Here is a 209,454-nt window from a genome sequence, read left to right on the forward strand (position 1 = left end):
TAGAACTCCTTCCATCTTTGCATTTTGCAGCCCTATAAATATATAACAAAGAGTCACTTTTGTTTACTAGCATGATTTGAGCAAAGAATGCGATGCTTAATTCTCATTAATATGCAACTAATCTGCATGACAGGATAGTGCGTAGGTAAACCCTACATACTGCCTATTTGATAGCAACATTGTGCATTGACATTTTGAGAGAACTATTACACACTGGATGGTGATTAATTCAGAGCCCAATAGGATGCCAGCAAAGTGTGTGTGGGTGGGATGGGAAATTTAAGTATGCATCATTTGGCATTTATCAACACTGACTTTCATCCAGTGCCCACTTTAGCTGTTCTGATTGCTATTCAGGCTCTACTAAATTTTAACAACTGCAAAAGAGGAGGGACAGGCTATTCTAGCAACAGGCTCTTTGGCTTGGGATCACAAGTGCGTATTCCATAGCACAGAAATATAGGGCTGGTTGCTGAAGACATCCTTAAGGATTTATTAAAGAACATGGCTGCAAAGGAAGCAAGAACTGTCAGTCAGCAAGTCCTGCACACCACTGAGCCCACTAGTTTAAGATATTAATGTGTTTTAATTGCTATCCAGTACAGAAGAAGGGGCTGTCTGCCTCGTTCTGCGTTTGAGATGTCATTCAGTTGTTCAGCAATCTGTGATCCAGTGTGGGGAACAGCTCAAAGAAGCCCTAGAAGAGAGAAAGGGAGAAGTCAGGGTTGGAAAAGATAGGGAGATCAGCCCTCAGGGGAGAAGCAGGGCAGCTGTCAGCATACACACGATAGCATCACCATGGCAGCTTGAGAATCATGAGGCACCACGTTGCCATAGGAACCAATCACTGACTCAAGGCCACCATAGTTGCCATGGTAACATACAGAGCTCGAGAGTGGGAGGCATCAGGGCCCAGACCTCAACCCAGTGAAGGGGGGGGGGGACACACAGAGCAAACTTATGTCCCAGACAGAGGAGGAAGCTTACTCCCTTTCACCAAACTCTTCTCAAGATTAGCAACCCTGAATCCCCTATCCCAGTACTTCTTGCCCGCCAGCTTTCCCACAGACCACCTCTTGACATATATTTCAGTGTCCCCTACTACCTTGTCTTTGGCCCCCCTCCTAATATGAAAACAAAGCTCCAGCAACTGACGGGCAAAAGCTCCCATGTCTTGCCCTTCCCAAGATGATGCTGGACCTCCACAAGAGCTACTGCAAACCTTGAAAAGAGTGATGGACTGCAAGACACCCGAGGTGCAGCACATCTCACGAATGGAGTGCATGGCTAGCTGTGGGCAGCCCATATCCACAACACGCAAGCCAAGCCTGGAGGCCAGGATGGGCCCAATGGTTGTACCACAGGGAGAATCATTCCGAACCATGTATTCCTGCAACAGAGAAGAGGAACGGGATGTTAGCTGATGAGAGAGTACTGCCCAGAGGGAAATGTTTTACTCATTAGACCACATACAGAGGGTAAGGCCAAGCACAGTTCTGCTGAGTATTTTCTGAAGCAGAAGTACTGAGCACAAGACTCTTGGCATTGGCTAGTCCCAGCAGCAGGGTTAGCTGTTGTGACACCCTTCATAGTAGTCATAGGTAGATATTCTGAGGACAATGCTCATGAAGACTGGTGCATAATCCTGACATGGGTTGCAAGGGCAGAAACGGTCCGGGGCAGTTTCAAGTGAAGAATCATTCCTTACTTGCAGGGGCACATCCACACGACTGGCAATCTCATGGATCAGTGCCTCTGTGACTGCAGTGGATGCATACCGCTGGCTATTGTTCACTTTGATTGTGGGGCCCTGCACAGAAAAGCACAACATTAAAGGTTTATGTTCATGTTAGAATTTAAACCTTAAACAAACAAATCAACTAAAAATCTCTCAGTTTGAGAGCATGTAATGACATAAATGGCATCATAATTCCTCATAACTCTTCACAGCATAGGAACACGGCTTCTTCTTAGGCCTGGCAAGCCAACACTGGTCTGTAATAGCTCAAAGCTACATTGCCAAACAAAGAATAGGCCACAATAGTAGATGTTGAGCTGGATGACCTTAAGATCCTTTTCAGTAGTTTTGTTCTAAAAATGTTGTGATAGGTAGGATACAGACATGTGCCACAGAAACACATCAGTCCACCAGAACCGGGGGGGGGGGGGATTAACTTCAGACAAGGAAAAGCTGTTGAATGAAATTAGTGGAGGGTTAGTCTAACAGGAGGGGGAAGTAAAGGCCTGAGATGATGTCAGCTCTTTGAAGGTTCCCTATGTAAGTGTATTGAGTATTACAGTAGGCCAGTAGGCTTTTGATGAGCCTGGTGTGTAACTTAATTGCAGCAGAGTATTGAGATGTTATAAACCGGCCTAAGAGAGGGTTTCCTAAAAGCATGAATTGTGTAACACTTAACACCTGGCTGGTACTGGCCTTCCACAGCAAAGGCAATCAATGTTAATATTTACCCCTAGTTGTGTGTGTTTTCATAAGCAAGCCATCTTTGTCTGTTTAATTATCAATCCAGGCTTCGGTGGTTATACACCAATCCTGCCCCCAAATAATATAGCAATACTATAGGCATATGGTTCCCCAGAGAGATGCATAATCCCTGTGGTCTTCACATGCAGCGCTGGACCAACACTTGCCACTGAACCCCCTAAGTTTTACAGCAACACTGCTGCCCTGCACCAATTTAAAGCGTTCACAGGTACACTAAAATACACAAATACATGGGAAGGATATCTCTGCTTTTCTAGGAAAGAGAGGCATATTTCCCACCCCTGCCCCTTAGCTTAATGTAAGGCTTCCTCACCACTACCCTTGTTCATATTTAGGAGAAGATACTGCCCCCATTAATTAAAATGTTACCTTCCACATTCTTATATCTAGGCCAAACCTAAGTAAATATTCATCTCCCACACTGTAGCTGCTGGTGCCAAGCAGTCTCTCAATGAGAACTATTCATAATGCATTTCTTGGACCAAGTTCTCACATAAATCTCTTTTCACATAACATCACTCCTGCTTCAGTCTACTTTATGATGCACACAACTGGCTCAGAATGAGCGAAATCACCTCTGTCACAGTTTGCACACCATTACATACATTTGAGGTCTGCCAGGTTTAGCCTGCACTCAGTGGGACAACTGAATGACATTTCTGAAAAGTCTACCTTTATTTTCATCATTGTGTTATAGTTACATAGTCCCAGTTGCTTACCTTATGGAACTCTGGTCGGTGGTTCCTTTCATGCTTGTCCCTGAAGGGAAGGGGGAAAAGCATCATATCATGCCCTACTGAGTACCTCTGTTCTTTGAAGCTTATACCTGAGATGGGAACCAGCGAAGGAGGTAGCATGGAAACCATTTGAAAAACAGGAGGTAGTGAACAAGCAGCAATTTCAGTATGCTGGAACTTAAGATTCCATGCGGGGGGTGTTGGTCTGCTGCTGGAACAGAGGAGCATTCACTGATGAGAGTGAGTTCTATTAATGCCATATGCCAGTGATGGTATGAGGAAGGGGAGAAAGGGACCATCTGGACAGCGATGCTGGGAGTTCCATCTAAGCTGAGGGCACAGCTTGCACGTGGGAGTAGTCAAGGTTAAGTGTGTACTCTGGAACAAGTAAAAACCAAATCTTTCAGCCAAAAAAAGCACATCCACTTCCTGATTTCTGTCATATACAGTCTCAATCACCCATCCGGCTTGGAACAGACTGTCTACCTGCAAAGGTTGAGTGTGCTACCTGCTCGGCCTCACCTCTTTTGCCCGGGGTGGGGAGCTTTATACTAGACAAGGCCCAGAAACAGCTCAGTGCCATCAAGGAGTCTCTACTCATGTGACTTATAATGAACGAATGAGCCTAAGATACGTAATAATGTCTAAGAACAAGTTTATTTTACACAATAGACATGGCTATCTGAATCCTTAAAATCTATCAAAGATTTCAGTCTGAAAAAATAAAATCTGAAATAAATAGATTGGAGGATTTAAATTGCTCCCAAATACTTTCATTGTGTCATGCTTGTTGGGGAGAGCAAGAGCTGCACAGGACTCACTGGCAGGGGAAGGGACGGGGATGGGTAAGTGATGAAGCAGGATTGGTGATGGAAACAGGAAGCCAAAACTGTGCCGGGCTCACTGGCAGCAGAGGTGATGGAAATGAGTGGAAACTGTGGAAGGCTTTTTGTGGCTTCAACAACTGGGGAGGGGGGGGAGAGAAGCTGCAGGTAGAGGAAAAAGAGCCCCCCCCCCAGCAAGTACTGGGGCTTTTTGCTTGTCTGTGTGTGCATTTGTATCAGTTAAGGAACAGCAATGCCCTCTGCTCCAATCCAACTCAATAAGCTAAGGAAAACTTAAAATTTAAATTTATTCAGTCATAAGAGGAGGGTCATATTAACCTGGTTTATTCTGAATATTTTAACTGTAGTTTAACTAAATTCTAAGTCTGAAAAAAATGCTGGTAGAAGACTTGCAGTGTGATTACCATTTTCTTTAACTAAATTTTTAGCCTCCCATCTGGAATTTTGTTTTAGATTATCAAGAAAAACTTACAAAGTAATTTATTTAAAAGTTCTAAAGGCCTTAAATATAGAATATTTGTTTTATGTGAAAGCAACAGACTTCAAGCAACTGATTTTCACTTCTAAACCTGTGCAGCAAGAACAAAAATGCATGGAACAATGTTAAACATGGAACAATATTCCATATTTAACAAGACATTTACAAAACAGAAAACAAACAGCTCTAGTGCAGTTCTTCCTCCTGAGCACAGCAATGTACTCACGCATAATTGGGGTGCACAGCATGGGCCATGTCTGCACTGATCATGCAGGACTTGGGCACAGCTTCCTCAAATGCAGTCAGATTCTGTGGTGAAGCCGAGATCCTTCGAAGTACAAGTTCAGTAAGCAGAGACATGGCACCTTGAGCACTCTCCGAACCCACCTGCCAGGGAGGCATATTCAGGAAAGGAATTGAGAAGTTCTCATTTCAGTCATCTAAGATTCAGCTCCTATCTTACTTTGGAGATTACCCTGAAGCTGTTTCCTTTTAGAACAGAATCATAGATTTGGGATGACCATCAAGGCCATCTAGTCCAGCCCCCTACTTAATGTAGGATGAGCCTAAAGCATCCATGGTATGTATCTGTCCATCAACTTGCCAGTGAGGGGGAGATTCCACTGCTGAACTACTCTGAATTTTTTTTTCATAGTACCTTTTCATGATTTCCCCCCACTGATTTCCATTCTACATCTATATCAAAAGCCATTACTGTGGGCCTTATCCTCTGCTGCCAACAGGAACTGCTCCCTGCCCTCCTTCAAATCACCTTTCAAATACTTAGAGAGCAATCATGTCCCATCTCAACCTCCTCTTCTCCAGGCTGAACATTCCCAAGTCCCTCAGCCTTTCCTCATAGGGCTTAGTCCCCAGGCCCCAGAACATCCTCACTGGTCTTCTCTGAACCCTCTCAATTTTGTCCACATCCTCTTCTCAGCTTCAGACAGGGTATATGTCCCATTAAAGCCCCTAACATGTCAGTGTTAGCCTTTCTCAATAAGAGTCAACCAGCACAAAACAGCATAATCTCTAACATAAGGAAGAAGCCTGCCAAATCAGACCAGAGGTTCATTTAAGTTTTACGTAGTGGCCAACGGCCTGGCTTGGAGGGCCTTTTGTCGTTGTTTTTTGCCTATCCATCAACATTTCATACTAACCTCTTCATTGTCATATAATGCAACCAGGCGCACGTTAGGCTCTTTGGCAAGTGCTCCAGGCCCCTCACTGGATTCAATCAATGCCTGTACAAATAGATAAGGGAGGAGGCAGAAGGGAGAATGCTAAGTCTGATGAGATGAGAATGAGCAGCACTTTCTGCTGGCCTATGAATTTGCTAGACTGTGAGCAGACATGTTAGCATACAACCAGATTTAGACAGGAAGCCCTGCCGATGTCATGATGAGGTATTTACATCTGTCCCTCTTTCATCTACTAAACCATTGCTAGAAATGCCAGGAGGAGAGGTAGGCCAGAGCCACGGAGATCAGGCAACTAGTACATCTAAGAGAGGCACAAGAAACCTGGGCAAGAGTGGCCACCCTGAAGGTGAGCTCTGTTTTGGCACACCTAAAATGCTGGCTACTGTTCAGGCCACCCAAGAAGTTATGGAACAGCTTCAAATGTATGGGAGAAAGGTCTCAAAGCTGCAAGTGAGGAAGGTATGCCAAGTTGTCAACAATTACTCCACCTCCTGCAAAAAGCATTCCAAAGCATGCATCACTGAAAAGAAGGCGGGAACAAGATCCTATGGTTGCTAGTCATGCACCCCCAGAAGATCTGAAAAAGTATGCAAAGTCATGGAATCTTAGTTTCCTCACAGCTCTCCTGAGGGTAAAAGCAATTGGAAGGGAACAGCTGAACTTCATAGGCTCCACAGTTTGACATAGACAAAATCCAAATGGAGCCTTTAAAACAGAAAGGAAAATTTAATAAGATGCCTCTTCTCCCAGTCCCGCACTTGGAAACTGCAGCCCCTATCAAATTCTCCTCTTCACAAAAAGCATCTGAAGGACCATTACTGTCCCACAGTGAATTATATAACTGTTAACCAAGTACAGGATTAAACATGTGAAAATGGCAACATGAGATTATCCTCCCATCTCAGCTTCTGGGTATGAACAGGAACTTTCCTGACGTATGGCAGATGGACAGACTATTGGGAACAGTGCCAAACTTCGACTCTAACCTCACCCTTGATACCCACCTGCAGGGCACAGTAACAGCTATGGAGGTTGTCCAGGCGAGGGGAGAATATGAACTCATTGAAGGCGCCACCAAGCGTCTGGAATAGGAATCACAAGTAGGAAGGATTATAAAGGGATCAGTGTTCTCTTCCTGGTAGGAGGCTTTTGAAGACCAAAACAAGTATTACATTTCAGAAACACACTTGGCATTAGCATCTCTCTCTCTCTCTCTCTCTCTTTGGTTCTCTCTTAGAGGTTACCTTCTATAGAGAGTTGTATAATGCAAGGACAACATTTCATCCATACATCAACCTGATTTTTAAGAGAGGGTCCCAACAAACCAACAACAAAAGTGGGCTGGCACTCACTGCAGGCTGTGTATCCGCCAGGCAAAGCTCTATCTCAACCACCTGCTCAGGCTTCACTTCTAGCTGGGAGCAGAGAAGGGACAGCAGAGCCGGATGATGCCAATTATGCTAGAAATAAAATGGTGACAGTTGTGTTGTCTCCCTGAAGCAGCAAAGTTTTATCCATAATTTAGGCCCAATGCACTGCCTCAGCACTCCAGCTGATAAAACTGACCCTCTCCCTCTTTCATCTTACCTGGACAGCCGGGGTACAAACAGTACCTGTATTGGATACCTCTTTCTCGAGTGCTTCCCGGACTTCAGTGGCCAAAATTGGGACCCTGTGAAAAACAGTCTTGTCAGTTGATTCAATAAACCAGACTAGCTCCCCATGGAGGTGCCTGGATGCAGGAGGGCACTGAGGTCTGAGGATCAGTCATGGTTCAAAAGTCTAGTGGGTTTCCAAAAGAGCTAGTGGTAAAACCTCACTTAGCGTATTTTCCCAAGGAATGCAATATTCCAATGCCCGTGAGCTTCTACCCATTGTGACTATGACTCTCAGTAACCAGAGGAAGAATCTGGGAAGCTTTTTAAAACCACACTGTCCTCATTTTTGTAATACAGAAAGCTCCTTTCCCTTGGATAACTCTGATTTGGCTAAAGGGGAAAGTGGTGTGTTTTCTTCCAAATCCTTGACAGAAAAAGAACTTAAGAAAATTTTAAAGTATACTAACTGGCCTCTAAAAATAACAGCCAAAAACAAAATCAATTGTTTACAAGAAAAAAAGGCTGGGCTACTAAAAGAACAAAATGACACAGGGCTAAAATAGTTGTCCTAGTAGAAATGCTGGCATTCACAGGTCCAACTTGTGGATACTGTCCCCATTACAGAGATTTTAAAATGACATGAGGCCCGCTTGTCTCCTGCCCGCCACAATACTGCCACAACCCCCCTCCCCCTACAATTGTTTCAGCACTTGAAAAGGTGTGAGAGTGCAAGTGTGACAAGAGCTCCTCTACCCTTCATTCTGCAGGTCCTCAGCCTCTGAATGCCAGTGTAAATAACAGAAGGTTTGAAAGAATATTGAGCAGCGAATTCTGTAGTTGGGGTGCCTGAATGGAATATGCCCTTATCTGAGTGGCAGAGCCTACTACGAGGCCTTCCCAGATGAACTCAGAAGAAGGAAGAGCTGTAAAGGTAAAGGTCTCCCCTGTGCAAGCACTGGGTCATGTCTGACCCTTGGGGTGATGCCCTCTAGCATTTTCTTGGCAGACTCAATACGGGGTGGTTTGCTAGTGCCTTCCCCAGTCATTACCATTTACCCCCCAGCAAGCTGGGTACTCATTTTACCGACCTCGGAAGGATGGAAGGTTGAGTCAACCTTGAGCTGGCTGCTGGGGTTGAACTCCCAGCCTCATGGGCAGAGCTTTCAGACTGCATGCCTGCTGCTTTACCACTCTGCGCCAAGAGCTCTAGAAGCAAATATCCCCCACCCCACCCCACCCCAGGCAGATGGAGCTCCATTAGTGGGGGCTGGTCTGAAACGCTGGCTGGTTCCTGCCAGAAGAGCTGGTGCCTGATTTCTCCCCAGCAGGTGACAGAGGCTGAGGCAGGACAGGATAGGTAAGGTTTAAACTCACAGGTGGTTCTCAGTGTTCGGTCCAAAGCTCTCGTTCACGTTACGTTGGAGATGGATGGCCAAATGTGGAATACGGAGTATGGGGTGCTCCACTTTCACCAGCTGCTGCTCCAGACACCCCGTTTCCAGGTTCTGAAATTTATAAAATGGATAGGGACTCATCAGAACCTGCATGTTTCACTAGGTGCTCTACACAGAAAACAGGCATCAAACAAGCTCCTTTCTATGGGATGAGTCATTCTGCCTGTAAGAGAAGCAGCCACCAACCTAACTTATTCACCCACCATCCCCCTCACACAAACAACCGAGGCTAGGCAGACTGAGAAGCTGGAACTTATTCTGCAGGAGATAGATTTCATCAAACCTCCCCTGCCTCAAAGCAAACTGTCTCTCGCTAATGAGCAGCAGCCCATTCCTTGCCGTTGCTCAGCTGTGACTGGGAAACCAGATAACGAGAATAGACAGTTTCTAGGAGAATAATGACACAGAGCCACAGGCTTTTAATGGGGTATAAACCATGGACACCTTCAAGGGAAAGGTTTTTTATTTTGTGGGTTTCAATTATAATGCTTTAGTTGTGAACAGAAAGCTGCCTTGAGCCTCGAAGCAAGGTGGGATATAAATGAACAGGGACAGACACTGGCTCTTTCTTACAAACAGGTATACACACTGACATATAGGCTGTACATGTGCTTACCGTAACATGTGAACAAGGCTAAAGTAGAAAGATGAAGCGGAGGACTGAAATTGTCTGAACCTCCTTACAGTTTTAGCCACTTGGCTGAGACAGTTATGTCTGTCCCACCACGAGGGGCCAAGGCATGGTAACAGAGAACCTGCTATGAAAGGGCTAAGACCCCTAGCATCTCCAGTTAAAAAGATCAGGGAGCTGGAAGAGACCTCTCCCTTGCACCTGAAGAGCCATTGCCAGAATATACCATACTGGCCTTGATGGACTGATGTTCCAATTTAGGCAAATAACATTATGAGCCTCACTTCCACTCAAAGTATGCTTGGCTGAGTAGGTCAAAATGTTGTGCTCTAGTTTTAGATACATGTTGTAGTTACAGCAGCCTTAAAAAATAAATCTACAAAAGCAACAAGCAGATTTAACATACTTTAGAACTTTGAGATTAAAGCACTGTTTTTAGGTCAAGCCAAAACAAAACCATTGCATTCTGTATTACTTGGGGTACAGGGAGGGGAGACAAGAGTATTGCCAATGGAGCAATTTTTCCATCCCTCTTACAGCCATACTTGTAATGGAAACTTGTACTCTTGGCATTTCTTCACACATCCTTAATTTGCCAATGAACACATCAGCAACAAATCAGTTTCACTGCTGAGCTCAGTGTAATAAATAGCTACTCAGTACATTGTTAGCCACCTCAAGTGGCCCAAAGCCATCCAGTAGGTTTTGTGACCGAGTAGAGATTTTAACCCAGGTCTCCCAGGCCTTTGCCTGGCATACAAGGCATCACAGTCCACTAGCCCTACAGAAATAGAGCCTCTTCAGCACTTGCAAAGAGCCTTTCCTAATAACTGAACATTAACTATGCCTTTCTTCCTCTCTGTCCCATGAATTCCTTGCAACACCCCCTTATACTTGTTATTTCGCAAGTGTTTTCAGCTGTCTAAAGCAGTGGAAAATACAGGTCAAGAATAACTCCAAACTGCCTGGTACCTTCAAGCATTCTCCCTTTACTGACTTTTGACTTCATTTCCATTCAGACAATTCTCAAGTTCTGATTCTTGCACCATAAATACATCAGGCCTCTTTGAACCATTCTATAGTTTTATTTAAGAGCCTCTTGTGGCGCATAGTGGTAAGGCAGCAGAAATGCAGTCTGCAGTCTGCCCATGAGGCTGAGAGTTCGATCCCAGCAGCCAGCTCAAGGTTGACTCAACCTTCCATCCTTCCGAGGTCGGTAAAATGAGTACCCAGCTTGCTGGGGGGTAAATGGTAATGACTGGGGAAGGCACTGGCAAACCACCCCATATTGAGTCTGCCATGAAAACGCTAGAGGGCGTCACCCCAAGGGTCAAACATGACCCGGTGCTTGCACAGGGGATACCTTTACCCTTTACCATTACAGTCTTATTTAAACATAGCTAGGCAACAAGTTCTATGAGCACATTTGGGCACACTCATGTTTCTTAGGAGTGAAAGCACTGATAAAGTAATTCATTAAACGATGTCCTGATTTTTAATAACACTTTTATTATCTCTACCTCCTGTGAAAGGTATTCAGTTAAACTATTCTGCAACCCTCTGAATCCAAATAAATGATGTTCCACATGCAAAACACTAAAGCTGACTTAAGTATGCTCCAAACATATCTGTTCATGTTAGAATTTAAACCTTAAACAAGCAAATCAACTAAAAAACTGAGAGCCTGCTTGGTGTAGTGGTTAGGAGTGTGGATTTCTGATCTGGTGAGCAGGGTTTGATTCCCCGCTCCCCCACATGCAACCAGCTGGGTGAATTTGGGCTCGCCACGGCACTGATAAAACTGTTCTGACCGGGCAGTGATATCAGGGCTCTCTCAGCCTCACCCACCCCACAGGGTGTCTGTTGTGGGGAGAGGAATGGGAAGGCGACTGTAAGCCGCTTTGAGCCTCCTTCGGGTAGGGAAAAGTGGCATATAAGAACCAACTCTTCTTATTATTATTAAAAAAATCTCTCAGTTTGAGAGCATGTAATGACATAAATGGCATCATAATTCCTCATAACTCTTCACAGCATAGGAACACGGCTTCTTCTTAGGCCTGGCAAGCCAACACTGGTCTGTAATAGCTCAAAGCTACATTGCCAAACAAAGAATGGGCCACAATAGTAGATGTTGAGCTGGATGACCTTAAGATCCTTTTCAGTTGTTTTTTTCTAAAAATGTTGTGATAGGTAGGACACAGAAATGTGCCACAGAGACACATCAGTCCACCAGAACCGGGGGGAAATTAACATTGGACAAGGAAAAGTTGTTTAATGAAATTAGTGGAGGGTTAATCTAACAGGAGGGTGAAGTAAAGGCCTGAGACGATGTCAGCTCTTTCAAGTTTCCCTACATAAGTGTACTGAGTATTACAGTAGGCTTTTGATGAGCCTGGTATGTAACTTAGTTGCAGCAGAGTACTGTGTTGAGATGTTATAAACCGGCCTAAGAGAGGTTTCCTAGGGCATGAATTGTGTAACAACACCTGGCTGGTACTAGCCTTCCACAGCAAAGGCAATCTATGTTAATATTTACATCAAGTTGTGTGTGCTTTCAAAAGCCACCCATCTTTGTCTGTTTACTTTAATTATCAATCCAGGCTTCGGTGGTTATACACCAATCCAGATCCTTGCCCTTCTAACCTTATTCACTTTTTTGAATCTCCTACCGGGAACCCTGATGCAATGAGATAAGAAGGAAATTGTATTGTGGCAATTGGGAAGAGATCCTGTGTGTTTGTGGCTAGCCCTCAGGAAATTCATCAGAGATGATACGCCTAAAAGACCAGTATATCAAGCAAAACTTACTTTGACAATGACTCTTCCAGCAACAGTGAGATCCCGATCAAACCAGGTGCTCCAGATTCCACCTCCATAGGTCTCCACACCCACCTGGATTGTGCCCTCCTGCCCACGCTTTGAGCGGCGCTTCACCTAGATGACAGGCAAGCATAGCCATGTAAGTAGATAGCTCCTTGACTTCTAAAGGAGGTGTAATGCAGCTCCGCAGTAGTGGAGCCACAGTTATGGTCACAGAGTGGGAGGAAGGGGACTGAAAGGAAAAATGTCACCAGCATTCACAGATGGGAATCCTCTTGATTATTGCCAAACTTATTCCAGTGCTACAGTGCTGAAAGCAGAGGGGATCACCTGCAATGAGGCTGGTTTGATGGAAGATGAGCAAGTCCACAGAAAGTGGAATGATGAGGAAACAGAAAAGAGTGACAGAGAAAGGAAAGGAGCTAACGGGACCAATGGGAAAGTCTAGACAGTGCTGTGCACCATAGGATGACTACTTACTTTCAGGCATGGGCTGTCTGTGTGGGCACCAATCAAGCTGAAGCCATTGCCTGGCTGGTACTGGCCTCCCACAGCAAAGGCAATCAATGTGGAGAAGTTCCTGGTCACAAAGTACTATTGGAGAAAGGGGCAGAGAACACATCAGTGTTTTACCACCCCCACCCCTAGCGGCTCTTCTGGCAGAGGTCAGTCTAGACCCCAATTCTGCCTAGCCCAACCATCACTACCCCAAGCAGAAACACAACCACTCCAAGTCAGCTGCCTTATGTAGGAAGCTCCATGATCAAGTATCCATTCCTTTCACCCACCTTTCTGTCAGGCTGGATATCCCAGTGTTCAGTTTCCTTTAATTCCTGAAATCCAGCCTGAAGCAGGCGATTCCGACACTCAGCAACCACTGTGGGATGGAAGCAAAGGCAGCTGTGTGGAAGGGGCCGTACATGACAGAATCCACTCCTACTGAACCCCACATCTACTTGAGTGTCAGACCAAGTTGCTGCAATCTGGTCCAAAAAAGGCAAACTGTTCACAATGTGGATCACCCAAAAAGAAACCCTTGTGAGGAATTTAATGTAGGATTGAGCAGGCATGAACAATCACTTGATGTAGTTTCACCTGCACTCACCTGGTTATCAAACTTCTTCTGGGCTGTCTCACCATGACTGGGTTACAAATTCTACTGGTGCAAACTTGAGGAAGGTCTTTATGGCAATCTAAACAGCCACATTTGTGGAAACATAGGTTTTTGTGGGCTAGAGCCCATGTCCCCGATCATAAAGGCTCCACCCCACAAATGCTTTTTAAAAAGCATCCTTTTTGTCTTGTTACTCCAGGAACAATAAGCACCATATCTGACCCAAGCCCTTTAGAATTCCATTCTTGTTACCAGGCCCTCACAGAAGTTTCCAGGATTTGTTGTTACCTCCCCAGGACCGGAGTACTAAGAGGCAGCTAAACCCACTTCAAATACTGCAAGGTCAATGTCCAGACCAGGGGATGGGGAGATTTTATTAAAGAAAGTGACCAGGCCATCTGAGATGGAGAAAAGCAAGGCAGATGCAAAGGAATTAAGGTCACACAAAAGATGTAAGTACACTAACAAAGAACCAAATTTATACCCTAGATCAGTGGTCCCCAACCCCCAGTCCAGGGACCAGTACCGGTCTGGAGACCGGTACCGGTCTGTGGTTCAGTTGGTACCGGGCCGCAGCTCCCCCTCATCCTCCTCCCTGGCTGCTGACTCAGGAACTGCCCTGCCACTCTGTCACCAGCTCACTTTTGGTGCTCTCCAGCGGCTGCCATGGCTGGGACTCCCCCTCGGCGTGGTACTGCGCAGCTGCTGCTGGCAGCATCCCCAGTGGGCGGCAGGAAGTCAGGGGCGCCAGTGTGAAAGCAAGTGGAGCAGGGGCTCAGGTGGCGGTGGCGACGTCCCTCGGCAAAAGACCATCCCCTCCTGGGCCTCAGTAAAATTGTCAAGTGTTGACCGGTCCCCGGTGATAAAAAGGTTGGGGACCAGTGCCCTAGATCACTACATATTTGCGTAATATCAAATTCAATTTTCTGACATTTTGGTTTGATCACAGAGAGGGTTGCTCTACTTGTCTCAGAGTTGCGGGTCAAGGTACTAAACAGAGAATTATCACTGACAAGCAGTATGGCACAGGGAGTAGAATGCTGGACTAGGATCTGGAAGACCAGGTACAGATTCCCCACTCTATCATGAAACCTGCTCAGTGACTTGACAGTCATACACACTCAGTCCCAACTACCTCAGAGTTGTGAGAATAAAACAGGAACAACACACACACATACATACCACTCTGATCCTGGAAGTGTGAGGTAAAATACACTTGATCAGTGTACTTTTGGCTTGCACAGAATTACGCTCTCAACTAAAAGGTAGTGTGTCTCAGTTGTCTCAGAGCTCTCTCAGCACCACCTACCTGATTGTCTGTTGCAGGCAGAGGAAGGGTAGGTGATAGGAAGCCACTTTGAGACTCCTTCAGGTAGTGAAATGTGGGGTACAAAAACCACCTCTTCTTCAATTTCTTCTTCATTCCCACTGTGGCCAGAGGCAGCTGCCACAAAGGTTTTCCTGCTTCTTCTATGCATTCAGTTATGCTCTTCCCAGAAGTTGCCCAGGTACTGGGATGAGAGTGTAGAGGCCACAGAGAAGTGTAGGAGCTTGCTGGAAGGGCTTTAAGGTGGGGACTACCAGCAAACCACAAGACCCACCATGCAATGGCCTTACCCACTTTTCTGGGACATGGGGCAGGTGCCACATATCAGAACAATAGAACCACAGATGACACGTCAAAGAGCCACATGTGGTTTCAAGCAACTGAATATCACTACACTAGACAAACAGATATTATAGGGCAGATGTAAGGAATCCACATTTTATTTTAAGCACACCAAAATATATCCAAAAACCCTCAAGACCTGAAATAGTACTTCCCGTGAGCAAATCAAGATACATATAGATGGGTACACAACTTCTGCGTACCTCCCTGCAATCATCACTAAATATAAGAAGGAAACGTTCTGGAAAGGGACTTTTTCACAGTCATAGTTCAGCAGTGGAATAGGCTGCCTAAGGAGGTGGTGAGCTCCCCCTCACTGGCAGTCTTCAAGCAAAGATTGGATACACACTTCTCTTGGATGCTTTAGGATGCTTAGGGCTAATCCTGAGTTGAGCAGGGGGTTGGACTAGATGGCCTGTATGGCCCCTTCCAATACGGATACGGAAAATGGGATTTTGGTCAGGATAGTAAAAATATTAAGATTGCCTGTTGCCTTTTGTCTTTGTGACAAGGCAATCTGTCAACCACTCCTGTCAAAACGCCTTCAGTGAACAGGCACCAAGATGCACAGGCAGGTGTGGGCACACAGAGGAAAAAACAAGAAAAGCTTGTTTGGTCCCAAGTTGAAATAAAGGCAGATGATTCAACTAGTGGCAGATTTAGTGCCCTGATCAAACCCATTTTCTTTTCAAGACTATGCTTCCTTCTTATACATGGGATCCCAAGGAAATATGGAGAGGATGTCTCACCCACCCTTACCTGGCTAAACAGGCAAAATGAGCTGCATATTGCCTGCATTCAAGTTCCAGAAAATCATGATGGCTCATTAAAAAGAAAGTAGAAGAAGCTTTCAGAGTCCTCCAGGAGCAACCAGTAAGTCAAAACATAGATTAATATACCAACAGAAGTCAGCATGCTCCTTTTTGCCCAAATAGCCAAGAATGAAAGTGAACCAAGGACGTATAGCTTCATCCAGCGACAGTCATTGATTAGGGAGGAATTTCCTCCAGTTCCAAAATTCACATGGGTGTGACACATAGAACTCTTTGAAGATAGGGATAAAGAAGTTGCTACCTCACCCCGGAGCTACTGCTAAGAATATAATGGGTCTGTTTCCTCATATCAGAGGAAGGGAAGTGCTTGATTAACCACTGCTGTTCCAAGTGAATAAGGGACTTTAGACTGAACAGCAGGGTTAATGCTGAGTCAGGGAAGGAAGACACACTGCCTTAGGAAGATTTTTCCTGCAAAGACTATTAGTCTACAAATACCTGGGAATTTTGAAGTCAGAATATTTCCTGACAATCTATTGGGGGGGGGTACACTAATGATAGAGCTGTTCCATGGTAATTGTCATTTTATGGTCCCCACCTCTGTTGCACTGCTTGTCTCACAAGCCTGGGTGGGGGTGGGGGTGGGGGCGGCGATGCTGCTGCTCCAAGGTGAGGCTCCCCAAAAGAACTTGTGTGCATAAGGCCAGAGAAAGGGAACACATGCAAAAGCAACACAGTTGCTCCCCCACCCTTTCTAACTCTCCCCTGGAGTCAATTGAATAGCTGGCAGAAACCAGTCAACCCTTCCTAATTTGCTGACAGCAAACAGGAATCAATCTACCTGTTTGCCCTGCTGCTACCTCTACTGCCCCTTCTCCACGGAGCAGAATTTTTCTTTGCATATTATAATATGCCTAGGAACATACCGTTTGTTTGAAGAAGCACAAAAATCTGCAAAGACACCTCCCTCCCCTCAGATCATGCACTGTAGACTAGAGGGCCTACAGATGCTCTTTCACTGCTGGTAATAAAGAGGATTCTCCAAGGAGGAAAAGTGAAAGTAAGTACTAAACAAGTTGCATAACATGCATACAAGGAATCACCCTCTCCTCTGTTCCAGGAAAGCCCATAATCCTATGTCAGCTGACATCTGAGTTTTCTGCTATTATTGCAAAGGAAGGTCTTAAACGATGGCTAAAGGTAGGGGACAAAAAGAACCAGGGTGCAGAAAATACAAGAAAGCAACACCATCGGCAATCTCTGGGACAAACACGTGATGGCGAAGGGGATTCTAACTTCCGAGGACAGAGACTTTGCCCTGACAAGCTCTACTGGTGTGAGAGTCGATAGTGCAGTTTGGAATGCAGAAGCCAGCAGTTTCCGAGGGCGAGGGGATGGTCGAGCCAACCTAAGTTTTACATTTCAGAAGGGAGAGCACACAAGACCCCACAAGCGAAAACGTCCGCAGGTCACAAATGGAGGCAGCCGTGAGCGCTCCTCTATTCGACCCAAACCGCAGTCCGGAGGGCGCCGCTCTCTCCTCTCGCTTACCATGATAGGGGGAGGGGCCCCGATTCACAAACTTCAGCAGCTCTTGCGCCGCCGCCAGCGCCGCCTGCCTCGACCCTGCCTAGGAAGGAAGCAAGGGAGGGAGGGAGGGGGCATGTTACGGAGCGCGGGGGGGGGGCGCTCACAGTGGGAGACGGCCAACCGAGAGGAAGGTCGCTTCCCGGGGGATGTCCGCCAGCCCCCCCTCTCCCGGCTTCCGAGCGCCGCCCTCGTGCGCAGTACCTGCATGGCTCACTGCCTCCGCGCCTCCCGCCAAGAAGCGCCGCTCCGGAGCCCCACCTGCCCTGCTCAAACCAGGTCCGGCTCCGCCCCGCAGCGCTTGGCCTGCTGGGGACTTGATAAGCGGGCCGGGGCCGGAGCCGGAGCCGGAGCCGGAGCCCTCTGCAGGCGGCTCTTAGGAGGACAGAGGGCGGTTGCCGCGGCGGTGGGGCAGGGGAAAGCCTGAGGGGGAAGATAGAAGGGGCAAGCAGAGATGGAGGCTCAAGCGGTCTTCGTTATCACGAAAGAGCGGCTCTCTTCGAGCGGCGACGCTTCTAGATGGCAAGTTTTGCCCCCGTCAACAGCAGCCACACCGCCACACACCAGGACTTTTTCATCCCCTCCCACCTAAAAATTAGAATGAGTCTGGTTACAGAAATATAATACGTGAAACAGGCTGTCTAAATATTTTTCCCTGTTCATTGTTATTATTACTGTTACCATTCATTCATTATAATAACTGAGTTTCATGTATTGTTCTGCCTACGATCTTTGTGAATCGTCCTGAGCCTTAGGAGAGGGCGGATAGATAGATAGATAGATAGATAGATAGATAGATAGATAGATAGATAGATAGATAGATAGATAGATAGATAGATAGATAGATAGATAGATATATTTTTTAAAGCACCTAACCCCTTTTGTTGCAGAGCTGTGCCTTTCCCCTTAGGGCTAGAGATTTTTAAAAAGCAATCTGGGCAGTCATAGAATCCATAACATATGCTGCTATAATATGATAGTGGTTAATAAAAATATTCCATTGCCTGTTAAAAAATAAGCTGTGCGGAAATGGTCTGATGATTATTATTAATGCTTCCTTCGGTACTTTCACTTTTCACAGTCATCAGAAGTTCACATAAGTAGCAAGCGTTTAAATGTATTTAAAAATTGATTTATCAAAATAAGCTGTTTTCACAAGTGTTCTGCATTTTATTGATATTGTTCATGTGAGAAATAAAGCAGAAAATTCAATACAGGTTGTGCTGCACTCTAAGCGATATTCCTTTGATTGAAAAGCATTCCAAGACTCATTTATGTAAGCACATCACTCCCACAAATTTTTCTCGTTTGTATTCCCATGTATCTTGATCTGGAGAGCCAGGAGAACACAGCAAGGGAAAATATTGCATTTAGTTCAGTGAGACATGGGTCTAAATTCCTACAAAGGCATAAAGCTCTGTGTGAAATCATGGGCCTCTAATCCTTAGCCTATGTGGCAGGGTTGTTACTATGAGAATAAAATGGGAGGAAGGGTAGAAACCTGAGCATCTTTACACAGAACATGTATTGTAAACTAGGTTGGGATGCATGCTCAGATAAAAGTAATATAGATTATTGTTCCCATTGGAACTCCTTTAATCTCTCATTGTGACACAATGGTTAAACAGTGGTAAACATTTATGTACTACTTCAAGCTATGTTTATTACGGATTTATGGCATTTTCTCTAACCTATTTTAGTGACTGCATACCAGTCCATGGAAAAGACTATGGTAGCTATTCCAGGTTAGTAACTGTAAAGATGTGATTCTGTGCACATAGAATGATGGGGTTGTGTTTCTTAAGCAAGAAGACAGGACTACATAGGCTGCTGTGTGGGACACTCTAAAATGCTAAATTGAAAACACACCACAAACTGAAGTGACAAGGGTCACTTCAAAATATTTATTATTTCTATTTTCCAGTGAACACACCATCTCATTTGTTTTCCTTTTGTGGATTGTGGAGTGATAGTGTAAATTTAAACCTGTCTGTGCAAGAATCATCTCTACTATTGTGATGTTTCAAAATCTAGTTTTAAGGGATTTAGGTTTTTATGGGGGGATATTGTTATATAATCTGCCTTGAGTCCCAGGAGGAAGGCGGATAACAACAGTTTCATGTACTGTTCTTATGTTCCATGTAAACTGTCCTGAGCCTCCGGGGAGGGCGGTATATAAATATAATAAATAAACTTTGCATTCCCTTTGATTTATGTCCCCTTTTAACATAATAATGGTATTTCAGAGACCATGCAGGAAGCCTCTTTCTCTATTCATGTTTTCTTATCTGACAGATCAAATGGTTATCTAAGTGAAAAGAAGCATTCTTTGAAATTGATATATGTGATGCCCCTTCTGGCTTTCTTAGATATTTTGGAGATCTTGAGGGTCTAGCTACACAATATATTTTTTTCTGGGGTTCTATCCCTGTATCTAGTCAATAGGGAAAGTCTGGGAGCCTTGTGCTTAGAACTCAGTTCCGAGGTGTGTGCTGAATTGATTTGGATTGGAATGGTGGCATGCAAGGAACGGGGGTGCCCCCCACCCCCATTTTCCTCACTTGAAGCAGTGCTGGGAACTGCGATTTGCCCTGCTGGGGAAGGTTACCTGCAGCACCCATGCAGATATCAGTACAACTTCCATCAAAATAAAATGTTGGCTCTCTAGGACCCTTTAAGTTCAGGCACCCGAGTTGTGGAAGGCTGAGATCCCTTTCCCCTCCCTTTGCAACCCTGATCTAAATCAAGTCTTTTTCATGTCTAGAAATTAAGTTTTCACACAGAACATGCAGTGCATGTCTGATTGTCTGGAACCAGACAGGGCTCAAGGAAAATATAATATGCAGTTAGGCCAAAAAGCCTCTGTGTGGGAAGGATCAAGGAAATTGCCAGCCACAGGAGTGCAGTATAAATGATCCTGCTCTGGCTAGTCTGTTTCCCCCCCACTCATGCTGCTGACTAAGTTTGGTTCCCACTTTCCTTTCCCACTTGGGGGAGCTGCTGCAGCAACAATAGGCACTCCAGCTAATAACTTCCATGAATCCTCCCCACTCCCCCAAATCAACTGCATTTTGATTTCAGATAACTATACTGGCATAATTAGTGTTGGAATTGCTGTCAGCAAGTAATTTGGTGAAGTCAACCTTGAAAGGTTGTGTTAAGCTGCTAAACCAGGGATCCCCAATCAGGATCCAAGTACCCCCAGAAGTATGCAGGAGCTCCAGAGGGGGTCTACGGCCTTTCCCCTCCTGCCTTCATGGACTCAGCCATGAGCTAGGGAACTGGCTGCTTCCATTGCTTCCCTTCCTGAGTGTGAGTGTTCTCTTGTGGTTTCTGTGCCTGGGAGGGGGCAGACTCTGCATGCCAATTCCCTCCTTATACTGCCTCCTGCTTCTCCCCCCCCCCCCCAGTTCTCCTCAAGCCTGCCTGTTAATGTGGGGTGGTGATTTAGTTTCCAATGATATGTCACTTCCAGGGTGTGTGCCAGGGAGGCGTGGCCAGCTGACATCACTTCCAGGGCTCCTTGAAGCCTAAACATTATTTTCGGGCCTCCGCCATAGTCAAGAGGTTGAAAAAGGCCATGCCAAGCTGTATCTGTGTGCTCACTAGTGACACAGGAAGACCGCTACTGGGAATTTTCCACTCCATATGGCTAGGGAATTCCTTTGCTTAAACTGAGCTACAGCCTACTTCCTGTTACTCAGGAAGTGAAGGAGTTTTGTCTTGGAAGGAGGAAGGCTCCTCTTTTTTTTAGTAATCTCAGCTCTCCATGTGCAGGCATGTTAGCATGTAGTCCTGCAGGCAGATCAGCTGGGATCTGTGCCTAATCCACAAAGGTAACAAGTAACTGCAAAAGTTCTGGAGCTTGCTTTGCAGCTCTGCAACTCTTTTTTTCCTCAAGGGATTACATGGGCCAAGCTTAGTCCAAAAATCCCAACCATAAGGAAAGTATACATGTTATGACAAATTATATGGGAAGAACAAATCAACAGCCAACTACTTCTGAACACAATAACTGGCAGTGAGGAGAGGGGGAGGCACTGAGAATGCGCTCTTTTAGTCATTGCTCCTCAGCCTGTCAATCTATGGAGGCAACCAATCAGAGATTAGTGTGCCTCCAAAGTTACCCTGAGCGCAATTTTTTTTTAAATTTGAAACCTACATGTGGCGATGCATATGCATGCAATGCACGACACAGCACAGCACACAAAAAAATACAGCAGGGTGAGGGAGGCAGATTCCCACCCCTGCAGTAGTTCAACTGCCAATTTTTTTCTCCATTTGTCCTCAGTAACCAATGTGACTGTGGCCATCTTGCCGCCCAAGCTGCCAACCCCCTGTCCTTTCCGCTCCTCTTCTCCCCCACCCTTTGCTGGTCCATCCGCCTGCCACTCAGCCTTCCCCACTCGCCTTGGCCTTTGTCCTCCATGAGCACCTCTGAAGCGTGGAAGGTTGAATATATAGCATTAAGCACAATAGATGTGCACCACTAAACTGATAACCCCCTAGGTCTGATTACAATTTAAATAAAGTAAATAAATAATTTCCACACAATTTTATGGAATGGCTAGGATGTACAGATTTTAGAGATTGAGCCAGGCCAAACCAAACAAGTGTTCCTTCATCTGCGTTGCCTTTGAAAAGGCTATCTTTAGACCTCTAGGTCACAGCCACCTTTCTCCTTAACTAGCAACTCATTCATCAGGCCATGCAGAGGTTATAGAGTTTATTGCTTGATGTCCTTTCTCTTTCACTTCTCTCCAGCATTCTTCTGTGACATTCCACATGTCTTCTCTAAATAAAGATTTCTATGACATTTATGCCAAATAGTCCTGTTGTGCCTGGAAGGGGTTGTGACATTCCCACTGCAATAGCTTGCCAAGAAATCCCATGATGTTCCCAGGTGTCTGTCCCTTTGATGTTCCCTCAGGTAGCTAAGTCACAGCAGAATTCTTCTGACCAGGCTGAAGTCACCAAGTAAAGTCCATGATAAAAGACTCCCGATATCACAGCAGAGTTGTAAATCCAAAGGAAAGTCTTTATTGAATAGAGATATACAAAGGATTCTACTTGCAAAGGTTCGATGAGCAAATGTTTTGGCAGAGACAAAGGGGTCAATAATCCCAAGAGATACTTATAGGAGAGACCAGATAAAGGAGGGGGGGGGGGTGAAGGATCGGGATGGCGGGAAAAGGAACATACAAAGAAAGATAAAAGTTATCAGATGAGCCATTTGGCTTGGCCTTGATCTAAACTGTTACTTCTGTTTCCACTGAGGCTGGCAAGGTCAGAGGGAAATGGAGGGAGATAAGGAGTCCCCGCTGTGGGCAGCTTTGGTATTCAGAGGAGGCCAGGAACTGGCAGGCAATATATGGCTTTATGACAACCAGGCAGGGGGAGACCGGGAGACTGAGACTTGTAGATGGGGCATGAATTGGGGTTCATGACACTTTCTCAACCAGGATTTTGTTAAACTCTGGGGTTTTGTAACAGCCCTGTAAGGGTTTTGCTAATTAGGTGGGACAATTATTATTTATTTACAAATTCTTGGGTGATATTACCATATATGGTCATGTTAACCCACCCATCCCTCCCAACATGGATCTGAAGGGGGTGGGAAGGGGAGGGGCCCTGGCCATAGAAATCCTTGCTGGCTGAGGCTCATCACATGTGGCAATGACTGGAGTCCAGAGAGGTAAGTAATCTTATTTTAGCTTAACTGTGTGTGTGTGTGTATGCTAGAACAGCAAATGCTTGCCCCAGCCCTGTTCCTGGCCCAGCGGAGTAGGCCAGTGAACCGTTTCTGGCGTTGGGTGGGGTGACCAAGTGGTATAGGCCTGCCGCAGCCCTGTTTCTGCAGGCTCTCTTTGGTGAAGAAGAACCAACTGGTAGCCAGCCCAGAGTGCAGGTATGGTTCTGTTCACAAATCATCTGAAAATATTCCTGTGCTGTCATTTCCTGTGCTATGGGAGGGGGTATGGTGATGTCATATCCAGTGGGAGTGTCTGGGTGTTGTCACTTCTGGTGACACATGACTTCCGGGAGCCTGACAGGAATGTGTGGCCTGGTGACATCACTTCTGGGGTCTCTAGAAGCCTGAAGAATGTTTCAGGGGTTTCTCAATGGTAAAAGGTTGAGAAAGGCTGATATAGACTAATCATCTAGCAACTTTGTGTTGTGTCTGTAGTTCTGCCAAGAACCAAGCTTGAGGTCCCAGGCAGGATTCTAAGGCTGCACTGTAACTGACCATTGTGCTGCTAGAGCCCTTCTGCCAGATCCAGTTTTAAGTGAAACTGACCAATAGCATGCACTGGCTGGAATATCTGTTGTGGGGCTTATGAATATGAGTTGGGGTTGATTGTGGGTTTCTTTGGTTCAGTTTTGACTCTTGTACCATCATGCTGGGGTCCACAATAAAGAGCTGAAATGAACTCCCTGGGTGCTGGTCTCTAAACACACAGATTTAATACTCAGTGCCCTCATGGCTTCCTAGCCTATGATGGTTCCCAGGCCTCCTCTCTGTCAGCCCTTACCCAACAGCTGGTTCCCAGAAGTAGCCTGCCCATTTTCTTCCTACCAGCCATACATCACTTTCACATGGGCTCTTGTCTTTATATTTCCACCACTCTTTGTTTCCACAAATTCTTGCTTTTGAAGACACCACCTAGCTTTGTTCCTTTAGCTAAGCAGATTTTAATAGAACTCCCTTCTGATAGCATGAAGCCATCTGGGCTTAAATACTAGAAAACTCTTCTTTGATCAGTTTCACTTCTCATATTCCTTTTCCTCAGATCTCACCCTCCATCTAACCTTCCTTCAGATTCTTCTCTGTACACTGCCTGCTTTGCAGCTCCTATCAGTTTTCTTGCTTCTGGCCTCTGTTCTGAAAAATAAGAGCTTTTTTTTGTACTCTGCTTTTTACTGCCTGAAGGAATATCACAGAGGCTTACAATTGCCTACCCTTCCTCTCCCCAGAACAGACACCCTGTGAGGTAGGTGAGAGTGAGGGAGCCCTGAGAGGACAGCGACTGGCCCAGCTGCCTGTGTGTGGAGGAGTAGGGAGTCATGCCTGGTTCTCTAGATTAGAGGCCACCACAGTTAGCCACTACAGCAAACTGGCTCTTTAGGTTCCCTGCAACCCAGGACATCTTCTCAGCCTATCCATAGATCTAAGAACAGAAGCCACATAATAACCCCAAACACTATGGAAGCTTTTGAATTCTCCAGAATTCTTCACCAGGCTGGAAGTCAGGAAAAGTGGTGTATGTGTTGTATGTATGTGTTGGGGGGGGGAGCCATTTCAGACGTTAAAGCCTCTGGTCAGCACCTTGTGTAGAATGCCAAGCAGGTTTTAATAGACAGTAGTTCTGGGTAGCAATTATGTTGCATGTCTGGTCTTATGGGGGAAAAGAAAATAGCTGCCTTCATTTTAAGATATAAAAACAAGTAATTGATCAAATGTCTCTCTAATACTAAATGGAACACATGGGTCCTTTTAAAAGGCTGAGAGCAGAAGGAAAACGGTAGTCATTACATTGACAAAATGAGAGATTAATTTTAGATGATGCATTAGGTGAAAAGTAATTATGTTTCCAAATTGGCTAATATTATTAATGGCTGGGAAACTCCATAAGCACAGTCTTTTCACAAGCAATATTCCTCCAGTTGAATAATTATTCTTTTTATCAGCTCGATTCCATATTTTACAGCTGGAAATTGTCAATAGCTGCATCGGTTCCAAGCAAAATCAAAAACCAAAAGCCATGATTTCAAGAAAACTCTCCTGTATGAAGAGGGCTCCCCCAGAATGCATTACTGTGCACATAAACATTTATCAGTAGCTTCTTACCATCTGCCTTGTACTGACAGTTTTTGAAACAACAAAATAAAACATAATATTGACTGGATAATATTTTCCTATACTTTTATTGACTCCATCAAAGAATTCAAATAAATTAGTGAACCCTGACTTGCCCTTACCAAAGTAATGTTGATACTTCTCTGGTATATCATTTTCATCTGGAAGTCATCAGAGTTGGGTGACCCAAGAAATTCTAGCTAACCATAATTTCTTGGGTCACTCAACCCTGATGACTTCCAGTACCACTAAGAAAATAACCTATACTTGCTTGACAAATAGGAAATCTATCCACAGTAACTGCACTGCAAGCTACCAGTCATGGAGTAATGTGCCAATAATGCCACACAACCAGTAGATTGAAATAGTCAGCCAACACATGCAGAGAGTTACTCACACCCTGACATCATACCCCATATGCAGAACACAGGGGAGGGATACATAGCAATCTGGACTGGAAGAAACTCCATGGAGTGAGCAGTATGAACCCTGGATTTGAGCCTCACCCGGCATCCCTGTTCCCTTTTGCAAGGTACATTCCAGGCAAGGAAATAAGATCACTTCAGCTGATGTGTGTAATGCAGAAATGGGGTGTGAGATGTTGCAGATATGGAGACACTATATTGCTGCACTATAAGTGAGATGCCATGCAGGCATGACCCCCTCCCTGCAAGTGGGAGAGAGAGGAAGCATAGCTATAGCCCTAGATGAAGACCGGAGACTCCACTGTTGTGAAGAGGAAGAGATTTCAGACACACATGCAGATATCTGGAGGCAAGGAAAAGCCACGCCCAAGCCAGGGACCATCTGCTGGCATAGGCCCCACAGTGCACTTTGTTGTCTTCACGACTTCTCATTGGTGAGTATGGGTTCAACTCTAACACAACCTCAGAGGGAGCATCTTAGAGAATTAAGGTTTCTGTGTCAGAAAATGGCAGCTCCATTTCTGACCGAGACATTCGAGAATTACTTAAAACTATTTATAGGCAATGTCCTTGGTACCCGGAAAAGGATTCACTAAGATCAGAGACTGGGAAAGAATAGGGAAACTTTTACATAAAGAACCTCGTGCCTCTGTTCAAATTCTTCACTCCACTCCACTCCTATCCTTTGCTACTACTGGCAAAACAGCTATGATGTTTATAGCACTGCAGGATCAGAGCCCTATGAAGCAGAATGCACCATTGCAATTATTTACATGCTATGGTTATGGATCATGGCTGCAGCAGGTGCCTCGCACAATGTGGGACACACCCCTCTTCCCCCAGGTAGGATCTCAGTAAACGGCCAGAACTCTATGCATTGAAGTACAGAGACTGCTTGCTGCAACTATCAAGGCAAAAACTGAATAATGTTTATAAACAAGAAGTATTAGACCGAGGCAGGTCAGCAGTTCTTGTACTATTAAATCTTTCAGCAGCGTTTGACAAAGTCAGCCATGAGCTCTTAGCTCACTGCCTTGCCGACGCCGGGATACGGGGGACAGACCTCAAATGGCTGATCTTTTCTGGGGTCATGGGCATAGGGCAGCTATAGGAGAGAGAGTATCTAGACACCACCAACTCACAGGTGGAGTCTCACAGGGAGCAGTCCTCTCTCCTATCTTATTTTTCACCTTCATGAGCCCTCGGTCAGCTGCTACGGAAGTTTGGGCTGGGATGTCACCAATAGGCAAATGACATCCAGCTCTTCCTCCTGCTGGATGACTACTCTAATTCTCCCCCTGAATCCTTAGCCAGATGCCTGGAAGCGGTGACGAGGTGGCGCAAGCAGAGTCATCTGAAGCTCAACCCTTCAAAGACGGTGGTTCTGTGGCTGGGCAGGAAGGGTCCAAGCGAGGAAGTGTGTTTACCCAACCTGGATGGAATGTAACTATGAGTAGCTCACTCCACCAGAAATCTGGGGACCATTCCGCATTCGTCCAAAATAGCACAATGGTTACTAATTGAAATCGCTACAGTTTTGCCATTATGCACAACGTCGTTGACAATCTGCAACACTCCTGAAACCGATCTACAAAAAGCGCTTCATTGTAGCACTTTCAGGGAAATCCCAAAAAGTGGATTCACCCTCCGGAAAGCACTACACTCCTGCAACCAATCTACAACACTAGCGGGAAAGTTCTGTCCGTTACCATTGTTGCAGTTTCTGCAAAGTCCCTCCCCCTGGCTCTCTGCTCTGATCTTCCAGCGAAGCGATCGGCATTTTTTTTCTCCGAGCGAGCGGAGATCAACGCACCAGCGAGCCTTTGTTTACCCAGCGAGGCTTCCCTGGCTGCAGCCCCTCTGTTTAAAGTCACCAAGCACAAGCATCGCAGAGGCCCGTTTGCTGGTTTATTTTCACTTTATTTTTCACACTGTTTTCAGCCGAAAATCGCGCCCGTGAAGGGGGGGGTATTTTTTTTTCCACTCGGGGGGAGCGTGGCAACGATGAAACGGCAGCTCAAACACCACCTGCTAGCTGGATGGGTCTCTCCGTTGCAACGAATCAATGCATATTCGTTGTAACGGGTGTTTTTTTTTTTTTAAACCTTCCTTAAAGGGAAAGGGGCTGTTTGGGAGAATGATAACAGCCGCCCATTGGCTGCTTGACGGCCAGGGGCGGGACACAGCTTAGCAATAGCGCTTCCTGGCTAGCGATTTTTGCAGAGACCGGAACCCTGTGGGAAACGATAGAAACGCAACTGGATGCCACTACAAAGGCAGGTATGCGTTCCGCCTAATTCCACTATTTAAAATGGCGATTTTTCGTTCAGCAAACAATTTGCTACATGGATCCCGGTGCGGAATGGCCCTGGGTGTGGTTCTTGATGCCTCCCTTTCCATGGAGGCACAGGTCACGAGAGTAGCAAGTATCAGGGGAGAACATCTTTTACTTTCCAGCACTCTAGCCAAAGGCTGCCTGGCTGGACAGAACAGCAAGGTCTTCTACTATCTGTGCTAGGTCAAGCTACTAGCACTCTAAGCCCCAGAACATCTAGCCACAGTGATCCATGCAACGGTTACGTCGAGACTGGACTTCTGTAACTTGCTCTACTCAGGCCTTCCCTTAACCTTGATCCAGAAACTGCAACTGGTCCAGAATGCCATGACCAAGATAACACACCATGGAGGTCCCACATCTAGCCTGTCCTTCAACAACTTCACTAGCTCCCAGTTGAATGCCGGATCAGCTTAAGGTTATGGTAATCACCTTCAAGGCCATACCTGGTCTGGGCCCAGTGTATCTGAGAGACTGCCTTTATACCTATATCCCCCAAAGAGCATTACACTCTGCCAACTGGCTGAGGATCCCTGGCCCCAAAGCAGCATGTCAGGTCTCAACCAGGGGTCTTCTCTGTCCTGGCCCCCGCCTGGTGGAATGAGCTCCCTGAAGAGATCAGGGCCATCCTGAACTCCTGCAGTTCCGCAGGGCCTGTAAAAGGGAGCTCCTCTGCCAGGCATTTGGCTGAGGCTGACAAGACTTAGCACCATTCAGCTGGCCCCCCAGACACTACAGACATCCTGAACCCATCTGACCCCCTATGGGCTCTGTTGAAAAAGTTCTATTGTATTGTTAATTGTCATATTGTTGTTCAATACTGCTTCTTACTGTTATTGTTACTGTTATGTTATTATTGCTATGGTTACAATGTATACCCCTATGTTTTATGTAAACTACCCAGAGCCTAATGGGAGGGCAGTATAGAGATACAACCAATCAATCAATAATGGAGAAATATGACCTATATTTAGAAATATAAGAAAACAAAGTAATATAAATGGATGGTCACAAACAGGAAACTATTTTTGTTCAATGCATACCAGATGAAATCAGCAGTCCTTTTATCTCTGAAAGTGCTAAAATCCTAGGACCAAATAATTTGATTGATCACTGGTTGAACTTCTTTCATGTCAAACATTTGAACCTGTTCAGTACACAATGACTGATCATCTCAGTATGTCCTTGGTCAGACATGGCTCAGAATCAGAGGAGACTCTAACCTGTGACTGACAAGCCAGCTGCCATTTGAACACAGAGAGAAGCATTTCACCTAGTATGTTTCTCATACCATGAAACTCTTCCCCATCCCAAGCCATCTCACAGACCAAGCCAACAACAGGTGGAATGGGCTTTACCAGCCGATACACTTTAAAATCTATCATGACTGTTGGAGGGGGGGGGGGAATTCAGTGTGGATATCAGATTTCCATTCAAGCACAGTTCAGGACAGGTGGCAACAGAATGACAAGAGAGTGCTCTACCATCTGGGGATCACCTGTCCCCTGGCTGTGCCTTATACACGCCAAGCAATGACAGGCACTATAGGAGCATTTCACAAGGATTCGGTAGCGCTTTTCTGAGCAAAGGAAGTGCATTTATCCAAAAGGCAGTGGGAAAGACTCACAAGGTGTTTTGTGGAGGACAGGAACGTTGGAAAATCTCTGGAACCTAATTTGAATGAGAGAAAGCTCTTGGGTAGGCTTTTTCAACCAGGGTTTAGTGAAACTCTGGGGTTTCTTGACAGCCCTAGAAGGGTTTCCAGAATGGGTGGGAGTTAATTAATTTCTAACATATATATATATTTAATTTGCTATACATTTATTGGGTGATATGACCATATATGGTCATGCTGACCCCCCTCCCCCAACAACCAATGAAGGGCCTGAAGGAGGGTGGGAAAGGGAGAAGTCCTGTGTTGGTGCTTATGCAGCTATGCTTCCCAACCATATTCTGTAAAATCGCACCACATCTGAGGGTTCTTGAAGCCTGAACGTTTCAGTGGTTTCTCAATGGTAAAAAAGTTGAGGAAGGCTGCTCTGTGGTATCAAGAGGGAGGGGGCTTGATGCTCCGTACTGTTCCTCCCCTTCACTGTTATTCATGGAGTCGGCTGTCACTTTTTCCTTCCTCCTCTCTCTCCTTACTACTGTCTGTTATATGGAGGTAAAGTTAATGAACCTTCCTAAGCTTCCAACTCAGAGTTGTTGAAACAGCTTTGTAAATAGTTATTGAACATTGTTTTCTTGAAGATGTGTGCTCTACAGAAATTTCTCCATGCTAGATTAATTCAGGCTCTGCTATTTGATTCTAAGGAGGTAGAATAACCTATACCTGGTGAGGGCTGGAGTATTACCCCAAAGGAGGGTTTCTATTGTTCCTCACTAACAAGGAATCTGCTTCCTGGTCCTCTTATTAGCTAAAGATAGCAAGCTATCATGGGGAGGATCAGCAGTCCAAGGAGCCCAGGCAACTGGCCTGTCCATGCCCAGCTAGAAGTGTTTTGAATTTGAACTAGCTCATCTGTCCTTTTCCATCTTCAAGATCCAGTGCCCCAGTGTTTTAACAGCCCAATGAAGAATTCAGAGTAGCAGACCCACCCTGTAATCCAAGCCATTTCAAGACGGGAACTGTGGATTCTCACTTCAAATGCTAGAGACAGCCTGCCCCTCCACCCCCACCTCTCCCTCCCCGGGACACCCCTTGCTGCCACTTAAGCCAGCAGCCCAGCTGCCAGATCTCCATGACAACTGCAGACAACCAGGGCAAACACCAAACAGAGACAGGAATAGATCTAGCTGGAATGCTTGCTGTCATAGCCTAAGCAACCATCAAGTGGTTCCTCCCCCTTTCCAGAAAGATGGAGGCAGAGGGAGCTGCCATTCTTGACTTCAAACTAGTCAGTGTTGAGCCAGGGGAGAGACATACATAACTCTTTCTCTTTGTCATTGCAACATAATCTTTCCTTGGGGTAATTTCAAAGCCTTTCTCCCGTAATTTTGGGTATGCCTGCAATGTGGTTGTACATCACCCCCTGTGGTGGAGTCTCATTTTAAATTTGATTGGGGTCCCAGCTGGAAGGTGAGTTTACATTATCACTAAGCGTTTACATTCAGATGTAATGCACGATGAAATGATGTGGTCAATTGTGAACAGAAGTAGCCTGGAAAAGATGTCATTACAAAAAAAAAATGCTCCTGATGGAGTAGTTATTAGAAGAGTAAGGAGGGAGGGGGGATTGGGCGTACAGGAAATGCTGCAATTTGAGCTTTATACTGCCAGTGTTTGTGGCATCATTCTAGGGACACAAGAAATTGAAATACTGATTTCAGCATAATCTAAGAAAAGAGCTTCCCTCTGTGGAACCTCTGACTATCTCTTTCTAAGCTCTGATTTTCTTTCCTCAATACAGTGTTCACATACAGAACAGTCACCCCCAGTTCTCTGTAGTATGGGGCATTCAAAAGAAAGGCAGCAAGCCTCTTGGGGCAACAGATTTCCCTCATTATCTTTGTACTGGCTTTCATGGGACATAACTCCTTGGCCCTATGTTTCTGGCCCTAATGCTAGCATAGAATCCTATAGCCCCAGTGAACATGCCCCAGTGAACTGCTGTTCTGTTCAAAGAACAACAGGTCTTTTTAACCACTAGTTTCACTTCACTATTTGATCAATGTCATAATCAGCTCCTCTGCCTACTTGATGGCACCCTTCTGATCAGAAATGCCCGCTTCAGGGACTTCATGTTGCCTGCTGTCTTCTAGCATGTAGGGAATGTCCCAACATGGAAGTCAACAATCCAGAATTATTCATGGCCATGTCTTCAGGAAGAGATCAAGTCTCCTCTGCATAGTAAAACACCTACTATCCAGACCACAAGAATGGCCTTGAGGCATCACCCCAAGCCCCCTCTGCTCCAGCATTCTGTTCCCAGCAGCGACTAGCCAGATGACAGGGAGAGCATAAAGGAGCCATTTTGCATTGTTATTTCTTGGTTGCTTTTGGGGAGAGGGTGCTTTTCAAAGATTTGTGTTGTTTTGGATTGCTAAGTTTATATGCTTTTATTGTATCTTGGTATAAACTACAGTGAATCTGGGAAGGACAGCATATACATATCATAATTAAATACATTTATTCATAAGGGAGTGACCATCTTCTTCTATTGCCTTGCCACAATGCTTCCCAGAGATATATTTCTTCTGAATGAGCTGTTGCAGCTAACAGTCATTAATTTACCTAACTCAATATAACTCAAGAGAATTAGTTTCAAAATGTTTTAATATGGCGATCAGGTAGAAGAACTTGGTATTTGTTTCTATGACCTCAATTCAGAACCCTTGCCCTAGTACTTAAATCCATTTAGTTCCTTGTGTTGTATGAAAGCTAGGAACCACAGGTAGTGGTAACTTGTTATCTACCATTTCTGTACAACTCATGAATTTGGAACGGGGTGGGTGGGTCCAGGGGTAACCATTGAAGATAAGCTCCCAGAAAAAAAGAAGATTTTACTGTCTATCAATGCCTATTTAATGGCTCGATAGGCTCTGGTTTCTCACATATCAAAACTTCAATGGGAATTTCTATTTCCGGGAATCTCTTTTATCACTCTGGGATGATTGGCAGCAGCTGCTGCATCCCCTCCTTATGCACCCACACAAAAAGGCCTGGGCGGTCACACCAGCAGCTATTCTGAGAGCAGGCAAAGACATACGGTATGCCAAAAAAGATCTTCCACCACCACCACCCTCCAGCGTCCAAGGCTGTGTTCCATCTGTTGCTGGTCCAGACCCACACAGTGATTGTCAATCTAAAGATTCAAAGGGAAGCTACCATGTTTGAAATAAAATAAAAGGCCTTCTTTAAGTGTGGGAAAATAAGACAGATCAGTGGGAAGGTAATGGTTCTAAATTTTTACTTATGAATAAAGGATATCTGGCAGTTCTAGCTACCAACTGTCTCCCCAAACATAGCCATACTGCCATATACTAACCTTATTTTTTTCACAGTCTAAACTCTCTCCTCCTTGGCTACTCCTTCCCCTGTCCACTGGCTTTGAATGGAAGAATGTCAGTAATTCCTTGTCCCAGTATAATCTGAGTGGGAAAGAAAGGCATAAACCCTGTGTGATTTTGTTTCATCCTGCTGCCCTTTTACTTTGTGTGTGTCCCTCTTATTGCTCTATCTGAAAACACAGTGCACTGCTCACTTACCATTTTACTCCTGGAGCTTAAGGGTGATCCCCCCCATGCACCTCTATATACCTAAGAGGCATGCATATTTTCTTCATGTACTCCAGACACAGCTGCCTACCAAAACTATGATCCTAGCCCCTCAATACAGCAAACTGCATCTCTCTGATTCCTGGCACAAACTTGCTCCCGTTTCCCTGGTAGCAATAACTATGCTGTTGGGATCTGTCAGAAATATTTAAGATTTATTGATATCAGAGCTACAGAGAAACCCAGATTAACTTCATTTAATGTTCTTTAAAGTACAGAGTGCTTGAAGTCTAAAATATAATGAAACAACCCCAGAGAGCTTTACTGCAGAAATAAAAGCTACATAGCACAGCAAATCTGATCCAAGAAGAGTAAAGTAATTACATGCCTCCCTGTTAGTTCAAACTTGGTTGGAATGGGATAAAGACACCCTGAAAAGTCTGGTTTACTTGTAGAGTTGGATTGGGTGTTAAGGGCACAGGGGAAAATCCTGGTGGGTCAGTGTTGGGGGGCTGTCCCCAAGTCCCAGGTGAGAGCATTCCCCATTCTACACAAGGTGGGCCAGGAATTGCCTCTCCTGAAACCTAGCAACTTGAGTCCCATATGAGGTGGTTAGGAGCCACCATCACTCTGAGCCAGTGACCCTTATCATTTTCAAGTTAAGCAGGAGCTGCTGGCAGCCTCCAGCTTCTGCAGGGTGGGTGCCAGCCTACTCTTCAGAGGAGGAGGATTGGGGGGCCAGACAGGGATAGGTTCCTTTTACAGGGCTGTTTTTCCTCTCAGTCTGACCCTGCAGGTAGCAACCCTTAACACAGTAAGTTAGTTTTGTGGCTCACCCTACATGGTCCCGGTGACTCCCACACATTTGGATTTATATGTTGAGTACCACCCACTCTGTTGAACCAGAAACTGCTGTACCATGACAAAGTACATGTATGAAGTCAACCTAAATCAAATAAATAATAATAAATAAAAGTCAGAAAGCGGAGAATAAAACAACACAATGGGGGGGGGGTGAATAGGGGGCGCCCTAACTGAGAGCAGAGCTGCTGAACATGATCGCTAATTATCTGGATTCAGAGGTGAGCAGCAATGACACCAGGTTGATAGATAACATCAAATTGTTCAGAATGATCAGCTCCTAATGATCAGTACTCTGGAGAGATCCCAATATAAGCTCAATGACAGTACAACAAAATGGGTAATAAGATATAATTGCTGAGAATCCTAGCTTATGTAGATTCTGAAGAATCTGACCCTTTTCTTCTCCAATTGGCTTCAAAAAGTCTAGACTTCAAAAGAGTTTAGGTTCCCCTGACTGCATCCACTGCCATGTTCCCTGTTGATGCTACTTCTTTTGCTGTATAGAAGAGATCAGTAAGACGGGATATATCTCCGCTGCCTTCATGCTTGTCTCCTGTTCAGCCACCAGCTCCCGCTCCTTTTACAGACATGAAACTACAAGAAAGATTTCCCTAAGTTGGAAGTTTCTCTGCAACACTATTTCCTTACACTCATTGTCTAAATATGAGATGGTTTGGGGCCAGATTGCACCCAAGCAGCAGCTGCTGCAGAATGCGTCCCGTACAGTCTCCCTTGCTATGAGATCCATATGAAAACGTAGTCCCTTACAGATCCAGGTAAATAAAATTAATAACAACAACAGCATCAATAACAACAATAGAACATGCTGAAAAGTGCAACAAAGAAAGCTGCAGCCCTCCAGAACAAGATGGTAGCACAAAACCTTTCCAGATAACATTCTAAAGGCTGATTCATATATTACAGGCACTTATTTCGATGCACATTTAAGCAAGCAAGATGTGTAACTCAGAACACGGCAACAGCAGCATCGGTGGCAGAGGATAATAGGGGCTGCTAGGAACTGCTATGGTATCCCCATATTCTATTAGATGAATGAATGACCCCTGGCATGTCCCGATAATACAAAAGAAGCTCAATAGAATGGACTGGCCATATAATATTGCTATCTTTACCCTCTGCCATCAACAGGTGAAATGGGCATGCTGCATGCCACCAGGAACCTCTCCCTTTGCAGAAGAGTATTAGTGAAACTTGCCAAGGGACAATTCAACTGTTGCAAATGTCATTGTCATCATCATCATCATCATCAGCAGCAGCAGCAATATATCAAATTCTTAATGTGGCCAAACCTGTAGATATTTAGATCTGGGAACTAAAGCCATATTTTCAGCCTAACCTACCTCATAGGTTTATTGTGAAGATGAAAATAATGGTAGATGTTTTGGGTCTCCATTATGGAGAAAGGTAGGGTACAAATGAGACAATAAATATAGTTGAAACTAGGGGACAAATAAAAGGTATTTTGGTTGGTGGTTGGGTAGAATAGAAGGAAGTGGGGAAAAGTAAGGATATGTGGGCTTCCAGCCAGAATAAAAAAGAATATGGAGTACAGAAGAAAATGAGATGCCCGCCATGAGTTTTTACAGATCCCCTGTTTGGAAATATATCTGATTCTCAACGTGGCTCCATCTGTGGATTGGGGGCATGGAAAAACATTCCAGGTCTTTCAATAAACCCGAGAAAAGTCCCTGGTTTGCAGAAAAATATGAAATCTTTAAAAAGCACAAACATAGGGGGATTAAAATCCGCCCCCACTAATAGCAGCATTACCTGTAGCTTTAAGAAACAAATGCCTTAAATGGAGGTTGCTATGCAATCACAACCATATTGCCCTTCTTTGAGCCATGCCAGTTAAAGGAGACTTTCCAGGGCTATTTTGGCTTTTTGAGTCTCTACTCCTTTCAGGCAAGGAAGGCACTACTTCTAACAAGACTAAATGTCTTCCCCTCATTTGTGACCCACGGTAGGTTTTGCCATATTTCAGCACCGAAGAGCCTTTGCCTTCATGTTTGTGGTGTCCCCGACACCCTCCCCCACATCATCCTGGTCTCTGCAGCCTTTCTGAGTCAACACATCCCAATTCAGGACTATATAGCCAAATTGGGGCTGCACTGCAGGAATGAATGGCAAATCCTTAAAGCTCTCTTCCATGAGAAGGATCATGCTCTATTGTCTAAAACTGCAAATGTACTTTGTTCTATGTTAAAACTCAGTTTTCTGTATTTGCAAAAATGCTTGACTGCACATCATGTTTGCACACTATCTGCACACTACCTATGTTCATCTGAGTTGCGCCTATCTTTTTTCATTGAATTTTATGCTATTAAAGGTAGTTGATATCTGATTCGTAATGAGGTTCCATCTGTGGATTGGGGACATGGAGAGAGGCTCATTGGGGCCCCACTCACCAGCAGCCACAAGTCTAATTGCTAACAAGTGATTTGCATGACTACCTCATGACTGGCTGCTTTCTACTGTTCAACAGCAGCCCCCCCCCCCCCGAAAGCCAGTGTGGTAGACTGGTTAGCATTTTGGACTATACCCTGGGAGACCCAGATTCCAACCCCCCTACGCCATGAAAGATCACTGGGTCACTCACACACTCTCAGCCTGGCCCAGCTACCTTATATCCTACTCTCATTCCCCAGGGCTCAAGCATGGCACACATAGGCATGTCTGATTTTATCCACAGAGACGATGAGATATTTCTGCTGGGTATTTTGTACATGCAAATAAAATGGTTTCAAATTTCTTAAAGAATTTCTCTCTCCTCTATGGGCAAGTTGTGGCTCTTCCAACAGATCTCCTTTGCAGTTCCCCCATGAATCTTCAATCCACATGGAGGCAGGGACAGAGATGGGATTCGAGAGAAAGGAGGTGATGGCTTCAAAGAACATCATGGATGGTGGCTGATAAAGTCCAATGTTCTACACCCAGTCAGCATTGGCCACCTGTCATTTTGTCCCCCACACCAGACCATCTCCAGAAAGGACACATTTAGTTCTTAGTTTAGTCTCTCCATAAATCAGCCCCATACTGAAAGCAGTCTGTCTGCACTCTGTCCATCTGGCAGTAAAACCCGCTGCCTGAATGGGGTGTGGCTGCTGCCAGCTCTCATTTCAATTCACCTTTCCCTTTTCCATATCTTCAGTTCTCAATTTTCCAAAGGTCAGCAAGGGAACAGAAAGGCACCGTGGCTGTACTGGCTCCTAGCTCCTTAAGCTTCTGCCCTTTCTTTGCACTCAGTGCACCTTCTCTTTTGCTCAGTGGGCACTGGAAACACATCCCCCCCCCCCAGCATTTAAAGTCAAGCCATTTAGAATGGCTAGAATGAGGGTCGCGAGGGTGAAATAAGAACATATGAAGAGTGGATCAGACAAGAGTCCACCTAGCCCAGCATCATGTCTCACACAATGGCCAACAGAGCACAGAGGCCGAGGCCTTCCCCTGCTGTTGCGTCCTGGCTCTGGGATTCAGAGGCTTAGTGCCTTGGAATGTGGAGCTTCTCCTCAGTCACCACAGCTAGCAGCCATTCATACAATTATCCTACAGGAATGTATCTAATCCCCTATTAAAGCTGTTTATTCCTGTGGCCATCACTACATCCTCTGGCAGTGAATTCTACATTATAATCACTCTCTGTGTACTTTTGTCCATCCTGAACCTACTGCCCATCAGCCTTCAAGTTCTAGTACTTTGAGAGATGAAGAAAACGCTTTATTGACTCTTTCCACCCCATGCATAATTTTATAAACTTCATGTTCCCCCTTAGTCATTTTTTCTAAAACAAAAAGTCACAGATACTTCAGCCCTTCCTCATAGGGAAGGTGCACCAGCCCCCTTTTTCAGTTCTTCAATGTCCTTTTTGGAGATATGGAGACCAGAGCTGTACACAGTATTCCTAATGAGACTGTATCATAGATCTATACAGGGGCATTACAATAGTGGCTGTTTTATTCTCAATCCCTTCCTTATAATCCCAACTAGGGTTGTGCATGGCGGCGTCCAGATTGGCCATTCCAGGCCAACGCAGCCAGTGCTGTGCCATGCGGGAGGGGAGCTCCATGCCTGCATGTGTGTATCGAGTTATGCACCGGCGCCCGTGCCTCCCCTCCCCTCCCCCCCACCATGCCGTGGCGCTGGCTGCATTGGCCTGGAATGGCCGATTCAGACGCCGCCGCGCATAACCCTAATCCTAACATAAGAGTTTGCTGTTTTCATAGCTGCAGCACATTGGGTTGACGCTATTATTGAGCTATACACTAGGACCCCAAGAGCTTTCCCCCTCTCACTCTCAGCAAGTTCAGACCCCATTAGCCTATACTTGTTGTCCCAGTGTGCATCACCTTACCCTTACCAATAATAAACTTCATTTGCCACATTGTCATCTAATCACCCAGTTTATGGAGGTCCTCTTGGAGTTCTTCACTGCCATTCTTGGTTTTCACCATCCTGAATAATTTTGTGTCTTCTGCAAACTTGGCCACTATACTACTCACCCTGAGTTCCAGATCATTTATGAATATATTAAATTGAACTGTCCCCAACACCAATCCTCGTGGGGAACTCCACTGCTTGCTTCCCTCCATTGTAAAAACTATCCCTTTACTTCAACTGTTTGCTTCCTGCCATTTAACCAGCTTTTAATCCACAAGAGAACCCATCCTGCTACCCCATGACTGGTAAACTTACTCAATATCTCCTATACTCAGGAGGAGTCTTTGGTGTGGATTTCACTTTTCAGATGCCATGCTGATTTTCTCTCATGACTGCTGACTCCTTCCCAGGCTATCTAGACAGCACATGACGTCCAAAACCTTTGTACCAGTCGGGCAAATCACCATGCAGTCAAAACACGCATCATAGACACCACTCTCTAGATTTGTTATGATTGAATCACCCACTACTAGAAGCCTACTTCCCCCCAGCCCCAAAGAGGTATCCTCAGTCTGTCACCCAAGGAAGGGGTCTCTTCTAAGGGATCACATTCCTCCTCCTCAGACATTACACCCTCTGACCTTGAGACTTTTATGCTCCACAGCAGCAGAAAAGCTGTCAGCACAGGAGTGGAACTGCTCTGGTAAGACCTTGAAGGTCTCTTCTCCAAACATCTCTCTCTGCCTCAACTTCTCCAGGTTGGCAGCCCAAGCTTCAAGGCAACACACCTGTTCCCTGAGCGCCACAAGCTCCACGCAGCAAGCACAGGCCCCACGATTTCTATTCAGTGGGTACATAATTGTATATGTGGCACTTTCTGCAAAGCACTGGATTTCTATCTTCAATTATCAACAGGCCAGACAAAAACACCATTCTCCAGCAGGCTATAAGCACCCACTCACCTTCATACTCTACCCTCTCACAAAGCAACCTCAGTGAATGTTCCCCAGTAACAATTAGGAAAGGTAATTAGGCAATTAGGAAAGGCAACTCTTCACCCCCTGCAGCTCTCTCTTTGGTTCTTTTTCCCAGCCCAGCTGGCTCAGTTCTGCCTCTGCCTCCTGTGATTTTGCTTTATTTTATACCTGAGCCAGCCTCCAGGATGGTTTCATACAGCCGATTGCTGATGTGCCATTTCTAGTGGGAAGAAGGGAATAAGATTGATAGGTAGGGTTGAAGGCTGTTCTTGGACATATTCAAGATTAAGTTGTAGAAAAGCAATATCTATATATTTAATTCTGAACCTGGCCATAGAATATAATGGGGAGGGGGATCCATATAGTAGTGGGGCCAGGGACAGACAATTGAGGTATTTCTGCAAGCCTGGGGGAATTCCTAAATCTTCAGAAAAAAATCTTATTAAAAAAAAGAAATCAATAAAAGAATAGTGTAATTTTTTTTTAAATGTGGCACTCCCACAAGATTACCTCATGAGAACTTGGCAACCACTTTTGATTGCTTAAAGAACTATGGATGCTGGATAATCCAAAATGGTTTCCACAGTTTCAAATCAGAAAGTATAGGTAGGGAAGGGAGAGTCAGCAGGCAGTAAAGCTAAGATGGATGGGTGGTGAAGCTAGAGTACTGGGAGGCAGGAAAGAAAACTGAGGAAAAAGGAAGGAAATAGAGGCTGGAGGAAGCAAAGAAAGGGGAGGAACTGCAGCGACCATTAAAAGGAGGAAGAGTGAAAGCAAAGATAATGTGTGGAGGTGAACCACATTGCCCTTCAAGAATCCACAGTGGTTCTCACTCTTATTTTCTAATATTTGACATATATACACTGCTTTCAAATATACAATGTGTATCAGTAGTTGTGATTAACAATGCTCTATGGTAAGTCTATAATATAACCACTCCCATTTTTCAAAAGTCTTCTAAGTTCACGACAGGCTCCAACTTCTGGCCAGGGACTTTCTTATTCACCCTTCAGTCTCTGAACCACCATACTACATTAGCTATCATACCACATAAAAGGAAACCTGTGATCAAGGATGGCTCACCAGTTAAGCAGTATGTCCTGCAGTCCAAGGGATCTGCCCAGAAACTGCTGGCAAAATTGGACCGAATGGAATCTGCCCCACTTAGGACCAATTGAGGTTCCACGCTCCCCCTTCCCTTCAGGCCTGCTATGAAGGAAGCCTCTAACAGCAACTGACTGAGGCGAGGAACACGTTTCTCTATCCGTGTTGCATTGAGGCGCAGACATGGCTGCTGCTCTTCCAAGAGAGATGTAGGAGTGACTGAAGGTATGTACATGCATTCCTTTTGAAGGGGTATGCATGAGGGGGGAGAGCTTTCCCCTTCAGCCTAATGGTCAACCACCCTAGGGTTCAGACTCTTTCTTGTGATTTAGAAGTGGGGCCTCAAAGGGTACAGTGCCTCAGAGTCCACCCTCCAAATCAGCCATTTTCCCATGGGGAGCGGAGTTTCATAGTCTAGCAGTGAGCAGTGATGGCAGAGACACAGGATGGCCTGCAGGGTGGGGTGGGGGTGGGGGCAGAGTGGCAATGGACTCTGGGCAGCCCTTGATTGTAACAGCCACAGTTTTCTAGTGCCTGTTGTATTTCCCCCCACAAAGGGCTTCTTTGAGTGTTTCAATACATTCATGAACATTTTTCCAATCATTTAAAAATACCACATAGGAACCATACATATAGATGCTGCAAAGGAGCAGTCTGCATGAAGATAGAGAATGCAGCCACCATCCTTCCTAAAGGGTGCCCTGGCCACCTACAGACTTAGGTTTACAATCAGAGTGTTCAGCAGAGTAATAATCAAAGTACAAAGAAAAGGAAAAGGGTCAGAAAAAGTGGAACCGGCTTTAGAAAAGCAACAGAAGAGTTATGCCAAACTAACAGCCATGTTAAAAAAAAAACATATCAACCCACAAATGGAAGAACAGCAATTTGTTTTCAAATAAAAGACTCTGCTGAAGTCCATATCAGGCAATGTAATTCATTCCAATAAGCCATGTCAGTCATATTCTTGGTAAAATGCTGTGCTTATAGTTAAACAACTCCTTTTCTTTGATCTCTAGCTTCAAGTGCCTTTCTTTGCTTGAATGTTTACAGAGGATGTCAATTTTTTTTTCATTGAGAGCTGATTGTCCAAAAGTTTATCTATGCAGAATGGCATGCAGCAGCACAGAAAGTTATGATTATGGTGCTCAATCACCAACCGATACAGTCATGAATAAATCACTGTGGAAACTGCCACCACACACCAATTATCACCCATCAATAATATCTGTTTGCTGAGCGGCATCTCCTTGTTTCTGTGGGTTTGAGTCATAAAAATGTGGAGTAGAAGATAACAAGATAACTTGCAACTATATAAGGATTTATTTATTAAACAGCAAACATTAAATCTTATCTGCTTCAGCTCTTACGAATTTAACCTGTCCCCTAGCTGGCACTCCTCTGAAAAGCCTTTTAATTCTCTGCTAAGATGCCTTTAAAACAGTGTCAGTATTCTTCCCAGTCTTCTATCTCCACAATTCCATATTAGGGACCTTGTGTTTTGGAAGCTAGAAATGGGGATGCATTGGAGGAGGGGAGGAGAGAATATAGAACATAAGGAGGTCAGGAAGACCAGAGGGAGGTTGTAGAGAAGACAGGTATGATGGCTGAGTGGGAAAGGGTGGAGGTTTGCAGTAATTGTTTTCTCCATCCATACCTCCCCTGCTGGGATGATACAATCCCCATCTGGAAATACCTTCCCTTTTACAGTCAGGCAAGAAGGCGCAGACTGCAGCTGTGAGATGAACCAAACTTTACCCTCTGCTTGGAGGTGCTCCAGTGGGGAGGTGGAGGAGGGGAAATTCAGGAATCATTGAGCAGGGCCATTGCCTCATGTGTTACAGCTGGGAGGACAGGGGAATGTTAAGTGCTTGGCACAACTCCTTCATCCTGGCTTGCTCTTCCTCCATGCAAGTGGTAGAAGAAACAAGAGGCTGCACTAGCATGCTGTACAAAAGCATTGTTCAAGCTTTGGCACTTTAATTATTACAGGTTTGTCTCTTGCCTCTTCACTTCTATTTATTGTGTTTGTTGGACAGAGTTCCAGCCAACGATGCTGGGAGGAAACAACCCTACAACACCAGGACCATTTCTGCATGAGGAATTTGCCCCTGCCCGGCCTCTCATTGTTCTCGGGTTTTAATGCTGCTTCCACATGACAGCAGCAACATGTAGCTCTCCAATGGGTGGTTCGAGTTATCATCCTTATTGCCACGCGATGAGGGAAAGCAGTAGACTCCGCTTCCCCCTTTCTTGTTGTGCTGCAAATCTAGCACAAATTGGGGCAAGCCTGTCTGAAAGCAGAAACACACAACAGTCTTGGTAGCATTTTGCCTGCCCTTGTACCCATCCTCCCCTCTCCATTTCTTGATCACAAATTCTAAAAAAAATGGTGCAGTCCGCATTGCTATGGGACCGTAGAGTGATGTGCTCCCAGTTCAAATAAAATATTCTCATCAGTAATATTGGGAACGGGCAGCAATCCAATCTAAAGCACATTCCTTTTGTGTTTTCTGGTGGTGGGGTATGAATGGGGAAAGTGGGTGTTGTGCTTGTGATGAAGCAGCCCTTAGCTTAGCATCCATGCTCTGTGTTTTAAATCTTTATTGTAAACACACAACCATTGGGGTACAATTATCATAGCCAGCCTATCACAAATCTACCCAAACAGAAAGAGAGAATTCTGAAAATAGATAGAAAGAAATGTTTTATTATTGTGGAATAATCTTGTAGCAATGTGGAAGTGTATGTTCTTTAAAAAAAAAGTGTATGTTCTTTAAAAAAAAGCTGTTTTACGGTTGTGGTGTGTCCCTGTGGCAATGCGGAGGAGTATTAAGAAAAAAACAAATTTCAGGACTCAGGGGGCGGGGGAATGGAAGTTTGAGTCCTTAAAACCACCACTGTGAAGGGATTGGTGGCTTGTGTTGATTGACAACCTGAGAAGCTGAGAGAAAACTTCGGGTTGTCCATGCTTCCGGCTTCTCCGCCACCTTGTCAGGAGGCAAAAAGCCACGACAAGACAGAGGGATAATATGGGAGGTGTCTCCCATCAGGAAATGTGCAAATGCATGATAAACTGTCACACATTTGCAAGCAGGATGTGGAGCACATTTTATGCCTCCATGCAGAAATGGTCCAGTAAATTATATCTTGCTGTAGCTAGGATGTTGACTGAGAAGGGCCATAGTTCAGGTGACTTGCAAAGGGGTGAGGAGGAAACAAGGACATTTCATTGCACTGTGCTGTTGGCCCTATTTGGCTCTTGTGGAATTAATAATTCACTCATTTTAGGCTTTAAAATGGTAGTGGCACCTCCGTGTTTCATACCAGGATGTTGTCGTGTATAGGCTGGACCTCAGTTTCAAACACACTGAATAACAATTCAAACAATACAAACAAGGAGTTGAGAAGGATCTCAAACCTTCAACCTCTGCATCATTTCACCTATTTAAGCTAAACTCCCTGTGCTCCTCAACAAAACAAAATCAGAGTCCAGTGGCACCTTTAAGACCAACAAAGATTTATTAAAGGTGTGAGCTTTCGAGTTCAAGCACTCTTCCTCAGACTATGAACTGACCATATATATTCCCACTGTCATGATGGTCAGTTCATAGTCTGAGGGAGAGTGCTTGAACTCGAAAGCTCATGCCTTGAATAAATCTTTGTTGGTCTTAAAAGTGCCACTGGACTCTGATTTTTTGTTGTGCCACTTTAGACCGACATGGCTACCAACTTGAATCTATCCTTGTGCTCCTGTTAGCTTGATAAGAGTTTGGAGGGTGGAAATTTCAATAGTGAAAACCATGCGTGGGTGGAAGGATCTCCCCATCTCCCCTTGTCTGATCCCAATCCAAATTAAGGCATAATTTAAATCTAGCTTTTAAAGGATTTAAATCCAGCTTTTAAAGGTTCTGGGAATTGCTGATCTCCCAGTATCTTGTCTACTTTAACTTCAGTGGATGCCCTGGAATAGATCAAATCTCCTATAGCCTGAAAGAGTTCCTTAGCAAACAGCTCAGCATGCAGGCTTGCCAACTATGAGTTCAGAAATTCCTGGAAATTTGGGGGGTGGAGTCTGGGGATAGTGATTTGAGGAGGGGAGGGAGCTTAGCAAAGATGTAATGCCAGAGAGCACCAACATGATACCCACCGTCAACTTTCCTGGCACCTGACAAGAGATTTTAGAAAGGAAATAAGGTGACAGGGGACTTTTGCCCATTAGGACTTTAGGTTGACCATTGACCATCTGGAGATTTTGTAAGGAAGCATCCCCCTCCCTTTCCCTTCTTAGTGGGTTGTGGAATTGAGTTAGTTATATTGAATCTTGCCGCCATTCTTGTCTTAACTTTTGTAATTAATTGTATTATGTTTTATTGTGATTTTATTGTTTTAGGGGATTGTTTTATGTGACCCGCCTCGAGCCTCTGGGGGGTGGGATATAAATTTAATAATAATAATAATAATAATAATAATAATAATAATAATAATAATAATAATAATAATAATAATAATAAGCATTGCTTTGGCTGTAGCTGCCACCCTAGCATAGGAATCTTCACTGAATTACTGAAGGCCAGCTGTGTGAATTTAAGAAAATATTTCTGAATAATATGTTCATTTTAAAAGGCTTCCTGTTACACAAAGCTCCCGCCTGAAATGTTGAAGAGCTACTATTAGAGTTCATATAATCTTACTTACTGAGACGTTAGGGTTGGTTCTGTTTCCTGCAGTCACCATTTTGTGATTGAATTCACCACCCTGTGTCAGAATTCCAAAGGTGCCCAGAAGCTCAGAAGGGTCAGGGACCCTGCCATAGTTTACCCTTTAATTCTCCAGGGAACTCTGAAGAATAGGTAAGATTTTGAGAGAAAGCCAGGCTCTGCCTGGAGGTTGGCAAGCTTGCTTAATGGTGAAGGAAGTTTGAAACCACTGCATTCGATTGATCAGCCTTCTCCATCTCCTTTAACTGTTCCAGCTTCTCTTTATGCTTATTCTTCTCATGTCTGACCTTGACACAATGTACTGTAAACATGGTGCGAAGGGAAAGCAAGTAGGCATGTGCACAGCTAAGATCCTGAGAAAGGGAATGGAGTTCTCTGTTCTCCATAGCGTCCCTGACCTTGCTTTCAAGGTTTCCTTCTTCTTCTAAGGCCAGATGACTACCTCATTTCTTGACATAAGACTAAGCCTGGAGTCTGGGACAGAAGGGTAGGTGTATGGAACATACATTTTTTAAAAAGTTCCCTGACATACTGCCCCCAAAGGGATATTAGCTTCTCAGCATGGATGGACAAAATGACCCCAGATTTGGATCCCAATTCTGTCACAATGATTAGCATCTCAGTGCCTCTGTTACCTTAGTTATTAATACCATTAATACCATTATTAATATGGTATTAGTTATTAATACCATAGATTCACCAATCTATTTGCATTCACAGGATCTCTGAATAGCTTTGTTAAAACGAATTATGCATTACTTATGAATATAACAAGGGCCTTGCAGGATTACACCAATCACCAGTACTAGTTTACCACGATCTATCTTCTGCTTGGCCTTGATTATACCATATTTCCTGAAGTTGTGGTCTGTCTTCCTCTGCCCACCATATTCATGCCACAATGCTCTTGATGCTTCCTTTCTCAGTCCCAGGCATCTCACTTTAGATACTTTAGGGTTTTCAGATGACCTTTCCTGCTGTGCCAGATACTAGAATGTGCTGTGATGTCCCTGACATGTGCTGGAATTTGACCTGGGTCTGAAAAGGCAATAAAAGGGTCCAATGTAATTCAAGTCAAGAAGGGTCATCACCCATCACCCAACAAGGATATAAGAGCCATCCCAGTGCTAGAGGTCATGGTTCAGAATTCTAGAGGGATACTGAGAGGCCTATAAAATCAGAGTGCTGCATGGACTCTTTGTAAAACATTTATTGTGAAGACAGAGGATGCATATGCTGGCATCTCGGGCTACAATCCTAAATGTACTTACTAGTGAGTTAGACCTACTGAGATCAACAAGACTTACTTTAAAGAAAGCATTCTTAGAATTGCACTTTCTTTTTTATATGCTTGGGTCCGCAGAAATAATTGTTTTTAGTCTGACCCCAGTTATTTTACCTGTTGCATACAAACTTCTGGTTCATTTTGCTATGATTATTCTTCTTGGCTTTCTCTTTAGCACTGGATCAAGGTCATTGCTATTAAGGAATTCAGTAGTGAATCTCTAATACTACTGTTGGATAGGATATCTCATGGTCCAAGACATGCAGTGTTCACTGAGCATTACAGGGAGCTGAGGAAAGGTAGGTGGCAGAAAAAGAGGAAATGCTGACCTTAAATTGGAGTCTTGATCATCAAAGAGAGCTTATTATACTGTTGGTACCAGTAATTTGGGGTCGCAGATTGGCCATGGAAGTCCAAGTTAGTATGTGAATCAAAGGCCTGATAACTTTGTTTCAGATTTCTTTTATGCTAATCACTTTAGCAAATTACAAACATAGGCCATGATCCAGCTTCAGTTACACATATTAAAGCTTGGTGTAGTGATTAAAAGCCATAGCTTTTAATCATGGAGAACTGGGTTTGATTTCCTACTTCTCCACAAACAGCCAGCTGGGTGACCTTGGGCTAGTCACAGTCTTGTCAGAGCTCTCTCAACCCCACCTACCTCACAGGTTGTCTGTTGTGGGGAGAAGAAGGGAAGGGGAGAGGATTGTAAGCTACTTTGAGATTCCTTTGAGTAGTGAAAAATTGTATGAAAACCAAGGGCCATTCCACACAAGGACCAATGTTGCCAATTGGTTCCAGAAAGCGGAAACGCTATTTTTAAAAATGCAATCTCGCCGTTATGCATACCTGCCTTTGTAGTGGAATCCAGTAGCGTTTCAATTGTTTCCCACAGGTTTCCGGTCTCGCAAAAATCGCTAGAAAGGAAGAGATTTTTTCTGTGCTTTGTCCCACCCCTGGCCGTCAATCAAACAAACAGCCAATGGACAGTTGTTATCATGCTCCCGAAAAGCCCCTTTCCCTTTAAGAACAGGGTTTAAAAAAAAAAGAAAAACACACGTTGCAACGAATATGCCTTGATTCCTCCTAACGTAGAGACCCACCTAGCTGGCGTGTGAGCTGGCAAGTCATCATTATCACGCTCCCCCGAGTGAAAAAAAAATCCCCCCACTGCACGGGCGCAATTTTCGGCCGAAAATAAAGAGAACTGGCAAACGGGGATGTGTTGTGCTTGGGGACTTAGGGGAGCTTTAAAGCACTTCTGTGGAGGGACTGTAGCCAGAGAAGCCTTGCTGGGTGAATGAAGCCTTACTGGTTCATTGCTTTTGGCTCGCTCCGAGAAAAAAAAAAATGGCTATCGCTTCGCCGGAAGTTCGGAGGAGAGAGCCAGGGGGAGGGACTTTGTTGGAACCGCAACAATGGGAACACACAGGTCTTTTTCGCTAGTGTTGCAGATTGTTTGCAAGAGTGTAGTGCTTTTCGGAGGGTGAATCCACTTTTCCCAATTTCCCTTTAAGCGCTACAACAAATCGCTTTTTGCGGGAATGTTTCAGGAGTGTGGCAGATTATGTGCGACGTTTTGTGGAACTGCAAATTAGAAGCGTTTACAATTTGCAAGCCTTCTGCTACATTGAAGTCGTGCGGAATGGCCTCAACTCTTCTTCTGTCCCATGAATTTCAGTGAAAGAATGCTATATTAATAAAGGACTCAGAAAAGGAACAGAATGTTTTGTATCAGGACTAGCATTCATCTGAAAGAAGTTTTTTGTCCTGCATGTCTCAAAATTTTGCTTCCAGCATTTTCAGTACTAAAATTATCAAAGAGTAGCAAATTAAGGCTATTGTATCACATGCCGTGTTCCTTGCTCAGAACATTAATCTCCCGTATAACATAACGTATGTTCCTTATTGCAGGCTCCATCAGTCTAGAATATGCTTTCTCAGTCCAGCAATATTGGGCTAGAGTGAACTATGCAGACAGCACAGATGGTTTCATGGCTGTGTATCCCAGTCACACCCAACTGCCTTCAGGAGACAGAAATGCTGAAACTCTGGAGCTGCTAGTCTGCAGAAACAGCAAGGGTTACCAGCCTTTTCGTTGCTTGAGGGTCCCTGGCTCTGAATAGCTGCATAGCAGTGAGGCTATTTATGTTTACTGGCTGCCACTTGGGAGAAGCAGTGGAGGAGGAGATTCAGGGAGTATAGCATCTGACATCACAGGCTGGCTCCATTCTGGGCACATGAATAAGCAGGGTGACTCACTGCAGACTGATGGGTCACTGACTCAGCCCCCAGATTAGGAAGGAAAGACAGTAATAGCCAAAGTACCCCCTCCCCAACCCATTTTCCAAGGATATTGGCTTGTTTTTGGTCTTTGGATATAAACCATTTTTTGCTTTAGAAAGGCTGAATTGGCTTTGCAGTGGGCCCAGCATTCAGGGAATATGTGTTCCCTTGTTTACCAGGAACTGATTTTTTAGCTGTTGTCGCAGACAGTAGAATCCTTTTTGCTTTCCAACTGCACAGCTAAAATAGGTGTAAACCCCCAGCTTCACAACACGCTGGGAGTTGTCTCTTCTCTTCTATGGTCTAGCCCCTAGAAAGACCAGTGGTACCCATATCTGGCATATTTCTAGCACTGTATTGATTATTCTTCAGCTGAACTAAGAGATTTCAACTTGTGACTATCAAGCATTCCATAATGTGACTTCATTCCCGTCCATGAGAATTTGTTTCCCTGCCCAAACATAAATATATATATATTTCTGTTTTTGCTATAATGGAATGCAAATGTTCTAATTTGCCCTTAACTTCTTTTCCTCTGTTTCTAAAACACAGAGAGGCCATTTACAAATCACGACTAGTTCACTCTCGATTTCCGCTGTGTGTTGAATCACTTCTATTCCTCCGCTCACTCACTTCTTCCTGCCTTTTACTTTCTTAACCCAGCATGTTTTCCTACCCACTGCACTCCTCCTTTGCTTCTTTTCATTGCCCCTAAGGCTGTAGTCTGGGCCTATCCTCAGCTGAGGCCTACTTTTTGCTAAGCCGAAGGGAACTACGGCATCCCATGACTTGCTCCCTGCCATTGCCCTGTCACAGCTCCAGGGTGCATTCCACTCACTTAAAGAGGCATCCACAGCTGTTCCCGGCTGGAAAGTGAAGGGTTGGGGGAAGTGGGGAGGAGCCAGTTGGATGATGTCAGGGCAAAGGGATACAAATAGCCAGAGCTCAAGTCCCCTTCCTGACTCTGCCTTGCTCACACAGAGCAGCCGTTGTTGTTCTGCCTCTGTCCCCTCCAGCCATCACCATGAGCCAGTCTTATTCCTCCAGCCAGCGGCTCTCCTCGTACCGCCGTACCTTTGGTGGTGGGGCGGTTTCACCTTCCTTCCCGCGGGCCTCCTTTGGCAGCAAGGGCTCCTCAGCCAGCTCCGTCACTTCTCGGGTCTACCAGGTGTCCCGCGGCGCTGCTCCACCCAGCTTATCCAGCTTCCGAGCCAGCTACTCAGCCCCGCTACGTTCAGCCTACCAAGGTGCTGGGGAGCTCCTTGATTTTTCTCTGGCCGATGCCATGAACCAGGAGTTCCTGCAGACCCGCACCAATGAGAAGGTCGAGCTGCAAGAACTCAACGACCGCTTCGCCAGCTACATTGAGAAGGTGCGTTACTTGGAGCAGCAGAATGCACTCATGGTGGCCGAGGTGAACCGGCTCAAGGGCAAAGAACCTACCCGTGTGGCTGAAATCTATGAAGAGGAGCTGAGGGAGCTGCGGCGCCAGGTGGAGCTGCTGACCAGCCAGCGGGCACGTGTGGATGTGGAGAGGGACAATCTCCTGGATGACCTCCAGAAACTGAAGCAAAGGTGAGAATGCGCCCTTGTTCTTCTGCTACAAACTTCAGTGCTGATCCCTACCTTCATATGCTTCTCTATATTTGGGGTTCTTTCCTAGACCCATACAGCTTTCCTGCTCTGACCAGAGAGGGAGCAGTAAGCAGGACAGGGGGGTGCAAGGCAGAATCACCTCAAGTCAGGCATCGTCTCTCAGCTGTGGCTTTCAAAAAAGAAACACAGATGCCCTACCTTATGTCACCCTGGTACAGCATTTATTTCCAAGCTGCCAACATTTCTCTGCCTTGACTGTCTTTAATCAGGATACCAGCTACCTTTACAGCAGCATGGTGTAGTGTTTAGGAGCAGCATATAATATGGGGAGCCAGGTTTGATTCCCCGCTTGCCCACATGACGCCCCCTGGGTGACCTTGGGCTTCTCACAGCCCTGATAGAGCTGTTCTGCCCAAGCAGTCCTGTCAGAGCTCTCTCAGCCTCACTAACCTCACAGGGTGTCTATTTTGGAGAGGGGAAGGGAAGGCGATTGCAAGCTGTTTTGACACTCCTTTGGGAAGTAAACAATGGGGTACAAAAACCAACTCTTCTTCTCAATCACTGCAACACTTACCACTTGGTGTAAAGATGAATCCTAATGTCCCGGAGTTATGTTCTAGAATGACAGGCTTTTTGTCATTTGGCATAGCAGAGTAAGCATCTCCTCGACACGCTACTTATTCCTGGGACAGAAATCTATAGGAGTTTAGAGTGAGTTGAATTATGGTTCTGTCTTCCCCCTGCCTGAGATCTTCTTTTCTATCTTTATACTTAGAAAGTCCAGATGGTGGTTCCAAAACAGACATTCAATTTAAAGAAACATGTTAGTGTTTAAATAGACCTATTTCATTCTAAGGGGGAAAACAGTTCTTGAATCTGTGTTGGAAGAATTTCCAGATTTTACATTGGTTCAGGGAGTCATACGATTTAAGGATACAGAGTACTACTGAGACAAAAAGAGATCCCTTTATATTTTAGTCCAAAAAGTTAACTAAACCGTGTCTTTGTCCAATACCCTATCTTGATTTGAAGATTACAGACTATTAAAAAGGCACATAAACAGTATATCCTAGCAATTCTTCTTTATCAGACCCCAGGATATATTTTCTCATGGGAAGGTATTTAGCTTGAAAACCCAGCAATTGGTGCATGCTGTCTTTTGGACAAAACAAAAGCCCCTAAAGCCCTTCTTACACTCATCCTCCAAATAGCTGCTTTCACTTTTATCAAATCACCTCTTGACCTTTTTTTTTGATAAGCTTAAGATACTGAGCTCCTTGCTGTTAAACTTCTCTGAATCCCAGAGTTAGCTTTATGGCCTCTTCCTGCCTGCTGCAATCTGTCCACATATCCCAGCTCAGCCAATAACCCCACAACTTACTTCCACTGTATTGATCAGTCTCTGTTCTCAAGCTTGTAAAATGGCAATGGATGGTGACCTGCCTCAAAAGGTTGGTGTAGTGATTACCTGAGGTAGAAAAAAAACATTGTTTCCTTTCCCACACACAGAACTGCAGCAATAGGCTACGCTATAAAGCATTTACAAAATAACCTGCTCCAAAATGGATGCTACAACCACATACACAAGCATAGAACATTCGTGAGATATTCATTGGATCTTTCTTCTCACCACAAGAGTTGGAACTGGTACAGTCGTGAGGATTTTAATCCATTCAATACACCATTAGCTTTCTAAACACATATTTATTTCTTGGTGGTAAGGTTTGTTTTGTGAGTGCTGCCTAGGGTTGATCTCCAGTTCCTCTGAAGAAAATGGCTGCTTTGGAAGGTGGACCCTAGGGTATTTTACCCGATTGAGGTAAATCTTCCCAAATCCCACTTTCCCCTGGACCCACCTTCATTCAGGAATGCCCCAATTCAGAATTGGCCACCTTAGCTTCTGTCCCAGTACTTGAGAAGCCAGGGCCTATGGTAATCAGGAAGTCCTTTTGTCCCTGGCTTTCATCTTTCTCTGGGGCAGAACAGTCTGCAAGATGCCCCATTATCAAGAGTTGGTTGTTCAGGTGCACTGCAGATCATCATCTTTTTCTTCCAATCAAATTCAGCAAGCAGAACACTTTTATTTTTCTGGCACAGAGATGAAGTGATGGGGAAGGTCACAACTCACAACTGGTGAATGTTTGCCTGTGAGGAACCTTTTAAATACACACACTCAAGATGGCAGCTCTAAATTATTATCCTACCAACTGGGGTTCCAGATTAAATAGATGATTACAATTGCCCAAATATCTCTCACGTCAGGCTGCCAACTCCAGGTCAGGGAAGTCCTGGAGATTTCAGGGTGGAACCCAGGGACAGCAGGGTCTGGGGAGGAGGGGGATCTCAGCTGGGTACATACCACCTTCCAAAAGCAGCCATTTTCTCAAGGGGAACAAAGCATCTCCAGGCAACCTCTGGAGTTTGGCAACTCTATTCTCAAGCCTCATACTCCCCATTTTGGAGAAGAGAAATGGGAGAGGAGGATAAAGCAAACCAGAGACCTGCTGAATCAGGCTGCAAACTGCACTAGATCATCAGAGGCTGTGACAAAGTGAGACTAGTATCGAAATGGCTTTCCTTGAGGCAGCCCTTCCTCTCCCACAGGCTTCCTGGTAACAACAGATTTGGCTAATATCATGACACTGGAGCAGTAGAAGGATTAAATAGCCAATTAGAAAAGCAGGCCTTTGTGCGGGAGGGATCTTGTCATCTTCCTTCAGGAAGGATGAAGGGAATAACTGGACAGGCTTATTCCCTGGCTTGTGGCAGTGGCTAGCCCGGGAGGAATTAGAAGCTCTCACTTTTCTCCTCCAGATTTAGCTCTTATGATGGACAAGGCACAACTGGGGCTAGCCAAAAGCAAAGGATGCTGAACAAAGACAGCTAAGTGCATTGACAGGAAGTTCTGTCATTTCAGAGGGTTAATGGAAGAAACATCCTGACAGAGACTCATTCAGTCTGCCCTGGACTAGCTGCAGGGTTAGATTCTCATATTCAGAGGGAGATTCCCTCAGTATGCACCACTTCTGATGTCACCAGTAGCCAGCAAAGCATGCTGGATCTTGCACTAAATCTTCCAAATGCCACTACAGTAGACCAGCAAGTAAGGGAGAGGGCCCACTTCTTTTCCAGCTGCTTCTGCCGCCTGTCACCCTATTGTGTCATACTCTGGTTTCTCTTCAGATTGCATAAATCTTTCGCCTAATCGTAATCGTGTCAGGTCCAGATGTTGCCAGAGTGCTTTGCAGTGTGTTAACTAACTCTCTGTAGAAAAACAGCAAGCTAGATCCTTTTGCTCAGGGGCTTAGAACTCATCTCTTTCAACACCATCAACAGAAGCTGATTCTGTGAAGGCTCAAGGGGGTGGCAGGTTACAGTAGATGAGCAATTGGGATGTGAGTGTCCTGCAGAGTGCAGGGGGTTGGACTAGATGACCCAGGAAGTCCCTTCCAACTCCATGATTCTATGATTCTAACATAGGCACAGGGGACTAACCATTGTCCAAAGATCATGTGAATTTGACTGTCCTTGCCTGGGCTTTCCACTCATTTCCTGGGGTTTTAGACCTTCCTATATGGTTAATTGGCCAGGCTCCCAGAGAACAACCACCTACTCTGGGTGGGATTGCAATAAATTAGTTCCATTTGGAGGAAAGAAGAGTTTGCAAGACAAATAAAGAGCCATCTAAATCCACCACAGGCGCTGCCCCTTGCTGTCTTCTTGCATTTGCCCCTAAGAAGGAAGGCAGATATGGGGCTGGGATTGACAGAATTTATGGAAGGAAGCCTGCCATTGTGAGCCCTGGTGCTCCAGAGCTGAAGTTGATCCAAGAAGTCATTGTGGGGCTAAACGTTGAAGGGCTGAAGCCTTACTGCTGGAAACTGGTAGAATGATGAGGGCAGGTTATGGCATTCCATACTCAGAAGGAGAGAAGTCTACAGACAGTTCAGTGCTGTCCATGACAGAGGATTTCAGAACTCCCACATGTGTTCTTCACAACCTGTCTCTTATTATCTAAATCCACCCGGTAATCTCAAACTTCTCCCATATCAAATGCTTGGGATACCATGTAGGGCATTCCAGCACCTCAGTGGCACGCCACCTGTCCCTGTATCCTTATACCTAGTATTGTATTATCACTATTTCCCTGTATACTGGGCTATTCCTCAGCCCCAGCAGTCCAGACGGAGGGTCCTCTCTTCCCCAGCCCTTCCCCAGGCTTCTTCTTAGCAGATCTCTGGCTCAGGCTGCAGCCCAAGTGCATGCAGCAAAGCTCTGCTACCCTAAAAGGAAGGAAGAATAAGCATTATCCATGGGTGAGCTCATGCCTTTGTGCTTGAGGCTTTGACTATAACAGGCAAAGGGAGGATATGCTCCTGTCTGCTCCCAGCCTGGCCCTGAGCCAGAACCTACTCCACCTCCTGGAATGCAGGATAATTATGCATCTATTACTCCTGTGAGTTGGATGGAGTCACAGGTCAAAGGCTTCGATGGACCCCCTGGGGAGTATGAAATGCTGCACTGCTTTAGGCCTCAGAGTGTCTTCTCTGGGAACTGCTGACTGAAAGCTATTCTTTCTGCTCTCCCAGGCTACAGGAGGAGATCCATCTTAAGGAAGAAGCAGAGAACAATTTAGCTGCCTTCAGAGCTGTAAGTCCAGATCTTGCAAATGTTCCTTTTGCTGCATTTGTGTGTGTGTGTGGGGGGGGGGGGTACTGTTCCAAAAGGATGGAAAGTCTTTGGACCTGGAGGCTGAAAGCGATTTCTAACAGCAGGATTTGGGAGACCCAGGTTCAAATCTGCACTCAGTCACGACGGACACAATGTGGTGGTGGACTAATTAGTCCATCTGGCCTACCTCATAGAGTTATTGTGAAGAGGGAGGTACAACTCTATGAGGTGTCCTGACTTCCTTGGAGAAATGGCAGGATAAAAATATATTTGTTGGATAGACTTGTTTGGATTTTTGGTATTGCATTCCTCATATATCTCCCTTTTAAAAACTAAAATCCCTGTATGATCCTTGGGCAGGTGACAGCTGGGTTCCTGTTTTCTCTTTGAGCTGATACTTTCAGCCATCCTGCACTCTGGGTACCTTTGGCAAAATGGAAAATAGAGTGCTCATTCTTAGTATAAGCCCTTTGAATACTTCTCAAAGTGGCTTAAATGGATGATGGCAAACTTGGGACAGAGCACAGCGGCTGTTTTTTCAACACAGGCATGGCGGACCAACCGTTTGTCCAAAGATCATGTGAATCTGGCTGTCCTTGCCTGGGCTACCCACTCATTTCCTGGGGTTTTAGACCTTCCTACATGGTTTAATTGGCCATACTCCCAGATCAGGTCACTTAGAGATCAGAGAGCAAGACCAGTGTCTTCGCAGAAGCATGCAGTTTAAAAATAGTTCCAGTTAGTTAATTTGTTCTGCCCCAACAAAGTTGTGCTCCTGTAGCAATACTGGCCACTCTTTTGGAATCTGCCACCCCTGAGCTCATGTCCTGATTCCTTTGCTATCACAGGATGTTGATGCAGCCACTCTGGCCCGTATTGACTTGGAGAGGCGCATTGAGTCTTTGCAGGAGGAGATTGCATTCCTCAAAAAGGTACACGAAGAGGTAAGCACATATCTTGATGACTTCAAGGTTTTCTCTTCAGGCTCAGTACTTCTCAGAAAGATGGCTGCCAGAAGGGGAGGAGCAGCTGCTAAGTAGGGATGGGTAGGAGCTGGGCATTGAAGGAACAGTGGTTGTGAATAAGGACTAGGGTTGAGGCTGTAAGGGCAATCCTATGATAAAATGGGGGCAGGTGGTGGTGGGGAACAGGGGCGGCAGGGGTGCCAGTGACTGATCTGCAAGATTCCAGTCCCATTGGTAACGCACCAGAACTAACCTTGTGCTGGCCTTGGATCTGCAGGAAATCCGGGAGTTGCAATCACAGTTACAGGAGCAGCAAATCCAAGTGGAGATGGATGTGTCGAAGCCCGACCTGACCGCAGCACTGCGCGATATCCGAGCTCAGTACGAGACCATTGCTGCAAAGAATATCTCCGAGGCTGAGGATTGGTACAAGTCCAAGGTATGGAGCAAAGGACAAGATATGCATTGGCTGAAAGGTCGGGGGCAGAGGCTTCTGGAGAGCTTCATTCATGATGTGGCATAAATGTGTCCCCTGGTGTTTATCAGCCTTGCTTACCCCTTCTTTGCATGCAGGTATCTGACCTAACCCAGGCTGCCAATAAAAACAACGATCAACTTCGCCAAGCCAAGCAGGAGATGATGGAATACCGGCACCAGATCCAGTCATACACCTGTGAGATTGATGCACTCAAGGGCACGGTGAGAGACACTGGGGCAGGAGAAGGGGTCCAGTTCAAAATAACAGCAGGCATGAGACTGTCTCAGTACTCAGAGATTTTCCTGTGGCTAACTAGTGAAGCAGCTCCTAAGAAGTAAAAAATACTAGCAAAATATAAGACATTATGTAAAATAGATGCACAATGGCTGCCTGAGATGGCATTTTGTCTTTCTTAGGAAAGTCCTATAGGTCAGAGGCATAGCACACATTTCCTAAGCATCATGCCCCATGCTTAGACTTGCATTTCCTTATGTTCCACATAGTGAAAGTAGAAGCACCCCTTCCTTACTCTCTTGCAATAGCTACAAAGTTATTTTCCCCCTGGCCTTGGGGAAAATCTTGGTTTCCTTCTCCTTGCTCAGTGCCCATTCCCCCTCCCCAAATTTTGCCTCATTCTGTTTGTGTGCTGCCTAATCCGAAATGTCTGTGGCCCTCATTCTACAGTTTCCATTTTCATCAAGTGGCAATCATGAGAGAAGTCATCAAGTAATCCGTATGTGCCTTTTGTCCTCCTTCACAAGCTCTGAAGTGCCTGCTTTCTTCCTCTTTGTTTCTAGAATGACTCTTTGATGAGGCAGATGAGGGAGATGGAGGAGCGCTTTGCTGGTGAGGCTGGCAATTATCAAGATACCATCCAGAGGCTTGAAGAAGAGATCCGACACTTGAAGGATGAGATGGCACGGCACCTGCGCGAGTACCAGGACTTGCTTAATGTCAAGATGGCTCTTGACGTGGAGATTGCCACCTACCGCAAGCTTCTGGAAGGCGAGGAGAGCAGGTAAGGAGTGGGCCTGTATGTCTAGGAAGGCCTGGTCTGCACAATGTAATTGCATGCCTGACAGCTTTGTTCTTCAGAAATCTTGCTTTGAGGATGTTTGGATTAGCTGTCCAGGGCAGCCTAGTATCCTGCCGGGAGGCCTAAAGCGAATCCTTATGCTTGGTAACTGGGAAATGGTGTCAGGGCGGTTGACCTCTCTGGGGTAACGTCTGGTAGAGTTAGTTGTCACTAAGGAGACAAAGAGGCTAGACCAACTTTTGAGGTAAAATGACCGTTTGGAAAGGGAAAAGGGGGTTGCAGCATATTTTGGCCTACCCAGGTCTGCTTTTTATGAAGATGCTGAACAATGCAAGAGGGCATAGCTATAAAAATGACTAAAGGGTCACAGTAATTACGCAAAAGAAGCACCATTCAGGTTTGGAGACAGAAAGAGGACAAAGGACTAGTATCTTCCTTGGATGAATGTGTCAGGGCAGTTAGTCAAAAAACCCAAAGGGAAGCCAGGGATTGCACTGATTCTCCTTCTCTCCTTCCCCTGTAGAATTTCACTGCCCATCCAAACCTTTTCTGCCATCAACTTCCGAGGTAAGTGATACAAACCCCGGCCTCTCAGTGTGTGAGTAATCTATTATTACATTTGAGACTGGATAAAAGCAGTGGATCAACTAATCCCCATTTATGTTAGGTATCTCTTATAAGGGAAGGATTACGTATTACATGCAAAAGTATGCAACCGAATACAGGTATTTCATGTAAGGGAATCCCCAGCATTTTCCCTCCTGCAAGAATCAGGTATGGGAGGGCCTTGATTCAAACTAGGGCCATGGCACAAGGATTATGGTTAATTCTTCCTCCCTGCACCACATTCCTGACCGGAGAGAGCTCAGTGGGATCCTCTATTAGGGATAGTCAACCTGTGGTCCTCCAGATGTCCATGGACTACAATTCCCATGAGCCCCTGCCAGCATTTGTAGTCAGGAATTGTAGCCAGGAATTGTAGTCCATGAACATCTGGAGGACCACAGGTTGACCACCCCTGCCCTATATGCCCAGTTTTTCCCAATGGGGCAAATAGCAGCTCCAATCCAGAAAATTTAGAAGAGGGGGCTTTAACCCCCTGCTTTCTCTCATGCTACAATTGGAACTGGGTTATGCATGCATGATCTTTATAGGAGGAACTTATGGATAATCCTTCCCCCCATGTCACATGTAGATGAGCCTAAAATTCCCAGAAGGATTGCAAGATGTATCTTGACCTTCAGAATATACTTTTCCACATGGATTGCTGCATTCCTGTGTGTGCCTTTGTGAGAATCCACGATTGCTCACCAGTATGCAAGCACACATATGTGAGCCTGCATTGCCGCTACTGTCACTTGACTGTGCTCTCATGTGGAAGAGCAGGGGCTTGCAGGGATGAAAGTTGACCTTACCTAGAATGAAGACCCATAGCCATGCTCTTCTGCTCTGTTTCTGGAGACTTCAGCCCCTGTCTTCTTTGACATGCATTACTCGCAATTACTCACAAATGCCTCTTTCTGGCCTACAGAGACCAGTCCAGAGCAGCGGAGCTCTGAGGTCCATACCAAGAAAACTGTGACTATCAAAACCATTGAGACACGTGATGGGGAGGTAAGCAGGCCTGCCTAGGGCCACTAAGGAATGGGACATTTGCCTGGAAAATAAAGGGGGGAACGTATTAATTCTGGACACTTCATGTTTGGTTTTTCTTTTTGCTGCTAGGAGTAGATAACAGCTGGTTTGTCAGGCAGAAAGATAGGGGCTAGCCCAGGACATACTAACTCTTGGCCAGCTTTCTCTTTTCTTGGTGGTTGGGATTGATTTCTTTCTCTACACGAGGGAATCATAGTATGGGGGTGATAAGAACTGGGCCGGAGTGGAAGTGAGGATAGGGCCCCATTGGTATAAATGCAGGCATAGGACCATCTATCACTCTTCTCCTTCACCTCTCTCCTGTTCTCTCTCTTGCTATCCAGGTGGTGAGTGAAGCCATGCAGCAGCAACATGAAATGCTGTAGATCAAGACATCCTCCAAAAGGCAGCCGGCCCATCTCAACCCTCTCCCTCCCATGTGCACAGACCCAGGGCTGCTGGCTCTCACGCACTCTCCTGCATTCCCATTTTGGGAGGGCACTAGTGGGGAGAGCCCCACACACGCAACAGAGTGTCTGAGGCTCTCTCTCCACCCAGCCCTCCAGAGCCTCTCTCCTTCTGCTTCCCTTCTGCTTTTCCTGCCCCAGACGCTGGAGGGAGGGGAGGGGGAGGGCTGACAGAGAGGCCCAGCTCTATGTCTGTATTCATCCATGTGTGTGCATTGGGGGGAGGCCTCCCGCCACTGTAGGGTCAGAAGCTCTGGCCACCACCTGCACATAGAACTCTCACCCATCCATACCTGCATCATTCATGCACTTGCCCATGTAAACCTGCCCTTATGTAGCTGCACCCTGAACCTCAGCACAGACATAGACCCCTGATCCCTCCTTGGTGCTGCAGTGAACAGTAATGTTTGGTCTGCAGGCCATGGAGGGACAGGAGAAGGGGAGGGAGGGAAAGAGGGTGTAGCCCAGGGAATGAGGATGAGCCAACTGCCCAGCCTTACCTCCGGGACCAAAGCCACAGAGCACCCCTCCCCCAGTGGAGCGGGACTCCTTGCCTGGGGGTTGGCAGGACATACGCCTGTAGCTTCAGCGAAGGTCCATCCCTCCAGCTGAGTAAGTCTCCTTGCCTTGCCATTGGGGGGGGGAGGGGGGAGGTTGACCCTTCCACCTAAGTAGGGCTTCCTGCAAGTGCAGTGGCAAAATAAGGGATAGAGCCCCAAAGGAGGAAGTGGGTTTTTATTAAGTGCCTTGTGGTTGGGGCATGGCCTCAAAAAGGTTCAAATCTCTACTCCTGCTGCAAAGTTAAGCTGGTAGTCTGGCATATGGCCTGTGAGGGTCACCGAGGAAGAAGAGGAGGAGGAGGAGGAGGAGGAGGAAGATGACTCCAAGGACCTGATGCACCCATTTGAGGCTCCCCTGTCTTCTCCCTATTCTCATCCCAGATCGCATATCTGTCCTGCATGGGGTGCCACAAGGGGCTGTTGAAGGGAGTTGGACACAATAAGAGAAGGAACTGGCAGGTGACGGAGAGGGGGGGAAAGAGAGAGGAATAGGTTATGGGTGTGAGAGAATGAGGAGATGGAGAGAGAGGCTGCTCTGCCCCTGACCCTCCCACCCAACACATACCTGGCTCTGCCAAGTGATTAATAAACAATGGAGCACAGAAATGGTTGTCTGTTTCCCCACCCCCCACTTTCAGCCTATACTTTCTCATGTCCTGTTTCCCCCCAGAAGCAATAAACATCAATGGGCTGGTCCTCCCTGGAGTGGCGGCAGCAGCAACAGGAGTTTCTGGTTTTCCAGCATCTACCCTTTGTGACTTTTCCTGCATTGCTCTTTGGTATAAGAACAGTCCAAATAGAGCTCTGACCCTTAGTTTAGAACTAATATGTAGTTTATTGAACTTAGGAGACATAGCCCTGGCTAGTCATTAAGTTTTATGTGTTTGTTTTAAAAACCATCCTGCCTAGGACTGCTAAGGGCTGCCAGATAAAGATTCCCTCTTGGTCAGACCTTCCAGGTACCACCCAAGCTTGTGAAAGGAAATCACATGCTTTGTCCAGCTCCAGAAGTATCCAGGGTGATGAAAACCCCTGAAACTTTGTCCCTCTTGTCTCTCCTCTCCCTCATAGTCCTACAGCCACACTCTTTAACTCATGTGAATTCACTGGATAATGCACAGTGATCAGAAAACCCTACACAATATAGTCACCAATCATTGCCGTCATCCACAAAGTCCCTTTGGTCAGGGTCAAGTCTGCCAAGAAGACTGACATGCATCTGTCAGTTTCCCACTGAGAAATCTTTTGGACTCTGGGCCCTTTTTAGATCAGAATCACACATAACTAGAAGATATCGCAAAGGGGGATCCAGCCCAGCCCCCTCTCCCCCCCCCAGGGACAAAAAAAAAATCACATTCTGTGAACAGGTGCTTATCCAATCCCCCCCCCCCAAGAAACTTCCCACAAAGGAGACTCCACCACCCTTCAAGGCAGCATATTCCATCTATATACAACCCTCACTATCAGAAATGCTTACTAATATTTAAGTGAAACCTCCTTTCCCATAATATGGATCTGTTGCTTTTTATCCTCACCTGGCCTGAATAAACCCCTCCCCTATACACTGTATTCCATTTCCATTTTGATTTTGGGCACTTTAAATTTTCCCTCTGCAACATGCATGATTGATCTGCAGTGACCCAACCTTCCCTGTGATGTCTAGGCACGGGTATAAGTTGCTATATTAGACAAACCCGCTTTTGAAAGCTCCCAGTATAAGTGTAGATCTGAGTGTTGCCGGATTAACTCCCCCCCCCCCCCAGTGCCTGCAATGCTGACGTAGAGAAGCAGTCTGTCCCTGATTGGCTGGGTGTCAGTTCAAGGACTTCTTGTTTCCCGGTTGCAAGACTTCTCTCCCAAGACTTAATTTTGCCCTCCTTTTGGGATCTGTTTTAAAGTGACTGCGCTCCAGAAACCCACGCTTCTGAGCAGAGATTTGTCTCGTTCTCTGTGAGGCTGCTGCTGGCTCCCCTCCCCTCCCCTCCCCTCCCCTCCCCTCCCCCCCTTCAGGAAAAGAAAGAAGCAAGCAGCCTCATGCTGCGCTTGGCTGGCTCGGCAGTCAAAAGACAAGATATAAAGCACTGTAATGTCGGCTGGACTTCACCTTCCCCAATCAAGCGCAGAACCCTTTCTGTTTCAGTTCAGGGGGGTAGAAAGGAGGAAGACCCGGGTTCAAATCAATCTAAATTCAGCAGGATCAACAGCAGAAAAACCAAAGTAAGCGCAGAACCAGCCCTTGTATTTAAAGAACCACAGCACGGTGTGAGAGAGTGCTTGTGTGCTTCTACCTCCCTTGTGCTGTTTTCCTGACCTGGAATGATCCCAGAAGAGTGCTGTTTGCCCCACTGGGTACCTCGCCAGTTAGGGCTCTCAGCTGGTGCCCCCTAGGAGAACCGAGGGCCAAGGAGTCCAGAAATCAACACTGAGCTATGCCACAGCATCACCTCCATATCTAGAAGTGATGTCATGGCATCACATGATGGTCTACAAAGAGATCTGGCAAATCTTCCCTTTCCCCTTAATTTGCTCCATCAAGCAGAGGTTGCCTGCAAGGCAAAGGTGGAAAAGAAATAACCACCTGTGTGCTGGGGTTCTTCTGTCCTGAAAGACCCATGAGCCTTGGAAATTAATGTTCAGTGGAGAAGTGTATGAAAGTGGCACGAAGGAGTCTGGAGCCCCTTCTCCTCGCAAGCGATCCTCTCAGTCTGGACCAGGCCCTGCACTCCTGGGAATTTGCCGGTTCACATGAATAATGCAGACCCAGGCAGCAACCCAGGAACAACAGCTTTTGTGGTTTGGCCCTCAACAAAAGTCTGGGCACAGAGAGTCTTCTGGCCTCCAGCTAGCCCATCTCTAAGTGCCACAAGATGCGAGCCTCCGTAATGGTGGGGGGAGGGGGCTTTCCATAAACAGGCCCCCCTCCATCAATGGCCTGGGAGAAAACATCCTCACATTCAGGATGCATCCACAATACAGGAATAGATCTTACTCTGCCCATCCTGCCACTGTCGGTTCCACAGAGGCCTCTCTGCCTTGAATAAACTGCATGATAAGGAGTGAAAATGAGTTCTCATGGAGACATTCTAAACACTGCCATGCTGAGAACAGTCCCCCTGGGAATGATCCCCACTGAGGGTGTACCGGCAGTGACCTCAAATTTCAAGTTAGCACCCTTTAAGCTGTGTGAAATTTCCTTGATTTCACAAAAAAATCAGGGTCCTCAGGCACAGATCCAGAGGAAATGCTGCCATCGCACAGCTTTTTTAAAAACGCGAGTTGCCTCCCCAGTAGGGGAGATGGTAATTCATGGTAATCCAGTGCATGTCGTCAGCATTCATAATGGCTTCTCTCTTCTTTCCACGCCTTCAACATGCTTTTGTGGACCTGCAATCCCGCCTCCCTGCTTCTCCACCTCATGTTTTGTTCCCCTGCGCCCTGATGCCTTTTTGTGTGTGTGTGTGGTATTTCTGGTCACACTAAGGCGCATGAACGTTGTTTCTCCACCCCCTCCTTTTCACCTTCTTCCTGAACAGGCTCCCCCTCCCCCATCATTTCAGCTTTGAAGTACAGAGTCCTGTGGCACCTTAAAGACCAACAAAGTTTTATTCACACTTCCTCAAATACAAAGATATCACAAATACATTAAATCAAACTTGCGTTATTCCTTGTGTGCAAAGAAAGTAAATAGGAAAAAAAGAACACAGGAGCATGTGGCTCCGAGGTTAATGTGAAGAGCATGAAAAGAAAGCCAGTCCTTGCTATTGCTGTATGGAAGCTCCATGTGCGGATGGTCAGGCGCAAACGCAAAGTTGACTTCCAGAGGCCAATAGGAAGGAGACCCAGAGAAAACTGACAACTGTGGAAACGGCCTGAAAGACAAGTCCTTCTTTGGAGTGCTCATTGGATGCATCATCCACAACAGAAGGGCATTCCTTAAAAACACAGAAACTGTGCTCTCATAAGCACTCACCTAGCACAAACTGGTACTGCAATTCATTTTTATTTGGATGAAATATTGAGAGTTGCCACCACTGGAATAGTAACCATATAACATTAATGCTTTATTTGGGCTTTTCTGGCCTTTTAAGGTCTACCTGCTGGCAGAAACTCTGGAAGGAGCCCCCAGCCTACCAAGCCCACCTAACGCAACAGCCTGTAGCTTCTTTGGTGAATGTAAATCAAGGACAAAGCCAAGCTTTAAAAGGACAGACTGTGCTGTCTCTTGGAATACCCCTGCACAGCAGTCAAATAAATATTTAAGTGGATAAAATCAGCCTGCTACAACCGTGGGAGCTCTGAGGCCATGCAAATTCAACACAGCAATGTTTTCTGAATAATATGCCAATGCGGTTATGGGGAAGGGAAGAAGAAAGCTACAGATATCCAGTACTCCATAGTGGATGTCTAGCAAGTGTAGAGTCACTAATTCTGGTCCCTGCTCCTGTGTTTTAACTGTAGCATCTGCAGGCTCCCACCAGTAAAAATGTTCATTTCCATGACCATTACCTGCTCCCTTCTGCAGATCCAGTTGCTTTTGAAAGAAAGGCACAGCAGCAGGTCAAGTCTGCTGGCAACCCTAGACAGCCAACAGCAAACGAGTAGGAAACTCCTTCTGGGGCTATCTGAAGGGAATGTCTCCGGCTGATAAAAGCTCTTGGTCAAAGGAATCCACATTCCAAAATGCTGGGTAAGACTGCTACCTGGCCACACACAACTGCCCCCCCCCCCCCAATAACACCTTTGCTTGCTGCTGTGCCTGTGATTAGAGCCACTGCTGGACTGGGGATCGGAAATGGGAGTGTCTCTGGTCAGTTCTAGAGCAGTCAAATGTTGCTGAGCCCGAACTGGAAACTGAAGGTCTGGATCACTACTAGGTAGGAGATCAACTATCTCAGCTGGGGCCAAACCCTGAGAGTGCAGAAGCAATAAGTATAATTTGATTATTTTCAGGCATTTGAAAGGAAATGCCAATGTACCTGCATAGCATGAAGTTCTACATGGTGAATCTGGAGATGGCATGAGTTACTGCCCCTGCTGCCTACAGCATACCCATTTGCCAGCACTCTTCAGTATATTAGCACGTGCATGTTCCTCTGCTAATAGAAGATGCACATTATCACCTATCTCCTACTTAGAAGCTCAAAGGGCCTCCATACCTGCATGCTGCTCTGAGATGCTTGATTCAGGGTATAAATGGAGTTCATTTCCCTTAGCACATTCTTACTGTCATTCCAAGACAGCCTCCAGTTACTTTGGTGTTATTTGGTTGGTGAAAGGGTGAGAAAATAACACAGGATGACAGAACTGCTGAACTTGTGACCCACCAAGCTAAGCACAGCTCAGCAAGGTCTCAGCAAGCCCTACTTTTGCTGCCTGTCTGGGACTGCAAAATCAGGGGAGTGCTCAGGCACCCAGAAAGACTCCGGATATGATGAATGGGCTAACTTCTACTTGGTGGGTCACAAGAGAAACAAAAGAGTTGTAAGCCAAAGGAGTCTTCAAAGTCTAAACTCATTTCCTTGACCAGCCTGCATGTGTCTTTGTGATCTAGTTTCATTGATGGGATTATTTCAGAGTCGGGAAGATAACATTTAATTAGCAACAATTTTCTTTAAAAAAAAAAAAGAGTGATTTTCCTTTGGTCAGGCAATTGTCCATCTACTGGATGTTGTCAACTCACAGGAGTACTCATAAATGCCTCCTATGAATACATTTGACAGGTGCTTTTATGTCAATTTCTAGTTCTCTCTGTCAATTATTGCAATAAAACTTCTGCTTTATCTATTAGATCTTTAGCCCATTTTTCTCTCAAAGATCTCAGGGCAGGATGCATAAGGCTGATTACTAACGTGAGCCGGAGGGAGTCACGGCCCTTTGCCAGAGCCTTAACAGAACGTTATTTACCTCCATATCAGGAAAATCTCCAAAATCAACATCTCCATATATTAAGCATCTATAAAAGGGACCTGACATTCTTCTCTGGGTCTGTTGGCAACCCTAACTCCCCTCCCCACATTTAACAATGATCCTGTGAAGTAGGTTAGACGATCAGTAACTGCGTACTTCAACATCTCACAGTGATCTTCATGACTCAAGTGGGGATTTGAACCCAGGTATCCCTGATACTATCACTGAGTAACTTTGAATTCACTCTCCCTAACAATCAAGTCAAGACCATCAGAGTCCAGTAGCACCTTTAAGACCAACAAAGATTTATTCAAGGCGTGAGCTTTCGAGTGCAAGCACTCTTCCTCAGACTAAATTGACTAGTCTGACGAAGAGTCCTTGCACTCGAAAGCTCACGCCTTGAATAAATCTTTGTTGGTCTTAAAGGTGCTACTGGACTCTGATTTTATTGTGCTACTTCAGACCAACACGGCTACTCATTGAATCAAGTCAAGGACTGGGTAATCATTAAAACATCATTTGTGACCAAAGAAGAATTCTGTGTTTGCCCATGACCTTGCACACTTGTCCACGTCTTTAATTTTCTTGAATGAACTTGCCAGTATTCAATGATAATGACAAAGAACATCGCCAAGAGAAAGCTCTGACCTTGATGGCCCAGGCAAACCTGATCCTGTCAGATCTCGGAAGCTAAACAGGAGTTGGATGGTAGTTCCTCCAAGGAACACTATGGGGTTGTGATGTGGAGGCAGGCAATGGCAAACAATCTGTGAACATCCCTTGCCTGGCTGCAAGACAATCCTCAGATCTCCTGGCTACACAACACACCTGCCAAATGATAAATAATACCAAGGGAAAGTCAGAAAACTATTCATTTGGGGCAATTTATGTGGGTATAGAAAATACAGGTTATAAGGACTTGGGTATATTTTTTGGAAATAGTGAACAGATTTATAAGTCCTTCCAATACAATACATTTTGGATTATAAGATCTTTTCATTGCCCCAGTTCTCAGACCAACTGAAGACCACTATAGACCCCCAAACACACAGAAGACCCATATTTAGCCTGTGCTTTGGCAGCTGTACTGGTTCCTAGTTGAATTCTGGATTAGGATTAATTACATTACTGGCAGTCTTCAAGCAAAGGTTGGATACACACTTTTCTTGGATGCTTTGGGTGGATCCTGCGTAGAGCAGGGAGTTGGACTAGATGGCCTGTATGGCCCCTTCCAACTCTATGATTCTATTATTCTATTGGTATTCACCTTTAAGGCCATTCAGACTCTGGGCCTGGTGTAGCCAAGAGACTGCCTCTCTGCTTGTGTCTCCCAAAGAGCACTCCACTCTGCAAATACAAGCCAGTTGGTGGGCCCTGGCCCCAAGGAACTTCATCTGCCTTCAACCAGGGCCAGGGCATTTTCAGTCCTGGCCCCCTCTTGGTGGAACGAGCTCCTGGAGTAGATCTGGTCCCAGATGGAGTTGGTACAGTTCCACAGGGCCTGTAAAACAGAGCTCTTCCACCAAACGTTGCCCCCCCTACAAAAAAAAAACACCACCACAAAAATACCTTAATCTGGAATAGACCCATCAAAAGGGACTGCGCTAGAAATAACAATTGTAACTGAACTGCTGCTAATTATGGATGTGGCTTTAAATGGTTTAAAATGTTATTAATTATTTTAACTTATATTACTGTTACTTATGATGTGGTTATACCCCCCCCCCCGGCCAACCCTTTCTGTAGTGGTGCCTCACCTGTGGAACCTCCTTCCTGCTTGCCTGGTGCTTGGTCTTCTTAGCTTCAGGTGGTAACATGGTCAGTTTTATTTACTCACACATTTGCTTAATTGTGTTGACTAGTCTTATTGTTACTTGTATTTCCCCCCTCCACCTTGAAAAATAGATTTTTGATTGTTGATTTAGCTCCATCCCACCAATTTTCTGACTGCTGGGTTGGTCTATTCTTGAATCTGACATTATTAACAGTTTCAGATTTTTATATTGTTTGGTGTTAAATTCTTCACCACCCAAGATGTCTGATGATGTTAAATGTATGCACATCATCAAAATACGTGCACCCGAGAATGCTGCATCAGCATACCTTTGTGGTAACCCTTTGGGGCTGTGATGTGGCATGTACTCCGAGCCTGCCAAGTAAGTGGAGGGCCTCTTGACAGGTATGGTTACCATGTTGTCTGAAAGAGGATGTGGGACACCTGAACCAGAGCTCTGAAGTATCTGAGGGACGGGAGGGGTGGGGGTGTTGTAGCATGGACACAGGCTGCACGCATGGTGCTGAGAGCCAACTTCGTGCAATGTTTTAGAGCAGCGGCCTCTAATCTGGAGAGCTGAGTTTGATTCCCCACTCCTCCTCCACATGCAACCAACTGGGTGATCTTGTGCCAGTCACAGTTCTCTCAGAGCTCTCTTGGCCTCACCTACCACACAGAGTGACTGTAGTGAGGAGAGGAAAAGTAGGTGATTGTAAGCCACTTTGAGACTCCTGTGGGTAGGAAAAGGCAGGGTACGAAAAACCTGCTCTTCTTCTTCTACTTCATTATCTGTGCTGTTGCCTCTTTCAGACAGCAATGGGGGAAATATATATTAGGAGGACTGTGGATAGCATGCTCTCCTAATACATGTGCCTTGCAGTTGCCTTGTATACACAAATGTCTGGAAAATGCTCTGTGTGTGCGTGCACACTTGTATGCATGTGTGCGTACACGTGTACCTTTCCCCCTCTGTGTGTGTATGCGAACAGGTTTCTATGGCTGCATGTGTCAATCTGTATAAAGTTGGAATAGGCAATGTCTGGTGTACAAAGAGAAGAGGAGGAGAAGAGCCTGAAGGGGGCAGCAAGAAGACTGTTGGATAGGATAGTGAGGTCAGGACCTTTCTCTCCTGTTAAGTGTTGCTTCTTGTCTCATCCTCAGTGAGAGAGCAGTTCTTCCTCTCTGCCACACCATTCTGCTCTGGAGTGTATGGGACAGTAAGACGGTACTCTATACTCTGTTCAGCCAGATAACTCTTCATTTCATGTCCCACATATAATATATGTGTATAATATGTGCATAATGTGGCCCAACAGAGGCTAAATGTCTATTTTAGCTGTCCCTGTCCTGCAATAGTACATCACATGTCCCTTATGAGATCTTATGATTTCTGCTATCTATAACCCATTTGCTGGAGGAGTCTCATGTGGAACATCAGCTGCTCTTTATAATAAAAGGCTGTTGGACTCACTGCAGGTTGATGACAAGGGTGTGCTGCATTTTCAGGAGCACAGCTCTATTTTATATGGTTCCGAGAGACCTGAACGACAGAGAAGTATCTGGCTTGTAGGTCAGTCACTTTCCACATTCTGTGTATAGTTCACTGGTAGAAGGGTCTGAAGTAATTGAGTCTGTAATATCCTTGGTCTAGTGGTAACAATATACAGTTTTTTTAGAAAGTGCTAACTGGTGGTTAAAGCATTATGGTTGCCAACCTCCAGGGAGAATCTGGGGCTCACTTGGGATTCTAGCCCTGACCTGGATAGCCAGGTTTGTATATGGATGGGAGACCTCTGAGAAACGTAAGGGACATGATGCATAGGCAGGCAATGGCAAACTGCCTCCAAATGTCCCTTGTCTGGCTGCCAGACAATAGTAGGATGTACAACTCCACACATGCCATGTGATAAATAAACGAACACTTGGAATGATAACTGATCTGTAGACTGCAGAGATCAGTGTCTCTGCAGGAAATGGCAGCTATAGAAGGAGACCTCTTCGGCATCACTAACGACAGTCCCATAAAGTAGGGAGAATTATTTCTCACATGTTGTGGTGGGGAGGAAGGAAGCAATGAGTCCAGTCAGGAGTGGTTTAAGGATCTGCAGGGCATCCAGCACTAGAGCCAGTTTATGGATTTGCAGGGCCCTTGGAGAGTACAGTTCTGGTGGAAGCGGCCAGACTGAGAGCAGAGGGGCCCCCAACACGGGTCCACTCCACACGGGTGGAGTGTCCTTAAAGAGCGAAAAAGGGGGAGGAGAGAGGCTACAGCCGGGCTCTGGGGGGGGGGGGGAGGCACCACATGGGGCCCCTGGAAGTGTGGGGCCCATAGCATGTTCTACATGTGCTACATGGATAAACTGGCCCTGAATCCAGTAACTAAAGAGAAGTTTGGACCGGGAACTTCCTAATCTATAACACAGTTCATTAAATTTTCCAGGGTGGCTGGGTTAGAAAACCCCCATACAGATAAGCCCCTAATGAACAGTGATCGACTTTCTCCAAATACTTCACAGAGAGACAAAATCTTTTTTTCTCTCTCTCTTTGAACTACAAAGGTCTCATTTAGAATTATTGAAAAAACTAGCAATCTATAGCAGTCGGTGGGCTCAATGAGTCTGTTTGTCCAGCAGGGGGTAGCATAGTTCAAACTTTCCCTTAGTGTGGCTGCAGTAGCATTGTGGGCTGCTGCTGGCGCATCCACTTCATTAGAGGCTGCTGTTGCAAAGCGTGGAGCCAGAACAGCGGATTATTTTTTAATCTTTTGAAAATTCTTCCCAATGTCATTTGTTACTATATTCCTCAGACTGGGTCAGCACTCACCCTTCCCTGGCCTTCCCAGGATTAGCTGACCTCCCCAAAGCGTGAGGTCAGTCCTAGCTCAGCCTGGGCCTCCCCACAATCTTTTCCATGGTGCCTCTGGGCCTGCCGTTTCCCTTTTCTCCCACTGCATTCCCAGAACTGGCAGCATCCGCTGGCAGGCCCCTTCTCCCGTTCCTTTCCAGACGGTCCATCTCTGCCTTCCTCTCTTCCTTGTCCCTGCTGAGAATCCTGGGGCAGACCAGATGTGCAACGTGTGTGCAGCGATCCCTCCCCAGAGTCGATTGGGGGATGTTTCACAAAATGCAGGGGAAACCAGGAAGGTGCCTGGAAGCACCGCAGTGCTGTGTGAGCAAGAGCTGCCATCTGGCTTGGAGGAAAATGTCCTTTGCCTTTAATAGAGTCTTTGTGGCCTACTATTTACTAGGTGATGTGAGTTGCCTTCAAGCCTCGGAAAGATTCAATTGCCCATTTCCACACTTTCAACAGGGCATTTTTTGTCTGGTCCCCTGATATGAGTGAGTGATGCCCACCGTCATCCTCACAAACCCAGGACCAACAGAGGCCCCCCAGAAGTAGGGCTGCCTGCCCCCAGGTGGGAAGGGAGACAGCAACCTGTCAGTCAATCGCGGGCCAAGATGAAGAAATACCAAGATGGCTGCTGTGGCAAAAGTTTATTCAATTTTCAACATGCCAGAATGAGATCCGGTATGCCTCGTTTTTGGATATGATCATGTTTTTCAATGGCTATTAATAAACAAAAAGTAAAATTAACAATATTACCTTATATTTTTCTTATTACAAATGTTAATAATTATTATTTAATATATTAGCTCCTAGTCTCATGACTGTTAGGTAATCCTGACACTTCTGTTGGTGATATAACAATGTGACCTACAAAAAACAAATAGTAATAAATTCCATGATTTTCATATAGCTGCTGCAATTACCATACATCAATTTCTCTTAATACTTACTTATGATTATCACTTTGCCTCAAAGGTTACTATTGGTAACCTTGGGGTAGTGGTTAGGAGTGCGGACTTCTAATCTGGTGAGATGGGTTTGATTCCCCACTCCCCCACATGTAGCAAGCTGGGTGACCTTGGGCTGGCCACAGCACTGATAAAGCTGTTCTGACCGAGCAGTAATATCGGGGCTCTCTCAGCCTCACCCACCTCACAGGGTCTCTGTTGTGGGGAGGGGAAAGGGAAGGCGACTGTAAGCCACTTTGAGACTCCTTCGGGTAGAGAAAACTGGCATATAAGAACCAACTCTTCTTAATTTTTTGTTTTTGTTTATTAATAGCCATTGAAAAAGACGGTCATATCCGAAAATGAGGTATATGGGATCTCGTTCTGCATGTTCAAAATGAAATAAACTTTTGCCATAACAGCCAGCTTCATAGTTCTTCATCTTGTCTGGACTTTCGGCTGGTTGTTCTTGCTAGTAAATCGCGAGCAGCATGGACAATGGGGGGGGGGGGATCTACCAACAAGGATTCTTGCTCCTTATGTGGAACATCTACGTAAGGGGTGAGAATCCTTGTCCCCTGCCCACTCCTGCCTCCCGGATACCCAGACTCTGTCCCCCTACACACCCTCCCCCTACTTACCTGCGTGGCTCCTGTGCGCGTGGCTGGCCCGGCCTCTGCAGCTGGGTCCTGCCCAGAGGCTCACTTGCCGCTACTGCCTCTGCCAGTCTTCCGAGGCTACTCCTGCTCTCCGGACAGTGGGAGCAGCTTTGGAAGACTGGCAGCTGCGGCACCTGAGCAGCAGGCCCCAGCACTGAGGCACGCTTGTTGCTCGGGCGCCATGGCTATTGGGGAATGTCTTCTGAGGTCACTCATTCTCCTCGGAGGACGGGAGCGGCCTCAGAAGACTGGCAGCAGAGCAATGTGTGCCCCTCAGTGCTAGGCCTTGCTGCTCTGGCGCCACTGCCACCGCCACGAGCCATCCCCTGGTGCGCTCCCTAGGGCGGGATAATGGATGATAATGGTCCATTATCATTTCTGTTATAGGGACCACGCCAGAAGATGTTCCACATCAAAATCACTGACAGCTGGGCTACCAGTCGTAGAATCAAATAACCCCTTCTATTTTCATGAAGTTATGTCATAATGTGAACCGTTATAAAACATGTTTTCCTGTCAATTTCCTCAGCAACAGAACTGTAAAATGAGATGAAATATACATATGTATGCCATCCTTCAATGAAAATAAGTGCAACCTTATTCAGCTGTCTGTGGTCTGTGACTTGCACCATTTACAAGTTGATGAAACACTCTTAAGTCAAGCTTCTCAATTCCAATACATCACTCACTTAAAAGCAAAAAGAAGCAGACCTGGTTTCAATATGAGTATAATAATATACATAAAGACCTCTGCTACATTTCAATACCAATCTTATAATCCTAAAATAGAATCATAATACAGTTTACCACACGGTTCCCAAGGTAACTGTATACCAAACGTATTTTTCAAATACATTTTGACTCTCTCGGCCACTCTACCCAGAAGCCCTCTGTGGTGGTTATGCTCTCCCTGCAGGATCAGCATTTTGGACAAACATCCCATTCCTCAGGGGAAGAGCCAGCCTCAGAAGCAGTCCCTCCACCCCCAACTCCCTGGGCTTTGCTAAGACTTGACCTGCAGCCCCTTCTGTTTCCCACTGCAGAGAGCACTGGCTGTGCTGGGGGCATACAAGCCTGAGCTGCATCCTAAATTTCCCGGTGCTCTCTAAGCTACTGTGGGGAGCACCTCCTTCTCCCAGCAGGCATTCCAGCAGGTGTCCCTGAGGTCTCTTCTGCAGGAACCGGGGAGGGGGGCTAGAGTTCCCAACATTAATATGGAAAGCACCACCCGCCCACGTCTGTCTTTGCGGGCCTGCTAAGCCACCCCAGTCATACGCTCTGCTCTAGGAATGTGACAATCAGGCGGCAGCTGCTCAGTGTGTGTGTGTGTGAGTGGGGAGGGAGGGAGGGAGGGGAGGGGAGCCCTGCCTGAAAGCTGGGGGCTCAGCAATGCCAGGCTTTGGGAAAGTGGGAAGCTGCGTGGGACAAGGGGTGCTGGTCCAACCAACAGCTCGGAAGGCTTTCAGGAGCGACAGGCTGGGGGAGCCGAAGGCACCCAGAGGGCCGAGGCATCCGCAAACAGCCTGGCCCCCTGGAAGGGCTGGGATGGGCTGTTTGCAACCTGAGACCAGCCTAAAAATAACCCCTTGCCTGGTAGAGAAATGACCTTCTGGGACTTTGTCTGGCTGGGTGGGCAGGCACCTGGAGCAGCGTCAATGCCCCCTGGCAGGTACCCAGCAACCGGGGGTCACTTGCAGAGAGGGGGAACATCAAGCAAGGGGAACGGCTGCTGGCCGGCTGGCTGGGCCCTGCTGCTGCTGGGAGGGCAGAGCCCCAGGCAAGGGGCTGCTGCGGGGCAGAAGAACGGCAGCCGCAGACTCCGTAAGGGCTGCTGAGTGACCAGGACCCAAGCATGAAGAAATCCCCGGGACTGAACAACCTCAGCCAGGCCACAGAAGAGGCAGGGGGCACAGGGCGGGGCCTGAGGAGAGCCCCCCCAAGCCCTGCCATCCCCCCCAAGAGGGCCAAAGTGGCAGCTGGGCAGGGGGACCCTGCCGCCCCCGTCTTCCTGCAAGAGCTGAAGGACTCGGCTGCCCGCCTCGGCCACTCCATTCTGCTGAGGGTGGTGGTAGCCGGAAACCCCTGGCCACACCTGAGCTGGTACAAGGAGAAGATGCCTGTTGCCCATGCGGAGCAGAAGGAGGAGGAGGGGAAAGAGGAAGAGGAGTATGGCAGCTTCTGGATTCACAACAGCAAAGTGACCGATGGTGGGGTCTACTCTTGTGTGGCCAAGAATGAACATGGCGAAGCTGTGACCTCTGCCACAGTGACTGTCACGGACATGGAAGGTATGGACACGGGGGGGGGGGTGGCCCGGGGCCGGCTGTGTGCAGTGTGGGCATGCCCTGAGAATCTACTTGGTCTTGGAAGAGCAGCCTTAGCAACAGCAGCCAACACCCGAGTTTCCCAAAAGGGACCAGGAATTGTGGTTCTTCCCAAGTATGGCTCCAGGCCCTCAGATCTGATTGTTCTGTGAATAGGTGCCTCTTTTTCAAACTGTAAAATCATGGTGGGATGCCTCTAACCATGCCCAGGGTGCATTTCCCTCACCCATGAGCCTGCAGTTAAGGAGGCAGAGCTTCCAGGGGACAGGTGGCTGGGTTTTCAGGCAGGCTTATGCCTTGGCTCCTCTCCTTTTAGAGGTTTTCTGATTATAGCTCATCATTTGCACATAGGGCAGCTCTACGTCACAGTGCTGGTGAAAGAGGGGTATTTTCATATAAGCATGCCACCCATGAAATGTTAATTTTGCTTCCGCAGAATGAGTAGGTATCATGCTTGGAACGGAGACATTGCAAAATGTGCCGATATCAGGTCTTTATTTGCAGTTGTACCCTCATCTGTGGCTGGTTACGAAGTGCTTCTGATCATATGCAGAGTGCCACCCAGGGCTGCTGGGAGTCCTGCTCATCTTCATGGCCCATGGAGCCCCAGCCAGTAATCTGATTGGTTGTCATATGATGCCTGGGTAGTGTCTCTGATGGTTCTTGGCAGCCCCGTTATCAGTCCTTGATCAGCCATCAGCAGCTCGTGCCTGTCCAGGATTTAGGGTGCCAGTCTTACAAGAGGACAAAGACCCCAGCATCTCACTATCTGGAATTTTTCGGCCCTGTTGATACTGCACCTCCTGGATGTCCGTAGATTGCTAGAAACTGGGAGCAAGAGACTGAAGTATGGAGTAGTGTATGGAAGAGATGGTCACCCAACGGGTATGTCTTAGCACCAACACAGCCCATGGCACCTTGGGGACAGGAATATCTCCTCCGCCCCCTCCGCCCCCTCTTGCACCCTGTGTGAGCAGAGCAATTCTGAACATTTGAAAGCTGAGTCCTTTCAGGACATTAAAACATTTCACACCCCTCCTACACCCTGCCCCATAGGTCATTTAATGGTACGCCACTGGAATCGTTCACCTGTCCATCATGTGCAGGGACTTAATGTGACCAGAGGTTTAGAACAAGCCTTGTTATCTCTGGACTGGGGTGTGGTGGAAGCTGCAGAAAACCAAGGGCCTCTCTGCCGTAGTCACTGTTAATCTCACCAGACCAGAGTAAGCGGCGGCAGCAGCGGGTCTTGGTTCAAGTGGGCCCACTGATGGGGTGGCAGTGGAGACACAGTGCAGAGAGTCAGCCCATACGTCAGAATCATCTGAGGGGATGGAGCCAAGACCTCCCATTTCTCTGTGTCCCAAATCTTGTGATCTCTGCTCTGGGCCAAACCACAAGTGATGCTGGAGATTGGTGACAGGTGCTCCAGAGGGGGAATTTGGCCCTTAGCTAGCAGCCACAGGAAAGGTCCTATGGATCAGAGCTGGGGTTCTGGAGGAAGGGAACTTTCTCCTGGCATAATTTCTCCATTGGATGATGGGCCCTACTACTTTAAATTTTGGCAGGGGAAAAGATAGGAGAAGCCTTCATGGTTTGTTTGTTTTCCTTTAAAAAAGGTGAAGGTATCCCCTGTGCAAGCACTGGGTCATGTCTGACCCTTGGGGTGACGCCCTCCAGCGTTTTCATGGCAGTCTCAATACGGGGTGGTTTGCCAGTGCCTTCCCCAGTCATTACCGTTTACCCCCCAGCAGCAAGCTGGGTACTCATTTTACCAACCTCGGAAGGATGGAAGGATGAGTTGACCTCGAGCCGACTGCTGGAATTGAATTCCCAGCCTCATGGGCAGAGCTTTCAGACTGCATGTCTGCTGCCTTACCACTCTGCACCAGAAGAGGCTCTAAAGGTAAAGGTATCCCCTGTGCAAGCACCGGGTCATGTCTGACCCTTGGGGTGACGCTCTCCAGCGTTTTCATGGCAGACTCAATACTGGGTGGTTTGCCAGTGCCTTCCCCAGTCATTACCGTTTACCCCCCACAGCAAGCTGGGTACTCATTTTCCTTACTGGGACTTAAATCCCTCCGGGTTGTTTTTCATTCAGGGGAACAGTGGAAGGGTTCCCTGCTCTCTTGCCCTGTGCTGTCCATGTGCCCTCAACAAGTTTCTGTCCAAAGAGCTTATCGGTTGAACTGCAGCTGCACAGGGAACTTGGCCCTCATATTTAGGGTGAAGGTTGGTGTGTGGACTAATTCTGTCATTTTTAAGGCACTGCTCCCCCATCAATTTCAGTGGCCAAAAAAAGCCACATCTGGGAAATTCCCCATCTTTAAGGTAGAAGTCTTGGCTTGGCAGCCCTCCTTTCTGGTGTACCAAGAAGGGTTCTGGGTGGCAAACCTTCCCAGCAGCCTTGGGTATACCCTGCACTACCAGCCCAGGTGCATGGGGGTTTTAAGGACTGTATTCCTAGCATGGAACCAGATGGCAGTTGTGGTCTGGGAATGGCTCTGGCCTCTGTTTTCCCAAGGAAACAGAGGTCATGTCATGGATTGACACAAATACGAATACTGAGCCGGAAAACTCTTTGCTATAGAAAACTAATTCTAACCGGTTTCTAATTCATGGTGGTTGGGAGTGGGGGGAGGCTTGCAAATCTGCTGTTAAGCCTAGCAGCCACTCAGCCCATTCTCAGACTGAATTAACATCTGCATTGCACAGTGCAGGAAGTGGGAACCGATATCGACCTGCGTGGCCATCAATCCATCCAGAAACCTGGCAGAAGCACATTTAATTGCCCTTTTCACGCATGCATACCAGTAGCAGGAGAAGGGTATGTGTGGGTTCAGTCTCAACACTCACCTTAGGGCCGGTGAAGAGACTGAGTGGTCCCTGCTGGACCCCCTCCCCTTGGCAGAACTGCCAAGGTTCATAACTTACGTGAATATGCTCTCTCTAGTGGCTACGTTGTTTGAGACAGGTATGATTTTACCACTGCCCTGACACTTTCCCCTCACCCACCATGAGGACCAAATGTCTTGGATAAGGTCAGGGTGTGCCTCTTGGGGACTGCTTGGGAGGCATCAGAGCAGAAGCAAAGGTTCTGCCTCAATGTGAAGAATCAAAAGCAGCTAAGGAGCATCTAAGATGTAGTGTTTGTTTCCAGAGAGAATATATACAGCTACCAGCCAGTCAGGAGGCTAGCCTGTGTCCTGAGTTACATGAGGCTTCTTGATGATGTAGGCACAAGGTTTTTTCTACAGCTGCTCAGGGGTCTGGATTCAAATCATGTACAACTCCATGTGGCTAAGGAAAATAGGATGGTGCCTTGAACAAATGGGGAGGAGACATAGCTTTGCAAGGGAAGGACATACTTTGCATGCATGGTCCAGTTCCTGGCAAGACTGATTTTGATCTCAGCAGTTGAGTATTGGGCCCAGAGCCATCCCAGCCTCTCTCTCTCTCTCGCTCTCTCTCCTGTGACAGCTGAAGGTTATGGTTCTTCAGATACTAAGGCTTCATAAATACAGGGCAATCTCATAGTCATTTACCTGGCTGAGACAGACCCTTTCCTGTGGTAACAGAATGATTCTCTTAACCCTCCATAATGTCCTACCATAACCCTGGACATCTAAACAGTGATCCTGACAGGCACCCGTCCCCCCATCCCCCACCCCACTCTGTTTGAGCCTTGGAGCACAACGGCCTCTTTGTGGTGTTCCCATGTTATATGTTCCATAATGTGCATAGCGAAGAAGGGTACAGACCCTTTTAACCTTTTTCACCATCACAAGGATCAATATGTGACTCTTCCCATGAGGCTGCTGCTGTTTGGCACCAGCAAATCTACTCAGAATTAGTTACCTGCTGGTTAGCACAGTAACCTCTGTGAGGTGAGATAACTAGCTGCTACAAACAGGTGGGTGCTTAACTATTATGTGAGAATAAGGTAGGCACATGAAGTGGGTAGGCACATCTAGGGGCTTTTTTTGAGGGGGGAGGAACAGCCTATTTTCCTCCACTGTTTTCGTATTTAAGATTTGCCAATTGAAGGGCAGTGTGCAAACAACAAAGTAGTCCCTGTTGTGGGGATTAGCCAGCGGGAGACAGAGAGCTCTGGAGGCCAGAGATTCAGGCAGGCTCTCCAGCTACCCCTGGGGGCTTGAATTGCCGAGGTTTGCATTCTCTGCTTTCAGGCATGAAAAAAATTACCCTACATTCAATGCTGCTGTCTTCATGCTGAGTTTTTGTTAATGCGCCCTAGTTTGCTAACTTGTCTGGCATGCATACAGAATGCCAAGCTTCACACTCATGGTCATCTCTGCTTTGGCAGACAAAAAAACCTGCTTCAGATTCATGTTTCTCTTTACGGGTCAGAAGCAGCAGCTGCTTCCTTGGCAAACTCATGCCACAGAAAAATCAAGGAATAGTCCTGACGGCCTGACAGCACGCTTTGGCTTTTTGCTGCTACGGGCTTCGAGGGTGTTGCCACGTGAGGCCTTGTAAGTAGCTGCTGGGGCTTGACCAGGCCTCTCACCTCATTTCCCCACACAGTTAAATACAAAAGTTGTACAGAGAGAGCACAGTGTAGTCAGGAACTGCCTGCTAAGGTTGCCAGCTCTGGGTCAGGGACTGCCTAGATATTTGAGAGGGGTGGGGTGGGGGCAGACTGAGGAGGATGTGCTTTGGGGAGGGGAAGTACTTCAGCAGAGTATAACGCCATAGAGATCAACTACCAAAGCAGGCATTTTCTCCAGGGGATCTGATCTCTGTCATCTAGAGCAGGGGTAGTCAACCTGTGGTCCTCCAGATGTCCATGGACTACAGTTCCCATGAGCCCCTGCCAGCAAATGCTGGCAGGGGCTCATGGGAATTGTAGTCCATGGACATCTGGAGGACCACAGGCTGACTACCCCTGATCTAGAGACCAATTGTAATGCCCAGAGATCTCCAGCCTTCACCTGGAGGCTGGCACCCCTGCTGACTGCAAATTATATTTTATATTTAATTATTTACACCCCACATTTCAACCAAATGATAGTGATATTACATCTTCCTAGTGATAGTACACCTAGTGATATTTCATCTTCCTGTCCAGCGCTGTGAGAAAGGCTAGGCTGAGCATATTGGATCACTGAGCTCCCTGAGCCGGTTTCGGTGGAAGGCTGCAAACTTGTGGTAGGTGGACAGGGTCAGCCGAGGGTCCTAAGTGGTTGTTATTTCCACAACAGTGCCACTTAGAGATGGAAATCCACAGGTCTCAGCGCTCACTGCAAAGTTTTGTTTTTAGAATCCTCCAGTTACGGGTGACTTAAGCCTTCTTATATATTGTAGAATTGTCATGATCTTTTACTCATTGTTAAAATGTAGTCCTTCTGAACGTGTGACTTCAGCTGAATTTTATCTTATGGACCAGACTAATCTTTAAACCGCCCGCTCCGGAGGAGCGGGAGGAATAAAGCAGTAAAGGCAAGTGGGGAGGAGTTAGGGCGGGCCCTGTCTGGGATAAAAACTCGGAAGGGTGAATCAGGAGTCGCAAAGCGCGACTCCCCATTGGCCACTTGGCCCTGGATTGCCACTCAGAGGGGCGAATCAGGAGCCGCTTTGCGGCTCCTGATTCGCCCTTCCGAGTTTTTATCCCAGACAGGGCCTGCCCTAACTCCTCCCCACTTCCCCTTAATGCTTTATTCCTCCCACTCCTCTGGAGCGGGCGGTTAAAATGGACTGAATCTATGAAGATAACGATTGATAGTTTCAACCCCAGGGACTCCACACAGCCGAGTAAAAAAATAGCTAGGGAGAAACTAGTTAAACCAGCCATTCTGACTGACACATCTATGCAGTCTCCACCCAAACCCTCCCTCAACACTGTGCTGTATGCCAACAGTATAACTGTATTAGCCAGTCAGGAAAGGGATGGATGAATGTACTGCAATGTCTTGAATGTTGTACTAATACCACCTTACCAGCCCTGCTTCTTTCCACACACAGAGACAAGCACATTGTCAGGAAAAACCATCACTGATTACTTTATCATAGACTCCCAAGGGCCCAGTGGCAAGGAGGAGCCAATAAGCCATAAAATGCTGAGGTTCCTTCAGAGAGGATTTCCAGTCCTCTCATCTCAAATTCAAACAGCAGAAGCCTCTCCCCAACTACCCCTTTTTCAGAGAAATAATTCAAGCCACACGGGGAAGGAAGCACATTCAGGCCCATGCCATTGCCTGCCTCTGTGTAGTGACCTAGGCCTTCCTTGGTGGTCTCCCATTCAAATACTAACCTGTGCTTGAACCTGCTTAGCTTCCAAGATCTGACAAGATTGGGCTAGCCTAGGCTATCCAGGTCTGGGAACTATAATCTTATGAAAAGGCACTATTGAAACAGAATCAAGCTCCACAAGAATGTTAAAGAGAATTCTACTTTGTCTCATAAATGTGAATATTAGTAGAATTGAATTTGACTAATATTATCAGTATCTGTAGACTAGGTACTTTATCAACATGGGCTGAAACATATATTGTTATATTTTGCTGTGTGTGTATGTGTGTGTTACTTCCCAAAACTTACAAAAAATCTGATGCATTTTGATTATTTTAAGTCTTCATGAGAACTGATACCCAAACAAACAAATATAGACAACAACACATTGTGAAGGTAAAAGAAAACTCAAAATTGTTTTTAACAAGAAGTACCAAACATTTATTATGCACTCCAAATATCTCCTAGCAAATGAAAGAATAAAGAAAGCTATGGCACATCTCAGACGGGATATTCTTACTAATAAATATGTTTAGGATCAGGTTATAAGAATACAAACCCAACATTTTCCAGGGAGGCAGTTTAATAATGCAATCCTATAAGGTTATTCCAATCTGACGCTTCTCCACTAAGGTTGCAGTGCAAACCACCTGCTCAGAGTAGGAGTATGTATTATTATTGATGACACTTGTTCAGGCAAATTCAGATCAATGGACCTTAATCCAGCAAAAATCGGAGAAATTCATTGGTCTGAAATGGGGAAATAATTCCACCCTGCCTTTTTATCACAGAAATACACAAACCTGATATTTACCACAGCCTTGCTTCTCCATTAAAGCTAAATTCTTTCTAGAAAGCATATGGAGAAGGAAACATTTTGCAAATTCTATTCATGCCTGGTGCGTGTGTGTGCCTCTATTATCCCTCTCCCTAGCACTGTAGCTGTCCTCTTTTCTGACTGACATTTCTTTTGTGTTGCTCCAAGCACCTTCATTAAGAACCCGAAAGCTATTAAACCAGCTTGGTGGTGGAAAGTGCTGCCATGTCACAGATGACTTATGATGACCCCGTACGTTTTTCAAGGGCAAGAACTGTTCAAAGGTGGTTTGCCATTGTCTGCCTCGGCATAGTGAGTTCTGAGCCTGGATTTCTTTGGTGGCCAACCCTGCTTAGTTTCCAAGATCAGGTCAGGGGATTAAACCAGAGTATAGGAAAGCATTGGGAAGGATCCTGACCTAGGCCTGGCTTTTAAATATCCCCCAACTAGTATAATGTTCTGCCTTGGACTTTAATTTTATTATTTGACTAGAAATAAAGCCCGCTGTAGTGTTAATACAGCGGGCGCTAGATCCGCGCCCCCCCCCCCCAGCGGTGGCGATCTTTGGCCTTCTCTCGGCCGCTCCAGCAGCCGGGAGAAGGCGGTGTGCCCCCCCAGCCGCGTCGCCCCCCACTTGGTCCTACAGTTTCATGGTCAGCACATGTCCTATCAACCCATCCTCATCCTTCTGTTCAGATTCAGAGTACCTTTATTGGCATAAAATTGCAAAGCATAAACTGAAAATTTCAAATAGTTACAGATGTAAAATCCATTTGTAAAAAGGTTTTCACTTAAAATTGCCAGCAAAAACTTTGCTATTTTTATAATAGTTGCTGAGTCCCTCACATTTAGTATCGTTTTAATCCAATGTTTCTCATTAACATAGCTGAATTTCAGTTTCTTCAGATAATTAGCTAATGGGCGACAATATACTTCAAACTCAGGACATACCAGAAGTATGTGGAACAACGTATCAGGGACACTACACCCAGGTAAACAGTATCTCACTTGTCGACTGGGCTGAAGAATATGACTTGCATCTCATTTTTGACACCAAAAGCAGAGGGATTCTTCAGATCAGCAGCATGGAATAGAGAGTCTGACCCTAATTTAATATTTGTTTTATCTGACTGGAGAAGTCAGCCCTTTCCTATATCCAGACATAATCTTTTGGCTTTCCCATACAACCAGCATCAATCTGTGATCCAAAAGCTAGGAATCCAAATACCAAGCCCATGATGGAACTGAGTGAACTGGAAAGGTTTCAGTAAAGATCCGGATAGGTTTCTTGAATGGATCCCTCAAACGCATAATAATAACTGCCAATTCATTGGAGCTGTTATATCTGTGGCCAAAAGGCATATTCCTCAAGGCTATCGGAAGGAATATATTCCAGGCTGGAGTTATCAGAGCAGGAGGCTGCAACAAAATTTCCTCAACAGCAAAGACCCAGAAGTAACAAATTCATTACTCCAAGAATTTGACGCTGCACATAAATGAACTGAAGCAAATGTGAATTTAAATCCTAGGCATTCCAGTAGGAAAACCTGGAACCTGTGCTCTGAGGAACTCCAGAGGTAACATCAAAACTGGTAGCTGCCCCACTGGAATCCCTATGTAGAGCTCCAAAGAATTGAGATTTTACTATCAGGATTAAAAAAAGAACTCCAGATTTTAAAATGCACCTGACCTGAAGACTGCGAGGTTGCCAGGAATTTCAGTTTATTTGTGCCTTACAACAATTGCCATGTCATTGGCATAGAAAAAGAGAGAACATGTCCCAGGCTATCAAAATCAGATAACAATATATTTATATAATCTCTATTTTAATGATAAATGAAACAACCAGAACGAACTCTAGATTTTGTTCCGTTTTCAAAGTAGACCTTTAATCAGTGGTTGTTTCCTTCTATGATTCTGAAACTTATCCTAGAAGTTTTCAATATTTCAACCAACTCCAAGTTGTAATCAAAATTCTATGCATGTAATACCAGTCTTCAGCTCGCAGTATCTGGACAAAGATACCACTGGTATCTAGACAAAGCTCTCCCATACCTGCAAGCTGAAGGCCAGTATTATATGCATAGAATTTTGATTATATTATGAGGCTACTTTATTTATATAAATACATTAATGGTAAATGGAGATGGGAAGTGCCAATTTTTATTGGTGACTGATGAGCACTTTTTGAAGAGCATGTTTCTCCTGTACCTTTCTTGCTGTTATGGTGTCTACTCTTTCTAGAAGTTCAATGCATATATTTATTCTTATTGATGGAGTATTTTTGTTTGCTTTTTGCCTCTAATTTTGTTTGCCTGATAATTGCATTCTTGTTTGAATCCTGTTCACATTACAAGAGTAGGAGCCTGGGGGAGGAATCTGAAATTGTATCCTCAGGTCAGTATGAGCTCTATGAAACAACTCTTAATCACTGGCTCCCAGAATTCACTGCAAGTGCCAGGAAGTGGTTTCCTAAAACCCCAGATGTCCCTCATGGTTTTGAATACCCCAAAGATATATGATTAGGAAATACTGAGTTAACCATTGAAAGATAAAATAGTAGAAATTAAACTTGTTCTTGAAAGCTGTAAAATTTATCCCTTGGATGTGAGATGTCATTTCACCACAGAATCCAGGATGGTGGTAACAATTATACAGAAAAAAAGAATACCTACCAGTGTGGCTGTATAATCTTCCTGGTAACAGTTATATGGAAATTTAAAAGTCAATAAATAAAAGATTGATCGTCTTCAAACTGCAGATGGAGCTTGACACTGACTGAGAAAGAGTGGCTTAATTACAGCCGCCTCATAATCCTGTGGGTTGATGTGACAATTGAACTGCGGACTTCCTGCCTCTAGGCTCCCATTCATCTCCCTTATACTAACAGTAGTATCCTAAGCTATCTGGAAAGGATGCTTCAAATTGCATGCTAAACCGCTGTTTACAAAGACCAATACTGTGTCAAGTACACAGTGAGATCTTGCCTCAATGGGGCAAGATCTTGTCAGTCAGATTGTTGTGACCTTGCCATGGCTATGTCCTTCTCCTGCTCACCTTTTTCTTCACCGGTGCTCCCTCTGCCACTTCCCTCAGCAGTTCTGCTGCCCTTCACTCCACTCCCTGCAGTACCATTTCTTTTTCCAAGGACTCACCTGGCTCTTTTTGTTCCTGTAACATTCTGCCTTGGTGCACAGCCTTTTCATAGTCATGCTGCAGTGCCATCCTGGGGGATTTAGCCTGGCAGGAACACCTTGTCCTGCGCTCAGCCCCACCTTTGCAGGTACTAACTACAGGACTGCTGCATTGAATAACAGCCACAGGAAGAGGCTGGCCTGCTCGAATAAATTTGTGTGTGTGTGTGTGTGTGTGTGTGTATATATATATATATATATATATATATATATATATATATATATATATATATATATATATATATATATATATATATTGATTTCCTACCTAGCTGTACAGGTGTGGAAAGTACACACTCTGCATCTGTGAGAGTGACTCTTGTACTGTGAGCAAACAAAAGGGCCAGGATCTTAGGGTTACCATGTTGGCAGACTTGGATATGCAGAGACAGAGAAGCACCAGGCTGCTTAAAGAATAAAACAGTTTTATTTATGAAGAGGAACAACTAGTTGTAGACAGAGAAAGATTGAGACCTTACTATCTAGCAAGCTGTTTTCTGCAATCCTTCTTTTCTGAAGGCAAGCAGGGGAAAGAGTGCTCAGATGAGCAGGAAGTCTCTTGTTGAGCCAGGACATGGGAGAAGAACATTTGAAAATCATCAGGAAGTTCCTATCTTATCTATGCTAAATAGACATCTCTTCTGATGCCCCCTGCAGCAGTGGTCCCCAACCTGCGGGCCGCAAAGGCCATGGCGCCGGGCTGCGGCTCCCCTTCCCCGCCCCTCCCCCCCCCGCAGTAAAAAACTTCCCAGGCCGCACGCTTGCAGCCCGGGAAGCTACTTACTGCGGGAGGGCGGGGAGAGGGAATCAGGGCCGGGCCGTGCCCGCGCGGCCCGCGGGTGCGGCCCGATCCACGGGTGTGGCCCGCGGGCGCGGGCGGGCGCGGCTCGCGGGCGCGGCCGGAAGCGTGGGCGTGGCCTGCGTGGTCCCTGCGGGCGCGGCCCAATGCCCTGCCGATCCCCAGCCTAATAAAGGTTGGGGACCACTGCCCTGCAGGATACCCTTTATGCACATTGCAGATCTTGCACATTTCAACGAACCAGTGGCTGCACAGGGGAAGAATGTCAGAAGTACAACATTTTAATCAGGACATTTGCCTGTTTCAAAAGGCACAGCAGGAAGTCAGGCAGCTTTCAAGCTGTGGACAATAGGCAGCATAATAAACCTCACAGATGTTCATAGGCTGTACACAAAGAATCAGAAGCTATCCTTAAGCACACAGAAACTTACACAAGCACATTGGCAGGTTTATGCATATCAACTAATTCGTATTTTCTGTTTGACAGTTTTAAAAGGATTTTTAAGGGGTAGGAGCTGGAATAATGGATGGAAAAGAAGAAGGGGTTGGCTGTGCATTATTAAAGCTGCCCTGTTCTCATTTGGGAGCAGTGCTTCTGTTAAATGTTCCAAGGCACAAAAAGAGGATGCAGGTTCAGGATGACTTCTCTTGTTCTTCTCCTTGCACCTTCACCAGCCTCCTTTTCTCTTATTGGATCAGGGCAAAATTATAGCAGGACTGAGAGGTGAGAAGTAAATTGGGGCATCTGTTTTAGTGCCCTGGAAGAGATCCAAGAGATCCAAGCATCCAAGCAGAGATCCAAGCATCATAGCTGGGCAAGGAGCTGTTTAAGTTCATACTTTATGGGCAGAGTATGCCTTCCTACAGGTCAGACTGACAGGAACAAGAATGGAGAGACAATGCCCTGGTTTACATATGCAGGAAAATTAGATGGTATAATGCTGAAATAGTAGGAGGGACTGTACCACTTTTTACTGCAAGTGGACAGTCATGGAGGATCGCTGTTTTAAATGTTCTTCTATGTTAAAAACAACAAATGCAATTCCCTGCCCTACTTGTTTTCTGTTTGCACAGTGTAGTTTTTTTTAATGCAAAGGAGTATTTGGACCTCCAGTTATTATCTGCAATCTGATGGTATAGTCCACACTGCTATTGAAACATTAGAATCAAAGAGTTTGCAGGGGCCAATCCCCTGCTCAGTGTAGGATCAGCCTGAAGGATCCAGGATAAGGATCTGTCCAGCTGCTGCTTAAAGAAATCCAACTCATGTCCCAACTCATTCTCCTGTATGGGAGAAGCAGGCTCACCTGTCATTCTCTGGAGGGGACTTACAAGCCATTGAATGTGGAGCCTCTGCTGGAGGGAGAAGGATCTAGATTTTTAAAGAGATGAGCTAATACATCTCTTAGAAGCTTGTCAAGACCTTATATTATCTAGGGTGTAAACTGCACGGAGCTTTTATTCCAATCCCAGGTCGATTCAGTCCCTGCCCTCTATACAGAATGCAATTTCTGTTTTGATTTTGGGCGATTTTAATTTTCCCTCTGCACCAAGGAGGATTGATCCGGAGTCACCCTACCATTTCTTCGCCATATCCAGGGCCTAGTCTGCACACAATAGATAATGCACTTTCAATGTGCTTTGGCAGCTGGATTTTCCTGTGCAGAACAGGAAAATCTACTTCTAAAGTGCATTGAAAGTGCATTATCTATTGTGTGCAGACTAGGCCCTGGGGTCCTTTTAATCCTCAATATTGGAATATTGTGGTTCAGAAAGCATGAGAAAGCACTCCCTCCATGGTAGAGCAGTTCTGATTGGCAAGCTGACTCCGTGGTATAGCAGTTCTGATTGGCCAGCTGACTCCGTGATACAGAAGCTCTGACTGGCCAAACCTGCAAAGCCAGCTAAGGCTGTTAGCTTTTCTTAAAGAGGAAGCCCTAATTTTCTTTCTGTAGAAACTGCAGAAGCCCTTACTTCTGTGGATAGAGATTTGCCTTGTGTTTTTTTTTTTCTCCTCTGTTGTCTTCAAGCCCCCCACCCCCATTCAAGAAAAGAAAGAAAGAAATAGGCTCTGTCTGGGCTTAGCTCCCCCCACTTCTGAGTTTTCCCAATCAAGGGCAGAACACTTTTCTGTTTCAAGGGGGGGGGAGAGGAAGACCCGAGTTCAAAGCGATCTGGATTCAGCAGGATCCACACACAAAAAAAAACAACGTAAGTGCAGAATCAGCCTAGGCTCATTTCAATTTGATTCCAGATTCAGTTCTAAATCCAGGTCAAGAAATGGTTTGAAATGAGCCCAGATAACCCACCCATGGGGTTTCATGGCTACCATTCACTATCATATTCTGGGAAGGACTAACTTCTAGGGACGTGCTGGCAGAAGCTGGAGAACCTCTTGTTCAGAATGACTAATTCCAAAAGGATGTGTAGTAAATCCTTGGGAAGGTAGAGCAGTAAAGGAGGGCCTTGTGAAGAAACCATGGGATCGAGGGAGGAAGGAATGCTTAAGAAAGGGAAATGAGGCCGAAGTGCTTCTGTGCCAATGCTAGAAGTCTCCAAGTCAAGATAGAGGATCTAGAATGCTTGGTGCCAAATGGCAATGTAGATATAATGGTCATTTAGAAACCTGGTGGAATGGTGAAAATGAATGGGACACTGCTGTCCTTGGACAGAAAGTCTACAGACAAGACAAGAAAAGAAGAACAAGGGGGGGGGGAGTGCTCTGTACATGAAAGGCAGCGCAGAGTCAAGTAAGCTGAAAAACGTGGGAGGAAGAACCTCTCCCCATGACAGCCAGTGTAGTGTAGAGATTAGAGTGCTGGACTATAATCGGGAGACTCAGGTTTCAATGCCCATGGGAGCTGTCCCGGTGACCTTAGGCTACTCACACACTCTCAGCTTAGCCTACCTGTTGTTAGGAGAAAATGGAGGAGAGGAGGAGGATGTTCGTTAAATGTCAGGAAACAAAGAAGAAGAATAAATAAACAGTTCTTGCAATGGAGCGAAGTAATAAGTGGAGTGTCACATTGGGTCGGTGCTATTTAATTTGTTCTAACATGATCTGGAACTGGGGGAAGGGGGAGTGGTATACTGAACAAATAGGCAGATAACACAGAATTATTCAAAACTAGTGGAAGGGTGGGTGGGCAGAAGGGCCCCTGCAGAGAAGAGCAGGCAAGCTTGCTAGCTGGGCTGCAGGGCTCTGCAGGAAACCCATCCTCCCTCACCACCTGCCTCTTGCCCTAGCATCCCTGGCAGCTTAGCGCAAGGTGGTAAGCTGGGGCAGATGGGACCTGCAAACTGCTCCAGTGGCGAGGAGGCTTGGGCTTAGGTTCAGCTGCCGCACAGGTGCTCTATGGCTCCTTGCCCTAGCAAACCTGCTCACACAGAGCATGGAAAGGTCAGTGTATGTGTGAAGATTGAATAATCATGTAAATTCAGGGTTTGCAACTAGAGAATACGGAGGCAAAACAGTGCTGTTTTATTGGTCTCTTAGCCTGGTTAGAGAGAGACCAATCAGACAGCAGGGAGAATATAGCAATTCTTTAGCAAATATTGATAGAAGCCAGTGAAAAGATTCAAAAGGGTAGCCATGTTGGTCTGAAGTAGCATAATAAAATCAGAGTCTAGTAGCACCTTTAAGACCAACAAAGATTTATTAAAGGCGTGAGCTTTTGAGTGCAAGCACTCTTCGTACACTCGAAAGCTCATGCCCGGAATAAATCTTTGTTGGTCTTAAAGGTGCTACTGGACTCTGATTTTTATAAGCCAATGAAAAGTTAGACTTTTCAATCCCCTTTCAATATACCATCTAGCTAACACAACAAAAAGCAGAAGAAACATTCAGAAGGACTTCAGGAAACAGGGTCAGAGTTAAAATAAACAGAAAATTCCCTAGGAGGGGAGGGGGGAGATACTCAAGAGCTGAGAGACCTCTAGACCAGGGAGGGCTGCATAGCTATGGAGAGAGCTAGGTCCCAGCAGACTGACTGACAAGAGCCAGTCCCAAGGCAAAGTCCAGGAAGGAGCTGCTACACTAAAGTCTTCACGAGAGGAGAGTCCGCCCTCCCTTCCCCCAACACTGGAAGGAAAGTCTTCAGAAGAATTTAAGTCTCAATTAACACAGAAAAAGAACAAATACAGTTTTCCTGTAACTAGCTTTGCAATTTTCTACTGTTTGTGTCGTGAGTGTTGAATACTAAAATACAGTTTGTTTGGATCTGAAAAGAAACAAGCTGTTCTTTTACTTGGGAAGCAAACAACTAAGGTCTGACTACACTAACCATAACATGCCTATGCTAGTAGGGTCTGAACTTGCTGAGGCTGAGAGGGGGAAAGATCTTGGGGTTGTAGTGGATAGCTCCATGGAAGTGTCAACCTGTTAAGAAGTTACATTTCATAGCGGGAATTAAGAAACAGATTGATAATAAAATGGTCATTATTATAATGCCTTTTTATAAAGCTATGGTGCGGCTTCATTTGGAATACTGTGTGTAGTTCTGGCTGCTGTATCTCAGAAAGGACATTGCAGAGCTGGAAAATGTACCAAGATGATTAGGGAGTTGGAACAACTTTCCTATGAGAAAGGGTTAAAAACTCTGAGACTTTTCAGTATAGAGAAAAGGACAGTTAAGGGATAATGTTTATATGTTTGGGGTGGGAAAAGAGGCTAGTTTGGAGATTTTCCTCCCTCTCCCATAATACAATTTCACTCAATTAAATTGTTGGGAATTAGGTACAAGTCAGAGAAGGGAAGGAAGTGATTGCCACAGGTACAGATTGCTTTAAAAGTTGGTTAGACATATCCATGTAGGAGAGGTCATAGAATCATAGAATCATAGAGTTGGAAGGGGCCATACAGGCCATCTAGTCTAACCCCCTGCTCAACGCAGGATTAGCCCTAAGCATCCTAAAGCATCCAAGAAAAGTGTGTATCCAACCTTTGTTTGAAGACTGCCAGTGAGGGGGCGCTCACCACCTCCTTAGGCAGCCTATTCCACTGCTGAACGACTCTGACTGAGAAAAACTTTTTCCTGATATCTAGCCTATATCGTTGTACTTGAAGTTTAAACCCATTACTCTGTGTCCTTTCCTCTACAGCCAGCAGAAACAGCATCCTGCCCTCCTCCAAGTGACAACCTTTCAAATACTTAAAGAGGGCTATCATGTCCCCTTCTCAACCTCCTTTTCTCCAGGCTGAACATTCCCAAGTCCCTCAACCTATCTTCATAGGGCTTGGTCCCTTGGCCCCAGATCATCTTCGTCGCTCTCCTCTGTACCCTTTCAATTTTATCTACGTCCTTCTTGAAGTGAGGCCTCCAGAACTGCACACAGTACTCCAGGTGTGGTCTGACCAGTGCCGTATACAATGGGACTATGACATCTTGTGATTTTGATGTGATGCCTCTGTTGATACAGCCCAAAATGGCATTTGCCTTTTTTACCACTGCATCACACTGCCTGCTCATGTTTAGTTTACAATCCACAAGTACCCCAAGGTCTCGTTCACACACAGTGCTACCTAGAAGCGTATCCCCCATCCAGTAGGCATGCTTTTCATTTTTCTGACCCAGATGCAGAACTTTACACTTATCTTTATTAAATTGCATCTTGTTCTCATTTGCCCATTTTTCCATTGTGTTCAGATCTCGTTGAACTCTGTCTCTATCTTCCGGAGTATTTGCCAGTCCTCCCAATTTGGTGTCATCGGCAAACTTGATGAGTAGTCCCTCCATCCCCTCATCTAGATCATTAATAAATATGTTAAAAAGTACCGGGCCAAGCACCGAACCCTGAGGTACCCCGCTACTCACCTCTCTCCAGTCTGATGAAACACCATTGACAACAACTCTTTGAGTGCGGTTCTCTAACCAATTCCCTATCCACCTAACGATCTGAAAATCCAGATTGCAGTCCTTCAACTTATCCATCAGAACATCATGGGGAACCTTGTCAAAAGCTTTACTAAAATCCAAGTAAATGACATCAACCAAATTTCCCCGATCCAGCAAACCTGTTACTTGGTCAAAAAAGGAAACTAGGTTGGTCTGGCAGGACCTGTTGGAGACAAATCCATGCTGACTTCCTTGGATCACCAAATTGTCCTCCAGATGTTTGCAGATCGCTCCCTTTAATATCTGCTCCATTATCTTCCCCACAACAGAGGTCAGACTCACTGGTCTGTAGTTTCCCGGGTCATCCTTCCTCCCTTTTTTGAAGATCGGAATAACGTTTGCTCTTTTCCAGTCCTCCGGGACATCTCCTGTCCTTAAAGACGTTCCGAAGATGATGGACAAGGGCTGTGCAAGTTCTCTGGAAAGTTCTTTGAGTACTCTCGGGTGCATTTCATCTGGACCAGGGGATTTGAACTCATCCAGTGCAGCTAAATGCCTCTCGACCACCTCTCTATCCATGTTAACCTGCCACCCAGACACTATCCTTTGGCTACAGCCATCTCTAGATGTGCCTAAACACTTTGACCTGTGGGAAAAAACAGATGTAAAATAGGCACTAAGCCTTTCTGCTTTCTCTGCATCTTTCGTTAGTTTGTCCATCCGCACCCAACAGCGGGCCTATTGCCTCCTTTACTTTACGTTTGCTCCTCACATAACTGAAAAATCTTTTCTTGTTACAATGGGCTTCCCTGGCCAATCTTAGCTCACTCTCAGCTTTGGCCTTTCTGATGATTGATCTCAGCTTTGGCCTTTCTGATGATTGATCAGTAAATAGATACTAGCCATTATGTCTGAAGGGAGGCTTCATATCCAGAGATGGCAAACCTCTGAATGCCATTGCTGGGAGGCAACAGCAATAAGGGCATCAACCCCTATGTCGTATTTGCCCTCCAGGGCAATTGGTTGGCTGCTGCAAGGGCCAGGATGATGGAATAAATGGACCACTGGTCTGATCCAGCTGGGTCTTTTTATGTTATTCTAGTGAAGCAGGCAATAGTTATTAATTAGGATTCAGAAATGGCATTTTCAGGAAGTTCTCACACCCATCCAGTCATTCTATCATTGAAGGAAACATTAAACACTGAATCAACTGTGTAAATACTTTAAGATGTAGTAAGTCAAGATGTCTGAAAGTCACTCACATAGGAAGTAACCCACATCTCTCCACATAACAATTTCTGGCCTGAACAATGGAACTGTGTCATCCACAACTATACCAAATTCTGGTGACATTTCAAGACTGTCCAGCATAAGTCCATTGCAAGTTAGATGGCTGCAAGTGATTTGATCAGTGCAGTGCCATGCAAATAAATCACAGCACAATCACATTCTGCATTTAATGTTCTAGTATCTCATGATGATCCTGATAACTGAATTGTGATCTGGACAAAGGTAAAATGTCATCCCTAATGTTGCAGACCTGTCAAGTCATCACTTACAATAATAAAGAAATTGATAGAAGGGAAGGGAAAGCAGCACTGGACAGCCCAGTTTAATCTCAGAAGCTAACCAGGGAAGACCCTGCAGAGGAAAGCAATGGCAAACTAACTCTGCTTCTCACTTGTCTGGAAAGCCTCTTGCTGGGGTTGCCATTAGACAGTTGTGACTTGACAGCACTTGTGTATATGAAGAAGATGACAAGTTGGTTCTTATATGCCGCTTTTCTCTACCCGAAGGCGTCTCAAAGCGGCTTACAGTCGCCTTCCCTTTCCTCTCCCCACAACAGACACCCTGTGAGGTGGGTGAGGCTGAGAGAGCCCTGATATCACTGCCCGGTCAGAACAGCTTTATCAGTGCTGTAGCAAGCCCAAGGTTACCCAGCTGGTTTCCGGGGCCTTTTTAGGGTATGGAGGCTAGGGCTCATGCACTATACTTATGCACTATACTTGTTTGGGTGCACTGGGCCCCATCAAGCCCCTGCAGGTGGTGGGAGCTAAAGGCTCCAACTGGCCCATACTCCATTGGGTGGACAGTTCCCTGGCCCTGAGGCTGGGTGTGGTGGCTGCTCACAACAGTGCTGTGCCCAATAGTCACCTGACCCGAACCCCTGCAGCCTTCCCTCTGGTGTGAATCATCCCTCCAACAGCCACCAGTCCCATCTTCCTGACAGCGGGGATGACCCAAGGGACTCATGGCCAGTCCGTCTGCCACTGCCCTCTGTCGGAGCAGTTACAGGCAGGCATTTCTCTGTGGAAGCTCATCTCCGCATCACCAAGCCCCGCCCACTCACTTGCTCTGGGCACCAAATAGGGTACGTGTGACACTGGGCCTCCCATCAAAGTACCAAGATCTCACAAGATCAGGCTATACCATGCTGCCTGCCTTCCTGGAAGCTTCCGTAAGTACACAAAATGGCAGCAACCAATCACACGGTAGATAGGTGATATAAAATAAAGAGCCTACGGGGCTCCCTGAGCTCTTAAAGGCCTGTGGTTTCAAGGGGAAATGCCAATGGCACCTCCAGTCTTCTTGCTTTCAATGCCACAGGATTGATAAAATGGTCCTGACAGCATTATAAATTTGTGATAAATCTGATGGCTTTGATGAGAAATGCTCAACTACATTCTCCACAATGTTGACAGATAAAGATGTTACAAGTGAAAAAATGTCAACATCCTGTCTTTGAAAAGGTTAGGTTAGAAATACACAATGCTTGATTTTGATCTAGCATTTCCATTATGATATACTTTTTAATATTAATTCTGTCTCAACAGTGCAGACTAATAGCACAGTCTGATAAAATGATCTAACATTCCCATGTGGGACAGGTCAGAAATTTGCTTGAGGATCCATAGTCTTTTCATGGGATGTCACATGTTCTACACTTGCTGAAGTATTTGCCCCCTTTTCCCAGAGACCAGGGCAGAGTCTGCACTTACTTCGTTTATTCCATTGTCAATCCTGTTGAATTCAGATCACTTTGAACTTGAGTCTTCCTCTCCCCCCCTCCCCATTGAAACAGGAAAGTGTTCTGCACGTGGTTAGGGAGGCTCAGAAGAGGGGGGGCAGCAAATGGAGACTCTTTCTTTGTTTTCTTGAAGGGGGGAGAGAACCCAAGAAGTCAGAGGAGGGAGGAAAAAATCCTTTCTTTTCTTGAAGGGGGGGGGGAACAAAGAAGGCACACAAAAAAATCCAGGACTGACAGAAGTTGAGAGAAATTAGGGGCTTCTCCTTTAAAGCAAGTTTGTCACATGATCACCTGTAGCCAATCATGGGTTCTCTACCAGAGGAGAGCCCAGATTCAAAACAATGCGATTTTAAAATATATTGAGCATTAAAAGCACTATAAGACATCGCACGATAAAGGTAGCGTCACTCCGGATCAATCCTTCTTGCTGCAGAAGGAAAATTTAAATCATCCCAAATCAAAGCGGAAATCACATTCTATGTAGAGGGCAGGGACTGAATCGACCTGGGGTTGGAATAAAAGCTCCGTGCAGTTTACATCCTGGTTTCTAGGAGATATCTACCTCAAATTCTCTGTCCCAGTTTGTTCATAAAGACATATCAGGAAGCAATCTATTTGGGACAGAATGGTTAAGCACCTGGCTTGAAACACTGTTTATTCATTTCTAATGTTTCCTGATCATCTCACAAGCCAAGACTGAGAACAATATAAAAACAATCTGAGGGAACAAATGTTAAAACAGTCCTTATAAAAATTATTTTTTAAAATAAGTTAGGGAATACCTTGTGCCCAAAGTGTTCTCCCTTTGCCCAGGATCAGTCTGCCGCAAAGGTTTTCTGGAATCAATAGTATTTTGCAGCTTCACTGTTTTGGCAAAATAATTGACACAACTTCATTAAAGAATGGATAAATGCAGGAATTACTATGCCTGATGTGTGTCTTATTATTTAATTGTGTGGACATAGACCAGAGTACAGAAACGAGATAAATTTAAAAACTTGTAATGATAGTGCAGTGTGTGGACAGAGACAGGCTCCTAACTGTATGTCTAGCTCAACAAAATCAGAATCCAGTAGCATCTTTAAGACTAATAAAGATTTATTCAAGGTGTGAGCTTTAGACTTGAAAGCTCATGCCTTGAATAAATCTTTGTTGGTCTTAAAAGCCCTACTGGATTCTGATTTTGTTGTGCTACTTCAGACCAACACGGCTACCCACTTGAATCTATGTAAGTATAGCTGAGAGAGAGAGTGACTGACTGTAGAACGTCCAAGGAGGAGGAAATTGCCCCTAAGAGTGCTTGCACTTGAAAGCTCACGCCTTGGATAAATCTTTGTTGGTCTTAAAGGTGCTCCTGGTCTCTGATTTGATTCTGGAGACAGACAAAGAATGAGACTTAACAGGAGAAGGTGCTGACCTCACTCTCCAGATTGTCTTCTTGCTGCCCCCTTCAAGGCCTTCTTCTTTTCTTCTTTGCCTATTCCAACACACTGGAGAGCCAGGAGGGTAGGCCATTGCAAAGGCAAGGGACAGCCACTGAAAAATCTCAACCTTGGATTATTGGCACATGTTCATTAAACAAAGAAAGTACTGACAGAAGAAGAAGATTTGATTTTTATACCTCTTTATCACTATCCGAAGGAATATCAGTCGATGTATATGGCTGCCAGAATTATGCAGTCAGAGCTTGATTTTAAAAGCCTCCTTAGCCAGTGAAACTCTCACTGGAATAGTTAGGGCTTTGATGGGAAGGTGGTACTCCAAAGGCAAGATTGAATACCAAGTATTGGTTTTGTATATTATTCAGTTAAAAACAGACCAACACTCTCCCCATGCCCCCGTATTCATGTCATGGGGAAGCCCCTTCCTTTTTCCTATCAGGAGTGTTAAGCAGGCAAGTGGGCTGGGATCCAACTTGAGCGGTAGGCAAAATGGCCCCAGAAAGCACTCGAGGAGATGCATTGCAGCCTTGTTGTGGCCATCCATCAAATACTGTTGTGGCACTGTCCGGTGTGGGAGCACAGGCCTTCATTGGGAAATGCTGCCCTCTGAACTGGGGGCCTGTGCATGCCGGGGGTGGCAGCATGTACCAGAGGCTTTGCCAGGCTCCATTTCCGTGTGACGGCTCCGTCCGGTGCAGCTGTCCAGTCAGTCAGCCTCTTGCTTGGGGCTTGGTGGTTATTTTTGCTATAGAATGTGCCAGCCCCTCAGATTTTAGCAGGGCAGCCAGAGCTTGTGTTACATGCAAGTCGAGGGCAAGTGCCAGGCTCACAAGGGGAGCAAATATCATCCTTACACTGGAACATTGCACTGAATCTTCAGGCATCTTGGCTTTTCTCTGAGCTTTGCAGCATCTTGCCACAGGAAATGGCTGACTACTCTTTCCCTCCCTCAACTCCTGGCCTCCATTTCTAATATCTTCAGTTCCTTGAAATGGTGGAGCACAGGATCAGCTCAAGCTATTGAACTTCCCAAGATGCCCTCTTTGCTACCCACCCTGACAGGCTTCAGCAGATCGATCCAAGGTACAGTGCAGAGAAAATGCCAAGTTGGGTTGGAGGCATTTCCTCTGCACCACTTTGGATGGATCCTGGCTGGTACAAAAGGAGTCATGTGCCTTTCAATCTGAGGCCAGCTGCAGAGGTGTTTCCTCTGCACCCCATGTTGGATGGGTCCTAAGTGGACTTGAGAGAAAGCATGCACCTCCTCTTGTGCCTCTGGGGTAAGATGCAAAGTGGTGCACAAAGAAAGGGACTCTGTATCCTATTGGACCCCCAGCTATACCACTATAGGAGTTAAGAACAGGCACACCACACCAGTGTCCTCCTCTGTTGGTGTTCTAGTTGGTTTGGTGTCCCCAAGCAGCAACCTGGGTCACTTGAACAATGTCCATGTGCTAGTTAACAGGTACAGACAGCACTCAAGAATGAGATTTCCACTGGCACTACCCACTCCATAGTGCAGGGATTCCCAACCAGGGCTTCCTGAAATATATCCTGGGCTCCCCGGCCTTTCCCCTATATCCTGCCTTAATGGATTCGGCCATAATTCCAGCCCAGTTCAGGTGCTTCTTGAAACCGGAAAAATATTTCAGGGGCTCCTCCATGGGCAAAAGGTCGAAAAAGGCAGACTTAGTGAGTTACTGGGTAAAGAAGATCCTGTTGTATTTGCCTATATTTTGGCGCTCTAGAAAACCAGGACAGAACCTACCCACTGTGAAACCCAGAGGACAGGAGCTTGCTCTAAATTCTGTTTCAGAAACATGGCAGTCTCCAACGATTACAGAAATGAGATAAGGTTACTGGAAGCCTACTAACAGTAAAATTAAACAAAGTGCTTCAAACTATTTCTTGTAAAATTTGTCATATGAAATGCAAAAACAAGTTGGCCAGTCAGTATTTTGGGCTTTTCTGCATTTTTTCCCCATCAGCTCTGACCCCTTACTGCTTCAGTTTTTCCTGATTTCCACACAAACATTTGTGCCTTTTGTTTTTACTTTTGGGGGTTTGTTTTTTCCACCCAGAGTCTTTTCAGTTTCTTTTGAAACCACTTTTATCCCAATTTTTTTCCAGGGAAGCCAGTTTTGAGTTGCCCTTTCCCTCATGTGTAACATTTTATTTGGTTTTCTATGTCCTGCTCACTCCCATCCACCCTAGCTCACTTTTGATGACTGTCATCACTGACAAACCCTCTCATCCTAAGCAATTTCGTTATTTATTTCAAAAGGCATTACAATATTGCAACATCAGTCATTATAGCAGTATATCAATATAGCAATTTTATAATGCCTTTAGAATTTTTTTAAAAAATGAAACTACTTCCCAGGTCTCATTTTGAAAAAAGAGTCTAGTCAGTTCCTTTTTGGAGACAAAAGGGAAAAGTCATGTCACCATGAGGGAAAGAGATAGAGACTTAAAAAAAAAATGAAAACTGGGAATTTGGAGAACCTGCTTGACCTACCATTGCAAAGTAAGAAAGATTCAACCCACTGGCTTTCTCAATATTTTCTTGTTTTTATTTGAACCTAATTCTTCATAGATATTCTCTTTGTATCTTAATTGTAGAAATTATAAACATAAATCTTGAACCAAAACGGGTTCCGGCTATACAATTTCCCCCCACATTCCTTTTTTCAAAATTTCAATTTACTTCAGTGGTATGATTTTTGAGCTTGTTGCGTTTCAGTATCCTCAAGTATTTTATATAAATGGCCCCTCAGGCTCAATGTCTCAAGATTTCCTTTCTGCTCTTAGGCTATGGAAACCCCCTATCATTCCAGCAGTATACTGAGATATCAATATTGTAGTACCTTAAAAAATGCACCCATTATATGAATAAATTAATATAAACATGCACCCAAAAAACAGTGTGTGTGTGCTGTGATGTCATCCAATGACAACAGCACCCTTCCTTGAAAATCCTGATCATACAAGGCAGATGTAGAAGAAATAAACTCACTGAGCAATGGTGAAAGTGCAGAGAGAAGGCAGACATGTGCAAGAGCCATACCCAGATCGATTGTAATGTGTATTCACTGCCACGAAAATCGGTATTAAGTTGAGCTGGTGGAAAAGCCATTCTTCTCTTTCTACTGCAGAACATGTGGACAGCAAAGCTGCATATATGCTGTAATTCTATGGAAGTATAGGAAGGAAAACCAGACTGTCATACTGAGAACAGAATTTGGCTCCTTAAAAATCTCAGGTTTATTTATTTTTGCTAAGAATAAACCATGCATAATAATTAAAATGGCTTATTTGTAAAAAATAATAATAAACATAATTAACTAATTTGATTGTTTAAATTGTAATTGCTGGCTGCAGAATTCTCATTTTGGTGCAGATTTTTGACATGCAGTCAAATCATCAGACTGCAAAGTATTATACAAATCAAAGACACACTAAAGGTTCTGCCATCATTAGATGGGGAAGGATAGGGAAAGTGGGTGGTCAGGCACTTAAAAGTATAGTGGGGGTGGAGTAAGGGACTAGAGATAAAGTGAAGGTAGGATGATGCAGGGAATCCTTTGCTGGAGAAATAGGCCTTGAGAGATTTCTGTCCCACCTAAGGAAGTAGCCCTCCAAGGCAAATTCATCCCACCATACCATGTCTTGACAGATGCTGTATTGACACCCCATTCTTTTTTTAGGTGCTAGGTAAAGATAAAGGTATCCCCTGTGCAAGCACTGGGTCATGTCTGACCCTTGGGGTGACGCCCTCCAGCGTTTTCATGGCAGACTCAATGCGGGGTGGTTTGCCAGTGCCTTCCCCAGTCATTACTGTTTACCCCCCAGCAAGCTGGGTACTCATTTTACCGACCTCGGAAGGATGGAAGGCTGAGTCAACCTTGAGCCAGCTGCTGGAATTGAATTCCCAGCCTCATGGGCAGAGGTTCACACAACATGTCTGCTGCTTTACCACTCTGTGCCAAAAGAGGCTCTTTTAGGTGCTAGCAGGTTAACAAAACCAGGATATTTAGAAGAAGAAGAAGAAGAAGAAGAAGAAGAAGAAGAAGAAGAAGAAGAGTTGGTTCTTGTATGCCGCTTTTCCCTACCTGAAGGAGGCTCAAATCGGCTTACAGTTCCCTTCCCATTCCTCTCCCCACAACAGACACCCTGTGGGGTGGATGAGGCTGAGAGAGCACTGATATCACTGCCCGGTCAGAACAGTTTTAGCAATTTAGTTGTATTTGTCTTAGTAGATCATAAATTATGCCAACCAGGGACTTGATGAACAAGGAGGGGTAAGAAGGAAGCAGCACAACAGAAATCACAGTAATGGTGGTGGCAGGAAGGGGGTACTGTCTGGAGCTGTCTGCAGCATAAACATTAGCATTGGTACTATAGTACCAAGACTGCCATTGCCAGGAGCCATGGATCAATGGTAGTGCTGCAAGTGTTTTGTGTGCAAGTCCCAGGTTTAGTCCCCGGCATCTCTAGCTAAAGGATGTCAGGCAGCAGGTGTTTGGAAAGACATTTCTGTGCTCCAGAGGTGCTGCCAATCAAAGTACACAATCATGAAGGGTTAAGGATCTGACTTGCTGCAAAGCAGCTTTGCATGTCACCCCCATCACTGTTTTCCTTTCCTTACTGGGCTGCTGATGCTGGCGAAATCATTGTGGCTGTAATCCTATGATCGGTTTCCTGGGGGCAAGCTTATTAAATTCAGTGTATTCAAAAATAAGTCCACTGAATGGCTTTTAGCCACTGACAGCTAACTTGTTCAGCATCAGTCAGCTCCTGCTGTCTTCTGGTTTCCTGTTGCCTTGACTACAATTTTGTTAAATCAGTTTGAATGTAAATAGGCAAGGGTAAAAAATGGGATTTTTAGGACCACACATGTAGCACCTGTGACAGAATTTTCCATGTACACCACTAGCAAAGAGGCAAAAAATATCCTACACTAGATGAATGCAAGTTATGGCCAAACTAGATGTTCACTTTTTAACCAGTGGGGTGCATTGGGGCTCAGATTGCCCTCTTATGGAGAAGTTATCCTACCCCATTCAGACATTTTCTGCACTGTTAACAGCACCAGAATGAGAAGTGATTTCTCCATTTTTGTGCTCCACATTGAGAATTCCATACACATGAATCAGCAAAAACAGGGACAACTTACCCTGCAGAACTGTTTAGACATGGAAATGGCGAAGGGAGTAAGGAAGTGTTGGCAGAGTCTAAATATTATAGAAGCTGAGCAAAGGCTGATTAAGAACAAAATAGATTTATTGAATAAGAGAATAAACCATAGGAAAGAGGAGACCAAGAAGCCTGTCTGCTCAGGCTGGTGCAAGGAAAAGAACAAACTAACTGTTCTCAGAAGAACAGGGAAAAACCTGAATGAGCCAATCAGAGGCAAGAACGGGAACCATTTAAAATAGGGGGAAGTCCCTAACCTTGCAATTCTAGATAGTTGTCCCTTTAATGCCCTTGCAGGATTTTCCAGTCACTTTTTCATCTATGTGCACAGTAGGTCTTGCACATCACAACAGAAAGAAACGTTCTTCCCCCTCTGGTAATGTTCTGAGCCCAGTCTACGATTTATTTTTTCCTGGCCATTTCCCACCTCTGCCATGAGGCTATGGGAAACCCAAACTAAATGCACAGAACCTAGATACAACTGTTTTTTAAAAAGCAGATGTCTAATTTGGCGCTTAGAGAGTGAGGGCAAAAAGAGTGGATTCCCCCAAATATCTCTCCCCACAATAAAAACTAAAGAGAATGCTGAAGTAACTCTAGCCAGAGTAGGGACTAACAGCACAGTCTGGGGGAACTCTGAATGTGGTACCACGGATTTCTTAAAAGAAGACAAAAATAGGTAAATCCCGGAGTATTTTACCACCATCCCCCATTTTTATACCTGGAGTTCTTCCTGGGGTAAAATTAGTATGGAAATCCCTTGGGGTGCCAATAGGCCTGGAGGAAAATATCCTGTCCCTTTTGTGCTACTCTTAAAAACTCACTGTAAGGGGCTATTGCCAAAAAAAATCAACCACATGGAAACAAAAACATTTTTGGTTGAATTAAAGCAATGTGTGAATTACTATTTGGCAGTGGTAAGTGGATGTTCCCTCTAACATTTACCAATTTCAGGGCTTGAATTTATATATTCCAGACTCAATGTGAGGAACTCGCTTTCCCAACAAATAACCACTCAATTACCCTAGTTAAAAACCTTATTTAAAAGTAGTCTAATGATAAGAAAATAAAGTGAAACAGTTTCAAAGATACACACATCACACAGGTACATGTAAAAGCTATTAAAATGAGAGAGAATACATAGAATCATAGAATCATAGAGTTGGAAGGGGCCATACAGGCCATCTAGTCCAACCCCCTGCTCAACGCAGGATTAGCCCTAAGCATCCTAAAGCATCCAAGAATAGTGTGTATCCAACCTTTGCTTGAAGACTTCCAGTGAGGGGGCGCTCACCACCTCCTTAGGCAGCCTATTCCACTGCTGAACTACTCTGACTGTGAAAAACTTTTTCCTGATATCTAGCCTATATCGTTGTACTTGAAGTTTAAACCCATTACTGCGTGTCCTCTCCTCTGCAGCCAGCAGAAACAGCATCCTGCCCTCCTCCAAGTGACAACCTTTCAAATACTTAAAGAGGGCTATCATGTCCCCTCTCAACCTCCTTTTCTCCAGGCTGAACATTCCCAAGTCCCTCAACCTATCTTCATAGGGCTTGGTCCCTTGGCCCCAGATAATCTTCGTCGCTCTCCTCTGTACCCTTTCAATTTTATCGATGTCCTTCTTGAAGTGAGGCCTCCAGAACTGCACACAGTACTCCAGGTGTGGTCTGACCAGCGCCGTATACAATGGGACTATGACATCTTGTGATTTTGATGTGATGCCTCTGTTGATACAGCCCAAAATGGCATTTGCCTTTTTTACCGCTGCATCACACTGCCTGCTCATGTTTAGTTTACAATCCACAAGTACCCCAAGGTCTCGTTCACACACAGTGCTACCTAGAAGCGTATCCCCCATCCAGTAGGCATGCTTTTCATTTTTCTGACCCAGATGCAGAACTTTACACTTATCTTTATTAAATTGCATCTTGTTCTCATTTGCCCATTTTTCCATTGTGTTCAGATCTCGTTGAACTCTGTCTCTATCTTCCGGAGTATTTGCCAGTCCTCCCAATTTGGTGTCATCTGCAAACTTGATGAGTAGTCCCTCCACCCCCTCATCTAGATCATTAATAAATATGTTAAAAAGTACCGGGCCGAGCCCCGAGCCCTGAGGTACCCCGCTACTCACCTCTCTCCAGTCTGATGAAACATGACTCTTCTCTACCTAAATTGCAGCCACTGTATTTACTCAAAAGGAAGTCAACCCAGCCTGAATGTAAAATGTCCTTCTCTAAAATGTTTTTTTTAATAATTTTATTGTTTATTATTATATAAAGCATTTACAGAGAAATTGTGAAGAAAAAGCGACCAGCTGATATGGTTTGCCATCTCTTTTAACATAGATATTTAGTTCCCATCACATATTATTCCTAATCTAGAAGTTTTTACCATTTTTCTTAGCCAAGTGATTGTTAATACATATGAGAGTATGATCTGTTATAAGAATACATTCTGTTATTATCTTAAATGATATTAGGTCAGTCTCCTTCATAAATTGGCCCTGACCCAAGAATTACTACTGCCGTCTTGTTAATGCCTATGAAATATGGTTTGTCATCCTCTTTTAGCATACATATTGACATACATATTCAATTCCCATCGCATATTAATCCTGATCTAGGAGTTATTACCATCTTTCTTAACAAAGTAGTTGTTGATACATAGGAGGGTATAATCTATTATAAGGATATATTCTATTATTGTCTTAGATGATATAAAGTCAGTTCCCTTCATATATTGGACCTGTTCTAAAATTGTGTTTTTTTCCATAGTAGAGTGTTTCTGATTGTCCTTCTGTCAGGGCCAAAGAAATCTCTTACTTGATTCTTGCTTGTAGTCGCCTTTGAGGAGGCTCTGAATCCTTTGTCAATCTGGATCTCTTCCTCTGGTCGCACAGGAATATCTCCTGATAGCTTCCTAGTTGCTGTCGCTTTTGAATAGACTCTTTTTATTTTGCTGATCCAAATCATTTCCTGCTCTGAATAGACTTCCAGGTTTTCGGTACTTTCCTTCCTTGAATCTGTTTTCCCAGGTTCTTCAAAGGTACTTTGGGTTTTTACATCTCTGGCACTCTCTCCCTCCAGTTGATTAACTTCCAGACATTGAAGTTTCACTTGATTTATTGTTAGCTGAGCTACGTCATCAGCTGGTCTCTCCGGACCATGGGCTCCATCCAAAAGCTCCCCCTTAGTCCCACGGATTTCCTTTTCCAGCTTATTGACTGCTTTCAGTATCTTTGAGTTTCCTTTGCATAACAAATGGAAAAGCTGTGCCTTAGTTAATTCTTCCATAGTTCTAGGCAGTCACAAACTATAAACAGAAAGTCTCGTGAGGTCTCGCGGGAGCACGAGCGATCCCAAATTATCAGTTTGTCGATCTCCGTATCAAGTCAAATTCCCCCGCTGAACTTTCACCAATAAATCTTCAAAGCACTCTCTTTGTTTGGTTAATGGGTATAATTAGCTGGGAGTCTTTCACTCGGCGAAAGAAGGAATTCGCTTGTGAATTGGTTGAGGGGGGGGGGGAGGGAAGAGCTTGTGGGAGAAGAGAGAGAAAAGCCAGAAAGCTTTCAATTCTTACTGTTGCAGATTCCAGCTTCTGTCAGCTTCTGCTCCTGTCGATCTGGTAAATGATGGTCTGGGAAGAATGTAAGGTCAGCTGGTCGTTTCAAGCTTGTAAAGTTGTTTGTGACAAAGACGCCATCGTGACCTTGAGCACAGGCCGCTATTAATCCGGGGAGTTCGGTCCTCCTATCTCCCCACGGATCTGTAGGACCCTCAGGATGCCGTTCCCGGTTCCTGGGGCGACCGGTGAGCAGATTTGCGTATCTGCTCAGGTCAGCCAGGTGCAGAAGCTCCTGACCCTCGGCATGGCTTAAGAGCTGAACAGAAGTCCAGCTTTTTTATGGCACCATCTTCAGTCGTCTCCCCTAAAATGTTAATTGTATATTTTTTTAAAATTGGACATACAGTAACCTGAATGTAAATTTCAGATAACCTCTTCTTTTTTCTTTTGATGGCATGATAAAAGCCTAATCTTGCATTTGAGTGAATACTGTAAGACTGAATCCGTTTCTAAGTTTCTCCCTAAAGCGTATGCAGGGAAAACACTCTAGCTGAAATTCCTGTCTCATGTTGCTATGATCTTGTAGAGAAAGGGTGGGAGTGTGTGTGAAAGTTCTTTTATCTTGCTGAATTGCCTGTTTCTCAGCCGACTGAAGAATGATGTTATACTTAGTATGCAAGTGACAATAAAGTAAAACTGTGAAGGTTAAGGCAAGCAACCAATTAGTGGTTGCTTCCTGGGATTTATGAGGGTGAACAAGCACCTATTTATGAGAGATTATTTCAACAGTTATCAGAGCTGGTTTATGTTAACTGAATAAATTCCCCAAGGACTCTGCATTAAGACCGCGGAAAGACAAACGGCTGACTGAAGTGGTTACATAAAATTATAAGCAGATTTAATGAGCCATATCTAATTCAGGCCAAGTTCTGTTAAATAATGAAACAAGACCTGTAAGAATGTATATGTTCTCCACATCATGCATGATTTTCATTTGATTCCACATAACTTTAATAGTGGCTAAATGTATGAAAATGGGCAGTTGAAGCATGGAAGTAAATAACTTTATCTGATCAACAGTATCCTATTACATCTCTATTAAAGTGAAGGGATTTTTTCCCCTCCAGGCAGTTGGCAACCCTGTCCTACCCTCCTTTGGCCCTCCATTTCCTGTTATCTACACTTTCCCCTCACACCAGTCCTGTCTTCTTCTCTCCTCTATCATCAACCATTTATTGTGGCTGCCTCTCTCTCTCCCCGCCACCCCACCATTGCTTCCCTTCCTTCTCTCCACCCCCACTGCTGCTGCTGTTTCTTGGTAGGGTTGCCAGGCCCAGGTGGGGGAATATCTGGAGATTTGGGGGGTAGAGCCTGAGGAGGGTGGAGTTTGGGGAGGGACTTCAGAGGGCTATAATGCCACACAGACAGTCCACCTTCCAAAGTATCCATTTTCTCCTGGAGTCCTGATCTCTGCCACCAGAAGATCAGTTGTAATCCCAGGACATCTCCAGCCACGAACTGGAGTGTGGCATCCCTAATCCACTGGCCACCTTTTTCTTCCAAAACTGGTGCTTTTTTCTCCCTATCACTGGCCAGCTTCTCACTGCAACCTTAAAATGGCAACTGAGACCTTATGGCAGCCTTTCTCACCTTTTTTTACTGCTGAGAAACCCCTAGAACATTCTTCAGGCTTCAAGAAACCCTAGAAGCGGTGCAATCGTGCAGAATATAGTTGGGAAGCATAGTTGTGTACACTCCCACCTAGGGCCTGTCCCCTTTTTACCCCCTCCAGGCCCATCATTGGCCATTTGGGGAGGAAGGGGAGGTCAATATTAACATATGTGCTCGTATCACCTAATAAATGTATAGCAAATTAAATAAAATGCAAAAAATTAATTAACTCCCACACATTTGTGAAGTCCTTTCAGGGCTGTCAGGAAACCCTAGGGTTTCTCAAACCCTGGTTAAGAAAGGCTGCTTTATGACGTAGCATTGCAAGAGCTCTCTTTTATTGTAGGTTGTGAAGGCATTACTCCAGCAGTCTGTTTGTTTTTAAGACTTCTTTGCCTTTTTTGGTGTTCTCTAATTTTTGCTGCAAATGTAGAAAAATTGTTTGCTATCTATGGGTACGGACACCTTGCAGATTTTTTATCCATAGGAATAAACCATGTTCAGAATTAGATGCACAGGTGTTTCATTCTTTAAAGTGTCTCCACCAATTTACTTTCAGGCTGAATTCCGCACTGTTTTAGTTGCCTCGTGTGTAAGTCCAGTAACAATTTTAGGTTCTCAAAACATCATGCATATTTATGACCTCTATCCTATTTGCAATTTCACCCTGTTTGTGTGTCCCTCATGAAGATACAAATGGCATGTTTGGATAGGATAGGAAAGAGGCTTCCCTGACGGATAAACAGCGCGTGAGGGGGTCATACTGCCCCCACTAGGACTGTCTCCTGAGTGTTTGGAGAAGGCAGGCAGGACTCTGATGCAGTTGTATGAACTGTTGTGTGTGGACCACAGAATATTGCACTGGTTGTCAGAAAATTTTGACTAAAACAGGAACATTTTTGAGTGAGACTTATCACTGTCATTTTCACTTCAGATGTATGTATGGCTAAACTGTGTGATGTTGCTACGCAAGAAACCCCAACCCCACCCCCAACAGCAGGCATTATATGGGCTAAGGAAGCTAGGGTTGCTGAAAGCAGAACAACCTGTCTGCAGCAGCTGTGGAAATTCTATTCACACCCACTCCCCTGTGCAACTCCTTCAACTGGCAGTAGAATACAAGCACAGGCTCGGCCTACCGTTTCTGCCAGCACCAGCTGCTATAGGAACAAACAAAAGCTTTTGCTGCTAGCTTCTTTTCCCCAGAGTATGTCAGCATGTGCTCCATCTCCTCTGCTTGGTTCCACTGAAGGATACAAACGTTTGAAATCCAAAGTCATTTAAAGGGTTGCCAAATATGGAGATTGTGGAGGTGAAACCTGGGGTAAGTGGGCTTCAGGAAGAGGACTGTTCTGTGTTGCATGGGTGATCAGCTATAATTCTGTGGAACTTCCAAGTAGGTTCTGGAGGTTGGCAACCTCATGGCAACTAAACTCCTCCAGGCTTTACTCACTTTAACAGCCATCGGATTGTGGATGCATAGTTCCCTCAAGCAGCCAGGCTGTCTTCAGCTGCAGAGGCTAGTATCACACGCCTGGTAAAGAAAGAAGAGTTAATTTTTATACACCGCTTTTTCTACCCAAAGGAGTCTTAAAGTGGCTTTCAATCGCCTCCCCTTCCTCTCCCCACAATGGATACTCTGTGAGGTAGGTGAGGTTGAGGAAGCTTTGAGGGAACTGTGATTGGCCCAAGGTCACTCAGCTGGCTTCATGTGGAAGAGGAGGAGTGGGGACTCAACCCTGGTTCTCCAGATTAGAGGCTGCCACTCTCAATGACTACACCATGCCGACTAAAGGACATTCAGCACCGAAAATGCTTTTCTCAGCATTAAGGGCTGGTTTACACACTCAACAGAAACAAACACACCCTTTCCCCATAATGAAAAAAAATCTACCAATAGAAGAACAGCATAGAAGGAAAATGTTACATTAGGTTTCATGTTTCCCCCTGAACAGGTAGTTTTATGTATTCTAACCTAGACTGGAGGAAAAAATGGTAGTGGTGCTGATTGTTGTTGTTGTTATTCTTGTTAATTCATTGTTCAATACAAAGATTTATATCTTGCCTTTCTACTAATTACGTCTTCAAGAGAGCTTACAGCTGACAGCTGACAGCATCTGGTATACAAAGGTCAGGGCTGCTCCTGCCCAACTGACTTGGCGCTTGTTAGACTAATTTCTGCACCAGAAGTGATACACTCCAGGAAAAGCTTTGCAAAAATGGGTCCCCAAACAATTTTTTTTTAAATGCTGGATAGCTCCAGCCTTTATTAAACTAGCTCTGTGATTATTGCTTTAGAGGCAGAGGCTGTCTGCATATGGCAGGCAATAATCAGCAGTCCCGCAGAGCAGTACAGCAAGAGCATTTGGCCTCACATTTAAAGTAAAGGGAAACATTTTCTAATGAATTACAGCAGCGCTGGCATGAGCAGGCCTGGAGACAATACAGTGAACACATGCCCATCTTGCATTTATGTGTATACATCTGTTTCTAAAGAAGAGCCAATGTGCTTTCGCTTTATGAAAGATACAGGCAAATGTGGGGTTTAAACCACACGTATTGAGCTGTTCCTGTGCTGAATGCAAGATAAGAATTACTGAATACCCATATAAAGAAGAATCAAGTGTACATTACACATGAAGAGAGCCAGCTTGGTGTAGTGGTGTAGTGCTTCTCCCCCACATGCAGCCAGCTGGGTGACCTTGAGCTCACCACAGCATTGATAAAGCTGTTCTGAACAAGCAGTAATAGCAGGGCTATCTCAGCTTCACCTACCTCCCTGGGTGTCTGTGGTGGGGAGAGGAAGGGGAATGCTATTGTAAGCCGCTTTGAGACTCCTTCGAGTAGAGACAAAGCAGCATATAAGAATCAACTTCTTCTTCTTCTGTTCACTGTAACTTGTGAACATGGTTTGCATCTTTCTGGTGATGTCTCTCATCTTAGAATAATAGAATCATAGAGTTGGAAAGCAATTCCAGGGTCATCTAGTCCAATCCCCTGTACAATGCAGGAACTCACAAGTATCTGCCCATCCACAGTGCCCCCAATTGTGTGCCCCAGTGATTCCCCCCATCAAAAATCTTTATAATGCAGCCTGGCCTGGAGGAAATCCACTTACCATCCCACAGTGGTGATCAGCAATTCCCTGGGTATTCAAGGAAGGGCCACAAGAGAAAAGAACTGACACATCCCTTCCTGCCCATCCATAGAATCTGCCTAAGTTCATAAAATCAGCATTTATGTCAGATGACTATCTAGCCTCTGCTTAAAAACTTCCAAAGAAGGAGAACCCACCACCTCTCAAAAAAGCATGTTCCATTGAGAAACTGCTCTAACTGTCAGGAACTTTTTCTGGATGCTTGGGCAAAAATTATTTTGAATTAATTTCAACCCATTGGTTCTGGTCTGACACTCTGGGGCAACAGAAAACAACTCTGCTCCATCTTCAATATGACAGCCCTTCAAGTATTCAAAGATGGTTATCATATCACCACTTAGCCATCTTCTCTCCAGGCTAAACAGACCAAACTTCCTCAACTTTTTCTCATACGACTTGGTCTCTAAACCCCTCACCATCTTTGTAGCCCTCCTCTGAACACCCTCCAGTTTGTCTTTAGAGATAACATGAATTATTATATGCAGAAAAACTGAATAATGCCTATGAAAGCTTTGGCCATACTGAATACCAAAGGATTTTTAAAGGATTCTTTGTTGTCTCTGATACAACAGACTAATATAGTTATCCTGTGTGCCCTAGTCAACATGTTCCAACCACAGTTCCCAAAGCAGGTTCTTTAGCAATTGTTGGGGAGAAAATTCCAGATGCCAAGGGTACCCTGGTACTGGGAATGTATACATGTATACATTCACGCAGGGAATCAAATCCAGCTCACCATGTTGGAAACTGCTGCTATTAATTGTTGTTGTTAGTTGCGAAGTCGTGTCTGACCCACCGCAACCCCATGGACAATGATCCTCCAGGCCTTCCTGTCCTCTACCATTCCCCGGAATCCATTTAAGCTCGCACCGACTGCTTCAGTGACTCCTTGAGGTTTGGAGGCCAGGCCTCAAGAGTCCAGGGGTGGGCAGGAGCTTTTGTCATGTAGCCAGCCTCTAGGAAGGTCACAGTGCAGGTGAGCATCCTAGCACCTGTTGTTTCCCTGGATGCAACACGCTTTGCCTCTAGTGATGCCGTAAAAATGTTACAAGATGAAAGTTACCTGTTAAACAGAAATTTTTAAGTCAGACCTTTCTCATTTCTTGGTAAAACTTTCAGTTCTTGATCCTGTTTTTTAAATGGCACGGGACCTGAAAAAGAGGCTGGTAGCTAATTTCTGGTTATTATTGCAAAGCCAAAGACTGCCTCTGGGGACACATTTGTGTCTGACCAAAAGGAAGCAGTGGTGGTGTCAAGATCCATTCATATTTCTGGTAGGACACCTGTGCCTTTGACAGTGGTATGATAGATTGCTTTTCCCAGCATGGAGACAAAAAGGTGATGGTAAGAAATGCACTGCTAAACTTTCTCCCCAAATGAGCTCTTAAAGGCTTGGGAGTACTGCCAGGGGGAAAAAACAGTAGCGTTAGTGACCTTAGCTGGTACAATCCACACTCTTGTTCTTGTAAAAGCAGCAGGGCAGCAAGCTGTGTCTGGTCTCATCTGTTGAAATCTCCTTGTTTTTCACACTTCCACTGTGATGTGGCTTGGCATTCAACTTTATCCATTGTTAGAAGCTGTAAAGCCAGCTAGGCCTTCGGACTACCCCATCTCTTCTGGTGTCAGACAAAAACTGGTATGTTCCTTCTACATTAAAGCAACGGATTCATGAGAGAGAGAACACGTGACATGAGCCAGTTTCTCTTATGGCGAATTCTGTGGCTGGCATACATGTGACTCATTATTAATACATTTCTGTTTGAAAGACATTCAAATCGTCTCGCATATACATGCCAGCTACAGAGCCCCCATAGGAGACACTGGCATTTTACAGTTTGGGGGAGAAATCTGAAAGCATTGTGAAAGGATATATTCACCTTTGGCCTGAAGGATGGGTCAGTTCTCAAAACCACCTTCTCCTTATGAAAGGTACATAGGTCCTTTTTAGTCGACAAAGCCCCTAATTCCAAAATCCTTCGGGCCGAGGTGACAGCAACCAGAAACAGTGTTTTCAGTTGAAGAAAATGCAATGGAATGGAATTAATGGGTTCAACGGATGCCTTGGTCAAGGCTGACAGCACGGTGTGCAACCTCCAGGTAGGGAAAAGATGTCTAACTGGCAAGTAGGAGGGTTCTTCCCCTCAAGGACACAACACCAAATGCTTTAATTTTCAGAATCATAAGAACTTTGCATACATGGGTTCTGAGAGCTGCCATGGATCCCTTACACAAAGGTTCTTTTCCACCACCGAGACCCAACCTAAACATTGCATGAGAAAAAAATCACACATTTTGGGTCCTCATAATGACCAGCGTTCCTGGAATTTTGTTTCTTGAATCTCCCTTCTCTTGGTGGCTCTGCTGCTAGCTATACTATCTGATCTGGTACCAGAACATGGCTAGTGATTCTTAGGAGCTAGTGACACATATCTGACAAGTGAATTCTATTTAGGGTCAAATATGGTACACATGTAGTAGATATTACATCAATAAAGTGTAATGAGAGAGATTGCAAGTAACTTGCCAAATGGGAGGCACATGGCTTAACATGACTCCCCCATGACACTGTGCTGGCTCTTGCTGCAGCAGAGAAAGCGCCAGCCTTCTGTCCCCTGAAGGTAATGGAATTGCAGGGAGAAGCAGGTGTGCCGTGACGCAGCCTGCCTTGGTCAAGTCTCAGTGTTAGTTTTCTGAGCAGGCAACAAGATGCCAAAGAAGGAGTCAAATTGCAGTTCCTCCTGTTGCCCCTCTTGCTTCCTAGGCAATAATAAGGTTGATGATGTCAGCCAATATGTCTCCAAGATCCTGGGTTGGGCTTGGGCACATTGTGACAATAGGCATCAGTCAAACTAAAGCCTAATGACATTATCTGGGGAAATCCTAGCATGGGAAGTGTGCCATAGGGCATCTTTGTAATCCTGTCCAATGACATCATAGCAGTGATTCTCTTTTTGTAAGGCAGGTCATGATCCCAGGTGGGTCATGTTGGGGAAAATGAACACCTGGTGGTGTACCAATGTTTACAGTTTACCAACGACAGTCCCTACTTCCTCTTCTCACTGGGATGTCTGGTGAGCCTTTCCAGAACATTGACTAGCCAGAAATCTTCCTATGGAATGGCTGGTTCAGTTGCCTCGGAGTGGTTGATCCGTCCAGGTGAAAGCCCTTGTAGTCTGTCCATTTGTAATGGGCCACTTACTAGTGGGACTCAGGAGGGTCTGCTCATCAGTAGCTGTTTGGGAGAAATACTGACAAAGAAACTTTAAAACAGCTGTATTGGCTTGGTGATTTGGTTTAGTTAAACAAAAATTTACAGAAAGATTACACACTGCTTTCGCTGATTTTCATTCTGTCTATTTTGCCTAAGTAGTCTGTCTGTTCTGACTGACTGGGGGATGGAGCCTGGGGAGGAGAGGGTATTCACTGAGGTTCAGTGCAGCCTCCAAAGCATCCATTTTCTCCATGGGAACTGATCTCTGTAGTCTGGAGATGAGCTACAATTCCAGGAAATCCCATGGTTCCACTTGGAGGCTGGCATCCCTACTTCCACTGCTCTGGTGTTATCCCTTTGATGCGTAGATAGCTACAGGAAATTCTCCTTTCTTCTCACTGCCCTGCACTTTTTCTTTCCCTATTTATTTAAAATCAAAAGAATATTGTATTTCTTGTGTAATAAAGGGGGTGCATAAAAAGGCAAGTGCAAAATGCACAAAAAATAGAAGAAAACAGAAATGTGGGCACAGACTGAAGATCTTAAACAAACAAACAAAAAGCAAGTGCAAATGCAACAAAGAAGATCCATGCTTGGAAGTAACCTCCTACTTGCCTCTAATTTGTTGAATAAAGAATTACAGGCATATATTAGATGCACATATTGAAATAGTACATCTACTACAGGATGGTGTAGAATCAGTCTGTCCACAATGAATTGCTTTTCAGTGAAATAGCTAACTAGATATAGATTTTAATGCCAATCCAGAATGGGGAATGTGCACCCAAATTCTATTTCAGGCAGCACAACTTTCACATCTGCATTTGGACGTCTGACTTACATTCAATTTCTTCTCAAACAAAGATACAGCTGTAGGAGCCTCCAGCAATGCACAGAAGTTCCCGCTGAGATTGTGAAGCTGGCTCCATGGAACCAGGGCTGGATGCAGATTCTGTAGTATCTTTGCTTGAGCCAAGAAGTACCTGGTCTAAGCAAAAGCCGTTGTGCTGGGTCTCCCCAGACTCACCTCGATGGATAACTTCCTCCTTAGCTGCCTTCTTCATCCCCTGGGATGTGCTTGGCTCAAAGCTGCACTGGTAACTGTCCAGCTTCTGCAGTGGGTTATCAAGAGGAAGAGGAGATGTGTGAACTTGACCTACCTGAAGCCATCACAGGAAGTAAGAGAATGAACATAGCAAGTCATGTTGGTCTTGAATGAACCTCTTAACCTATGGTGACCACTGTCTTTTAAACAAGATCCTGTAAATTCTGCCCAAATCTCTTCCTCTGGAATTTTCCATGGAGTTTTCTTGCTTACCACCAGATCCCTACAGAGTTGATTTCTGCTACCACCAGATCCTACAGAGTTGATTTCTGCTTTAGTGCAGGAATTTGCTTTGAAGAGAGTGCTTAGGAAGGAATAGACAAATCTATTACTTGTCACCATGTAGAGGCTTTCTAACCTCATCCTCTTTATACTGGGGCCATCTGAGGCGCTACACCCGGCCAGGGCCCGGATGGTGGCAGCATCATGCATAATTGGGGATTAGCTCTGCTGCCCTGCTGCTGCCACCCCAGACTACTCGCCCCATGCATAATTGGTCTATGAGTTTGGTGTCACTGGGCTTGTCCCTGACTTCTTCCATAGACTCCTGTAACTGCAGCAATGCAATAAAATAAGAAGAATATCAGGCCACCAAATCCCTGCACTACAAACTGAAGAAGGAGGGACATTTTTTAAGCCCAGTATAACATGTTCAGTGTACAGAATGCCCAACAGAATCACTGTGGCAATGCAAGCTGATCGATCTTAAAGCAATGTCACTAGAAATCCAAGTTGAGTGAGGGGAGATTGCAAGTTTTGTGCAAGAAAATGGGAACACAAAGGAACGCTGAGAACCTCCTGAACCTGAACCTGCACATGTAATTTCCTCAGTAATGACTTTCCTGGGGGCACCTTCTTTGAGGGACCATAACTTGGATCCTGTAAACCAACTCCTCACCAAACTTAGAGGGCAGGTAAAGGAGAATCATCTGAAGATGCTCTGTGAGTTTTGTGTGTCTAGCATACCAGGTGGCCAATCTACTGGCTCATGAACCTCACAAACTGACCCAATTTATTTGATGCCTAAAAGTTCATGATGGTCTGTTATTTGTGAACTGGACATGCTACAAACCACAAACCAATCTGCATTTTCTGGTTCATGTCCACTCCTAGAGATATTTTTTAAAGTTTTTTTCTTACATACCTTAGGGTCCCCAAAACTCTGGGCCAATTTTTGCAGATCACTTACTGATAATTAGTATACTCACCATTAATAGGTGGTGTCGTAGCTTGTCCAAACCGTTCCTGGTGAGTTTCCTGAAGGATACTACTCCAAACACATTTGAAACAGCATTAATAGATCTCTGGTCTTATTCTACTTGAGGACTGTATAACATCTGGGCAGTGGTGTGGTAGTTGGATGGTTTCTGGATATATAGCTTCTTATTCTAGGGAAATGCTACAATTCCACAGTCACATACCTGATAAGACTCAGATAGATGGAATGAAGATAACACATCTCTGCTTGTCTGTGAAAAGCCAGTTGCAAGTACACATGACTTGATTTTGATTATAAACATAGAGGATGGAGAGGTGGGGAATAACCATTCAATTCCTGAAAGGCTTTAATAATACAAATCAGGCCTCCCCATGTTTTTACTAGCACTTGAAAGGGAAGAAGATGAATTTTTAAACTGCCCTTCTTTCCCCCTTTAAAATGATAACTGCAAAGGGAGACTTAGACCAGCCTCTCACCACTTTTTTACCATTGAGAAGTCTCTGAAACATTCTTCAGGTTTTGAGAAACCCTAAAAGTGGTGTGATCATGCAAATTATGGTTGGGAAGCATAGCTGTGTACATGCCCGCCTGGGGCCCCTCCCCTTCCCACCCCCTCCAGGCCCATCATTGGCCATGTTGAGGGGGGGGGGAAGATGTCCATATGACCATATATGGTTATATCATTCAATAAATGTTTACCAAATTTTTAAAATGTACCTAAGAAGAAACTCCCACCCATTCAGGAAACCCTTCCAGGGCTGTCAAGAAACCCCAGGGTTTCATGAAACCCAGGTTAAGAAAGCCTGACTTAGATTCATGAGACTGTACATGTATGGCCCTGATCTGAATTGGGGCTATTTATATATTTATCATATGGCCTGTGTGTAATCTATCCAGCAGAGATCCTAGGGTTGTCTGGCAGCCAGGCAAGAGACACTCAGAGGTGGTTTGCCAGTGCATGCCTTCACATCATGACCCTTGGAGACCTCCTATCCAAATACTAGCCAGGGTCGACTCTGCTTAGCTTCCAAAGTCTGATGAGATGGGGTTGGCCTGAACTGGGGTGGTATGGGCTTCCAATTAACCATTTAAAGATGAGCAGAATTACTTAGAGACTGGCCCTTCAGCTAACTCTCAAGATGTGAAAATGAACTGTGTGATGATAGGTTTGCCAGCATCCTGGAGAAAGAAAAAGCCTTGCCCCTCCAATGGAGGCTTAAAAGGAGGTCACTTCTGTGGGGGTGTTATTTACTACCATAAGAGATTTTCATATCTGGGCTTATTAATGGGCTTAAGGTTTTAATACTATGTTATATTGTACACCGCCCTGAACCCTATGGGAGGGCGGTATGTAAATCAAAGAAACAACAGCCAGAAGAAGATGAAAAGCTTCAGCTGCCCATCTCCTCACCCTAAGCCCCTATTAAAGGGACAAGACATTTTTCTTCAGGCCTTTTGGCAGCACTGTGTGATAACTGAATGGGACTGAAGGGTTAGACCTGCTCTCCCACTGAAGCTGGTGGGCCACAAGGAATCACAGAAGAAAACATTTGGGAAATGTCTCCCGTTAGGATTCTACAAGCTGTCATTATACATCCTCAGCACTGAATGGGAGGCACAAAGTCCCAGCTTGCTTGAATGCCATCAGTTACAAGAGAAGGTGCTGTGCAGGGCAGATGCCCCTCCCAATCTGGGAAAACTGACTCCTTGAGCACATGAAAGTAGTATAGAAACAGATGGGGGGGGGGGGGAGTAGAGCCAGTTCAAGAAGGCTTGTGGCAATGTCTGGATAGTCGATGAGGAGAAGCCGACATCTGGGGATTTTGAAAGGTGAGGCCAGACTAGTAACAAGGCTTATGAGGTGTCGGGAATTCTGTTCATGGCCATAATAACCAGAGATGCACGCTCCTCATTCAGGGGCAGGACATAAGGTGGGTGTGCATTGTCATTTCACACGGCCGGGAGGCTTCTTCTGCGGAATGAGCCGCTGTTTGTGAGAGTCTGAATGCTGACCTAGAGGAGCCAGCAAGAGTAGTCTGAGTCAGCATGGCAACGACTTGAGTCAGCACAGCAATGAAAAATGCTCCCGTTGCTGCTTATGCACATTGTAATGCCCTGAATTGGCCTTCTTTGTGGTTGTGCTGGCAAAAAGGCACAATCTGTAGCTGGGAAGAGATGGCTGGGCAGGGTGTGATCGGGCTGCGTCTCCCAAGCCTTTTGTGCACAGGTGCCTAGAACCCAGTTGTGTGTGGCTTGTGTTTTTGGATCTTTGGAATGAATGTTTTGGAGGCTGTAGAAAGCAAGATCCATAGGATGTATCACGAGGTTAAAAAATGTGATACGTGACTACTGTGGGCGGGCAGGCTGGGGTGTAGAAGCACTGTGCCCACGTCTTGCAGCTACACATTACCTATCATATAATCCCCTCCTAACCCTCGTATTCTTGATAAAACTCTGCCATACCTACCACACATGGCTCTGTTCCATCTGTCCCACACAAGCTGCAAATCCTTTAGGTTGGGGCTTTGCTATTCCTGTGTTGTTCTTCAGCTATCCCAGGGCACTCCTGGCATTCTGTATTGGGGAAGTGGCAAGGGATGGTTGGTGCTAGGGTGCCTGGTGGTCCAGGTGATGAGTCACGTGGATACTGCTGTACCCACGGATTTTAAACACTTACAGTGCCCTTGTGGGCTCAGCCTTCCAGCTGCAGGCAAGAGAGCATAACAATGGCCGGGCTGGGCCAGAGGGACAGTCCAGCATCCAGTCTCCAGCCTCTGGGGAACTCACAAGCAAGGCAACTGCCCCTCCTGCCTTCCTTGTCCCTGGGATATACTGCCTCTGAACATGGAGGCTCTGTTTAGCCGCCAAGGGTAATGGAGAACAATAGTTCCAACCTCTGGGTCTGTTCCAGAGAGAGACGGTTGTAGTAGCAGGAAAGTACTGGGCAATACCAGGGGAGTGCCAGTGCCCCCTTGCCAAGACCCGCGTCCTGTCCTGGAGGCTGTGGCTTGCAGCCGTGGGCGTGCCTGCCCATTCCTGCCTAGGTGCTAACTAGAAGGCGACACCCCCCCCCCTCCCATACCTCGACGGTGCCCCGTCAGAGTTGCGGGGGGGGCACTTATCCGGGCCCCTCTTGCCCCTTCCCCCCCGGCTCCTCCTTCCAACCCCTCCCTCTGCGCGGCCCCTCCTTCCTCCCCGCCTGCGCTGTCATTGTCTCGGGCGGGCGGCTCCACAAGCGGGTTCAGGCGGAGGAGAAGAGGCGCGCGAGGCCGGCGCTGGCTCCGAGGATGCTCCTGCCGCCGCCCCCGCCGCCCTTGTGCTCCGGGCCCAGCCCTGCCGCCGCATCGCGCTGACAGCCGCGGGAGGGGCGCCCGCCGCCCAGCGTGAGTTGGGGGGGACATGAAGAAGATCTGGGTGAAGAAGCGTCTCCAGGTAACCGATCCAGGCGTGGGGAGGGGTGCGGGGGAAGGGAGCGAAAGCCCCAAAGGGGGAGGACACAGGGCACCAGGGGCAAAAGCCCTCCGGCTGCCCCCTGCTGGGTTTCCCTGGGGCATTTGGAGAGACGGCGTGCCCCACTATGGACCGCTGGTGGGGGGGGGGGAGTGTCACCCATTCAAGGTGTGCGTGAGAGAGGTGGAAGACGGCGGTCCTGTGTCCTCTCCTCAGCAGGCAGCTGGCACCGCTGCCAGGGGCTCAGGTAGCAGTAGAGAAGGGGGGTATGGAGGGGGTTTCCAATGCCCATCATGGCTAGCTGTGGAGAACAAGCCCTTCCCCAGGTCGACCCAAGGAGATGGAGGGGGCCCTGCCATTATCCCCCAGGCTCAGTGCCCGGTGGTCACGGAAGCTGAGCCCCTCTGCGTCATCTGGCACTACACGTCAGTCCCTGGCAGGAGCGTTGCTCCTCGTGGCGTGGACGTCACTCAGGAGCCTCCAACCAGAGAGAGAGGCTCCCCGTGGCAACTGATGGGGGGATAATAGCAGAAAAGCAGACTTCGTAGGACACGTCCTCCCACTGCATCACCCCAGTGCTTTTCGGCCCAGCATGACTTACCTTCTTCCAACAGAGTGTAATGTGGTGGTGCTTAGAGTGTGCAACAAGGGTCAGGGAAACTGGGGTTCAAATCCCCATTTGGCCATGACACTCAACACTGGGTGACTTTAGGCCAGTCACCATTGCTCCTACCTTACAGGGTTGTTGTGAGGATGAAATGGGGACAGGAGCCAGAAATGCCACCAGAGCTAATGAGGAGATAAACATATGTGCCATGTGAGCTGCTTGGAAGAAGGGTGGGATTAAACTGAATCCCTAGACAGGGCTGCTGGCCCTACCTGGAAGCTGTCTATATGGATTAGGAAGGAGGGGGACCAGTGGCTGAGGATACACTGGGGAGCCCTTCCAGCTTTCTTGTGGGCTTCCCAGAAACATTTGGTGGACTATTGTGAGAGACAGAAGGCAGGGTTTTTCTTGTCCTTGTGCTATGTGAAGGTGCACAGTGTGAGTAGCAACCAGGCACGCAATGAAGGGCCTGGCTTCAACATCCTTAGTGGAGGGCTGTACTTCTCTGCCCTTCTGCCTGTAAGAAAGACAGAGCACCCATGGAACCTGGCAGAGAAAGATGGGGCCTGACTGGTAGCAATGAATCCTGGGAAGGCCCCAAACAAGGCCATCTCAGGCAGACTCTGGAGAGCACAGGGCAGAGGTCTTGTAAATAACTGAGCTCCTACTCTCTGACTGCTGGGTAGGCAGGAATCTGCCTCAAAGCTACCTCCAGCCCTTCAGTTATGGCACTGCTGCCCTAAAAGGTCAAACCCACATCTATGTTCTGGACTTCACTCTCCAACTATGCTTTATTCCCAACCCCTACCCCTGGTCGTCCTGGGTCATATTTCTGATGGGGCGGCCTTCAGAGGCTTTGGGTCACTCCTGCTCTATCCCATTTCTTTGTTTGCCTTTCCCTGAGTGCTCTTCTCTGAGTGGAAAAGCAGCTTTGTACTCCTGGAGCCGGTGCTTGCCCACTGCCAGCAGCATGGCTCAGAGGGATGCCAGCCAGGTACCCGTTAATGGCCCTCGATTGCATTTTCATTTCTTAATGGGGGAATTATCCATCGACAGCATATCTAATCTGTTCATATATCATCCTGGGCTGGCACGTGGGCTGCCAGCCAGAGCCAGCGTCACAGGGCAAGCAGGCTTGGTCAGAATACAAATCCACCTGGAGCAGATCACATGCATTTGCTTCTTCAGGGCCCCGTCAGTCCATGGGATTTCCTTCACAGCAAAGGCATCGAGTGCAAAAGAGAACCAGGTACTGGGTCGGGTGTTATGCCAGTACTCTGCCTCACCCTGTCGCCTACTTGTCACTCACCTGGAATTACTGGGGTATGGGGTGTATGTGTGTGCATGTGTGTGCACATGTGTGTTTCACCATGCAACCAGCCTTATATTTGACACTGTAGAAATCTGGCTGTTGAAACAGATTTTCTGAGCAAGGGGACAGCAGGAAAGCTGGGGGTGAGAAGTGGGTGGCTTTTTGCTTTAGCTTCTGTTTGTGTGCGCGCGCACGGAAGCCTTGCACATATGAGTACAAGCACATAAATTAAGCTGTATACTACCAGATCCTGAACTGAGCTGGCTTTCTTCTCCAGAAGGCATGACTGATCCATCTCCTGGGGAGTCAACTATGTAAGAAGGCTGGGTATGACTGAATTAATGTGCCAGTAACCAGGGAGTTTGCATGGTTTAGTTCCTGCTAGGAGCCGCATTACATGAGGTTCGCCTATAGAGGAAGGGTATGGAGTCCCCTTATGAGTGGCAGTCTGGCAGGTTGTGGCTGTTTCATGGACGCATATATTTGGTTTGAGTATGGTTCTGTAGGACAGTGCAAGTACAGAACTACCACATCCTCATGGGAGAGACGTATCGTGTGTTTGTGGTGACAGGGCAATCAATTTGTCTACGGGGGAGCTGTCAAATGCATGCCCATGTCTGGGTGCATGCCCAAATCTTGGTTGGAGTTATCCTCCTAGATAACAGCAGTTCAGGACTTAATGAGCAGACCACTATTTTTCCAAAGTGTGTGTACGTGATTGAAATCTATCTTGGAATCTGCTCACATCAAAGGGAACCAATCTGGCTCACCTGGGGCAGTGAATAGCACTACATTCTGGAAGAGTGACAAGTGCTCCAGATCTCCCCCTTGGGGTTTTCCTGTACTTGGTATCCAATTCTGGCCGCTGTCCTGCTGGAGGAATGTTCTAATCTAGGGTATTGTTGTGGCACCTGCCCTGATGGGACTTGAGAAGCAGAACCAGCTCTTCATTTTTGGATGAACCTTTCTTTGATGCTGCCCTTCTGCTAGGACAGCAATTCCCATGGAGGTTGGCTACTGTACACTGTAGGCCCCCTTCTCCCAGTATTTGCCTCCATCTCAAGCTACCCATCCTGAGGTAACCCTCTTTTCTTTTTCCTTGCAGAAGAGTGGCCACTCACGGCGTTTTGGGCGTTTCACGCATGGTGCGTTGTATTACTTCTGCCCCTTCTTATCTCATGCCATCCCCTGAAACAAAGATAATACAGTTGGGGTACAACAGACCAGTGAAGGATGGGTTCCACTGTGGTTAGAGGCATGCCAATGGTGTGACCCATAGCACTGGGCTCCCGTACATCCATGCTATAGGAGAGTTGTGTGTATGTGCATGGTTAGTTTACAAAATTTAGAACTTAAAGTGTAGAACGTGAAAAAGGACGATTGTATTCTTAAAGAGGCTGAGCTTCATGTTCCTTTATGTGCTAATGTTTTGCTGGTGCCGTTTGTCCTATGGTGATGCAATTATGGGAGAAACTGTGTTCCTTCAAAGGTGACCTGCTGCCAGCTCTTAAGTGAAAGAAAATCCATCTTCTGTAGACTATGGTAACTGTACTGAAGGAAGTCGAAATGGAAGATAATCTGTGTACTATGATATCAACAGTGCATATTTTCTTGAAATATGCTGTGCCTGGGAAGAAGAGGGAGAAAACAAAGAGGCAGATCTGTAGACGTTTTTAGTGAAATCTGAAGCAGCACACTTCAAAGTGATGTACTGAAGCCAATTATTTTAGAAGAGTTTAAATCTGTATAAGTCTGCATTGTTAGTTTCCCTTTAGATAGGGTTGGCAATGACAGCTATATTCAAGGAAGTTTTTTTTTAATTGATTGTTTTTATTAGTCAAAACTAAAGTGAGAGATGGGGACAAGAAAATAGTTGATCCATGTGCACAGTTTAACAGTTTCTGTAACTGGGTCAACATGAGCACACGGTTAATATAGAAAAGTCAAATGAAAAAGTCCCAAGCAATTATATAACACAAACATTAAAGTATTAGCGTCAGGTTAAAACCATGATTAAATAGCTTTAAAACTCAGTTACTATGTAAACAGAAAAACTTTTCATCGATTAGCCATCCTTCCATCACAGAGAAGTTCCCGGTAAGATGTGCAATTTAACTATTAAAGTAGAATTGAGTACATAGTATAAGAAACCAAGTTGCAGAAGTAATATTATGTTAAAAGCTTAACATCTTCACACTGTGGTGGTGAAGATTCCAATTTTCTTTCCATAATTCCAAGTATTTCCAAATCTCTGTATGTCCTTCTTGAACTTTCCTATAGACAAGTCACACAACTTTCTGAACTAATCTGTCTGCTGTTCAGTTTCTTACAGCTGAATAAAAGATCCTGGGGGTGGGGTTACCCCCCCCCCTTCCCTTTTACTCCGTGCCTTAGCCCAGATCCGTATGTCCTGCTCCCACCGGGTTTTTTAGAGCTAAAATGATACTGCTGGTGATTCAGCCACATTGTGTGTGACGGTGCTTAGGGAGAGGCCTCTGCATCCTGTGAGGAAGGCATCAGAGGCAACTGGTACGGAAGAGGGGGGGGGAATGGTGGTAATCTTGAGTGAAGATCTCAAAAAAAAATTAACTGATTATTGGGAAATTGTCTCGTCACTGTCCATCAGCCTTTGGCTCTGGGGCTCATTGGCTTCACTAGTTTCTTTTTCTCTGAATGAGTCGATTCACTACATCTCCCCCTCTGGCCCGCACAATGGCTGTATTGCTGCATCTTTTCTCCCTGGGTCTTACCTTATCATGTGTGTGCGTGTGTGTGTGTGTGTGTGTTTGCATATCCTCACCTCCTTTCACATGTGAATGTACAATATCTCAAAGCTCTCTGAGCCTTATTGGACAGGTGCGTTCCAATTTGGGGATATTCATGGGTGTAGATTAGTTTGGGCAGTAACACTTTGTTGACGTGTCTCTCTCTCTCTTGCTGCCCCTATGGAAGCGAAGTTTTCCGCTCCTGCAGAAAACAAAGTTACGGTAGGAATAATGCTGGCTTATGCTTTTCTTCCCTGGCTCTGTCTGTTCATCATCTGACCTCCATATTCCCCAGTGTCATAGCCCTGTTGCTTAGGGTTGCCAGCCTCCAGGTGGTGACTGGAGATCTTCCAATGTTACAACTGATCTCCACCTGGGGGGAAATGGCTGCTGTGGAAGGCAGACTCTGTGGCATTATAGCCCTCTGAAGTCCCTCTCCGCTCCAAACCCCGCCCTTCTCAGGCTGCACCCCCAACATCTCCAGACATCTTCGAACCTGGAGCTGGCAACTCTATTGCTGCCCTCTGATGTGCCATAACTTCCACCTGTAGTCATTCTCTACGAGCAGTGCTAGGCGTGCAGCCCTTTGGGACCGAGTGAGGTTTCTGTGTATGATCTTCTACATGCGGCCATATGGTATGACAATTTCCCCTTTCCAACAGCTTCCCATACAAGTTTACGATAGGAACACTTTTAATCTGGCAATACTTACCATTTCTTTAGATGCCTCTATTGCTGACCATTGAGCTCAGTTATGTACAGGTTTTTCCTAACTTGTGAGTTTCAGTGAAGGAGGGACTGCTTAAATTTTTCTTTTCTAGCCAACTGCTCAAAAATTGTTCCTCAAGTTGTGTGTGTGTCTTCTGGAAGAAATTGTAGGGATGCACTCTCTCTCATATGAACCTGCCAGTCCACTCGGGTCATCTTTAGAGGCCCTGCTTCAGGTGCCTCCCCATCTGAGGCTAGAGGAAGGGCAGCCCCAGAAAGGGCCTTCTCAGTCATGGCACCAGAATTTGGGAACTTCCACCCTGTCTCCCTCTATCAATGATTTCTGCAAGCACGATTTTTTGTTTCATTCGACATGCCCCCAATGACTGTTATTGCCTCCTCCTTGGTTTTCTGTGCTTTGTTTGTTTATGTGTTTTTCAACTGAATTATCATATATACACTTTATTTTAAATGTTTTAAATCCTGAAATGTTTTACTATCTGATGTCCACTGTTTGGGGGCCCATATTTTGGTAGAAAAGCTGCATAGAAATGTTTCAAATCATATCTTAACACAGCCCGCGGCACCGCGGGCACTGCAGACTAAATAAAATGGTAAGGCCTTGGGAGGCGGGATGTGTCCAGGATGAGGAAGGGTGCCGATTGGCCCCTTCCTCCAGACAAACTATTGGAGGGACCATTTGGCAGGCGCAAAGCGCCTGCCAATTGGTCCCTCCAATTCCCCGCTGGAGCGACTGTGAGCCGCGCGCAGGCTCACAGTCGCTCCTTTGCCGGCGGCCTGACGCGTCGGGAGGCATGAAGCACCTCCCGATGCATCTGGCCGCTGGCAAGGGAGCTTGCAACTCACTTTGAATATCTTTTTAACTAGCCTTCTATTTATTTGTTTGTTTATTTATTTATTTCAGTTTATACACTGCCCTCTCTGTCGGCTCAGGGCAGTGTGCATCATACAATGAATAACATAATAAAAACATTTAAAACAGCATCTATAGCCAATAGCAGCATTCATTGTTATTATGAGCCTGCTCACTATCAATAGATCTTTTCCAATTTTGAATGTTTCTGTGGGGAGCGTTTATCAGGGGGATCCATTCAATGTTACAGGATCACTGGCCTCAACCAAAAGATTGGTGGAAGACTTCTGTCTTGCAGGCCGTGCAGAACTGGGCCAACTCTGTCAGGGCCCGGATCTTCTCAGGGAGCTCATTCCACCAAGTGGGGACCAGGATTTAAAAAGTCCTAGCCCTGGTTGAGGCCAGACATACTACCTTGGGGCTAGGGACAACCAACTGGTGTTTGCAGAGTGAAGAGCTCTTCAGGGGACATAGGCAGAAAGGTTGTCCCTCAGGTATGTCAGGCCCAGACCATGAATGGCATTAAAGGTGAGTACCAAAAACCTGATCTAGAATTCAAATAAGAGCCAGTGTAGCTCACAAAGCATGGTGAGGGCATGGGCCCTCCAAGAAGTTCCTATGGGGACCTGGGCTGCCACATTCTGGACCAGTTGCAGTGCCCATGTCAGGGATGAGGGTAGGCCAGCATAGAGCAAGTGACAGAAGTCCAATTTAGAGGTGACCATTGCATGGATCGCTGTGGCTAAGTGCTCTGGACCAAATAGGGTGTTAGTAGTTTGTCTTGACAAACTTGGGGAAATGGCAACTGTGCTACTCTCGTGATCTGCACCTCCATAATAAGGGAGATGTCGAAGATCACACCCAGGTTCCTGGCTGTGTGCGCAGCTGTAAGCTAAACACTGTCCAGGCAGGGTGAGTTCGCTTCTGCACATAGACCTTTCTGACCCAACCACAGGAAGGACCTCTGTCTTTGAAAGGCTGAGTTTCATAACATGCTGAGCACTTCCTAGTCATCCTTTTCCATCACCCGCCTCGTTTGTCACCTGAGAATTTCCTGGCTGCACTTGTTTCCATACCAGGAACAATTAATTCTCCATCCTGCTTTCTCTGCATTCACAAAGACAATAGAACTTCTTCAGGAGAACGTTTCCTGTCATATTTCCAGCCTTTTTCTCTTTACACCACCCACCTTTTAAAAATCAATGGTAGGTATATTGTTATATGGCTGGGATCCTATAACTATATATCCATTTCTGGAAAAAGCAGCTGGCAAAAATCTCCCTGGTTGTTGGGAAGAGGAAATAGTCTCTTGCTGTGCCATCTGCCTTGAGCCAAGGGCATGCTGTTCTGCTGGTCCCTCGCTCCCAGATAGAGAGTAATAGACCTTGCTGGGCGGGGGGAGGGGAGGGAGGGGGTTATTATCCACCATCGTGGTATTGTGTTTTGATTATGTTTTAATGGGTTTTTATGGGATTTTATTGTTTTTATGAATTTCTGTAAGCCGCCGCGAGACTTTGGAGAGTGGTGGTATATAAATATAAAATAATCATAATAATCATAATAATCATAATAATCATAATATAAATGGTGCTTGCTGAAGGTGAGGTATTATGAAATCTGTACTGCGCTGTCTACAGTCTTCTGAACCTGCTTTGGATAGAATGTTTTGGGGAGAAATGTTCCATGCAGGTTTGAGACAAACTGCGCAAAACACAAAGGAGAAAATATCCTGACCCAAATCAAAGCTGAGAACCCAAAAAGGTCAAAATAATGGAAATGAGCCTATGCAGGGTAAAATACAATTTTAGTACTAATATTTATTAAAGTTAAAAACCCAAGGCTGACGATCTGGGCTGTGATGTGTTCAGCAAGGAACCCCTCTTCAACCTTCTCTTTCTCCCTTCAGACTCGGAGACGGGAGAGGAAGATGCCAGCAGCACACAGGTGACCCAACGCAGCCAGCTTCAGGATGAGACAACCTATAGCTCCCCTACAGGTGAGCCGAAGCCTGGAAGAGAAGCAGGGTTTTCAGCCCCCCCCCCCACCGTGGCTGAGGGAGGGTAGCGTTGTCAGCACCTGGATGACAAATGCCCAGAGATTTGGGGGGGGGGGGGGGACAGGGACCACAGCAAGCCACAGACTCCACCCATGCATTCAATTTCTTCAGATCTCTGTACTCTGGAAATGAGGTGTAATGGGGGGAGTCCCACCTGGGGGTTGGCATCTCTACGGGGGGGGGGAGGAGGAGTTCTGACAAAGTTTCCCAAGCATTTCCCTGATGTCCTGGTCCTCCTGCTTCATAATGGTCTCACATTTCCTTGCAGCTGCCTTCTCCCTTGGGTTCCTGTGAGAAAGGCAGCCTGTGCTTGCAGCACTACCTCACGTTGCTTCTGTCTCTCCTGGGTGAGGGTGCCCAGTTCTCTTGGAGGGCTGTCCTGGGAGCTTCCACCCCCACCCCCATCTAGTTCAGGCACCCTGGATTCCAATTGCCATCCACCACCACTGGAGCATGAGAATGAGTGCTCCCCCGAGACACAGCCGGCTTCACAGAATCTCCTTGTGAAAGCCAGCACCTATTAATTGCCACAGAACATTGCTATCAGAGAAGGGCTCAGCAAAGCATAAAGGTCATTGAGGTTCTATGAGAACAAAACTGAAAGGCTACAGTCCTTAACCAGCCTCCCCACCTCGGCTCCCTTAAGTGCACTGTCATCCTAATGGCCTTAAAATGCCTTCCTTAGAGAGACAAAGCAAATGGAGTAAGTGTGTTGCAGATCACACCTCCAAATCAGCAGTTAGGATTTTAACAGAGACCACAGTTTGAGGGACTGGGCTTTGTGTTACTCTGACTGAACAGTGATGAGAATCTCACAGAATAATCCATCTCTACCCAGATCTGTTGAAAAGCCAGTTCCCAAAACTCCATCTCATTGTGACATGACCAAGGCCTTATCACATGAGTTATTTGCCTAAGGCCTGATGCTGTTGGGAAGTGGCTTATTTCCTTCTTCCTTACACCATTGTGGTGTACTTATGCACCTCTTGGAGTTTTCCTGACTTTGCTCTGGTTTTTCCTAAACCTGCTTTGCTGTGACATTTATGGGAATGTTTTCAGCAAGGTCTGGATGCCTGCCGTGTGTGTGGGAAAGTTTGTATTTGCCTGGTCCTGGGCTGAATCTGCATGGAGCTTTTATTCCAATCCCAGGTCGATTCAATTCCTGCCATCTAAACTGAATGCAATTTTCATTATGCTTTTGGCCGATTTAAATATTTCATCTGCAACAAGCATGATTGATCTGGAGTGACCATACCTTTCCCTGTGATATCTTGGAGCAGATATAGCCCTCGATGTTTGAAAAATCGGCACGAGTAAAGGTGCTGCTCTTTGCTTTTCCAGAACTAACTTGCTGCCTCGAGCCTCCAACGCTATAGAAAAGCCCTGACTGGCCAGGGCATTAGTTCAAAGGCTTCCTCATTCCCAGGCTGCAAGGCTTCCCTTAAAGGGAGCTTCTCTCAGCGGAGGTTCCAGAAGCCCGAACGTCTCTTGGCAGAGATTTGCCTCTTGTTATTTTCCCCTCCTCTGCTGTCTCCAATCCTCCCCCCTCCCATTCAAGAAAAGAAAGAGGCTCCTGCTGCACTTGGCTCTCCCCCCCCTTCTGAGCTTCCCTAATCACATGCAAAACAGTTTTCTGTATCAATGGCGGGGAATAGAGGAAGATCTGAGTTCAAATCAATCTGAATTCAGCAGGATCCACAAAGGAATAAACAAAGTAAGTGCAGAATCAGCCCTGCTCATATGGCCCCTTCGATGACATTTTCTCCAGGCATCCTCAGAGCTTCTGTCCATCTGAAATCTTGTCTCCTCCTTCCAGCTTAATGAATTACCTCCTGTTCACTGCTGCAATGGGAACATCAATTAACTGTAAATCATTGACTCTCTTTGCTGAGGAGGGTGTGTGACTTAAGTACTGTTCTGCACTTTTTAGTCAGTCTATGTTGGGGCTCATTTTTTGGACAATAGTATTGTTACTTTGTAATCATGCTATTTGGACTTAATATAAAATTAATAAGGAACAGTAATTTTGGTCTGCAGTGTAAAAAGCAGTACTTGTTCCCTTGCTTCCAATGGAGCTGTTAATTAACCATTTGTTGCATGTGTCTCACGCTAAAAACAAAGGAACAAAAGCAAATATATACATAGAAAGGGGGCCTTCACTGAAGAGAAATTATTTTCAGGGAGGCATGTGGCAGGATCTTGTTTTGGGGGGTAGATTTTTCATGGGGATATAGCACATATTAAGTCCCTGCATGCAGCTCCCATTTCAATACCACTTGCAGAAAAACAGATTATCCCTAAAGTCCTTTTTGAATTCCAGGGACAATTAAAAATGATATTTTTTAAACCTATAAATGGTCCCTGCTAAAATTAATAAATACAAATTCTGCACCTGTATATTCCAAATTCTGCAGTGAGAAATGGTGAACCTGACTAAATGAATCAAACTTGGTCATTTGCATAACCCATTTTCTCTCATTTTCACATTTCTGCAATTTTTACTGAATTGCATGATTTGTTTTTGTCCCACTACAGATGGAAAGAGACAAATAGCTGCCCCCACACACTTGCAAGCATATCTTGGGCAGAAGGGCTATTAACTTGTTTGTTTTAAATAAAGTAGAAGCTGATGCTCTCGGGCTGTTACATTTTGTTTCAAGTATGACGTTCTACCATACCTTTTCAGCACTCCTGACGAGTTAAGTCATAAACTCAGCCCAAGTCTATAAAGCCCCCAAATAGCCCCCAAATAGCTTGGACTGTGTTGGGGGAAGCATCATCTTGGTTGTCTGTCGCTGCATCAAGTCTGAGCGAGTCTTGGTGAGTGCCCCACAGTTGTAGAATTCTCTCCCCCAAATGTGCCTGATTGGAAGGGTTTTCCATACTTTTTGATTAACCTTGTACCATCTGCTCCAGTTTCCAAGCTAGGCAAAATGCCATTTTGTTTAGCACCTACTGCTGAGTGTGCTTTATTCCACTTTCTACTTCCTGCTCAGCGATAGATTTGGAAGATAGTCTGGAGCAAACTATTCTCTATAAACTTACTCCTGATTTTGCTGGCAGCCTATTCCTGAGCACTGAAATCGGTTGGGGCAGGGTTCTTCTGTATGTCTCCCCTCCGTCTGTATTCTCACAGTTATAAAGTTAGCTGATTTTTTTCCCTGCATGTGCATTAAATAATCAGAATTTTCAAGGGAGAGTGCTGTTGTCATTAGCGGTGTCACAGCAATCCCCCCTTTTATTGTTTTGCATATGCTTATATCAATGTATCAATATCATGTCTGCATTTTTTAAAGGACACTAAAATATTTATATATCAACTTCCATGTAAAACAAGCCTCTAGCTCTTTAATTGTGGAGATAAACATTTTCCTCCCTATCTCCACAGAGGAAAGGGCTAGAAGAGTACATTTTTATATAAATGAAAGTTGGGAATTCAGAGCATATGTTTGACCTATTATTACTGCAGTATATAGATGTATCGATATTTTAGTGCCTTAAAAAACTATTTAAAAACTCATCTTTGGGGGGAGGGGGGGAGGAAATGGTTTGATATTGATAATCAAATCCAATCATCAAAAAGTGGGCTGGAGGTGGATGTGAGTGGGCAGGACACAGAACTCTGACATACATATTATGCACAAGGGAAAAGGCAACTCAGAATCAACTTTCAGAAAATATAAGGGGGGGGGGACAAAAGAAGAAGTGAAAACCAAAGATACAAAAATGTGTGTGGAAATCGGGGGGGGGGGATCATGTGTAAAATCCCTGGGAATAGTAATACATCCATGATGCAATCTCCTAATGCTCTCTGTAAAATTAAAAAACAACAACAACTAGCCAATGGAGGAGGTAAGTGATATAGAGCAGTGGTTCTCAGCCTGGGGATCAGCACCCATTTGGGGGTTGAACGACCCTTTTACAGGGGTCACAGCAGGGCAAGAAGCTTGGACGGGGGGGGGGGGCACCATCCACACAACAGCCTTGCGGGGTACATTGAGATAGAGCGTTTGTCTGCCTGGAGCAGGGGGAAAGAGCGAGATCCACATGGTGGGACAAGAGGCAGATCTTAATTGAGAAACCGCAGGAAAAAAAATCAATTTATATACAATCATGAACAATGGGTCTTCTGTGAAAGAACACTTGCATAATTTTATAGTTGGGAGTCACCACAACATGAGGAACTGTATTAAAGGGTTGTGGCATTAGGAAGGTTGAGAACCACTGATATAGAGCAAGATTCTTGTGCTAGGCAGGTGAGATTTAACTTGTCACAAACCCCATTCTGTTTCCCTGGCAAACATTCAACCTACAAAATTCTTAGCCATGGTAGTGAAAGAAGGTAAGATGCAGAGGTTTTATAGTAACTCAGGTGGTGCGGATGGTGATAGTAGGGAGCTCTGTAGAGGAACTAGCATGCTGGGCTGGGGGAATTCTTCCCATGTTCTGACCCTGGTCCAAACAAAGCTAATCACCGCTTGTTTTTTAAATGCTAAAGAATCCACTGGCAGACCTACAGTGTCGTCCTACGCAGAGTTGCACCCTTCCAAGTCCACTGATGGGCACGATTGCCCTTCAGAATGCCCTGTCATTCGGGGATCTCCCGTAGCACATGTTGCTGTCTCACAGTGACCTATCTTACAGGGTCATTGGGAAGACAAGCAGAACCATGATATATATCTAAATGGTTATTAAGAAGAAATTATGGATCTTCCCTATTTCTGCTTCAGATCCCTGACCTTGTGCCATATAGAACTATTCTTGCATTTGGTCTAGTTGCCTCATATTGATGGCTGAGGTCTTCTTTGTTCCTTTCCCTTGAACTTTCCAGCTGATGAATCCCCAATGGAGAGCAAAATTCTTATTCTTAGCGCCTTACATTTAGACATGGTCTACTCAGTTGCACTGCATGCTCCAAGAAGTGGGTATTTTACAACCTCAAGAATTAAGCTATATATATAAATGTGTGGACTATTACAGGCTGTTCTGATAACTGTCTTTCCATGAGCTGGAATGCTTCATATAGCTCTCCTAATCCTACGGATCAACATTATACTATCATCCCTGTTTCTCACATCTCTTAGTCCTAGTGCACAGCCCTGGCCTGGGACATGGGAAAGCAGCAGGGTCCAATCAGTCCCTTCAATCCGTCCCTGCTTGTGTTTTCACCAGGGGAGTCGGACACGCTGGTGGATGCCTCCATGAAGACAACTCCGACCTCGGTGCCAGGCCTGTCTCAGACAGATGAGCACTCCAGTTGGTCAGGGAGCCAGACTACAGTGTTGGAGAAGGATCCAGATGCTGGCCCCACGGTGAGGGGACCCTACCTGCACCCCAGCATTCCAAGGCAAGCACCTGCCGCAGCCCGGCACCTGGGGGTGGAGCCGCTGGTGCGGGCATCACGGGCGGAGCTGATTGGCGTGGCCCCGGGGTCCGAGGACAGCCTGTCTCTGGGGAGCGACCCCTACGGCAGTGCCTTCAGCTTGTACCGGGGCCGTGCCCTCTCCCTGCACGTGTAAGTAGCTGTGGGGCCGTGGAGTGGGGTGCAGGGCCATTGTGCTGGGACCATCCTTTCCTTCTTTACCCTCAGTCATAATACCGCACTAAACCCTCAGCCTCTACACCATTGATTCCAGTGCACCAGTAAATCCCTCCTAAGCCCCTCCATCCTAACCCCCAAACCCTGGCATCATAGCCCTCTCCATCCAAAGCCCCCACTGTGCTTGCAGACCCCTGAAGCCATGTGTCATTGCCTCTCCTTCTGCTCCCCCTGGGGCAGCTATCTTTCCCTACTATCTCCTTCACAGCCTCCTGCATTCCTTTTCCTGATTGTTGCATTGATGATGCTGTAGGTAATAATCTGTCGGCATAGGTAGGTATGTCGTGTCCCCCTCCACCGCCCCCCCGAGTCTGTCAGCATAGGAAACACACTCACCTTGGCATCCCTCATTCTATGATTTCCTTTTCCCCTTTGACCCTGAGGAGTTCGTGGTACATTCAGGGCTATGCAACCCAATCCCCGGGCATTGTGTTGCTTGTGATCTTTCCCCCTCACTCAATAAACTGTTTATGGGCCCTGGGGTATTTGTTACCGATGCATTAAGAACACTAGCTCTTTATTCTAGTCTGAACTCATGTGGTCTGCTTTCTTTCTCTACTGTGAAAGAACTGAATTGCTGTGGACAGTTCCAGCACTAGATAAATGTTCTGGTTCCCTCTGATGAAGCTTGCACGGAGAAACCCATAGGGATTTTGCATAATAAATCAATCATCCATCAGTTAGCCTGATCTCATCAGATTTTGGAAGGTTGGCTGTGATCAGCATTTGGATGGGAGGCTACCAAACAATACCAAAGGTGGTATGTAGAGGCAGGTAACAGCAAACCACCTCTGAACATCTCAGGCCCCCAAAAGCCCATTCAAGTAAAAGAAAACGGGTATTTTCTTAGCCCTTCATTTTCAGGGAAACAAATGCCTGGGAGTATGGGACGTTGATGTTACAAAAGCAATGACTTTAAAAAGGACTAGGGACTGAAAGACCTCTACCTCATGCCCTGGAGAACCACTGCCAGTCTGAATAGACAATGCTGACTCTGATGAATGGATGGTCTGATTCAGGGTTAGGCAGCTTCATTTGTCCATGTCCATCTCTCGTTTAGCTAGCTCTCGCAGGCTACTGGGTCAAATGCCTACTGGATTAAAGAAGAAGACCGTAATAGCAATGGACACCACCTGACAGGCCTTTTTCTGGGAGGATCTGTATACCAGAATTAGGGATACTCAAGATTCGTCGTACAGGGGCCAGGCGGGAAGTAGTTGGGACAGACAGGTGGACCTTTGAACCTTTGATGTACCAAGGAAGACCCCTTTTTGCAAACATTGGGTGGAGACTGATTGCTGGGGTGATTCAGAATCTGACAGACATGGCAAATCGATGGCCTTTCTGCTTGCTCTTGTGATGATGGGTTTTGTTCTAGGTCATGTGGCTTTGCTATAGCTAAGATGTAATCCTAGCACTGATTCTCTTTCATTGCAGAAATATAAGAGGCAGGGTGGCAACCATTTGGGTCCCAGATAGAGAGCCAAAGTTTTCGCTCCCAAGCCTCCCCTCCAACTTCAGAGCCATTAGCAGGCACCGTCCAGAGATTCTAATCCTCCCCCCTCCCATCCTAACAACAAACTTGATCCTAGTAGGCTTTCTTTTTTCTTTTTCTTGGAAGTGAAAGAAAGCTGCAATACATCATATTCTGAAAATGACAGCCAAGCAACCCCGTGCTGGGCCACAGGGACAATAAGAACCTGGAGGAGGGTTGGTGCAGAGGTCCCTGGGGGAGCCTTGCGGACTCTCTCCTCTACCTCCCCCCCCCCTCCATTCTTTCCTGCGATTGCTTCCCCCTCCCATCCTCACGCTTGTCTCCATGCTGCCTGTTGCTAAAAAATGAAGGAAAGGCTATGGTATGTGACTAAGCATACTCATACACGATTGTCTGTGTGGGTGTTGGCATGTGTGCAGCTGAATACGTGCACCCAGTTGGGGGCGGGGTAAAGAAAAGAGCTGGTATTGGAATGAGTGTGCATGCCAATTTGTATGTAGAGTGTGTCTTGCACCAGGAGGAAGGGGCTGTGTTCAGGCTATATCTGCCTGCTCTCCTCCCCTCCCTGTTCTGCTGCACTTCTGGCTACTGTAGGGATTCTGCCATGTCTGCCCCCCCCCCCATCTAATACAGCCTTCTGGCCTAGGATTGCCAGCTCTGGGTTGGGAAATATGTGGAGATTGGGGGGGTGAAGCCTGTGGAGGGTGGGGCTTGGCGAGGGGAGGGGCCTCAGCAGGGAACAATGTAATAGAGTCTGCCTCCATTTTCCTCAGGGGAACTGAGCTTAATTGTCTGGAAAGCAATTGTAATAGCAACAGAAGGCCAGGTGCCACTCGGAGGTTGGGAACCCTACTCCAGCCTGATAGGTCTTCCTCCCCAACCATTTCTTTCTTTGGGCTATTGTGGCAGCCCAGCACATCCCATACAACAGACCAGACAGACACTGGGATCCTGTGGCCATCCCCCCCCCCCCCAAGGCCTCAGGCAGAGCAGCTCAGTGATCCCATCTAGCCAGTCTCAGAATCACAGCACTGGGTGGGAACAGGAGGCCTGACCTGAAATAACTATTCAGAGCTCCTTTTTGTCCTGGTAGGGTTAACATAGCCAATTCCCACAGGTTAGACCCAGTCGATGTTTGGCCTGTAGGAGAAACCCATGTTTTACACTCCCAAGACTATTACAGGTCAGGAAAGTTGCACCAGGGGATGGGGGAAGATTGAAGCTCTATTATTTGATGTATTTATTAAAGCATTTATATCCTGCCTTTCCCCATGGCATTCTCCGTGTACACCACAGTTGCAATCCAAATCCACGCAGGAGTTGAGGTAGCCTGAAGTTCACGATTGATTGTTATTCAGGGCATAGAGGCCCACACTCAAGCAGTGTGCTTTGTAATGTGTGAGTCAGATTGTGGTCATTATAGCCTCATCTGGAAATATATGTTTACCCTAAAAGGGCAAGTTGCAGCAGCTCTGCAGGGCCATTTCATATCAGGAAAATGACGCAAACCTCTGCCACAGTTCCAATCTGAGCCAGGGTTTCACAGGTCCTGTTTTGGGGGTGATTATGCATAGTTTGATTCCAGATCTTTTGCACCGGTCAGAGGGTTTGGTGTATAATGAATTCACCAGTTGTTGTCTCACATCCTCCTGAAAAAAGTAAAGAATCTCCTTGCACACAAGCAGCTAACTCTTAGAGCCCTTGAGAGTAACAGTCCTCATGCCCATAGTGTATTGCCCTGTCACTTTACAGCTCACCATCCCTAAATTTTCAGGCTCACCTACCTTAGCAAACCTTGCCATGCCTTGTTTTCCAACTGCAGTAGTCTTCCCCAAGGTGGGTACCGGAGGGATGATACCAACAGCAGCAGCAAAACCAGCACAAACGCCCTCCATCCACCTGCACAGAAACCTCCTCTCCAGCGGCCGGTGTCCCCCCGAGCAGGGCAATGCCCAGTCCAACCACCTGGAGCCAGCCGTGGCCCCACACCACCAGTGGCTCCTCGTAGGAAGCTGCTAATGCCTCCTGAGTTCCAAGACTCAGCATCAGAAGAGTTTGATGAAAAGCTGAAGCGTCCTAAGTCATCTGGCTACTCTCAGACTGGCACGGGAGAATCACGGCCCCAGACACCACTGAGTGAAGCCTCCAGCCGCGTGTCCGTCCTCCGCCCATCTCCCAAGCTGCCACGGTCAGGTTCCAAGATCTTTGACAAGCTCAAATTCTTTGAGGAGCGTAGGAAAAGCCTGGAGCAGAATGAGAACCCTTTTGCCGGTCACACATGGCTACCACTACGGAAGACACGCTCATTTGATCATGGTGGCTTTGGTGACGCCAGTCCCTTCATGTCAACTGGCTCTCAGGATGACTTGCAAGAGGACACCCACTCAGAATGGGGAGGTGTGGCCTGCCGGCGCCGTGCCTTCCATCAAAAGGCAGCTTCCCTGGATGAGCGTGGTCGCTTCCCCAGCCACGTGCATGCCCTTGAGCACAAATTCACTGAGGAACTTGGCCGCATCAAGCGCACCGTGTCACAGCAGCAACTCCGAAGATCGCAGGAACTGTTTCAGTCACCATCTCCACGTACCACCACTGAGCCTCCTGCCCCCCGAGTTCCTCCACCGCGAAAGCTGAAACCACTCAAGGCTTTGCCGCCTGCAGAGAATGCACATGGTGTGCAGCAACTGGTAATGTCCAGTGTGGGGTTAGTGGGACCCAGAGATGAGCCTAGAGGGATACAGAAGCCTCTGGTAAGAAGTGGGGCAACAGGTGAGCCAGCTAGAGAACTGAACAGAAGCAGTAAGGAAACTGAGATGAATGGACAGGATCTGCGACAGAAAGTGGAACAATGCCCACTGTCCTGTGCTGCCCCATTGGGACGGAAGGACCTAGCACGGACTAGGCCTCTTGATGGTAGTGATGGCACAGATGAGGGCTCTGTGGACATGTCAAAAGGGAGCCATGAATCAAAGGGTCCAGGTGAGGCCTCCCATGTCCGAAAGTGGGAAACAAGCCAGGATGGACAATCTCAGCCCTGGATCAAGACTGGAGCAGAATCAGGCACAGATAAAAGCAGGGCAGGAAACCATGGCACAAGCAGAGAGTCAGAGAGAAAGACTGGAAAAGTGTCAGAGAAAAAAGACAATGCATTGCAACTTCCAGAAGGGAAGAGTGCACGGAGCAGAGGAAAAGGCCGCCGATCCCACAGATTGTCACCTGAACCAGGTATGAAATGAGAGCAAATGCTGCTAGGGGAAAATATGGGAAAGCCAGGGGGAAACACACTGCTTTGTTCCCTCACATTCTCCCCCAAAACCAGAGATTCCTAGTGCCTTTTCTCCATTCTAGGCCATATCCCTGAGATTCAGTCTGAAGTACCATGCTCAGTTAGTGTTCGATTAAGGTGACCAGATTTTAACATTGGTAAAGCGGGACACCATTGACCGAGGGGTTCTTAATTAAAAATTTGGCCTATATGGAGCAACAAAAAGTTTCATAAAACACATAGAATGCAAAAATATTATTGTAATATATATTTTTTACTTGCAACATAAGTACAATTTGCCAGGTGCCCCCAGATGTCCCTTCAAAAGTGGGACAATCTGGTCACCTTATGTTCGATGCATTCATTAAGGGGGAGCTTGGCATGGGCCAGGTGGGTCCTTATCTCCTCTGGCTGTTCTGTCATCAGTATGTGACATACAAAATAATCTCAGCCAGATCCTTCCTGGAAGGTCACCTGTACTTGGTATTGGACATTGGAAACACAGGGAGAGGGAGCTAGGCTGGGCTAAAGTGGGGCTGTATTATCCCAATCACAATTAGTGGAGCAGAGATTGTGGAAGGATAAATGGAGTGTTGTTGGCAGTGGCCTGAGTAAGGATAAAAAGGCTTATGCTAGGCATACAGGGTTCCCTTGATGCTAGGAAGCCTTCTTCTGTATGTTCTAGCTGGTTACTGAATCAGAATTGCAGAAATTAGGACACTTTGGAACTCTTAGGTGCATCCCTTAAGTCACAAGCAGTGTCCCAGATAATGAGCCCTCTGACATGCCTGGCCCCTTTCCTGTGCTCACCTGCTGCATCTGCTAAAGCCAGCATTAAGATCTGTGTAGGCAAGGGGAATGTGTGAATTGTTCCAGAATAAATTTGGTCAACTCACTCATCAGTCAGTCTCTGTCATATGAATAACCATTTCTGAATCTCTTAATGAAAACTGTCCTGTGACTCGTGCCAAAGCCAATTTAAGACACACGGAAAGTTTGGATGTCAATATCTGAGAATTTTTTATTATTCAACTGTTTGCCAATTTCCAAGGATACAGATTAACTTTTCTTAATCTACTCTCATGCTTTCAAGCATTCACCAGAGTATCTCTGTTGGGGTACTTATGACAAATGTTTCCTAGAAAACATTTTAAGTGTAAAAATCAGCAAGAAACTCATGTGAAGATTGTTACATATAATGACTGCACATGTGTGTGTTTCACATGGTAAGTAGGAAGTCACAGCTTTTTTGCAGCTTTCTTGTACATAAAAGATGTTTGTACATATTGGCTTCACATTAATTTCATATTAGGCTGCTTTAAGTAATTCACCTTGTGGTTTTTTCCTGTGATGACAGAGAGTACGTATTGCTGGTGTGCCAGAATCCTTTGGAATTGCTAAGATTTGTATCTTTACTCATTAATGCCCAAGGGCACAAAATAATTCATTAATCTTTCATTCATATAGGCTTTTACATTTATACACATACATACTTTCTATCTTTCACCTCACATACTAACCGTTTCCTAAATTTTAGTAGTATTTTTGCCAATTGAACACACTTTGCCTATATTTCAGATAAGTAAATATATAGATTTTTCATCTTTGCCAAAAGAAAATATCTGATTGACTTGATCCTGATTGACAATTGATTGATTTAATCAGGGTTGACTTAATGCTGAAGAATTTATAGGAAGTGCTTGGCAGACTACTGTGGATGTGAAATCTTCACAAAGCCCATTCAACTAGTAAACAGAATAGCTCAGTCTGGTAGACTGAATGGAGACCCACACAGACCTGTGATTACTGGAAGATGGAGAAATATAAGGGTTCAGCTGCAGGAATTCATAACCTTAACAGCAGGAGTCTCTATGAAAGAGAGGGGGGAAAGCATTCACACATCAAACTACATATGACACAGATCCATAAACAGTATCTCCAAAAACAGTGTGACAGTTTCATAGATATAACTCAGGCTACAACTAACTGGAAAACGTAACAATGTGGCATGTTCAACAATTAGTTGGTTCACAGTTGGCTCACAGGTTCTCCAAATGGCTTACTTGAGTTTTAAAAAAATAACTTCTGTGCATAAATATCTGCTGAGTCAAGAGCAATGAGATCTGTTATTTGGATTAATACAGACTATTTTTCCAATTACTTAACACATTCTTGAAGAATTTTAACAACCTTGTAAGGTAGGATAGCATGATTGTTCCCATTTTGCTGGAGCTGACAGGCAGATCCATCTGTAATGCATGGCAACAGGGTTTTTTTAAAAAAATACATACTCCTGGTAGCTGCTATAACAGAAAAACATTGCCATCTCTGCTGTGGTTGTCAGAAAGGCCATTTTGTGAGAAGCCAATTGGCCAAAAAATCCAATTTCTTTTACTACAGGCATGTTGGATCAGCCCCAAAGCTTTGACACCTAAATATAGCTGTTCTGTTGATTTCCATATTGATCATTAATGCCCCATCCCGACCTCCCATTCTGACATCTCTTTGCACGTAAATTACTTATTACAATACCTACCTGATCATGGGTCTAGTTTCCTTTGCTACAGATATTTTGTAAAAGAATGCTTGCAGAGAACATCGCTATGCTTCCTGGCTGGCCAAGACCAATCCTCTCCTTTCCACTGGCTGCAGAGAAGGGACATTTCTCAGTCTTTTAGAAACCTATGGAAGCCTGCCCCACCTGTCAAGGGAAGTGTAGGAAACTGGAAGAACTGTATGTTAGAAACATGTATTTCCCTTCTTCAAGTCTCCCTTGTTCCTTCATCTCTGTTTCAGATTAGAATAAACTTTTTAAAAACTGGAATGAGAGACATTCTCCTGGCTAACTTTCTACATGGTTGAGCATGGTTGCTACTCAGAGATGGCTGCCTTGCCATGCAGAGGCAATGAGCAAGTTCTGGGACCTTCCACCAGTTAATGGAGAGTCTTTCAACTGTGTGAAGCCACTTTTCACCTCAGTGGAGTAAACACGTCTGTCTGTATTTATAAGGTTCCCCAACAGGGCAAGTAGCAGCTACCCAGGCTGTTTTAGATCTGAAAAATGGAATGTGGGAAATATGTAAACATCCCCTGCTCATGCAGCATTCCCAGTCTTTATGCCTGGTATCTGAGTTTTTTAAAGGGCACTGGGAGCTCTGGACAGAGAACTTGGTCTGGCCCCTGGGAATCAGCTGAGAAACACTGGATTAACAATCTGTTGTACCTTGTAGATAGAGATACCACTGAACAGGCTGTGACCACCTGCATATGAAAGAACTCTCTGGAGCAACCCTCCTGAAAGTATGAATCCACATTCCAATTCTCATCTGCCTCACTATGAAACTGAAGAGGCATTATGTTTTAAACACTGTCTTCCTGCAGTGGTTTTAGGCCCCCGGCCTTCCATACAGTTCTTTTGGCAGCTGTTCTTTCTTCCTCTCTGCAGAATCTTCTGATGATTCCTACATCTCAGCAGGGGAGGACCCACTGGAGGCACCCATCTTTGAAATCCCCATCCAAGATGTAATGGTCACAGCTGGAACGGAAGTGTTGCTCAGATGTATTGTCACAGGCAACCCTTCTCCAGAAGGCAAGTGTACAGGGCACCAGACACAGGGTACATGATGGGTGGGAGACATGCACAGGAAAACATATCTCGAGCTTTGTGTCTTTAACACTATTCATCTCTAATATTTATATTCAACTTATATACCAATGTTGGCTATCAAAGCAGCTTGCAATTAATTATTCAAAATATTGTCCACTGCAGTAAACAACAGCAACAATATTGAAACAGCTTATATAGCATAAGAATCGGCATGGCTTAGTGGTAGTGTGTTTCCTTTACATGCAGAAGGTCCCTGGTTCAGAACCTTCAGTTAAGAGTATCAAATAGGAGGTGATAGAGTCAAGTGGGTAGCCGTGTTGGTCTGAAACAATGGCCAGTGGCCCCTTTAAGACCAGCAAAGTTTTATTCAAGGTGTGAGCGTTCGTGTGCATTTCCATCTTGATTAGTTCCATTCCATGTCATTATATCTGAGGAAGTGTGTATGCACACAAAATCTCATACCTTGAATAAAACTTGAACTCTAAAATAGTAGGTGATGTGAGAGGGCTCAGCCTGGACCCATGAAGAACCACTGCCAACTTGAACAGACAATACTGACCTGGGCGGATTCAAAAAAGCAGCTTCAAATGTTCAAAAAAACATTAAAATCAAAGCTGGACAAGTTAAAACAATAGGATGTAATGGGAGTATTCCATAATGGGGGGTATTCCATAATCTGAGTACCACCATGGAGAAGGCTCTGTTCCTAGGAGCCCTTAATCTTGCCTAGGAAATTGGGGCAGTCTAAAAAAGGGCTTTCCAGAACAGCTGAGCAAAGATTTATAGAGATGCAGGTGGTCCTTAGGAGACCCTGGCCAAGGTTGTTCAGGACTTTAAAGATAAAACAAAAGTACTTGTATTGTCTCCAGATACAGAACAGATGTTTTAGTAGTGGTGATATGTGTTTGGCTGTACAGATTCCTGTTAATAACCTGGCTGCTGATTTCTGATCCCATAGAAATTTCAAAATACTTTTCCTAGACAGCTCTAGATACCATGCACTGAAGTAATCTTACTTGGGCACTGCCAAAGCAAATAAGATCAAAAATGTCTCCATTACTGCAGGTCAAATTTCCTTCCCATAATGAGTCTACCAACTCTGTGAACATTTGTTTTGTTTTCTGTGTGGCCCATTTTGCATCTACAAAAGTTATTGCTTTTGAACTCGGCCTATGGTCCTATTGGCAACCCAACAAAAATGCCTGGGAAAGCAGGGGGGTATCAGGAACTGTCTAAAATTCTAGTGGCAGCCATCCATCTCACCCCCCCCCCCCCGGTGATGTTCCCTGATGGATGAATGGGTGTGGTGAGCATAGCCGTAGATCAACCCCCCCCCCCCCCAAAATGGCCTGGCTGTGGTTGCCTGTGGGGATGTGGGCAAAGCAAGTTCCCTTCTTTGCATTAGGTTTGGGAAAGGATTTAGAGAAAAGCTTCACTTGGCCATAGATATGATGAAAATATGGAGGTTGCTCGTTTCAGGGGATCTGGAAAAGGCAGCATTTATGTAATTTCATCCTGATTGGTTTTGGCAGTGACACCACTCCAGCTCCCAGTGGCAGCAATGGGGGCATATAGCTTGGGTGCTTGTGCTTGCCTCTGCACACAAGTTAGTGGGATGTCCCCACCTGCTCTAATCACTTACTCATCCCCTTCTCCACAGTATCATGGCGGAAGGACGGGATCCCCTTTGGGAGCAGCACTGCCCGCCCTATCAAAGCAGAGGGCGAACGCCACACCCTGCTGGTCAGGAGTGCCCGTGTGGCTGACACCGGCCTCTACACTGTTTGTGCCACCAATGAAGTGGGCGAGGCCTGCTGTAGTGCCATCTTGACCGTGCGACCAGGTAAGTGCAGGATGAGCACAGCTGCCTTAGTACCAACTTGTCAGGTGGTAAGAGGGATCCTGCCCACAATTGCTTTGGCCGCCAGATGGTTTGCAGGGCCAGAGCCCAGCAGTTTCAGGCCTGGGTGTGAGGCGGTTTTCCCTGCCAGCCCAGCTTCTAATCCTGCTGAGAGAAATCGGAGGCTGCCTTTACCCTACAAGGCTCGGTTTAGGCTAGGGCGCCTGACAAGCAGCCAGCAGGCTTGAGTGAGGCAGAGAGGGCCTGCTTTGCGGGCTCCAGCACCACCAGCCCGGCGGCCACAAAGGTACCTTCCTCCTTAATCAGTGCTTCCGTCCCGCCGCAGGCACTCACTCCCCTTTGCCGTTGTTTCTGGGCACGCCGTAGTAAATCCTCTAAAAGGATGCAAATGAGATCACGACGGATGGGTTGCTCTGACATGTGAGTCCCGGAGGGGCTGGGCCGCTTAGAGCGCGGGGCGGGCGCCTCCTTCTGCCGCGGCTGGACGGGTAGGGGCTCCGGCCGGGCAGGCGGCCCTGGCGGCTCTCCCCTTCATCTCGCTAGCGGGACCTGCTTGTCCTCTGCTCGTTGGACGCCGCCTCTGAATCTGGTATTTCGCTTGAAGTGGGCAGGGGGAGAGGATGTAGGGAGTTCACGTCGCTGCACGGGTTACAAAACTTCGCTTCGCGTCCTGCCCGCTGCGTTCTGGGGGTCGTGGGAATACCCAAGGAGAGGGGCAGCGAGGGCACTCCCTCCCTCTCTCCCTCTCCCTCTCTCTCTCTCTCTCTCTCGCTGCTGTCTGGGCATGGAGATGGGGAACAGTCTTGCCAACACAGGGCGAAGGGGAGGGGGCAGCCTTCCTTCATTGCTTAACCATTTTCTTGCCCGTCTGGCTGGTTGCAAAGATTAGAGGCACCCAACCCCACGAGGAACTCTCCTTTTGCTCTTTGCCCGTGTCTTCCTTATAAGTAGAAAGCAAGGGGCTCTGCTTTTGAAAGCCAGTCTGAGGTGAGAATCTCCTTGGTGGATAGGCTCCTGAAACAATATTTTTTTTCCTGAAATGGCAGCATCTGGGCTGCCTGCCTCTCCAGGGACAAAGAGTAGCCTCGGCCTCCCTGAGGCTGGCTCTTAGATAACTTCGTTTATGAAGATTCATTTGGGGGAGGGGAGAGGAGACCACCTTTCCCCCATTCAACCCACACATCTAATCCTTGAGTATGATGTGGAGGCTTGAAAAATGAATTTTGGGGTGAGGATCATCTGCTTCTGGGGCTATTTCTGTGCAAGGGACTGAGAACACCCCCCTTCCCTTTTTGTGTGTGCAAAGTGGGTATTATAGTTGACATAGCCTTAATATGCCTCCTCCCTTTCTTGTTAATGACTGATGTTGATTGACCCCTGCCGGTTTGAAGGCCAGTATTGGACATTAGAGAAATAGGTACCTTTAAACAAGCTATCCCTGCCTCTCTCTCCCAGACAGTCCCGTGTCACTGACTGTATCTGCCAGTCCTACAGCCAGGACTAGATCTGACCCCCCCCCCTGCATACTTGGCAGCTTGTCCTTGTTCTAGCTACTAATGTCACCTTGGCCCTCTCAGGGAAAGGAGGCCAGGAATGCCACTGCCAGTATGAAGAGAGAGTGGAGGCCACATCCAAGCCTGGAGCTCTCCTACTCTGCCCTGCCTTCTTTTTTCCCTCGGTTGGTATGGCTGGAAGGAAAGAACAGGATGTGTGCTTCTGCTGGTTCCCCAGATTGCCCTTTGGTACAAGAGGAGGTCAGATTGAGACAAGAGTCTTCCTTTATTGCAAATCAAATTTCACAGTTCCAGAGTCCTCACATCGCCATAACCAATACATTATGCAAATTACACCAGTTATGCAAATTATATCATTTGTACAGCTGATATTTGGTCAAATCAGTCGTTCAGACATTATTGATTTAGACGATAGAGATGTTACCTGAAATGGCAGTGTTAACACATGGTGACATTATCGCATCAGTCTAAGACTCCTATGCTACTATGCTCCTATGCTACTGCCAAGACAAATCTCCCCCATCTTATATTCGTGTAGATGGGGTAGGCTTATCTTGGCAGTAGCATGTGCGGAAAGGATCTAGGAGTCTTAGTAGACCATACATTGGACATGAGTCAGCAGTGTGACTCGATGGCTAAAAAGGCAAATGGGATTTTGGGCTGTATCAAACGGAGTATCGTGTCCAGATCACAGGAGGTGATGGTACCACTTTACTCTGCTCTGGTTCGGCCTCACTTGGAGTACTGTGTTCAGTTTTGGGCACCCCAGTTGAAGAGGGATGTTGACAAAATGGAATGTGTCCAGAGGAGGGCAACAAAGATGGTGAGCGGTTTGGAGACCAAGACATATGAAGAAAGGCTGGGGGAGCTTGGTCTGTTTAGCCTAGAGAGGAGACGACAGAGTGGATCTGATAACCATCTTCAGGGATTAAAAAGGGTGCCATATGGAGGATGGCAGAATTGTTCTCTCTTGCCCCAGAGGGACAGACCAGAACAAATGGGATGAAATTAATTCAAAAGAAATTCCATCTCAACATCGGGAATAAGTTCCTGACAGTTAGAGCGGTTTCTCAGTGGAACAGGCTTCCTCGGGAGGTGGTGGGTTCCCCATCTTTGAAATTTTTTAAACAGAGGCTAGATAGCCATCTGATGGAGAGGCTGATTCTGTGAAGGCAAAGGGGTGGCAGGTTACAGTAGATGAGCGATTGGGATGTGAGTGTCCAGCATGGTGCAGGGGGTTGGACTGGATGGCCCATGAGGTCCCTTCCAACTCTATTATTCTATGATTCTATGATTCTATGCACAAGGAACTATTTAAAATAATTTCCCTGCTTACCTGCAGGAAAATTGGCAAAGTTATCATGTCAAATGGAAACTTTAGAAACCAGTGTTCTGTCTGGTGACTCTGGCAATAGTAACAAAGGGGTAATTTTAGACAAAAGCTTTCCTACGAAAAGCTGAACTGATAAAGTTCTTCTGTGAAGACTGCGGCCTCATATAAAAACAAACATCATGTTCGTAATTGTCACATGGTATACTGAAGCATGACTATACCTCTTCAGAAACTTGGGGATAGAGTTTGTTATTTGATATTTGAATGGTTTGCTATTTTTATGGGGAAAACCTATCCCTGCTTGTGGGAAACTAGCAAATCATTGAGAAAGAATCTGAGATTTCTTTCTGACATGCTGGTATTCTTACAAGCAAAGGAGGCTTTTTACAGGGGAGCCTTCAAGCATTCTGAAATGACATAGTATTACAAGGGTTATACCTTGTGATATTTATTATGTAGTTTTTTTCTAAATCAGCCTTTAGACTCAGCAAATGTAGCAATGGTCTCTCTAATGCAATCCTGTTCATTCTAGCATAGGTACAGTGTCCTAATAGCAAAATAAGGCATAGTGGAACAGAACTGATGGGATGTTGGTTATAACTGAGGATAGGAACCTGGGAATTGGCATCCATTGTAAGGGACAGTGGGAAATGAAGCTTATCAGTCTAACCATTGCCACTAACCATGCAACTTTAGGTCCAATCTTTGTTACAGGGGCAACATTGCTTCCCCTCCTTACATTGCATGCTGAACCAATAACATTCAAATGTCCTTGAGCAGCTAGAACAGAGAGCTGTGATTTCTACGACTCAGTACGGGTTTCACAAGAACAAGTCATGTCAGACCAACCTTATCTCTTTTTTCGAGAAAGGACTACCTTGTTGGATCAGGGGAATGCTGTGGACATAGTTTATCTGGATTTTAGTAAAGGTTTTGATAAGGTTCCACATGATATTCTTGTTGACAAGGTGGTAAAATGTGGTATGGATACTAATTATGTCAGGTGGATTGATAACTGGTTGACTGATTATACCCAAAGGGTACTTGTTAATGGTTAATGGTTCATCATTCTGTGTTGTTCAATATATTTATAAATGATTTGGATGAGGGATTAGAGAGGATGCTTATTAAATTTGCAGATGTTACTAAACTGGGAGGGGTAGCAAACACAACCGAAGACAGAATCAGAATACAGGATGATCTTGATAGGCTCGAGAACTGGTCTAAACGGAATAAAATGAAATTCAATAGGGACAAATGTAAAGTTCTGCATTTTGGTATGAAAAACCACATACATCAATATAAAATGGGGGAGACTTGTCTTGGCAGTAGTATCTGCATAAAGGATCTAGGAGTCTTAGTAGACCATATATTGAACATGAGTCAGCAATGTGACTCAGTGGCTAAAAAGGCAAATGGGTTTTGGGCTGTATCAAACGCAGTATCGTGTCCAGTTTATGGGAGGTGATGGTACCACTTTACTCTGCTCTGGCTCGGCCTCACTTGGAGTATTGTGTTCAGTTTTGGGTACCACAGTTGAAGAGGGATTTAGACAAACTGGAGCCTGTCCAGAGGAGGGCAACAAAGATGGTGAGGGGTTTGGAGACCAAGACATATGAAGAAAGGTTGGGGGAGCTTGGTCTGTTTAGCCTGGAGAGGAGACGACTGAGAGGGGATCTGATAGCCATCTTCAAGTATTTAAAAGACAGCCATATAGAGGATGGAGCAGAATTGTGCTCTCTTGCCCTGGAGGAACGGGCCAAATCCAATGGGATGAAATTAATTCAAAAGAAATTCCATCTAAACATCGGGAAGAAGTTCCTGACAGAGTGGTTTCTCAGTGGAACAGGCTTCCTCGGGAGGTGGTGGGTTTGTAGAAATTTTTAAACAGAGGCTGGATAGCCATTTGACAGAGAGGTTGATTCTATGAAGATTCAAGGGGGTGGCAGGTTACAGTGTCAGCAATAGGGTTGTGGGTGTCCTGCATGATGCAGGGGGTTGGACTAGATGACCCAGGAGGTCCCTTCCAACTCTATGTTTCTATGAAATGAGAGAGATCATGTGAGAAGAGTTGCCAGTGGTCTTGTGTCCCTGAGTGGAACTGAGTTATGGGACTGAGTTATGGGACTGAGCATGGAACTGACTTATGGGACAAAACATTCCATAATGTTCCTAAATTTAAAATGTGAACAGCTAGATTCCAGTCCAGCAGAACCTTCAAAAGTGAATTAGCTCTTAGTCGCTAGATATTCTGGTTGGAGAGCATAATAGTTCTCCACTTCCTTTTAATGTATTTTTTGGCTGAGCAGCCCATTTTCTTTGCTGTCTATCCCACCCATTTGTTTAAATATATGCTGACCCAGCCTAGGACACTGAAGGACCAACTAAAATCCTTCTTTTGTCTTTGTCTGAGGTTGGCAGACAAGAGGCTGATGGTAATTCAAAACTAATAAACTGCTTTATTTCACTTTTGAGGGAAAATGATCAGGTAGGTATCAGGTTTAGTACTTAAAAGATGAACAGGTAACAGGAATGAGATAACTTTGTATAAATAACAGCTTGTTACAATCAAGGAAAGAGAAATCTTTAAAACTGTGGAGTGAGATCTCTTGACAGTTACTGTTTGTTTATTTATTTATTTATTTATTTTAGATTTCTATACCACCCTCCCCGAAGGCTCAGGGGAGGTTGTTGGTTGTTTAAACCAACAAGCATAAGCTTCTCTGCCTTTGTGAAGGCAGGAACATTCACACAAGTTCCAATTTGCCTTCTTAACCACTTGATAGGGATGACCCCCTTCTACAAGGAGCCATTCCCTCAGGAAAGGGCTGTCCTGTGTCCCACTTCCTTAATTGAGCAGTCTCCTTGATCCTCTCACTCAACTCTCCTCTCTTTCACTGCTCTCACTTCAGTCTCAGCTGTTCTTAACAACCACTCTTAACTGGCCCTCTCACCTGCAGAATCCTGTTTGAATCCTCCTCACAAGGTATTCAGACTTGGTTAAAACTTAACCTTTGATAGTCAATTACAGGGAGTTTTGAAGAATTTCAGCCTATCCCAGTGCCTGTCTACGGCCATGAGGATATTCAAAGGAGACAGGGGTTAAAGTTTGATTCTTTGTATATGTCTTTTAATTGCTCTGTAAATAGCCAGTCATCTTTAATTAAATGGCTTTTTATCACCCTTAGGACTTCTGGTCATTTTTTTTTCATTTAGCCTTTTGCAAGGTACCAGAATATTCCAGTGGTCTTTTGTCATTATTTGGAGTACCTCTCTTCTCCATGTCCTCTTAACCCCCCCCCCCACAATAGAATAAATAGAAGCTTTGTCAGAAAATAGTGCACTAACCTAGGTAGCAATATATTTCTATATATCAATATTTCAATATATCATGCAATCGTTTAAAGCCAGCTTGGTGTAGTGGTTAAGAGGGGTGTCTTGTAATGTGGAGAACTGGGTTTGATTTCTCACTCTTCCACATGTAGCCAGCTGGCTGACCTCGGGCCGGTGATAGCGTCTGTTGTGGGGAGAGGGTGAGTAGGTGATTGTAAACCACTTTGAGATTCCTTTTAGGTAGTAAAAATTGGAGTACAAATGACCTAGGTGGAAACATCCCCTGTTAAGTGGATATTCTACTGGTATCCTTTCCTCCAGGGGTTAGAGCCCTGACTGTGCTCTGTGCATATAAAACTCCTCATCACTCCCTTCTCCTGTCTGTCTAGCTCCCCCAGAGACTCACAGTCGACTGGCACCTCCCCATGAACTCAGCAGTCCCGTCACATCGGATGAAGAGTATCTGAGCCCCTTGGAGGAGTTCCCTGAGGCTGGCACTCCTCGGCATCACCGTGTCATGAGAGTCCAACCCCGTTCTGAGATTGGTCCATCCCCTGCACATGTGGGCATCAACTTCAAGGCTGCACCATCCTTTGAGGTGAGGGGCACAGTTAAACTAGAGGGGGTAATGTGGGGATGCATACAGTTTTGGAATTACTGAATCAGTATTCACAATGCTAGCCCTCCTTTGAATGCTAGCTCATTCCACCAGGTCGGTGCCAGAACCAAGAAAGCCCTGGCCATTGTCGAGGCCAGACTGGGAATCACCAATAGTTTTGCACCTTCAAAATGAAGCGCCCTGCTGGGGGCATAAGACAATAGGTGGTCCCTCACCACAGATGGCCTTTAATGGTCAGTACTAGAACCTTGAACTTGATCCAAAACACAACTGGTAACCAGCTGCCTCTGCACAGGCTGGATGTGGGGCCTCCAAGATGTTCCTGTGAGGACCCTAGCAGCTGCATTCTGCACCAGTTGCAATTTCTAGGTCAAGGATAAGGGAAGGCCCATATAGAGTGAGTTATAGAAGTCAAGCCCAGAGGTGACCGTTGCATGGATCACCATGTCTAGGTGCTCATAAGACAGATAGGGTGCTAGTAGCATAGGTTGAAAAATTCCTGCTGGGTTACTCCATTGATAAGGAAGTATCCAAGATCACCCCCAAATCCCTGGCCACAGGTAAGATCTTAAGTTGCACCCTGGTCAGATTCAGAAGGCACCTTTCCAGATCTGGTCCCTTCCTTCCCAGCCATAGGACCCCTGTTTTGGAGGGGCTGCCTTTCAAGTGACTCTACTCAAGCCATCCAGCTACGGCTTCCAAACTTCTGAATAAGATGTTTATAATAAGATCTGCTTTACATGAAGAAGGGCCTAAACTCAGTCTTCAACATCCCCTGTTAAAGGATCTGGAATTAGATGATGTTCAAGAACATTCTTGAGATCGTGGGCAGTTGCTGCCAGTCAAGAATACTGTGACCTTGACAGACTAATTTGTGGATTTATTATAAGGCCACTTCCTTTGCTCTGGTAAAGCTGTTTGTGCTGCCCTAATGGAATCTGCTCCACTGGCAGCCTGTCCTATATAAATCCTGATTCCAGCTCTCTTCATCTATTGGCATGATCCTGATGCTTTCTCCTGCAGGTGGCACTGAGTGACCAGACAGTACAGGAGGGACAAGATGTGGCCTTGCGCATTCAGGTGCAGGGGGAGCCCAAGCCCATTGTGCACTGGTGAGTAGGTTCTGGGGGCGGGCATGCCTTCAAGAATAGCCACATCGTCCTGACAGGGTTGGGATTTAGAGTTCTTTTCCAGGCTTGTAACTAGCCATCAACCCAGTTGGCCCTGGTAACTAAAATCAGCATCAAATAATTGGGCAGAGAAGCATCTGTAAATAGGGAGGACAGTTGGTTCTGTTTTGCTTTCAGGTTGCCATAGTTGACAGTGACCATATTTATTGCTTATTACTTATTTTACTTAATTAATTTGTTTTATCCTGGATTATGTAGTTAATACTAATTATTTCTATTTAGACACTGTCTTTATATGCCATTAAGGGTTTTTGTATTTGTGTATAGACCAGGAATATAGTAAAATTGCTCACTAGTAAAATGTATGGGCTGATTTGCATCATTGACATTTCCCTTCTAGCAGGCACCAGATTCAAATAGGAAATGGTTAGTTATAGGTATGCTGTGCAATGGAAGATCTCCGGGCCTTTATCCTCTAGAGCAGGCTTTCTCAACCAGGGTTTCATGAAGCTATGCTTCTCAACCATATCCTGCCCCATCACACCACTTCTGTGGTTTCTCGAAACCTGAAAAATGTTTCAGGGGTTTCTCAGTGGTAAAAAGATTGAGAAAGACTGCTGTGGAAGATGTTTTATAAGATCAGAGATGGGCTAGTTCAGATGGGACAGGGAAGAGTTGCAGTGTGGAGAACTGGGCTCTTCAGTATTGTGTGCAAGAATACCTTGAATGTATTGTAGAATTGGATGCTTATGCAGCAGCAACAGGCTCTGCGGGGGGCCAAGGGAAGGACCAGCCATACAGATGGAATGTGTTGTTTCTTCAGCAGGCTGATATGGAAATAGGAAGGTGAGAAGAGACAGCCTGCAGTAGAAGGGCATAAGAAAAATAGGATATTGAGTGGAGATGAGGGTACAAGATCTACAACCTCTTGGTCCTTCTCTTTTGTCCTCTAGGCTGAAAAACCGACACCCGATCAAGTTTGGGCGGCGCATTTCTGCTGTGGAGGAGGAGGGTGGCTCTTTTTGCCTACATATCCGAATGGTGGAGTGCCCTGATGCTGGCTACTATGCCTGCAAGGCCATCAATGAGTATGGCACCAAGCAGTGTGAGGCCAAGCTTGATGTGCAAGGTACCTTTGTTTATGATACAGCATGGGGGTTATTGCTTGCCCACTGTGGGATCTCAGACTATCATGCTCGCATGCTTACTTCTTCCTTTCTCACTTGCCTCCCATCAGTTCCCCATGAGTGCATGCTTCCTTTTTGCCCTCATCTTCCCCTTTTCCAAATTGTTGTCCTTTTGCACATTAGTTGCTTGCATTTCCATGGCTTCTTCTCCCTGTGTGTATTGTTATCCTGCTTTCTGCCTCTGGAACACATGGCAGCACTTTGCCTGGGCAGTTCTATGCCTCTTCTCCATGATCAGCCGTAGGAACTGAATTATGGGACTTAGCTCAGGGCTCCATCTGGATCTCAGCTTCTTGAGGGGGATGAGCAAAGGAACCTCTGTGAGTCACTTTGGCTAAAGCTCCATTCAGGGGCAGAGGAGATGATGAACTTGCAGGCTAGAAGGATCAAGAGTGCTTAGCTATATAATATTTTGAATATTCAAAACACACTTATTCATTATCTTGGCCACATTTACATGAGCCCCATCTTGCGTTTAAGGGCTCAGGTTGAGGGACAGTGGCCAGCCTAAAAGCTCCTTGTAAGTTTGGGATAGTGCAAGATTGGTACCAGGAGTTCTGTGTTTGCAGTTCTGTCTCTGTTTGTACCATTTTAGTTGGTATGGAGCCTTCCTGGTATCCAGGGGGAAGTAGTCCACCTCAGGTAGCAGATCTGTTATTCTATTTGCCTTTTCTGCCTCAGGCATCAAAATGCCCTAGACCAGTGGTCCCCAACCTGCGGGCCGTGGCCCGGCGCCGGGCCGCAAAGGCCATGGCGCCGGGCCGCAGCTCCCTCTCCCCGCCCCCCCCCCCCCCGCAGTAAAAAACTTCCCAGGCCGCAAGCTTGCGGCCCGGGAAGCTACTTACTGCGGGAGGGCGGAAAGAGGGAATCAGGGCCGGGCTGTGCCCGTGCAGGCCGCACCCGCGCGGCCCGATCCGTGGGCGTGGCTCGCGGGCGCGGCCGGGCGCGGCCTGATGTGCGGGCGCGGCTCGCGGGCGCGGCCTGGAGCGTGGGCGTGGCCCGTGCGGGCCTAATAAAGGTTGGGGACCACTGCCCTAGACCATCACTTGGCACAGTCCCCCTGGATTATGCTGGGAAGGAGAGGTTGGCTGAGGTGCTGAGAACTATCTGACAGATCCCTCGGTCTGTCTTACGGAGCAGAGATTCCACTGGGAATGAGGGTGAAGCTAGATGGGACACCCAGTTTAGTGTCTCTTCTCTTGATTGTTAATATGTTTGCTGAAAAACAGTCTTGGATGCTGAGATTGGGAGTGACAGAAAAGCAGGAAAGAGAGCCTACTAACGCCATTCCCTCCAGCTGCCTGCCCATTAAAATGGTCTCTGCCCTTGGGGGAGGAAAGGATCTCTCTGAAGGTAGAAAAGCAGCTACCAGGAGCATGGCAGGCAGACAGCTGGAGGAAAACCTCCCACTGCTGCTTGCTCACATCCTCAACATCTGAGGCTGCTTTTAACGGTCTTATAAAAAACAAGGGAAAGAAATAAATTATAGGGCTTAGCTAGCAGACTTTGTTTGCTGACATCTCCTTATGAAGAGTCTTTCTGGGTGTTGCCACTACTGCCTTTTCCTCCTGACCAGGCCAAGGTCCACCAAAGGCTGCTTTGCAACTGAGAATCACCTGCCGTGAGCTTTCAACAGTTCGGGTCTAGGTTAGCACAAGAGCAGCAGCTGTGGTAGGGCTGCCAGTGGGGACCCAGAAGGAGGTGAGGAGTCAGGGGCATGGGAAGGTGCCATCAGAATAATGGCCGTTTTTGGCATAATTCCTGCCACCCCCTTGCCTTACCCAACACTGGTGGGAATTGGGGGCTGCTGCTGGGAGGTTTCTCCCCATAGTGGAAGACCTGGCAGCCATGAGATGGAGGATTTGGAGGAAAGCATCTGTGTAAAAGAGAGGGCCATTTCGCACGGCTTCAAAATAGCACAATGGTTGCTAATTGGAAACGCTACTAATTTGCCATAACCCACGACGTCGTAGACAATCTGCAACAATCCTGAAACCGACCCGCAAAAAGCGCTTCGTTGTAGCGCTTTCAGGGGAATCCAGAAAAGTGGATTCACCCTCCGGATAGCGATACACTCCTGCAACCAATCTGCAACAATAGCGCTAAAGACCTGTGCGTTACCATTGTTGCTGGTTCTTCAAAGTCCCTCCTCCTGAGCCTGTCCTCCAAACTTCCGGCGAAGCGATCGCCATTTTTTTTTCTCCGAGCGAGCGAGGATAAACGCACCAGCGAGCCTCTTTCTGTTTAGAGGCTTCCCTGGCTTCAGTCCTTCACCTTTAGTCACTAAGCACAAACCACATAAAAGCCCGTTTGCTGAAATAAAGTCCCTTTATTTTTTACACATTAATTCAGCCGAAAATCGGGCCCGTGAGGGGGGGGGGATTTTTTTTTTATCACTCGAGGCAGCGTGCCAACGATCATACAATCAAACGACAGCTCACATTAGGCAGCTGGATGGGTCTCTCCGTTGCAACGAATCTACACAGATTCGTTGCTATGGGTCTGTTTTTTTTTTTAAACCTTTCTTAAAGGGAAAGGGGCTGTTTGGGAGCATGCTAACGGCTGCCCATTGGCTGCTTGATGGCCAGGGGCGGGACAAGCTTGGCAATAGCGCTTCCTTTCTAGCGATTTCGGCCGAGACCGGAAGCCTGTGGGAAACGCTAAAAAACGCAACTGATTCCACTACAAAGGCAGGTATGCATAACGACGAATTCCACTATTTTAAATGGCGATTTTTCATTCCGCAAACAATTTGCAACAAAGATCCCCGTGCGAAAAGGCCCAGAGAGTTTATAGGGATCCCCAGTGTGGGTGCATATGGCTACCATGGGTTCTGATCCCTGCACAAGTGCAACCATGACCCTTTCCCCAGTTGCAATTCTGTTCAGTGCTGCCCAGGACATTGATCCCAGTGACGTGGGTCCATACTTGTAGCTCATTCCCAAGAGGAACTCGATGCCTCACAGTGTCTCCCCACCCCTTTTGCCAAGCACCATGACCATCCTCAGGCAAGAGAGTAAACGCATATGCTCCATGTCATGTGGTGGGTGGGGAGGGGGGCTGCGAATGCTGGCAGGGGCTCATGGGAATTGTAGTCCATGGACATCTGGAAGGCCACAGTTTGCCCACCCCTGGTTGGTGGCAACTGTATAATCCCAAAATATGTTGCTAGGGCCTGTGAGTGAGAGCTGAGTAGGAAAAGCCTGATCTGTACACACCATCACATCGGTGACTGGAAGTATGTGGCAGTGGCTCACCTCAGATCTGGATGGTCCTTTCCAGAAACACAACTGCTTGTTGCCATTTAGTTACAAGCCCTTTCTGTCTGGCCAGGCACACGTGTCGCCTCCTTGTGCTGACTAGGAGGGCCTGTGGTTAGTTTGTTGGCAGGGAAGGCCTCTAGGCAGGTACCCCTAAGCTGCGGATTAAAGGCCTCCTGTCTACTTTTTAGAAGATTTCAATTTCTTAAAAAAACTCTTTAAAAAAATCTTCTGGAAGACCTTTAGATAGGATTTCTTTTGTCTGTGAGTATTATTGTTTCTTTTAATTTCTGTGCTGTTGACTGATGTTCTTGGGTAATATTGTATTTTCTGTGTATTGAAGCCCCCCTCCAGTGTGTTTTATAGACAAGAAAGCAAAATATAACACTTCTAAATAATAATGAAATGAATAATACTGTTTCCTCTGAGGGGGAAAGAGAGATAATCATAGCTGTCCTTCAGGAGCTTAATGGGAGGTGCTGTCAGTGACCTCTGAGTTCTGCCAAGTGCTTATTTAAGGCCAACCCTGATGAGAGCCAGATAAGCCCTCCCCCCTTGATATGCTGGGAGCTGTCAAGTGCATGGGGATGGGAAGGCAGACGTCCATCAGGACCATGGCATGAGGGGTATTAAGCCGTTCCCTCACAACATTTTGCTGATCACAGATGGCTCTCGGAAGTCAGTGTTTGCCCCACTGGGGAAATGCATGAGTACTGATGCAGGAACAAACAGTGGTTCACTGAGGTCTTTTAACACTGGGAAAGCAATGTAAGAAGGCTTACCTTGCAGCATGATCCTGATCCAAACTAAGCTCCTATGTGTCTGATCATTCTGTACAATAAAAGCTGGGACCTCCAGACCCAGAACTCACCATGCCATCTGGCTGGACCCTTAGATTCGGAGAGGTGCTTGACATATCCTTTGATGGACTCTGTCTGGTATTAGTCTGGAGTTGGTTGGCCTTAGAGCAAGGGGCAAAGTGTGTGTGTGTGTGTGTGTGTGTGTGTGTGTGTGCTAGGCAATAGCTACCCCCATGTGTTGTTGCTGCGCACCCCCTTTGTGTAGTCTGGGCATGTGTGCATTTGTCTGTGCTCTGCTTCTATGTCCACCAAGCTACACTAACCCTTTGCTTGCTGACTGTGTTTTTGTCTGTACAGGGAGAGTGAGCTAAGGTGCTGCAGGCCCCTGGGCCACTCTAGCCAGGCACCCTGGGCAGTTGCCTCTGCTTCCAGCGCGACTGAAACAACCGGGCTGGCAAGGCTTGGCTCCTGCCCCCCCACCCACTGGACGGCCAGCACCGAGACTCAGCTGGACCCGCAGGGCCTGATTCCAGCGGGGGCGGGAGGGGATGCCGTGGGCGGGACGAGAGCTGTGGGCTCCCTTTAACTGTGCGAGACAAACCCATTTGTGGCATCTCCTTAAAGCTTGGGTAGGCAGCCTCTACTGAGAAGGGTCTCCAGGGGGGCTGCTGTAGGGCATATCATTGCTGTGTGGTGCACCGTGCCTCTGTTAGAAGGCATTCCACCTCCAGGTGCCCACAGTGTGCCATCCATGTGCCAGCATCCCTTTCTGTCTGGCCTGAACTGTTGCCAGTGTGTGGTGCTCTCTGTTTTCTCCGTGTGTCCATGTCTCCCTGCCCCATCTGCACACCCCTGTTTCTAGGGGCCTAGGGGAGAGCGCTAACTCTGCCACCCTCTCTCCAGGCTCCTATTCACTATGGCCCCACACTCAGTTGAGGTAGTTTCAGAAGCAACAGGTCAGGTCAAGAAGGCTCTCTGAGCAGAAGAACACAGCACCACTGACTGCGAAGGGACCTTTGCCCTCGTGCTGGATGGGAGAGAGGGTGGCTCAGGGAAACACAGGGAGCCCACGAGACTTGGGCCTACTGGACTGTGCAGCACTTCTAATGGAAAAGGCCAGGAATGCAGCCTCCTGCCAGCATTGTGCCCCCCAGGAGGGTCTTGTAGGAGCTGGGCAACAGCAAATCCCTATTTTGTAGATGAAATAAAGTCTGTTTGTTTGGTAAAAGTGCTGTGTGGTTTGTTCCTAGCACAGATCTGTCTCCCCCTTTCCCATGGCCCTCTCCACTCCATATCCTGCTCTTGTGTTCCCCACCACCCATCATTTTTTTCATTCAAGTTTAATTTGCTTCCAAATACGGCTGCCTTCCTTTCCCATGTCACTCGTTTCCTGTTGCCGTGGTTATTGATTGGCCAGCTAGGGGTGGGGGCACTATTTCACTTGTAGCTCCCTTCGGCAGCTGTTCTTTCCATCCTCTGCTCTTGCAGGATAGGAAAAACAACTTGAATATTTTCTTGAGATCTGAAGGGAAGAGTGCACATAGAAGTATTTGTTATGAGTGGCCCTAATTAGCTAAGTTTGAAATGTGTGGGGTTTACAAGTTATTCTGCAGAAAGTTGGACTATTGGACTAGATGACTCTGGAGATCCCTTCCAACTCTATGATTCTGTTATTCTACTGGCTAGATTCCTTTTGGCTGGAGGAAAAATACTGATGGGAAATTAAGATATCCCCACTGTGAAGGCATATTGCAGCTCTCTCCCCTTGACAGCTAACAGCAATTGAAGAAGAGGGATTTCTGTCAGAGAAATGGGGGAGGTATAAAAAAACTCCCTCAGTGCTGTTGTTTGGGTACAAGCTGACCTCCTTTAGACTTTAAAAAATGCTAGGAGAGCCACTCATGGATGTCTTGTGTAATGTGTTATTTGTTCTATAATCTTGCATCCTGGTGTTGATTCTAGAACTAAAGGATGAATTTTACAACTCTTTTTTTTTTTTGCCCTGTTTAGCCTATTATATGACTTTGGGCATTTGAGATGTAGCATAAACAGGAACTGCTAGTTACATCTGCTTCCTATCCCCTGCCTTTTCTAACCTCCAAGGTCTGTTCTGATGGAGGTGACATCAGTTTTGCCAGAGAGCTACACATCTCTTGCTGGAAGTGGGCTAGCTGAGCCTCCGACTGACCCAGGGAGGGTTCCAAGGTCCTATGTTTCCATCTCCATTGTGGCCATCCCACTGCAGAATAGACATCCCTTCAGCCTTCATCCTCGCTGTCATCAGCAGTCAGCACGATACTGACCAGCATGGCAACCTGATTTAGCCACCAGTGCCCTCTGCATGTGTTCCCTACCTATGCCCTACATCCTGTTCTTGTTTTGTTCCATTGGTCAGAGATGCATCTTTCTTTCTTTTTTCTCTCTCTCTCTTCTCTCTTCTTCTGTTTCCTCCTCCTTTCCTCCTCATCCCCAGTGCACCCTGAGACCCAGTCCCTGGCCGTGCTGGCCCCCCTGCAGGACGTGGTGGTGGGGGCTGGGGATGCTGCTATCTTCGAGTGCCTGGTCTCCGGCCCACCAGATGTGGACGTGGACTGGTTGTGGCGGGGGCGCCTGCTCCAGCCTGCCTTGCTCCAGTGCAAGATGCATTTCGACGGGCGCAAGTGCAAGCTGCTGCTTACCTCTGTGCATGAGGATGATAGTGGTGTCTACACGTGCAAGCTAAGCACAGCCAAAGGTAAGGGAGGAGTATGTGCTGCCCTGACAGAGACCAAAATAGCCCAGTGGAAGAAGTCTGTACTGTTTGGAACAAGGGTTACCAAGTTTGCAAGCAGTCACTGCAGCTGTCCATTTAGCACTAGTGTGATGTGCACATATTAACAGGTGACAATGTTTTATCTCCGTGCCAGACTTCATCTGCTAATTCTTACATATCCAACTGCTATTAAAGATTCACAATTCAGAGTCAAGGTAACTTACATTTTGGATTAGTGCCTTCATTCTGCTCAAAGCAGAAATCTGGAGGAACCACTTCAACTGTCTGGCAACCAGTACTGCATACTGGAGTTCCACGGTATAGAAGATTAGGCCTAACCTTTTCCCTGGTTAGTTTGTGACTCTTCGTAAATCTTTGTAATAAGGTAGGAAGCAGACAGTATGAATAGCCTGTTGCCATAGGCTCTGGAATCTAGCAAGACTCACTCAAATAATCTGGAATCTTTCCGTTCACGATGAATGCTTTCCTGTCACCTAGAACACGTCCATGCAGTTACATACAGTAACATCCTTCGCACTGCATCACAGAAATACGTGTGCCCTCATCACAAACGTAAATCCTTTGAGCTGCTGTTGCCTCAGGTCAAGCAGGCTTGAAAGGTTATTGGAACAATGCAAAAACCTGGCAAATCAGATGCAAAATGAGAGATGAAGGTAACCACTGCAGGTAGTGCATGCAAGGGAAGGCAGAGACTAGAGTAGCCACAGCATGACCTTGCAGGATGGTCTGTGCCTTTAGCAGCTCACATTAGTCAGAGCGGTTTTCTCCCATCCTGTATTTCTGTGACTGGGGCTTCTCCATGATGCACAGTTAAGAAGGGCACACAAACACTGTGGGGAATGAAGCCATGAGTGTGCAAGATGTGAGTGAAATTCTGTGCATGAGAAAAAAATTAAATCCGTTGGATAGGACTTAGAAATACCTGTTCATCAGTCAAGATGAATTAATGGCTCTCAAGTGATGGTTCTAAAACTGGGTCAGGAACCCAAAATGGGTCTCTCACGTGTGGGTCATGAGGTCAGAGGGAAGAATAGGGAGCTGAGACAGGAAGCTTGATAGCAAATTTGGTTTGCTTCTTAATAATACATAGAATAGCCATGGAATAGAGCCAGTTGTACCACAAAAAGGGGGGGGGAGGAAGTTATTATACCCTGCTTCTCTCTACCTAAAGAAGTTCCAAAGCAGCTTACAGTTGCCTTTCCCTTCTCACAACAGGCCCCTTGTGACATAGGTGGGTCTAAGAGTTTTCGTGTTGCTCATCAAAAATCAAAAATCATTTTATGTTAACAGCTGTGACAATCTTGCATTTTATGTTGGAGAGACAGGAAGTAGCCTGGAATTCCTTAGCAAGTATATCATGAAAAGTACCGATAGTTTAGAACTGGGTACCAAAATCTGCAGTATGTTCAGAAATAGGTCTCATTTCAAAATGTGAGAGCCACTGCTTCAATGGGAGAAGACCTGAAACGCTGTACCTGGAGGATTTTACAGGAGCAAACGCAATACAGCTAAGCCCCTGGTACCCATTATTATCCATCCACCCTGAGATTTCATCAATGACCTGTGAGTTGTTTTATGAACCCACATGGAGGGAATAAACTAATAAGCATATTTAGTACAGTAACTCTGATAACGTAGGCTCACACATCCAAGAATAATCTCCATGTAGCTCAGTACCCCTTGGCATGTGAAAAAGTACAGGTCCATGGGGGGAGGTTGGGTCGCACACAGCTGGATGCCCATGCACCTGCATGCTCACGAAATCAGCGTCCCAAAAGTGAACAAAGTGCCCACCCACAGGTTCACCAAGTCACGTGGGCACACAGTTCAATGCAAAGAATTAGTGCTGCATTTGTCAAAGCATAGAGCAAATTGTATACCCTGCCTTGAACCCAAATGTTGTGGTGGGGGTGGAAAGTGCTGCCAAGGCACAGCAGACTTCTGGTGACCCTGTAGGGCTTTCAAGGCAAGAAATGTTCAGAGGCAGATGGCCACTCCTTGCCCCCATGTCATGAACCTGCTTTTCCTTGGAGGGCTTCCATCCAAATACTAAGCAGAGCTACCTACTAATTTATTTATTGTATTTCTATACCCTCCTCCTCCCGAAACGCTCAGGGCGGTTTGCCTAAAACAAGGCTATGCATTGCAATCATAATTTGCTTCCAAGGTCTAACAAGATCAGGCTAGTCTGGATCATCCAGTTCAGGGCATATATTATTTCACCCAGTATTTCATTGTCATACTATGTCAAACACACCAAAGACAACTAGTCCCTCCACTCCATACCACCCATGTTTAGCAAGGCATCAGAATTGTAACCTCAATAGACAATTGATGCAGGTCCCCTCAAAAGGAAATCCCATGGTGTTCAGTCGGATTTGTTCCCAATCCCAGTCCTATTTCAGATTCTTCAGACATCTCAGTGGAGAATCCTCAGACACTTTTGGAATCTGTGACTGGCTACCATAGAATTTCAAATGGAATACCAAAGAATTTCAGTGTGTGTTGAGTACTTATGGACATAGTATCTTCACTTGTCTTCTTCTTCTTTCTTCTTCTCAGTTTCACCACTGGCAACCACCTCTTTTGTCCCAATGGGGCAGCAGGAGTGGCATCTGGCTTAAAACACCATAGCTGGTGAATGCAGGCTATTTATCCATTTAATTGTAAAAATGCAGCTCTGTGTTTGCCATAGAATACAGGGGGATAATGCATGAATAAGAGCAGAGGGTTAGGTGCAAATAAAAGCTTTTGCAAGCTTAGGTGAGGGGGCTGATGGGGCTAGCAGCGGAACAGCTGGCTGTGGGAAGATGATGGAGATCTCTCTACTGACATTTCACCTGACCCCTGTTCTGACTCTCAACTGGCAAGTCCCTTTGAAAGTTGGTGCCAGAATACCCCAGTACACATTACGGGTGGGCTAAGAAAGTTCACCTTGATTCTGTATCTCTTGACACCAAACAATACTTTGTTTCCATTATAGAGACAGACAAACAAGAAAAAGTAGTGAGGAAGAGAAATTAGGTAATCTGGGAAGACATAAGGTGGGAGGGAAGAGACAATAGACATGAAATATAGCATTCATTGTATTGTCCAAAGTTTAGATTTTTGATAAGAAGCTATTGTGAGTATGAAATGAATCATTTTTGCTTCCAAGTGCACCAGCTTGTCTTGGGAAATAAAAATGACAGCTTCCACATAACACTTTTATTTTGGACCCCCACCTCTGGCTGCTCTTGACGTAGCTTCATTTTTTCCAGCAAAAGTATTTGGAAAATTACTTGCCCTGCTTCCCTTCTCATTCTGCATGGCTCTGGTCTGATCTGGATGACATCAGCTTCCTTTCCTTTTCTGCCCAGGAAATGATCTCCTTGTCCTAGGCAGTAAATCAATTAGGAGGCAGAAAATAGATGGGCTCCGAGAGGGCAAGGACTGGGCCCCTGTGCAAGGGAGCTGTTAAATACATCTTCCTGGATGATTAGAAATACTAGGAGGTTACGGCTTAGAATTAGATGGAAATAGATTGTAAAAGCGTCATTTCCCATAGAACTGGGTCTGTACTCCTGCCTGCTGTATGCTCTGTATATACATACCCTTTCAAGCCGTGGTCTCCACGAATAATACTTAGCATTAGTATAGTGCTTTGCGGTTTGTTGCTCTTCACATACCTAGGGGCTTTTTGCACGGCTTCAAAATCGCACAATGGTTGCTAATTGGAAACGCTATTGATTTGCCATAATGCACGACGTCGTAGACAATCTGCAACACTCCTGAAACCGATCAGCAAAAAGCGCTTCGTTGTAGCGCTTTCAGGGGAATCCCAAAAAGTGGATTCACCCTCCGGAAAGCGCTACACTCTTGCAAACAATCTGCAACACTAGCGATAAAGACCTGTGCGTTTACATTGTTGCGGTTTCTTCAAAGTCCCTCCTCCTGAGCCTGTCCTCCAAACTTCCGGCGAAGCGATCGCCATTTTTTTTTCTCCGAGCGAGCGGGGATAAACGCACCAGCGAGCCTCTTTCTGTTTAGAGGCTTCCCTGGCTTCAGTCCTTCACCTTTAGTCACTAAGCACAAACCACATAAAAGCCCGTTTGCTGAAATAAAGTCCCTTTATTTTTTACACATTAATTCAGCCGAAAATCGGGCCCGTGAGAGGGGGGGGGGATTTTTTTTTTATCACTCGAGGCAGCGTGGCAACGATCAAACGACAGCTCACATTAGGCAGCTGGATGGGTCTCTCCGTTGCAACGAATCTACACAGATTCGTTACAATGGGTCTGTTTTTTTTTTAAAAAAAACCTTTCTTAAAGGGAAAGGGGCTGTTTGGGAGCATGCTAACGGCTGCCCATTGGCTGCTTGACGGCCAGGGGCGGGACGAGCTTGGCAATAGCGCTTCCTTTTCTGCCGAGACCGGAAGCTGCAGGAAACGCTACAAAACGCAACTGGATTCCACTACAAAGGCAGGTATGCATAACGACGAATTCCACTATTTTAAATGGCGATTTTTCGTTCAGTGACCAATTTGCAACAAAGATCCCGGTGCGAAAAGCCCCCTAGTCTTGGTTATCCTCACTACAGCCCTCTGTGGTGAGGACAAATGGTATGATTTGACGTCTTTAAAAGTGGCAAGGGCAATCGCTGGGAACTAGACTGAGGCCGTAGAATGGGGGGGGGGGGAGTCTTGCATGCCACTTTTCTGTCCTCAGTTCTGGCCCCAGCACTGCTATCCGGTTGCAGATGATACAAAAGGTACCCATATAGAGATGTACACTTTGGACAAGCAGCCACTTAAAGTGGGGGAACTGAGCTGAAGAAAAAACCTACTATAGTCCTCCCCATGGCTACTTATGCTTTAAAGATGGGACATCCACTCATTTAAAGGTAAAGGTAAAGGTATCCCCTGTGCAAGCACCGAGTCATGTCTGACCCTTGGGGTGACGCCCTCCAGCGTTTTCATGGCAGACTCAATACAGGGTGGTTTGCCAGTGCCTTCCCCAGTCATTACCGTTTACCCCCCAGCAAGCTGGGTACTCATTTTACCGACCTCGGAAGGATGGAAGGCTGAGTCAACCTTGAGCCGGCTGCTGGGATCGAACTCCCAGCCTCATGGGCAAAGCTTTCAGACAGCTGCCTTACCACTCTGCGCCACAAGAGGCTCATTCCACTCATTTATCTAGTTTAGTATTGTATCCATATGGTACATGGGGAGTGGAGAGAAAGAAGCTAATCTAATGCCAGCTGCTGCAGTCATAGCAGGTGTGTACATTTTTTTAAAATCTAGTTTTTATCTTGTGGTTCTTTCAAAACCTTCAAGCAATTCTTCTTTCTTCAGTTTTTTCTTCACAGCACTCTTATATGGGAGTGACTGGCCCAGCTTCATCCAGCAAGCCTCATGGCTGAGACACCTCAGTGTAGTAGTTAAGAGTGGCGGCCTCTAATCTGGAACCGGGCTTAGTTCCTCACTCCTCTTCCACATGCAGCTGGCTGGATGACCTTGGGCCAGAAACAGTTCTCTCGGGGCTCTCTCAAGTTCACCTTTACAGGGAAGTTGTGGAGAGGGGAAGGAAAGCTGATTGTAAGCTGCTTTGAATCTCCTTTGGCTAGTAAAAAGTGGGATACCCAAAAAGGCTCTTCTAACCACAGGCACAGCTTCCACCAGGCTGAGTTGTCAGTTCCAGGAGCCTGTGTCTCTGTGTGTTCAGGCCCAGTTCATCTTTGGACCATGGTATCCATGGAGGGAGAAGAGTCTTAAATCTCCCTCTTCATGCAATTTCCCTGACCTGAAACAGTCTTTGGAGAAACCTGGGACACACCTTGCTTCCCCAGAAGGCCCCATAGCATCCGATTGGGACTCTTTTCTGACTGGGAAAATGGTGCACGGGTATAGGCTAAAGCCCCTTCTCCACATGACCCCATTCCTGATCCCAATGAAGCACTGCACATACAGGAAGTGAAGACAGTCCTCAACAATTGTGTGACTGTGTTCTATCTGAAACAGGGTGGGGATTCAGGCCTAACATGTGCATAATGTGTGATGAGATAGTGAAAAACTTACATGGAGACAAATAAGCCTGTCAGAACTTTGTTTTCCGGGTATGGAGATATAGTGATGAGAAGGCCTTGCCTGCTTCAGTTCTGTGTGCCCAGTTGCTGTTAAGGGCAGAATTAGGGGTCCTAGGGCCCGGGAGGCATATTGTGACCATGCAGCTAGGGCAGATTCACGTAACCAACCGTCAGATACTTCCCCCCTGAGCCTCGTGTCAATGCCACGGGAGTGGGGGGGGGTGAGGGAAGAGTGTCCATAGCCTTGTATAGACCATTCACTGTGACTTACAGATGAGCTGACCTGCAGTGCCAAGCTGACTGTATGGCCTTCACGCCAGCCCCTCTTCACCCGCAAACTGGAAACGGCGGCTGTGGTGGAGGGACGGACTGCACGGTTTGACTGCAAGATCAGTGGGGAGCCCCCACCAACCGTTGTCTGGACTCGCTTTGGTAATTGCCCTGATTTTCTTCTAATGAAATTTGGAAGTGCAAAAGGCTTGGGTAATTTGGTAAAGACAATGGATACCATGCTATTGCTCTAGCCAGTCTTGGAAATCGAAAGAGAGAAGGCAGCACAGAGCCCAGGTGCCCACTGTTCCCTCCTGGGTTGTGGGCAGTGGGTATGGGCATTTCCTCTCCTGGTGGTCCCTCCCCCCTCTCTCCCTCCCCAAAGGCCAGAGACCTCCCTTCCAGGCCCTTTCACACAACATGCCTTTGTGCTTGCTTTCCTTCTGCGTCAGGCTCTTATTGTTGTCTGTCTGATGCAGGCCAGCCTGTGCAAGAGGGGGAGACTGTGCGTTTGCAGCAAGACGGGGGGCTGCACTCATTGGTCCTCCTACACGTGAGCTCTGAGGATGAGGGTCAATACGGGGTGAGTGCCAACAACAAGCACGGCCGGGCTGAGTGCACCGCAGAGCTGTATGTGGAGGAGCCACGTCCTGCGGCTAGCTCCCAGATGTGAGTGGAAGGAGGGGGGAGGGAGGGCTGACTGTGCCAATTGCTGAAAAGCCTCATCAAATGGCAAGATATTGCTGGATGTGTCATGTGCACATGGGGTCTCTTCAGGGCAGAGTTGCTTTGGCTTTGCCGGGGGATCTATGGCCTCCTAATTCAGTTCATGACTTCCTTTGGCATAGCATATTCTGAAGTCTATTAAAGATCTGGACCACCTGAAACTATTTGCTTTAGAAGATCAATATGTTTGAGGGAGGGTTGCCCTTAGTAACCTCTTTCCCAGTTACCTCTTTCTCCTCAACTCTGCCTTAAGCAGCAGACATCCTTAGGTGTTTCCAACATGCCGGTCTACTGACCCATGTGAATAAGCAGTGGCCGTTTCCCCCTCCCTCCCTCCCTCTTCATGAGGGTGAGAGACAGCGATTCGGTTGGGAAGGACACGCCTGTATCCGGGAGTCATGAGAACCAGGCCCGGCTGCTGCTCTCACTGTCCTCGGACCCGTGGGTTGTTCCCTGCAATGCAGGCTCTACTACATCTTGGCTACTTGCCCAACTCACGAGCCTTGTGTAAGTGACACACACACAGTACCACAGGGGCCTTCGAGAACCATCATGTTCATAACTTGCGCCCCTTTTGGAACCAGCTCTGCTTCCTCTGGGTACTCTGTTGAGTCATCCAGATCCAAGTTTTGGAAATGCTCTTTGGAACACAAATGGTCTGGTGATGAGCTACTATAATTAGCACATTTCAAATGAGGCCCATTAGCAAAACAAAACAAAGACATTTCATATTAAGGCCAATTTAACTGATTACATGTAACATCAAAGAAAGACCAGGGAAGTTAATTACTTATTAAAGAGAATTACATATATCCCGGATGTGTAAACACAGTTATTTGGCTGTCCGGGACAACATAACGTATTATCCTGACAATTGTTTGATTGAACAACAACACAGTTTTCATTAAAGACAAATATTGTTATTTGTTGTATTTAGGGACAGTGATTGCAGTGTTGTGGCTTCTAAGCAATATTCCCAAATTTAATGCAACCAGGAGCAGCAGCTGTAGCTACAGAATAGGAACACAGAAAGATAGCACTGGACGGGATCCCAAGAGTAATCTAGTCCAACCCCCACTCCCCGAGTGACCCCTGCTCTATCCCCAGGGGAAGGCAAAAAACCTTCAGACTCCCTGGGTCGATCTGACCTTGAAGAAAATTCCTTCCTGATACCTCCCTTCTACTTAAATAGGCTGTAGTTCAGGGGTGACAGGTTTCCTGTCATAGATTATTAAATCTGTTTCTTTGCAAAGCTGTGGAAAATGTATTTCATGGCTGACTTTGCCTGACTGAGTTCTGTATTCTATGTTACTCAACTTGCTTCCAAAGTGTTGGAGATATACTCTCTCTAGCCCAGTGCCCCTATGGAATGACTCTGACTTAGAATAGTCTTCCTGCAATGACTTTATAATTATAATCCAAGTCTGTTTCATGCTTTTATAGTCCCATTGGAAAGGTTTAATTTCCCATGTTTAACCATGGAAAGACTTCCAAAATTCTTTTGCCTCTTTGATCCTGGGGTGCATTGGCAGGAAATTTGTTTTCTTCCTTTTCCACTGTGTATTTTAGTTAGAACTTTGCTTATGGCTTCCTGTGAAGCACAATCATGGTTTACTTAGGGCATTGGGTTTTCCTGTGCCCAGAGGATAGGGGTGTCTTATTGTATCTGTGGTTTTGAGCACCTTATGTAAGCAGTGGGTGGGTCCTCCATCTTTGGAAATTTTAAAGCAGAGGCTGGATAGCTATCTTATGGAGAGGCTGATTCTGTGAAGGTTCAAGGGGGGTAGCAGGTTACAGCGGTTGAGCGATAGGATTGTGTTTCCTGCATAGTGCAGGGGCGTTGGACTAGATGACCCATGAGGTCCCTTCCAACTCTATGATTCTATGATTCAATGGGAAACCCTGTGAACATGACAGATCTGTGGTTGGGCTGCATGCTGCAATTTAGATCCTTCTTCTGTCTCTTTCTCCTGGCAGCTCCAAGCTGGAGAAGATGCCATCTATTCCGGAGGAGCCAGAACAGGGAGAGAGTGAAGTGGAGCGTTTCACCATGCCTGATTTCATGCGGCCACTGCATGACCTGGACGTCATAGAATCCAAGGAGGCTGTTCTAGAGTGCCAAGTGGCTGGGCTACCCTACCCTTCCATCACTTGGTTCCACAATGGCCGGCGCATTGAGAGCACAGATGACCGCAGAATGATGCAGTGTATGCTTCAATCTTTGGGTTTCCCACACACATGAGGCAGATGAATGCGCCAGCTGGTGCTTGGGCCACCTACTCAGCCATTCTTACACAGTGCCCAATTAAGAAAAGGCACTCTAAAATTTGAAGTTTGGAGTGTACTATCCAAATGATACCACCTTTCATTAATTAATTTGGGAACATTCCACCAGAAATGTTCCTCTGCAAGTTCCACTAAAGAGAAAATGAACTGGGCTCTCGTGCAGTTCCCATGTGTTTCAGTGAAGCATGAGCAGGAGAACTTGGCCAGGGGGTTGTGTCCAAAGGATCACATAAATTTGTTTTCCTCTGGGATCCCCTTGATGGCACTCCAAAACTATTGTGGGAACTTCTCCATCTACCTTCCTGGTAGGTCGCTTCTAAGAGAAAGGTGGGATGTCTGTAGGTGGGAGTGCAACTTGGAACCACTGCCCAACAGTCATGCCCACCCACAGCCATCTGTGAGAATGCATGATCTTATGACAGCATCTGTAAGATTCCCCTTCTGCACCTATTATTAGTCCCTTAGCAGCATGCCTGCTCCTGTTGGCTTTTCCTCAAAGATTAGATTGTAACGCCATGCTCTGTTCCTCCCTCCCTGCCTTCCACTCCCCATCCTCCTCTGTCCCTTGTAGACAAGGATATACACCGCTTGGTCTTCATTTCTGTCAGCCATGTCCATGCTGGGGTTTATAAAAGCGTCATTGCCAACAAAGTGGGCAAGGCCACCTGCTATGCACACCTCTATGTCACAGGTAAGGACTTGTGAGAGTGGAGAACTATTTAGTGTCAGCAAGCTCTGCCTGGGTATCCACCTTCTCAGAAGGTGACGACCGAGAATGAGGTGGCTGGATGGAGTCACTGAAGCAGTTGGTGCGAAGTTAAATGGACTCCAGGGAATGGTAGAGGACAGGAAGGCCTGGAGGATCATTGTCCATGGGGTCACAATGGGTCGGACACGACTTTGCACCTAACAACAACAACAACAACAAGATCACATCGGTAATCCATCAGCATCCTGGTTGATATAATGGCCAATCCTGGAAGTCCAACAAATGGAGCACTGAAACGAAGGCCTTTCCCTGCTTTTTACAGGCGCTAGAAGATAACAGCGATTTACTGCCTTTGAACAGTGAGGTTTCCTTTAGTCCTCATGGCTAGTAGCCATTGATGGACCTGTTCTCCATGAATCTAATCTACTTTTATAGATGTCTCTGATCATAGCCATAACTATACAACATAGTTATTGGGTTAAAAAATACTTATTTTATCCATCCTGAACCTATTTCCATCAGCTTCACAGGTTGCCTCCAACTTTTAATTTTTTGGGAATGGAAGGATGTACATTGCTACCCTATAGCTATGCATGGGAACAGGGACAGGGGATATATCCCTTTATTATTTCCCTTTGCATCTAGTTATAACTGGACCTTGGAATGCCAGTCCCTAGGTGGGAATTGGAGATGCCCTGAAATTACAGCACATCTCCAGGTGATATAGACCAGTTCCCCTAAAGAAAATGGCTGCTTTGGGGGGTGAGCTCCCTAGCATTTTACTCCATTGAGGTCCCTTCCTGCCCAAAATCTCTCCCACTCCCGGCTCCACCCCCAAACAATTTGCTGACCTTAATTTCTTTCAGTAGTTGGAGAGCACATGACTACCTTTGGTTCCATTAACTCCAGAAACCTACTCAGCAGAATGACTTAAGCCATCACTAATATTCAAGCCTCAGATTCTGCTGGTGAAGAGGATGCTGGGAGCTTTTGCCCCAGCTTGATCACCACTAATGTTCTGCTTTTCTGTCTGGCTTTTGCAGATGTGGTACCCACTCCCCCAGATGGGCCACCCACCATAGCTAATGTCACTGGCCGAGCTGTCACGCTGCAATGGAACAAGCCCAAGTGGCTGGACTCTGCTATTGGTAAGCAGGGCCTGGAGGGCCCATCTGTGTGTTTGTGTGCATATGCATGCACAAGGGGGAGAGAGAGAGAGAGAGAGAGAGAGAGAGAGAAGACACCGGGCATGTGGGGTGGGCTGGTGTGTGCACAATGTGGTGCTTCATTTGCAAATAAACCAATAGCTGCCATTGGCATTTTGTTTAAACCACTAAGTCTATATACTGCTGGCAGATACGGTCATTACACATTTGCATAACATAATTGGAAAATGTATTCATATTACCACTGGCTAATAATTGTCAGGGCTGTCTTCTTCACTTAAAAGAAAATTAAAATTCTCACCCAGCAAAATAGAATCCTGTAGCCTGTATAAATCATTCTGACTAACATAAAACCACACAATTTCCTTTAAAATATACAACTAATTCTGCAGTGCTGTGCATCTTTTTTTCTCATTCAGCTCATCATTGGAAGAGGCTATGCAGGTCACTCACGACTCATGCTTGACCACCAGAAATCTCATTCCACTGCCTTTCTGGCTTCACAGATTGCAGGAGGCAGAGCTCCACACTCCTGACTAGATTGCCACTGCCAGGAAGGCTAGAAACATTTTTATTTCTTCGCCAGATTAAAGAATATGTTTTGTTCCCAATATCATATTGTGCACTTTCCTCATAGATCCACAGCATGCAATCATAGCTGTGGTTATCATTTCTTCTGAGAAAATGCCATCCAATAAAGGGATTGTTAACTAAATTGTAAGCAAAGAGGTCACATAGCATCAGGGCAGAACACAAAGCTTTGTTAACTGACCCTACAGGCTGAGATTCCCCAGTGGCTTGTGGGCTGATCCGACTTCCCACCACGCAAGTGTTGATTTGGAGAGGGGAAGGACAGGGAGTCAAGTATGGTGACAGTCCTAACTGTGAGTAGGCTGCCCAGACCCTCCTTGGCTTAGTATTGGCACACACCTCTTCTTCCCTACAGATCCTGCCTCGGTCACTTATACTCTCCAGCAACAGATTCTGGGCACCAGCCACTGGACTGTCTTTGCTACAGGCGTGCGTGACACCAGCTATACCGTTCTGGCTCTGACCAAAGGTATTCGGTACTTGTTCCGCGTCCTCACGACAACAGCCAAAGCCAACAGCAAGCCCTCTCCTCCTAGTGACCCTGTGCAGCTCCTTGACCGTGGTAAGATGGGATCACAGTTGACAAAGGGGAAATGTGGACATGACTGGGAGGAGGGAAAGAGAAGAGAAGCAGCCCCCTCTTCCCTGCTAATTACAACTAAGGGCAAATGACTCCACAAGCAATTACTGTGGTGGGTGGGAAGAATGGTCAGGCCCAAGGACAGTTTATTGCTGTGTTGTAGTCTGGTCTCATGAGTGGTATCTGATGGTATGAGAAAGAAATGACATTAAAGTAGATGGGAACAAAGGTAAGGAAGCCTAAGGACAAGCTATGCATTATGCTGCTTCTGTGTGTTTAAGTGGGGCAAAGTACCCTCCACAGTGGTTGATTTGTATCCGAGGCATAATGAGGGAAGAAAATGTTGTATTTTTAACCTTTTGCGCCTTTCTACACTATTTTTATAACAAGTCTGCAGAGTTTACTTTAGTTGTACAAAAGATTTAAAAAGTCCAACCTACTATATGTCATCAGTTGTCCGGATCCCATGGCAAACAGCCAGGAATGCTTTCATTCTCAGGGGAACTGCTTGCTGTCTCCAGCATCTTTGAAGCCACACTACTTCTCCATTATAATGTAAACTTGCTTATGGCATCTAAATCCTCCAGTGCCTCCTGCCTTTCTGTCAATTTTCCTTCTACATGTCAAAGGACAGAAGCCTATGGGACTGTGATGTCCTGGAGGGTCTTTTGGAAACATTTACCCCATTCTGGGGATCCTCTTCCTAGGCTAGCTCTTACAAGTCTTCATAGGGATGACAATGTTTATCTGCTCAGCAGCTTGCCTGAAAGGCCCAGGCCTTCACATGGAGTGAGGTAAGTGCAAGTTAAACAATGGTTCAAAATAGGAATTGTTTATTTTGAATGCTACAGGCCATACAATAAGCATTTGGAGCCTAAGGAACCGAAAAATGGGGCTTGTTTCTAATAGCACTTGCTGTGGCCTGAATTGGAGCTGTCAAGTACATGGCTGTAATCCCGAGGGGTCTTGGGGATCAGCATGGAAAACGACACCAGCAGTATGTTGGCGTCATATCCAGCTGAAACCTGCAAGCGATGTCACCAACACTCAAGGATTTTGATACTGTCTATGGCACCTTCCCCCACCCCTACTTTCTCCCACTGCTTATTTGAACACCAGTGTTGGAATACTCAAGATCTGAAGTGTGCATGATTCAACAAACTATATCTGAAGAAGATCCTACAGGGAGCATTGGAGGGGATGTGTAGTTAGCATATTTAGATCAGGAACTTTCTGTTGTTGTTTTTTCAAGTACCTTCCTCCTGTGTCCTGGTGGCCTTAATTGGAGACTTTCTGCTCATTTGAGCACACTTCATCTTTGTTTCACTTCAGATAAAGAAGAACAAATTTGGTCAGTTAGATCAGTGGTCCCCAACCCCCAGTCCGGAGACCGGTACCAGTCCATAGATCATTCAGTACTGGTCCGCGGCTCCTCCTCGTCCTCCTCCCCGGCTGCTGCCTCAGTGGCTGCCCTGCCACTCTGCGGCCAGCTCACCTTTGGTGCTCTCCGGTGGCTGCCATGGCTGGGGCTCCCCCTCGGCGTGGCACTGCACAGCTGCTGCTGACAGTGCCTCCTAGAGGGCAGCAGGAAGTCAGGAGCCCCGGGACTCAGGCGGCAGCAACGTCCCTTGGCAAAAAACTACCCCGGCCCGGGCCTCAGTAAAATTGTCAAGCGTTGACCGGTCCCCAGTGATAAACAGTTTGGGGACCACTGAGTTAGATTTCTAGGACTCTCTCTGTTATGTCTGTAGATTCACTGAATATAGATGCAGTAGTTCAGCTTTTTTCAACCTTTTGACTGCAGAGGAGCCCCTGAAATAATTTTTCAGACTTTGAGGAGCCCCAGATGTGGTCAGCTGGCCACATCCCTGCCACACCCCTAGAAGTGACATCACTACCCACACCCTTAGCCTCCTTTTGCTCCTTCCCCTTGCCTTACTACTCTGCCTCATGTAGGCCAGAAAGAAGAGTAGGAGCTGAGAAGACAGCTCAGACCCCCGCCCCCACATACCAAGTCACTTCCTGGCTGCCACAAACTCCCTTCCAAACTCCCGTGGACCCCTAGGGGTCCACAGACCCCTGGTTGGGAATCCCTGCAGTAGTTCTTTGAAAACAGCTCTTTTTATTAGTAGTAACAGCAATAAACTCCAATAATACTGAATAAGAAACAAGGGAATACACTCCAATATATTTTGGATGGCTCATCAAGAGCCCTGATTGACCCCTAATGAAGCCCACAGATTGGTCCATAAATGATAGTCATTCTTAATGTGCATTGGTAGGTTTTTCAAGCCCTGTTTTGCATAGTGTCTCTGTTAGTACTCTTCTGTCTGCATACATTACACTCTTTCTGCTCTCACTTGACAAAGTCGTTTTAATTTTAGAGAGCCAGTTTGGTGTAGTGGTTAGGAGTGCGGACTTGTAATCTGGCATGCCAGGTTCGATTCTGCGCTCCCCCACATGCAACCAGCTGGGTGACCTTGGGCTCGCCACGGCACTGATAAAACTGTTCTGACCGGGCAGTGATATCAGTGCTCTCTCAGCCTCACCCACCCCACAGGGTGTCTGTTGTGGGGAGAGGAATGGGAAGGCGACTGTAAGCCGCTTTGAGCCTCCTTCGGGTAGGGAAAAGCGGCATATAAGAACCAACTCTTCTTCTTCTTCTTCTAATTCTCAATTAAGCTATTTATTCGTTAAGCAGCTGAAGCTATATCACTGTATATTTAAACTCTGCCAACACTTTGCTGGGGATCTGCTGCTGAATGCATGGAAACGGCACTCTTAGTCAAGATCCTGGCAGGCCAGATTTATCAGTTACTGAATGGAATGTTTTTAACTCATCAGCTGCCCCCAGCTGAATATGCAGTATCAGCCTTTCCCTGTCAGTTCTGTAAAACCTTTTAAAACAACAACAACAACAACAACAACAACAAAACCCTATCTCTTGAGGCTGCTAACTGCTGTACCTGCTTTCATCCAACCCTGGTCTCCACAACACGGCTTACTACGTTCCTGGCTGGTGATATGATGGCCAGCAACTGTCCTTGCCACAAGTGTTGATCACTGCAAATTATGATTAACATTGTGTGATATCAAGTTTTGGATTTGTTTGTGTGGTTTTACTTTCCCACTGCAATGTGTTCCCTCTTGCCACCCTCTCTTGGAGCTCTGGAGGTTCCACATTCCATGAGATTTTGCTGCCTAGCGACCGGATAATGGAGAAGCCATTATTTTGAATGAGAAACATTGACACACACTCCTCTTTCCCAGCAAAATTCTAATTGCCATGCTCCAAAAAGATTACACAAAGCCATCACACTGCTCTTTAGGCGGGTTCCTGAGGTGGCAGCCTCTTACAAACCAGATGTGCATGGCTTTTTAAAAAGAATACTGATGCCATGTAAAAACAGATACTCCTCGTGGTGAATGTATGGTGCAGAGCAGACCTCACTTCTCAGCCCAGCTGCTGTTTTGCAGCCATGGACCTTGAGCCTTGTTTCCTCACTCAAAAACAAATAATTCATAATGACAATTCCATCATGAGAGCCAGTAAAAATAATTTATCAGATCAGTTTGAATGCGGGATGTTTTCTTTTCCAAGCAGTCCAACAGATGTTAACTGTTGCATCAAACCCTAAATAATGAATATGTACACAAAACAAAATTCTTGTACAGAATCGGTAGGGGAAAATTAGAAAATACACAGTGGTCTTAAGTAGAACTCAAGATGGAAAGGACAGGGTTTTAGTTGTCATCCAATTTTTACAAGAAATTGACAGGTTTGGGTTTTTTTTTAATGCTATCTGGCAAGAGTTGAAATGTAGCACTGCCATGCCTTTTCTAAGATCTGTATTTTATGTAAAATGTGAGCATGCCACATTTCCCATGGCTGATTTCTGACTCAATAGGTAGCCTCATTTCTACAAAGAATATAATATCAGCTTTAATCTGGGTGCTGTCTTCACAGCCCACACTTGTGCTGAGGAGTATGGTTCAAAATGTATCCTCACATCCAACCCCTCAAGCTAAAATGTTCTAAAATAGGACCACTAGGCTCCTTAAACTGAGTTAGTATTCTAGGGCCTGTCTGTACTACAAATTCAGCTTGATGTCTTCTGAAGAACTGTGGGAAATGTAGTCTGGACAGCATTTTTAAAGGCGAGGGCTTGACTATTAAACCAGTTGGTCTGAAATGTAGATCTGTCCTTTTAAAAACCTAATGAAAAAAGTAAGATATATGCTTATATGCTCTATAAATTTGAAGCTTCCCCATCAGATATACCCTAATATGGCTAAGACTGCATTTTATTTATTTATCTATCAAAAATGCATATTCTCCATGCGGTTTTAATAAACACATTTCAAGTTTGTGTACACAGAAAATAAATGCACATAATCACAACAGAGTGATAATTATGACAAAATAGAGGCCTTAGGAGCATCCCCAGTAAACAAATAGCAAAAATGCATGACAGAAACCACAAAAGCAACTATACATCAATCAAGGGCCAATGCAAACCAAAAACATTCAATACAGGCAAGATATGTTTGTAACATTTATGCCAGTGTTTAACCTGCTGACACATCTTGTTTTACTAATTAAAGCTTCCATACTGTCTTCCAAAGTGAGTTCGTGCAGAGCTCATTGTGGTAGAGTGCCTATTAAAGCCCATTGAACAGAAAGTTTAATCTAGTTCTAGAGATATGACCTATTCACTAAATACAACAGATCAGGAAATAGACAGGAACAATCTCTGAAAAGAGTCTCCCATAGGATCCCAGATTAATGGTCACCTCTAGCCTAGAAAGTTGGGAACTGGGGAATCCCATCTCCCCGGTCATTTGATTACTGTGGTGGCTGTGCTTGCAGGCCCCTACTTAGAAGAGGCTCCCGTGATCCTGGACAAACCAGATATGGTGTATGCCGTAGAAGGACAACCAGTCTGCATCACTGTAACCCTCAACCATGTAGAGGCTGCTGTCATCTGGAGAAGGTACAACAACCCCAAGTAAAACTCCTATATCCAGCTCACTATTTCCCTGGCAAATTGTTGGGTAGAATGCCAAACTAAAGTGGTATTAAAGAGATGGTTATGGTTTGGCATGATGTCAGCTGTTACTTGTGCTTGGGGATGGGGAGGAAGAAACCCAGGAAGGCACATATAAGGGACAGAGGGAATGACAGAGAGAGAGATGTCCCAGAACAAGCTGCAGAGAGAGCTCTTGGCTATGTTCATATTTTGCTTTTATTCATAGGGTGGGTAGACAAGAAAGACATTTTCAAGCTGGCGATGGCAAAAACTTTATTCAAACAATAGAATGAGTTCCTAGGTTTAAAACCTCGCTTTTGTATTTTGCTTCCTCAGTGAATTTATATTTTATATCTTATATTTTATATTTTAAGCCATATAACTTCGGTCTATTAATATCAAAGGTCCATGAAGGTAACTATCTTATAAATGACCTACCCCTTTTGAGTTCTCCTTTATTTTCTTAAAGCCATTCCCTGCAGTCACTGTGTAACTACAGGAACCCGAGCTGGGTGTAGGGAATCTGGACCCAGCCCTTAAAAATAAGAACATGTCATTTGGCCCCAAGTATACACTTAGCAGGGGGCTTTGGGAAATCGTGGCTTCCTTGTGAGTGCACTTGCATGAAACATACAGTTCCAGACACATTTGTCTTATTCACATTAACAGTTTTAGGTGTAAAAATAATACAATGATGTGTGAAGCTGTCTTCAATAATGACATTGCAGAGTGCGAAAAAGCAAAGATGAGTGAAACTATTGTCAGCATGCCCTCCAATTAGATTTGAGCCCAGTAGCAGCTTAAAGACTTTCAAGAGGAAAACTCTTGTTGATCTGCTAATGGACTCCAGTCTAAGTGTTCAACTGCAGACCAGCATGGCTGCCCTCTATATTCCTTCTCCCCAGGCCTATTAAGGAAGTTATATTCCCCAATGTTAATCCTATAAACATATATAAATATTTATTTTATTAATTGTTCATATTGTATACATCTAATGTCTGGTGGTCTGCAAAAGTTTCTAATGCTACTCATATTTTGGTTTCCAAAAATATTTTGGCTAAAGAATTCCAGTGTTTATGAAATGTGAAGGACTTCTCAGTTAGACATTAGTAATTAGATTTTTGAACAGATATTAGTTATGTTCTTATTGCTGAGGTACCTGGCCTTGGTAGGGAGGGGCAGTTGGTGGTGTGTCCACTCTTCATAGCACCATGTGATGGCTTTTAATACTAGAATATTAGTTGGTATTATTAAATCAGTGAAGGAAAGTTAGCAAGAATATATTCTGGTTTTCGATACAGAAAAGGCTTTTGATTGCATGGTACGATCCTTTTTACTGCAAACCATTGATCATGATAACCTTGAAGGTAATTTTAAAGAATGGTTTTCATTAACTAAAAAGGACAAAATAATGGAAAGGGAAAACTAGATATAAAGCCATGGAGGCACTTGCCAATGCAAACCAGCAAACAACAGATGATTATGCAAAAGTTACACTAACACCTTTAGCTTTCCCCTACATTCTTCCCCATCTCTCCTAGGTCTGGTGTGGTGATAAAAGATGGTGACCCCAGCTGGGAGATGAGCATGCCTGATGACGACCAGCATTCATTGCAATTCTTCCGGGTTGGCAAGGGGGATGTAGGGGAATTGACCTGCGAGGTGAGCAACCAGCATGGATATGACCACTGCTTCATCAGCTTGGAGCTGGCAGGTATGGTTGCTCAGAACCTCATCAACACCATTCATCCACCTTTCAGTTTAGTCTCTGCTCTAAATAACATGTGTCCCCTAAAGACTCTGCTCCAAATCCTTATTTACAGGGAGGGATCACTTGGGCATGGAATTGGGGTCACTGTGGGCGGGCAGGTAGTTGTGAGTGTCCTGCATTGTGCAGGGGATTGGACTAGATGACCCTGGAGGTCCCTTCCCGATCTATGATTCTTCTAAGACTTTTCACACAAGCCACAATATTTATTTATTTATTTAACATCCCAACTTCCTTCCATCATGGAACCTGGAGTGGTAAATATTAGCTGCCAACCAGACCCAGACCTGCTTAGCTTCAGCAAGTTTTCTGTTCCTTCAGGCAGATGCATCATAAGAGTGCATAGTCTGTCATTACAGAAGCTTCTGCCATTTTGGAGTGGTGCACCTAACACTTTTATAGAAGTCTAGGAGAGAAAACTGAGTCCATAAGAGAAAGCAGGACTAGCAACTATTGTTAGCTAGGTGGGATCATTGACTTGGTGGTTTTGGGGCCTAAATGGATCTTCCTCTGTTTCAATAGAGGCACCCTGCTTTGAATCAATCATGGAAGATATTGAAGTTGGGGTGGGTGAGACACCACAGTTTGCCGTGGTGGTAGAGGCCAAACCTCTTCCTGACATCATGTGGTATAAGGTGAGTGTGGGTCCACATCTGGGACTACCTGTGGCTGAGGAACATTCTTAAGCTTCTGTGTACAATTTCTTGCTATGTCCTCCCTATCTTTGCCCTTCAGTTTTATCCTTTGGATCCCTTGTATCTTACTTATTCCTCTCAATGGTTCTAATGCCCATCAGTCCTATCCCATTCTTAGTCTTTCTTTGCCCTCTGTGATCTAGTTAAGAGTAGCCTTGAAAGTGGTCATGCGTATTCTCTGCTTTGATGCTGATTGACAGACTATGCCAATTCCCTGCCAGGCATAGAATTGGGGAAAGTATTTCAGGGCTTGTATAACATAATCTCTCCTGCATCCAAGACAGCAGTGAGCTATTAAAATGGCCCTGGTGCCTAACAGCCCATGGAGAGGATCTCAGCTAAGATCCAACAATGACAAGCACAGGCTCACTCATCATGCCATACTATACCATGGCCATCTGAGAGTGGCCCCTGTGCAGGGCTGCTTGGCCTAGATCTGGCCAGTGGTGAGGACATGCATAGGATCATCTCTTGCCTCCTCCTGTGCTGCTGCCAGATAGTTCTGAGAAAATAGTTCCAAGCTCACTGAACTCAGCATGAGGCCCAAGTGGCTGTCCAAGCCAGGAGTGCACAAGTAAGAACAGTTATGATTGTATCGTGAGTAATGAAACTAAGTGGAGAGGTCCAAGAGGGGGAAGAAGTTGGGCGAAAGCATTAGAAATCCTTGGGAAGGGGTCTCTAGGCCAACTGTACACTAAAACACAGTAAAAGATCTTTCCTTTAACATCATGCCTGCAAGTGATTGGTCTTAATGCAACATCCCCTACAGGATGAGGTACTCTTAACTGAAAGCAACCACCTGAGTTTTGTGTATGAAGAAAGTGAATGCTCGCTGGTTGTACTGAACACCACAGAGCAAGATAGCGGGGTCTACACATGCATCGCACGCAACCTGGCTGGAGAAGTGTCTTGCAAAGCTGAGCTTGTCGTTCGTGCAGGTATGTGTTATATTTCTAGTCAAAAGTAGTGCAGGTTTCAGTGTAACCCACCTTGTAAGAAATACTGGATAACAGAACTATGAAAAAGAATCCCTGTCAGTTTCATTATCTCTCACTCTCTCCTCCTTTAAACTTTGCTTGAACTCTCTAAACCAGACAGTGAGGCACCAGAATAACATATATTAATGAATGCCATCAGTTTTCCTATTAATTTTTCTAATAATAATGACAATAATTATTTCATTTCATTTTAAATTATTTTTTCATTTTTAATTATTTAATAAACAAATGTGCATCCTTACTGCTCTTGTAATACCAGTATGCCAGCCTAATGTATGCAGTATTTGTACTATCCCTGCTCAGTCCAGAATTGCATACTACCTTCCAAGCATACGGCTTTTATTGTAGATTCCTATTACTTTTGAAAATCTCTCAAGAACACCCAGATCAAAGTAGCTCACTAAGATATGTATCAGCCTCATATCATGGGGTTTTTCATTTAACCCCCCAAAATCCCTGATAGTTGAGATCTTATTGAGTAGTCATGGAATTCATTATATCATACCAACATCAGATAAAGGATTTCATTTTTTGTGAGTCAGCTCTTAAGGCGTACTGTCAAGGGTAGGTGGTGCTGTACTTGTCCTGTGAATATTCTTTGTTTCTATCACCCCTGCTCATTGTTGCTTTCTAGCTGTACCAGATGCTGTTGCTGCACGAGCAGAAGAAGAATCACACACAACCCGTCGCCTGGCTGACTATTATGATGTACATGAGGAGATTGGCAGGTAATGGGTAGGAGTGATAAGTCCTCCATGGGGAAGAACATCTATGATGGCTATTTGGGGCTAGGACTTTTTTAGTGAACTAGCTCATTATCTGCAAAGAAATGGCTGTACATTTTCTTACAAGAGATGTGTGGGAATTAGAGATTTAAAACATCAATTCAGTGATGGGCCATATCATGGGACACGCAGCTTATTGATCACTGGATTTGTCAGATGCCCAGCATGGGACATCTGCAACCACAGATGTGGGTGGGGGATTTACAAATTGAGACAGTGATAGTGACCTCTTCCTTCCCTGTCTTTCTTTGTGTACAAATATGAGTGTTTTTGAGTTCCCTATCACCCTGCATGGGGAGCACCAACAAGAACTGGGCTTGCCTGTCTTCCCTTCTGCTAGGTATTTGATTGAGGCCAGAGAGATTAAGATCTGTAATATCAAGCTACCTCCCCACTTATCCCCCCTCCCCCCAGGCACAGGATGTGGTAGCAGTCTGTTGAGTTTTAGGCAGTGGGAGTGGGGAGGGGGATTGGATTTACTGCCACTGTTGTTTTTCTTAAGGGTTGGGGGATTTTGTTTTATAGTGGGAATCTTTTACTTGTAACCCACCCTGAGGATAATAAATCAAATAATTAACAAACAAACAGATACTTTGGGTGATACTTCACCCAATGAGGCGATTTGACTGGTGATTGTGGCAGCCATTCCACATTAGGCCAGTATCTTTGTATGAGATATAGAGCTGCCTGACTGACCACTTGTGCAGCTTTGTGGCAGAAACTCTCCTTTACCAGCAGCTCAAGTGGTACCTTGGGATAAGGCTCTTCAGTGGCATCCTCTCCATCAGCTCATGGTTGGAAAGAGGTTCTTTGTGAGAGAAAGAGGGTGTTTGGGGATGAACTTTTTCTCCAGACAAATGCACCTCACTTTCCTCATCACACTACCACCTCCATGGGAGAATTCTCCATCGTATACCCACCCCCTCCTTTTGGCCACATGGGCCAACATCAAGGCAAGGGCGGCTTCATTTCAGCTGACGGAGCAAAGAAGCAAGGAATATGACTTCTCACTCAATGGTCTATGCTGTCCCCCAGGGGAGCTTTCTCATATGTGCGGAGAGTCACTCAGAAGAGCTCTGGTTTGGCCTATGCAGCCAAGTTCATCCCTTGCCGTGCCAAAGCCAAGAAATCAGCACGCCGTGAACTTGGCATCCTGGCTCAGCTGGACCACGAGCGCGTTGTCTACTTCCATGATGCTTTTGAGAAGAGGAATGCTATCATCATTGTCACGGAGCTGTATCCTCTGAATGTGGGACCTCGGGGTTTGGTCTGTGGAATTATTTAGTTGTTTGCATCCTGCCCCTCAGCCCATATATTTCTTGGGGTTCCTTATACATATATATACAATAAATACCCAAACCCTTCCCCCCGCATTGTCAGAAGGTCAATCTGCTGTAAACCTAGCCCCCCTTTAAAAAAGAAACAATACAAATAAGAGCAATGCAAGCACACATCCCAGTCCTCTAATGCAGGAGTAGTCAACCTGTGGTCCTCCAGATGTCCATGGACTACAATTCCCATGAGCCCCTGTCAGCCTTTCCTGACAGGGGCTTATGGGAATTGTAGTCCATGGACAACTAGAGTAGCGATCCCCAACCTGTGGGCCGCAGACCACATGTGGTCCTTTGACTAATTGGAGGTGGGCCCCGAAGGACGCCTTCTCCCCCCCCCCAGCCCTTTACTTCACCCCCCCCCAGCCCTTTACAACACACTTCATTGTTGTGGCGTGTCTGTATCTTATTTTGAAGGGATGTTTAAACATTACCATAGCAATCAGAGAGCGCTAGGGCAGTGGTTGAGATTAGAGGAGTAAACTACCCCCCCCCACCGGGCCTCAATAAAAGGCGTTGAGTGGTCCCCGGTGATAAAAAGGTTGGGGACCACTGATCTAGAGGACCATAGGTTGACTACCCCTGCTCTAATGCCCACAGTTGGGAAGGGCTGTTGCTTCTTTGTGCATATTCTTTTCCTTGACAGAGTGTGCAGCTGCACGGGAGAAGAACTGCTGGAGCGGATAGCCAGGAAACCCTCCGTGAGCGAATCTGAAGTGAGTGCCTGTGGGACTAACCCACCCAGACTGTGGCTCTACCCCATCCTAATCTAGATTGAGTTTTTGTGACAGGCGTTGTAGGTGTCAAAGGAAGTCCTGGAGGTATTAACTCTGATGACAGTTGGGGGAGGGCTCCAGTTTTCCTTGGTCGGTTTATGTGAAGCTAATGGGTGTCTTTTGATCATAACTTTCTATGACTTTTCCCCTGGATTATTTTCCCGGCAGATACGCTCCTATATGCGCCAAGTCCTGGAGGGCATCAGCTACCTCCACCATCATGGCATCCTGCACCTTGACATTAAGGTGAGCCCATCTCAGCATGTCCACCTGAGGTCAGTCCTGGGCTTGGTCTACATTCCCTGTCTGTCTGGCTCAGCCAGATTGTAGATTGCCCTCTTTGTTGCCTGGGACCACTGTGATGTTGTGAGAGCAGCACAAGAAACAGTACTGTGCTTAACTACAAACTATCAAGAAAAGAAACTGTCTGCTAGATGCAGCCTACCTTGGAATCTGTAAAGAAGACAGCTTCAGAAAGTAGCTGTGTTGGTCCGGAGTAGAACCCTTAGAATCCAGAAGCATCTTAGAGACCAACAAGATGATTCTATGATTCTAGACTAGTAGGAATGGGGGACCTGAGTGTTTTTATCCCAGTCGGAAGGTGTTTGTGTGTTGCAAATTAACATCTGTAGAGAGATGACAATCCTATGTCTCTATTCAGCCCTACACTCTTATGGAAGGAAGATACGCTCCAACTCCCTATTCTTGATGCTCATGCCTGTGCCAGGAGGGACTGGTAGAAACTGTAGAACAGTGGTCCCCAACCTGTGGGCCGCGGCCCGGTGCCGGGCCGCAAAGGCCATGGTGCCGCAAAAAACTTCTCAGGCCGCAAGCTTGCGGCCCGGGAAGCTTCTTACTGCGGGAGGGCTGGGAGAGGGAATCAGGGCCGGGCCGCGCATCGTGCATGCGTGGCCCGTGCGGGCGCAGCCCGATGCACAGGGCGCGGCCCGATGCGCGGCCGCGGCCCGATGCGTGGGCGCGGCCCGCACTGGTGCAGCCCGCGGGCATGGTCCACACGAGCGCGGCCCGATGCCCTGCCGGTCCCCAGCCTCAGAAAGGTTGGGGACCACTGCTGTAGAACATGCGGTTTTGCACTGCAGCTTCTATAAAAAAAAATCTGAACCCAACACATAATGCCAATATTGGACAGAGCCCAAGGCAGAAGAAACAGCTATTATCTATCTATGCTTCTCACTGAGAGACACAAAGATACTACTTGTAGAATTGCAAGATTCTGTGCCATTGCTCACCTAACAAGACAATGTGCCCTAACATGATCTTAGAATGGTTCATATTGTTATATCATCAGTATTTTAGTCCAATTTTAACTGATCAGTAGTTTTGAATAATAATGAAACTATTTTATTTCATGCTTCTCCGTATTAAGCTGATCTTTGATCGTAACAATAAAGATGACGGTGACTCCCCAAAGCTTATACCCTGAAAAGCATATTGGTCTTTAAAGTGCTCGTGGGCTTGAATCTACCTGTAAAACTTTGATCCTCCCCTGGGACTGGAATCCTCCTGATTCTGAACCCTCACAGGAGTCTGCAGTGATGGAATCCCCATTCTACAGCAGCCGCAGTCCTGCCATAATGCTAAAATTGTAGGAGGACACAACAGCCATAGCAATGCTGGTGGGCTGAGCTCATAGCACAGCACAGCAACTCAGGCGGCTGCTGGGATACTGTGGTGGTGGAGGATTAGTCCTCTTTTTTGTAAACAAAAAGCCCTTCCTCTATAGCGACTGCTACACACTAGCTTGATATTTTCATTGCAATATTCACAAACTCCAAATCTCTTTCTCTGTCAGTCACAATCAGTTCAATCCCCATCAGGATAAAATATTTAAGTTAATATTTTCATCCCAGTTTGTGTCATCATTTAAATGTACAGGGAGGATAGTACAACTTGTTAAGCAATGCAGTCTGAGAAACTAAGGAGATTTTCCACACATCTTTCCTGAGCCTGTCCAAAGGACTTTCAATCAGATGCCAGTTCCCGACTGAAAACTCAGTTCTCAAATGTGCAGGGGCCCTATTTGGATCAAAATCACGGTATGCAGGGAGCATGGGCTTAATCCTCCCATGGAGTCATTTCTTTCACCTGACACAGCCCAAGTGGGTGCTATTTGCTCTACTGGGGCCTGCACTGATGGGGCCAGTGAGGCAGAAAGCACCCCCTGGGGCTATTTCAAATCAGAAAAATGATACAAAGGGAAGATCATGGTCCCAGTCTGAATCGGGGTCCCTTACACTTGGGAACTGAGTTCCTAGTGGGGAACTCACAGCAGACATCTAGAAAGATGGAGAACTGGGTTTTGGGCCCCAATTTTAACTACCTGAAGGAGTCTCAAAGCGGATTATAATCGCCTTCCCTTTCTCCCCACAACAGACACCCTTTGAGGTACGTGAGGCTGAGAAAGCCCTGAAAGAACTATGCCTGGCCCAAGGTCACCAAACTGGCTCCATGTGGAGGAGTGAAGAATCGTTTGGTTCTCCAGATTAGAGGCAGCTGCTCTTAACCACAACACCAAGCTGGCTCTCAAAATGTGTAGGAAGAATTTAGTAAAGACAAAACATTCTAAGAGTTCTGGATAAAGCTATAACCTTCTTTTATCACTATGAGAACTGAAGGCGTGGAGGATATATTGCAGTGGATAACTGAGAGCCCTGAGGGCAGGATAGAGAATCGCTCCTTCATAACCGTATTGTGATGAGGTTCACGGAACATCTCCATGTGCAGGCAGACCCTGGAGATACACGGCAGGATGCTGGCTCCAATTCTGAGGGTAGTAGAAGGAAAGAATAAATGCAAGGGATGTGAAATCTGCCAGAGGCAAGAGAAAGTAGGACTGTGGTTGTGCAAATTGGATTCAGAAGGGGCCCGTACAGAGGCTTAGCCAGTCCTGCCCTGAGGCAGGAAAACCTGTACCTAAAGCATCTTTGACAGTATTCAGAAATTCAGGCTGCTTAGCATATTGAATAGAGATGGAAGGTGATCTGATGAGGAAATGCAGAGGCTCCCTAGGAGATGATATGGGGCATTAATATAGCTCCATTATCAATCAGGATGAGGAAGGACATAAAAACTGGTGGGGACATATTCATCAGTGTAAAGAAGCCTGAGGATTAACCAGAGGGGCAGTTTTCCTTTTCTCTTGCAGCTGCCAGATAGAAGCTGGATCCCATCCTAAGACGTGTAGCTTTGCCAAACATATCTGAATGCCCTGTTTAATACCAGGTTGACTGTAGGCAATGCTCTGGTGAACAGAATCATCAGGCTAGCCCAGTCCCATCAGCTCTTGGAAGCGAAGCAGGGTCAGGCTGGCTATTACTTGGATGGGAGTCCACCAAGGAAGTTGAGGGTGGCCACATGGAGGCAGACCATGGTGACCACCTCCATCTTTTGCCTTGAAAACCCTATGGGGTTGCCATAAGATGGCCACTACCTGAAGGTACTTTCCAGGGCCAAACAGAAGCCCATTAGCACTTTGAGCGCTGTATTCCAGCACAAACTGTTGTGAGTCAAAGCTCATTTAGCCAGATGAAAATTAATCCTGGCTGGCAGATCCCTGTTTTAACACCTACCAGAGACTAACATGACTATTGGTGCAGATTTACAGGCTGTCTGGCTATTGATCGTATCACCGGTAAGAGCTTGGCTCAGGTCCAGACATTTCACTGTTGTGGTTGACTTTTGCAAAGCTAACAGCTGTTTGACTGGAGCACCTTCCTTACTGCTTCTGCACCCTGTGCTTCACTGCAGCCTGAAAACCTGCTGCTGGCTGAACCAGGCAGTGATCAGGTGAGGATCTGCGACTTTGGCAATGCCCAGGAGCTGACCCCCGATGAGCCACAATACTGCAAGTATGGCACCCCTGAATTTGTAAGCCCTGAGATCATCAGCCAGAGCCCTGTCTCCGCTGTCACCGATGTTTGGTAAACAGAGGAAACTGCATGATATGTTTCTGTGCATGTACCTTAAGTATCTCTGAATGAAGGTATCAGAAAAGAGCAAACTAAAAAGGGGAAATCCTGAGTTTGGGTACTGAACGTATTTCAGGAAACAATGACTATTCAATTATGGATCTGCTTAGCCTGTATGTGAGGAAATGTCCCAGAGGGTAGAAAGACAGGGCATGTGTGTTGGGATCCTGACTGTTGGCTTGCATGAAGAACATTACACACAGTCTCTCTCTCTCTCTCTGTGCATGTGTGTGCGTGTGCATGTGCACCAAAATTCAGGAGTCTCAGAAGCACAGATTAAACGGCCTACTTTACTTGAAATCTGGCAGATCAGGATCTGCCATTTGCTAGAGGAGAGCACATGCCTCATTTTTGTGAGAGGCCAGTTTGGGGCATGAAAGAATGCTGTGTGGGGTTGCCAACCTCCAGCTGGCGGCTGCGGATCTCCAACTATTACAGCTGACCTCCAGGCAACAGAGATCAGGCTACTTTGGAGGGTGGACTCTATGGCATCATATCCCACTCCCCTCTCCAAACCTGCCCTTCTCAGACTCAAAATCTCCAGGTATTTTCCAACTCAGAGATGGCCACCCTAATGCTACTGTGTCACGCTCTTAATATCCCCAGGCAAATCCAAAGACTGCAGGCACTAGAATGGCTTGGCATTGTGGACTCTCCCCCCAAAAGCACGTGGGTTTACGCAGTCTTCTAGCCAGAGGCATCTTCTGCCTATGGCTTATGATTGCCAAGCATAGTTCCAATAAATGCATATAATTTGAATCCTGGGATGACCTATGAAAACCCTTAAATTCTCCCTCTTCTCCTTGTTGCAGGCCAGTGGGAGTCATCACATACCTATGGTAAGCCTCAAACGTTGCTAGGGTTTTCCAATACACTCCAAATAACGTTGAACAGGTTCAACAGGGAACAAGACGACAGTCTTCTTTATTTCACCACTATGCACCTGGCAGAGTGCTGTCCACAGAGCCCAACTCCACTGATGCCAAGGTGGAAACGCGTTTCGAGGAGCCTTAAAAGGCTTCCCTTCCAAAATTTCCACACCAGCATGCTGGTAGAGATGCCAGCCCCAGCTGGGGCCCGGGGATCCCCTGGAATTATATCCCATTTCCAAACTAAAGAGATCGGTTCCCCTGGAGAAAATGGCTGCCTTGGAGGCTTAGCATTATATCCACTGAGGTCCCTCCCCACCCCACATCTTGCCCATTCCAGGGATATCCCCCCCCAGCTGTTAACTCTACATCCTGGGCAAAGAAACTTGAGAGAACGTGCCTACTGGGCATGCTGCTGAGAATTTTGTGTTTCCCTTCCTAGCCTTACTGGGATCTCTCCTTTTGTGGGTGAGAACGACAAGACCACACTCATGAATATTCGCAACTACAATGTAGCTTTTGAAGAGAGCATGTTCACAGGACTGACGCGGGAGGCAAAAGGCTTTGTTATCAAAGTACTGGTGAATGATCATCTGTGAGTAACTGGCTCCTATGAGGTTCCGAGGGGTGGGGGAATAGAGACCACCTGCTGCATCTCTAGGAAGATCCTCATGCTTCTTCTCACACACTGTGCAGAGTCAGAAAGTGAAACCCAGGCCTCTAGTGGGGAAGAAAGGGGGAAGAAACACCTCTGATTGGATCACAAGTAGTGTCCCGGGTCCTCCATCTCCTCAGATGGAAAGAGGTTCCCCCAACTCCTTGTGGACAATCCTCCCCCAACCAGCTCATTATAGTGGTTAAGAGCGATGGCCTCTAATCTGGAGAGCCGGGTTTGAGTCCCCACTGCTCCACATGGAGCCAGCTGAGTGACCCTGGGCCTGTCACCGTTGTCTCAGAGAGATCTCAGTCCCACCTACCTCACAGCGTGTCTGTTGTGGGAGAGGGAGGGAAAGTGATTGTAAGCTGCTTTGAGACTCGTTTGGGTAGTAAAAAGTGGGGTACAAAAAGCCCAGCTCTGATATACTCTCCTCCTGACTTCCTTGCTTGTGATAACAAATTCCTAGGAGATATAACCACTTCCCTTTAGGCAATCATATATCAATGTTAATACCATTCTGTCCCAGCTTTGAGCTATCATAAAAAGCCAGACAATGGGCTTGCTTGGTCATATGATAGACTCTAGAGTAGCGATCCCCCAACCTGTGGGCTGTGGACCACATGTGGTCTGTCGACTAATTGGAGGTGGGCCGCGAAGGACGCCTTCTTCCCCCCCCCCTCCGGCCCTTTACTTCATCCCCCCCCCCCGGCCCTTTACAACACACTTCGGGTGTCATTGTCTCCCATCACTCCCAGATGGGACTATCTCGTTGCAGAGAAACAAGCTCAGGGTTCCCATTGATTTGTCATTGTCATGAGTTAAAATGTCCATGAAAATAAAATGTTCCTTATGTTCATTGTTGTGGCGTGTCTGAATCTTATTTTGAAGGGATGTTTAAACATTGCCATAGCGATCAGAGAGCGTTAGGGCAGTGGTTGAGAGTAGAGGAGTAAACTACCCCCCCCCACTGGGCCTCAGTAAAATTGTCAAGCGTTGAGTGGTCCCCGGTGATAAAAAGGTTGGGGACCACTGCTCTAGAGAACAAGGTGCATTGGGAGAAAAAGAGGAATAAGGCCAAGTGATTCTTCTATGGTGAAGAGGACTGAGAGGCTGGGTGGGGGAATGAGCTTCCTTCAGGTATGCTGTTGAGGAACAGGGGAATCAGCTACAAGTAGCTTCCTCTTAGCCTAGTTCAGTGAGTGCCACACCCACACCCTGATTTCTTCCTGTCGTTTTAAACAGGAGACCCAATGCAGAGCAGACCCTAGAACATCCCTGGTTCAAGGTGAGTTCAATCAGTGAGACTCATGTGCTGATTGTCTGGGCAGAAGAAAAATTGAGGCATGAGAGGGCCTCATTGGAGAATTGGAGATTCCTTCCAATTCAGCCTCTTGCCACATGGACATAGAACAAAAGTGGCTGTTTCGGAATACCTGAATCTGCTTCTGTCTTCCTTCCTTTCAGACACTGGCAAAGGGCAAGAGCATCAGCACTGATCATCTCAAGCTCTTCATATCGCGTAGGAGGTGGCAGGTAAAGTTGGTGCTGGAGAAGGGAAATCCCTTGGCAGGCAGCAGCTGCAGTGGGGGCAGATAACAGGGTGATTAGCTGGTTAGAACCTGCACATTTCTAAATGAGCAGGGATGGGGAAAGAAAGGGAAGATGAGATTAGGCTTTCTACAAAACATGTGCCCCAATAACATGTTTGCAACACTTCTGTTGCTTTGGAATTTTGGAAAAAGTTTGCTGCTGCATGCATCAGCACCTGTCTTTCTCTCCTGTTCCATTTAAATGAATGGTGCAGGTGCCTCAAACTGTGGAATGTGCAATTTGCCTGCTCACTGGAAAGGTGATTTGGGTGACAGAGATGTTTGGGTGGGGTAGCAGTGGTGGCTTTTGTTACAATAAGCATCTTGGAGGGCAAGTAGGGCACACAAGAAGGGGTGTGGAATTGGGAGCTGCAAACTGGTATAAGCTAGGATGAGCCAGGATCTAAACTAGGATCTAAAATGTGCACGGATGCTCAGTGAGGTTAGATGATGTGAGTTTTTGTATGTAATCAGTGGCCCTACTCCTGGCCATCTGCCCCATCAAAATTAAGGATGCATGGGTGTGAGAGAGACCTATGGCATCTGCTGGGTGGAGAGTTTGGCCCTCTAACCCATTTGAGTGCAATGTTCTTGTATTCAGGTGAATTGAGTCAGTTTTTGTAATCTCAAAATCTGCCTGGTGTAGTGTTTAGTGTTTAGTATAATTCGAAGACAAACCAGTCTGAAGGGCAGAAGAACGAAGGATTGGTGCTAAGCATGTCAATAAACAATTCTTAAATAAAATTAACGAATCTGAGTCCTTAATGAAAAAATTGGACCCTAATATTTAACACACTACCACTCCTCTTACATTTTATTATGTATTATCCTTTTATCCATGTCCCAGTTTGCCATGGGTGTGGGTGAAAGACTATTGTTTTCCCATTTTCTGCAAAGAAAAAAAAAGGCAAACAAGAAACAATGGTCCTTTATGGCTTTGAATAGGAAGATCCTTCTCTTGTGATTGAAATCCACCCCCGCAGCAAGCACAGTCTCCTGAACTAAGTTCTTGCTATATTATCCTTTCTCTGTGGTTCCTAGCCCCTACAACAGGAAAGGACAGCATTCTTGGGTACATCAGCTCAGGATGAGAGGGTATAGCCTTGTAATGGAAGGTGGGGCTGAGATTGGGGCTTTCACCCCAACCTGTTTCTCCCCCACCTCAACTATGCTTTCTCTCCTCAGCGCTCCCAGATTAGTTACAAATGCAACATGGTACCACGACCTATCCCTGAGCTTCTGGAGGATACGTCCAGCCACTTGTCCATTGCGGTGCCCCGCCTTCTCAAGGAGAGTTCAGTGCTGTCTTCATCTTCTGACTCTGATGACCCAGAAGAATTGCCCTATATCCCCATGCCCCTTCAGCCTGAATTTTCTGGTTCTCGCATGTCCCTCACTGAGATCCCCACAGACGATGACCCTCTGGGCACAGATGGTACTCCAGTGGATGAAGAAGGTACATCCATGGAATGGCAGGATGAAGGACAGGGAGCTGCAGTGGATGCCAAGAAAAAGGAAGAGGTGGAATCCTCTGTCAGGAGGCAAAAGGGTGTGTTGTCACGGAAGCGCTCCACAGATGCTGAGGAGCCTGGCTCTGATGAGGAGGCCCATGACACTAGGAAGAGGCCTGGGTACCCCAGGAAGGCCCTGAAAAAGGGCTCTAGTCTGGATTCCCCAGAGTCATTGGACAAGACTTCACGCAAGGGGGAGCTGCGTCGTGGCAGTTCTGCAGATAGCGCCCTGTTGCTTAGCCTTCCCTCAGACGAAGCTGAGTCTCAGTCTCATTCCTGTAAAAGACTGACCAAGGCAGCCTCCATGGAGTTGCCCCGTCGGAGCCCCAGCCCTGGCACATTGTACCGCAGGAAGGGTGGTTTGCCTGAGGAAGAATACACTCAGCGTCTGGAGCTCATGCGCCAACGCTTGCTCCGTGGGAGCCCTGTGGATGGCAAATTAAGTGGCTTACGAGGACCACTGCTAGAGACACTCGGCCTTGAGAAAAAGGGGCCAAGGCCTCCCAGGCTGGAGAAACAGCTGTCCCCCGGACATAAGATGGTCCGTGCCGCATCCAGTGAGGCAGCTCCTCAGCAGTTGCCCCCTGAGGGCCGCCTCCTCCAGAAGAGCAGCTCCTTCAGCCAAGGTGACGGGGAGCCTGTGATCCTGCACCGCCGCTCTGGAGCACCACTAGAAATCCCCTTAGCACACACGGAGGCCCAGAGATTGAAAGAGACACCATCCCTCTCAGCTTTGAATGAGTCCAGACCGCACACACCACACGAGGTTCCCTCCAAGCCACCCACCCCTGAGATGGAAGAGACAACAAAGCCTAGCATCAGGCCCAGTTTACGGAGACCGACAGCCAGAGGCTCCGAAGACAAACCATTGGCCAGATTTTCCAAACCGGATACCTCTGGAAAAACTATAGTCCCCCCAAGGGAATCCATACCGCTCACACCCATTTCTCCCCCTCCGGGCAGCTCAGCACCCAAGCGTTCTGCCTATGCTGAGGTTATGCAGTCCATCATGCTTCCAGGTCACGAGGCAACAGACTCTTCTGTGGCCACCCCAGAAAGTGTGCCACAGGGTTCCTCAGCAGATATGCAATCCCACACTGCTGTCTATGCCAAGGTGTCAGCTCAGATGTCCAGCCAAGAGTCATCGGTCCCAGCTCGCTCCTCTAGTACTGAACACATCATGGACATTGATTCTGAAGAGGTGTTTGAAGCCAAGTTCAAGAGAAGCCGGGAAGGTTCCCTCAGCAGGGGCCGTAAACTACTTTCCAGGTCGGAGGATCGGCAGCTGGCCGGGCCGCTGGTGCGGGAAGAAGGCATGTATCGGCCAGGCCCAGTAGGTGCTCCACTAGAGCTGTCCAAGACCATAGCTTCACGATGCCTTGGTGAGCGCTCTCATTCAGTACAAGACCTGCATGTGGTGGAGAAAGAAACTGGTTTCATTCGCAGGATGTCAATGCGACTCCGACGCACTCCCCCCGCCGAGAGAAGGAAGGTCAAGGAGGAGGAAGCAGGGGGAGCCACAGTCCAGGGCCAGCGGCTTCCCAGAGGCCTGGCATCCAAGGACAAAAAGGACTCAGACAGCCTGCAGTCAGAGCCAGGATCCAGTGAGTCACCTGTCATGGCCGTGCGCAGGAAGATTGGCACCACCATGGAGCGCCTCTCCACACACCTACGCAGCCATTCACAGCAGCATGCTTATGAAGAGCACGCTGCCATGGTTGGTGACCGCGTCAGGCAGCCTGAGAAGAGAATTCCTTTGGTCTCTCAGCTGCGTCGGGCAACTTCAGAGGGGGAGAACCTGCGTCAGGTGGGCATCCCGCAGAACCAGCTGGCAGCCCAATCTGCCAATGTCCCTTCCACAGAGTCCTTCCAGTCTGACTCATCCACAGGCAACGGTAAGCACTGGGGCAGGAAGCACACTGAATGTGCTGCTGAACGGATGAGTGGGGATTCGTCACTCCCGATGTCCAGCCTTAGAACCAAAGTAGGTGAGAGCAGGAGCCCCATGTCGGGCACCGTGTTGCTGGACGTTTTAGACTTCCTATGGGGTTAGAATGTTTAACATTTTTTCCAACAATACTCCAGATACATACGAAAGCACCAGGCCACTAAACCCACACCAAACCAGGAGGTAGCACCCGTTGCATTGCAGAACACAATGGACTTTACTAGTAGCATGAAATGAAAATGTATTCCATATGGTAAGGACATTTTATCTACACTAGAGGTTCAGCTGCCTTGAAACCTAACAAATCCAATCTAATCAATGAAAAAGAGAACAGGAAGGAAGAAAGAACTGTGTCTTTAGAGCAGGCCACTGGCCTTGAGAGACGCAGGTACAAGTGTGAGATCTTGCCCTGAGTACAGACAGCGAGGGAAAGCCAGCCCTGTGTCAAACAGATCTCTGGCCCTTTCATCGAATCTTTGAGCTAGGGTGAGAATGAGCCCTCTCTCCCTGTTCCTCCCCACAGCTCCCAGTGACAGCCAGCGTCGTGGTTCTCGCTGGGAACGCTGGAACATGTCCCGAGCCAAGAAAGACAAGGTTGCATCACAGCCCAACATTCCTGCCAGCCTGCTGAGAGGAGATGGCGTTGTCATTGTGAGCCAACCTTACGTGCTCAGTGAGTCAGGTATGCCTCTGGGATGGGACTGCGAAAGAGATTCGATTCACCTGGGGAATGTTCGCCCCCATGAAGCTTTTCTAGAAAGTTATAACTGCTCAGGAAATGGGCATAGACCATCCTTGGAAAACATTTGTTGAGAGGGGTGAAGGCTCAATCCAGCTCCCCAGGAGCTTCAGGTGGCCCCTCCAATACATCCCCCCCCCCCGGCTATAGCTGTCGCATACACCTGACTGTTCAAGGGAACATTCTCCCTGGGAAAATAAATGCCTACCAAATCTTTTACTACTAGTTCTGAAGTATCCCGCAGCTTCCTCACAGGCAAAGGGGTGGCAGGTTACAGTAGATGAGCAATAGGGATATGAGTGTCCTGCATAGTGCAGGGGGTTGGACTAGATCAGTGGTCCCCAACCTTTTTATCACCAGGGACCGGTCAACGCTTGACAATTTTACTGAGGCCCGGGGGGGGGGTAGTCTTTTGCTGAGGGACATCACTGCCGTCTGAGCCCCTGTTCCACTTGCTTTCCCGCTGGCACCCCCGACTTCCCGCCGCCCGCTGGGGGGCGCTGCCAGCAGCAGCTGCACAGTCCCACACCAAGGGGGAGCCCCAGCCATGGTGGCTGCCGGAGAGCACCATAGGTGAGCCGGTGGCAGAGTGGCAGGGCAGCCCCCGAGGCAGCAGCCAAGGAGGAGGACGAGGAGGAGCCGTGGCCCGGTACCGGTCACCGGACTGGGGGTTGGGGACCACTGGACTAGATGACCCATGAGGTCCCTTCCAACTCTGTTATTCTATGATTCTATGATTCCTCCAGTTCACAACTTTTACCTTTATTTCCTTATCCCAGACTTCCCTCCAGTTTTCCACATAAAATTGAAGGACCAGGTATTGCTGGAAGGAGAGGCAGTGCAACTCTGCTGCCTTCCTGCTGCCAGCCCTGCCCCCCGTATACTGTGGATGAAAGGTAGGCTGTGCATCACGAGGAACGTGTGTGTGTGTGTGTGTGTGTTTGTTGGGCTGCAAGAATCAGCCTCATCTCCCAAGAGTCCCATAATACCTTGGGGTTAATTTTTGACCAGATCTACCTAGTGGCCAAACAGGCATCTTGTAAAAAAAAACCTGCACTGAGATATTGTTCAAAGCAGAGCTAAGGAAAAAACTAAGCAACACATGTCCTAAAATTCCAGAACTGAATTGATAGCTGTCATTTGGATAACCGGACCATGACAACAATAGGTGGAACCTCTCTATCCCAGGATCTCTGTGGTGCAGGTTCTGTATGCTCGGCATAATTTGCCAACCAAATAGCTGCATGCTTTTGGGATCCAGAAGTACCACTTTAGCTGTATTGGTGTTGGGGCATCTTGGGTTCAAGCAGCACAAGAATACTCCTGCTTCTTTTGAAGCTCACATGTTTGAGCAAAGACTACACAGCAAGGGAGTAACACAGTTCAGAATGGAAGAGGACTGTGGAGAGCATTATGTAAATCAAATTGATGCATCCTGTAAGGCTGTGTTGACTGAATATTCCTCTGTCTCACACAGATAAGTGTCCTGTTGTATCTGAGGGCATTCTCCATATAGTAGCATGTAAAGATGGCCGCCAGCTGCTCACCATCTCGAAGGCCTCGAAGAAGGATGCAGGCCTGTATGAATGCAATGCAGCCAATGCCCTGGGCACTGCTACCAGCTCCTGCACAATATCTGTTGCACGTAAGAGTATAAAGAGTGTGTCTTATGACTCCCCCAGACTTCTGTCCCATGTCTTGTGTGCTATCAGTTCCCTTGATTCTTTTGTCTTTTTCACACCCACTATGAACAGGGCTTCCTGGGAGACCGGGCACTCCAGAAATCCCCCAGAAGTACAGGAACACAGTTTTGGTTCTGTGGAGGCCAGCAGATAGCCAGGCACCATGCACCTATACCTTGGAACGCAAGATGGATGGTATGCATCAGTTGGATGTAGCAGTAATCTCCATTTCCTTTGCAGACTCTCTAGTAATTATATACATGCCCTAGTCAAGTTCCTGTCACTTCTCTTTTGCTCCATTTTGGGGTTTTATGAGATGATGTACCTAACCCTTCTTCTTTGGAAGCTATTCCTTTATCCTCCCATCAAGTTCCTTGCACCCCACCCTGGACAGATCTATGCACCTGCACATTCCTTCAGGGACCATATAGGATGCCTTATTGGCCCCTTGGCTTTAGGTGCAATATCCCCTCTGATGAGCCTGCAGTAGAGCCAGTACGTGTCACGTGCTACCCTATTCACTGATTACTTGACCACTCCAAAACAGCCAGAGGCCAGGACAGTAAAAAATGGCTCCCTGTTCTCTCAGCCCATCTCAACCTCCTTGTCTACCCAAGTCATGTATGGAGTCAGCATACATTTGAGAACAGGAGCCAGTGGTCCTTGTCTGCCTAGACAGGTGGGCATACCCAAGACTTGATCCACTCCTCCTGGAAAGAGAAGTTTCTTATTTGCCACTACTGCTGAGCCTCAAAAGACATGTCTGGAACACAGCACCAGGTCATCCCACTGACCCCCTTCTGCTCCTTCCCAGGGGAGCACGAGTGGAAAATAGTCAGCTCAGGCATTGCTGACTGCTACTTCAACGTCACGGATCTTCCCGTGGGGAGCAACATCAAGTTCCGTGTTGCCTGTGCCAACAAAGCTGGGCTTGGGCCCTATAGCAACCCATCAGGGAAGGTGTTCATCGAAAGTGCAGGTGAGAATGTGCTCTTAACCCTCAACTCCCAGCTCGGTCTCAACCCCCCAGTGTTTTTTGGCAGGATGTGCTTGCCAAGTACAAAGCTCAGGTGTTCTGTGGCCCGGGGTGCTTCCACACTGGCCATTTTGTCTGGAGTTGCCATTATTTGATCATGCAGCTATCCTGAAGAATCCAGCTGACATACAGTTACAGCAGCCCAATGTCTTCCATGTTGCTTACCTGTTATTTTCAAAACTGATTTGTGGTGATTTTTTTTTTGCCTTGAATTTGTCCATAATATTAAGCTGTCCAGTGTAACCTGGCCAAATTCTATCCATGCACCTGTCAGGGAGAGTGGCTGGTTTGGTGATATTGGTTGGTGATCCCCGTGCCTTTGCTTGGTTGCACTTCCTCTTTTAAGTGACCTGCAATCCAGTCCCTTGTCCCATCATTTCTATCCAATTGCATAGAGATAATGAAATCAGGAAATGTTTAATTAAAAGGTCAGTTGCAGCAAGGGGAGGGGAAAGGAACTCATACTTTTTAAAAAATCACTTTTTAATAGGCAAGTTTTTGAAAAAATATTAAATTCCTCTGGTTTGTAACAGTAAAACAGAGCCAGTAAAAGATCAGTTAAAAATTAAAGAGCAAATTATGGGATGTCTAAGAAGAAATAAGATGAATTAAAAGGCCAGGATTTGTGAGTGCCTATAAAATCAAGGAAGTTTTATTTTGCTGGTTAGTACCTATTTGTACATTTTAGTTCTATTCATGAACAGCAATTAAGAGCAATGCTACTGTCACTTTAAAAAGGTAGGCATTACTAAGAGTTACCTCATACGTCCCATAGATCAGTGGTCCCAACCTTTTTATCACCGGGGACCACTCAACGCCTTTTACTGAGGCCCGGTGTGGGGGGGGTAGTTTACTCCTCTACTATCAACCACTGCCCTAACGCTCTCTGATCGCTATGGTAATGTTTAAACATCCCTTCAAAATAAGATACAGACACGCCACAACAATGAACATAAGGAACATTTTATTTTCATGGAAATTTTAACTCATGAGAAGGCATCCTTTGGGGCCCACCTCCAGTTAGTCGAAGGACCACATGTGGTCTGCGGCCCACAGGTTGGGGATCGCTACCATAGATTGTAAGAGAAGCTAGCAGTATTGTCTGAAGCGGAATGACCAGAATGTTGTCCTTCACGTCTGCAAAAGCAGTGGGGAGCAGGGGGCACAGCAGGGAAGGGACCAAGGCCAAGCCCAGCAAGCTTCTTAACGGGCTTTACCCAGCTGGTGTGCCAAGCCCTTTTGCCTTTCCACATGGACAGAAGATGCCTGTTCCTAACTGGAATGCTATATCAAATGCTCTGTAGAACCAGCTGTAACTCTGCTTTCCCCCTGATAATGGAAGAGCAATGCAACAGCAATACTAAAAGACAGGAACCTGCTTGCAACCTCATCCTTTGGCACAATCCCACCACAGTTTCTTTCACGAGGGTCTTGCTTCAATTGGCTGTGTCAACATTTGAATTTCTGTTCTTCAGTGGCTGAGAAGGGCTTGCCCCCAAACCCATGGTGAATCTGCAACTGCTTCTTTGCCCAGGGCTGTGCTTATTGTGGCTGTCGTATTCTCTTTTCTCACATGCAGAACCCAAGGCTGTCCACGCAACTATCACTGCCAAGAAGAGTACGACTGCCCTCGAGAAAGTGTCTTCCACCAGATCCACCCAGACCCTTGCTGACCAGCTTCCACAGCCAACACACAAAACCATGGAACCCCTGCCTTCCGCCCCTCCAAAGAAGCAGAAGGGGTCAGTGCCTATAGTAGTGAAATCTCTGGCTGCAGAGAAAGAAAAGCCCACAGCCATGCCACCGTCCTCCAAAGAGGTATCCTCTTCTGAATGTCCAACCATCACAGTGTCTTCTCCAGAGCCAGCACTGAAGCCCACCAGGACTGCAACTTCTCTCAGCACCCGCAGTGCCTCAGCCACCACCAAGATCTCACCTGGCCCAGCAGCCACTCCTGGCTCTTCTCCCTCCAAATTCTCTCCAATCTCTCCTGCATCACCCACACCCATGGCTGACTCAGCAGTGACCGTCTCCCCCAAAGCTCTTCCTTATGTGGCCACTTCTTTTGTCTCTAACCCACCAGCAGCATCCACCAGCACGGAAGGTGCCCCCAGTCCCCCAACAACCCCCATTACAGAGGAAGTGCCTTCCCCTACACGCTTTGTGAGTCGGAACACCACCCCTAGCAGGGACACAGGGACCGGTGCCCGTGGCAGACTCCCTTCAGCTGCAAAGGATGACTCATCCTTGCGTCAGGGGATCCCTCAAAAACCCTACACCTTCCTGGATGAGAAAGCAAGGTAAGGAACACGTCAGTTCTCTGGGAGGATTTCGATGAGCAGTGCTGTAAGGGACTGTCTTTGACCATAAATTTCATGAAGACATCTGTGTTGTGATAGCAGCATTACTACCCCACTCACTCACCCCCGACTTCCTTCAGAGTTTTGAATCCCACTTCAGAAGAAGAAGAGTTGGTTCTTATATGCCGCTTCTTGATAGTAACTTAAGGTAGGGAACTATAGGGAATTCAGGACCCTGCAGGAGACTGAAGACTTTGTCACTGGGAGAGCTTTGGAGGAGGAAGAGGAGGAGGAGTTGGTTCTTATATGCTGCTTTTCTCTACATTGCATCAGTAGCTCATTGCATATTGCGTCAGTAGCTCATGACCTCACTTAGTCCCCACTTAGCCTTCAATCTCCCTGCTCACTTTAAGAGTGCCAGCTGTTCTCAAAATCAAGAAGCCAAAAGCACCTCTGGATATCATAGCGTGGGACAGGACTAGGAAGCACTTTCTGTTCTCTTTGTAATGTACCAAGCAGAACTGGTACATCCTTCTACGGGGAGGAGCATGAGCATTGTATGTGTCTTCAGGAGGGAAAGTGTAAATGCTCTGCTTTGGTTGTCACAAAAATGCAGTGTGAGTGGTTTCGTGTTCTCCTCACACGTTGTGTTACCATGGTGCTGGAAAAAGTCTCCAGTCACACACCAATTGGATATTGTAAACTACAGGCCCAAGCATTGAGAAACCGCATGGGAAGTCATCAGCCCTGCCTCTAATGTTATGCCCCTGCCTCTTGCCTCACTTGTGCTTTGTTGGGGGATTGTGCCTTCGCTTAAACTGGAAAAGCCAGTATTATCCAAGGTAGATGCTGAAAGTGTTCCATTTGTATGTTCAGGGGTCGGTTTGGAGTGATCCGAGAATGCAAAGAGAATGCCACAGGGAAACGCTTCATGGCCAAGATTGTGCCCTATGAGGCGGACGATAAACAGCGTGTCCTGCAAGAATATGATCTTCTTAAGGGCCTGCATCACGAGCGCATCATGGCCTTGCATGAGGCTTACATCACCCCCCGGTATTTGGTGCTCATAACAGAACACTGCACAGGGAAGGAGATCCTCTACCACTTTGTGGACAGGTGTGTTTGGGGGCTCATGGCATGGGAGCGGTGCCTGGGAGGAATAAACATGGGGCAACAGAGGAGTTTGGGAGGCAAAGTCGCATACTGACCAGGACAAAAGGGATATCTCCAATATCACTTTGACCATGCACTTTGAGATCTCTGTGTATTCACACCAGTTTTAGCTGTTCTGGAAATCTGTGATGGGAGTTGTTAACTTGGGCTGCTCACAGAACAGCAGAGTGGAAAGGACACGGAGGCCAGTGAGTCTATTCATCTCCGTGTTACTCAGATATTTAATCATACCCGCTGGCATCATCCAGACCATAATCAGACTCAAAATGAAGGCAGCAACACTAGCCTGTCCTCTGGGGACCTTGTAGGGACACCTTTAGCATGTTCTAAGGGCCCAGGCTGACAGAAGAGTGGCTGTTGAAGGAGGAACATCTTTCACATGGGGATTCCCACTCCCAGGGATCTGCCAAGTCCCTTGAGAAAGAGTGTGCAAGACATTCCCACACTATGACTTCCATCATGGGAAGGACATGAATGGATTCCTAGGAAGGGGTTACTGGATGTGCTCATGTTCATCCCATGTTTCCCCATCACTCCTTTTCCTCTCTCTGTGGCATAGTAGTTAGAAAGTTGGACCTAGATCTGGGGCACTCCGGTTGGAAGGCACCCCTTCCTTAGTCATCCTGCTTTCTATGTGACCTGAAGCCAGACACTTGCTCTAAGCCTGACCTACTTCACAGGATTGTTATGGGGACAAAATGGGGTGGGGGAAGAGTGGGATAAAAAAAAATTCCCATGCCCTTCCATTCAATTGAGGCAGATATCTGCTTCTGTGGTAGGCTTGTGTTGTTGAAGCATCCCAAACATTATTTATGGCACTACATAAATAAATCATATTAAATCATCATGGAAGTTCATCCCGAGTTCCATCAAGTGTCAGAAGACCTCAGGTGCTTTCTCTCAATGCTGTTAACACTCTTATTTTACAACAGAGGCTCTTATTTCAGAGCTTTCCAAAGCCCCTTGTTTTTATTTTATTTTATTTTATTTATTTTTTATGCTGGCAGCCAAATGCTTTGAATCTCTGTCCTAGATTTAGCACTGTTCAATATTATGATTAACGACTTCAAAAGAATGTTACATTTTTGCTGATGATACAGAACTACAGTAGGCGGGGGAATTGCAAAATCTTTAGACTATGATTCAAATTAGAACGATCTCCGTGAGATGGAATGCTGGGCAGGCTGGGGGCAAAGCAATGAAATTGAATAAAGGGTGTGTGGGTAAAGAATTAGGCACAAAGAAAACCTCCCTGCCCCCTGTGGAAACATAACAGAAAATAGATCGTTTTCAAATTCATGGAGGCCTGCTTCTCAGATGGTGCATGGTTATCCTCAGGAGGATCTCCTGATAAGGAGATCCCCAAAAGTAGCCATTGCAAGTAAACTGCTGTGTTCTTTTTGCAATCTACCTCCAATATTGTCAGGGCCAGACCAGCCATGGGGGAAAACCGAGCCAACAACTCACATATGAAAATACCAGGATTATCTTTCCCAGGAATGTCGCTATCTTGGCTATCTGCACTTTTGGATTTATCCCCCTTCTCTGTACATATTTATAGAAGAAGAGCTGGGGTGTTGTACCCCACTTTTTACTACCCGAAGGAGTCTCAAAGCGGCTTACAATCACTTTCCAAGCCTTTCCCCACAACAGGCATCTTGTGAAGCATGTGGGGCTGAGAGAGCTCTGAGAAAACTGTGGCCGGCTCAAGGTTACCCAGCTGGCTGCATGTGGAGGAGAAGTGGGGAAATGAACCTGGTTCTCCAGATTGGAGGCCACTACTTTTAACCACTACACCAAGCTGGATCTTATAGATAATTTGAATCTATATTACAGGTAGCTATGTTAAGTCATATGGACCACTGCAGTAAAATGACTGAAATTAAAGAGGAACATAGCAAAGCGGTGTCCTGGTCAGCCTTGGTTTAGTGTTATATTGTCATGCTGTGCAGTGAGGGGATGGGGAGACCTACACTTTAATTCATGAAGGGCAGCATAAAGTCTTCAACCAGCCTTGGATGGGATTGAATATACAAAAGAGCTTTAAGAAAATATTGTCTCAACCCATTTGTATAGCCAAACTGTTACGCAACATAGAAAAGATTGTAAGTCAGGGGTAGTCAACCTGTGGTCCTCCAGATGTTCATGGACTACAATTACCATGAGCGTTTGCTGGCAGAGGCTCATGGGAATAGTAGTCCATGAACATCTGGAGGACCACAGGTTGACTACCCCTGTTGTAAGTGAACCATCTGGTAAAATTCCCCGGTTATCTTGTTTGGGGCTAATGCCAACTCATTAGGCTTTCTGTGGGCACAGGAGGGTGGACACGTGGGGTCTCAGTCGACTGTCTATGCCCACAGGTTCCGTTACTCTGAGGATGATGTGGTGGGCTACATCACACAGATCCTCCAGGGATTGGAGTACCTGCATGGGCGGCGCATCATCCACCTAGATCTCAAGCCTGACAACATTATCATCTCCTCCTTAAACACTGTAAAAATAATTGACTTTGGCAGCGCCCAGAATTACAATCCACTAGTGCTGCGCCAGCTAGGGCACCGTGTTGGCACACTAGAATACATGGGTGAGTATACTGAAGGGGCTGGCATAGGACTGGTCAGGAGGATGCCATAAGGAGTTCAAGTTGAAGTCAATCTGCCATGATACGTGAGCTCTAGTGAAAGGGAATTGCATGGGAGGGAGTTGGTGGGAGGACTGACAAGCCTGGTTGTGGGGGAAGGAAGTGGAAGGGAAGCCCTCCCCTGATCATGTTGAGTGCTCAACTTCTGTCCCAGCTTATCTTGGGGTATGAGCATTCCTTGTCCATATGAAACACACCACAAAACGACTTCCCTTTTGCTTTCACATACCCCGTTTATGCACTGGAGGTTTTATGCTGGGCTGCAGGCTGGAGATTTAGTCATGGCCGGTTGTCCCACCTCTTCCTGCACCTACATGGGGGAGCACTTGGCCTGGTGCACGTTGTCCACCCCTGATTTGTGCTGCTGCACAGGAGCTGGGGCAGTGAAGTTCCTAGTGCATAAACGGTCATAGTGCTGCAACCAAGGGCAAACTTCTGCGTCTCCATACCGCTGGACTGTTTATTGTCCATGGCTCTGCTATGCTCTCAAGGAGCTCAGCTCATCTCTTGGGCTACGCCACTGGAGGTTAACAGGCATCTTTTCCTCGTAGCTGGATTCAGTTGGGTTCAGCAACTGAGTCTCTGTAGCACAAGAAGCAGAAACAGCTCTTTGCACCACCCACAGTAATTTTTTTGTTTGTTCTTTCCTTCCTTTACAGCTCCAGAAATGGTGAAAGGAGATCCAATTGGATCAGCAGCTGATGTCTGGGGTGTGGGAGTCCTCACATACATCATGTACGTAACTGGCTGAGAAGACTAGAGTGGGTGTGTGCGAGAATCTGAACTGCAGGAGAGCACAGAAGGGAAGGAGAAATGTATCTTAGTCAGAAAGAATGAACTTCAGATCTTTTTCTGCCTCACCTGGCCTAGTCCACTAAAGGGTCAGGAGCAGGAGCAGACCATGCTCCTGAAATTACCTGGAAGTTCTCCCCTCAGCTGGTACACCTTTGCTCTAATAAATGACTATGCAATGTGGCACTTCCTATGGAGGTGCTCTTTCTCATCTGTAATTTGCAGAGCTGGCTTGGTAGATGAGTGATATCCTGGCCTCCTTGAGAGTGACATTCCATCCCCTCTGCTCTCTCCCCTTCCTATCAGGCTCAGTGGCCGGTCACCATTCCTTGAAGCAGATCGCTCGGACACAGAGAGCAAGATTTTGGCAGGGCGCTACGATGCCTTCAAACTGTACCCCAATGTCTCTCAGAGTGCTGCACTCTTCATACGCAAGGTCCTCTCTGCCTATCCATGGTGAGTGGTAGGAAAAGAAGGGGAAGTCTTTGTTGTTGTTGTTGTTTTTGTTGTCAGCTATTCAGTCGAGTCCGACTCTTGGCAATCCCATGGCACAGCTGTTGCCACGATCCCTGACCCCTCACTGCCTCCCTCAGCCATGCAGTGTGCTGCCCAGTGTCCATTTTGATAGTCTGCAACTATCATGTTCTTTATCGGCCTGGTTTCCTTTTCCCACTAACCAATCCAAGCATAATGGGCAGCATCACTAACAGCGTGGAGTTGCTGTATGCAGACAATTTCAAATCAGCCTGATCCAGAATTTAGGCACGTCAAGCCAGATCACAGGTCATGGGAAGGGAGTGCCTCTTCATGCAATGGAGTTTTGTGGCAGTCGTAAGGGGGGATCCATGCAGCTTTTCCACTGAAGAGGGATTGATCTGACCACCAGTCTCCCTGCTGTCTATTCCTTAGGAGGGCAGAAAGAACGGTCTCTGTACTGGTACTTCTTATCCTTGCAGGAGCCGCCCCACTCTCAAGGATTGCTTTGCCAACCCTTGGCTCCAGGATGCTTACCTGATGAAGCTGCGGCGCCAGACCCTCACTTTCACCACCAGTCGCCTGAAAGAGTTCTTGGTGGAGCACCAGCGTCGGCGCAATGAGGTGGCCACCAAGCACAAGGTCTTACTGCGCTCCTACCATGGCGCCAGCAGCCACATGCCCTAGCCATCTGCCCTGCCAGAGGAGCCACAGAACATTCCAGCAGCGGGCATGACGGGCCAAGCACCCGCCCACCCAGCCAGGGTGGGACTGGTTGATATACCTCATGGGTCAGGAAAAGTCGTCAGCACTGGCCGCTGTTCTTCACCCCACCCACCAGGCCTGGCAGGAAGCGGCCTTAGAGGGGTGAATCAGTGCCTGAGGACAGAAAATGGCAGATTGATAGAATTTTCTACCTTGGGGCCGGGGTCAGAGAGGGGTGACTCACTCTGGGAAATGTGAGGGGCTTTGGAGAAGGGACATTACTAGGCCAAGGGGCAAAAGCCACCTCACCAAAATAGCACCCCTCTTGGACTTCAGGGGTTCCCTTGTGTGTGATGCCTAAAGTGCTGCATCTACACCTTGTGTAAATCAGGTACCTGGAAGAAACCAGTCCTTTAACAGCAGACTCAGAATATGCCATCTGCAGCCCTAAGAAGTGGGCAATCATTCACCTGAGCTGGGAGAAGGAAAAGAAGGATCCACCTTGGGGCCTGCAATGAAGGCTTGGCACTGGGACAATTCAGTTCCCATTTGTGCAGGGGACACACAATATAGGCTTGGAACACTTTTCAGCATTTTGGGTCCTTAAAGCCTGTGCAAGGGGGCATATGGTGTCCATCCCAGCCCCACTCTTAGGAGCAGCCAATAAGCTGAAACACCAAGGCAGGGAGAAAACCAGAATTGGTAGGCATGCCCGTGGGGTTTCCTGCCATCAAAATCTGCTGGGTGTCTGGCAAAGGCTGGCAGTGTGAGGCACATACCAGCAGTTTCTCCTTAATCCTTCTTCACCTTCCACTCTGCAGATTTGTTCCTGCAGCATGTACTTTTCAGTCACTTGCAGACTGCAGACACACAATAGTCCTTTCTTGTCCTTCAAAACTGATGCAGACACAGATGTCTTACCCCCCTGCATGTCTCCTTGAAGTTCCGCCTTCGTTCCCCCTTTCCAACCCATACCTGCACACTCCACCCCCTCAGTACTCTTTTGCCCACAGCCCATCCTGTGGCCTGCAAAACACTCGCAATGAACCCTTCTCAAACCAGCACAAGTTTGCCAAACTCACATCTTTTGTCCTTCCATGGTTAGGCAAACAGGTGCCTTTGTTCAGGCACCAGTGGACACAAACTGTGCTTCCATTGTGGTGGGGAGGGGGGAGTGAGCAGCATATCAACACAGAGGGAGAGAGGGGAGGATCAGGATGCCTTTCCTCTTTCTGGCCTTGGGCGACAGCTCTGTGCCTTTGCTCACTATTGCAGTGAGGGGAATCATTCATCCACAGGGATGAGGAAACAGGCCTGGATCTTCCAGTTTTGCCATGAAGGGTCCACAGCAAGCCAGAGTTCATAAGTCTCACAGAAAATGGTGAAAGCCATTCTGAAAACCAGATTTAGATGTTCCTTCTGCTGCATTCAGCAGCAAATGGGACATTTAGGAGATGGAGAAACACAGACCTCAGGTTGCTGGTCTATGACCATAATAAAGGTCTGTCTTGTATGCCAGACCTGGGGGTGCTGAGGATAGTACCTGTTGAGGTGAGCAGGAAGCAGGCCTAGGAGCCCAAGTCTTAGTGCATGAATGCTGCGATCCTGTGCAGGCTTGGCTGTATGAATCGATGACCACCATTTCCTGTCTCTGTCTTTTTATCCCCCGCTCCCAATGTGATTGGATGGTGGGGATGCTAATTAATTTCTGGCGTGGAGCAGGCAAAGCAACCAAGAGTCAAAATAAATGCAGTGGATAACCCCAATGGCTCTGTGTGATCTCTCGGAAGCTAACAGGACAAAGTGACTTCTTAAGCCCTCGGGGAACCAATTTAATTTGTTTTTCCCCAACACCATATCAGAAACAAAAATGAGCACGACCCACTGGCCCACCGTTGGGCTATGAACAGACATATTCCTCCCAACCACAAGACTACTATTGCTATGGAAACCTGCAGTCTGAATTTGTACAATTCCAGAAAGCTTCTGCATTGGATTCTGATGTCTCTGTATCCTAGGGCTCTGTGCACTATGTACAGCATCAATGAGCAGTTCTCAACAGCCCAAGAAATTTACCCTGTTGCAACATCTCACACCATCAGACAGATGCTTCCTGGGATATTCTAACAATTTTTTGAATTCCTTAGAAACACTGGGGCTATTGTATATCCTTCAGATTTCACTTCTGAGCTATCTAGTATACCAGAATGGGCAGAATCCATGGTACCAGTGAGCTGGTCCTGTTTTACAATTCAAATCCTTTTATTTATCCAAGAAAATCTATAATAAGCCTATCTACATTTTTATCCCACCCTTCTTCCAAGAAGTTCATGCATAGGTTCATGCATATGTGGCTGCCCTACTCGGTTCTTTTCTCAAAACAGCCTTATGATGTAGGTCAGCCCAAGAGAGGGACTGGCCCAAATAGGGTCACCAGCTACCATGTGTGCTCCAGGGAGTTCCTGCACCTATAATGCCTCTCCAGTTCCCCTGCAGAACATGACAGCTTTGAACAGTGGAGTCTATGACGTTGTACCCTACTGGGTGCCTCCTTTTCCCAAACCCCACCCTCCCCAAGCTTCACCCCCAAAATCTCCAAGTATTTCCCACCATGCTCTGGCAACCCTAGACCCAAATGAATTTCATGACCTAAGGGGTTACACTATAAACATAACTCCTAGCATTTTTTAATACAATCAAAAGTTTCAGAGGGGGCTTAATTTGGTTCAGGACCTTTTTTTGCAAGGGGGAGGGGCTTCCTCCCTCACACTGATCTCATCTGAAAAGGTCCCTGTGAGTTTTAGGTGAAAAAACAGTGCAGAGGAAAGGTCTAATCTATCCCCCACACTGCAGCCCTGAACTGAACTGAATTAGTATTACCTCAGCATGCCTGGACATGGGGGGGGGGCACAACATCACTCTTAAGTATACACAGGTCTCCTTGAATCACTTTGTCTTTCCCTGGGAGCTGCCCTTTGAACTTTCCTCTCTTTCCCTCTCCCTCCCCCCATATGGCCTTTCATGGAGACACGTGTCTCCACAGGTCTCTCCAGTAGATACAATACCCTCATACTTACACACAAACAATGCTGGACATTTGTGACAGTCAAAGTACTTTCTTTTCTTTTGACTGCAACCTTAATGTGAATTGCATCCACCTGAATACATGAAAGTTTATTCTTTTTTACAATATAATTCTTGGGAGATTTATTTATCATGCTTCTGTAACTGGACAAACTCTGCTATATTAACCAAATGTCCCAATAAGTTATGGGCTCAGAGTGAATTTTACAGTTTAAAAAGAATTCTCTTTTTTTCTAATTTTTTTATCTTTTGCTTGAGCAATTACAAAGCTTCATTGCCTGCTGGCAACAACAAAAGATGTTGGGGATCAACTTAAACTCGTCTCAAGCTCCGAGTACAGAAGGAGCCTTTTTCCTTCTCTCTCTCTCATTTTCAACTGCTAAACTATGGTCCAACCATAAACAATAATAAACAAATCACTACACCCAACTTGCTAAATCATCTTGAGTTGCCAAGTCCAGGTTAGAAATTCCTGGAGATCTGAGGTAAAGCCTGGCTAGGGCAGTATTTGAGGAGGGTGTGGACCTCATTGAGCCATAACATTATAGAGTCTGTCCTCCAAAGCAGCCTCCCCCCCCCCAAAAAAAAGGAACATATGTATATGGTCTAGAAAGCAGGAGTAATTCTGGGAAATCTCCAGGTTCCACCTGGAGGTTGGCAACCCTATTTAAATCAGATGACCATCATTATACCACCATTTGTCCCCATCTCAGTCCTTCTGAGGAAACACGGTAAATGTAAGTTGAATTGCAAGCCAGGCATATGGTGAAGTATTGCACAAACGTGCCAAGTTCCTCACTCTACCTAACCTGGAAGGTCGAGACTAGCCGGATCTTATCAGATCTCAGAAGCTAAACAAAGTCAGCCCTTATTAGTATTGGGATGGGACTCTACCAGGGAAGTCTAGAGCTGCTATGCTGAGGCAGACAATGACAATGACCTCTGCTCATCTCTTCCCCATAAGTTGGGGAACTTCTCAGCCCCATAAGTTGGCTATGATTTGACAGCATTTTACACACACATACACCAAGCTCCATATGTCCGTTCAGCCTACGTTTTCAACATGCGTCTCGGGTAAGGACTAGCCTCTGCAGTACCACAAGAGTGGTTAGGAGTGCAGCCTTCTAATCTGGTGAGCCAGGTTCGATTCTGCACTCTCCCACATACAGCCAACTGATAAAAGTGTACTGACCGAGCAGTGATATCAGGGCTCTCTCAGCCTCACCCACCTCACAGGGTGTCTGTTGTGGGGAGAGGAAAGGGAAGGCGACTGTAAACCGCTTTGAGCCTCCTTCGGGTAGAGAAAAGCGGCATATAAGAACCAACTCCTCCTCCACCTCCTCTTCCTCCTCCAAAGCTCTCCAAGTGACATAGTCTTCACTCTCCTGCAGGGTCCTGAATTCCCTACCTGCAGGGTCCTGAATTAACCTACCTTAAGTTACTATTAAGAAGGGCCTGCTGCTAGTGTACAGGTACAGATGGCAAGGATGCCATGCCTCTGCCTCTCTTGCATGAATAACCTGCCATGAACTTATTGGTTTAGCTCAGTAGGGGCAAAGTCAGTGAGTGGACGATAGCAGCAGAGGGAGCCCGTTTGTTGGGGATCTGTATAAAATGCTGAGCTCTTATCACCTTGCATTAGGTAACTGAAATGTTTATATGTGAAATGCTAATCAGAAATGGGGGTATATTTGGTATGGCTG

At 46.2% G+C, this 209,454-nt stretch overlaps 3 protein-coding genes and 1 long non-coding RNA gene across 10 annotated transcripts; 2 read left to right on the forward strand and 2 right to left on the reverse strand.

Moving 5' to 3' along the window:
* Positions 1-469: 469 nt before the first annotated feature.
* DNPEP (aspartyl aminopeptidase) lies at positions 470-17,767 on the reverse strand. The gene is made up of 15 exons (XM_077320800.1): positions 17,616-17,767; positions 17,376-17,454; positions 13,057-13,145; positions 12,749-12,862; positions 12,257-12,382; positions 8,738-8,868; positions 7,353-7,437; positions 7,118-7,225; positions 6,770-6,847; positions 5,724-5,807; positions 4,790-4,950; positions 3,223-3,262; positions 1,709-1,810; positions 1,223-1,390; positions 470-697 (listed from the first exon to the last, which is right to left on the reverse strand). The coding sequence occupies exons 1-15, from the start codon at positions 17,619-17,621 to the stop codon at positions 647-649; spliced, it is 1,422 nt and encodes a 473-aa protein (XP_077176915.1). The 5' UTR covers positions 17,622-17,767; the 3' UTR covers positions 470-646.
* A 32,058-nt stretch (positions 17,768-49,825) lies between these two features.
* On the forward strand, positions 49,826-61,015 carry DES (desmin). Its single transcript, XM_077320801.1, has 9 exons — positions 49,826-50,456; positions 55,067-55,127; positions 55,997-56,092; positions 56,391-56,552; positions 56,687-56,812; positions 57,389-57,609; positions 58,151-58,194; positions 59,159-59,241; positions 59,607-61,015. The coding sequence occupies exons 1-9, from the start codon at positions 49,906-49,908 to the stop codon at positions 59,646-59,648; spliced, it is 1,386 nt and encodes a 461-aa protein (XP_077176916.1). The 5' UTR covers positions 49,826-49,905; the 3' UTR covers positions 59,649-61,015.
* Positions 61,016-73,813: 12,798 nt separating this feature from the next.
* Positions 73,814-206,433, forward strand: SPEG (striated muscle enriched protein kinase). Of its 7 annotated transcripts, none has more exons than XM_077320808.1 (43): positions 118,364-118,671; positions 121,714-121,753; positions 123,561-123,595; positions 126,862-126,951; positions 132,184-132,526; positions 135,928-137,327; positions 140,813-140,956; positions 142,635-142,817; positions 149,405-149,613; positions 150,658-150,746; positions 151,718-151,893; positions 158,485-158,745; positions 165,121-165,279; positions 165,597-165,786; positions 167,821-168,050; positions 168,701-168,820; positions 169,882-169,986; positions 170,951-171,157; positions 176,046-176,169; positions 177,747-177,919; positions 178,496-178,608; positions 179,438-179,606; positions 180,301-180,394; positions 181,487-181,687; positions 182,438-182,498; positions 182,727-182,804; positions 186,327-186,499; positions 187,360-187,386; positions 187,859-188,011; positions 189,317-189,359; positions 189,539-189,607; positions 190,849-193,069; positions 193,646-193,804; positions 194,641-194,757; positions 195,339-195,506; positions 195,616-195,738; positions 196,358-196,522; positions 198,159-198,879; positions 199,756-199,995; positions 202,416-202,639; positions 203,356-203,431; positions 203,795-203,944; positions 204,445-206,433. In XM_077320808.1, the coding sequence occupies exons 5-43, from the start codon at positions 132,213-132,215 to the stop codon at positions 204,647-204,649; spliced, it is 9,834 nt and encodes a 3,277-aa protein (XP_077176923.1). In that variant the 5' UTR covers positions 118,364-118,671; positions 121,714-121,753; positions 123,561-123,595; positions 126,862-126,951; positions 132,184-132,212; the 3' UTR covers positions 204,650-206,433. The 7 variants fall into 7 exon arrangements, with proteins under 7 accessions (XP_077176918.1, XP_077176919.1, XP_077176923.1 ...); XM_077320805.1 differs by having other exon boundaries at positions 123,566-123,595; XM_077320806.1 differs by lacking the exon at positions 123,561-123,595.
* On the reverse strand, positions 139,650-143,418 carry LOC143829616 (uncharacterized). The gene is made up of 2 exons (XR_013228193.1): positions 143,126-143,418; positions 139,650-140,068 (listed from the first exon to the last, which is right to left on the reverse strand). It is a non-coding gene; the product is annotated as an uncharacterized LOC143829616 (long non-coding RNA).
* Positions 206,434-209,454: the final 3,021 nt, after the last annotated feature.

Source organism: Paroedura picta, chromosome 2 (assembly GCF_049243985.1).
Source record: "Paroedura picta isolate Pp20150507F chromosome 2, Ppicta_v3.0, whole genome shotgun sequence".
Classification (NCBI taxonomy): domain Eukaryota; kingdom Metazoa; phylum Chordata; class Lepidosauria; order Squamata; family Gekkonidae; genus Paroedura; species Paroedura picta.

What these genes read in the sequence shown, in the direction of transcription:
- DNPEP (XM_077320800.1), bottom strand. An exon ending in ACCGACCAGAGTTCCATAAG is followed by an intron (nt 1,811 to 3,222) that starts GTAAGCAACTGG and finishes TTTTCTGTGCAG; the next exon opens with GGCCCCACAATCAAAGTGAA. An exon ending in GTGTGGATGTGCCCCTGCAA is followed by an intron (nt 1,391 to 1,708) that starts GTAAGGAATGAT and finishes TCTCTGTTGCAG; the next exon opens with GAATACATGGTTCGGAATGA.
- SPEG (XM_077320803.1), top strand. Translation starts at nt 74,276, where the DNA reads ATGAAGAAATCCCCGGGACTGAACAACCTCAGCCAGGCCACAGAAGAG. An exon ending in CGTGCCCTCTCCCTGCACGT is followed by an intron (nt 132,527 to 135,927) that starts GTAAGTAGCTGT and finishes TTCCAACTGCAG; the next exon opens with TAGTCTTCCCCAAGGTGGGT. An exon ending in CTCTACCACTTTGTGGACAG is followed by an intron (nt 199,996 to 202,415) that starts GTGTGTTTGGGG and finishes CTATGCCCACAG; the next exon opens with GTTCCGTTACTCTGAGGATG.
- DES (XM_077320801.1), top strand. Translation starts at nt 49,906, where the DNA reads ATGAGCCAGTCTTATTCCTCCAGCCAGCGGCTCTCCTCGTACCGCCGT. An exon ending in CTCCAGAAACTGAAGCAAAG is followed by an intron (nt 50,457 to 55,066) that starts GTGAGAATGCGC and finishes CTGCTCTCCCAG; the next exon opens with GCTACAGGAGGAGATCCATC. An exon ending in TTGAGACACGTGATGGGGAG is followed by an intron (nt 59,242 to 59,606) that starts GTAAGCAGGCCT and finishes CTTGCTATCCAG; the next exon opens with GTGGTGAGTGAAGCCATGCA.